This window comes from Pteropus vampyrus, unplaced genomic scaffold (genome assembly GCF_000151845.1).
Source record: "Pteropus vampyrus isolate Shadow unplaced genomic scaffold, Pvam_2.0 Scaffold4, whole genome shotgun sequence".
Lineage (NCBI taxonomy): Eukaryota > Metazoa > Chordata > Mammalia > Chiroptera > Pteropodidae > Pteropus > Pteropus vampyrus.
In genome coordinates, this window is record NW_011888785.1 from 12,444,949 (window position 1) to 12,703,282 (window position 258,334).

At 38.2% G+C, this 258,334-nt stretch overlaps 2 protein-coding genes and 2 pseudogenes across 8 annotated transcripts in view; 2 read left to right on the forward strand and 2 right to left on the reverse strand.

The window, feature by feature from the left end:
- The first annotated feature begins 17,807 nt into the window (after positions 1-17,807).
- Positions 17,808-182,882, forward strand: SLC25A13 (solute carrier family 25 member 13). Of its 4 annotated transcripts, none has more exons than XM_011363329.2 (18): positions 17,808-17,961; positions 37,283-37,336; positions 44,639-44,781; positions 77,359-77,474; positions 96,407-96,546; positions 110,407-110,553; positions 112,356-112,494; positions 113,310-113,403; positions 113,648-113,732; positions 117,979-118,063; positions 118,535-118,693; positions 131,672-131,724; positions 133,113-133,193; positions 155,517-155,657; positions 171,006-171,144; positions 181,094-181,252; positions 181,347-181,437; positions 181,724-182,882. In XM_011363329.2, exons 1-18 carry the CDS (start codon positions 17,947-17,949, stop codon positions 181,908-181,910), a joined length of 2,028 nt encoding a protein of 675 aa, XP_011361631.1. In that variant the 5' UTR covers positions 17,808-17,946; the 3' UTR covers positions 181,911-182,882. The 4 variants fall into 4 exon arrangements, with proteins under 4 accessions (XP_011361631.1, XP_011361623.1, XP_023388865.1 ...); XM_011363321.2 differs by having other exon boundaries at positions 17,811-17,961; positions 117,976-118,063; XM_023533096.1 differs by lacking the exons at positions 17,808-17,961; positions 37,283-37,336; positions 44,639-44,781 and adding an exon at positions 52,386-52,492 and having other exon boundaries at positions 117,976-118,063.
- LOC111743340 lies at positions 46,505-46,623 on the forward strand (annotated as a pseudogene).
- Positions 115,484-117,959, reverse strand: LOC111742513 (annotated as a pseudogene).
- Positions 182,883-199,993: 17,111 nt separating the features above from the next.
- The window catches only part of DYNC1I1 (dynein cytoplasmic 1 intermediate chain 1), a 258,394-nt gene continuing 200,053 nt past the window's right edge, over positions 199,994-258,334 (reverse strand). For all 4 annotated transcript variants that reach the window (XM_011363367.1, XM_011363348.1, XM_011363357.1 and 1 more), the window contains 4 exons: positions 254,901-255,045; positions 221,018-221,158; positions 216,825-216,950; positions 199,994-200,104 (listed from right to left, as the gene is read on the reverse strand). In XM_011363367.1, the coding sequence (XP_011361669.1) occupies positions 199,994-200,104; positions 216,825-216,950; positions 221,018-221,158; positions 254,901-255,045 (523 nt within the window). The remainder of the gene's footprint in view (positions 200,105-216,824; positions 216,951-221,017; positions 221,159-254,900; positions 255,046-258,334) is intronic.

Genomic DNA, 258,334 nt, shown 5'->3' on the forward strand with positions numbered 1-258,334 from the left:
TGAGCGAAGGGTCTTAGTAAATATGGCAGTCCTGCCTTGTTTTTTTACGGTAGCCACCCAGGAATCAATGATAAGGTCGTTTTCCTTTTGGAGAGAGGGGAAATTCAAGGAGAGTGGTCTGTGGAGTCATGCTTGAAAGGCTAGACCCCTGGAAGAGCTCATATGATTTATAATGAGCAGTGGCCGAGCGCTGCTGTTAACCACAGCACAGCCTCCCTGGGAGAACACGGTGACATCGAGGCTGCCTTTCTGGCTTGCCTGCTGAGACCCACGTGGAAGCTCAGTAGGCACAGCAGGCAGTATGTAATTCCTGGGCTCCCAGAGGGTAACAGAAGCCAACTTCAAACCCTTGCAAAAGAATGCAGGCTGTTTAACAGTAGGGATCTTCCCATCGAGGCGTGTGAATGCATGTCAGCTCCCCTCATTTAGAAATATAAACCACGGTATATATCATGCCAAGTGTGTAAGTGTGTGTAAAGGCTGGAAACTGTCCTGATCTCAAGCTACTAAATTCAGTTCAATTCATCATAGCTATTTACTGAATGCCTTCTTTGTGAATAGCTCTGTACATTATTCTTGTAAATGTGGAATTAGTGATGAAGTTAGAAAAAAGGTAAGTCATATTGATAGAGTCCATTCTATATATCTGCTTTAATTATTTCTTAAATGTTTTTCACAACAACCCTGACAGGCTGTGTGGTTTACATTGAAGTTCAGCCTCGTGTAATGGAGAGTCAAAATAGTGGTCCTTAGATAAGACGGAAGTTTCTTTTCTTATGCAAGAGTCCAGAAGTAGGTTCTCTGGGACTAGCTTGATGATTCTTGGATGCAGGCACTTTCTATCTTGTTGCTCAGCCATTCCAGGGTGTTGCTCTCATCTACATGGTCTAAGACAACTGTCTACCCCATCTACATTCTCTCCTTTTACATCACTTCTGCTCACAGCCTGTTCGCCAAAGTTTAGCCTCATGGCCAAATCTACCCAGGAAATACAGGTTTAATTATGGGCCGCCACATGCCAGGTTAAATTTCATTTACATAAGAGAACAGGAAAAACAGATATCGTGGAACATAGGTAGTTATGATGATACCCATTTTACAGTTATGAAGCTGAGATTCATACAGATTAAATAACTTTCCTAAGATCCACAGATTTCACTATACTACATTGCCTCTCTGTAATGCTGTACGATAGTTGCTTTAGGCTTTTGTCTAAGCAATTCCTACCAGAACAGAGCCCTGAAATGCCAGAATTGTCCATTTCCACAATATACATAAGGAGGAAAAAGGCTGTGATGAAAACTATTTAAGGTAGAGAATTTAAGAGGCTCAAGAGCTCTCAGTCAGTAAGGGAAAATAAGGTTCTGAATAAGTGAACCATAGGAGGAAGTCAAACAAACGAAGCAGCTAGAATGGCAAGATGGGTAAGGCTTGTCTGGGAGAAGTCAAGGCAGGGCCCTTCCTCTCTGTGGTTTTATACCCTCATCATGACAGTAGATACTATCACAACTACTCAACTCTGCCGCTGTAACAGGAAAGCATCCATGAATTACTACATAAGCAAATGGATGTGGCTGTGTTCCAATGAAGTTTTATTTATGGACGAAATTTACCTTTCCTATGATTTTCATGTATCACAAAATATTTTTCATCTTTTGATTTTTTAACCATTTAAAAATGTAAAAATCAGGCTGAGCTCATAGGCCGTTTAGAACCAGACGAAAGGTATATCCATACCATGGACTAGTCCTCAGCAAAACAAGGAACAAACTCTTGATACAATATGACGATGTGGATGGATCTTAAGAGTGTTATGCTGAGTAAAAAAAAAGTCAGTCTCAAAGGTCACATAGTATATGATTCCATTTATGTAACATTCTCAAAATTACAAATATGGAGACCAAATTAGTGGTTAGGAGATAGAGACACGGTTGTGACTACAGAGGGGTGGCATGATGGAAACCTTTGTGATAACGGAGTAGTTCTGTCTTGATTTCAGTGTTGAGTTCATGAATCTACACATGTGATGAAAAGGCACACACATACACACATTGTGCCAAATAAGTTTTCTGGCTTTGATATTGTATCGTAATCACGTAAAATGTAACCTTAGGGGGAAACTGGATGAAGGATACATGGCTTCTTTTTGTACTATCTTTGCAATTTTATGCAAATCTATAATTATTTCCAAATAAAAAGTTAAGTAAAAAATGAAAAACAAACAGTGGGTTCAACTTGGCTCGTGGGCTGTAGTTTGTCAACCACTGGACTAGGAAAAAACATTTGCAGTAGCTACAATAGGAAAAAAATAATATGTACAAGTATGTAAGATTATACAAGTCAATAAAAAAATGACAAGCAATCCTTTTTTAAAAAATGGACAAAAGCTATAAGTAATTCACAAAGAAATACAAATGGCCAGTAAGGGTATAAAAAAATGGTTAAAACAGTCTAGATATACAAAAATTAATGACAAAAAGCTTTTTGCCACAGTATCAAAAACATATAAGATTATCAGGTGTTAGCAACCTTGTGGAGAAATGGATAGTGTCATATAGGGTTAGTACACTGGTGAATTAAGTTTAAAAAACAATTTGGTGGTTTCGATCAAAAATTTAAATAGGCATCCCTTTAGTCTACCCATGACATAGCTCTCAATTAGTTTTCTGGATATACTTACATAGGACTACAAAGATACGCGTATAAAGATATTCACTATAGTTGATTTTTTAAAACATAGCTTTATTGAGCTATAATTTATGTACCATAAAAATTGCTCATTTTAAATATACAAATCAATGGTTTTTAGTATATTCACACAATCATACAACTATTACTAAAATTCAGTTTTAGAATATTTCCCTCACCCCTAAAAGATCCCTCATACCAATTTGCAGTAACTCCCTGTTTTCACCCCCAGCCCTAGGCAACCACTAATTTATTTTGCCTCTATAAAGTTCCCTTTCCTGGATATTTCTCATAAGAAATGTATTTTTGTTTTAATTGCTACATGTACAGTACTCAACAACATAAAATTTCTTTCACTAACGCTCTAGTACTAGCTATAGATATGACTTAAAATCATGTTCAAATTTAGCTTAAAGGCATCAAGAACACAGTGCGATTGCAGGATATTAAACAGTGTGTAAGAGAAATTGGTATTAACACATTTGCATGTATACTATCTTTCTTTAGAATTTGATAAGCAAAATCAGTTGAACTTTGTGATGGAATAATGCCAAGCAAGTATTATACTGTTCCCTGTCCATAGGGGTCACAAAATTGATCTGTGTATTTTCAAAGCGGGAGGCATTGGTACTTTGACAGAGTTCTCTTACAGTGACAGTACTCTTATTATGCCAAATGTCTAAAGTACACCTAATGATTGTATTATACACAGAAAGCTGTTATGCACTGATTACCAACTGCTGTTTATAATCTTTTGAATGCATTTTTCTGATGCTGAAAAAATGATGGAAAAAGTCACAAGAGGGAGAAAATGGAAGAGAAAGTGATCCATAAACAATGGGGCTTCATATAGCTCCATGTGGCTACATCAAGCCTCATGATGTCTGAGAGTCTCTGACAAGTTTTAGAGCATGATAAATTTCTAGGCTTAATAGCAATAAAGCTAATAGTAGCCTCTGATTTAATTTGTACATGGGTGTCAGGGTTATGATAACACCTGATATCCTGAGTCCTTTGAGACTTAGGCCTGCTGGCAACTGCTGAGCTTACTACACACCAACCACAAATTATCAATCATCCTAATCAATTAGAAATCAATTTTCCTGTGGGGAAACTGCTTATTTAAATGTTTAGGGCTCTTTTCTGTATTTGTTATGATCCAATCATATTTTCAAATATTTGAGAGATTTGATAGAGAGGGAAAATGAAAGGACTTGGTTCCTTTGAGCAGGGTAGGTATTATAGATACCTGCAAATTGAGCCATCATAATAGGAAGCAGGAAGCATGGGACCAGATCCTGAAACTCTGTTATCTTCTTTCCATGTAGCATTAGAAAATAATCATCTCGGAAGAAAAGCGATAGAGTAGTAAGAATAGAGGAATACCTTCCCTCATGGTGGGACGAATGAATTTGAGAAGAACCAAGGCAAGAGAGTGGGAAAGATTTTAAGACACTGAAATTAGTTCAGCTCGACTAACGCAGAGGTTGCAGGGAGGAAGGTGGTGAACGATGAGGCTAAAGCGGTAGCTCAGAGCCAGTAAGCAATGTTAAAATCTTGGGAATTTGTTTAAGGACAATGAGGAGCTATTAAAAGATTCTGAGTAAAGGAGTGGCCTGATAATGCTTGGATTTTTAAGATTCACTTTTGGCTGCAGGGTGGAGAATGGTGTGGAAGAGAATGAGGCTGGAGGCAGGAAGACCGGTTAAGAGATTCTATCCGAATTCCTTAGGAGAAGTGATCACACTCACACTACCACAGTGGTGGTGGTGGAGAGAAGGGATATTTACATTATGAAATCTACAGCACTTGAATCTACAGGAATCAAATGGTTGTGGAGGGTGAGAGAAAAAGAGGGGTCAAAGATGACCCCCATTTTCTGGTTTGGGCAATAAAGTGACTGATGGTGCCACTCATTGTGACAGAGATCAGTATGGGAGGGGCTGGTTAGGAGGGTGTCCAGTTCAGACATATTAAAGTATTTATGACCAGATAACAAATTTATAAATAATTATTAGGGGCCTGAAGGTCAGGAAGAGAGCTAAAGAAAGATATAAAGATTTGAGAGTCAGACATTGAAGCTATAGAGGTAAATGAGATGAGGTAAAACTTTGGAGAAAGTAGGACGCAAAGAGGGTGAAAATGTCACAAAGACAGTATTATGGGAGCTGGGATCACAACTGAGTCTTCTGACTCCTAATATAGTGGTGTTGCCAAAGTCCAGAAGGGAGAGCAAACCCAGTTTAGTAGTTGAGAGCCCTGACTTAGGAAGCAGAGAGCCATTTGAATCCCCACGTGGCCCCCTGTAAGCCAAGTGATATTGTGTAAGTGACCAAGTCTCTTTATGCCTTACTTTCTTATGCTATAATGTGAGGAGATTATAATAATGTCAGCTTCAAGCTTACTGGAGATTAAGTGAGAAAGCGTATTTAAGCATCTAAATCAGGGTATGATACGTAGTAGGAAATCAATAAATAGTTCTTACTATCATGTTCAATAAATAGAAGGAAAAATTTTCTTTGAAGATCACGATATACAGATTATGTTGGAGAATATCGATTTTAATATTTCGATTTAAATTTAGTCAACTTTCACTTTTAATTTTCATTTAAACTGCTTAATTGTTTAAATGAAAATACAAATTGTCCCTTTTCCTTTAAACAGTAGTGTACTATTGGGAATTGGTTGGCTAAGATTAAACTTGATGTGGCTAGAGATGACAATTTGCATTCTATTTTAGAGTAGCTCTGCCTAAATTGAGAAGAACACAAGAGCCGCTTAACAAAGTCATACTTAATTATGGCAGGGGCTATTGATATTATATATAAAAAGAGCAAATTTCTCTACTAGAGTAAAGGACCATATTGGAGGGGAAAGTGCCTACATGTTTAATATATTTTGGGGAAGAAAGAGCCCATACAGAAAGAACATGATAAATATGCTAAGTTTATACAATATGTGCTCAGTGATAAATATTCTAAGCGTGTACTTCAATAATTCTCTCATCAGAGCAGCCTTGTTACCCCCACCATCAGCAGATACTGATAATTAATCAACTGAAATGAATCTTTACTGAATAAACAAATCTGTTATACATGAATGATGATTATGTCTCTTTCAGTTATGAAGGCTTTTCATAACTTATTCATGTCAACGTTATAAAGACATTTCCCTTAGGGAACAAAATCTTGTTTGGTGAGACCTCTTTTTGAACTGTTTCTGGTGATCAGTGGCATTTCAGCCACATCCAGTGGATGTAGGTTATTGTAGAGAGGATCTGGGGGATCTGGGGTGCTATTCCATTCTAAACCCCAGGAGGGAGAGAGTGAGCCCCTTAGGCTGTTGTGCAAACATTTGCACTCTTGCTGGCAGTGCAGGGATGGTTTGCCTTGACTGCATTCATGAAAGTGGACATGATAGCTATCGGATTCTGATGGGAGCACACAACTCTACCGATAAGTTTCTCTATATAGGATACTTTGCAGCATATGCATGTAGACATTAACCTCTGTGGCTAAGGAATACGGAAAGGAAGTAGATTATGCCAGACAAAGTGAAGCTCAGGTTGGTCCTGAAGAAAATAATGACAACTCGTGAATAAAATATACTATATACTCTAGTTCCTAATACCATATTCATGCTCACGTTAAAGATAATTCTCCATATGTCTGTCACATTTTTGCACATATAATGAACAGAGGCTCTGATGGTCTTTGCTCCAAATTATTTTATCAGGACATTTGTATAACAAACAGCTTTGGACATTCCTAGACATAGAACAGCATGCTTACTGTCTCTTTTAAATGATTTACGCTTCCTAACTCAGGGTTCCTTTTCTGTAATGCAACTCATTGTAATGGTTGCTCAAGTGTCACCTGACCCTCTTTGTGTTGTCCTGTGGGAACAGGGGCTTGGGAAAACCAAGCTGATGTTCTGGCTGTTGCTATTACTGAGTAATAAACTATCCTTTATCTCTGACCAGGGGGGACTCATGTCTTCTGCTAGCATCTGTGAAGCTTGTTAGCTTGTAAATAGACCAAGATCTCAGACCCTTTATAGTGCTTAACACTCGATTTGAGCATGTCTAATATTTAATGTGTTATTTTAGTGTACCTTAAAATTTTGCCTTTGTGGTTCCAGTCCTTCTAAAATGAAATTTAGAATACAGAAAATTGATCTGTAGTCAGTACAAAGAGAAGATTGTTCTGAAATTGATATGGAAAACCAAATAGTCAAAACATGTTCTAAATCATCCACAGTATAGAAAATACTTGTCTATATTTTAATGACCAAAACAAACCTCAAAATGAAAAAAATAGAATGTTTTTCTAAACAGTCAGACATAAAATTTTGGAGTAGTAAGAGAACTTAATAAGTTGATTCAACTGACTTCCTCCATTAAAAAAAAATAAAGATTCTGAGAACCAGCTCTCATTGATTTCCTTTGCATTTTCCATAATGACTTTTATAAACTTCTTCTACATTCCTTAGAAACTTAGAGCAAATTTGGTATGCAAAGGTATTCATCACATTTTACTTATGATAGATAAAAATGATGAATGACTTAAATACCCACCCTTTAGAGAATGTTTGAGGTATTGGTAAATTCTTATGATATACTATTAGGTAATCATTTATAATTGTTTTTTAAGAATATTAATAACATGATAAAGTGCTTACAACATATTGTTAAGTGAGATAATAAGAGGAATGAATTGTATTATCTCAGTACTATAACACATCATTATGGCACACACTCATGCATACAAAGAAAAAAACTGGAAGAAAGGTACTTTAACCCAGTGATAACCTGATAACACATGTTATCACTGAGTTAGGAGAATATGGATGATTTTCGTTTCTCTTCTTTGTTGTCTTCTGCATTGCCAAAACTCATTATAATCTAATCATAATTTAAAAAATTATCTCTTGAGCAAAAAAAATAATCAAAATTCTATTCCTAGATTATTAACAGTAAAGTTCATTCTTTGTTTAATCCACCTTGGGGCACCTTTTGGGGTTTATCCTTTTAATTTATAACTCTTTTCACCAATGGAAAAGTGCACTGTGCAATGTAATTCTGAGAGGTAGAGTGGAATAATATTCTTATTGGATTCCTCAGCCTGCTATACCTTCCTGCCCCTGTTACCCCATTGGTCATACTCTATCCTCATGTGAAGTCACATATCCTGAAAATTCCTGGAATTTTTACCTCTGGGATCTCCAGCCAGTGCCCTGACATCGTGGAACTTTTCTACGCTTGCTGCATAATGGTGTGATTGAGTACAAATTAAAGACTCACAAGGCAGAACGTCTTCTTGACTCATTCCCATCCCCTCCATCACTCTCCTCCTTTTCCACATTGATTCCTCCACCCCTTACACACACGTGTGGACGCACAGGTTACTCTAGCTTTAGATCAGCACTGTAAAATGGCAATGCAATCCGAGTCACTGAGTAATTTAAAATTTTCTGCTAGACACATTAAAAATGTTAAAAGAAACATGTGAAATTAATTTTAGGAACATTTTTTTAACTCAATATGTCTAAAATATTGCTATTTCAATATGTTATAAGTATGAAAAATATTTCATGAGATGTTTTACATCTGCTTTTCATACAAAATCTTTGCAATCCAAAGCATTTTGTATTGTCAGTATATCTTAATTCACATGAGCCACATCATAAGTGCTCAGTAGCCATAGGGGGCTCATGGTTATAGTATTAGAACTTCTGTTCCATTCCCACTAGCCCAGGACTTCCAAAAATGTAAATGCTTTGTGGTAGCTTCTTGAGTTGGCTCTACCAGGACAGCCATCTACATTTAATCAGGAGTTTTAGAGGATATTGCCTGTCACAGATTGTGACACATACATTGAGGTATTTCAAGTACCTTTTGTCTTTTTCTGCCACACAGAATAGGAAGTCACCTATCTGAGCTATGAATCAAGTGGAGGTCAGCTCCCTTATTAAAGGACAGTTTGAAACTTAAGTACAGGGGCCATCACTATCCTACACATACCACCCTCCCCACCCTCACCAAAGTGGATGGTTTCCTATTCCAACTTATATCTGAGGTTAGCTGGCTGACTCTCTAAATGACTCAAGACAAGAAGATAGAATGTTAGTATTTGATTGAGTCTCTTCAAAATTAAGTGTATACATTTCATTGGTGAAGAAACAGTCCTGGAGAGGAGAATTTCATTTTAATTTAAAATTTCGATGTTTAAAGATCTTCTTTGCTGTATTACGAACTAATGTGAATTAGCTCTGCTACTTGCAAGAGTCCTTGGAGGTTCAATGTGCTGACTTCTATTTCTAGCAGTGGAGCCCTAATGGATTCAGTCAGTAGCAGCATGAAGTAAGATAAAGCACTGGAAAGGCTGGTTGGTGGCCCTGAGGCTGAAATTGTGATTGTGTCCAACCGACAAACTAGTTCAGACATGAACAGTCTGATTCAGTATTTTCAAATTGGAAACTTAGAGCCAATACTAAAAGGTTGTTCTTAAATACTCAAGTGCTTTCATACTCTCTGCCTTATTGGAGTTTCAATTTCTAACTTCAAAAATAGATTTCTCAATTCTTATAAACTGACCTGCCTACCTCCCTTCCCTCACCCCCATGTTTCTCTGCCTTTGAAAGATCCTGAGATAATAAGCCTAGCATAAATAGTCTTCATCTGAGTATTAGTATCCTAGGAGGAAAAACACTAGAATAGACTCACTGAATACCAGAGCTGGAAGGACTCTCAGAGGACAGCTTCTCTGACCTTCTCATTCTAGTATTATTATTACTTATTGCATATTCTTATTGCTAAATGATTTATATACATTCAATTCAATCTTGCAAAATGGATATTTTTATTTCTGTTTTAGAGGTCAGGAGACTGAGGCTCAGAGAGGTTAACAACTGACCAAACGTTGCACAGCTGTAAGTGGCAGAGCTGAGACTCAAATAAAGGTCTGTCTGATTTCTAACTCACCATGTTAGCTGAAGCTGGTTAGACAAACACAGAGTGAGACTGATGGGGAAATAATAAGAACCAGTGCTAGAATTTACATAATGTAACTAGTTCTCCTTTTATTTTACATCTTAGGTGCTTTTTTTAAAAAAAAAAAAAGAGTGAAAAAGAGAGAAATAATATATCTACAGAGGTTTTTTGTTGTTGTTGTTGTTGTTTTTTAAACACATAGGTCTCATAATATCTACATAGCGTTTTCAGTTCCATTTTTTTTTTAAATAAACACATAGGGTAGGTCTCATTAAGTCAGTTTTAGTAAAATTTAGTGAAATTGTTTTATAGAGCATCTAATTTCTTTAAAAATTATGGAACTCTTGATTAAGAGTTTTAAGAATTCTTGTAAATGAAACTGCTATGCTAGAAGAAAAACACTCCATGCTTCAGATAGCCAGGGCTAGACAGCTCTTTGTACACATAACTGGCTGCTGCTCCTTCTGACTGGTCAAACACTGGCCTGCTGGAACGCCTGCCTGATCTGATATGTCCCTTCTGAGTGCACTGAAGCAACAGGACAGCCTAAGCTTGATTTGCCACCGCATTGAGTGGTATTGCTGAGCCCAGGGGACCTTATCCAGATTCATAAACACAGATTTGGGCTTGGTACAAGACATTGGGTATTCTAGTTCTGGGCCATAAAAACTGGGTTCAACCTCCTTAAAGACTTTTGATGTAATTCCCCTGAGCAGTCAGTTTTGCTTTACCGGAATCATATGGTATTATGGTTAAAGGTACCAAATATTCTACTCTAAGAACTATTCTTTCTCTAAGACTTGCTACACCAGTGACGACATTTTCAGAACAAGTTGTGGTAGTCAGAGTAATGGTTCCTCAAAGTGGTTTACGTCCTGATCCCCAGAACCTGTGAATATGTTACATTGCATGGAAAAAGATAATTAAGGTAGCACATAGAATTAAAGTTGCTAATTGTTATGGGCTGAATTATGTCCCCCTCAAACTTTATATGTTGGAATACTAACCCCCAGTACCTCAGAATGTGATTGTTTTCGGATACAGGGTCTTTAAAGACATTATTAAGTTAAAATGAGGTCATACATTAATCCAATATGACTGGTGTCTTTATAAGAAGATCAGATTACAACACAAGAAAGACCATGTGAAGACACAGACAGAAGACAGCCATCTACAAACCAAGGAGAGAGGCCTCAGAAGAAACTAATTCTGATGACATCTCGACCTCTAAAATTGTGAGAAAATAAGTTTCCGTTGTTGAGCCAACAAGTCTGTGGTACATTCTTATGGCAGCTCTGGGAAACTAGTATACTAGTTAACTGACCTGATTATTGGAAGGTTATCCTGGATTATCTGGGCCAGCCTGATGTTATCACAAGGTCCTTAAATGTAAAAGATCAGGGCAGAAGATATTGGAGTGATGCGATATAAAAAGAATTGGACTCATGGTTGCTGGCTTTGAAGATGGAGAAAGAGGGCCATGAGACACGGAACGTGATGGCTTCTAGAGCAGAAACAAGCAAGGAAGTGGATGTTCTCCTAGATCATCCAGAAAGCAACACAGCCCTGCCGATACCTTGATTTTACCCATTTTGGACTTCTGAACTATAGAACTATAAAATAATAAATTTATATTGTTTTAAACACTAAGTTTGTGGTAATTTGTTACAGCAGCAATAGGAAGCTGACATAACACTGAGAGACATTTTTCTCATGAACTGGTGGCAGGAATAAGATATTGGAAAAGGAAACTGCTCCGGTCTAATACCTTCACATAGGAAATTCAGAGTGGGCCTTAAAATTGTGGATGAAACCTAGTTATCACAATGGCTTTAATTTAAACATACTCATTGGTCATAACACTGAGAGTTTATCAGCATCTAATTTCTTATTCCAAGACATTGCTTTTTTTTAAAGTAGTGACTAAGTACTTTAATGTCAAACAGTTCCCTTTCCTCCTCCCTTACTACTGATCTTTTTTCCTCAGAGTTCAAAGTTATCTACTCTTGGATATTGCTTTTATACCAAAGGCCTTTCTGTATATGGTGTCTTTAGATAAGATCTCACTTTTGCAGTCAGTCTTGGGGGATGTTTCTGTTGTGGAGTCAGGTGGTGGATTCTAACACTAAGGAAGGAGAGCTGTGACATCAGAGCTATCGATGTCACGACAGCACATAATCAAAGCTTCCTTTGTGTGTATCATGGGAGAACAGGGCAATTAGCTCCCCTACATCTCTGCATTAAGAACTTGAGGTCGAAGATTATTGTTTCATGTAGTTGGTATTGTTTTTCATTTTATTTGTAATAAGAAAAAAATCTCCAGTTTTTTTCTTTTTTTCTCCCTTTTAAAATTAGTAGAGAATGTTTTCAAGAGGGATGAAATGTTTCTGGCTCCCTTGGCACTAGGCAAGGTAGAGGCCTTAAGCAGCCTGTGAATGGGACTCTCCTCAGTTTGTAGCAGGCACTGTTAGATACCTTGGATAGAGATAAGGAGTAAGATTATTCCACCATCTTAAGTCCTTGCCTCAACTTTTCTCATCTGTAAAATGAGTACACATTACTACCCTTTGTACCTCAAAGTTTGTTGTGGGGATTAAGTATGGGGGAGCAACTTAACCAATAATAGCCCTGAATACAATGTTAGAAGTTGTTATACTCTTGGTAGCTCTAGGGTTTTCATAAAGTGGGAAGAAAATGGCAATTTAAAATAACTTTTCAAATAGTGGCCAGTTCACTAAATGAGGGAAGGAGACATTTTCATGTGTTCTTGCCTAGTCTGTATAAGCACCATGGTTAATATCTCTGCCTTTTTAGTCTTGCACTGTATATGCTTTTTATACCTGTTGATTCTGTTGTGCTTTTTTTGTATTAAATATTTTTCCTTTTGCAAAAAAGAAACAAATAAATAAAAAACTTACACTCATTGGCCCCTGTGGGTTAAACTTCCTCAGTTTTTATAGGCGGGCCATGGTGCCTTAGGCATAGAAGTCCATGTTTTTGACGAATACATTAAATAAATATTTATTGAGTGCCTTGTAGTGTTGCAGGCACTGGGATGGGGAAATGAGCCAAGAAAGATGCAATTCCTACTTTCATTCTAATGGGAGAGGCAGATGATAAATAAATAAATGTATGCCAGGTGATGATAAGGGAAGGATAAAATCATGAAGGGATAGGTGAATGGAGTGGGGGCAGAGAATGCTCTGATATGGTGACATTCGATGAAGACCCGAATGACAGATCTGTGAATTCCCTGAGGCCCAAGACTATCTTCTTCACATTTGCTTCTGTGCCAGGGTCTTATAATGTAGGGCGGGAATCGTGTTTAATACTAGAATATGAGACTCAGTTGGCAGAGGCAGCAATAGTCAGATATTGTGGAAGTATAAGTAATGTATATAACCCCATGAATACTGGTCAGCATCAGCTACCTGCCTAATCTTTCTTAAGTGTCCTTTCTGCTCTTAGAGTACATGGAAATCACGTAACTCCTTCTGCTTTGAGCTTTTTGGGGTACTACATGCCATCTGTCACTCCAATAGCAATTTAAGATATTTTTCTTTTGTAGCATGGGGCCTTGAATTGAAATTGAAAATGTATATTTCATATTTGGTGAAACCGAAGGTCAACCTGCATTCTGCCAAGGGTAAGGCAGGTGTTTATGTGCTTGTGTGTACCTGTTCTGCTCTTAGAAACTAGCTGTTCAAGGCCTCGCTCTCAGAGCAAAATACCTCAGAGCTTTGGGGATTTGTTTCCAATTCTACTTCTCAAAGTGTCTTACGTTTCCTTATCCTGACTCACTTTCTCCTTCGCCTTTCTTCCCTTTTAACATTAAAGATGTTGACATAGCTTTCTCCTCTGGATCTACTGAGAAGTAGGATCATTCTCATTTCTGACCTACCTTTAGCCCCCTCTCAGAGAAGGCTTATCACGCTTGATCTGACACTCGGCAAGATTCCAAAAACAAATGACTGCACAGAAGGGCTCTTTGTGTCCTTGAGTTGCTGAGTCTCGGCTGCAAGATCAGAATTTGAGAGCTCTTCATTTACTTATGTTATGGTGCTCCTTTTGCTCTGTCACACATGTCCTTTACCAGCCCTGGCATTACCTTTGCAAAGTGCAATCCACACAAAGGATCACTATTGCAATTTGTAGTTACGTGCCTCGAATTTCCTGTAGATGACATTCTTTGCAAGCATTCTTGCTGGATACTTTTTCCAGCAATCTAATCTGGGGGCATGCTGGTAGTGATAGCGGTGCCTTGTATTTGCTTGTTTGTTTTTCACGGAGCTGAAGAAAATCAGATAGTTTCAAAGCATGACCAAAGTGCATGTACAAGGCACGGCTGCTCTGGGGAAGGTGGAAGCTCGCTCTTCTAAACAGGGCTCATGCTCAGGCTGTGTGCCTGTTCACTTTCCCCATCATAGCTCCTTTCCCAGAAGGCCAGCCTGGCATTTGGTGCTATAAGACACAGGTGGCTTTGGGGCCTAAATTATTTTCCTCGGCCTGCTGTAAGAAAGTACCACAAACCGGGTGGCTTCAAACAACAGAAATTTATTCTCTCACAGTTCTGGAGGCTAGAAGTCCCAAATCAAGGTGTCATCAAGGCCATGCTCCCTCCGAGACTCTGGGTAGAATCCTTCCTTGCCTCTTCTTAGCTTCTGGTGGTGGCCATTGATCCTTGGTGTTCCTTGGCTCATAGCTGCATCACTCTAATTTCTGCCGTTTTAACACATGCTATTCTCTCAGTATGTCCCTGTATCTTCTTATAAGAACACCAGTCATAAGAACCCAACTCCGGTATGACTCATTTTAACTAATTACATCTTCAATTTCCAAATAAGTCACATTCTGAGATAATAGGGATTAGGACTTTTGGGGTACACCACTCAACCCAAATAGACCCTCTTCAGTTGAAATTCAATGCCAGCTACTTCGAAATGATAGAGAAGAGGGTGGTCTGGGGATAGACAGGAGGGACAAGTATGAGATGAGTTACTTATCAGGAGGGCACCTAAACCTGTCAGGACAAGACAAAGTGGCAGGACACAAAGTAGCAGGCTCCCAGCCAGCTTGTACTTTATATTCTTAGGCGGTGTTTCATGTCATGCTATCGATTATAGGTCATGCAGAAGTCAAGGAGCATCTCTCCTGTCTTAGGGCTTGTGGCAGTTTAACTGTTTGAAAATTTCATGTTTCAGGGAATTCTAGAATAAAGGAAGAAACTTAATTAACTGAGTGACCCTAAATGTTAGTTGAAATACACTTTTATCTCTTTGTGGATACACTTGTGTCCATAGTGTGGTAGGTTGGTAGGTGGACTAATGGCCCCCTCAAGAGCTGCCCACATGCTAATCCCTACAGCCTATGAATGCTACCTTATATAACAGAGACTTTGAAGATATGATTAAGGTAAGAATCTGGAGGTGGAGAGAATATCATGGATTTTCCAGGTGGACCTTCAGTGCCATCACAAGTGTCTTTATAGGAGGGAAGCAAAGGGAGATCACAGATGGGAGAGGCCATGTAAGGGAAGCAGAAACAGAGAGAGAAGATGGAGGTAGGGGCCGTGAGCCCCTGGAAAAAGCAAAAAACCAGATTTTTGCCTAGCATTTCTGGAGAGAGCACAGCCCTGATGACCAGTTGATTTTAGCCCCTGAAGGCTCATTTTGAAATTCTGATTTCTAGAATTATAAGAAAATTAATTTCTGTTGTTGTAAGCCACCAAATTTGTGGGGGCTTTGTTAGAGCAATCATAGAAAATGTATACACAGGGTATGAATTTTTGTATTTAAATTTAAAAATATGATTATGTATACACATGAAGACATTAAGACTTGAAGAAAATACAGTCAAATGTTAATAGTGGCTAAATCTGTTGGTAAGATTATGAGTGATTTTTTGGGGGGTCATTACTATAACTTCCTGAATTTTCTAGGGTTTCAAGAAAAAAATCTAACAGTCTCGATTTTTTGTTTCTTTAAAACTTAAAGGAATATTATACAATTTTAAAGAATCTTAAAATCCTGACACATACTACAACATGACTGAAACTTGAGGACATTATGTTAAATAAAATCAGTTACAAAAAAGACAAATACTGTATGATTCCACTTTCAGAGTCGTCAAATTTTCAGAGGCAGAAAGTAGAATGCCATGGGTTGGGGGAAGGAAGGAATGGGTGTCATTGTTTAATAGGCATAGAGTTTCAGTTTGCAAGATGAAAAGGGTTCTGGAGATTGGTTATATGACAATGTGAATGTGCTTAACACTGCTGACCTGTACACTTAAAACTGGTTAGATAACAGATTTTATATTGCGTATATTTTACTACATTTAAAAACTTTTTAAAGCATATATTTTAAAAAGAGAGCTACAGTGATACCCTTAAATACAAATATGCAATATATGATGTGATCTTGGTTACATGAGGTTGTATTTTCTCTGCATCTTTTAAATCTCTTTAGAGTAGCTGGGGCCACCCCTTCACATAAGCTTTAGGCTTGTCCCTTGACATCCTCTTCTCTATCGATTCTCCTGTTTTTGCTTTTGTCTTTATTCTTTCACTCTTTGCTCAGTCATTTTCCTCCGTCTCTGAACGTGTTCACGTCTTTCAGGGTTTTGTTAGACCTCTGCGAGTATGTTAATCAATCACTCTTTTTTGAAATGTTTCTTGTTTGGTTTTTATGACATAATTTATATATTGCACATATACTCTCCTTACAGACAGATATACACAGCTCAAAACACTGATCTCTGTTGTCTTTCCAACATCCACACCAGGGGCCATGTGCAAAGACAGACCGACTCCTTTCTCTCTTCCACTCCTACGTATAATCCTGTCTTGTCTGGGTATTCCAATCGTTCAGTCATGCCTTGTTCTTCCCACTGTGAGCAGAGTGATCCATGTATATGATAAACCTGGCTACACCACTTTGTGCCTTAAAGTCCTTCAGCTAAGGTGCACACCCTTAAGTATGGTATCCAACACCCTCCATGACAAGGTCCCTACCTGCCTGTCCAAACTCTTCTTCTACCAGACTCACAGCTGAAATTACCTTTCATGACCAACCACTTTCATAAGTTGCTGTGGCCAATTTCTGGGCCTCCTGCCACTCCTCATTTCCTCTGGCTGGAAAACTCTTCCCTTCCACCTCACTGGACTAATACAGAGCCATTTTACTGCATTTAGCTTAGGCATCCTCTCCTCTAGTTCTCAATGTTCCCATAGTGCCCTGGGAACAGGTTGTTACCTTAACAGGTTATATCCAAGTTAACTATGTGTCTGCCTTCCCACTAGCTGGTAAGCTCTTTAAGGGCTGGGACCATCTCTCAAGTCATGTTGGTGTTCCCAGCACCTAGCACAGCGCTGGCACATAGTAGTCACTCACTTAGTGTTAATTAAAAATGATTAGTGAAAAACACTTTCGCTGATAAGTTATATCTGTAATCCATCAAACATTTAAAGGCCTTTTCCCTGACCAACTATTGCCTTAATTATAAATTTTGATAGCAGAGACAAAAAAATGAAATTCTGATAAAGAGCAATAAGATCTCTAGAGGTTAGACATTTAATTTTTCCATTAAAATTTGACTTATTTATTTGAGTAAGCCATGCTTTTTGGGGGGCGGTGTGGATCTTTTGATCTCTGCAGTCCTAATATGCAGGACTGAAACGAAACAGCCCCACAAATAGATGTTCTGCAATACACACACCCATAGCTCCATCACTTTGCTATCTTCCCTTCAACTGGTCAATGATTTTGGATCCATTATAAGACAGTGCAGAGTGGAGCCCCTTTGAAACGGAAGCAACAAGGAAAAGCTAGCTAAACATGTGACATAGCGGAGTTGTCAACTTCCCCAGGCTGTGGGTCTCCAAGGCCCTGGAGTAGCCCCCGGTATCAGCTGAAGCCCTCTGAGAGGCCAACTGCCCCCAGGAGACACGATGGCACCCCATATGCCCGCCGGCTCCCGCCGCAGAGGTCGCCGCCGCTGGACAGCTCAGCCACGGTCACGTGCCCGCGTCCAGTCTGCCTGCCGCCCACGGACCCTGGACCGCCCGGGGCGCAGGGCAGAGGCCTGCGGCATCACACGCGCCGCGGCGGCCTGGCCCGGCCCAGCCAATGGGCTGGCGGCGCCCGCATGACCGGCGCGGGCGGGAGGGCGTGGGGAGGCAGGCCGGGCGCGCACGCCGCCGGGACGGGAAGTGAGCCGCCAGGCCGCAGTGAGAGCGGGTCCCGCAGCCGCCTGCACCGGGGTGAAGCATGGCGGCCGCCAAGGTAAGCGTCGGCCCGTTGCCCCGGGGAGCGCGCCGATCGGACCGGGCCTGGGGGCGCGAGAGGCTCGGGCGCTCACGTGCCGGGCCGGTGCAGCGGGAAAAGCACAGAGAAGGGGGAGTGGGGCAGCTGTTCACCTTGCAGCAGCGGGAGGAGGAAGGTGATGGCCACTCCGGGCGGCAGAGGCGACCCGTGCGCACCCCGAGGTCCGACCCTGCCGCAGAAACTTTGCAGTCTGCACCCTCCCACTTGGCCCGGGAGGGGAGCCGGTGCCTGACCGGCGCCCGGCGAGCTGAGCCAAGGCCCGCGAGGAGGACCGGTGCGCCTGGGTGGGGGAGGGACTGGGGTCAGCAGGTCCCCTGGGCCACCCCAGCGCGCTCCTGCCCCTGACCCCGGTTGTAGTTGACCCGGGCTGCTTCCAGAGGCCACAGTCCGGGCTGAAGCCTGATCCTCTTAGGTTTCCAAGGCTCCGCCCTCCCGCGGATGGAGAAGTCACCTTGACTTCCGTTTTCGAGGTGGCTTGAGAGTTGGCCTGCGCGAGTCTGCGGACAAACTCCAGAGGACCCCCACCCCTCAACCCTCACCTTTCCCATCCTTCTCCCCTCTGTCCCCATCTGACAATACTTATAGACCGGCCTCTGAGCGTTTGAGAGACTTCTTTTTAGAAATGACAAAACAGATTGTCCTGGGAGCCTGTAACTCCTGTGAAGTTCTACTTAAAAAGGATTCTGCATAATGTGAATCATTCACTAACCCAGAGGAAAGGTAACTCCTACAACTTGACCTTTCCTCTTTCACCATTTCTTGAAACCTGGACACCATTTCAGTCTATTTGGACTGCATTTCAAAACTTTTCTGGCAGGATACCATATTTAGTCCCAATCACTTGAATCATTGGAATTTATTGCTTTTAATTTTAAGTTCACAAAGGCAGCCCTTTAATCAAGCCTATGCAACTTCTTAGCTCATTTTAAGTGCAGTGAACTTAAATATACCCAACATTTCAAACATTTGTCCTTAATCAAAACTCTGTGATAACCCTCCAGAGGAAAACATGGCCAACACATCATATTCCTATTTATTCAAGCAAACTAATCACATTTGCAATGGAAATTGTAAGCAGACAAATATATTTAAATGCTGTTCTATGACTTAAGTTTCTCCAGGCTCCCCAAATCTGCAGGCTTCTTCATATTCCTAAACTATGTGGCCTAAGTGGCCCTTTTTTTTTTTTTCAGTAATTACTCTGAGTTCCATCCTCAGGAGCATGCTCTGGGTGTGTGTATGTGAGTGTGTTGTGTGTGAACACACAGGTATGTATAACTGTTTTAGGTCGATTCTCTGAGGATCACTGGGATTCATTTTTGGAAGAAGTAATGTTAACCCTTTCAAACCCAGTAGCCTTTGGCCTTTTTTGTTGCATTAAATTTGCATGCAATCAGTGTACAAGGCTTGGTATGAATTAGTTCCCTCCAGCTGACTTCTTCTAGGTAGGAGTAGATACCCATACTTTACAGTCATTTTTATATCTGTAGATGAATTAAATAATTTTACTTAATTTTGGATATAAAATAATTGAGCAACCTAAATTGAGAAATATGCATATAATTGGAGTATAAGATAAGACCGATTAACTAGTATGAAATAAAATAAATGACATTGAAGCAGGCTTAACTTCTTGGTTGTATTTTTATTAAACTGTCATATCAATAGGTACATTTGAATTTTAGCCAAGTGAGAATCAGAGAAGATGAAACATTTCATTTTTACTCTTTGAGAACTTGTTTTTGTTTCTTTATTCATTTAAACTTGCCTTTTATTGGAATGTTTGATGGCTCACGTTAAATATATATGCATATATTTATAATCTGACAAAACATCAAAATCAAGTCAGAGTAGATGAGAAAAACAGGATAAAGTAAGATGAAGCCAGGACTAAGGTTAGTGGAAAATACGGTCCTACTTGCTAGAGGTGACTGAATTTTCTAGCAGCCAAAGCAAGAGGAAACAATCAGTGAGGTCAATTACTTGGGAGAGAAGTTTCCTTGTACTGCTGCTCTCTGAGCTGAGGGCACTCTCTCCCCACGTCCCTTTACATGCTGTGAGCAAACGATTACAAACTCCCTCATGACCACTGGATATATGTCTATGGGTTCCATAAGGCCATTTCTTATGTACATCATTGTAGCTCAAGGGCAGTGCAGTAAATGTACTCTTAAAAGGTCCCAAAATGAGCTGTTCTGGTCTACTTTAGTCCAAGAGTGCCCCTTACTTAGTTGCCTTTGGGTACTATCCTTGTGGGATGATTCTGTCAACTACTACTCAGGGCTGCTCAGCCTGAGTTCATGGCCATGCTCTTTGCTTTTTTTTTCTGGAGTGCAGATATTATTACATGTTGAACACAGAGCCACAGGTGAGAGGAGAATATGTCTCAAAAGCAATAGTACTTCGGAGGGAATGAATGAGGCATGAGGAAGGACCCATTGCAGTGATAGGAGGCAGCAGACGAAAGGCAGAGAGGTGAGAACACGTGTTACATTTAGAGGGGGACTTGGCTTAGGAGGGGAATTTAGGAGCCTCAGTGTAAACCAGACTTTTTTAAGAACCACCTACATAGTGCCTACTTACACTTTCCCAAGTACTTTACATATAATCAATTTTCACAACACCAAGAATTAAGTGTTCTCTATTTTTGTCCTTATATATCACAGGTCCACCTGTGATATAATTCATATACCATACAGTTCACCCATTTAAATTACACAGTTCAGTGGTTTTTCATATATTCACAGAGATGTGCAACTGTTACCACTGTCATATACCTGTGTAAAAAATTTAACCTATTGTTCACTAAGGATTTGGGCTATTCATTTAACCTCCATGTTTTTCATATTTCCTATCTATAATAATATCCTCTAAAGAGGTTTGTTATTGATGATGAAATGTGATCGAGTTTATTAAGGATATTCTTCAGATTGAAGTTTTCCGATCCCTTATGTTTTGTAAAAACTGCTAGGCATTTGGTGATATAATAGAGCAGACCAGTTTTCGTGCTAGGCAGGAAGGAGTCTTTGAGTTGGTTTTATGCTACCATGATGATGGTATGTTTTTGTGGTTTCACTGATGTTTAGATTTAGGGTTTCTTAAATTGATAGAAGTGGCTAAGCTGGCTAAGCCTTGAGGTTTATATGACACAATGATCCTCACTCTTCCGCTCATCAATTCTGTTCACTTTTATCAGGTAGAGAAATGGAGTCCCAGAAAAATTTGAAATTGGTTCAAGTTCCCTTGAAACCTCATTGCTTTTTGCACTGTTGTAGGGGTTCTCTGCATGTCATAGTCATATAAAAATGCCATTGCCTGGGTCTTACCCAGAGGTTCTGATTTAATTGCACTTCGGTGTGTCCTGAGCCTCCAGGCTTTTAAAAGCTTGCCAAGCGAATCTAATGCACTTCAAAGGCCACCCCTCTAGGTTGTTTTCGTGCTCATTGCTTCAGTTCTCTGGTGGCTCCTTTTTGGGATAAGGAAGGAATGCAGTGAGATAAATGGGAATCCTTGGTTATGTCGATGCAAAAGAAGACATGTAGGGGTGCCTACAAGTTCTCTTCTTTCTTGACAGTTTCTTTTCAGTCCTTTTACCCCATATCACCTTGGTGCTTAGGCATCAAGTTTATACAGTTTTGTAATTATCCCAGAATATAGGTTTTATCACCAAGTGATTGGAAACTCCTTTTGCCTCCTGTGAAGTTTCAGTGGTTTTCCAGATCAGAGTAGGTGCTTGAGAAGGGAAACATTGCAAAGAATGACCCTGATCTTGCAGACTGATCCCCTGGGGAACCTAATTTGGTGTGGTCAGTGTTCTCCAGATAGGTCATGTGGCTTTACAACCTTTGGTCAGTAAATACAGAACAGGGAGGTGGGAAGGATTCAAAGTCAGGAGGAGCACTGGCTGCTTCTGCTTCTTTGACCTTTTGCCCTATGAACAGCCTGTTTCTGTTGAGTTCTTAAAGGGAAACATTCCTTCCTGTGTCCTCCATCACCCACAATCATTAGGCCTGCTCAGCACAGTTCCTACCTACTCTCCTGCTTCAGGAGCACCTATCCTTCCCACCCTTTCCTTGGTTGCCTTTGGTGGGGCCTTGGAACAGAGGAATGTGTGAATGTGCAGGTACCTGTTGGTTCTGCTTGAGAGTAAGGAGGATGTGCCATGTCACAGTGATATAATTCCCTTAGCAAAATATTTAACAGCAACTGAGGAAACCTTTTTTTTTTTCCATGGCCTGTTTAACCAGACCTTTTTGGGTCAAACTGACCCAGTTAATGGTGGTTTTGGTCTGTTAGCTCAGAATTATTCCCAATGGCTGACGTGTAGAGTGGTGGTCTGGTTCGTTGATTGGAAATGTTTAAGAGATAGAGTATTCATACTCACTATTTCCTTTCGAAATTTGCTGTGCCATTGCATGAGTGAAAATAGACCCGGATGGTTCCTTTTGACTTTAGGTGCTGACAACATGGCAAAGTAGGCAGTGTTGAAATTCTTAGCAATTCAACTTAAATAAACCACTCTATTTAATGACTGTTATTAGGCTGGTAGCTTTGTCTTGATTTCCACATGTAGTCAGTTTCCACATGTTATCCGTGAAAACTGCTGACTTGATATGAGTCAGATATTTCAAGATACACTTACTGTTTGATGGTAAAATATCTTTCGCCTAACGCTTGTGCAGTACAATTTGTAAGAAAATTGTAAGTGGAAAATATAAGTAAATATAGGGGAGGAAACAATTTTCCGCGACCCTCCTAATGTCCCTGGCTGCCCTTGAAACTTAAACTGACAAAGACAAATTAACAGGAGACAAGGCATACCATGTACACGGGCACCCTCACAAGAGAATGAAGACCACAAAGGTGATCAAATAAACAGTAAATTTGTGGAGAATTGGCAAGACAAAGATAGGTTAGGGGTAGTGAATGGTGAAGAAAGAACTAGGAAGATGAGGGCTAATTCCTCATCTCTGGTGATAAGAATGTCACTCCTCCTCCTGGTACAGGGAGGGGACCTTTCACCTGGGAGTTTTATAACTGTTTCAGGGAAGGAGAGTGTGTCTGGTGGTTGTAGGGAGGGTCAGAGTGACTTTCCTGCCTCTGCCATTTTCTCAGACTCATTCAGCTTAAGATATTCAATATGCCAAGGTGCTCTTTTGGGGTAGTATGTCCTGAACCTCATCATAAGCCTGATTTGAACAGGCTTCTAGCCTCAGGTGCATATTTGGTAGTTTCTCTGAGTTAGACATGCAATTTGCCTGTGTCTGATCCTCCCCATAGTTGTAGGCTGAGCTGCAGAAGACCCCCAACTGCTCAGTCAGCTCAGAATTGCTTTCTTATGTGGAAGAGGCTTTGGGAACTTTTTCCTCCTCCTCCTCCTCCTCCTCCTCCTCCTCCTCCTCCTCCTCCTCCTCTTCTTCTTCCTTCTTCCTCTTTCATCCTTCTTCCTTCTTCCTTCTTCTTCCTTCCTTCTTCCTTCTTTCTTCATTATTTAAATCCATAGCTCTGGTTTAGTGAAAGAGCCCTGGACTAGAAAGGGTCGGAACCTGGGTTACAGGCCCACTGCTTTGACTGGTGGTGAGAACGTGGACAAGTCTCCCTTCTGTGGCTGCTTGGTGTCACCTTTTGGAAAACAGTGGCCATCTGTGACATCTGTGAGGAGCAGATGAAATATAACATGTGGAAACACTTTGGGAATTCCGAAATGCCATAGGAATGTCAAAAGTTGTTTATTGGAGACTGTGGGATATTTCCACCAAACTGAAAACTAGGGGAGACCTATTATTTGACCTACCTGAACAAAATGTGGTGTGCTTTTTTAAAGCTTATGGTCTATTGAATATTCGCCATGATGGCTAGCCAGCGTGGCTGCTTCAAGCGCCAAATTCGCGGAGTGATCTTCCTGGAGCCTTGCTATTGCAAGTTGCTAGTCCCGGGACCAGCAGCACGGATTTTACTTGGGAATTTGTTACAGTTGCAGCATCTTTTGACTCACCTCAGGCCAAAGATTCTGTTGCATCAGAACCTGCATTTTTTAACTAGATCCCTAGGGAATTGTGTGCACATTCAAGTTTGAAGACCATTGGTCTGGAATTCTCATTACCGCATCGTTAAATGTAGCTACCTTTCTAAACTAAGGGTGCAGCACTTTTTGAATTGGTTGTCTATCAGTCTAACTTTTTGCACAATTCAATACATAGTGACAAAATTCAGTATAAATTTTTGGGTTCTTTGGGCTCATTTTGATTCCACACTGGGGCCGGGTATTATTTGGAACACATCTTCTCAGTCGTTCCTCACTTTCAGCCTACAACTTCATTTTCCTAAGTACCTGTTGTGGGCAGCCAGGAGAGACACCATGAACAGGAATTTGGATGTGGGCAAAGAGATGGGCCAGTTAAACCCTCTGCTTCCCTGAACAGGTATGTTCTGTCTCCCCCATTTATGTTCAGGTCTTCATTACTTTTTATCTACAGCTTTGCCATAGCTTCCAAGCTGGTCTCGCCTTTGGTCTCTTCCCTGCACTGCCCTCTCTGTTCTGCCCAGAACTGTCAAAGGAAGCTTCTGAGATTGGCTCTTATTCCCACGTTAATAGTGGTACTGTGATCATGGGTAGAACACTTAACAGTTTAAAAAAATTAAAGTGTGTTATTGATACCAACTATCTGCTAGCTCCTATACTAAGCACTGGGCTTCCCCAAATGGGTAAGTTATTAGACTTGTTTTCAAGAACTCATAGTCTATAGGGATTAAAATAACCAGATAATGTGTAGACCCAAGCTTCATTTTTTGATCTTTATAATCCACCTACAAGGCAGCAGGGAAGGTGTTATAATCTCTTTTGACAAAGAAATTTAAGGCTCAGAGAGGCTACACAAATAGCAATAATAGCAGCAGCTTACATTTATATAATGCTTATAAGAGCCAGACACTGTTTTAGACACCGTATATTAAGTAATTAAATCTTCACGACAATCTTGTGGTATGTAAGTGCCATTATCGTCTTCATTGTTCAGATGGGCAAACTCCTCTGTATAGAGTGATTAAGTCTCTTGAGGCACAGAGAGATTAAATAACTTCTCCAAGGTCACATAGCTTATAAGCGGCAGAGCTGTGATACAGGCAGCCTGGCTCTAGAGTTCATGCACGTAACCACTGTACTACACTGCCCTCTTTAATTAACTTAGCTACACAGTGTGGCTTCATGTTGCCTAGGGAATGGAATTTAATCTCTTTAGCAGGCCAAAGCCTTCTGGCTCTAGCTATTGTGGAGCACATGTCCTTCACATGTCCTTCACAGCAGTTTTCAATAGGAATTACCCAACCCCTGTTTAAATTCCTTGCCATAAAGCTAGGGCAACAGTGTAGCAGAAAAAAGGGAGGCTGTTTGTTTAACTTAGAGCTGTCAGAGATAGGAGTGTTTCTTGACATTTCTCTCTATTGGTGGGCAGATTTTGTTTATTTAGGTCTTCCCTTCAGTTTTAAGAAAAGGGGCTTAGTTTTCTTTTCCCATTCCTAGAAACACCTGTAAGGATGTTCAAACCCATGTCCTAAGTTTATAGCTTTTACAGTTGGTGTGTTCTAATCAAGATTCAGACATAGTCCACACATGGCATGAGGTTGGTATGTCTCTTAAATCTTGCTAACTGGGTCATGCAAGTGGCTTGCAAGGAAAGTTGGTGATGCATCAGGTCTCTTATCTTACTCTGCCAGGCCCACTAGCCAGGGTGTTCATTCTTTGTGAGCATTTTATTGCAGGTTGAAGTTGACTGAATTTGAAGATTCCACTTTCTCTTTGTCTTCCCTCTCAGTTCCAGAAGTAAAATCTCAGCTCCTGGTTCTCTTTCTATAGTGGCTCTTGGAGATTTCTGTTGGTCCGTTTTTAGTGTCCACTAGCAGTTTGAGAAGAGCCTGGTCTTGACCTTTGCCCAATTTTCTATTGGGTTATTTGCTTTTTCACATTGATTGATTCTAAGAGCACTTTAAGAGTAAGAACCTTGGCCCTCTGTCCTATCTGTTACACATTATTTTGTTGCAGTCGTTTGATGTTTAACTGGTTCATAAGCATTTTCTATTAAAAAAAAATTATATTACCTATTTATTAATCCTTTATGGCTTCTGTGTTATATGGATTCTGAGTTGTCTGTCATGTTTAAACACAGCTTCCCCACTTAATATTACATAGGAAATCACTTGTGTTTTTCTAGTACTTTATATACATCTCTCTCTTTTTAAAGATTAAATTTGATTATCTGCAATTGTTTTGATATAAGATGAAAGGTAGAGAACCATTTTAATTTTTGTTATTGTTGTTCAACCCCACGAGGTCATGAGCCTTCACTAGTGCCACATCATCGGCCAGTGTGACCTGCTGCCAGCCCAGCCCAGACCCTCTGCTAGTTCAGACTCTTATGAGATCGGATTAGTTCAGAAAGCCCAGAGAGCCTCTCTTTACGGCTCAGCTGTTAGCTGGGCCACTGTGAATGTGGAAAGATTACAAGTCACTGGGAAGCAAGGTACTCCTAGAGTCTCTCCCAAGTTATGCTGCTTTCATTCAGTCTGCATTCTCACGTTGTCTCTTTCCCTCTCCCTCTCTCCCCCCACGCAAGAAAATAGGAGGTCATGTTAATGGTTAGCATTAAAGTAAGAATTTAAATGTCCAATTGCAAACCCCGTAGAATAGGTACAGATAGCATTCTATGAGGACATCTAGAAAATCTTCCTGGAAAAACTGCCATTTGACTTAGGCCTTGAAAGAATAGCAGCATTTTTGAATCTTCTCATTATGCAAATTTTCCATAATGTGCAAAAATAGAAGAATGTAATGAACTCTCATGTCCCTATGTAGCCAGTTTCAGCAGTTATCAGTTTATGGCCAACATTGTTTCATTTATACCACACCTTATCTCCTCTGTCCATCCCTCAGATATTTTCAAAGCAAATCCCTAACATTGTATCATCATGTGTATAATATTAGTATGTATCTCTAAAACATTTTTAAATGCACAACCAAAATACCATTAACCTAAAAATTTTTCAGTAATTTTTCAGTACGATCAAATATCTATTCTGTACACATTTTACCCATTTCTCCTATTGCCTTATAATTTTTAAAAAAATAGTTATTTGAATTGTCATCTAAATAAGGCCCAAGCATTGCAATTAGTTGATGTGTCTTAACTTTCTTTTAATCTCTAGGCTCCTTTGCTCTCTCAATCTTATGCCCTCTCTCTTTTCCTCTGAAAGCCAGTTTAACATATGGTTGAAATCATAGACTCTGGGTTCAAATTATGGCTCTGGGCAAATTATTCAACCTCTCTGTACCTCAGTTTTCTCATCTATAAACAGGGCATAATTGTGCTTACTCCCTGGGGCTATTGAGATGGTCAGTGTGCTCATGTTTGTAAAACTCAGAGCTGGGACATAGTAAGCTTGTAGAAGTGCGGGCTGTAGGTTTGGAACCAGAGAAGTTGTTCACAGTCATGTCACAAGTCCATAGTCCCATGGGAGAGGCAGAGGAGAGCTCATTCCACTGAAATTGTGCACAGTCTTTGGAATGAGGATCCTGGCTGTGCAGAGGGTACCTGTTCTTTCTCTTTTGACTTCCTCCTGGGTTCTTGTCTATTCGTAGTCATATAATATTGATGCACAGCAAAATTGTGAACTGGTAAGGTATTATTTAGTGGAAGCAACTTTTCTATTGCCTTTGGATTTGCTGCTTTCCTCTGCATTTATTAAGTTAGCTCTTCTCTCTCAGAAGCCATTTTAACTTTCATTGGCATTATCTGGGCTCCAGCAACTTGTGATCTCCTAAGTAGAACCTTTCAGCACTTTATAAATATGTCATATACTTTTTATATTCCTTTGTTCCCCATCAGGAACACACATCCCAATCTTCAGAACTGCACAATCAATTTTTATTCATTTAAGGAGCAGTGGTAATTTGACACTTGCTAATATGTAACAAATTATATTGGGAGCAGTAATTACAATTGCAGCTGGTTCCTAATTATACTGTAACCTTGAAGTTTAAAAAAAAATTGAGACTGAGTTCAGCATATAATACTGGAGAATAATATTCTGCATTAGGCAGATCTGCTTTCTACTGAACCATGAGCATTTATGTATCATAATGCCAAATCAAAAAAAACTTTATTTTAAATTGCTTTCAGCTACAATGTTATCCAGCAGCACCATTCATAAGGATAGTTTAAAGTCTTTGCTTGCTGAATTTTTGGCACATCCTCCAAGTATTATAATTAGCGTCAAAAGGAACTGGGCTCTAGGGTTGTTTTTGGCTTTGTGATTTACTACTACTCATTTAAGACTAGGTGTGTTAAATGCCTCAGCTTCTTCATCTGAAAAATGAGGATATTAATGTCTCTTCACCTTAAACAGTTTTGGTGATGTTTAAATAAGATCAGATGTAAATCTGTTAGCACTCTGCCTAGCGTAGAGTTAAGGGCCCAGTAAAAGTTAGCTGGTCAGTGTTAATTGCTATAATTAATAACAAATGATCCAGTTCCAAAGCCTGCCTCTGCGACTCCCAACTTCAGCAGAATTGTGATCTTAGTTCTGCCACCATTCCAACTTGTGTTGGCACGTATCATCACACATTTTGTACCAACTACTTGTTTATAAGTGTGTCATTCCCACCATGGGGCAGGGTCATTTCCCCCATGGGGTACTGTCTCCTCAGTTCCTGGCACTGGGTAGTGGTTCTCATCTGGAGATGGGGCAGTTTTGTTCCCAGGGGGTATGTGACAATGTCTGGAGACATTTTTGGTTGTCACATCTGGGAGGGGTTTGCTACTGGCATCCAATGAGTGGAGTCTAGATATGTTGCTAAACGGCCTGCAAGGCACCAGATAGCCCCCTGCAACAAAGAAGGATCCGATGCAAAATGTCAGTAGCGCCAAGGTTGAGAAAGCCTGGTCTAAGGCAACCTTACTGCCTAGGTGGTTGCATTGTGGAAAAGGCCATGGGCTTGGGGCAGATCAATCCGTTTGGTCTGCAGTTTTCTCAAATATAAAGGAAGAGAATCCAGCCTGCTTCAAGGATTCTAAAAGAAGGGAGATTTATACAGGTATGTGCCTAGTGACTGCACATAATCAGGTTCATCTTGATAGTCCTGGCTCCCCATGATTTTTTTGTTTTTGTTTTTTTAGTAGACTATTTTTGAGCAGTTTCAGGTTCACAGTGAAATTGAAAGTTCAGAGATTTCCCATATACCACCTGCTCACACACATGGATGGCCTCCCCATAATCATCATCTCCCATCAGAGTGATACGTTCATTATAACTGACGAATCTATATTGACACATCATTATTACCCAAAGCCCAGGGTTTACATTAGAGTTCATTCTTGGCGTTGTACATTCTATGCATTTGGACAAATTTTATAATGATGTGTCCATTATATTATTGTACAGAGTATTTTCACTGCTCTAAAAATCCTCTGTGCTATTCTCCTTCTCTACTCCCTAACCCCTGGCGGTCACTGATTTTTTTTTTTTTTTTTGCCTTTTCCAGAATGTCATGTAGTTGGAATCATACTGCAGGTAGCCCTTTCACAGTGGCTTCTTTCACTTAGTAATATGCATTTAAGTTTTCTTCATGTATTTTTCATGGCTTGATAGTTCATTTCTTTTCAGGGGTCAATAATATTCCAATAAACTGGAGGTACCACAGTTCGTTTATGCATTCACTGACTGAAAGACATCTTGGTTGCTTCCAACTTTTGACAGGAATAAAGCAGCTATAAACAACACCTTTTTGCAGGTTTTTGTATGGACATGAGTTTTCAACTCCTTTGGGTCAATACTAAGAAGCATGGATGCTGGATCGTATGGTAATATTATGTTTAGTTTTGCAAGAAACAGCCAAAACTGTCTTCCAAAGGGGCTGTACCATTCCACATTCCCACCAGCAGTGAACGAGAGTTCCTGTCGCTCTACTTTCTCACCAGCATTTGGTATTGTTAGTGTTCCAGATTTTGGCCATTCTAACAGGCGTGTAGTGATATTTCATTGCAAATTTTATAAATGGCAGAAAATTCCCCGCATTATAATGTGCAGAAAAAATCTCCAATTATAAAGCCTGCCTGTCAGAACATTTGAGTCAGAACCAATTTCCATCTTTCCTTGCAGCCAGGACACAAGCACACAATCTAGCTTTGTCAATTAGATATTCACGTGTGACTTTGATATGGAAGCAGGCAACATGAGGAAGCAGCTTGTGTGTGAAATTTCCATGGAGCTAACCTAACAGGAAGCCTAGGCAACCTGCTTCTGTTATGGGATCTGAAGTAGATTCCTCACCAAGTGATTCTGGGATAGTTTCAGGTATCTTTGACGGAGCCATGCCTCAAGTTGATTCTCCAGCCTTTCTAACAAGACTGTGATCATCCAACAGAATTTTAATAAGCTGTCTTTTTTCTTAGCTTGTCATCTTTTGTTACTTATTTCTAAGTTGAATACATGCTGGACTTCCTCACTCCATTCATATTTGGGATTAGAAATATGTACTTATATGTCATGTACTTCTCAGTTTATATTTTTTAAGAGTAGCTAATTATCACTATTAACATTGTTTATCACTTTAGGATTCATGGGGTACTTTTTCTTCAATCTGATTGGTGCTTAAAATAACTATGAAATAGATAAGTAGATTTTGTCATTTTTCCCACTTTATAGTTGAGGAAAGTAAAACTCAGAGATGTTAACTGACTTGCCCAAGGTGACCAAGTTAGCACAATGAGAACCGAATCTTTAAAGCTGATGATTTCCGCCTATGTCAGGGTGAACAAGCATCTTCTACTATCTTTAAAGAGTTAAAAATATAAACAGAAAAAATGTCTATTTCAGAGAGACTCATACTATCTCTTGTCAAATTATTGCTCTTGGGAGCATTTACCGGCATGTTAGCTTTAGCTTAATAACAATAATAATAAAATCTAAAATTAGCGTGTTTAAAGCTCTTTTGGCATAACAAACTCACAGCTAAAACACCGCCATTTATTTCTTCACCGTCATACTCTCCTTCTTAATATCGGAATTTTAATGATGATGGCTTTATAGTTTAATATTTGTCTACAATGGCTTAGAGTTAAATCCAACACATTTCACAACCTACTGAATCCTTCTGATAAGCATCTTGGCGGCCCTGAAATGACCTGCTTGTGTAATTACCCAGTGGGTTAACATTTATGATGTCTGGTGCTTTATATGTCAACTGTTGAGTGATATGAACTTTTGGGGGTGGATTACACAAAAATGTTGTGGTTCGAAGAGTGCTTAACGTAGCATCTTGTCTGTGTACTAATTTATGTTTCAGTAACTTTTTTCATAATGACTACTCTTCATTTATTAGAACTTAGGGAAAGTGTAGGATGAGGAATGAGTGACCCAGTGAATTCAATAAAATATTTTTCTTAAATTTGATAATACACCTCTTTCTTCTTCTCAAGTTTGTGGTAACTCTGTGGTTTGGGGAATTTCAAACTTTCTTTTGCAATTACTGATTGTATCAGTCAAGGTTCACTTGCAGAGAACAAAATGCATTCTAGCTAGTTTAAGCAGAGGGAGATTTATTACAGGGTATTAAATGGCTTACAGAATTTGTTGGGAAGGTGAAGAAACAGACGTCAGGTTGAGCTCTCAGGAATGACTTCCAGAGCCTCACAGTAGATCAGGCCACCAAGGGAGCAGTTGCCTCTTGTGCAGTCATGAAATCACCTGCCAAATGGGGAGTATTTCAGAACCATGCTGTCATTGACATGGGCAGGAGGTTGCCACTGGAAAATCAGACACTTCCAACGGAGGTGCTTGCTGGCAGAAACAGCAGAAACATGGTTCCTAATTTCCAAATCATTGCCTTCCAAGCCTTTGCCTTCCAGTTCTCACTCATCTTTATCTGATAGCACTCAGACCGCATAGCTGCAAGAGAGTCTGGGAAATGTAGTTTTAATTTTGTAGTTTTTGTAGTACATGGGAAGAAGGGTGGATCCCAGTTTTTAAGTTATTAGGTTACACCCAATAGTACTTTACATTGGGATTCTGGTCCACCTACTACACTTACATCCTCAGGTACAAAAGACCATGTAGGAACATTTCTCCCTCCACATCCTTTTTCTGCTTGTCACTGCATGGCTGCATGTGTGTACATGCACATCTTCCTCTATCCCCTCCCACACACACAGAGGAGTCTACTTTTGATGAGCTGTCTGTTCTTGTTTTTATTTCATATCTGAGGTAAATAATTGCTTCATGACAGTAAAATTTTAAGTATAAGCCTGTGCTTGTCTTGTCTTTCAGACTTTTCACGTTTGGGAGGGTGATAGAGGAAGTATTGCTAAGTGAAGTCTGTTATTATACAGTTGGTAAAGTAGGAAGCTGAGGTTGGGACCTTGGATTCTACTAACCCAGTGGTTCTCAGCCCAGCTAAACATCGTAATCTCACAGGGGAGCTTTAAAGATACCCATTTCAGAAGTTCTAATTCAACTGGCCTTTGGCAGAGCTTGGGCATTGATAAAACTTTTTTATTTTTAATTAATTAATTATATTATGATGACATTGGTTAATGAAATCCAGTACGTTTCAGGTGTACAATTTATCAGTAAGGCAAATATATATTGATAAAACTTAAAAGCTCTTTAGGTGGCCTGAATGTGCAACTGGGGCTAAAATCCTTGGTCCTAATCAGACAGAATTGGACATTAGCTGAAGCTGCAGTTCTTAAGCTTTAAGAGCGCAGGATCATCCGGAAGACTTGTCAAACCGCAGACTGCTGGGCCCACCCCCAGGGTTCTGGATTCAGTAGGTCTGGGGTCTGGTGTGAAATTTTGCATTTCTAAAAGTTCCCAAGTGATGCTGATGGCCCAGTGACCACACTTCGAGAACCACTGGTCTAAAGGGAGCTACCTGTTTTCATTGTAAAGATCTAATTTCTTCCCACCTGGAAGATGTTCTTTAATTAACATTTTGGGGGCCTCTACTTAGTTTCTGGTCTTTGCCAGAGCTGGGGATATGGAAGACTCAGATACCTTTGAGGAGGTCATGGTGTTGTGTCACTGGAGATTACCAGTGTAAAATGATAGCTTTTCTCTTCTTTACCTTTTCTTCTTCAAATTAGTTTCCCATATTTCATGTAGGTTTTCTTAGGTTCTTCCCAACCACTGTTAGACCTAAGCAACATTTTTGAGTCCTCAATGCTATACTGTTGTGATGTGTTAAAGTAATGAGCCGGCAACTGCAGCTCGATATCAGTATAAGAAAGCCAGTCTTAAAAATACTCCAACATGTGGAAGAATCTTTCCTAGTATCTGCTTTCTTTTGGCTTCTGAAACTCATATTAAAATGAGTGAATTTATTTGTCCTGAAGGATATCTTTCTGGTTGTCCATGCCATGCTTCCTACTACCCCCCTTTTAAAACCGGTCATTGAAGTTATGTTATTGTTGGCTGTTTTTATATCTATCGATCGATCGATCGATCGATAGATAGATAGATATATCTGGGATGTACCTAGCTGGTATTTATGTTCTGCAAATGCTATTGATAGATAACCTATTGAAGCTATTGTATCTAATGTTTGTCTTGTCAAAACTTTACGTATTCAGTGATCCTCAAATTTTGCCCTGTGGAATGTAGATTCATGGAATTGACCTGAAATTCCCATACTAAAGTTTAATAAAAATAAACTTCTTTTAATTTATTGAACAAATATATAATGCATAGTTTTTCCTGGTCTAATCCTCCTCTTTCTCCCTTAAGCTTGATATGAACGTTAACCTGCTTGAGTGTAAAATTCTCTGTTAATTTAAGTAGCAAATAGTAGTATTTTATAGTCATCTGCCAAGAACCCTTTTCCTTCTTGGTGATCTGTATGTGAAAACCAGTTACTTTATTCAAAACTCCTGCTATAAACATTTTGTTTTAAGAGTGGAATTTATTCTTATAAATATAAAGAGGAGTAATGATAAAATCAGGCAATTGGATTATAAAAGTGGTAGATGTAAACATTTAAATGCTATTAGTATATGACAGAATCCATTTATACAACAACGAAAATCAGCCTTCTGAAAACAATCTAAAGTTCGATGAATCTTTTAAAGCCCAATGAACTAAGGCTTGTCAGATGATACACAGCGTGCACGCTGAGGAGCTGATCTGATTTCAGAAGGGAGGCTGCATTTCTGTGGCTCCCTTTTTCCAGCTCAGCGAACTTCCTGGGTATTGGTTTTGCCACCAGGTAGACTCCATCTCAGTGCACCTTCAGAACCCTGGCACTTTTAGCTCTAACTTTGTGTTGTCTTCAGTGAAGCTGTGTAAGTGTTCTTCACTGCAGATGACACCCAAATAAGAAGAATGGGAGGTAGAAGAAGAAGTGGAAATTCTGAATAGCCACAGAGCATTGGAAAGTAGATGGAATTAGTGCGGAGGTGAGGCCCCGGAGGCTTGTAGCAGTTTTTCTGGATCTATCCCCTACTGAACCACAGTCACCTGCCTGTTAGTAGAATGTGCCCAGGACCTAATACACATTTCAGTGGACCTCGGGAATTCCATAGTGATCACTGATCTTGTGCTATACCTGGAACTTTGGGTTTGTTTCCAAGAAGTAGCATTGGATGGGGCTGGGTAGCAGAGAGAATGATGAGTTAGGAAGACCTAAGTGTTTGTTTAGGGTTTTGGCAAATGTTTTTGAAGACCCTGATTTCTCCCTTCTCAAGTTATGAGCCACGTTGTTCATCATTTAAAAATTTTTAGGAGTTAGCTTAGTAAACACTTTTGGATAAATAATACAAATAATAGATACCATTTATGGAGTGCTTTAACTGTTGGGGTGTTTTTGGTGCTAAGCACTTTATGTAACTGTCTCCTATCACTCCTCCAACCATCTGGGACTTATGCTTTATAGATTAGCAAAATGAGACCAACAAGTCAGGCAAGTAGCTCAAGGTCACATGGCTAATGAGTTTGGAGGTCAGGCCTGTCCCCCAATCAAGGGTAGTCTGACACTAAAGCCATGTCTTTCAGCACAGCACTGGATGGACACTACAAACTGTTGGCGAGAGGAGAAATTGGGAGATTCTTCATTTCTAGGCATGTATTATATTTTGTCAGTGGTTAACACAAGTTATGGTCGGTTTGAAGCTGCCTATAATGTGGTTCAGTAGAAAGACCTACACAGTAAAAGATGGACGATTTAGGATCTGATCTCAAACACTTAGAAATGTTGGTACAAACTGGCGCTTAATCTGACTTTGGGGGAAATATTGGAACCTTTCAGAGCCTGAGTTTCCCCTTGGTAAAATAGGGACAATAATATGCTCTGTGTCGCAGATTGCTGCAAGGATCCAGTGAGGGGATAGTCATGCTTTAAAAACCATAACGTGTTCTATACACAGTTGGTTGACATGACTTAAGTGTTTGGTCACCGTTCGTATTGTTTTCTCCTCTGCCGGAGACCCTGGGAGAGTTACAAAGTGAAAGCTTTGTTTCTTCTCTCTCACCAAGTTATAGTCCTGATGGTGAGCACTGAATGTGCATTTTGGGATCAATAAGCAGAAGAAAGCTGTGGGAATTTAGGGAAGAAGAAATTCACTGTGAAAGCATGACCCAGGGAAGGCTTTATGAAGTACATGGCATAGTGAACTAATTAGATTTTAAAGGATGTGATATTCAGATGGAGCAAGAATAGTTCACTTTGTGGAAACTTTCCTTTGCTTTTAACAGGAAAACCAACTAAGTACCGAGGGTCACCATATGCCTTTCAAAAAAGGCTACTTACTTATGGACTGTCTTGAGATGTGGAACTCGGAATTTCTCTGCTACTAAAAGAAGAGGGTGGAGGCATTTTTTGCTGTCGCATCTTCTCCAATAATGTCTGTCCTACTCCATCTCTCAGAATATAGATCTGAAAGGAGGGAATCTTCTCCTGCAACCTTCAAGTCAGCACTATCATCAATCTTAAGTTGGTTAACAGTCTATTTTTTTTCCTCCTTAATTGAACAGCAAAGAACACTAACTAATTCAGGATTTTTAAAAGGTCACAGATTCTTATGGATAAATATAGCACTTGTGGTCACAAGTACTCAGCTGAAATTAAAAGAGTTATCAGTCTTGCTTTTGGAAACAAGGTGACCAACCAAGTGATTTCGAAAGAGTACCTCTCCCATTCCAATGATCAGTTAATAAAATTATTCCTGACAGTGGTGGGCAAAGGAGCTCAGGCCGTTACATATTTAGAGACAGAGAACCCATTGTCCAAAGAGCTCAGAAGAGCCTTTGCAAACACACAGAAGGGATTTAGAACAATTTGCATAAATCTCCCCATGGATAGCGACATGGCTCCAGTATTGGGGTATTTCCAGGAACCCCTCCTTGGCTATATCATGGGGTGACACGGTGCTTGGTGAGAATTCAGTCTTATGACGGTTTTGCCAGCAGGACTGGGTGATGGGACACTGAATAAGCCCACTGTTTGGTTCCACATAAGGACTCTTTTGTGTTGGCCTGGGGCAGCCATGCTCAAGTTTGTCTTGCTTTTTCCCCAATGATGTTTTTGGACTTTGTGGGCTGGAGAATTAAGCACAACACCTATTCTGAGCTAATCTGTCAAATTTTGCTCTTGAAAGGTAACCATAGCCCCTTGTATTTCTAGAATATGGAGAATAATAGTCGTACCTTTGGAGACTTCTTATTTCTTAAATTAAAAATTGGGGAGAGGAGGAGACTTTGCTGGACATGCTCAGATAGTGAGGCATTCACGCCTGTTTGTGAATATGGGAACTGTGGGAAGTAATTCCCTTCTGTTTGTTCATATGATTTGCTTTTTTCACTAACTACTTTAAGAACTATGTTCTCTTGCATATTTAAATAAATTGTACTTTAATATTTAATATTCCCCTATGAAAAGGTATGGGTCACTCTGGAGTATGATTTTAAAATACCAGATCATTACAAATTTGTTTTGACACTTTTTTCTCCTTCTTTTTGGAAAAAAAAAAAACAAAAAACAAACAAAAAATATATATACATTAAACACTACACATTAGGAGCTTTACTGGTTGCTTACCCAGAATGTTAGCATTTTAGAAGCCACATAAGGAGGCTAATCAATAATCCAGGGAGTAGTTTATGCACTGGGGAAATTTGGTGCTTTAAGTACAAAAATGAAATCCACTAATTTCTAACCTGGAGTTTATTTTCTTTCAGTCTCTAGCTTGATTTCTCAGCTTTGTTCTAATAATATAAACACTTTTATGTTTATTTATAGGTGGCTTTAACCAAGAGAGCAGATCCAGCTGAGCTTAGAACAATATTTTTGAAGGTCAGTATAAAGGAATCTATTTCGTTTCCTTGTTTGATTTTTGTTCTGTAACTTTTAAAGATTATTTTCAAGCAGCTCTTTTATTGTTATATTTTTTTAAAAATCCTCAAAAGTATCTTTACTTAAGACCTATGATAGAGATCCTTTACAATTATATCTTTTTAAAAAACTGTATCAGAAACTTGTAGGTGATGGCGATGGCAACACAGCTTACATTTTAGTTTCTTTTATCTCATATGATGTCAGGTAATGAAAATGAGTTTCTGAGGGATTTAGTATTCCAGCCCATCTACCTTTCCAGGATTGACTTGTGCAGTTTGATGGCAATGTTTGTTCTCCTAAGAAGTTTAAAGCTATTCATCAATGTTTCAGTAATCCTTCGTTCACCAAGAGGGGGCTGTCTGGCTCTCTCTTTGGGTAGAAGCCCGTCATTATTGTTGCCATCATCCTCACTGTCATCGTCCCATTTTATTACAACTGTGGTGCCTGATGTAGAGACCTCAGGATGAATAATGATAGAGATGGGATCACAACAGACACCATATGGGTTTTTTTTTTCTTAGTTTCTTATACTTTTACCTACTTAGTGATATTGAGCAGAGAATGATTGATACTCTAACAAAAGTCTACCTCAGGTTCCAAACACTGAACCACCTTTAATGTTACTCAAGTGGAATCCAAGTACTCGAAAAAGAAAAGGCCACTTTTATAAAGATAATTTAAAAAGTATATATGTGGGCCTTTTTTAAAAAAAAAATTCAGCATTTTTATTGAAATTATTTTGGTATATTTATACTTTCTAAATTTTTTAACTTAAATTTATCGGGGTGGCATTGGTTAATAAAATTATATAGGTTTCAATTCAATAATACGTCATATGTATATTGCATTGCGTGTTCACCACCCAAAGTTAAATTTCCTTCCGTCACCATATATTTGATTTCCTGATGTGAGCCTTTTCTAAACATGACAAAAAGGCAGCTGTGCTATACATAAAGAAGAACAAGGCTTCAAATGAAGCTTGATGTTCTACTTCTGTATACTGAATATATAACTTAGAAAATTAATAATTCTGTGAGCATCACTTTTCTCATCAAAATGTGTTACTATTTTTTAAAAATGGAAAAATCAGAGAATTTGAACACTGACAGAATTTTTTGATATTAAGTAGTTGTTATTAATTGACTTTTAGGCTAGGTAATAGTATTATGATTATGGGAACTATAAAAGACCTTTTTCTTAGAGATACACACTAAAGTATTTACAAATGAGATTATGATGTCTGGGAGTTGCTTTTAAAAAATCGAGTTTTGGTAGGGTAGGAAAAATGAATGGGCAGTATGATGATAATTTTTGAAATTGGGAAATGGAGTACTGGGTTTATTGTACTATTATTTCTACTTTGTATATTATTGAACATTTTCATAAGTTACAAAAATTGTGAAAATTAAATGATTTGCATTAGCTATTGATTCATATATGCTTAAAAATAATTAATAAAACACAATAGAGACAAAGACTCCAAGAGAAAAATGGTTAAAATTATGAGCAGTTTTACTCATAGGAGTAAAAGATAAATTTAGGGAGGAAAAGATAAATTTGTAAGGAGGTTTGGATTATATATAAGAAAGCAGAATTCTTTTATAAATTTGTATTTGGCCCAGAAATGACAATGCAATATTCTAAGATTCTAAGGTGGAAAAGGATTTTGAATAATGAAGGTCCAGAAAATACAAGTTTTGTTTCTCACCTGGACTGGTGTCTATTGCTGTACATTTTGGGCCCACCATGGCTAGAATGAGGTGTGTATAAGGAAGCAACAGACATTTTTTCTCTGTGTATTTAAGGTCTGTAATGTAGAACTCTAGTGCTGTAATTCTATGAGACCATTTGCAGAAGAGCACATAATACGTGCCAGAGAGCCTAGAGAAATGTATAAAGTTCATTAACTTGAGCTGCCGAAGTCATAATCATTCTTTGAATTCAGGACCTGTCTGTTATATATTTCTGTTTTCTAAACCAGCAGTAGTTGCAGGCATCCTTTTGACGGGAAAGGGGAACAACTTAGAGCGTCTCAATAGGTGGTACTTCCTAGACACTTACTGGTCTTTTGGCATGATCCAGTGGAAAGGCTCCAGGTAAAAGCTGTGTCCACCTTTCGAGGCCATGTGACAGCTGGCAAGGCCAGGTTAAGATCCTATTTTGGAACAACGTGTCTTCTCCATCTGCGGTATCCCAATAGCGGGCATGTCTATACTGGAGACAAATCAGATTGGTCAGGGAGACCCAGGGAGGGTAGGAATTCCTTGCAGAGTTCAGGAGCGCCACCTGTGGGGTTTCTGTGTGAGTAGGCCTGTGAGCTGAGGTGGAATAGGACCAGATAGGGAAGTACTGTCATCCCTTGGGGTGGCTAGGACTGCATGACTACACAAGAGTTCTGTCATTAGGGTCTGAGGGGACGATGTAGGGGGAACTGCCCCTGAAGAAAACGGCGATCAGCAGTTTCTGGGAGGGATTGTGGATCTGGCAAAGATTCGAGTGATCTCATCGGGCCTGGATAGTGCGGTACCAGCAGAAATCCTTGGCTCGGCACGCTGAGGCTCTCTTGTTTACCATCTACCGCAGACAGTGTGTGGCAGAGGAAGAGCAGGAGCGAGGCGCCGTGGGGACCGTGCCAGGTGCGTCTGCGCTGTGGCTGGGCTTTGCAGTGAAGTACGATGAGCCTTAAGCCCTGCGTAAACCTGACTACTTTGCTGATTTTCTATGACTTTTTCCTGACTTTTCTTCCTAATGAATATCCCGGCCTTCTGTCTGCTAAACTAGTTAGAGGATTCCTCTGTAGCTTGGGGGAGGTGGAGAGAAGCTTCATTGTACCCTTTGGACCAGATGTGCTTGTAACAGGGAAGTTGGCAGCTGTGGAGAAGAAAAGAGACAGTGGAGCTGAGACAGATAAAGAAAAAGGGGGTTCTGGAGGACTAAAATGAGCCCAATTCTGGCTTATTTTATGTTTTTGAGTTAACATAAATTCCACTGTTCTTTTTTTTTTTTCTTTTTTCAAGTTATTTCCTATTTTAGTAAGTATAGTGTTTGTTGTTGGGTAGATAAAGATGTATAAATCATGGCTCTTGCCCTTAACTATCTCACTGTGTGTGTTTAAGTGTTAAGCAAGAAAAAGCTATAATAATGGTTGATAAGCAATATATAGCATTGATTAGCAGGAAGATAATGTGAGGCTAATTACATCTTCCTAGAGAAGGTCATTAAGTTACAGAGAAGTGGGGATATTTGAGCTGCGCTTGAAGATGAGTAGGTAGTTATCAAATGGAGAAAGTAGGGAAGGTCGTGGGGCAAAGGAAGACACTCCAGGCAAAGGAACAGCATGTACAAAGCAAAATGCTATAAGCGTGCTGGGCGTGTTGGGTAGCCTGGGGCACCGGGTCTTGGGTTCTGGTGGTGGGGTGGAACTTGGTGTAAGACATTTCTAGCATAAGGTGTTTGAACTTTATTGCTCAAGCTGTTCTTGAGATGAGTGGTGGCTAATGTTTTGTCTGGATGTGGAAGTTGATGTGTTGGTGTGGTCAGTTTTGCTTGACGTGTTTTTTGTCTCCCTAATAACTGCTTCATGATAATTTGGAGACGTACATTGAGTGCTTAAACTGTATAACACCATGAAACTTCGGTGGTGAGTGAGATTTGCAAAATAGATATAAGCAGTTGACTCTGTCTTATAGGAGTTCAGATTTTATAATTTTAAACCAGGAGACCAGGTTTACAGGCAGGCAGCAGGTAAGAAAGAATCTAAATCGGTATACTCAAGGCTCCCATGTATGGTGAAAGCCCATATCATAGGAAATGGAAGGAGGGAGAGGTCTCCATGGTGGTAAGTGGTCAGAGAAGGCTCCTTAGGGAATTAGAGGAGACTTGAGGATGAGTGGGAGCTGTAGAGGCATGAGGGAGGGCAGCTTAGGCCAGCCTAGGCAGTCTGGGGAAGAAGAACACATTTGAGTGAACCTGGACGTGGTTTTTGGGAGCAGACAGCTTCTCCAGGTTGAGAGATTCTTGCTCATTCTTCAAATAATGTTTATTTAAATTCAGTTCTGTGCCAAGGAGTCTGCCAAGTATTACAGGGTGTCAGTGACAAAATTAGATGGATAATTAGGAGTTTGGCATTTCTGCTAAACAGTAGGAAGACACTAAAGATTTTCTGAGTAATCCAGTGACACGTGGAGGATGGGTTTGAGATTTGATTGGTGCAGCAAGGGCATGAGTTAGGCAGCTTTGGGTGTAATCCTGGTGTGGGCCCTAATAACTTGATTAGGGTTGTGACAGCAGGAAGAATGGAGAATGGGCAAGTTAAAAACATTTTGAAGGACTATTAGATGAAAATAACTGATCTTATGTAATGGATGAGAGAGAACAAGAGGTAAACATGACCACTGGATATATATCTTGGGTGGTAATAAGAATGGGGAAATTGAGGAGAAAACAGGTAGCTCAAGGGAGAGTAAAGGAGGTGATATGCACTGCTTAGAAGTCTAAAACCGGAAGGAGCTGAATGCCTATAGACGTTGGAGATAGGAAGACAGGGTAAAGGAACTGGACAAGAGAAATAGTCCATATTACAAATTGTAGTAGTAATATTTGTTACTACTACACTTGGATTTTTATAATTATTGTCAGTAGAAGCATATATGTTCTTAAATTTTTTCGTAGGAAAAATAAATAATTCGTTTTTCGGAAAACGTTGTTCTTATGACAAAACAGTTCATATTGATAAAAATTTTAAAAGCAGATGCATATAAAGAGAAGTAACTTGTGATCCCAGTAGGTGATCTCTCTCTCTCTAGCTATATCCATCCATCTATGCATCCATCTAGATTTATTTTGAAGAATTAGCTCACACCATCCATTACAGAGGCAGAGAAGTCTCCTGATGTCTGCAAGCTGGAGACCCGGGAAAACTTGTGGTGCAATTCAGTTCAAGTCTGAAGGCCTGAGAACCAGGGTAGCTGATGGTGTAAGTCTCAGTCCTGGAGCCAGAGAAGCTATGTCCCAGCTTAAGCAATGGAGCAGGAATAAAGAGGGTGGAGTCTTCTTCCTCTACCTTTTGTTTCATTAGGCCCTCAAGGAATTAGATGATACCATCCAACACTGGGGAAGGCAATCTACTCTACTGAGTCCACAGATTCAAATGCAAATCTCATCAAGAAACAGTTTCACAGGCACACCCAGAAACAATGCTTCATCTGGGCACCTCTTGGCCATTCAGTCAGGTTGACACATAAAATTAAACGTCACAATTAGTATTATACTGGGTTGTTCACGGAATCCTAAAAGCCTTCCCATGTTGTAAGTGTGTGTTTAGTCATATTAAAACTTCTACAAATTGTAAAAGAGAAGGACTTGAGGTCACTTGTAAAATCTATTCCCGAAGAAAGACTAAATAACATTTTAAAGATGTAAGCTGTAAGATGTGGTCCTGGACAACCAAGAGATTAAATGGAAAAAACGAAAGTTGGAGGATCCTTACCTCCAATCACATACAGAAACAAAGTACCAATGTATTGAAACTTAAAGGTAAAAAATAAACCTACTTTAAAAAAGCTAAGAGAATGTACGAGTGAATAATTAGCCTTGAGATGAGGAAGAACTAGTTTCTAAAGTTAGAAGTAATGGAAAAAATTGCAAAGGAGAAAAAAACCTACAGACTCAATTATATAAAAATATCAAACTGGAAAAATATTCGCAACAAATGCGATAGACAAGGTGGGGAAAGGGCGTGTTCGCACACTGTTGGGGGGAGCGTAAATTGGTACAATCTTTTCTGGAGAGCAGTGTGATAATAAGTATCAAGAGCCTTAAAGTTCCTCTCCTTTGACTCAACAATTTCTTTTCCAGGAGTCTAGCCTTCAAAAATTGCCAGGAATTTGCACAAATGTTATATACACGGCTGGTTACCTTAGCTTTATTTAAAAATACTCCAAACTGGAAATAATCCAACTCTACTGGAGAGGAGTTAAATTTTGTTTTTAAGTTAATTCTTTACTACGATAAGCAAACATAGGTGTAATTCAAAATCACAGTGTTGCTGTAATTAGCAGTGTCATTTCCTTTATATTTCAGTCTTGTTTTTGCCTCATTTAGGAAAATCAAAATAGAATTCTTTCACATTTTCTAAAAGCTGAATTCATTGCTAACTGAAGAATGGGATTAGTGGGCCATCTTTGAGCTTTTCTTCTGTATTATGCTAAAAAATGTGAAATAAAACTAGTAATATAGAAATTTGTAAATTGCTTACTGTGTGTAAGATGTTGTGCTAAGATTATTACATGATTATTACTTTATTTCTAGGATCAACAGTATGAAGGAGGTAATGTTGTTATCTCTATTTTATAGGTAAGGAGCCAGAGGCCCAGAAAGCATTAGTTACTTACCTGAGGTCATACAGGTGGTAAGAGGCAGAAGGAGAACTCAGGGCAGCCCGTGCCCGAGGGACTCCAACGCTTGTTACTGAGTATTTAAGCAAGAGCTTATCCTTCATTGGAATTAAAATGTAGAAATAACAAGTGGCTTTTTAAAACAATTTAAATCAGGCTTAACCTTGGGGTTACAGTTGGAGTGGAGACGCTATTATTGTACCTCACTTCATTGTGCTCCCCCGTCACAGTGGCCACCAGTGTGGTTCCTGTCACCCATCTCTTTCTGTTCTTTGTATAGCTCGTTGTCCTCACCTCCCACCTACTACTGTCCACCTAAATCACTGTTCCGTTCCTGGAATCAAGAGACTCTTTCCTGCTCCGTTAGGAAATCATGGGATCCCCAGGTCGTTTCTCAGCATTTCCCACAGTCCCTGGGGCTCCATGGAGCAGGAGTTAGCAAGTTCCCACTTACAGGAGCTGGAATGTACCACACTAAAGGTACGACCTGGGGGAACGCTACGACACAGCATCGCGTGCCACCTAGTTCTTATTGACCATTTCTGCTCTAGAATGAAGAGGACACTAACTAGAGCAGCATTTCATACCCACTTCCATAAAATCCCACAAGAAGCCGTGCAGTTCGTAGTTTATTTTCCAGCTCAGCCTGTCATCCTTTCTTGCATCATTGATGCCCTTGAAGCATGAATGGGCAAAAACTCTGTTTTTGTTTTTCTTTGATGTGATGGGAAGTAACTGTCTTTGTGAAGAGAATATTATCATATCTGATATTTTATCCTTTGAATATTTTCAGCTTTTTAACTTATTAATCTTATGATTGTATACTTTTGAGACTAAAATATCTTTTCTCTCTCTTTTTAAATAGTATGCAAGCATTGAAAAAAATGGTGAATTTTTCATGTCTCCCAGTGACTTCGTCACTCGATATTTGAACATTTTTGGAGAAAGCCAGCCGAATCCAAAGACTGTGGAACTTTTAAGTGGTGTAGTGGACCAGACCAAAGATGGGTATGTTTATTTTTAATGATCTCATTTAACTTTTTGTGTTTGAAACAACTGTCTGTTGCTTTAATGATGAGGATGTCATTGTAAACACACGTCTCATCTCCTAAGCGCATCATTTTTTCTACCTATTGCAATCAATACATTATTTTAGAAATAATACTTTAATATTTTCTTTAGTGTTCTTATCACAGCTGAGGATTCTATGTGTGTATTTTTTTGACATAGTTTAAAGAACTATTTATAGTTTCACAGAGCTATTGTTGATAAGTGGTATGAAGATATACCAGTATGTTTACCATATGTAAGTTGGTATTTTTCAAGGCAACTATAAAAATTGTGAGTAAATGTAAAATATAGCTCTAAGAACATAGCTTTTCTATAATATTTCTCTGCTCAAATAGCTTTTAAATCTAACGCGTGATTAAATACGAATAACAGAAGAATATGATTCCAAATCCCCATGAAAGTTGTTCTGCCAAGCTGGAAGGGAGAGACCGAACCATCTGAGATTAAATAAAACATTTTGCAAAATGCTTTTGGGTTTTTTCCCCCTACCAGTCTTCTCCATTTACATTTTTAAAATGAGTCTTTCCTAAGCCGTATAAAATTGCAGTTGGTTTTCATCATGTAGTGTAGAATTTGGGGCTTTGAATTCTTGTTAATATGAACACTAGTGACTACCCCTAATAGCCAAGTATAATCAGGAATAGGCTTTCTTTATGTGAACTGTAGTAGACCCAGCCATATGCCCACACTGCTTGCCAGCACCCCCTTTGACAGATTGCAGTTATCTGCCATTCTGGGGTGGTGTTCTCTAGCTCAGAGCTCTCTGTCACGTGTCTGATTCTCCCACATGCATCGGTTTGAGATACAACCAAAGTAAACTCTCTTGGTGTACTTCAAATGCTTTCAGTTTTTACCAGCATTTCCCTTTTCTTATATATGAACCTGTTGTCCCATCTTGCATGGAAATAACCTCCTCTAAAGTAAAGATCTTGCAGAGTGGAAAGGAGTGGGAGGAAATTGGCAAGTATACTTTCTGTAATATCCTGGAGGATTGCTGGATCAAGCCTTCTCTCTTTGTTCTAGTAGCAGTTACTTCTGTTTTCCATCTCCACCCCAAGGTAGCAACTTAGCTTGGTAAGGGAACATCGTGTATGAGTAGGCCTTCGCTCGCTCACAGGGCCTCTATAGAGTAGTGCAGGGAGAGGCTGAGGCATATTTCATACCAGTCTATTGAAGCAAAAACTAGATAGGATACAGATTTATTCTAGCAAACATTTTTTTGAGAAAATTTGGTTGCTTCCATACTCTCTGTGCTCAGGATTCAGAGGAAAGGTGATGAACCTCACATGCAACATAAATTATCTAACTCAGTGTTTAAGATCAAATTTTTTTCTTTCTTGATAGTTTAAAATTTCTTTAAACTACAGAAAACTTGAAAGGATACAATGAACACCCAGTACATACCCATCATCTAGATTGACTAATTGTTAACATTTTTTCCACCTTTGTGCTCTTTGTTTTACACCCTTTCTTCTTTACGCAACAGGCACACACATAATTTCCTTTTGTGCCTGGACTATTTAACTATAAATTACAGAGAATTAATAGCCATGTCAAATATTATCTAATATCCGGTCCATATTCAAATATACCTATCTCTCCACCCCTCACCCCCCACTCTCAAATGCCTCCTTGCCTTTTTCTAAAATCCAGGATCCAAGTCTACGGCCATGCCACCCTGAATGTGCCCGATCTCGTCTGATTTTGGAAGCTAAGCAGGCTTGGGCCTGGTTAGTACTTGGATGGAAGACAACCTAGGAATACCAGGTGCTGTAGGCATTAAAAAAAAATCCAGGATCCAGTCTAAGTTTTTCCGTTACATTTAGCTGTTTATATCTTTTAATTTAGAACAGACCCTTGCTTTCTATTATTTTTTTATGACATTGATTTTTAAAATCCAGGCCCATTCATTTTGTTTAGGTCCCATGTTCTGGACTTGTCTGATTGTGTCTTCATGCCTGCCTGGATTCATGTTACATTTTGGGGTTAGGAGAGATTCTGTATACCTGCTCTATCTTCTCAGGAGGCATGCTGTCCCAGCATTGAAGATGCTAAGTTTGGTCACTTAGTTAAGGTGGTATCCACTAGATGTTTCCATTGTATGGGGGACCACTTTTGTTTTATAATTAGTAGATAGAATACTTTAACAATGTGTGGATATCCTGTTTCCCAGCAATATTTCACCCAATAGTTTTAGTATTCACAATAATCCTTTCTTGAATCAGTTATTACAATGGGGTATGAAAACTGGTGATTTTAAAATTCTATCCTATTTACCATTCTTTGGTAAAGAAAAGCTAGCTTACTTCCCTTCTCTTTTCTTTCTCTCTTAACCGTTTACATCAGTATAAATTCATGGACTTATTTATTTTAACTTCAATGTGTTATAATCTGTTACTGTTATTCCCTTAGATGCTAAAATTGTCCTGTCGTGGTCAGTGGGTGTCCCTTCAAGCTGGCTCCTGTACGCTTAGCCTTTGAGTGCTCCTTGCTTTTGGTAAATAGGATGTTCTAGGCTCACTTTGGATTTTTCCTGCCTCTGGAAATCACTCTTTTCTCCAAGAAGCCCTTTTTAGCTGGGATTGGCGTTTGGAAACAAAGATCTGAGCACTGGTTTATTATTACTAGGGTGTTACTGCTTCTCTGACTTTTAGTAGAAAGAGCTGGGAAATATACTTTAAAAAATCAAAAGTTCGTATTGACATTTCCTGTTTAAACTTAACATTACAGGATTTTTTCTTTGTCTTTTATTTTGTATCTCTTCCTCTCTTTCAGTATTTTGGTTCCTAATTACATTAATACATTTAGGGGCATTAATTCGTATAATCATAATACTTTCTAATGTATTTTGCCTTCTTTTCCATCCCCATCTCCAATTCACTAGATGCCTTAAATTCATTAGATGCAACATTGTAACATACATTTTACATGTATAATAAAACATAACATATATATATTTTCAAAAGCTTATAACAAATCTGAAATGTTGGCTTCATTTTCCTGGTTTTACAGAGGAGACTGCTGAGGCTCTCAGTGTTCAAACAATTTGCTGCCAAAAAGGTGCCCAGGCCTGTCAAGACCCTGACATTTGCAGTGTTCGGAACTGCCTCTTCTCTCATAATCTCGCAGTCCTCTTTAACCTGACATTTTCTTTAAGGTGTTGTGTTATCTTAAATCTCTGTGTTTTACTGTGACAGAGAAAATCGTAGAGGGCCTCAATCTGTTACCCTTCGGCTAACTTATTCTTTTCTAGTTGTGAAAAGAGTATTAACAGTGAACAACTCAGTTTTAAAAGGGAAAAGAACCACCCATAATTTCAGCTTGACAGAGATATTTTGAACTTTTTAGTATCTTCCATCATTTCTTAACCTGCATTGATATTTTTTATAATTTGAATTCATTTTTATTATAATTCTCCTTCATAATCTTTTAGACTATATCAGTCAATTTTCATATCTTCATATGCTGTTCACATTAACAGTATTAAATAGCTTCACCATTTTCTATCAAATTAATGTACCATACTTTATGAAATCATGCCCTTATAGAGTAATGTCAGTTTCTAATTTTCTAAAATAAGTAGTATTAGAGTGAATATCTTCATTCATATGATATTTTCCCTTTCCGTTTGATTACTTCCTTAGAAAGAAATTAGAAGACAAAGATTCCTGGGTCTAGGGTAGAACTATTTTATCGCCCACCATGTGTATCGTGGTAATTTTTCCAAAAGGGCTGAGCAAGTCGAAGAATTCTTCCAAGGTGTTTATGCTTACTGAGCTACTAGCAAAGGGCCAGTGTTTGAGCCTGGGCCTGCCCAAGGCCTGTTCAGATGTTGATGTGCCATTTTCCCTAATCCTAACCCAGACACACAGCTCCTCAGTATTTACTTCACAAATAGGTATAACCATACATTCGTTCTTAGTGTAAAACTATGAATTCCTTTAGTTCCCCTTCCTTTCTCTCTCTCTCTCTCTCTCTTTTTTTTTTTTTTGAAGCATGGCATTTGTCAAGTTCATAGTCACAAATTATTATCTAAAATCAACCTTTGTTCCTTGAAAAACTTACATGGCAGAAGCCACGTGTTGGCCCACGGAAGCACAACACACACAGCAAACAATGGCGAAGCACTGGAGTAGGCTTTATGCATTTAGCCAGGCTCTTGGGGCCGTAATCACCTAGCTTGACTGGCCAGAAGAATTTTAGTGCATAACTTTGTTAAAATTTGAAAAGCAATTTATAGACTGACAACCTTAAGATTTAAAAATAGTGACAGCTGTGCTGACCCAGAGGTCATGGTAAATTAAATAACTGATTTTTAGGTAGGTACTACTGTCCATTAGCTGTGGTTTCTTGAGTGTGCAAACCAGGTCCTGCATATTTTGGTATCTACAGTATCTAGTCCAATATCTGGCCTCTGCTTCACATCAATTTGTTGACTAAACTTAGGCAGAGCTACTCAGAAGGGTTTACTCTGTAATGTTATGAAAGCCCAAGACTATTGAGAGAATAGAAGGTCTAGTTCATATTCTAGGTTACTCACTGTAGTAGTCTGAATAACGGCTACCTGAAGATATCAAGTCATAATCTCTGGAATTTGGAAATGGAGCCTTATTTGGAAAAAGTTTCTTTAAGATATGATTAAATTAAGGATTTTTTTTTAATGATGACATTGGTTAACGAAATCCAGTAAGTTTCAGAAATTAAGAATTTTGGAATGATGATATTACCCTGAATTATCAGTGCCTTACTTGCTATCACAGGTGTCCCTATAAGAAGCAGAAGTTTTGACACAGACCCTGGCAGGAGTAACCATAGAGATTGGAGTGATGTGTCCATAAGCAAAGGAACACTTGGGGCCACCAGAAGCTGGGAGAGGCAAAGAATTCTCCCCTAATGAATCTCTCTTTGGAGAGGCTGTGACCCCACTGTCACTCTGATTTCAGACTTCTGGTCCCCATGAACTCCAGGCATGGAAGTTAACCACCTGTGTACCGCGTGAACTTATGGTAAAGGGATCCAGTTTTTCTGGAGCCCTCCTGATTCCAATTTAATGTTTCATGAGATTGCGACTTGGTCAGCCTTCCATGCTGTGAGCTCCTCTCAGAGTGCTGTACAGCTTGTCGTTAACAGCTGTTTGAGAACCCCATCTCTGTGCCTGGCTGTTCTGTATGTTGAGGATAACTGGTGAGTGGAAAAAACATGCTACGTGCCCTCTTGGAGCTTCTAATTTAGTGGAGCAGACAGGTGTTCATCAGAGAACCACAAAAAAATGAACTGATGTGTGATAAATGTGAAAGAGGAGCATGGTGTGAGAGACGGTAAAGGGGGGCTTCTGTGCTGACTGGGAGGTTAGGAAAGACTTCCCGATGAGTGCCATTTGAGCTCTAGGAGTTGAAGAAAGGGTATGGGGGACAAGGGACAGAGCACTGCAGACAGAGGGAACAGTGATTGCCAAGGGTATTCTGAAATGCAGAGGCTGGCATGCTTGGAGCATGGAAGGTACAGGACACAGTGGTAGGGAGGTAGGAGTGGGCAGGCTGCGTAGGAACTTCTAATTCATATTAAGAATTAAGGGTTCTTATCCTAAGAGCAATGGAGCGCTGTCAAAGGGGGATTTGAGTCAGGACTGGCAGAACTTGCCTATGCTGCAGCGTGCTTGCTGTGATTTCACTGGTCCTCTGCTCTTCCCTTCTGATTGTCTGTTATGTTTAGATTTCTCTGAATTCCACTGTTTTAATAGATTTAATCATGGGCATACTCATTTTTTGAGGTACTTTGTGGGAGATAAGAAGAAACTTTGCCCACGCCTGGACACCTTTTGTTTAGTGGGTGTCACAGGCGAGGAAGGCTTGTCCCAGCATCTGGCGGGCGGGAGTGAGGATGAGAAAGCCGGGGAAGAGGAGGGAACAAAGGTCTCTAAAGGCTTCTCAGACCTTCTCACCTTGCTTGCTGTTGGATTGTTTGTACGGTTTTTGATATGTCTTTTAGATTGTGATGTTTTTGTTTAAAATAGGAATGAAGCTTTCTTTGTGTATCATGTAAGTGTGATTTTTATACATTGTTCACATAGCTATCTAGGTAAAAATAAATGTTGTGAGTGTGTCCCTTTGAGCATTGTAAACATGTTTCCATTTGTTATTTGTTTTTGTTATTAACTGTCTTACTGGAGAGGTCTTAAGCTCAAAGTGTGTTTCCACGAGTATCTGATCTCACCTGGAAAGACTAAGTGGTGCCTGTATAAGCTGGAGGTGTTGGGCGCCTGGCCTCTTGGGCTCAGGGTGCTGGCTGCGTGTTACAGCTCTGACCCCTGTCTGTGTGGAGTGGGCACTGGGTGGATCTGCTTTCTAATTGGTTTGCTTGGATTGTGTACAAATTTACCACATACACATTTCCAGTCTTAAGTGTGGTACCTCTTTGCAGCCCAGAATGTCAGAAATTCTGGTTACTTAATGATGAGTTGACATGTCCAACTTACTACATTACCAGCACTCATTTCGTTGAATCAAAATGGTAGCAGTGGAATCAACATCCACAAATCATTTCTTTCTGTTCCGTATGTGGAGGATCAGTTCTGCAACAGTGCCCATTTGAAGTAGGAAGAATAAGGATGTCAAAGAAGAAAAAAAAGAAGTCTAGAGTTTTAAAATGTGTGTCTATATAAATAAAGTGTATTCTCTGCTTTTCCCATGTTTGTTATTTTTCCTTCTGAGAAAAAAAAAAAATAAGGCCTTTTAAATACTTCGCAGGGTGAAGGAGCATATAATGTTGTTGATGACACAATCATTTTTCTATACCTGTTTTCACTTTGTGAAGCTGTCACGATGAAATCCAGGCCTTGGCCACATGCTGGGAGTTAATGAGGTTTACAATTGGCAATGCTTAAAGAGTATTAGGGTAATGTATTTAAACATCAGCAGTTCACAGTCTGCAGTGCTCATCATCTGTCAGATACAATCCGGAATCAATAAGAGGAGGCCTTTCAATTTGCTAATAAGGAAAGTTTTCTACACTGCTAGGGTGGACACAGATCTCAGATAAACACATGAAATTCATAAACTATAGTATTAAGCAAAAGCATCTCTTTATTAAAAAAAAAAAAACGATAATAATCACCATCAGTCACCTGAGAAGCTTAAATTTTCTTCTTAGTCATCAGACTCCCAAATTAATCTACCAAAACAAAAAGCCTCATTAGCAGCTCTCATTGAATCAGTGTTATTTTTTCTTTCTCTCAAGGTGTCTGATTAACCCCCTTTCTTTTTGCATTACTCACTTTGTGTTAATATTTGATGTCTGAAATCATAGGGGGGGTGCGTGCAATGTGGTGGCTAGACACTGTCTGCGAGGGGTGAATTAAAAAGAATTCTTAAAAAGGTTTGTATTATGTTGCTGGTATATTAGAAAACCTTTAGGAATGTCAGGTGCCTGGGATTATTTTCTTTTTAATTCCAGAAAGGGTTGATTAATGACGAGGTGCTGATTTCACTTCTCATTCCTGTGTGCGGATAGCCCTCCCTTTCTTCCCCTTTGTTCTTTTGCATACCAATCGAGACTGTCCTTTGGAGAGTTTTGCTGTCAAGGGAAGGTGAGAGATGGGACCATAGCTGGAGGGGAAAAGAAGGTGAAAAGAAAAGAGGGTCTTTTTAAGGTGAGTAGATTAAGCATCACTTATCCCGATGGGAATGACTCTGCGGACAGTGGAGAATTGACACACTGTAGGAGAAAAGAAAAGTCTGGTGTCTTGTCTGTGTGGGAGGTGGCCTCTTGTGAGTCTGAGACCTTTTCAAGGAGTTGATGAGGTCCAGACTGTTGACATGATAACATTAAAATGGGATCTGCCTTACTCGCTGTGTTGTATTTGAACTGATGGTTCTAAAAGCAACGGTGGGTAAAACGGCTGGTGCCCTATCTCTAATGAAACAGTGCCACTAAGCCACACACTGTGAGCCGTCATGCTCCACATTCTCAGCACCCATTCCCACCACCCATTCTCAGCAGCAGCAGCGGTGATGATGATGCCGCCAGTTCCGCTTCAGGGTGGCCTTGAAGAAGTAGTAAAAAAAATATTGATTTTCTTAAATCTCACCCTTAAGTAGATGTCACTTTAAAATTCTGAGTGACTAAATGGGAAGTGTCCATGAGGACTTGCTCACTGTCGTCTGATGGTTGTCTGGAGAAAAGCGCTTGAGCAGTGTTTTGAGTTGCCAGTTAAGCTAGTTATTTATTTTTTTTCATGGAACACTTTTTTTTTTTTTTAATTTGAAAGAATGACTTATTTGAAAGAATTAAAATTCTCACATGACAGTTTCCCATTACGTAAAGATTTTTCTGATGTAATTAGTGCTGATATTAATTATGTGATTTTTAAATATAGTATAATGAGATGTGCCAACATTCGGAAGATCTGCATAACTTAGGGAAACATGTTTTCCAGATGACCAAGTAAATGTTGTTTCGGAATCATGCATGTGTAAAAGATCTATTCAAGGTACAAGCAGACCCGTGGATTTTAATGTAACAGAATGGAAAGTGTTCATGGATGCAGGTTCAGCTTCCACATTGCAACTGATTTTTAAGAAACTATCACTTGTTGAGATTTGGTGTTGTATCATAGAAGAATATCCACAATTAACTAGACAGACAAGCTATTAAAATACTCCTTCCATTTGTAACTATGAGTTTGTGTAAGACTGAAATCCTTCATATCCTCCAACAAAAACAATATATTACAGCGGACTGAATGCATCCATTAAGTCAGTCGTTTAAGAGATTTGCAGACATAAAACTTTTTTTTCCTCACTATGTGTTTTAGAAACTGTCGTTATTTTTCGTACAAATATGTTATTTACATTGCTGTGTAATAGGTTTATTCACTTTTTAATGTAATAATAAATATTTTTTAAATATTAGTTTTAATTTTCTACATAGTAAATATAATAGCTATAATGCACATAAATAAAAGCTCTTTGAGAACCTCAATAATTCATAAGCATCTAAAGTGTTCCTAAAATCCAAAAGTTTGAGAAATACTGAGCTAGAAAAATAGAAGGGCAAGTGAAATATAGAGTAAAAATGTCATATAAATTTAGTGGTAGAATTTGGGGAACATTTTCTTCTTGGTTTTTCTCTGGGAAATAGATGAGAGAGAGGATGAGGGTTGAAGTATTGGCATTTTGAGAGAGAAGAACTTACTAAACAGTCGTCTGGAAGTGGGAGGGCGAATGGACGAGAGAACATAGCATGGCTGGGCAGGACTCACTGGAGGCCCACCTGAGGATTTGTGCTCACAAAATTCAAAGTGAAACTGCTTAGTGTGGCTGTGTGCTCTCCAGCTGAGTTCAGCTGCTTAGCTCCTGGCATAGAGTAGGAAATGTTGGATACATCCCAGGTTGAGGACATGGCCATTGAATAATCCAGAGCCGGAGAGGTGCCACAGAGGCGAGGGATGTGCAAGGGAGCAATTGTAATGATTGACTATAGATTTACTATGGATAAGAGGTAAGGAGAGGATATTGGAGTAGGAGACAGTGAGAAGGTGGTAGGCTTATTGAACTGCAGGTTTCAGTGTGGTAGAAGATTGTTGAAGTTGAGGTATCAGAAGGCGTGAGCAGGAAGACTAGAAGTTAGTGGCCAAAAAGTGAGATGCATAAAAGTGAGAATAGGGAGGTATTGCAGTTATTGATAGTGGCAAAAGTCTAGAGTCTGACCATGGGAGTGAATGACTAAGGAAAGGTGGAGAAAAGATCATTGGAAGAGAGGAGTTCAAGAAATTGGGAGGCCAATTTCTTGAATCCCTCTGTTTGAGGGATTAGTATATTGAAGGATAAGTATGTTGAAAATACTGAGAATTAAGGTAGCAGTAGGATTGGAGAGTGTGTCAATGAGCCAAAAGCTAAAACATGGTGGGGTGGTGGGGAGGGATACAGATCAGTTGTTCTTAGGTGACAGAAACAAGGAGGGATGGTATAGTCAGATGATGTAAGTATTTGAACTGGGGGTGAGAGCGGGAGTGTTGGGGAATGGTCTAGAAGACACAACGAGAATGAAGGAGTACACCTACCCTGCTCGTAAGCCTGGTGCAACCCAGTACTGCAGAGGAGAGCCCCTCGCTGTTTAAGGAGGGGGCTGCAGAAGAAAGATCATCCTCAAGGGAGAACCATGTATTGGTTGGAGCAAGAATGTGGAGGGGTTCTTAAAGGATTCCTCTGAAAAGGATTTCCTTTAGTAAAGAGATTGAGGATGAGATTTTGCTCATCATGAATTGTGAAATCTTGAAGGCACAACGGAAGGCTTTTTGGGAGATGGCAAAAGAATAAAGAAAATGCAGAGCCCATGGGAATTGGATGTGGGTGATAAAAGGGTGACCAGAGGGTCTTGGGCTGCTGGTGGAGGTCAGCATGCACAGGATAAAGGACCCAATGGAATTAGTTCCAGTGGACTCCACACTGTATGTGCTGGGAGATAGGGGTATTTGCGGAGAGGCTAGGAGGCCTTGGGAGGGGCAATTTTATTCCTTGAAGAACTTCTAAAGTAAAATTATTCTGTGAGATTTGAGCTCTGCTGTGTTTTGTTTTTGTTTGGTTTGGTTTTTTGTTTTTGTGTGTGTGTTTTTTTTTGTTTTTCCCTAGATGGTTAGACTAAAGGACAAGGCAAGCAAATAGTTACTGAGCACACAGAGGAGAGGGTTCCAGACCCAGTGTTAACAGTTTCCACCTGTTTTCTCCTTTAATCTTCATAACAAATCCTTAGACTAGGTACTTTTGCCCCCATTTTTTTTAGAAGGGGGAGCACAATCAGAGAGTTAAAATAATTTGCTCAAAATTACATAGCTAGTGAATTCTGGAACTAGAATTTGTACTTAGTTCTTTTTTATTTGTGCCCTACCTGCTCTACCATGGAACTTTCTAAGTATAGAGAAGAATATTAAAAATAGAGCTTTGCATGAGAACTGAGCATATGTCTTTACTTAAAAGTTATGATGCCCTTTGCAAGATTCTTACCCTTTAAGACTTTTTGGCCAACTATCATCTTTACCACCAGACTTAGGAAAAACTGTCCTCACATTTTTTTTTTTTTTTAACCCAGGAATAGTTTTCAGAACACTTTTTCCCTTTTACTATCCTTAGACTCAACCTTGAGGTACCATGGCATACCATGTTCTCAGAATACTTATCTTTACCGGGCTAGCACCTCTCCCTTCTTCCCAGTATGTGAAGGTGAGAGCGCAAATACTGTTCCCTCCCACTTTCCTCGTTTGGTCTTGCTTTACTGGTACCATAGGTGTTTACAACTTAGATCTAAAACTGTAAAGAAAAGAAATCAAATGTAAGCACTGTTTCCCAGCTACTTGCAAATCTGTTTCCCTACCAATGTCAGTGTTGTAGGCACAGGATATGGCAGTGGCTTAAATTAAGTCTTGCGATAAACTGTGAGGATTGAAGTGTAACCTGAGATTTAGTGCCTATTAACTTTCCCATTGATTGTGACATAATCGTCAATGAGTCACTTCCTATTAAATAGAATGAAGCTCTCAGACTTTAATGAAGGTTTTTGAGGGTAAGGCTTCCATTGCAATTTGCTATAAAGGTTTTGGGATCTTCAACCTCGAAAAGTAAGGAGTGAAAGAAGATAACTGACTCACTTTCATAGAAATTGTAGAATAATTTAGTTTCTGTAATAAAGCATATATAGTAAGATAAAGTGGCCTTGGGTTACAAATTGAGAGAATCTTGATTTTTAAAAAAATCTAGGTTATTTTTAGATTTATTAATTCATTTAACAAATGTTTATTGGCACCAACTATGTGCCAGGCATTGTTCTAAACAAAACAGTAAACATTGTGTTCTTACATAGCAAATAGACAACGTGAACCAATAGATGTTTATGACAGAGGCAGGTAGCTGTATCTACTAAAGCAAGGGGAGAGGATGGTAAGTGACTGTGTGTGGGCTCTGGGGTGCCGTGGTCAACAGGGTTGTCAGGCAAGACCTCTTTGAAATGTGACATTTAGGCAGAGCCCTCAGAGCCATGTGAGAATCTGAGTTGGGCTTTCTAAGTAGAGGGAATGACAGATGCAGAGCCTGAGGTGGGAGGACAGTAAGGAGACCCGTTTGGCTAGAGGTTGATGAGGAGGAGGAAAGTAGAAGAAGCCAAAAAGGTATGCAGGGGCCAGATTATATCCTATTAAAGATCTTACAGAATTTTATTCCAAGTGTAGTAGAAGTCACTGGAGAGTGTCGAGCATGGGACTGACATGATGTGAATTAAATTTTAGAAGGATCTTCCTAACTGATTTGTAAAGGATAGAGTGAAGTGGGCAGGAGTAGAGGAAAGGCCAGACATCTTTGGACTAGAGTAGTAGTTGTAGACCTGGTAAGAAGTGGTCGGATTTGGGATTTTCTTGATAGATTGGATATGAGATATGAGAGAGGGCAATCTGAGCAACATAGGAAATTCTTGGAGAGGAATAGGTTTGGAAGCAAAACTAAGAGTTCTGTAGGACGTGTTAATATTCAGATGCCTATGAATGGATAAAGAAGATGTGATACACACACACACACACACACACACACACACAAATGGAATATTACTCAGCAATAAAGAATGAAATGTTGCCATTTGCAACAACAGGGATGAACCTGGAAGGTATCTATGCTAAATTAAATGAGTTAGACAGAGAAAGACAAATATGGTGTGGTTTCACTTATATGTGGAATCTAAAACAAACAAACAAAACAAAATAAAAACAGACTCATCGAAATAGATAAGATTGATGGTTGCCAGAAGGGAGTGGGGTGGCCGGATGGGCGTAAATCATGAAGGGGAATATACTCAATAATATTGCAATAAGTTTGCCTGGTGACAGATGATTACATTGTAAGGTATAGAAATGTCGAATCACTATATTGTACACCTGAAACTAATACTATATACCAACTATACATAAATTAAAAAAAATATATCGAGGTGCCTGTTAAACATGCAGTTGGAAAGGTAGGCTGTTAGATGTTTAGGTATAGATTTCCAGGGAGAGGTCTGGGTTAGACAGACACAGGAGTCAAACAAATTGCTTGATCAGAGCCAATTTTCAGCATAAGGAATCGGTGCTGTAATTAGTAACTTTAAAGGTTCAGCGATTTGGGGATTGTTTTTTGTGGGAATGGGAGCCTTTTTAATATTGAGTTTTTTGAACTCATACGCTTTTTAAATATATATTTGGCATGTTTTAATCAAATGTGTTTATCACATCTTTGGCCAACGAGAACCCTTTTATTTTTTCATTAGTCTTTTCTGATAGACTCCATTAATATGTCATAGCTTACTTGCTTTCTGGCAAAACAGGATGTTATTTTGTGTATTTCCTGCTCCAGACCTAGAATCATTCACTCCTCCATGGAGCCCTTATTCTTCTTAATGGGCAGTTGTGTTTAGAGACCACAATTTGGGTGGTAAGTGTATTTTTTCTTTTAGGTTGTTACTGCTTTTAGGTCTTTTTAGTAGATAGCACGGGGAAAAAAGTCTTCATTTCATATTGATATTTCTGATTCAAAGTTAAACAGTTGACAAAATTAAAGTATATTTATTTCTTTGATTTTTTTTTTTTTTTTTACTCTTTCATTGAAAGTCTTAGTTACCAGCAACATTCACATAATTACATGTATGCAAGATGTAGACTATACTTAAAATAATAAGACTGGTATTGCTGCTAACAATTAGATAGTGAATGAAGTTTAAGATTTCTTTTCAGCTTTCTTTGTGCTTAGTATGTATCCCAATGAATTTATACAGTGAAAATACTGTGTTCTAAGGTTATTTGAAATAATTCGTTTCTCCGTGTGGTTTTGCCACCAACTTGATATTTGGTTAGGTTCATTCGTTTCAGTTTGTTTTTAATTTTTAGAGATTGCTTTTTTCCTTTTAGACTTAATTTAATTTTTGAATATGTAAAACATATGTTTCCTAAGTCAAAATTGTATAACAGAAGCAAGATATCTTCAGAGAAGTCTGACCTACCATGCCTGTCCCTTCATCCTGTCTTCCTTCTTCCTTAGAGCTCACTTTTATTTCCTTTAGTTTCTTCTTCCACAGGATATTTCTCTCTCAAATATAAGTAAGCTGTATGTATGCATATTCACGTTTGTATTTCTCTCCCCATTCATACCCAAAAGGCAGCTATGCAAACTCTCTATATACTATAGATGTATTCCTATGAAAGAGTGTATGTATGTGTATGTGTGCGTGTGTATTAGGATTCTCAATATAGAGAGGGAGGGAAGGGAGAAATGACAGAGGGGGAGAGATTTATAATAAGGAATTGGCTCATGTAATTGTGGAGGCTGAGAAGTCCAACTATCCGCCATCTGCAGCCTGGAGACCCAGGAAAGTCAGTCATGTAATTTAGTCCGAATCCAAAGGCCTGAGCATCAGGGGAGCCGGTGGTTTAAGTCTCAGTCTGAGGTCAAGAGAAGATGAACGTCCCAGCTCAGTAAGTCAGGAAGAGAGAGCAAGTCCACCTGTCTCCATCTCTATGTTCTACCCAAGCCCTTAACAGATCGGACGATGCCCACCCACATTTGAGAGGGCAATTTGCTTTACTCAGTTCTCTCATTTAAATGCTAATCTCATCCAGAAACACTCCCACAGACAGCCTGAAATAATGTCTAATCTGGGTGTGTGTAATATGTAATAACGTTTAATCCCAGGTCCCAGTCAGTTTGATGTAATATTAGTCCCCATGTGTGTAATATTAGTTCCCAGAACATATTTTCTCTCTCTTTCCTCCCGCACTTTTGTCACTTAACTATATGTCCTGAAGATCACTCTATGTAAGGACATCTTACTTATTTTTTTTATATCTGTGTAACATAAGAATACACATTTTGAATCATTTCCCCAGTTTATTCTAATAGCCATTAAAGTTTACAGACCATTGCTTTTAATACTTACATTATTTGAGTCATAAGGATATTTTTCCAGACCATCTGTTAGGGCTCTTGTCAAAGAGAACCAGACACATTGTGATGAATTAGATGAACTGTAATTACACTCAGGATATTCTTTTACTTCTTTACGTTTTCTCTGCACCAAATGCTTCTGAGGCCGTCTGCCCGCCTTTCCCTTATCCACATGCGCAGGAGAAGGGCTTTTATGTTACATACCTCAATTCTTCTGGGAACCGCTGCCCTCCGACAGAACGGGTTGTTCAAATAGGAACACACAGTGGAAGGAACATGGATAGTGGTGGATAAAACCACATTCACATCTTACTAAGTCTCTTAAAAGTTCTGGGACTGTAGACTTTCTGAGCCTGTTTTCTCATCTGATTAAATGGAGCCGGTACCTGCTCTGTGATCACTTGTGTGTTGTTACTCAGTAAAATAACATCCATGAAAGAGTTCAGTCAGCTTTCCCTTCTCACTTTACTCACAAGTCTCGTTCCAGCGTTTCTTCTCTCTCCCACATCATCACCTCCCCTGCCCTCTCCCATTGCTGGGACCTTTTCCTGACAGCGCATAAACCTTCTGGTATCTCTCTCATATTAAGGAAAACTTCTCATGACTCTGCCTCCTCCTCCATCTCTGCTCCACTTCTGCTCTCTCTGCAGAGCTCATCGAGAGCGTTGCCCCTCTGGCCCTCTGCAGTTTGTCTCCGCCCATTCACGCTCGAGTCCACTCCCCTCAGGTTTCCTCCACGGCTGTCCTGGGTCTGCTCTTGTTCAGATCCTGAGGAGGAAAAACTCACTGCTCCTTCTGTGTGCATCTCCTTTACTACTCACACAGAACACTTCACTTCTGATTCTTCTGGTCATCAGATAAGTGGGGTTTCTTTCCCCGCCATACCAAACAATTCCGTGACATCAGCTGGGTGTCCTACGATTTAACTCAATTCGGAGAAGATCTGTTAGATCCCACAAGACAAGGGCTTAGTGCCACGTGACTGCCCTCCCCACCCCCATCACACGTCCAATGCCAGTCACAAGTCCAGGTTGTTACCTGTGCTTCTGACTCATCAACGATAAATCGGAGGTTTTCGTGGCCCTCTCCTGGAATTCGGTTAATTTATGAAAGCGGCTCACAGAACTCAGGAAAACAGTGTACTTATCCTTTACCAGGTTATTATAAAAGGTTTGCTAAAGGATGCAGGCGAACATCTAGATGGCAGAGAGGCACAGGGCAAGGCATTGTGGAGGGACTCAGAGTTCCTCGGCTCACTGCTTCCCCAGAACCGCGTGCTCACCAGCCTGGGAGCTCTTGAACCCTGTGTTTTGGGAATTTTTATGAAAGCTTCATCATGTAGATATGATCAATTATTAACTTCACTTGTAGCCCTTCTCCCTCTCTAGATAATGGGAGTGGGCTGAAAATGCCAAACTTCTAATCATCTCTGGGTCTTTCTGGTGATGAGCTCCTATCCAGGAGCCCATCAAGAGTCACCTTAAAGACACTGCTTAGAACAGAGACACTGCTATCACCCAGGGAACCAAGGGATTCAGGAGCTCTCTGTCAGAAACCGTGGTCATAGAATAAATAGGACAACAAAAGATGCTCCTAGTGCCCTTGTCATTTAGGAAATTATTAGGGTTTTAGGGAGTGCTGTGCCGGGAACCAGGGGCAGAGACCAGTATATATGTTTTGTGTTATCTGACAGAGCCCCATAGCAAAATCCACTAAAATACTAGTCCTCAGGGTTACGTAGCTGCTGCCTCGCACCTTCCCAAAGTACTCTCTTGACATTCAGTACACCACGGTCTCTGGCTTTTCTCACACCTCCCCGGCTGCTCTTGCTCAGTCCCCTCTTCTTGTTCTTCCTCATCTCCCATTTTTGGGGTTCAGTCCTGGGACTTCCAGTTTTTTCTAACTACTTGAGTGACCTCATTTCACGGTGTCTCTAGCCCTCTCCTCCCTGCTGAGCTCCAGAGTCAGGTCCACGCAGCCACTTCCTCGAGGTCTCCATTTGCTTACCTACTAGGCCTCTCAAACCTCAGGTTTCCTGAACGAGGCTCCTGATCCTTCTCTCCAGTGGCACTCTTCCTTCCTTTCCTGTTCGCTGTCTCAGGACATCGCATCTTGCAGTTGTCCAGACCCAAACTCTAGAGACATCCTTGTTTCCTCCTTTTCTCTCATACCTCACGTTTAATCTTTCATCAGATCTAGTTGTCTTTACCCTCAACATAGAGTAAAACTCCTTCTGTCCTATTTAAGAGGGTGGCAGTAGCAGCAGCGGCTCTGCAGGCTTCATTATACCAACATAGACAATACGAGAAAGGAAGATATGAGAGAGATGACCGACAGGGATAGCCAGGACAGACAAAGACCCACTGCACACGTCTGGGGGCGAGCCCTAGATGAGAATAGGTCCAAAGGCAAGTTCCAAGGCAGGCTCGATTACTTGACTTTGTTTCATAAAGGCACATGGGACAAACTATCAAGAAGTTTCCAACTCTTAAGTTAATAACTGTTGTCATCACTGAAGGACTGACAATTTGAGGCTTCCCAACCAGGGCATCCCTTTAGGAGATACTTAGTAGGAGATGTATCAGCTTGATTTCTAACACAGAATCCTTGTTCAACCTGCACCAGCAAAGATGGCGCTGCACCAGCTGCTGGTGAAGATGCTTCAAACCGGCAGTAGGGCGGCACACTGCCCACCACTCTAGTTGTGCTTCATTTCAATTTTCTCTGCAAGTTCATCTAAGTGTACATTTTCAAAACTAAAACTGTATTACGTGAGCACCAAAAGAACTGAAATTCTAAAACTATTATTAGTTCACTCTTCAGCGATGCAGCGTAACCAGTGATTGACGTGTAGCCCCCAGTTGGCTAGTTCTTTAGATTCACTCCCAGGGATGTGACCTGCATTTTACATGACTTAGCCTTTCTTGATTTCATTCGTAACTAACTGTGGTGGGATGTTGCCCTGCATCCAGTGCGACTGCTTCTTACCTCTTCTGCTGCTACTACCACAGTCCAAAGCATGGCCAGTTCTCACTCCGATGGTTGTAGTAGCCTCTTAACAAGCCTCCCATCATCTAGTCATCCCTTCTGTCTGTTCAGCAAAGCGACCAGAGTGATCTTGTTAAGACCTAAGCTGGATCATTTCACTCTCTGGCTCACAACCTTTATGGTTTTTCATTCCACTCAGAGTAAAAGCCAAAGCCCTTACTGTGGCCACCAAGGCCTTGCAGTGGCCGCTCCTTCCTTCCCCCGCTTTCCTCCTTCACTTTCACCCTGATTACTTTGGTCCAGCCTCACTGGTTTTCTTGCTGCCTCTTGAACACACCATGCTGTGTCACCTCGGGGCCTTTGCACTTCCTTTGCCAAGAAGCTCCTCGCCTCCTTAGGGTCTTTGCTCCTGTGACACCTTCTTAGGGATGCTTTCCCCAAACACACTATTTTAAACTGTACCCCTGACACTCCTTTCCCCGTTTGCTGTAGTGGTTCTCATAGTGGTTCTCATCTTGTAACAAAGACTTCCTTGTTTTGTCCCCCCTCGACTTTTTCACACACATTCGCCTGGAAGCTCCATTAAGGCAGGGATTTTTATCTCTTTTGTTTGCTGCTAAATCTGCAGATCCTAGAACAGTGTGGCTGGCACATAGTAGCACTTCGTTGGTGTTTGTTGAATGAATTTGAATGAACTGAATACATAAAGCGCCGTGAGCATGCGAGATATTGTTATTACGATGATGAGCGGATGAGATTCTCAGGCTGTCTTTCTGGTTCCATATTGAAATTCAACATGTTAAAATCCCTAGTTGTCATTTTCCCCAAGGAACAGTGTACCATTTTATGCAGTCTTGTTCTGTCACAGGTACTGAAACGTTTAGCAAATTTTTTTCTCCTCCGGTCTTTACTTTTATCCTCTCCAAATAGACTGGTACCACAATCGTGTGGGATCGTTCTTGTTTTTTTAACATTAATTTTTTTTGTACCAAGAAAACCACCCATACCATTAGTGTCTTGATCCTTTTTGAGACTCCTGCCCTTCCCCGTCAGTACCCTATGAAGGCTGAAGCGTTTGCTGACTGGGCACCGTTCGGCTCTGCCCTTCTGCCCCTCTCATCTCTGCTTGTGGTCTGGTGAGTTACAGCCTTCCGTGGTTAAATAAACGCAGCCATGTCTCTTTTAATTTTAGTTCACATTATCCTTCCAGTTATTAGTTTAGAATATAATTTTATTTTATTTTATTTTTATTTTTATTTTTGAAATTCACTAAAGGTGTTGCATTTCCATTTGGGGAAAACTCCCCTTGAAAGTACCTATGGCTTGGCTGAGCATGTAGTTCATATTGAAATCCCCTTTCTATCGCTTTATAATTTCCTGATCAGTGCTTTCTTCTGGAGGTGTTATTATTATTTTTTTAAGTCAGGAAGTAAAACAGTCACCAATGTACTGAAGGAAAAAGCATTAGACGCTGATGTTGCTTTTCCACAATTAGCAATAATTGTACCTAGAAAAAGCAAGAGTCTCAAAAGTCTTGTAGCTTAATTTGCTTTTACAAAAACATAAAGTACTCCCAACAGTTTCTAATTTTGATTGTTCTTTACAATTGCTGTTCTGCGTTGTAATTGCCTGCTTTTTAAAAAGCTTGGCATTGTTATAAGACCTTTAGAAACAAGACTTGTTAATAGATGCAGAGACTGTGTGGAATAGGATGGAAACCATGTTGGATCAATTGGGACAGAAAACTTTCTTTCCTTACCTGTTTTTCAGCACTTATATAGGTTCTTCCAGATAGTAAAATAAAATTTACCGAAGTAGACTAGGCTCAGACAGTTATAATAAATGCTTTTGGTTATTTTAATGAGACTCTACATTCATGGGTGGCCTGAATTAACAGGTGAATTCATTGTATTTTGTTTGTGATTATTTGGATGACAAAACATAAACTATAAGAAAAAATTATGTTTTTTCTTTACCAAATCTTGTGCCAGTTCTCAGGCAAGCAAATTATGTTCATATAGTAACATTTTAATTAATCTGTATTGGGACTAGGGATGGAAATAGTGTTCTGTTTATTGAGGATCTTGGGTAAAATCCAGAAACACTACCTAATTAGAATATTATAAACAGAAAATCACTTATTATTTCAGTTCTCATTAACGATGTTTCTTAAGTTACTAGGCTACTTTTCTCAATAATGACAGTTTATACAACATTTTTAATTTTTAAAATTTTATTTGAAATCCTGTAGTGTTGTAAGTAATCATTCAACACACGAATTGTCATGGAGGCATCAGAAATATGACTAAATCTATACTGATCCCAATATATCCTGAAAATATTTTGCCTGAGATTTATCCTTGCTGTCGGTTTATATCCCAAGAGTTACCTCATTTCAAATGAGAATGATGAAACCAAAATGGAATATACATTTAATATCAAATAATTTTTCCTTGCCAACAACATCTCAGCCCCTGGACTGAACACGGTGATTGAAGTTTTATTCACCTTTACGAATAGCTACATGAATGTTTATAGAACAGTGAGAGGTAAGAACAAAGCGCCCAAAGCTAAAATCACTCAGTTTTGTGTGGCCATTTCTTCCTTACTTTGAATTAGGAAACAGATGTTGGAAAAAGAAAAATAAAAAAATCCCAGTTCATCATCGTATTTGTATCTGGGGCCTCAGTCACCATCACTAACAATTCATTTGTTCTGGGCAGAGCTTTCTCTTTTGATACTTTTAGATTGACCGTAGACAGCTTTGGGGCTGCCTCCTGACCCTTTATCAGTTGCCCCAGCCCCACTTCTAGGATTTTGGAGCCTGCTTTTCTTTTGTAATGGGAAGGTGAGAAAGCGTATTAGAGGTAGGGATGCCATTTGATGATTCATTTTCTTTTTATATGTGTCCTTTAATATTGAAAATTTGGAGACCCTTTGTAATGCAGATGATAGAGGGCAAATTGTAATTGTTCACAGGCCAAGAGTTTAGGCTTACATGGAATTATGATGTGTCTCAGAAAAATTATAATTCCATGGTGTAAAAGTGGTAATTTGGTCAGGAAGGCGGGAAGGGAGGGCTCTAAGTGTGGAAACTGTGTTTGTAGAGCAAGTGCATTGTTTTTCGTAGATGTAGATGCTCTTTTGGGGTGGCATGGGATGGGGGGCTGATGGAGATGACTGGGAATTGCCTCTCTTAAAACTGGCATTGCTCTAGAGCAGCCTGTATAAACCGTATATTGCCATAGCTAAACTATAGAAACTTTATTAAATTTTTAGCGTTTAAGATATTTTAAATAATGCAAGGTACATCCCATACTTTCTGTGTATTATGTGTCTTGATTTTTAAACATCTTGTTCATTATATTTATTGTTAATAAACTCTAGCGCCTTCTCTAACCAACCCTCCTGTAACACCGCTTAGAAAAGAGGGTAAAACAGTCTTTGATAGTCTGAGCGGCAAATGATGGAATTATTTTATAATTCTGAGTAAGATTTAAAAACCTAATCTTCCTTTTCTTACAATGACTAATATGACCCTATTAATGAAAAGAGTTTCCTATGAAACTGGGTCTGAGTTCTTTATGTTAACAGAAATTTCTACCAATTCAATTTGGAATCAACACGTGGGCACTTTTTTTTTTCTTTTTCATGTCTTAAATACAGAAAAGCATAATCAATTTTAAGCTTTTTATAAATGATGGAGGACTTGTTTACATGGGTAAAATGACTCCATCTAAGTAGTGTATTGAAGTTCATGTTAATGTTTGCTATTTAATGACACCTAATGATATTCAATGAAGGGTTATGCTAAGCTGGAGAGAAAATGTGTTACCCAGGCAACTGCCTCAGGCAGACTAGAGATTCGGGCATATGGCTCTATAGTACATATTATTTCAGCATCTTTAAGCATGAAGAACCACATATGTAATTGACTGTGAAAAATTACTGCTCAGTTACTGTATTGTATGGTCATAATAGAAGTAAATGAATACGTCATTGTTGTTGGAACAAGTCTATTGGGAATCAGTTGTAGACTCTACTACTTGAGAAGGAAAACTACAATAAGAAGAAAATAGCTGGTTTAATTAACATGTAAAATTGGGTTAATTTGAATTCAGCTGGCACAGCGGATATTAATGTTGGCTGTGTGTGTGCGCGCAGGGGTGTGTGTGTGTGTGTGTGTGTGATAATCTGGCTCAAGCCTGTGCACATCTATTTCTTCTTGCCCTCACCATGAATAATTTTATTTTTAAAATATGGTAAAGGCTGTTTCAGTCACTTAATTTTTGCTTTGCATTGGCATAAATCATTGAGCTTATGTTACAATTGCATCAAAAATGTTTTTGGGTGTATCCAAAACAGAAGGAAATGCTAACATGTTCCTGAGAATTGATAATGTTTCTCAAAGAGGAATCAGTAAAATTTGATTTTATATATATTTTTTAAAAATTGGCTTACTGTTTATTTTTTTACAGTGAGTGGGGAATTGTCATTGGCAGATACAAGAAAGTAGCACTTTTTGTATTTGTGCTCAGGTGCCTTTTATTTGTTTTCAAATATCATTTTAATCGTCATTACTTTGCTTCAGAGATTCAGAAAAACACTTTAAGAAAGACATTGTTCCAATTAAAAAAAAATCATTTAACTCAATCATTTTTTGTTATTTTAAAGTGCTATTTGGGCAAAGAACACCCATAGGTAATATGGGCATCTGCTAAAAGTATGCATGAGAAAATTCTGTTCCTCGGGCTGTCCTGTGCCTTAGGTTCTGACAAGGTCTCTAAGTGGAGGTTACTTTTTGTGCTTTTCAGCTCTAAACCAAGGGAACAATCAAACTGGAGACTGAAGTCAGATAAACAAAGCATTGGCCTATTCTACTGGAAGCATTTGAAGTACCTGATTATCTACTGGCAATCTACTTTATGCAGAGTGATCAGCCAATGTGGTCACTTAAAAAAATAGTAGTTAACAAATTTGTGTGCCTGCTGGTTTTTCAGTTACTGATTTCTTATCTGCAGTGTATCTTTCCATTATCCTTCTACATTTGCCATTTTAATAAAGTTGAAGCTGTGGGGGCTAAAAAAGAAATGATACATTTCCTCCCACCTTCCCAGTTCTTCCAGCTGGCTAATAATTAAATGAACAGACAAATTAACAGGAGAAAATCAAATTTTTAGTACATGCATGTGGGGGATTCACATAAGCATGAATATTCCAAAGACAGTGAGGCAACGTTGGGTGTATAGGACATTTTATGTATTGGGGCGAGGTATTAGAGTTCAGAAGAGAGAATGGGCAATTTACAGGTTGTTGAGGAAGAGTAGAACATACACGGTGGGAAAATTCTTGCTAGGCAGCCCGGAGGCAATGGGACACGGGATGGGAGGGGCGGGGTCTAGCTAACAGGCTTAGAGTCTTCCTGACTGATGCCAGGGTGAAGGTCCTTAGGGTGATCAGGCCCAGGCTCCCTCCCTAAAGCAGGTGTTTCTGTCTGAATCTCTTGGGGAGGAAAGGGGTAGGTCAGAGGTTCTTTCTGAGCCTTCTTTCTTAATAAACAGCTTAAAATCAATTTCCTAAAAGGCAGCCTAAGAGTGGCAAAACTTTGATTCCTTTCAGAGTCTTCTCATCCAGCCTTAATTAAAAGAATAACAGAGGATGTAGGAAACCTGCATTTTTTAAATGTACTTTGCCTACCTCAGTTGATTTTCCAGTATGGTTTACAACTACTTGCCCCCCTTTTTTTGTCAACGTCATTCTATTTCCCTTTCAACTCACCCCTTTAAAGGCAGTCCCCAATTTAAAGTGATTTATGTTTGTTTGTTTGTTTTTAACTTAGCATACTTTTCCTTTAAAAAAAGAACACCAAGTCTTTGGATAGATCTCAAAATGCTGTTTAACCCGTGATGTAACTAAAATACAGAATATTTGTGATGCACATTATAAAATTCTGCTCTCAATATTGGTAATTATACAAAATAGAGATAATGTAATATGAGATAGTTTTTTAGCTTAAAAAATAATATCCATTAGTATTTAAGAAATAATAGGGTATCTAGCTAGAGTCTTATGGAAATAGAGATTTATCTCTCGTTTTAAGAAGCTGTGATGGTTCTGTTCCTTGATGCAGTATCACTCTTGTGGGGGATCGGCCATGGTTAGAGCCTTTTTTATGACTCAAAGGTTAAAAGATGGGTTGGGGGAGCTGGCAGGATAAGGAAACACTTTCTCCTGAAGTCATTGGACAGTGTTATTTAACAGGAAGGAGAAGAAGGAATGGGGAATAGAGGATGTGTAGGTGAAAGGCATTTTCTAGGGTGTAATTTAAGTATTAGCAAAAGAGAAGTAGAAGGGATGAATTACTACTGATAAATACGCTGAATCCCTCTGATAAGGAAGAAAGTGCTAGAGGTATAAGAATGCCTTTCATAAATCCTACTTGTTGGCACAGTCAGCTTTGGGCAACTGATGTCCTGTTTGGAGTGAAGTATAAAGCCACGGACAGACAGATAAATCTGGAAGTATGGTCATAAAACCGAGTTAAGCTCACAGTTGTGAGAGCCTATATATTTATCTTCTTTCCGCAATAGGGAGGCAGTGATATATGCAGAGGTGGTATTTATGGGCTAAATTCATGATAACAATACAGTAAAATTGCTAATAAAATCTTTAATAGGTTTTTAAAGCCAGGCAGTAGCCTGCTTGTTTGAACAATATTCAATCTGCCAGATTTCATTGGAGCCAATGAATTTAAATAGGCCCTTGGCAAACGCTGCAGTGAGATTTGAACCCGAGTGAGTGGTGGAGCTGAGGAGCGCAGCTGGCGTCAGAACAGATGCAGTCCCAGGAGTGCCAAGGCCAGTGCTTGGGTGGGCATGGAAGGCTCCCTGCAACTGAAATGGAAGGAAGTGGGCTTGCGGAGTGGGAGGCGCTGGAGAGAGCACCTTTTATAAGTCGGAAAGGAGGCCTCTCCAACTTGTTCAGCAACATCAGTCAGTCAATTAGGCAAGAGAAAAACTAGAACTCGGGCCTGTTTCTGCCTTATTACTGATGGTTTTTAGAATATAGAATTAGGTAATAATTCATTCTCTTTTTAGATCGTGTTAAGGACAATTTACATAATTGGGGCAGTGAGGCTTAGATTGTTTGCTCACCGACCATCAACTGGCATTTTAAATAAAATCTTTATTTATGAGCTCCTTCATCATCTGCCTAGCTAGCGGTTTTCATTTCTTCAGTAATTTCAGGGCCTCAGAGTCTGTGCTTCTGGCTGCCAGAGCCCCTGCAGCCACAGGCCACCGGTCATCTGCAGCTAGGGCCTGACTTGCCCCTGGTCTTTGAAAGTTGTGTGCTAGGACTTCTAGGACAAGCCCTACCAGCTCTGTCTAGAAAACACATCCTGGATTTGATCACTTCTCATTTATGTCTCTCTGGCTACAACCCCAGACCAGCAGCTGCTTTCCGACTGGACTCAGTGCTTCACCACGCAGTCCAAGCTCCGCAGTGTCCTGAGTGTGTGTTTGGTGGGGTCACGTCACTCCCCTGCATAAAACCCTCTAACAATGGCTGTTCCCCATGTATGCCTGGAATAAACTCTACACGGCCTTGTATGCCTTGCACACACCTTCGTCCCTGTCTCCCTACCCGCTTCCCTCTGCCTTTAGTCTCCAGCCACTCGTGTCTCCCTGCCCCATGGAACCTGCCGAGGTTGGCCTGCCTTACTTAGGGCGGGCTCTTGCACTGAGGTTTCGCTTCCTCCATATCTTCCCAGTGCTTCTTCCTTTTCATCATTCAAATCTTAATGCCACCTCCCAGAGGCCTTTGCTGACCACCTTAGGCAGAGCGGCTCTGTTATGTAGTTAGACATGAGCGAAGGCCCAGCTCTGTAACCATAACTTTCCTTGAAGACCTTCCTTAAGGACCTCCCATAAAAAACATCCCCTTTCGGGTTATAAATTATCCTAAATCCTAGGGCACAAATGCCATAAAAGCTGCTGGCCTAACGAGCCACAAACGCTTGCGCAGAAAGTACTACCCTAACCTGCCCATAACCTCAGCCTCATTATACCATAACTGTAATATCATCCCTATACCCAGAAGTTCATGAATCTAATTATAACAGACTGAATTCTGAGTAACGGCATGCACAGTAGGCAGGGAGTTATAAAACAGCCAGATGTCGATCAAAATGACTTCACAGTGCCAATCCCCTAGGAATGCCCTAAGATAATACAGACCTTCCCACTTCTGCACTGTTAGAGTTCTCTTCTCTGAAAACCTGCTCCTCCCTTGGAGTGTACTCTGTCTTTTATCTCTTCACTTCCCCAGTTCCACAGGGCCGCAACCTTCCTGAGTATCGCCCATCTCCTTCTAAAATGTACTTTCAGTAAATCTTACTTCTAAATCTCTCTGACCTGTAATTCTTTACTGTGTCGGCGAGGAAGAACCGAGCATCCCCGACCACATGCCGCTGGGGTGACGCGAGATTTCACATCACCCCAGCGATAACAGCCCCTTCTCTGCCATCCCCGTCATTCTCAAGCTTGGCTGTATGGTAGAATCACTTCAGAGGTTTAAAAATCCAAACGGCTGCTCAGGTCCTCTTTAGACCAGTTAAATAGACTCTCTGGGGCTGAGGAACACTGGTTTAATGCATTCCTTTATTTTATTTTGTCCTCAGCAATTATCTGGTTGTGGAATCATCTTATTCTCATTGCTTACCTTCTCCATTAGAGTATAATTCCTTGAGAACACAGATTCTGTCATTCTTATTCATTTTCATGGTACCCTTACTATCTAGGGCATTGCCTGGCATATAATAGATACAAGGTACATATGTGCTTGGTGGCCTGAAGAATGTATATCTGCAAGGCCTTTTTGGGAAGGAGATAAAAGAGCTGTATAACTCCAAAAGCTATTAAAGATGTTCAAATAATGGAGGCCAAAGCTCTTTTGGTAAACTGGTGATCATAGGAGACCCCAGTTCTATTTTTTTTTTTTTTCTTTTTTCCCTTCTTGACACTCATGGATACTTGAACCTGGGTGGTCTGGTGGTTAGAGCTCTGTTTTTGGACTTAGATTTTACTTTTATCTCTGCCATTAATCCGGGACAATTGTTTGGCCTCTGTTGTAACACATGAAGAGGATTTTAAGGAGAAGTTATTTTTGCGAAGCACTCTTGTGGTTAGGAACCTTAAGTAAAAGTGGTAATTGGGTTTTGATATGGTGCGTTGTCTACAACCAAACTTCCTGAAATCTGAACAGATCAGATCCTTATGTGCAGTTGCTTAAACTTTCGTAGCCGCAGAGTTGGCCTGGAGATAGAAGCCAGGCGGGAGATGAAAGGGACCACATGGGGTATGAGCCGCTGCTGAGGGAGAATAAACAGCAGGGAGGAAGAGAAGCACTTGAGGTTGGTTATCCACCCGGATAGCCAGAGGTAGTGCGATTGTTTCAATCATTTGTTTCTTTTTTTAAGTCCCCAGCCCCACACCATTTCTTATTTAGTCCTTCTGTCATTACCTAAGTTTAGGTCCTTGTTGTTTTATTTCATATTTTTTTTATTTTGTATTACAAAAATAATACCCTATGCTTATTATTGAAAAGATTAGAAAATATGGGCAAGCAAAAAGGAAAAAAAAAATCTTAAATTTACTTTACCGAGAGAGAATCACCGCTAATACTTTGGTGTACGTCCTTCAGATTGTGTGTGTATAAAATATTAATTTTGTCCATTTTTAACAAAATGGATCACTTTATACAAATATTTATGTAACTGATTTTTTACTTAATAACTTGAATTTGTTTACAACAATTTTTAGTGGTTAGATAGTATTCCTTTATTTAATTACTCACATATTGTTGCAGATCGTGGTTGTTTTCACTTTTCACCGTTATCAACAGTGATGCTAAATGGCTCTGTAGGTAAAAGTTTGCACACATTCATTAATTATTTTTCAGGATAAATTCCTAGAAGTGGGATCATAGTGTCAGAGAGCGTAGGCATTTTTAAGATTTGCCGTGTTGGGACATTGCCCTTGGGAGAGATCACAGTACTATTTACTCTTATCCCTTCGTCACAAGGACACCATCTTTCTCCTTCAGGCCTTCATGGCTCTTCCCTGGATTCAGCCAACACATCCCCCAGCTGTAGGCCCTTCTCCCTCCTAATAATTTTCACTCTTCTGCTGGATTAAACGGTCTGAAGCACAAATTCATCATGTCATTAAAAATTTCAGACCTGTGTCTACAGTCAGGATGTGAGCACCATGCCTTCCGCTGTACTTGCCCTCACTCAAACAAGCCCGCATGTCTTGAGGTTCTTCATCTCCGACCTTCCTTCCTTGGTTCCTGGCTCACCACCTGCCCTCCCCAACCCCCAACCCCCCAACCACCAGTTTTTGGGGAGCAGAGGTTGCACTTTCATTTGTGTAGTCCTAGTATGGCCTGTGCCTAGCATATACAGTAGGCACCAAAGCCCCACTGCAGTTGGTGGCCTCTCTTTCCACCTCCCATCTTGACTTGATCACGTCTTACCTCTCCTGCAGTACTGATATTACCTACTTGGCCACATCTTCCCTCTGACATCGTGTTCCCAATTTCCCCATCTCTCATCCTTCCTCTCAATAGAACAATAATCTTTATCTCTGAATTCATTGAGTAATTTATCTTCAGTTTTCTTATATTAATTACCACTTTTTTATATCATAGTTTTCAGTCTGTATTCTCTACTGTATCTTAAGTATCTCCGGGCTAAGAGCTATCCCTTGCAAAGTTGAGAAAAGGTAGGGGGCAGGAGACCTTAAAGTTATGCTACTATAAAGAAGCACTGTCATCATTGTATGTATCCTTCCAGCATCTTCCTATGTATATGCGAGATATGGAATGTTACATTGTCACGAGTTAAGCACACAGAGGCAGTCCACTTTTAACTCTTTCTCACTTGGCTCGGTATTTGATAGCAGTATGTACTATTTTCACTGCTTACCTGGACTTTAAAGGAGTTGTCAGTTTGCTGCTGTCAATGGCTTTCAGAAGGAGAAAAATTGCTCTAGGGGTTTGGAACACAAACAGTGACTTGCTTAACAAGTCACTGTTTGTGTTCTCTGGTAGCATCAGAACCATAAGAGAGCATAGTTAGATACCTGTTCTCCCCTGACCTCTGGGCAGTGTAGGCCTACGAAAATGTGACTCCTGTGTTTTCTTCCATGTTCACTGACCCCTGTTCCACTGTTAGTTGCTGCAGGTGAGCATTTGTGTCAAGTACTTTTCCTTAGATACCAGACAGAGTTCATCAGAGTTGCGTGATTTATTTTAAAGAGCATCTAACATTGTTAAAGAAGTTCAGGGAGTGGAGGGTGGAAAAAGGAACTTAGTGAGCTCACCAGCCAGGTCTGAACTTGATTAAGCTTGTATTCGTTGTTGTAATTTATGCTAATACCCGTTAAATCTGTAAAGCAAGACTGAAGTACTGTTTATATGAAAAACATATATGAATGTTTTTAGGTATCATGCTGTAAGTGAATGTAGTACTATATAATTATTCTGATAGCCTTCTAGTCAGATTACCTTGAAAATCCAAAATGATCTTGATGAACAGTAAGACATTATGATTTCATGGTTCATCTATATACCTCCTACATAGATGTATAGTACTTGTATCTAACAGGATTACCAAATTACATACCTTTTAGATATCTGTAACATGCCTAAAATACCAGAGTATTCATTGGCTCGTTATGGTTATGAAACCACGTTGACATTGCCAGAGGAGGATTTGTTAACGCGCGTTGATAGTCTTCAGGTTTCTCGTACCATTTTGAGAGAGATGGGATGCTCTTTTTATTGTACTTAAGCCTTTCTTTATTCAGATCATTAAATTTTTGAAAAACGTCACTTTTCTAGATAACACACTATGCAATTCACTTTTAACTAACCTAACGTCTGCGCAGGGATAATTTAGCAAATATGATTGTTTTCTGCGTTGACAGACTGCCATCAAGTTAGACTGACTGTAGGGTTGCTGGTGCCTGCTCAGAGGGCATCGTGGGATGTGAGGAATGGTTCAGAAACACGTTTCTCCTCTGTACTGCCTCAGTAGTCTAGAAAACGTGAACTTGCATCTTTGATTGAAATGCTTCTGGGCAGTTTCATTCACAGCTTTAACTAGCCTTTGTTTAAAAACTCTCAGATCTGTGTTCCCAATCTTGGTCTCTGTATTAGTTTGCTAGAGCTTCTATAACGAACTACTGCAAACTGCATGGCTTAAAAAAAAAATTATTGTCTTAACAGTTCTGGAGGCTAAGATCAAGGTGTCAGTAAGATTGGTTCCTTCTGAGGGCTGCAAAGGAGAATCTGTGCCTTCCCTCTTTTCTAGCTTCTGGTGGTTTGCTGGCAGTCTGCCACTGGTACCTCGGATTTAATCCGGTTGAATTGATCTTGTTCTCTCACAAGTCCCTTCTCTCTAACTTTTTCCTCTTTTTTTTTTTTTCTTCCTTTTTCTTCTTTATTTTTTGGTGCTGGTATCATCATCCCTCTCAGTTACCCAAGTTAGAAGTCATGGGAATAACTTGGCCTGTTTCCTGGTCTTCAGCTTCTGACGTCCATTTGCTTCAAAGTTTTGTCATTCCTGCCTCAACTGTATTTCTCTAGCCTTTGTTCTTCTTTTCAGACCTAGGGCTTTAGCTCTGGTTTAGACTCCTGCTGTCTCTAGCTGCCAGGCTGTCTCCCCACGTCTTGTCTTTCCTCTGTTAAATTATCGTCCGTTTCCTCAAACAGAGATCTGCACCGGATAGTTATCAATCCCAAAACCTTCAGTGACTTCTCGCTGCCTGCAAAAAAAGTCAAGATTCTGTAACTTGGCCTTTCAGATCTCCCATGAGTGGCTGTCGTTAACAGCTCAAGCCACTCTTAATCTTCATGACCTTCGTCCTTCTCTAAGCACGGCACACCCCATTTGTTGTCACTTCTGTACTTTGTTCTTTCCTCTCTGTGGAACATCCTTTCTCTACCCTTCTCTCTTTTCTTCATCTTCTTATGTCAGCTAGAATTCTATCTCAAATGGAAATCAGGACACATGATTTTTAGGTCAAAGTGCCAGAACCCAGTTGTTTCACCTCACGCAAGCCTTTGACTTCTAGTTTTCTCAAAAGTAAAATTTTTTCTTTGCATGCCACACCTCCATGAAACATTCACCAGTTCTTTTAGGCAAAATAAGTCACTCCTTCTTTTGTGCCCCTTAGTGCTTTATTCCTTTTACTTTTGACACTCAACTTTTGCATTCTGGTGGGCATATGTGCACATGACTGCCTTGTCTTCCCCCGACAGGTTGTAAATTCTTTGATGCCAGCCAGGAATGTTTGACTCAAATATGCTTCCTTTCTCATCCCTGCCTACCCTTGGTCTTGCTTGTACATAGATTCTCAGTAAGACAGACTGTATCGTAGAGGATAAAATGTTCCGGGCAAGCATTCATCTGTAACACATGCCGTTCTTGAATGTTCCCATGCATTGGCCAGGATGTATTTTGAGCAGTGAATGACATAGAGATAGTGTATTGAACACACCATGAGTTTTTCTTTTCTTTGTGACATTGTTACAAATATCAGATGATATTCTGAAAACAGCTAAGTTAGCTTTGTACACTCTACATAAAAACGTGTTCTCTCATCAGATGTTTAGAAGTAATTAAGTGTTCTGTGAAACATAGGAAAATTACTCTCGTGTTAGTCCTCCTTCTATATCCTCCAGAGACTTGGACTTTCTCAATGTATCATTGAAATAGTTGGACATTTAAAATACAAAATAGTGGCAAAAGACAGTTCTAGGAAAGCTTTTGTTTACTCCTTGAAAGTCAAAGCATCTGTGGCCTGTCATGCTCTTCCTGTCGGATAGATTCGATCATGTCATGACCTTGCTTAGAAACTTTCAGTCACTCCTTGCTTTCTAGAGAAGAAAGATTAGGCCCTTTTCTTGTCTTCAGGCCCATCTCCGGTCTTGTACTTCTAATCTCATTTCACAGTGTTCTCTTTTATGCACTCTCCTGTCCAGACAAAATCGCTTCCTAGATTTCTTGCCTGTCTGATTTATCTGTATTCCACCCCCACCCCCAGTCCTAGTTTAATCCACACATGGTCAGTAGATAGCAGTAATGAATGAATGAATCTCTCTGAACCATGTTACATAGTGTGTAAAGGTATTAATGCATGACAGAGCAGCTTGATTTTGCTATTATAGCACAATCATATTTTCATCTAAAGTTTCTAAGCTTTAATTCTGGAATCCCACAATATGCCCTAAACAAAAATGATACATGTTGGGTAAAACAGTTACATTTGAAATTATAATGCATCTAATATGTCAAACCACCATTCAAACCTGTCATGTCTTTTAGATTCTGTACATTGTTATTTAGGTCCACTATATATAAAAGGAAATGCTAAGTGTTTATAAATGTTTTTAGGTTTGAATTTTATTTTTCAACAGTGACATTTTTTTCTTCGTGCATATTTGTGTATGCTTTTATTTTCCACAAGATACTGACTTTATGCTTTGTGCTTGCTTTATGTTGCAGATTAATATCCTTTCAAGAATTTGTAGCATTTGAATCTGTCCTGTGTGCCCCAGATGCTTTGTTCATGGTGGCCTTTCAGCTGTTTGACAAAACTGGCAAAGGAGAAGTCACTTTTGGTAAGGGGCGTGAATGTGTGTATACCTAAGTAAATGCAAGATTGTGTGAGCATTTTTTTTTTTTTTTCAAGAATGAAATGCATGGCAATACTTTTAAGAAGTTAGCATATCCCTTTTAACAAAGATATCAGTATTAGGGGGGCTGCAGTTTAACTGTCTCCCTATTTGAAAAAATACTAACCTTTTGACTTAGTATTTGTGATACCTGCTTTAATTTTAAGGTGAGGGAGCATCGATGTGGCACAACTTTTCACAGCCGTAGAATTTGAGAATGAGACAGGACTTCTCTTCATTCCCTTTATGATCAGTAGTGCTTTCCACTGATAGAATGAGAAAGTTAATAAACGGACTGAGACCCGAAGGTGCTTATGTACCCAGTACTTTGTGTCCTGACCTTGTCCTTGTGAAGTAGCTTGAGGCCGGAGGCGCTGCACAAGATGGGAATTCAGCGTGCCACATGAAGAACCTTATTCTTCTCAGCGACACATTCCCCCATAGCTGGTTGGCCGTGCCCGCTATGCTACTGCCATCTTTATTTTGAAAGGCAGAACCGTCTTCACAGAGATTAGCTGCCGAGCTTTAGAAAACACTGAAGTCTTTGAAGTATTAGGAGAAAGGGAAGAGCAGAAAGTGGTGGAGCGGTGGTAAGTTCTGCTTTTTTCTTGGACTATGTAGTGTCCAACATATGTTGTCTGTGCATACGAACCTCCTATAGACAGCAGTGCCCATGAAAAGAATTTTGGAGCCCTTTTGGGCTAACGAATTGTGCGTTCAGTATAAGTGGCTAATATGCCCCTTTCAGATGTACTTATTCATAGTTTCCAATTCATTCAGACCTCTTTGGCCTTTCTTACCTGATGGATTGTAAGAAATGTACAGATAGGGGGAAAATCCAGGCGATGTAATAGAGCAACATCTAATCTAGAATTGTTCTGGGATGGTTGTGGAATTGGAGAGATTTAGCTACTTCTAGTTCTGCTACTTTTGTCTCTGAGCCAAGTTAATTCTCTTCCCTTCATTTTCCTTATCAAAAGTAAACATAATAACTACATAAAGTACAGGTAAGAGAGCACAATAGATTTATTCTAGCAGCCTGCCCCCTCTCCCACCCATTCTTCCATGTTCATTTGACATGACAGTCTTTTAAAGCTCGATCAGCTAGGGCAGAGGGAAAACACATGTATTTGCCTACTTTTGTTTCATATTAGCTCCTTGTAAATTTTAACCCAAGAGCGACCATTTTTGTATTTTAGAAGGTCGTCTACCTGAGCATGCATCTTTGGTACGTGTAAGGATGGGGTGGTGAGAGAGGAAGGGCTCCTTTTTAAACTCTCAAATTAGCTCAGTCATTTGGGGTCATGGGGTGAGCACTATTTTTGCACTGTATGGAGGTTCATCTGGGGTCTTCCCATGGGCCTCAGGGAAAGCTGGCGTGTGGCTGCAGATCCCCCATGTCTCTCAGCCTTGCATTTCGTCCAGAGGAGAGCAGTTACACTCTTCATCTGTTTACATATTGGGTTTCTACATAAGAGCTTGTTTGAAGCAGGGCTTCTCTGACTAAGCTCAGTAAACAGCAGTGTTTGTCAACAAGCAGGCAGCGTTCATGCTCCCACTAACGCTGATCCTGATAACACACCAAACGAAAGTCAGATGGAGTGAGGGGCAGATAAACAAGTGTCACATTTCAGTGAAATTTTGCCCTGTTCTTTCTGAGGCCTTGTTTATGTTTACCATATTTTCATGTCTAGATTACTCACTTGTGTTTGCTACAATGAAAAGATCTTGATTAGGTCAGTTTTGTCCCTTTGATCAGTTCATTATGTTCTCATGTTTCCTCTGAGGCCAAAGATTCCTGTTCTCACCGTGTTTTCTTATTTTGATACCTGATGTTTATAAGTTCATTTTGAGATATCAACAGGTGTATAACAGGATATCAGTATAAGTAGAAAATTCTAGTTAATTATTTACAATTCTGTACGTGTAGAAAAATATATTTTGTTCTAAATGTTTTTACCTGTATTTTCAGCCTGATAGTGATTTTAAACATGATAGTGATTTTTTACTTTTAATTTTAAGCATATTTTATGGAAGTATAGCATAATTGCAGAAGAATGCACAAATTGTAAGTGTACATCTTGATAAATTTTTACACAATGTATATACTTGTTTTATCCCCAACCAGATCAGAACGACAATGGTACCAGCACCTCACTGGTCTCTTCCCAGTTACTGCCCCCCACCCTCAGTCCCAGTGGTAACAACTCATATCTATCACCATCAATTGATTTCGCTTGTTTTAAAACTTAATAACAATGGAACGATACAGAATGTACTCTTTCATTCTGATTTCTTTTGCTCAAATTTTATTCGTGAAATTCATCTAATTTTTGTTGTATTTTTTACTTTGTTCTTTTTCTTTGCTGTATAGTATTCAACTGTGTGACTGACCTTTTTCTTAATTTATTTACTCATTCTAAATGTTGATAGACATTTCTAGTTTTGGCTACTGGAAATAATGTGCTTTTTAATGTATTTTTGGGTTGTATGCGTGTGTAGGTATTTCTAGGAGTAGAATTGCTGGGTCATAGACAATGTAACCGAGTGAGGCAGGGGAGCCTAGTGGGAGAGGAGCTCAGAGAAATAACAGATCTTATTAAGTAGGGCCCTTTAGGTCAAGGTTAGGACTTAGAGTTTGATGGTAAGTGAATTGAGAAACCACTGCAGGATTTTTTTTTAGCAGAGGAGTGACATGATCTGGTTTATATTTTACCAGGATCACTCTGGCTGCTGTGTTGAGAACAGAAAGTAGAAGGGCCAGAGTAGAAAGAGAGATCAGTTAGTTAGGCTATTGCAGTAATCCGGGTGAGGAATTACAGTGGCTTAGACCAGAGTGAGGTAAGGGGTATTTTGAAGAGAGAACCAACAGAACCAGCAGGTTTCTCATGATTTGGCTATGGGCTGTGAAAGGGAGAGAGGAGGGAAGAATGATTCCAAAGTCTTTGAGTAGATCATCTGGAAGGGTGGGGTTATCAACCAGGATGGGGAGGACTGCACGTGTGGCGGGGTGGGGAGGGGGCTGTGTAGAACAGGGTCTCACTTTGGATGTGTTAGTTTGATGCCTCTTGAATAAGTGAGGATGTCAGATAGGCACTTAGATATATCAGTATTGAATCTGGGAGATAGTTATCAGCAAATAGATGATGTTTGAACTAGATGAGATAAAAGAGTAAGTAAAGATAGGGGTATCTTTGAATGCTTACTATGTTGTAAGGCTAAAGGTACAGCAGTGACAAGAGTAAAAAATATTGTGGGTACATATGTTTTAGACAATAAACAAATAAACATTATATAGTTTGATGTCAGCATACCCTGTTTATAAAGTAAAGCAGGCTAAGCGGGTAGGAGAGATGGAGCCTCTCTGAGCTGGAGTCTCAACACCCAGATGAAGTGCTATGGGCTGTGTTTGCAGAAGGAGTTGGAGCTGTGGGAGTCTGGAGGTTATGGTTACTTGGGAGATGCTACAATAGTCTAGGCCAGAGGAAGGGAGGCCTGGACTAGACTCAAATCTCTGGACCCCACCAGAGCCATTCTAAAAATGTATCATGTTTAACTTGGCTCCTGATTGGCTGTGGGATAAAAGGAGGGTCAAAGGAAAGGAAGAAAGACCCAGTAGTAGCTACTGAACTTTTTTTTACACATCTTTTGAAAGAAGGAAAGTAACCCTCATTTTTATCTTTAAGTTTATTGGTCTTTTATTATGTAACTCTCTGCCCCTCCCCCGCCCCGGGATAAGCACTATCTGTAATTTATTATTTCTCACAACCTAAGAGATCTATAATTCTCATTTTTCTGATGAGGAAATGGCCTTGGGGAGCTTAAGTAACTTGCAACTCCACAGTCATGGAGTTGCCTTGGTAGTCATAGTGGAGTCTGGGGAGCAGCCTGATGACGGCCAAGAGCTATTCACTGCCTCCGTCTGGTGGCAGTTATCCTCTGTGAGTTGGGCCCTTCCTTCATAATCCAGATAGGTGCCAAAAATCCACAGTAGTTTCAACCTATATCAGACATTAAGATGATTTCATCATTTTTCATGAAAAAGTAAAGAATAAACAAAATAATTAGTTAAAATTTTGTTTATATGACCATAGTGGAAAGTAATTATAAGGAAGAATGTACCTGGATTAGAGCTCTCAGTATACATAGAAAGTTGCCTTGGTTACACAGACATTCAGGTAATTTGTTGAAATGCACTTGACATGCACATTACCCAGGAAGCTTTATCTTTTCACCGGCGCCAAATCACAGAGTGGCAGGTTGTGGGGGAGGTGGTCTTCTTACAGAATGAGGATAGTAAAGGAGCCCCTTGATTGAAATATGCATCCTAAGAGACATGGGTGCTGGGGAAGTGGGTGATGGAGCACTCACGACAGGTCCTGAGCAGGAGATTTTATTTGGTAGGAGTGGCAGTTGGGTATCATGAAGAGTTCTTTAGAAGTCAGGGACAGGATCCAAGTGATGTTTGGAAAAAATGGTTTTGTTGCGTTAACTGGAGTGGGGCAAAGCCGGAGGCAGAGGCGACTGTGATCATTGCGGAAGCTTCTGAGGACCACTGTGGAGCAGCATGTGATCACTCCCATATCGTGAGTGGAGGAACTGAAAGTAAGGGTTTTAAATCACTGATCTGTCCTCTGAGCAGGTTAGTGCAGACAGGTTGTGAATGGTAGTTTCCCAAATACTTTCATTATTTCATCTTTCTTATTTGATGATGTTAGGAGAGCAAAAGCATTTTCATTATGACCTTAAGAAAGTAAGTGTGTAAGTGTGTGTGCATATGTGTGTTTAATTAAACTATTACTCTGATATGCTTAGTGCACCCACCAGATGGGTTTTTTCATGATGCTAATTTAACATTAACTATTCCTACTTGCCAATATTTCTTCGGTTGTATCTGCAGTGGATGATCGTAATAACCTAGCTCAATAGTAACGGAGGACCTGAATGTTACTTTTGTTCAGTGAAAGTCACAATCAGATCCCCTGAAAATTCACAGTATTCTATATCACAGCACTTCTTTAGGTTGAAATCTAAAATTTTTGTTTACGTAATGCCATTACTCTTCCTTGACTTCTCTTTTTTATTACAGTGAATAAAATTTCATAAAATGTTTTAATGTAATTTTAAAGTTATTCTTAGTATATAAACATAAGCACTTAATTTCATTATCTATGTATGATTGTGGTGGTCTGTATGGGGATGCAGTTTTTATTTCATTTTTATTATTTTTGTGAATAAATATTTTTTATTGAAATGTAATAGGCTTATAGAAAAGTGTACGACTCATAAGCGTATAGTTCAGTTGTCATAAAATGGACACATCCATGTACCCACTGCCTGAGTCAAGAAATAAGACATTTTCAATGTCCCTTAAGTCTCCCCTCCCAGGTACCACCTCCTCTTTCTCCCCAGCGATAGCTGTCTGGACTTATAAGTACAGAACATACATTAACTTCTTCTGTTTGGGGGCTTTATTTAAATAGAACCATACAGTATGTATTCTTTTATATCTGGCTTCTTTCACACATGTTATGTTTGTGAGGATCATCACTGTCATTGTGTAGCAGCAGTTGGTCATTTGATTTCTGTGTGTTATTTGATTGTATGCATGCACCTGGTGATGGGTCTGTGGGTGTTAACTGTTGGGTATGTGCTTAGTGCCTAAAGGTTTTCCAAACTGTGTGTGCCAATTGATGCTTCTACTGGCTCAGATCATAGAATTTGAATAATTATTAGAATGAAATGGTCTCTAATAATGAAGTGTTTGAACACTCCCAGGAGAAAAATTACATACCAATTCTGATTAAGCTTATTAATACTTGTTTTTGAAAATATCACAACACTACTCTTTGGTGATTAGGACTCTGGAATTTTCTCATCTATCATTTGATACAAGGAAGAACAAAGGAATTTTTACTAATTTCTGTTTCTCCAGAGAACTGACAATGGTTGGGAAAAAGTAAAACTTTAAAATTATTGAACTGTTTTCATTTTCTTTTTTACTCCTTTGATTAAGCAATATTCTAATGGTAAACTCCTTTAGCTGTTACAATGTTCTTGAATGTATAGTACTTTCTGCTTTGAGCAGAAAGAAGATAAGTATTTATTATTTATTCTCTAATGTTTCTGTTTCTCCTTTTCTTTTTTTTCTAATTCTCATTTACAGTATACATTTTATTTAAGAACCTTGCTTCTATGGGCTATCCATCACAATACACTAATCAAAAGCTATTTCTTTGGGGGAAAACAAATATCGAACACTAACTTTAGAAATCTGAATGTCTTCGAAGGCTTTATCTACTAGTGTCCTGATATTTTGTTCTGTTTTAATTCAGTTCTGGAAAATACATTTTCCCCAACCAAAATGTTACAAAAATGCAGGGATCCTAGTTGGTGATGATGTGAGTTGATGTGGAGAGAGGTACTAACCAAAGTAGAAGATCAAGAGAATCAAATGAGGTCATATATTTGATAGTACTTGGTAAAACTGAAGGTGTCATCATTGTCCTCATCATCCTTGTCGTCATCATCATCTTCATCGTCATCATCATCATCATCATGAGGAGAGTTTAGTTTTTATAAGAGGAGGAGGAGGAATAAACATTCTAAGTATAGTAGAACTCTTAATCACAGTGGGACCAGTGCTGCCCCGTAGAAATATAATGTGAGTCACAAACGTAAGTCATGTATGTAATTTAAAATTTTCTAGTAATCACACTAAAAAAAAGTAAAATGAAAGATGAAATTAATGTTTTTTATGTGACCCTTTATATTTAAAATAGTATCATTTTAACATGGAACTAATATAAAGATGATTAAGATATTTAACATTAATTATTTATACCAAGTCTTCAAAAATCTACTCTCTATTTTATGCTATAACACATCTCAGTTAAAACTAGTCACATTTCCAGTACCCAGTAAGCCCCACAGGTTGGTGTTGACTAGCACATTGGACGACACACGTTTGGGGCTTTTCATGATAGAATAGGAGAATGTCCCACACTCTACAGAGTGGACATGAGTTATTCATGCTTTTAGGAATATTCCACTGTACCACATACTAATAATGGGTTGTTAGTCTGTTTGAGATATAGGATTTTGAGTTTCTAAAATGAGTGAGAAAGAGCTCTGAACTTTACTACTGAAATTCATTGTTTGAAACTAACAACAAAACTATTTTGCCAGATTATAAATGACAACTTTTAAATCAGAGCCTTGACAGCTATAAGAGTTCGATGTATTCTGGGTAATTTGTGTACTCATGAACAGCAGCAAGGGTCCCATCTGGGAATGCAGTTTTAAATTGAACTTTGAAGATGGGTTCTCAACTCAGGGGTTTGGTTGAGTGTCAGAGAGTCCATGAATGGCCACAGTTGTTAGTAATATTTTGTTTAAATGAGCATTTGCTTTTAGCAAAGCTTGAAAGGGGATCAGTGATTCCTGTTTATGTCAAGCATTGTATGAAAAAGGATTCTCCTATTAGACAATCATAAAGCCTAAAAATTTTAGTTTATTAAGACTCTGAGAAGTCCCACAAAAGAAAAAAAATCTATTTAACTTTGTCCAACTCATTTGATTAGAACCTTTCTTTTGTGTGTGAGACCTAAACGAAATTCACAGAACTAATGAGATGACTTCTAATGTTCTTCTCAAGTTAATTCTATGACATATATATTGGTATTCAGAGGGGCCTTTTCTGGGTTCACAGTTAGATTTTGCCTGGGAACACCCACTATGTTGCAAATGAAGGTGGTATGCTTTGGGAAAATGGACAGGCTAGATGACGTGAGGAAATATGTGGAAACAATCCACTTCAATCATTTTGATTCAAGTGGCAAAAATAATGACAGTTAAAAGTATGGAAATGAGAAGTTTGAAGTACCTAAATTTAATAATAAATAAAATAGCTAGAGGAATGTAAGTATTGGACTAGAAGAGGACAAAGCTTTAGCCATAATTTTTTAAGCTCACTGGAAAGAGTCATTTGTTATCTTTGTAAAGACTCTTGGAAAATGAAATAATTCAAAAAGATAACTGAAGGGGGATATGGTTAAGAGTCAGGAGGAGCATTATTTAGGGAAAGTTTTTTTGTAAAATATGGATTCTGATTTTGGTGTTTGACAAAATAATTTGTTATATTGGTGAAAGAAACTTATCGTAGTATAATAGATTTTAATATTATTTTATATTATTTTATGACCTGAGTATATTTTCTTACACACATTTTAACAGAATAAAAATACTGAATGAGAACAGTGTGAGTTTTGAAAGTGAATAACCTTCACATTGGTAAGAGTGTGGCATGCCTGGGTATTGAGTGTCTTGCCTGAGATCCCAGAGACGGTTTAGAAGCTGTTCGAGTTTGTTGGGTCACAAAGCCACTGTTTACGAAAAGCTAAATACGGATTTGCACGATTGACCATAATGGCTTCAATTTTGAAAGATAGTAGTATCAGAGAGCGCACTTCCAGTTGGTGGTATAATTTGAGAATTGTCCATGCCTCAAATGGCTAAAATATTGTACTTTTTGCTACTTCATCACTCCGTTTTAAAAATGGGGGCGGAAGGAGGGGGCCTGTTGAGAAGGTGGAAGAATGTCACTTGGAGAGTAAATCACAGTGACCATGTGAAGCCACTCCTTAGTTAACTACTGCCTGAAGGTTAACCTTTTCTTAGAAGACCGTCTGTGTGGAGAGGCCAAACTGGGGGCTTCTGCCCTGGTGTGCGTGCGCGTGTGCGTGTGCGTGTGCGCGTGCGTGTGCGTGTGCGTGTGCGTAGGGTGAGGGGAGAAGAGAACCTGTGAATAGGGAAGAAGGCGTGGAGAGCAGAAAGCTAACAGTAACTCCTAAAACTTGGAGCCCTGGGAAAATCTGACTATTTTAAACTGTACTGCTCACTTAAAAATAGTAAAATTATACCATTATTCTTTCAGTGTGAGAGAGATAAAAATACCGTTTTTCTAAATTGGAAAATTTGCTGTAATCTCGCCGCTAATGACTGATTTCTTCCAACAGTTGCAAGGCAGTTTTTGCTCTGATAGGTCGGTAAAGGAAACAAAATCAAGAACATACTGGAAGTTCTCAGAGAAAATTACAGTTTAGGTATATGTTGGGGGTGGATAGTTAGACATTTTAATTGAAATAAAACAGTTTTATACTAATATGGGATCACTGTGGGTGTACATTTGTAGTACATATGCTCTCGAAAGAATTTACGTAGGGTTAAATGTATGTTAATGCTTTTGCAAGAAAATTATTTTTGATAACATCCGTCTAAGGAAACTAGCTTAGGAAATTGGTTTTTAAAACAATATAGATATTATACTTGCATTTAGAGAATGAATTAGGATTCTTTGTAATGCTTTAAAAAATTTCAAAGAGTTGGAATTCTTTTCTTTTTGTTGTGTTCTTCTCTAGTGGTGAGGGAAGTTAACAATAATTAGCACAAAAAATGATTAAAGCAAGCTTACACATCTGTAGTGACCACAGTCTGCTGTATATCTCCGAACATCATTTTAACTGACTGACTTTTGATATTATGAAAGACTGCTAATGATTTATTCTATCCAACTGAAATAACCTTCTAGAAGACAGATGGAAAACTTGTCAGCCTTTCTTGCTGTTGATTTAGATAATACATGAAAATTAATATCAGATGCTAACTATCTGCCAGCCTTTAACTTTTTTGTTGTTGTTGTTAACCAGCATTCACTACAATGACTTAAATTGTGTATTAATCTTGAGGACTTATAGATCAATCAGATTTTAGAATAGAAAGGATTCTTAGCGAGAAGGTGGACCACGGATCCTCGTTGTGGTAGCGTGGGAGTGTTCGTTACGACTGTGGACTCGCTGGCTCCATCCGGAATCTGCTGAATCAAAATCTTTGGTGGGCGTGGGGCTTGGGAATGTGCTTTGAAAAAGGTCTCCAAGGGAACGTGGTTCACACTGCAGTTGAACAATGGCCAGTGTAGTCTGTGGCTTTCTTCCAAAGATGCGGAAATGGGCCCAGAGAGGGGAAGGTGACTGGTTTCGTGGGAACCACAACTTTGTCTTCTGGCTCTATGGGAAGGATGATTTTCTTTTCTAGGGTGCCACATGACCCCATCTCAGGGTAGTGCCATCCCTCGCTAAGTACAGAAATGGAAGAGTTTTACATTAGTCCTAATTTTTTACATGCCATACATGACTTCAGTATAATATTCAGCTCACCTTGTCTCTGTGTGTGTGTGTGGTGTGTCTGTGTGAGCTTATTTTTCAAAAGATACTTATCACCACTGTATCTACATGTTCAGAACAGTAATAATAAAAAGTTTACAGGGGCTTATAGCGAACCCCATTTTATTAAAAGGGCTGCATGTGTGACGCACTTATTCTGTACTTACTCCGTTTTAATGGCACCCATTTTCCCCCTAGAACTTCCTTAAGCAAGTCTGAATTGTAGCCAGAATACTTCTTTCCTCTTCAGACCCTTAGCCGTGATTAATATAAAAAGGCACTTGTCAAAAGGGTCTGAAATGGCAACCTTGATATTGAAGCATGTGGCAGTAGAGATAGGTCTGCATCCACTTACTCCATTATGTTATTTAACTTACGAATTCAACAATTTGTCTTTTGCTCCCTGCTTAAACGACCATGGCCATATAAGCTGTTGTTAACCATATCAGCAGGGTGGAATATTACTGCCCTTAGAGCGAAACCACAACTTTCTGTGAGGATTTAGCACATGTTAGAAAAGCACCCCAGTGAAGCCGTTCACAGATAAAGTGTGGCTGTTTGCCACTCTCCCTTTGCCTCTGAGAAGGGTTGTGTTCAAGTTTAACAGAAACATCCTTTTTGTGTTTATTGTATTAATGAAAGTTTTAGGATCCATGAGAGAGATAGTATTATGGTTCAGGGTTTGAAATAATGTAGCTTGATGAACCTTTTTTTATTTTAACGGGAAACTCGTTTTCCTTGATTTGCAGCTTTAAAAAGTGAATCTTTTGGAAATTAAAGCGCATTAATTTAGTTATTCTGTATGGGAACAAAAACGTGGAAAGTTAAAATTTGCATAAGTGAAGACCTTGATGATTTCAGATTATAGTGTGGTGGAGGTTAAGGAATAAGAGCCCATAGAATTTGTAAAAACAAATTCAGTCTAACCACTTAATGGCATGTGCAAGTAATTTGCCAATTAAATATTTCTAGTTAGCTGAAAGATCTTCAGAGTAAAGAGTGGAGGTTCTTAATCTTTCTTAATTTCATACTTTCAGAAACATAATAGAAAATGCTTAGTTTTTGATCACTTTTCATTCAAAATTTTAATGTATGAGCTAAGAGAAGGATGGATTTTAAATATTTGAGGAAAATTATTGCTTTTTGAGAAATGTATAAACTGCGATATTTTCAAATCACACTGTGCCTGATTTTTCTTTGTATCATTTGTAAATATTTGGTGCCTTGATAACAATTTTCATTATAATTAAGACCAGATTTTGGAGTTTTACCATTTTAATGGTCACCTACTATGTTTAGAACATTGTGCTAGGCATGCTTAGCTCTAGAACAACCCTCTAAGATAGATATATTATTCCCATTTTACAGAAAGAGAGAATTGAGTCAAAGTAATTTGTCTGTCACTCATTAGAGCCAGAGATGACAGTCCCAGGTTTTTTTTTGTTTTTGTTTTTAAATAGCTGTAGCGTATCCATTTATAGTATAATTTAATGGTTTTTAGTATATTCACAGATTTGTGTGACCATCGCCATAGTCAGTTTTAGAACATATTCATCATCCCAGTAAGAAGCTACATACTTTAGCAATTCTCACTCTCCCTTCCCCTTTACCCCCATTAGCTCCAGTCCTAAGCCACCACTAATCTTTCTGACTCTATGACCTTACCAGTTCTGGACATTTCATGTAAGTGGAATCACACAATATGTGGTCTTATGTGACTGGCTTCTTAGTATAATGTTTTCAAGGTTTATTCACATTGTAGCATATACCAATACTATATCTTTATTGATGAATAATATCACATCGTTTTGGATATACCACATTTTGTTTATCCATCTTTTAGTTAATGGACGTTTGGTTTGTTTCTGCTTTTTTGACATTATGATGCTGCATATCATAATGCTGCTATGAACATTTGTGTACAAGCTTTTATGTGGACATATGTTTTCATTTTTCTTAGATATATACCTAGGAGTGGAATCGCTGAGTCATTGGTAACTATGTTTAACTTTTTGAAGAACTGCCAAAAGTAACTGTTCCAAAGCAACCATTTTATATTGTCACCAGTCGTATATGAGGGTTTCAATTTTTGACATCCTCACCAATAAATGTTATTAGTAGGAGTGAAGAGGTACTTCATTGTGGTTTTGATTTACATTTCCTTAATGGCTTTTGATATTGAGCATCTTGTCATGTGTTATTGGCCATTTGTATGTCTTTTGGGAAGAAATGTCAAATACTTTGCCCATTTTTAAAATTGGATGATATGTCTCTCTTTTATTATTATGATTATTATTGAGTTGTGAGACTTCTTTGTATATTCTAAAGTTCTCTGTCAGATAATATGACTTTCATATTTTTTCCCATTCTGTAGTCTGTTTTATTTTTTCATTTTGTTGATGATATCTTTTGGAGTACAAAAGTTTAAAATTTTGATAAAGTCCAGTTTGCCTATTATTTTCTTCTGTTGCTTGTCTTTTTGTTATTATATCTTAAAAAAAAGTTCTAATCAAGAGTCACAAAGACTTTTACTGTTAAGATCATCATAGTTTCAGCTCTTGTATTTAGGTCTTTGCTCCATTTTGAGTTAGTTTTTGATTATGGTGTGAGGTCAGGTTCTGACTTTTTTTTTATATGTGGATATCTGATTGTGCAAGCACCATTTGTTGAAAAAACTAATCTTTCCCTAGTGAATTCTCTTGTCACCCTGTTGAAAAACAATTGACCATAAATGTAAGGGTTTATTTCTTAAGTCTCAGTTCTATTTGTCTATATGTCTGTCTTTATACCAGTACCACACAGTCCTGATTATTGTAACATTGTAGTAAATTTGAAATACAACTTTGTTCTTTTTTAGATTGTTTTGGCTATTCTGGGTCTCTTGAATTTCCATATGAATTTTAGGATCGACTTGTCAGTTTTTGCAAAGAAACCAGCAGGAATTTTGATTAGGGTTACACTGAAATTGTAGATCACTTTGGGGAGTATTGCCATCTTAATGATATTAAGTCTTCCAATCTATGAGCATGCAATGTCTTTCTATTTAGGTCTTTATTAACATCTTTTCAGAGTAAAAGTTTTCAGAGTAAAGGTTTAGCACGTCTTTTGTTAAATTTATCCCTAAGTATTTTATTCTCTGTGAGACTATATAAATGGAATTATTTCTTAATTTCATTGTTTTGGGTTGCTTATTTTCAGTGTATGGAAATGCAGTTGATTTTATATATTGATCTTATATCCTTCAACCTTGCTGGACTTATTAGTTCTAATAGTTTTTTTTTTTTTTTTTTAGCAGATTCCTTAGTACTTTCTATACACAAGATCAGGTCATCTATAGTCCAGCTTTTAAAAATCACAACTCTTTCCACTACAACCATATTCTGTAGCCTGGGGAATTTATTAACTTAGGAGAAATTAGTTGACTTCGAGGTTATATTTAGAAAAGAAACAATTGCCACTTTGTAATGATCTTTTTGTAATCTAAAAAGAAAAATACAGCAGACTTCTAGGCTGGAGATATTTGTGGAGAAAGCAGAGTCGCACGAATAAACTCGAAGGATCCTTGAGCTTATTTGGTGAAGTCTTGCTTTAAATAATATCACCATTATTTGGTGCTATTATGGGAACTATAGGCCTTCCAAACATACTTTATTTGGCACAGACTGAAATAACAGTGATTATACTTTAAGAGATAAGCATTCTAATTTATTTTTACTTTCAGGAAGAGTGGGTAAGCTATGAAAAATATGACTTTAAACATCCAAAATATATATCTAGTGCTTCACTCATATTCCAGTGCTAATTTAGTTTTGTTACTATGTCTATAGGACCTCAACCTGGGGGTAAGATTTTAAGACCTTGTGTTTTAGGCTAGGAGAGACCTTCTTCTAATTATTTTTAGCTAGTGATAGATCTGCCAATCATGCTTATTTGAAAGCTGTCAGCTGTGAGTTATGAGTGGTGTATATATGTATAGTTCACTGAACCAAGTAAGTCACCAAAAATCCCAGAACATTTTGATTTCCTCTTTCCTCTCCAGGACTGTAAGTTTGATTTGGAAAAGTCAGGGAATGGTAAAGGTCTAGTGATAGCGTGGCCCCAAGGTCGATGCTGGAGTCTTTGATGGTAAAGCTCACGGAATTTTGCATGGGAGCCAGAGTACAGAGCAGAATTCGAAAATCACTTTGGTTTTTCGTTTCTGATTTTCATTGCCTCACAAGGCATGGCGAAATTTTAAACAATCAAATGATAAGTGAGAAAGCTATTCATGTCTTTTAAAAGGACAAAAAGAGTATTAACCCGAAGTGATACTGTAGTGTCTTCCATAACAAGGAGTGAAATTCCCAGAACCCATGTGACTCTCGGACTTAAGATGTTGTTTCTACTCGTAAACCTACAGGAAAATGTAGAAACCAAGTATTTCAGATAATGGATGCCCCAGAATGATTTATGAACCTATAAAATATTTCTAGAGAAAATGTGTCTTTTCTAGAGTGACAAAATTTACTATTTTAATGTTTTAAAAGAGATGATTAACCATGAAAATTAGTAGAAATATCGGTAGTCTTCCTCTTTACCAATAATACCCATTTCCTCTTGCTCATATCATTCAGTTTGTCCAATTAGAACAGCTTGACAATCTTAGGATATTGGAGTACATAAACCTCTATTAGGTAAGTTAGAAGAGTGAAAAACACATTTTGTAGATATTGTATCAAGTGTTAAAAACTCCAGGCCTTTTTTTCTAGAGTCCTGTGACTACCTGTTCTTCACATAGTAACATTTTCTTCATCATCAATGTAGGATCGAGTTCTAGGGGTTTAAAAATAATGATATTTGCTGCTGGCAAGTGATTTCAACACATCTCTAACTGCGTGGAGCAGGGTCTGTCATGTCTTAGTGACCCCAGGACCCTCAAATCACTTCAGAAGAAGTGAACTCTTCCTCATGCTGTTGTCCTCCACTGAGCAACTCTCTTACTGATCCATTTGAATGAATCCTCGACAGCCTGCAGGACCCAGGTCAAGTTTTACCTTCCCCAGGAAGCTGTTTTCTCCCACTTCTGCAAGTGCCTTCCTCTTTACACTTCTCTTTCTTTGCCACGAGGAACTCCTGCACTTTAGCTCCTAATACAGTATACTGCTTGGATCTGTTGTTCAGCTCCTTCTTGTGGATTAGACTTGGATACAGCACCATGCCTTCCACCTGGCTTCCACTTCCCACAGGGTACAGTGCTCATAAATTGTGCTACTTAGAATTTGATAGCTAGCTAAGGACTGGCATTCTTACAATTGCCCATGTGTTAGAACAGCTGACAACTGCTAGTGGGCCACATTCTCAGGGTCATGTAGTTTGTAAGCTGTCCAACTCCAGGGAGCGCCAGTCACATAGGCCGTGAAGTGAATGTTATCTACTGGTTTGTACAGCATGGCAGCCCTGCGTGTCCTCTTGCATCTACAGGAGGCCTGTGTTTACACATTACTTCATTGCATCCTACCTCCTTCCTTTAATATTTTTGTCTGTTTCACTGGGAAGTTAAAAATTAGTGAGGAGCGAATCTAACCCTTCCATAACACTTCAGGACAGTGTTGTTCAAAATGAGATCCTGGACCCATGTGTCAGAAAAACCTGGGGCACTGGTTAAAATGCAGATTCTTCAGCCCCCACGGGAGACTGGAATGAGCCTAGGAGTGGGGCTGGAGCCTTTCATTAGCAAGACTGATAATTCTTATGTTCTACACTAAAATCTTAGAAAATGACTGCTGAAATAGCTTCTCAGTAAGGGGGAAACTATAGTACCTCAAAGGGTTAGTACCACCGTCCTTAACCTGTAGCACAACTGTAAACCTTTTCTGACTCATCTAAATTTGACCACTACTTAGTGAGTAGTTGCTCTACACCCTCCACTCTGCAGCCACAGTGGGAGAATCAGATGTGAAAAATAAGGCCTTTGCTCCCAAGGTGCTAATAATCTGTGTGGAAAGAAAAGATGTATAATAAATATGTGTACTCACACACATATCTGCATACATATACATACTATAGAGAGATGTGTTTTTAAAAACTTTATTATAAATAGTACAGGTCTATAAGATTGACAGTTTGTAGAGCTGAGATATGTCTTAGGGATCACATATAGCTTTACTTTAGTATAACTAGATTTCAATATTTCAGGCAGGCAATTGCTTAAGGGAGACAAGCTCAGTAGAATAGTAGAAAAACCTTTAAACTTTTCAAAGTTCACACTGTTGAATTCAAGTCGGATCCCTAGCAAGCAGTCAGTGTTAGTTACATTATAGGAAAAATAAGATTGCTAGTTAGAGTGAGGTGCATTTTTAATTCATTCACTAATTTCTGAGTAACTTAAATTTATGTACATATATTTATAGTATAGACCATATAAATATTCAAATATATAAGTGCCTTGGCTTTATATGCTAATGTTTAGTTAATACCCTCTGTTATTTTCTGTGGGACATTGAAGGAGAGGTCAAGAAAAAGAAGGACTTCATTTTTGACAGCTATCTTATGATTATTACAGTAAAACTTTGTTTCATCAGAATACTTGGCAAAAAGAAATCTTTATTTCACCAGAATGCTTGGCAGAAAAATGGCCAGAAAGCCACCATTTTTGTTTATTTGCCTATTATTTCTCTAAAATTTTATTATAGTGTAAAATTTTATTTATAGTGTAAAAAAATTGTGTTTTTCCTTTTGGTCACATCTTTGTCATTTGAACATTATTTCTCATTAGGTAATTTTTTGGTCTAGATTAGAAGATTGTGGAAAAAGTGGGTGGAAAAAGTGAAAAGATGACTAAGTACAAATTGGTAGTTACAAAATGGTCATGGGAATGTAGAGCACAGATAGGGAATGTTGTCAGTATTATTGCAGGGGCTGTGTGTAGTGCCAAATGGGTGCTGGAGTAATCGAGGGGATCACTTAACTATATAAATGTCTAGCCATTGCACTATATACCTGAAACCAATGCATTAGAAAAAAAGAGATTGGGGGAGCCTTCCTTGAACCTCTGTTGGGCCTGCTTTATAGAGAGCAATAAAAACTGCGAGCTGGAAAAGAGCTACGTATTATCTAGGTTGGTATCTATTTTTACCGCTGAAGACTTACACGTATAGTGGCCCTGAGAACGATACCTGGCTCGTGCTAAGTGCGCTCAGGTGTTTTAGAGCCAAAGGAAACTTGCAGAGTCTCCTACTTAATTCATTTTATTGACCCTCCCTAGATCCTCTGGGAGTCTTGCCCTTTTTTTTCTTTCAATTCTCAATTCTTGATTCACTTCATTTTTTTTTTTTATGTCCCGTCTCTTTTTCCCTAAAAGTAGGGAAGACAGAATGAATTCAAAGAAATCAAGGGTTGTGCTTTAAAATTTTTTATTTTATTGTCCTCATCAGGGCCAGCCTGAGGTTTTCTGCCACCTTTTATAAAATTTATGGCTGGCATAATTCTGATTTTTACTGCCTTCTCTGTACGAATACACACCCAACCTTATGCTGATGGTGGCACTACTGTTTCTTCACGGCAAAACTTTAAAAATGTCTGGAAACTTTAAAAGCATGGAATGAAAACTTGTGGGTGGAATGGGGGTGGAAGTGGGAAATTTGGGGGGAAAAGTAGAAACATGTGCCAAAGTTTTTGGCACCCTTTAGGACTAAGTAACTTTTTTCTTTTTCTTTTTTAAATAGAGGCAAAAGAGGAGGGAAAAAAACAAGGTATCAAGCGCAGTTTGCTCATAAAAATAAGCAGATTTAGTAGCTATATTTAACGATGTGAAGGCTAGGACAAAACTCATTAATATGATAATTATCTGTATTCCCTCTACCTTCCAAGCACACACTTCTCTTGAGCGGAGGAGACCGGTAAATAAAAACATAGAGCTTTAGGAAAGTAAGGTTTTTCATATTGTTTTCTTTTCTCTGTCAGTCCTCTGACAGTTTCGTAGTTAAGGCTAGAAAGAGGTGAAGAATGAGTATTAGCCCATTTGGTAGCCCATCTTAAAATGAGATATTTGGACCATATGAGAACTTCTGTCAAGCTAAAAACGTGCTGTGTGCAGTTAAAGAATCAGGTTCCTGGCTTTACTTCCCATCACCTTTGTCTTCAGGTGTGTGGTTTGATAAATAGTAGAACTTTCCAAAGCTCAAATAGAGTTGTAGTGCCTTTGAATATGTCCATCAAGATTTATCTAACTGATTTCTAAATCTGGAAAAACTTTTCAACAATTTGATAAAGGACTATATTTAAGATTTGTATAGTGTTATATGTGTTTCTGTATTTATATGTGTTTCCTGCCACTAAAGATTGAATTATATCCCTTATGCATAGAAAATAATATTTGTTAAAACAAAGCATATGAGATATAGCTTATTATGTTGGTTTGGTTTTCTACTGCCTTTTAGGGGTGTGTGTGTGTGTGTGTGTATCCCCTTTATTTTATTTGATGGGATTATTAACTTTGATTTCTTGACTGATTCCATGAGAATTCTGATTTTCATTTCTGCCATGGTTTTATAATCTGTATGTATTTTAAAAGTTGAGTTACTATTTATAAGAAGAAAGTAGAGATATCCATTTAATAATATTTTATAAGGAAGAACCTGATTCGCTTTGTTTTAATCAGCTTTTCTTTTCTCTTTTCAGAGGATGTTAAGCAAGTTTTTGAACAGACCACAATTCATCAGCATATTCCATTTAACTGGGATTCAGAATTTGTGCAACTACATTTTGGAAAAGAAAGAAAGAGACACCTGACATATGCAGAATTCACTCAGTTTTTGCTGGTGGGTCTAGCTCTTGAAAACTTAAAAAGAGTAAATAATTGATTTACCTCAGACTTTCTAATCCTGGCCAAATCATCCCATTTGGAAGTATTTCTCTATTAGTGTGTAGAAACCATAAGATTAAGTTGGCTCTTACAGATTGTGTTGAACCCCTTTATGTCCTAGGAAATCAAGTGATTTGCTCAAAAGACATCTAAGTCAAGAGGGACAATACTGAAACTTGAACTCCTGGCTTATGACTGGACCCACTACTATTTACTAATATTTTGTTTTCCTCTGAGAATTGGAGAAATGTCATAATCAGGATCTGACAGTAGAATCATTTCATCTGAGGCCTTTCCTAGACAAGGCACAGAGTCTGGAACTTGGCTGCATATTGGAATTACCTGGTGAGCTTAAAAAACTGTTGTTTAAATCCCACCTCTGGAGATTAGATTTGATTTGATTTGATTTGGGGGAGAGGTGGGGTGGACAGTCTGGACATTGGGATGTGTAAAGCTTCTTAGGCGCTTCTCATGTGCAGCCAAGTTTGAGAGCCACTGTTGAAAGGGCACTTGCTGTCCATGTCCAAGATTAAACTGGGGTTGATGTTTCTGGATGTTCCTAGCCCCAGCCCTCCTGCCTTTCATTTTCCCCTCCCACTCCGGTATGATCATATCACTGGACCACTGGTGATGCCAACAAAAGAGTGATAATAAAATATGATTACAATTTAGTTTTCCCCTTGACGCATGATTTTAAAAATGTTTTACCCATGATATTAACATTTAGCCAAAAGAAATCAATATCTTACATATCTTACATATGTAAGTCCATATGATAAACCATTCTTCTTTTGTTCTTTTATGCATTTGTTTTATTTCTCTAACAAATTCTATATTTTACTAAATATAATATTTTAAAAGTCATTTAAGGGGATTAATTAGCATTCAGAGTCTTGAGGAAAATTTTGTCAGGGAAACTAACTTCTCTGTTCTTTGTCACTAGTAATGTGGTCAGTGGGTGTCTCAGTGCCCCTGCTTCTCTTGTATGCCCGAGACCTTGCCAGCCTTCTGAAGGGTGGTTGGAAACACAGCTGTGAAGTGGAGGTGGCAGGTGCATGGGACACATAACGTCCACCGGCTGTGTGCTTATCCAGCCAGCGTTTTATGGCATTTTTCCTAGGCACAGGCATATGTAATAGGTTGAATAAGTGCTTCTCTTTGACTTATAATGGTATTGTTATGATATATGAAATTCGTCAAGCCATTTAGTTTGCTTTTATTTTCATAACCTTTGGAAACTTAAAATAAGGTATCTTAAACCTGCCGTTGTAGTATTCTTTAAAAACATGTTAATGTCTATGAGACCCTGTTTGCAGTTCTATATCAACATAAACCTACATAAATAACTTAAGTGGGGATTGGAATTCAAGTTGTTGGATTTTTGCCGTTGTTTACACAAGACATTGGCACGCAGTAGGAGGTGATATTCATTTTGATGAGGAATAATTACAATAATGCTATTGAGACAAATGCCTCAAATTAACTTTATGGAACACAGCCTAATTAACTTTTAGTCTTAATGGAATGTTAGCAGTAGTAAGGCTGATGGCGTTTTCCTTTAAGCAAGTATCAATTATGCTGAATTGAGTCAGCTGTAAACCACTCACAGCGACTTCTAGGACTTCCTCAAGATATGGAAAAGCCAGAGTCATAGATGGCTCAGCAATTACTGATTACGTTTCCAGCTTCATCTTAACAGGGCACTCACTTGAATTTGACTCCATTCTATAATGGTAAATGGACTCATCCCACAATGTGCTGCGTAGGATGATTTTGATTTTTGTAGCCAAAATGCAAGTGCTTTTTACTATATTAAAATTATTTTCATGGATAATTACCCCATTTAGGGCCTTGCTTTTGTGTTCCACTCCAGGCTCATATTTAAAGGAATTAATGAATGTATTATGATAGACTTTATATTAAATGCCGGTTTTGATGTCTACCATTAGGTCATTCCCTTCGACCATCCTCATTCAAATTTTTCATTTGCTTCCTTTGAAATCTTTTCTCGATACAGGGAACTTCTTAAAGATACAAGTGAACTTAATCTCCTATGTTTCGGGCTCCTGCTTTGTCAAGCATGCACCCACCTTTCTAGAGCAGGGCTCAGAAACACAAGCACTGGTTTCCTGCCTGGTGCCAAGGTCATGAAAGCAGACACTTGGCTGCTAGAGACATGAGAGAACTGCCACTTTACGTCCTGCTACCTGTTACCTGTTGAGGAAGAGGAGCAGCCAGAGGGTTGGTTGAGAAGTGCTCGTGGTTTCAGCGAGCCTGAGCAGTCTGTAGAGACAACACTGCTCCATCCCACTGATGGTCCTAGAAGGTAGTTCAGCTTGGTTACAGCCAATGGAAAAAGCCTCACACTCGTGTGTGTTACCTGTGCTTATGTATGTACACGTGTTTGTGATTGGTGGACAATGCCATTCTCTGTAAGGTCAGATTTTTTTTTTTTCATTTAACAAATGTTTTATGCTGTCTGAGCAAGCATGAATTTGTTATAAGCCACCATGTGGTTGTGAGGACAGTGCATTCACGTGTTTGTCTGTGTACAGTCTGGACAAGCTGCCCACTTGCTGAGGTGCTGCTGGTCATGGGCTGAGCTAGTATGTTGTTTTCTGTACTTTGGTTATAAAATTCATTAAGTGGTGAATCAATTTAATATTCTTCGAGCCAAGCTTGCCTTTTTATGCTGAATGATGGTGTTAAAGCGAGTAGCAGGGACACAGCTCTTCCTTCCGGAGTCTTGTTCCTGATGGTAGGGAAGGGTCACAGCAGGGAGTGGGGCCACAGTCCTGTTACCCCACCATTCATACTATTGCATTTGTTGCTGCTAATTTTTTTATGCCCAGTTCTATCATCTCCACTTCACTACAAGAATGATGGTATGTGTGTGTGAATGTGAATACAGCTTTATATGTGGGTATGCAAGTGTATTTTAAAATATTCTGTAAACTTTTCCACATACCTCTACTCTCGGTTCCTAGGGCAAAGCTCTAATATTATGGTAGCTAGTTGAATAATGCATTTTAACATGCTGAAAATAGCATATTTAGAAAAGAATTTGGAGAAATTTTCTTATTCGGTACTTTCTGGAACTCCTGTTTATGAATGGTATTAACAGAAAACTCTGCACTGTTTGGAAGTATTTCTTATGTTGTCATTATTACCCCCCAGTTCGGCAAATGTTTGCTAAGGATGCAGGATTTGTCACAAGGCCTGATGCAGAGGGCTGAGAGGTGCAGAGGTAATAACTTTTGAGACACTTTTAATGTACAAATCTAGGGGTTGTTCCTATGTTTACCTGCCTGTGGAGCAACCACCACAGGTATAAAGTGTATACCCTTCGAGGTCGCCCTTTTGTAGCACAAACACTTGTGGCAGATGATATAAACCCCAAACCAACATTCAACGTGTGGTTAGAGCAGCCATCCAAACTCAAAGGGCCAGATACCAGCATGAGGTTGTCTAGTCGACTGCCCCAGTTTACATGCCCCAGTTTACAGATGAGGAGATTGAGGCCTTCACTTTAAAAGCTCGAAGTAGTGTCTCGTTTGTGATTTTGATTTGTATTTCCCTAATGACTAAGGATGTCAGGCATCTTTCATGTGGTTATTGGCCACTCTTGTATCTTCTTTGGAGATATGTCTGTTTGGATCCCCTGACCATTTTTTTTTATTGGGCGGACATAGTAGGCAACTGTGAGCACGGAGTGAAAGGCCTGTTAAACTTTTCTGTCAGTTTATTTTGTAGAGTCAATACTAAGAGTCATTCTCCAAAAAAAAATAAAATAAAATAAAATAAAACAAAAACGTAGTGATAGTAACAATCTTTATAATTTACAAAGTGCTTTTAAATATTTCGTTTCTGATAATAGATGCCCCAATACCCTGAGAGGTAATTATCATTATCCTCTATTATATACAAAAGAACAAACAGACTCTAGGGTAAAATTTTACATTTTCAGGTAATTTTGTGGGGAAAATGCTCATGGCTTTTGTTGGGTTCCCAAAGGAGTACTCCAAAACAGTACAGAGAAACTGTTCTAGAACTTAGCTTCTTCCATAAGATCACAGATGTGTGAAGGATTCAGAAATACAGTGCTCTTGTCACTATGCTCCACCGTTCCAAGGCTGAGAAGGGTTAGTCTCTGTTCTGGAGGGGGCTGTGCTTCTGCATGGGGTGCGCAGGCATGCGCACGGCTGGACGTTCAGCAGTCCTGACCCCGACCTGGGTATTAATTGCCAAATATGATAATAAAAAGCTCTTAGTGGTAGTGTATGTTACTGTCACTTCCATTACTTTTTGATGATGTTTAGAATCATATGTATATATTTCACACATGATTATTACAATTTAAAAATAACTTACACATAGGAATTTCTAGTAGCTTAGGTCTCAGGATAGAAGAGTCTAGGATTGCTACCAGATGCAGTGTACTTGATAATAGAAAACTATTGCTGTTATCTACCTCTCACAGAGCATTTTCTAGCTTGGAAAAGTGCTTTGACTTATAGTTGTTCTTACAGTCACCTCTGGTGTTAAGCAGTTGCTGTTGTTTCTGTATGAAGGATGAGCACACAGAAGCTTGGAAAAGTTTTCTGGATTTGTTCAAGATGAGACAGGTAGAACTGAAGTCGATTTTAATTTTCCTGAATCTTTAGCAGTATTTTTTAGATGTTTTATAACACTTTTCTGAAGTGACTTGGGCATTTCCAAGGAGTTCTGTTTCCCATTTTATGGAGCCAGGACATTTCTTCTGTTTCCAGAGGCCTTCCTCCTCTTGCTCTAGGAAGAGGACTCATCAGTAAATCAACAACTCTTTAAATTGGTGGAGAAGGCAGATTATGAAGCTGGGGTTCTGTTAGCCAAGAAACAAAATAGCTCACTTGAGAAGGAATGGCACTAAAAATTCTCTATAATGTCTTCTCAGCAAATAGCATTTAAGATTAAAGTTACCTGACCCAAAAGAGAACCCTAATCATAGAGGTGTGAATGTTTTACCATAATTTTATTCAGGTCACCCTTTTGTCAGAAGAGGATGATGAAACCCAGAGAGGTGAATCATAGTAGATAGAGCTAGGAATAGAACCTGGGGCTCAGAGCTGTGCCTGGTGTCCCAGATTAGCCATTCACATTGGTGAGGTCTCTTGTCAGATCACCTGGACCCTATGACAGCCCTGTTGGACGCCAAAGCTTATTCATGCTAATGAGGCAACGGAACAATTTTAGTTCTTTTTGTTAAAGCAAACTGACCGTTATTTTGGCTTTGGGTCAGCATGGTGTACAAATCAGCCCAAGTCTTTTCTTTGTAAAATGGACATTTTGGCTCTTCAAGTTTTGAGCCCCAGAGAGCAGAGCTCTTGAGGTCTGTTGCCCCCAGGAGTCACTGCTCCTAGTCACCATCACTTGTGCTTTGCTACTGCATTTCATGGCATCCTGGTGTAAGGCAAAACTTTAAACACAAAAGGCTGTATATAAAAAAGAAATCGTTCCCCACCACCACCAAACAAAAGAAAACGTCACCTTCAACCATGACAACATCAAATTCTGAAGCTTTGGAACTGATAGAACATTTTGGTGTTAATAACAACAGCAAAAAAACTATCACTTATGGTAGAACTTGATGAAGCCACAATTGTTTAAACAGATTAGTGGACAACTAACAAGATCCTTGCTTCAGATTAAGTAATCATTTGTGCCTTCCCATTGTCTCCCAACTTGTCATCTGTATTAATTAAAAAATCTAGACCATGGATCTTTAGTAGCCAGAGACCTTGATCATATCTGCATTTTTAACACGTGAGTGCTTTTTATGTTGGTTTTAAGTCAGACCGGATGAGAGCTGCAGTACAGCTATAGTACTGTTTCATCACCACAGCACCGTTTGACGTCCCAAAATGAAATAATGAATAAAAATAGCTAATGTTGTTTGTCCTCAGCTCTTCCAAGATACTATATTGCGTTTTGTGTCCAAATGAAAGCATTGCTAGTTACCCTCTGGCGAAGGGTAACCAGAGAGATGGTAATATCCTGGTCACTTGGAGAATTAGATGCTGGACGTTTTATTCACACTGCATTTTCTACTCTCTGGGCAAAGGAAATCAGCGTTCATTGTGCTGTTGTGTCCATGATGTTAGTCAGCTTGCTGTTTTGTTGAGCAGCCTGTCGTGCAGGCTTTTATAGTAACATCCTGGTAAAAATGAACAGCTACTTCCCACTGTGAAGTTTAACGTTACATCAGAAGGTGAAGGAAATTGAGATGGAAAAGCTCTGTACTTGCTTTCTGCCGAGGTGTTGCTGTGCCTGGTGCAACACTGCTCCTAAAGACCCTTTTAATTAAAGGGCCCCAGTGAATTGGGGATGAAATTTCACTCTGAACTCTGAAAGTCTGAATGTGGGGAGCAAAGAAAAATATTAAGAATGGGAACTACTTATTTCTCTGCCTATTCTATTTCTAGTTTAGTTTTTACTGTTTAAAAATATGTGGATCTCTATTTTAACTAGAATTTTTTTTCTTCAAATTAGCATAAAATTATGAAAATGAAGTAGATACATATATATTAAATAGTGTGCAAGTTCTGATACTTGATGTAATATAGAATTTATTTGAGATAGGGCTAAATGTGATACCATATTTTTTTAAGCACACCTTTATTCATTTTTGTTCCTTATTTTTATAATTACCTGCATTTTCCCCAGAATTCTTCTACCACCACCCCTAAAAAGAAATTCTTTTGAATCATGTTCTTCTTGATAACTCCCTGCTTTTATCAAAGTTTTAGATTTTCCTTTACATTTCAAAACTATACAAAACACAAAAATGCAAACTAGCCAGGGGTCTTTTTTGGTGTTCTTGGCTTGATAATATAAATCATCTGAATCTGCTGCTTATTTCGAGGGTCCATTTTTATGTTCTTGTTAAATTGTTCTCAGACTGAAACACAACTTGCATGTCTGAATAGAGGTGGAGAGAATTTTTGCATTCAAAATATACCCACTTGAAAATTGGAGATTATTAAGGAAATGACAGGCCCTATTAGAAGCGTAAATGTTAGCCCTAAAGTGGTGTAACCCGTACATATGTTTATTTCTGTACATCTAGCAATTTTGAAGTTCGATTTCTTTTTACCCTGCAGCAATCTGAATGGGTGTGTTGAAGTAGTTGGAAACTGTGGCAATAAAAGCCTGTTCCATTAATCATCATGCAACAGAATAGAGGGAACAGAAATAGTTCACTGGCAAATGTTAAGGAGAAATTGGACCTACTTCCATGTGCTTGAGCAGAACTGCCCAGTTATACTGCTCCTTGCTCAGGGGCTTCTGGCCGCAGGTGAAGGCTAGCCCTTTCTCTTTAGTTCTTACTGACTCCATCAGCAACGTTTAGCAAACATCTCCTGGCCTGGCACTGATCCGGGCTTCCTCTGCAGAGCTGTGCCATCTTCCCTGCTCACTAGGTTTTCCCCAAGATCTCAGGCCCTCGATTTTGTTGTCTGTACTCACTTCTTTAGGGATCAGTTCCATTTTTGTCATCTGCCTGCTCTTTGTATGTACTGTGGGATGATCTCATCTATTTCTATAACTATTACTTTTTTTCTTCCGGTTTTCGGTAGGCCTCCCCTTATAAGGAATAAGCAGTCGTGTAGTTTAGGACTGTGGCTCCGGAGCCAGTCCGCCCAGGTGCGTATCCAATTTCATCCTTAGCATCATGTGACCCTCAGTGACTCTTTACCTCATTTTTCCATGTGCAGAATGGAGGCGATGGTAGGGCCACCTTGTAAGGTTGTCGGGAGGGTTCAAAGAGATGAAGGAAACGCAACAGCTCCTGGAGCATATTTAATAACGCTAAGCGTTAGCCTTCCCCCCGCCCCACCAAAACCCTACTATCTACATCTCCCAGAATTACATTTTACCTGTACCTCTAGCTTTCCTTTGTTTATAACATAACTTTTGTTTGTAACTTAAATTCATCTCACTCCCAAATTTCTCATCATGGTCAACCACCTCATCTCTTTCCTCTCAAGTATTTTCCTTTGTGGTCAGATTCTTCTGTCTCCCCCATCAACCACGGTGAGAATTCTTTGAGATCTATCTTGCTCCATTTTTACATACAAACCATAACCAAAACTTTCCTTAAAATCTCATTTCCAGTTATTGGTCCAAATCTACCTATGATCCTCTTACTACGATTGTACCTAAGACAGCATGAGTTAGTGGTTAAAAAATCTCAGTTTGGGAATCAAGCAGTACCTTGGTGTAGATCTCAGCTCTGCCACTTCCTAGCTCTATGATTTTGGACTACTTACTTAACTTCCCTGAGCTTCAGGTGCCTCTCTATAAGATGAAAACAATATATTACTTCACAGAGTTATTATGAAGCTTAAGTGAAATACCGTCTTTGAAGTTCTTGGCATAGCCGCTGACCTAGAGTAAGTGTTTAAATGTTCAGCTGTTACCTTTATCCCTGTGCTATCAGGTCTTCATCTCCCTATCCCTGTGGCTGGTTCATAATGACTCAGCAGAACCACTGTGGCTTACTAGGTGATTTTTTGAAAGCTTCAAAGAACTTATATTGTAAAGGACTTCAGAGGTTTTTAAACCATTCACCTTGACAAAAATCAAAGCTGCCATTTATCAAGTGCCTGTCAGGCGTGACGTCTGGTTTTTACAACCCTGTGTAGCAGGTGTTGCTGGGGCTCTTAGATGCAAACAAACTGTAAGCTCTCCCAGCTAGGAGAGTCATGACTGATATTTGAACTCTACTCATTCCTCTTCCAAACTTCATATTTTTGGCATTATAACATATTGCTTCCATAACCCCCTCTATTAAAATAAGTCTCTTAACATATGTTCCTTAGCCTGTAGTTGAACAGATACTTCTGGTGACTGCGAACCTGCCGCTTGTCAGGGTAGCCCGTTTCATTGTTGAATAGTTGTACAGGTTAAATACTTCTGTATTTTGTGCTAAAACCTGATCCTTATATTTTTTCTCCTTTGATTTCTTTTTTAAGAAATACAGAGAGCCAGTCTAACTTCTTTTTTTTATACCTAATAGTCCTTTAACCTTTAAATATTTGAATGTAACTATTGCTTCTCCCATTGCTCTCCCTTCCCCTGTACAGATGATGAGTTTATCCATTTTGGTCCCTTTTGTTTTGGACATGAACACTATCTTACATATCCTCTGTTGCATGCATATGTAAGTTCTCTGTCCCAGTTTTATCCCGCTGGGTTCAGATCTAAGAATGATCAGAGTAGTCCTGACTACACGTTAGGTTTTTCTTAAATAGCTTTAGAGGTGCCAACGAAGAGCTTTGGTTTTAAGTTACTCTGCCATGAACTATTTCAAAGGCCATTCATTCTCAAAATAAGTATTGGTAGAGTACCTGTGTGTTGGCTCCCACAGGCCTCCTTACTGTGAGAAAGCGAGCCAACAGCGAGCAAGGCCAGGAGAAGACCTTTTAGTTCAGGTTTCTCTCCTCCATGGTCTCTGCTATTGTTGGAATAATCCTGGCACTCTGAGCACATAGAGGACTTTTGCCTTAATGAAAAGGTGGCATGGAATCGTATTGTTTTCTTATGAAAATAGGCAACAGAAAAATGTAGAGCACTGAGAATAATTTAAAAACGAATTGAATTTTTGTCTTTTCATAGCTATTAAGATTCCTGTGTCAGATATATTTTATAACCAAATTCCTGACAGTAGCATTTTCGAGGCTCCCCGGGAGTATAGCAAAGTATTAGGAGCATTGTCAGAGGGGCGGGTTTGAGTTCCAGCTTTGCTGCTTCCTGTCAGTGAGACCACAGTTTCCTAAACTGCTACAATGAGCTTAATAATAGTACAGTAGTCCCCTTTCATCCGCGGTTTCAATTTCTGTGGTTTCAGTTACCCACGGTCAACCACAGTTTGAAAATATTAAATGGAAAATTCCGGAAATAATTTCTAAGTTTTAAACTGTGCACCATTCTGAGTAGTGTGATGAAATCTTGTGCCATTCCTGTCTGTACCAAGTGGGATGTGAATCATCCCCTCGTCCAGCCCATTTACACTGGATACCTGCCCATTAGTCACTCAGTAGCCTTCTTGGTTATAAGATTGACTGTTGTGGTATCACAGTGGTTGTGTCCAAGTGACCCTTATTTTACCTAGTAATGGCCCCAAAGTACAAGAGTAGAGATGCTGGCAATTGGTGTGCCAAAGAGAAGCCATAAAGTGCTTCCTTAAAATGAAAATGTGAAAGTTCTCTACTTAATAAGGCGTTTTATCATCACACATCATAAGTAGAGTGAGTACAATACAAAAAGATATTTTGAGAGAGAGATACACACATACCACATTCACATAACTTTTATTACAATATATTGTGATAATTGTTCTATTTTATTATTACTCTCTTGCAGTGCCTAATTTATAAATTAAACTATCCTAGGTATGTACAGGAAAAATAGAGAGAGAGAGTTCGGTACTATCCATGGTTTCAGGCATCCACTGGGAGTCTTGGAACATATTCAATGTAGATGAGAGACTTTTGTACTAACTTTGTAGGGTTGCCGTGGGCATTAAATGAGTTGATTACTATAACGTGCTTTAGAACAGAGTGACACATAATATATGCTCACTAAATGCTATTACAATGGTGGTTGTATTAATTGAGGTAATAGTTTCATTTCTTCACCCAGAACAAGAAACAGGCACAACATAAGTGTTCTTCAGAAGGTAGCCCACATCTTTAGTAAGCTACTTTTAAGTTTGGGGAAGCACTTAGTTAAGTATTTTCACTCTATCCTATTATTTAGACAACTACGTAGATCTAGCTCCTTATTTTTCATTTTTATTTATAATGTCCCCGATCTTTAAGAGCTGTTGGAAGTTGTTCATCATTAGGGTTAAAAGCTGTTTAAGTTGTTCATCATTAGAGTCAAAAGTCCTTCTTGTTGCATGATTGAGGGATCACTGCTAATATTTACTCGTGCAAGTGTAGGCACAGAAATGTGTAGTGACCCATCATCATTACAAATGCACCCCTGTCTTGCGGTGTGAGCATCAACCCCCACTCTGGTGTCCGTTTCCCAATTTGACATTCTGGGCAGGTTAGTCTTAGTGTTCTGGCTTCCTGCTTTCTGAGGAGATAGGGTAGATGGGGAAAGCGATGCCATTTTTAGTATAATGGTTTCAGGATCCTTAAGACTCTATCTGAGTTATAAACTAGGGAAAATGGTAAATAACTCAACACACCTTCTACTATTATTGAGAGTGATCTCGGCTTAGCTAGCTTTATTTTAGCAGTAGATCTGGCAATTCAAGGGAGTTCATGTTCATTTACTTTCACCTGAATACATACTATGGTCATTCTTCATTATAGGGTATGGAACAGCTGGTTTCTGCCTTCCTCTTAAAACAGAGGCACTTGTACAGAGAACTAGAATACCTGTCACTGAAGATTATGTCTACGGTTTATTGAGTACCTACTCTATCTAAAGCATTCTGCCTACACCATAACGGATGAACAGGGCATAGTCTTTTTTCCCTGGCAAGGTAGAGAGAAAGAGAGGCATGTAAGATGGAATAAGACAAGTTTTATCATTGAAGTGTAAGCAGGGGACCAAGTGATTATTAATTTTCAGTTAGGGGGCCTAATTATATTTACCTAAGAGGTAGCATTTGAACTCAGCCTGGAGGAAGTGGTAGGATTTCAAGAGCTAGAGAAAAAGGCCATGTATAGTTTTTGCTGGATGGAGGAAAGAATGTAGACAAATGCCAGATGTGTGGAAGGGTTGGCAGGGCTGGCCATGAGGCGCTGGAGGCAAGATGGAGAGCAGCTCCTCGTAGGGTCTCGAGTGCTCTGCTTTGGAGATGGACCTTTATGATGAAAGGCTGTTGAAGGTTTCTGCAGACAGGGATTGAGGTCAGACCTGAGATGCTTAAAGGCAGCTGTTGATGTGTACAAAATGGACTGCAGAGGTGAGAGGGAGGCACCAGACTGACAGCTGGGCCCATGGTGGCCATTCAGGCATGGTCTAAGGAGGGCTGGAAACAGTGGCATCAGGAGTAAAAAGGAGAAGATCCATTTGGGTGAACTTTCAAAAGTTCTGGTTTACTCTGGGGAAAAAGAAGCTTGAAGAATTAAAACAGACAGATGCCTAGGTTGGGTGACCAGAAAAACAACATGCCAATAATGAAGCTTTGAACATAGGAGAGGGGCTAGTTTCGAGGGCTGGGTGGGGTACATATAACAGTAAGTTTAATGATATGTAATATTATGGCTTCTACACGATGCCCACGTGGATATGTTCTCTAAGCAGTTAGAAATTCTGGTCCAGCAAATGGGAGTGAGAGATTTGGATCTGGGAGTCAAGCCTTCTAAGAAGTCTTTGAGGCCCTGGATGGGGAGGTCTTGACCTGAAAGAATAGTCTAAGGACAGAGGGCTGACAGATGCCCCTAATTTAAGGCATGAATGGAAAAGGCACCAGAAGAGAGTTTCAGGAGGGACAAGCTGAATCGAAACTAGAAGAAGCTATAACTGAGAAGCTTTTGAATAGGATAAGAATTCTGATTCTTACCATCGTTTTGTCTTTTCAAATTTTTTTTGTAGACACTTTCAAACTTCACAAAAGTAGAGAGAAAAGTATAATGACCCACCATGTTCTCATTATCCAGTTTCAGTTATTATCAGTATTTTATCAGTATTTTTCACCTCCCCACCTTTCCGGGGAAAGAGAAGGGAGGTAGAATACTTTAAAGCATTACCAGACTCATGTTCATTTCTCCCATACTTCACTTTGCACTAGTTCATAAGGACAATTAGTTTTTATACAACCATAATTCATTATCTCACCAGTTTTAAAAAATTAATTCCTCTATATCATCTAATAAAGCTTCTTTTTCTTTAATTGGAAGTCCTTGAGAGCCATATCAGTGATGTTTTGTAATTCCATAGAGATTAGCTCTCAGTCTAAGGGGTCATTTGGGAAATGAATAGTGTCATGAAGAAGGTAATGAAGCGCTCTCTGCAGAAAGGATGCTTCCACGTGGTACATAATGGCTTTTGATGGGAGGCTATGTTTTATTTTGTGCATACACTTATCCCCTGGGACTAGCAACAAATCTACGATTGGGGTTCCTGTTTTTAGATCATATGGCACTCTACCCCAGTTTTGCCACCTCTGACCCACGTACCATCTAATTCCTAATTCTGGAGCAGTGGTCCTCAATTGGAACACATGGCCCTCTCTGGAGACATTTGGAGTCATGGCCTTGGGGCGAAGGGGATACTGACATCTAATGGGAAGTGAGAGAGTGGGGAATGCATGGAAGAACCCCTATAACAAAGGCTTAACCTGCCTAAAAGACCAATAGTGTCAAGAAGAATAGCGCATTCCAATTTGTGGTTACAGCACACCTTTGTATACCAGGTTGCCATTAAGAATTTTCCTCTCTTCTTTGGAGAGAGATAACATCCTTGAGAGTGTTTCTCCTTTGATCATCTGCATCACTTAAGCTGGGTTTGGCCAGATCTTTGAGCCTAGTAAACTAGGCTCATTCCAGTTTTCATTGGTGTCCTTGGACTCCAGCAGAGCATGGAAGCGATTTGGTTTTCGCAGGAGGAGATTTAAGGAATGCACTTCTTCAAGACCTGTTCACTGGTCCGAGCAAAGCTCTCTCTTTGGAAGGAGAAACTAGCTTGAGGGTTCTTTTTAACAAATAGGTGGAGTTTGTTAAACCAAGATATAATCTACATTTCTTCACCCTAATTGAAAATTGAGCGGTCATTTGTAGTAATTGAGGAACAAATTATTTACCTTCTTTATTTTTAGGAAATACAATTGGAGCATGCAAAGCAAGCCTTTGTGCAAAGGGACAATGCCAGGACTGGAAAAGTCACAGCCATTGATTTCCGAGACATCATGGTCACCATCCGCCCCCATGTCTTGACACCTTTTGTAGAAGAATGTCTAGTAGCTGTAAGTTGTAACTTTCCCTAATGAAGTAGGTTATTGTACCTGGCATGAGCTCAGTTAATAAGGTATTGTAAGAATAATTCTTGCATATTATGTAGAGATTGTTCTGTTTAAAACACTGACATTTTTAATGTGATCACATACATTACCAAACTTACAGACACAGTATATTTTGGCTAGTCTTAGTGGATAGGTTTATTTGCTATCTGGATAATATGGAATATCTTAAAGAAATGTATTAGCTTTTTTTTTTTAAAGGAAAAACAAATTTGTGATCATGTATTAATTTTGCTTTATATTTTGAAGTATGCCAAATGCTAATCTTTGCTTTTATCTGTTTTTCAAGGTGATAAATTTTTTAAAAAATAGTACATACAGATATAGTTGAAAGGTCAACAAAACAGAAATTCTAAACCCTGGATTTACTTGTTGATTCAACATGTGTGCTGAAGTGGCAGTGGTACACGTGATGGGCAGAGTCCTCTGTCCTATGTCATGGAGCTTCCATCCCAGTGGATGTCCAGCCACTCCTTGCCTCCTGAGGGTATCCTAGAACATTCTGTGGTGGTGGTTCCCAAGCTTTGATCATGGAGCTTAAGAATCACTGGGGATAATTATAAAAAACACAGGTTCTAAGGTTCCTTCCAGGCCTACCGATTCACCATCTACAGGTGTTCAGGCCCTAGGATATAATTTCTGAAGCTTCCTAGATAATTCTGATGATCACTCAGATTTGGGAACCATTATGCAGTGGTAACTAGCCTTTTGTCCATCCCAGGGAGAAGATTTTTTGAGTGTTTTCACCATCATCTGGGTTTCTCACTATGCTTACCATAGGCAGGAGCTTAGGCTAGGTTTTCATTTTTTTCCTTTTTTTTTTCCTGGTGCCTCTTTTTGGAAATGTGGCATTCTGACAAGGCCTTTCCATTCTGGCACTGTGTTAATCTAGCTCCTTTCCTTGGCCCCCCCCCCACTCCCCCTTCCCTACTCCATTCTAACCTCTCATGTCAGCTATTCTAAATGATTACTAAGTGAAGATTTATGTGGTTGTTACTTTATAAAGAAGTGCTTTCCTAATAAAAACATTTTGCCTTGTTAGGGAAGGATAGAATTTGAAACCCTAAACTGAAGTTCCATTCATAATGGACATGCTGTCTACTTCCCTTGTCCCCTGTGAAGAAATTACAAATTTCGACTATCAGAATTCTGACCAGTCTTCACCCCCATCAAAGCATATGACATCTCATAATTTTACCATAATATGCTTGTTTGCTAGAAAAATCTCACCAATGTAAAGTCTGTACTTAAATGATTATTTATTGCTAGTTATAAGTAGCATGACAAATCATGACATTAATGCTAGATTGACCGCTTTTTATAGAATGTTTGTGTTTGTATAATATAGTTTTGCATGTATAAGCACACACATGTGTGTAATATAGTTTTGCATGTCTAAGCCTTTAAGAATTGCTCATTAGATGATATAAACAAACTTATAAAACATTTCCAGTGGAAATTTGAACTCTGTAAATTACTACTGGTCCTGTTGTTATAACCCTACACATGCATTTATTTAGTTTTCTAGGGTTCTGTGTGTAGAGTACAAGTTCTGGTCATGATTACTTGCAGTTACTTCCAAAAATCATATATAGCTTTTTTTAATGTGAAAGAAAAACACTTATGGCTATTTCTTCTTATACATGCATTCCTGGTTACTTCCAAAACTAGCATTTAATATATGTACTTCTTCATTCTTTAAATCCTTTGTTTTTATTTTCTCTTCTCTTATTTTCAACTTATTTGAGGCTGCTGGAGGTGCCACATCCCATCAAGTTAGTTTCTCCTATTTTAATGGATTTAATTCACTCCTTAACAACATGGAACTCATTAGAAAGATCTACAGCACTCTGGCAGGCAACAAGAAAGATGTAGAGGTGACTAAAGGTGAGTGGGAATAAATCTGAATTTTTACCTGCAAATATCTTGGTATATTATCATTAGGATGAAGACTAAAACCCAAGAGGTCATAGTGTAGATTTTTCTATTCCATTGACACCTATTAACTCTATGGTATATGTGTGTTCTCCATCGTTTAATCAGACAAAAGCAAACAAAACAAAAACAATCTTCAGCAAGTTTTTTATAAACCAAGTTTTTTATAAACAAAAACAATCTTTAGCAAGTTTTTTATAAACCAAAGATAGTCTTTCGGTGACGGAACCATCTAAAGTTTCTTAAATGTTTTCAAATCTTGCTAGAACCTGAGCAAAATTAGCAGCCTCGTAAGTCACCTTCAGAAGTGCATGAGGAATTCCATAAAGTTATACTGATGACAATGTAGGTTGATCTATAGTCTAGGAACAAGATATTAGCATTTTAATGGGATTTTTTTTAAAAAAAAAACAGAAAATTCCCTTAGGAATTCCACAGCTTCGTTAATGTAACCTCCTGGGACCTGTGCATATTTCATATCTGCTTCCTAGCTTTCCCTGACCTGTAATTTGAATAACATTCCATGTCATTTATCAAAGCCTTCAGATGACACCAAGCTTTTAAAGTCAAATGTTAGAGAGACTCATCTGCACACTCTTTCCAGAAGACGTGCAAAAGCTCTTACTCTATTTGGATTGACTTGAATTCTACGACTGATAATAATTAAATTGTATGATGTTCACTCATTCCAGTGCCTTGAGTTAATGCTGCATTTAGTGACTATTCCCTTTTCGAATCTTTCCCCTTTTAACTCTTTTTCCATACAGAGGAGTTTGTTCTGGCAGCTCAGAAATTTGGTCAGGTTACACCCATGGAAGTTGACATCTTGTTTCAGTTAGCAGATTTATATGAGCCACGGGGGTAAGTTGGCCTTTTTCTTTTTTTTTAATTAGCTTAATAAAAGGAGGTTAGGAGGTGGGGGTAGGAGGAGGGCAGTGAACTGGGAGAAAAAAAAAAGCCAAATGAAAGATGACTCTGAAATATGGGAAATAAGGGATTGTTTTAAAATGCCATAATGTAAATTTTAATAAACTTGTATTTTGTTGTTGCTTATGCTTGTTTGTTTTTGTTGTTGTTGTTGTTGTTTTTCCTTCCTTCCTTCCAGACGTATGACCTTAGCAGACATTGAACGAATTGCTCCTCTGGAAGAGGAAACTCTGCCCTTCAACTTGGCTGAGGCCCAGAGGCAGGTGGGCAGAAAAAGCAAACTTGCTTCCTGCTGTTTCTTTAGTTGGGGAACCCCCAAATCTTTTTCACTTGCAGTTGCCTTTCTGGCACTGGTATCTGACCTACCGTTTTTCCATTTTGCATCAAAAATCTAGACAATTTCAAAAGGCTAAAAAGAAATGGCTTAGAGATGTTCTGATTAACGGATAGCTAACATTTTTGCTTGTTCTGGATGAGGTGACGTCCTAACCTCATTGGAAGCCTAGCCCTCCAAAAATAGGCAAAAGATCCCTTCTTTTTCCCTAAATCTGAGCTGAGAGTTGCAGGGCAGGAGTTCTCTTTCGGTGTCGCTGTCCCAGCAAAGTGGCACATTGCTAAATGAAAGCCGTCTCTTTTCCGCAAGGAGGTACTTTGTCAGCTCCTCGTCTCACTGCCATGCCTTCCGTTTTTCTGAATATCAAAATGAGATAATTTTGTTTAGTCTGGAGTCATAGTTTGAAGGTTTTTAGATCTATTTTCTCTGTGAAAGGATTCATAAGTTATGTGGAAACAATTTGAGGAATGCTAAATTTTATTTTATGGTTAACAGAAGCCAATCTCTCGCAGTTGTGGCAGTCAGAAACTTAAGACATGGGACCTCCTCGTTTTAACTCTCGCTCAACTTTCTATAGATCAGGATGAGAATCAAAGCCTTTGTAGCACAGGCTGTCCTCACGTGATGTTTGTAAAATAAATCCACTCACAGATGAGCGTCGTTTTAGAAAAATACCTCCTTTAAGGCACAGTCATCTCTGAATCCTGTGAGACTTAACAGTTTCTGGCTTGGAGCTCTGGGTCTGAACAGAGACGCCAGTTTGACCACAATGGGTTGATGCGGGCTACATTTTTAGGACTGGCAGGCCTCGAGCCAGGACCCCCTCCTTCCAGCTCCTCCCCACCCAAATGCAGCGGCGAGTTTTGTGTGCAGCGTGTAACTCAAAGTGGTGGGTGTGTGCTCAGTAAATCCTAAACCAGGCACCTCTGGAAGACCAGCTGGCCGTCGTTAAAAGAGGAAGCCGATTTCCGCGAGAGCAGGAGAGAGCTGTATAATCACGTGCAGAGGTGGAAGCAGCGTCGCTCCACCCTCCCTTTGATTTTAAAACACTGCTTACAAGTATCTCTGTGCTACTAGTTGTTATAGAAATTGGGGGGCTAAAAAAAGCAAGGATTTTTTTTTTTTTCCAGATTTCCCCCCCCTCCCCAATTTGATAGTGGTATCCCACGATTTTTCCTTTATGCCCTCTGAAGCTTTTGAAAGTTTGTGATGGGTGCTTGGTGACACTGGCCATGAAAGGGTTAGAGGAGATTGATGAAATTTACAGTGGGAAATGATTGGCTGCCTCTTAAAGCTTTAGAGCAATTCACAGTGCCCTTACCCGGAATATTCTTTACTTTGTGAACCCCAATGGGCCAGACAACATAGAAAGACTCAAGCAATGGAGGTGAATCCACCTGGTAGGCTCAGTGCTGACATTTATCCTCGACAAAATAGTATAGGAGTGGGAATCATTCTTGTCTCTTCGTGAGCATGCTACATTTCTAGCTTCAGAAAAGTTAAATAAAAGTCTGGGGTTTCATTTATTTCGTCTTTTAAATGATGAGTTAGTGATAGTGGTAGCCACCCTCCCCTCATTATTTTCAAAGTATTTTCACTTGTGATTTTATGTCAGAACCTTTCTAAGTATTGCATATTTTTTGTCTTTTTAAAATTATAGGTGACATACAGTATCATATTAGTTTCAGGTGTACAATGTAGCGACTTTGCATTTATGTGTCTTACAGAATGCTCACCACAGGAAGTCTAGAAACCATCCACTGCCCTGTAGTTATTACACTGTTTTGGACCATATTCCCCCTCACCTTTTTCACCCATCTCTCCACCCATCCCAAACTCCCCACCCTTGGCAATCATCATCAGTTTGTTCTTTGTTTCTATGAGACTTTTTGTTTTGTTTGTTCATCTGTGTTGCATATCTATATTCATATAAATAAAACAGTGCCTTTCTCGTGGATATATCTGGCAAAATGAAGTTACTATTGATGTCCATCGATATAGGAATGGAATTGGAAACACCCCATGCAATTTGCAGAAGAAATGTTTTACATTCTTAAAGATGTGTATTTCTGTGTAAAGCTATTTTCAGTGAAATGACTTGAAAGGAGATTCCAAATTATCTCATTGTATTAACAATTGTATTACATTGACAACAGCTAAAATTCAGTGGGTTGTTAGCTGGGGTTGGTAATTATTTTCATTGTTCATTGATTTTAATTATTACAGCTTTTGAAAAAGCAAATTTTGTTGAATGTTTTTATTCATTCAACAGGTATTTATTAAGCTTCATGCCACCCTCATTTGACAACTCTATATAGACATAAAATTACAATTTTATTCATGTAGATAGAGAAATGCAACCAATGACTGGCCCAAAATATGACTTTAGAAAAGATGGACCAAAAAAGAGGAAAAAGTAACAATAATATAACTACCTAGTTGTAGCCACTGTAAACATTTTTAATATCTCTTGATGGTAGGGTAGCCAAATGTTAGTATTATTTTTATATGCATATATATACCCACAAATAGTTTTAATAAAAATAACATTGCACAGTCTTCAACATTGTTTTTTAAAGATTGTGAAAGATTTCAAATATTTTAAAAGGTAAAGAGAATCATATTACAAATACCTATGTACCCACCATATTTTTAACCTGTTTTCACTTATACTATATGAACATTTTTAATAACAAATATTATTTTGCTATATCATTTTTGTGACATACTATTTAGTTTTAAGGCTATAGCATTATGTTTAACCAGTCCTCTATTATTGGACATTTAGGTTACTGTCAGAGTTTTTGCTGTTATAAAATAGTACTCCTTTTCTTGTTTGTTTGTTTAGCATTTATTTCATAATCATAAACTTAACTCTGCAACTCAGCTGGATTTGGAGGGACAAGGAAAACCCGGAACCCAAAGAACCCAGCAAGAGCAGAGATTATAGGGTGTTCGAGCAGCTGGGATGAGGGGTGCTCTCATGAGCTGCAGAAGGAATGGTCTGATGGTTAAAATAAAACAAGTCAAACTTATTAGCGTTGTCCACAGTTAACAATGGTGATCTTCTTGCTGGTCTTCATCATTCCTGGACCCAAAGTGCTCCAGGGCCTCCACAGTATTCATGCCTCTTCGCCTTGCCAAAGACCACATGCTTCCCATCCACCCATTCAGTCTTGGCAGGGCAGATGAAAAACTGGAAACCGTTTGTGTTGGGTCCAGCATTTGCCATGGACAAGATGCCAGGACCTGTATGCTTCAGGATGAAATTCTCATCATCAAATTTTTCCCCATAGATAGACTTGCCACCAGTGCCATTATGCCTTGTGAAGTCACCACCCCGGCATATAAATCCCAAAATAATTCTGTGAAAGCAGGAACCTTTATAACCAAATCCTTTCCCTTCAGTTCTCAGAGCACAAAATTATTCTGCTGTCTTTTGAACTTCGTCTGCAAACAGCCCGAAGGAGACACGTCCCAAGGGTTCACCATCAACCGTGATGTCAAAGAACACGGTTGAGTTGACCATTGCTGGGAGCGAATGGCTCTGGGACAGCAGAGTCTGCAAGGCCAAACAGTACTACTTTTTAACATTCTTGTAGCTTGATCCTTTTTACATACACAATTATTTTTAACCTAACTCTTTATAGGTAAAACTATAAGGTCAGAAGTTACATACATTTTAAGGGTTCAGGTATTTATCACTAAGTTTCCTATTAGTTTATACTTGATTAAACACCTGATTTGAGAAGCCCTGTTTTCATCAACTCTTGCCAGGCTGGATATTGTCATTAAAAAAACAAACACACAAACAAATAAAAACAAGCCCAAAACCTACCAATATTCTTGATGAAGAATGATATCCCATTAATATTTTAAAATCTGTATCTTTTTGATCAGCAATGAGAATTGAACATTTGAAAATAGGTTCATAACAGTTTTTGGTACATAATGGCTTTCATTGTGTTCAAATTTGATTTTAAACATTAATAGCAATAATAACTTTTTATTAATAAAAACTTACTGTCTCTAACGCTATCTTCCCCTTGGACATTTTAGTTGTATCATGAATTTAGAAACCAGCGGATAATTTTTAAAATAATATGTGCTCATTTTTGTTCTGTCTTTTTTATCTCCCATCTTTCTGCTCTCCAAAATATGTGCATACAAAGAAGAAGGCCTCAGTCGATTCATCTCGACCAGTTCTCCTACAGGTTGCAGAGTCAGCCTACAGATTTGGTCTGGGTTCCATTGCTGGAGGTAAGTCATGGATGAGTGCAAAGTTTTCATTTTTCTTATTTTTTTCTCTGATTTTCCATCTTATTGGAAATATTAAAGGACAAAGCCTTCTCTAGTCTCTCCGTAAGCCAGTTATTGTCTGTACCTATGAGATGGAAGAAGAGCAAAGGGGACTTCTTTCCCATACCTGCACAAGATCAGTGTTTTTTAAGTGGCTCTTTTCTCTTATTTATCTGCAAATAGGCTTTCTGAAGACAGGTTAATAATGAGGTTAGGATGTAGTGATGTACTTTTTTTTTTAAGTGTCTAAGGCATCCTTTAACAGGAGACACTTGAATAAAAAGCCACAGTTGTTTATTAAGTTAGTATAGTTTTAAAATCTGTACATTCAAAATTTGTTTTTTCCTTTTACCAGCCTTCTCCTTGACTTTAACTCTCTTTCCTTTGACAGACCTTAATTCTTTCTGAAATGTTGATGTTATTTAATTTTAGCTGTGGGAGCCACTGCTGTGTATCCTATTGATCTTGTAAAAACTCGAATGCAGAACCAACGATCAACTGGCTCTTTTGTGGGAGAACTTATGTATAAAAACAGCTTTGACTGTTTTAAGAAAGTGCTACGCTATGAAGGCTTCTTTGGACTGTACAGAGGTTAGTGCCATGTGCTAAATTCCTGTAAGATGAAATAATAGAGATTTAGTTTTCCATCTAAGTGCCTGAAATGTATTAGAGAGACTGCGTGAAAATGTAAATACAGTGGATTCACAATTATCCATGCTAATGGGAGTAGGCTGCAGGCATCTAGGGTATGGCTAATCAAAACAGCCCATAATCTGAAAGCCATTTATATTGCTGTGAAGCATGTTTTATTTCTTAAAATAATTATGTTTATGAACATCTTCACTGCGTTTTCAAAAGTATCCTATTGTTTGTGTCTTAAAATAACTCCATTCACAAGCTAATAGGGACAGGCGTCCTAGGGACAGGACAGAGCCTACTGGGATTAGTGATTCCTCTTGAATATACCATAAGAAAGTCTATCGAGTGAATAACCAAGGGTTCCGTGGAGCCCTCCTTTACTGCTTCTTTCTGCATTGAAGTTGCTCCTTCTCTGCATTGAAGTTGCTCCTTCTCTGACTCTGCACCCCATGGAGTTGATTCACATATCACTCTAGCCAGGTAGGCCTTCTGGACCAGCTGCTCCTTTAATCATCTCAGGTCCATTCATCAAGCAAGGTCAACAGTAGCAAAGAGTATGTCGTTACTGATAGAAGAACACAGAGGCTCCGACTACTTTCTGTCAGCATTGGCCTAAAGAGACCTGACTTTCCTTCCCAGCCTCTCTCTTTGTGATTGCCTTCTACAAAGAGAAAAGCAAGTGTATTTGCATCACCTAAAATACAGCATTGCAAGGCAGTTCAAGCTGAGCCCTTTGCCAGTTGGCAACTACAAAGCTAGAGGGGTCTTCCCTCCTTTCTCCTACCTGTTCTTGCTCTAGAAGAACAAGAATAGTCTTTAGTCCTCTGCAGAGACAGACTTTAAAGCACACGGCCGGTGAACCTGTGCCTCTAGGCCTCTTCTGCCATCTGGTGATTCCAGTCTTCATCTTAAGCACCGAAGTTAAAGGGGGTGGGGGTGGGGGAACCTTTTGAAACCTCTCACCTTAGAAACTAGGTTTCAAACTCCAGAGAAGTTCCACTTTGCAGGTCCTATTGTGTAATAGATAACCGCCATCAAAGGCCTTTTGATCTTTTCTCTGCCCCCTTTCCCTCACCCCCTGCCTCTTCTGACAATTGGGAAGGTCTTTGACCCCAGGTGATTGATGATGACCCTTACAGGGTCACTGCCTTCCATTTGAAATACTTTTCCCTCCTGGTGACAGTAAACCTGGCAAATGAAATGTCTCCCAAGTAGTACAAGGTTAATGTCACAGTTCCTCCTTCGCAGTGATTCAGATAAAGGCAACCACCTTACCTGTTCACCTGGGTTGTTTACTTCAGGGAGAGCTTGCGCAAGTCAGACAGATGTCTGAGCCTCACTTGGTGTTGCTTCACAAACTGCTTTCTACTTTCATGGGCTTTCCTTGGTCTTGGATTAAATGACAAGGGTGCTTTTAGAATAGTGAGAAATACTTTTTGTCCTGCTAAGTGTCTTTTAATGTGCTGTGTTGATCTGGTTTGCTTTTAAATTTGAATCCTTTCTCTTTCCTCTTTGACCACACCTGTCAGGTCTTGATTTTTGGTTGCATCTGGCTTTCTTTCCTCGACCTGTTTTTTTTTTTGACCCCATGGACAGAGCAGCCTAAAGTGTATCTGAGGTCTGAGTGCTGAGCTAATATGGGCCATCCCACAAACCGCTTGCTGTTGCAGTTATTACGTCTGTGAGCCTGGAGTGACTGGTTTTAACTCCTCAGGGAAGCGGGAGTGAGCAGCCTATTAGACAGAGATGGAGGCTCACTTTAAGCACCAAAGAGGCAGCTCCTCATCCTTTCTCTGGTTTAGAAATAGCCATTTATCTAACCTGTTTTGGTGCCTGAACCCTAAGGGGTTCTCTGTCAGAGGATGATAAGTAGAGTGTGAATAGAAGAAGATTAGTTCTGGGAGTCACCTATGTTCCTTTTGCCCCGATTTCTGAAAAAGTAGACGATTTTAAAACAAATGGTTTACTGTAAAATTTTGTTTAGCTCTGTTCTATAATTTAGATCTTGAGAGAAAAGAGGTGATTGCCAATTTAGTTTTAAAAAGTGATTTACAATCTTGCTTCATAAATGACTTATTCCTAATCTTGATTGGTTGGAGATCAGTTCCCGTTAGCACCCTTACATGTAATCATAAATTTTTAATTGTGTGTAACTACGTATTTGTAAATGCTTATCATTGGGCAAGAGTGAGATCAGATGAAAATGGAAACTGTCATTTCTGGCAAGAAATTACAATGGAAAGAAAAAGACCTGAAGTATTTTTGAGACTCAATATTCTAACCTTTGGGTATAGAGTCAAGATATAAAACACTGGACGCGTGATTCTTTGACTATAAATTTCTCATTAAATATAATTTTATTCTTCAAAAATTTTATTATTTCCAGGGAAAACTGTTAAGTTTAAATTTTGAGAGTTTAGAACTGCTGCTGTTAACGCTTCACCTAGCAATATTTAAGAAGGTGTCAGAGTACATCTCTAATTTATAAACATGTTTTGAAATACCGAGCATATTTTTTCCTATTCTGGAATTTTGCTTAATATGTTTTTTTCTGCATCAAGACTTATATAATTGCTAATAGTTCCTGAATAGTATAATTTGGGAATGTTGCATAAGTAAGATATCTTCCCTATTTTAAAATGATCTTTATATTTTGGGGAAAATAATTTGGAATTGGCCTTGAGTGGTGATTGCACCATGTATCCTTATTATAAGGTTGATAAGCATCCTTCTCCCTTTTTCGTTCTTCTAAAGAGAATACAGATCTCCACAGGGAAATGGTTTTTGTATTTAGAAGCAAGTTCTCATGGAACTATGAGAATGAAGGTTATTTTTAAAGAACTCTTTCAGCACTCCAGCACAAGTTGTTTTTCAGTTTCCTTTCTGTGGCAGTGGCCTGCATCCACACACAGTCTTGGCAGTTATACAGGCGTAATCTGGGAGCACATTCGAATCCTGCCCATAGTCCAGAGGAGATGGATAACCCAGCTGTGGGATTGTTAGCGATGGTCCTTAGTGGACCTCGCATCCTGTGCTGCAGAGTACCACATGTAATTTTAGTAGCGTGGGTTGGTTAGGTCTTATTCTTCCTATCACTGTGTTTCTTGGTCTTTGGGAGTCTCTTATTTGGAAGGGTAAGTTTTGGTTGTTAGAAAAGATCCTTTTAGAAATCCTATGAGACAGATTCTGCAAACCTTCTCTATAGTACAGACTAATTTCTTTACAAGAAAGTGATTGATTTTCCTAGGTTTTTTTATATTTTTGAAAATCAGGCCCCGAGGCTATGTCTATTTGTATTAAGGGAAATAACACCTGAGATAATCCAGACCTCTCTGAAGTCAATTGTAAGTCTTCCTCTGTATCCTCCCCAGTCTTCAGGTTGATTTAATGCATGCAGGTGTCTAAAATCCTTAATGAATTACCTGACAGCTCATTTGGTTTGAATGACCGCATAACCAGATGAGTCAGTCAGTTATTGGTCTGCTCTAGACTTGGCATATTAAAGAAAAACAATCGGGTAATCATCCATAATTAATGTTTTTAATGTTTCAGAATAACTAATTTCTGCCTCTAAGCTTTGCTACGCTCTCCTCCCTTACATGCTTCAAGTAATGAGATGAGTAGCTTTAGAATTTGGAAAATGTTTTGGGGAGAACCTTGGTGAGAAAGATGGATTCAAGAGAAATCAGGATCTATGAAAAATACTTCTTAAAGGAAGATTTTGGTTTTTGTTTCTGTTGGAGGGAAAAGCCATAAAGAAAATCTGCCAGAAAAGAAATTAGATCATTTTCTGAGTTAAACTTAAGGTAGAGCACTTTTTCTTTAAGGTAGTCAGCAAAAAAAAAAAAAAAAGTTTTATTAATAAGCCCATTGATCCAGGCTTGCAAAGTTTTAAATATGTCTATTTCACGATGTCTGTGTGGTGTAAAAGCAATCATCTCCCATCCTGGAATGTTCTCAAGGTGACATCTAGAGGATATTGTGATATCTCAGGATAGGTTATTGATACGTTTGCATTTTAGAAGAAAGTTTTCTCAGACAGCTAGTTTAAGCTAGGTCTTTTCTTGTGGTTAATGGTTCTATAGATTAGAGTATTCAAATTTTATGATCCACAGGGCAGATCCTCCTTGCATAATTCTTGTGGCTAAAAAGAAATTTTAAAATTCTAGCACCAAAATAAAATGGTTGGAGTTTCTACAACGCTGATTTGTATAATGTTAAGAACTCATGCATCTTGGAACAAACCACAGTGAATCCATGAACTTTACAGAGTCATGGGTGTCCATCTATGTCCACCAAAGCTTCTAATGAGTACAAAATGGATTGGTTTGAGTTTTATATTCTTGGCTAATTTCTGCACATTTTCTTTGAGGGTATTAAGCTGTGAAAAGATCAAAAGACAGATATTTGGTTATCAAAAACCAAACAGAAATGAGCAGAAGACTTGGGCAGTCCATGAGCTGGGTAATCAGATCACCAGAGATTTCCAGTGAGCCAACTATACTGAAAACAGGGCATTAAAATAGGACACTAAGGTGACACTATCTTGAGATAAGGTGGTGGGAGTGTTGTCAGTGGCCTGAGAGGTGAGAACAGCAGTGACCCTAGGAAGGCAGGAAAGAGGACAAAAAGATGGAACTAGACATAGCCTGAAGAAGAGAAGATTAGGGAATGAATTGTTCCAGGCCTCAAGAATGGTCATTTATAACTGGCTACTGCCTGTTCCTGACACTGAAACGAGGGAAGTAGATTTTCATCTACTTCCTCAGCACCAAGGACATAGTTTAGACAGAAGAGGCAATAACCAGGACTCTGAAAGCTGCCATGTACCAGAGTGAAAACTGGAGGAGACAGTATGTATGATCTTTCGTCCCAATGATTGTCACTTCTAGAAAGCCCCCAAATAGAGGAGGGGCCAAAGGAACTAAATTTTTTCTAGACCATAATTAGTATCAGTGATTTACTAACACTTAGTTTCCCAAAGGCATCCTGCAGCATAGCTAAGATAATAGATGGTTCTTGACATTTTGAGTAAAACGTTTAACCCAGATAAACAAGCATTTAAATCTTAATGTCTGCCATTGCAAGCCCCCACCCCCATTCATTCCCCAGCTCCACTGTACAGTCACCTTGGGGTGAAGAACTGGGTTGCATTGAGGGCCCTGAAAGGAGATAGCGTGGTTGGGAGGGTGGAAGTGCCTCATGCCTAAGGGCAATATGAGTGGAGCGGACAGACAAATGGGAAGAGAAGGAGGGCGAAAAGAGTACTTAAACAAGTGAGGAGAGAAGGCCATGGAAACAGGAGCAGGAATAAAAGCTGTGAGGCAGGGCGCACAGAGTGCTGATAGCTCCAGAATGAAGGTTAATCTGATGCTGAAAGCAAGGAGGGCCCTCTGGGAAGATGGGGGCAAGTGTAGTGGCCTCAACAGTGAGGTCAAGGGGGTAAGAATTTAACATTGGAGGGGTTGCCTCTGGCTTGAAACCAGATAACCCAAAAAGTGTTGGATGCGGCTTTAGCTACAGAAATAAGGTATCTTATGCATTAATTTCCCCTAGTAAACTCTACTGCTTATCTCTGCTCTGAATACTGCCCCCATCCCTCCCTCCCATGCTAGGTACTCTAAGCTACCTTTCTCAGGGCTGGGCTGGCCACTCCTGAACTTGTTTTTGGTCAGACGTGAGACAGAAATGCTGTGCCTTCTAATGCTCAGCTTTTCCCTGTTCACTCTAGCGAACTTACTATTCCAACTTCCTTCTCTACTCTTCCTTCTTCCCACCCAGACTCTTCCAAAACTTCTCTCTGGGTCTGGCTGGCACTGAGCGAGCACCATGCACCGATTGGCCCTTTCACACAACAAAAAGAGGGGGGCTATGTGTGGCATCCACATCAAGCCTCCACTTCTCTCTCTCTGGGTCCTGAGTATTAGGCTCCTTAAAATACAGAAGATACCGTGTGGCAGAGCCAAGGTGCAGATTACAACCTGGTGAACAAGGAGTCAGGAAACCCACTGAGCACGAGGCTCAGGGAAAATAGCGGGTCAGAAGATAGGTTGCTGCCCCACGGACCACTTTAAACACAGTGTAGCAGGTGTCCCAAAAGACCATGTACACAATGCAAGCAGAAGCAGAGATGGCGAGGGGCCACAACAGGAAAGAAACTCCATAACTTAGGCAGCATTTCTGTCTCAGGTCTGACAAAAACAAGTTCAGGAGTGGCCAGCCCAGCCCTGAGAAAGGTAGCTTAGAGTACCCAGCATGGGATGCAGGGATGGGGTGAGTATTCAGAGCAGAGATAAGCAGTAGAGTTTAGTAGAGAAAAGTAATGCATAAGATACCTTATTTCTGTAGCTAAAGCCGCATCCAACACTTTTTGGGTTAGAGTAGAGAAGGAAGTTGGAACAGTAAGTCCACTAGAGTAAACAGGGAAAAGCTGAGCATTAGGGGTCACAGGGCCCTGGTTAGTGATGGATCTGAGTTCAACTGTGGGTGCCACTGCATAGTCAGTCACCAGATAGTCACTTAGGAAAAGCTGTAGATTGATTCCATTTTCGATGAAGGAAGAGGAGGATAGTAATGATGGTGATAACGTGGATGAAGATAAAAATCAACAACAATAACAACAACAACAACAAAACACTCTGGTACTTCCTATGTGCTTGGCACTGTTCTGAGGGCTTTTCATGTATGTTAATTCCTTTCATAATAAAAACTACCCTGTGAAGATGGTTCTGTGTTTATCCCCATTTTCCAGATGTGGAATCTAAGGTACAAAGAGATTGGGTAACTTGCCCACAGTGACACAGCGAATACATACCAGGGTAAGAATTCAAGCCCAGCCGCCTGGCTCCAGACTCCATGCTCTTAATCACCGGGCTCTTCTGCCACTAAGTAGAAATTACATTGTAAAAAGTTGCTTAGCATCAGAGACTGAGAAACGTTTAGTTTCTTAACTAAAACATTTTTTTTTAGCTGAAAAATGTAGTTGAAGGTGTGTCGTTACGTCTGTGATACTTCCTTATCTTTGCCTAAAGTAAATGGGACCACTAGACACTATCAGACCAGATGTGGCCTTACTGCTTGGGGGTAGCTCTTCTAAGGATGGATATAATGCCATGAGAACAGCATTATACAGATGCCCCCTCGACTTATGATGGGGTTGCATCCTAATAAACCCATCATAAATTGAAAATATACTGATAAATCGAAAATACATTTAATACACCTAACAGAACATCATAGCTTAGCCTTGCCATTTTCTACTGAATGCCTGTTGCTTTCACACCATAGTAATGTGAAATCATCACACGTTGGGGGCCGTCTGTACTCCTTACCTAATTTTGGAACGTGAACATTATTCAGGATTCATTGCCTCTTGTAACCAAGAAGAGAATCAAGTGTATACCTTGATTAGGTAGAAACAGATAGGAAGAAACATCACATTTTTTGGATACATAACATAGGTTGTAAATAGTGCTTGGCTCTGTGTATACATTTACTCATATAATTATCATAATAAACCAATGAGTCATAATTAGCATCCTTGGTTTACCCGTGAAGAACCTAGAGTTCAAAGACTAACATCACCAAGATCACTCAGCATGAAAGGGGTGCCGACCTCAGATTCCAGCCCAGGCCCGGCTACCTCCGGATCCCCTGCTCCAAACCATTCATTTTGCTGCCAAGCCATTGAAAATAAATAGTTTTAATTAGGCCAGCTTTGTTAATGAGTTTCTTTCATAGTATGTTCCTACTCTGAGATGTTAGAATCTATTTCTAAACAGTATTAAAGTAAATAGCATAGTAGCCCTCTGATCCAGCACACAGCTCTTTTCGGGGTACTTTATGAAGCTTTGTTGGAGGTTCCTGATGTGGGCTTAGCGTCTACACCTCTGGCTCCGTTCTCACTGGGTTGCACAAGGGACTAGAATCATAGGGGGCAGTGTGATTTATATCTCAACTCCATGAAATTTGAAGACAAAATACTATATTAATATTGTACCCTGTAAATCTTTTCTCGCATTAGCAGCCTCTGGTGCAGTTTGCCAAGGAAGCATTGCCATATGTGCTGATGGAGCTGAACTAAAATGAGAAGATTAGAAAACTAACCACACTAATAAATTTCATTTGAGGCAGTTGGAAAATAGGCTAATGTTTTGATAAGTTAAAAACAACACACACATCCATCCTCTGTTTCTAATGGTTAAAATGAATTCCCAGAATCCTACAGAAGCATCTTACATTAGAAGCCTAATTTTTCTGCCGAGTTACCCAGATGTCAAACATATATGTGCTTTAGACTTCAATGTAATCACGTTGAGTGCCTTAAGAAGACTGGCTGTTTTAGGCATTACTGAGCCACGTTAACCTGCCTCCCTCCGAGGTCAAGGAACCACGAGGATTATTGAAATTCCCACCTCTGTGACTTCATTGTCCCACAGATCATGACCCCTCTCAAAGGCCATTTACTCAGGATGAATGATGACAAGGCCCACTTCTATAATGGCACTCGGATTGTCACCCAGAGCTATCTTTATTTCCTTACTTTAGCCAGGGTAGTCACCACAAGAATGGTCTTTCTCCAGTAGCTCCCTGAGTGCCACGTCTGGCCTGGGTCTTAGGAATGGATTTATACTTTGGTTTTATTCCTAGTGAGTTGAAGTTATTCAGTTAAAATGGTGAAACTTGGGGCCTCTGATTATTTTACTTTAACCTCCTAATTACTCTCCCAGCTGTGGGTCTCCGCCTTTATTATCTGTCCTTCACCTGCCTCTAGAACTTTTTACTTTTAAACTCACTCTTTACTTTAAAAGCCACCCCATGCATCTACAAAATTTGGTCCAAGTTCTTTAGTGTGGCCTGGGAGGGAAGCAGTGCAGTGTCCCAGATGGGAGCACCTCTACAGCCAGACTACCTGGGTTGAACCCCATCCACCATCCCTCAGCCGAATGACCTTGGGCAGGCTCCTCGAGGTCTGCCTCAGTTTCTTCATCTCTTGATGGCAACAAAAATAACATGCACTGATTTATTGGTATTGACCTGTCGTTGTGTGGATTAAAGGTGTTAGTTCACATAAAGCGCAGAGATAGTGCCCGGCATGCAGTAAGTGCCCCCAAATACGGATGTCGTTATTATAACTGCTACTGTTATTTATTACAAGGCCTGCGATCTAACCACAGCCTACAGTGATATGGCCTAAACGTGCCATCGGCTTGAGACGTTTGTGCCTTTGCAGACACTGTTCCCTCTACCTGAACTACCTTGCCTTCCGTTCTAGTCGTGTCTCTTTTCCCCAGTGAATCTCTGCTTATCCTTAAAGATCCAGGTCAAGTATCTCCTCTTCTTTGATGCTTTTCTCCCTCCTGCAGGCAGAACGAGTGCTTCTCTCCACTGTGTTCCCATAGTACTCCTGGGCTATGGTATTCACCACGATGTTTTTAGGTAGTTTGTCCCCTTTCTGGCACACAGAGACACCTAGGGTTCCCTTTTCTTCTAAACTGAGAATTTCTCCAAGGGACGGCACAGATCTGACTGTGTTCATTCCAATTTCTTCCACTACCAGGCACATACGTCATTTGGTAAATGTTTGCTGAACAAATAAATATTTGCTGCCCTATATTTAGTCTTAAATATGTGGTTTTTCCTTTTGTTTTGTTTTTCTGCTGTTCACAGTGCATTACTAAATTTATAGCGAGAAAGAAATCCCAATAGCTTAAAAAGCTGGCTGAAGTGATTGTATCTAACACTGTCGTTGTTTGGCTCTGTGGGCTGTTTTTTTATTAGTCATTTAAAAAGACTGTCACAGGGTAGTTACAGAGACAAGAGATCATCATTTAAATCACAGTGCTTTCAACCCATCCATGGTTTCGGTCTACAATTTAATGATGAGAAAAATACATCTAGCAAGTAAATATTTAACTAAACATTTTGGCACTTGACCTGAATGCTGAGAGTACAATGGAAATTGTAAACGTTAAGATGTCATTTAAACAGCTTATCCCCTCATTTTATTAGTAGAAATTAATGTACTTTCATACGATAATAATAAAGCCTTTCTTGTAATATTATAGATATGACATTGTCTCATTATATGGTATAAGTAAAAGATTAATAAGCGAGTGTAGTTAAGGAGGAGAGAATGCTTGCTTTGCATAAGGACGCTTACTTTGCCCAGACAGTTTCAGAGTCACATTCTCTGCGCTGCTTTGGTTCATTTAGATTATAAAGAGCATAGCTCTACTCACAGTAGCAAGACCGTAAGAGAACTTTTGGTAAGAATGCACATGCGAGAGAAAGAGAAGGCAGAGATCTCATAGGGATCCCAGGGCAAGAGGGTCATTAGAACCTGGCCTCAGTGGGACCTCAGGGTGATTAAGGCCAGGTCTCCCATCTGGGCACCTTTCGTGGGCTGTGCATTCTCGCTCTTCGGTGTCTCCATTTCATTTGCTCCACGTTCTCCTTTCTCCGCCGACTCACTTCCTTTTCCTATTTGTGGTTTCTCCTTCCTCATGGCATTAGCACACACAGGGCTTCCACTGACTGCTTTCCCCGCTCCACACAGCATCTTCTCAGCGGGTGCCTCTGTGCTAACTGGCTTATCACCTCTAAGGACTCCGTCATGCTAGTGGGAGAAGGGTCCTGACTGGCTAGCTCCACTTTTGGTACCAGGTCATAGGGCCCAGGTTGCCGAACTCATTGGCTGCGCGTCTTTTAAGTGTATTCCCCTTGTCCAGTCAGACGTGGCCCTGGGAATGAAGCAGGCTCAAAATATGGCTGCCTAGAGAGGATGTTGCAAACTCAAAGACAAAGGCAGGTTATGTAAGTGAGCAAATAAGTCTGGGTGAGAGAGGCAGATACACTTTCACGTGTTCGGCACAGGGCAGAGGTGAGTGTTTTCTAAAAACATAAATTCTTGAGTATGAGGGCCTAGGTTTGAATCTCAGTCTCACCATTTATTAACTGGATAATTTAGTCCAAATTGTTTAATCTCTGTATACCTCAGTTTCCTCTCTGTAGGGTGGTTATAAGGATTAAGTGAGTTAGTAAAATGCTTAAAATTGTGCTTGACACATAATAAATAATGTTAGCTGTTTTTTAAGAAGATTTTTATTAGTATTAGCATGTTCATCATCATTTGGTTCCACAATGAAATGAGCTTTCTCTCATTTTTCTTAAAACATGAAGCTACTTTCCTAGTTTTCTCCTTTTTATAAAGTCACAAGCACAAAGAAACATTCCTCTACTATGAGGACATCAACAGAGCAAGAAAAATGATGAATGACAACTGGCACTTTCTTCATTGTTTGGTCTGCATTAGAGCATGGCAGAGACCTTAGCGAATAGATGCTTGGGTCCTGTCTAAAGGACAGAGCCTCACCCAAGTGGAGCAGATTGCTGTGATGTGAGAAAGAGGCCCAGAGCTGTCAGATGGCCTGATATATCTGTCTGTCTGTCTGCATATGTCTTTACAATAAGCTCAAATTATGTTTGAAATCTTATGCTACTCAATAACACACATCTTCAGGTTGATACATACAGCCCTGGGGCCAGTGACGTTTGTCCGCAGGCTGCTGCTTCAGGAAGACAATGTGTGTAGGGCTGGTCTCTCAGAAGAGGCTGCAAGTGGACCTTCTTGTATAGATGAATTAGAAAATTGTACTTAATGAAAGATAACACCGTGAAGCCCCTCTCAATGACAGCAGTATGACACAAGGAAAAATAAATCCTGATCCTTGGAGTTAGCTTACCGTGTCTTTCCAAGTAAAAGCATCTGTCTTTGAATTTATTTTCTTAGAACAAATGAAAATGGTAACTTTTTTTTTTTAGTTTAGATATGTAGGTCCACTAATGTTGCAACTGCCTTTTCTAGAAGCGCCCCTTCCTGTCAAAGGTCACACCTGCCCCCTGCTCTGAGTCTTATTTAATTCCCACTCACCTCTACATGTCCAAAACTGGGCTCTGTACTTTCTACCCCCAACCTGTTACTCTCCACAGGCTTCCTCATCTCCACCCAGGAGTTCGTACTAGAAACTGAGCAATAGCAGTCAAACCCAGTTTTGCTTTCTGTCACAGTCTCCCCCGATCTGTCTCCACCCCCCGCCCCCCCCATACACACACACACACAACATCAGTGTGTCCTGTTTATTTTCTACACAGCAGCTGGGGTGGTCTTTTAGAAATATGACTTAGCACAGCACGCTCATCCTGTTCGAAATCCTCCAATTATTTCTCATTTAACTTACAATGCATCAAGCTCAGGATCCTGGCCTACGATGTGGCTACAGCACCTGACCCCAACCATGCCTCTCCCTGAGCCTGCTTCCTGCGATGTGGCACACTGATGACTCCCTCAGTTTTGAGTGCACCAGGCTTATTCCTGCTCTGCTTTCTCTGCCCTGTTTGTTCTCCTTCCTGGAACACAGTTTTCTCCAAAAGTTTCTTCTTCAGAAAGACCTCTCCCTTCCTTCTGTCTGAGACTGGTCAGAGCAAGAACCTCATTTGTCTTGTGCTTGTCACAGAGTCATAGTTGCTAAGTGGATGAATGGCTGAACTGTGGTCATTAGGAGCGGGGAGGGAGGATGAGAAAAGTGTTTGGAAAAAAATAATATATTCACTAAAGTTCTTATTTAAGAAGGCAGGAAGGATAAAAGCAAACTTGCTGTGGAATAATGAGATTTTCTATATCACTAATACTGTTGATTTGCCCAATATGCAAATGATCCAGTATGTGAGAGGGAATTTACTTGGGCCCGATGTGGCTGTAGACGTTGGTACTTAAACATTCCATCTTGAGTATTCTCATTAAAGGTAATAGCAGAAAATTGCAGCAAAGATTGCCCCAGTTTTTAGATGGTGATCCCCCCTTTAGAGCCGTTAATTTGTTTAGTTAATGCTCGTTTACTTAATACACTTCTACTTTTTGTTGTTTTTTAGGTCTGTTGCCACAGTTATTGGGAGTTGCCCCAGAGAAGGCCATAAAACTTACAGTAAGTCTTTTGAGTTGTTGCTTTTTATTACAGGAGTTTGCACATACTCAAGAATCCAGAAGATATTCTTATGTGAAATAGCAGGTCTGTGCTCCTCAGAGGTGCTAACTGATTTGAACATAGGGCACTCACCACACAAAGCTTTCATTTTCTCTCATTTAACACTGAGCATCCAAAAATGTGATAATGTATTCGAAAAAGACTTCTAATGGTTGCCAACACCACTATCATCATCGTTGTTGTAATAGAGACAGCAGCAGCAGCTAAATTTCCTTCAGTACCTACCATGTTGGGTACTTTACATATATTATTTATTATTGTTTTAATCTCAAGTAAAATATGACCCACAATTTATAGATGAAGAAAGCAAGACCCACAGAGTTTAAGTATTAACCTGTGTCCACATCATTTATGAGTAGGAAAACTAGATTTCAAAATCAGGTTTTGCTGACTCCAAAGCATGCCCTCATTCAATTACACATGCTGTTTACAGAATTCATGCTTAGGGCATATTCTTATGAGCATTTGCCAAAGCCACACGTTGAGGGATCGGAGCTCTAGCTGAAGCTGATCCTTCATCAGGTTGTTTCTCCAGTGCCTGGCTCCCATCTGGCAGATGGTGGGTACTCAGTAAGTGTTAATGAAACGGCTAGATAGTGCATTTCCATCACCAAGGACATAAAGCCCAGAAGGTTAAATTCTACTTTTAGATTGGGCTATATAGCCTTGCTACCTGGAATTCTTCCCTTACCATCTTATTATATTACCTTGGCACAACTAATATTTTCTGGCTTATATCTTCCAAAAACATATGATTGATCCTCAAAATTGCTTGCAGTACATACCATTTTGAGAATATTATACTTAATTAATTAATGTTATTGATGTTCTTTGAGAATCCTTGAGAAAATTTTTAGATACTGAATTTCAACTAAGTTGAAAAATATGCTTAGCCAAATTTGTCTCAATGATGAGTGTTATTTTAGATTACATCTTGTTAGAAAACTTGAAAGTGATTTTTAATCAAAACCTATGAGACAGTTTCTAAGTTATAAAATATATGTTTTCATTTTGTCTCTATTGTTAATATGTCTCTCTTTTTATGCTATTGTCATTGCAGGACATATTGAATTTTAGGCTTGTAAACTATCTTTTAATTTTTTCCCTCTGAAATATCAGGAATATAAATGTATAAATATATATATTTTTGTAAACTTTTAAAAACCATGCCCACTATTAAGAGCACTTCTCAAACTCTTTTAAGAGCCTTTATTTAGTTTATGATTATTAAACTGACAGAAAAAATAACATATTTATAGATGCGTATTTATATGCATTTAACGACTTTCTTTATATTTTTCATCAGCTTCTAAATATTTTTCTTCAAGGTGAATGATTTTGTGAGGGATAAATTTATGCACAAAGATGGTTCGGTTCCACTTGCAGCAGAAATTCTTGCTGGAGGCTGTGTAAGTACGTTTTTCAGATCTCTGCATTGAAAAGACTAGTTTCACATACTTATCACCACCGTGGTAAACAAGTGTGAACTAAGGCTTCTGTTCAACCACAGATCCTGTACAAGGGGAGAGTCTACTAGGGCACCTCAGCTTTTCCTAGACAGGCGAACCATCCCTGAGGTGGAAGGGTAATGTTTCCAATCTTATTGCCTGTTAAGCCATGCCTGTTAAATTTGTCATTGCTTGCTATTGGTTCTGCAGTAGAATGTCATTTGTGGCAGAAGTGTTTGGCCTTTGAAAAATCTTTGCTAACCTTTTCTAGAGTTAATTTTTAGTACATTCTTTTTTCATGGCACTCTCTGCTGGGTCAGGCACTAAAATCTATAGTTTGAAGTCAGCAGCCATAGCTCTCTGCTTTGCTTTACTTCGCAAACGCCAGCAGCTCTTCAAGCTTCCCAGTGCTTCTGGGAAAAGGATTCTGGGAAATAACTGGCTGAGTGCACTCTGCATTGTCAAAAACGCTTGGAATGAGTATTTCTTTATATGAATGAACAACCTGCATCTTGTTCTTAAGCTCAGCAAAACATGTCTTGTTTTACCTCATGTACAGGTTTATTCATGTGAATGTAAATACTTTAAACTTTTATACAAAGAGTGGTGCTATTTCAAGATAAGTTTGGTTCAATAAATGGGCTTTGGTCACTAGGGCAATACAATATTGGTATATTTTCCATACAAACCTGTGTTTCTTATAAGAAAGATGAAGTCACTTTTTTTTTAAAATTAGTTTGTTTTATTCAGGCAGTGGTATTCATAAAATAATCTTTTCTTGAAAACCATTGCATTTAGAAGCTGAGAATATTAAACTTTTGTTTGGAAAGGGCTTATTGTCCTAACACTAAATAAGGGTTCCTTGAATGTAGCAGGAGCTAAGAAGTCCTAGCTCCTAGTAATTCTTAAAGATGGGTGGAATTGGGCTACTGCCTGCCTCTCTTTCTGTTTGATCACTGACCTGTCATAGACAGCCAAGTAGAATCCCTTTGTCCTGTAACTTTAGGAGCATTCAAGACAAAAAAGAGAGGCTTTAATGTCCTAAATAAAAAGGACACACAATAATAATCAAGAAGAACAGTATGAGTTGCAGAAACTGCTCTTCATGTAAAACAACTACAGTTTTCGTTTGAGAAACCAGATTTCTGATTTTAAACAGGCACATCCATAGGGTGTATCTAACCTGTCCTGCAGGCTCCTCTAGGAGCTGGAGATAGCAGGGCATTTTAGCAGGTCAGGTGGGTTTTTTTTTTTAAAATCAGGTTTTAAACGTGCTAAAAAACATGATTATATATCTCTGTAAGAATTTAAAATGTGAAATTAATTATCTGATACTGTTCAAGATTTTGGCAATAAACTTGAGGTTTATTTTCTTCTTAATGAAAGCATTTTGCCTGCATATGGGTCTGAGTGCCAAGGAGATCCGTTGTGGCACGTATTGTCTACCGTAGGTGGTCCTGTTTCCTCATATGTGGTTGCCCATTTCAAACACAAAGCCCACATTGGCATCAGAAGTGGTGCCTGGTTATTGTAAAGAGGTGCAGCCCTTTTTCAAACCTGATCTAAACACAGGCTTAAAACTGGAGCCACTTGGGCTTTACAGCTACTTAAAATATCTATGAAATGAGGTTTGCCATCCTTCATCTCAAAGGCTGGTAGACAGTGGTCCTCAGTGTTTCTAGTCTCCTGTTTTGCCTTTTTTTTTTTTTTTCCTCTTTTTCAGTCGTGACTTTAAGAAGTAAGAGTTTATTTTTCAGGTAAGCAATCCTGTAGGTGGCAAACAATCCAGGCCCCTTTAGATCTCTTGAGTGGTGCAATGGACGAGTCCATTTTCATTGTGTGTTTTTTAATAGTAGCAGCATCTCTCCTTGTAGGCCTTGGCAGAGTTTTCCCCATCATCTGAGCCAGTTCCACACCTCACAAAGTCCTCGTGAGTTCCACAGCCTTGTTTGTTCAATTGGGAATAAAAAGGGTTTTGAAAAGTTGTGTCACATGAGCAGTTCTCCTCCTTAGTTCACTCAAGCATTTCCAGGCGTTGACTTTTAAGTCCCTGGGGAGCTCACCTTACTTCATTATTATTGAGAATTAGTACATATAGCTGACTTTCGCACTTGTAATCAAAGCTGCTCATTTCTTCGAAGAAGGCTTTTTCTGTTTTATAATCTGTTTTCTACAAAAATAGAAAATATTCAGGACGGTCTTTGTTTCATAATCTTCGCAGTGCTTAAGCTAAACTAATAGTCTCTTTTATCTTATAATTTTTTTAGAAAAACAACAAATATGACAGTAAATTTGGAGGAAGGTTTTGGAAAACAGGAAATAAATTAATCCCATTTATTACTTTATTTTTTATGCAAGAAACTCTAACTGAAGAGATTAAAAATACTCTTATTTCATTAACATCTGTAAAAGGGTATATCTAACTATTTTTGAACTCATTTTTTACACATTTTGTTTTAAATTAGAGTACTGTGAAAAATTCAACTTGTTTTCTGAACATTTTTATAGATTCATACCTAACAGTAGTGATATATTCAGCACAGTTCAAGACTAAACTAGGTACTGAGACTGGGGTTTACAAATTCTAAGTCTGAAAGGTTCTTGTGGAGTGTGTTTTTTTCTGTAAGATGGTTTTCTACTTTCTAAATTAGGCTGGAAGTTGTAAGAGTGTTGACAGAGACCTGGACCCTCAGGTATCTCTGCACAAAATATACATACCTTCTGTTCCTTTCCATCCTTCCCCTTTGGTCAGGAGCTCAGCCACTGCAGGGAGACGTGATGGGCAATCACTGTCAGTGACAGCACAGGCTCTTGGCAATGAGGCAGAGGAGAGAGGGCCTGTCACCATTACTCACTTCCAATTAGGTTCCCAGTGACTTTAAAAACTGACACATTGTCTCTGAATATATTGCTGTTATTGCTGTTATTATTGTATTGCTGTTACTTTAAGAAAAAATAGCATGTAATGCCAACTGGTCTGTGAGTCACAGTCCCCTAATTCAACAAAATAAGTATGTGTTGACTGTCTTCCATGGATGTAGTGGAATAGTTTGAGCTGGGATCTTTAGTTTGTGATCCTTTGATCTTAAGATCATCAGATAAGGAAGTAAAACTGGTGCCATGACAGGATTCAAGGAAGATATAAATATGATAATTTATGTGGCGTGAAAATCTACATTGAAATGAAAAGAAATGAAATAATCCTCACCAGAAAAAAAGATGAACCTCTGTCTTTTAAAGCCCATATTATTAAAAAATACTTTCATACTGATAAAATATAATAGTATTCTATAGTAATTTGGAAAGATAAGTGAACATGCTTTTTTACAGTAGTCCTTTGATAATAGGCCCACTATATGTTTTCTTTGAGATATATATGCACATTTATGTGTATGTAAATATATCTGATGTTTATTCGAGTTTATATCCATTTTAAGTGGGGAAAATAATTGATATCCTCACGTCCCTGGTGCTGAAAGGGATTGGTGAGAATATCACCATTGGGAAAAGCATGGCTTGAAGAGCAATCGTAATTGCCCTCCTCTGCAGATAAGTTTGACCCTGATATTGTTCTGTATATTTCTATTATTATGGTAATTCCCACATGCATGATATCTTTATACCTGTTTGTACAGCCGTGTATCAGATACCATTTTTAAGGCAAAATTTTATTACCCCTTTTTTGCATCATTTTCAGCTGCAGTTAATTTTTATGATTTTGAAAAACAAAAAGATACAACTACCCATGTTCCCACTTAGCTTATAATATCAAATGACAAATGCAAGTGGAGGCCCTCACATAACTGTCCCAATACTTTTCTCTCCCTCATCTCCCAAGAGATAACCCTATCCTGAAATTGTTGTTTTTCATTTCCGTGCATATCTTTATACTTTTTATTACATCCGAGTATGTCCCTAAGCAGTATAAATGTTTGCTGGCAAGTGAGCCAGTGCTATAGAAACAACTCAGAGGATTCTCACATTGATAACTTTGCATTTTTTCGCATTAGTGCAACTCATATGCTTTACCTGTTAGAATAGTAAATGGGAATATTATGTTCAAATGTTGTAATGTGGCATACAGTGAGTATGTCTGTTATAGATGTGTGGATTTATAAAATTTTATATAAATACAGTTAGAACTGTGTATTTATTTAACTAAGTTTTTTGTAACTTTGAAATTTCTTCCCTAGACTAAAGTTATTTCTTCAGCCTTACCAGTTAAACTTGTGCCCAGTACTGAATAGATTTAAAATTGTAACCCTCCCTACTGCCAGCACACATGCTTCCCATCTGCCTTACTGTCCCCCCTTCTCTCTTTCTTCCTAATGGAAGTGATTTCAGTGTTTCTCCATCACTGAGGAGGAGAGCTGTTCTGATTATGTATTGGTGTATAACAAGTCTTCTTAAAACTTACTGGCTTCAAACAGCAATTTATTATCTCTCACGGTTCTGCGAGTTGACTGGTTCAGCTGGACACTTTTTACTTGTGATCTCCCTGTGGTTATTAGCAGATCGGAGCTGGGGCTCGAGTCATGTGAAGGCTCCACTGAGGTGGATATCTGAGATAGCTCGCAATTGTGGCTGGCAGTGATGCTCACCCTTGGCTTGGAGCAGCTGGGACTGATGTCCACAGCACCTCCTGTGACTTCTCTGTGTACCTTGGGCTTTTCAAACCTTGGCAGCTTAATTCTAAGTGAGAGCTTCTCAAAAGCAGATATTCTAAGACTCCTGGGAATAAGCTGCAAGATTTCTTGTGATCTAACTTTGACTATCACTTCTGCTGGATTCTATTAGTCAAATAAGCCACTTACACCATTCCAGATTCAAGAGGAGAGAAGTTGTACTCTGCCTCTCAATAAGAATATTGTCAAGGAACCTACCTCTGGGAGGTTCAGTAAGCTGGGTTGCAGGATAGGCACATTCTTGCTGCCCTCAACTTTGAAGATTTCATAGTTAATCCCATGTCTTCTTTGAGAATCTGTTGTTGATTCTAGAACTCATTCCTGCTCCAAGTTGCTCTTGGTTGCAGGAGGTGGGATCTCACTAAAGTAGCAATAACTAAATGAAGGTTTACACTAAGGGCATGCATGAAATGAAATCGAGGGGTCTTGAAATTGAGGCACCTCTGGGAACTGGCTACTTTCTCTGTTTTCTCCTCCTTGCCCTTTTTGGTCTCTCTCACAGCGACTTTGCATCTCTCTGCACCTTTTTTTTTTTTTTTTTTCCTTTTCTTTTTTTTTTAATACTATTTTTTTTACTGCAGTTTTGGGTTCAAAAAATTGAGAGAAAGATATTTTCCACATACCTCCTGCCCCTACACATGCATAAACTCTTCCATTGTCAACATTCCTCCTCCAGAGTGGTACAATTGATGAATCTACATTGATACATCACAGTCACTCAAAGTCCCAGTTTACCTTAGGGTCCATTCACGGTGTTATACATTTATGGATTTGGACAAATGAGTAATGATATATATCTATTATGATAATATTTTAGAGAGTATTTTCACTGCCCTATAAATCTTCTTTGCTCTGCCTGTTCATCTCTCCCTCCCTCCCCTACCTTTGGCAAACATTAATCTTTTTACTGTCTCCATAATTTTACCTTTTCTGGAATGTCCTGTAGTTGGAATCATGTGATATGTAGCCTTTCCAGACTGACTTCTTTCATTTAGTAATATTCATTTACGATTCTTCTATGTTTTTTCAAAACTTGATAGTTCATTTTATATTAGCATTCAATAATCCTTTGTCTGGAGGGACCAGTTTATTCACTTACCTACTGAAGGACATCTTGGTTTCTTCCAAGTTTTGATTATAAATAAAGCTGCTATAAACATCCTTATGCAAGTTTTTGCTGAAAACATAAGTTTTCGGCTCCCTTGGTTAAATACCAAGGAGTGCAATTGCTGGTTCTTATGGTAAAAATATGTTTTGTTTTGTAAGAAACCTAAATATTGTCTTCCAGAAGTGGTTGTACCATGTCGATTCCCACCAACAATGAATGAGAGTTCCTGTTGCTCCTTATTGTCACCAACATTTGATGTTGTCAGTGTTCTGTGCATCTTTTTATTTGCTGACCCATTTTTTTCTTTTCCTCATGGTATTTACTTCCTCACAAATTCCCTTTATGTTGTTGCTGGTCATCTGACCTCTCTCCATACAGTATGATCTTCAGCCTTTTTTCATTCTCAGCCCCAGCTAATTAGTTCAAGTTGCACAGTTTTGTTTTGTTTTTCACTTAATTGTTGAGAGGGTACATTTGGCAAGTCTCGTCTTTGTGTACCAGGCCATAGAGCAGCCTTGAGTCATGTCCCCACCTAGATATTAATAACTTTGCTTAACAAATCTATTTGTTTCAACTGTCTATAAATGTGTTAAAACACTTCTAGTACTATTTTGGTTTTAGCTTGAATTCGGTAACTATCCCCTGAATAGTAGTGTATATATTTTTGTCATAAAATATACACCAAGTTATATTCCTTATGATTGAGCTTGAAATCCATTGAGATTTCAGGCCCATTCATATCAAACCAGGGAGAAAATTTCCTCATATAATGAACGCATGGACTCTGGCAATCTGGTGAGTCAGACTGCCCAAAACGGATTTAATTGCTACTTTTGTGATCTTTCTCTTCTCAGGGTTTTCTGTGGCTGTGGCCTCACAGTGCATTTTCTTAAGGGAGAGTTTTTATTTCTCTGTGCAAATCTCTGTGCACATATCCTAGTTATAAATATAGAATGACACGAGACTCAGTCATTAAGTTGAACTTCTGTGGGATTGCTGCTATGTAGCATGTCAAATAGCCAAGATTTATTATGTATTAAATTGATGCTATGGAAATAAGTTTATTTTTTTAATGCTACATCTTTAAATTTATTCGTAGTTGAATGAAAATCTAATGATTAGTTATAGTGTACCAAATTGTATTGCTATTTGGAATATTCTCTGGGAGATTTTTTTTGCATACCCCTAACAATGTAAGACCATATTGTAAGTTTTGGGGTTTTTTTTGATTCATCAATGCTAATTTCTAGTTTAATAGATGGCTTCCAACAAGATTAAAGTGAATTAAATTATCCTTGTTTTCATAAGCTTTGCATTGTTTACAATATTTTTCATTCATTTCCATTTTTTTACAAACTTAAGATTGTACCAAACACATGTTTTAGTCAAGATAATATCACAAATTTTTTTATATTTTAACATATAATTGTAATTTTTAATTATGAAAAATAACCATATTAAAGCTAAGGTAGAAAACAAAGCAAAATAACCTATTCATAATTGTTTAATTCTCATATTGTATGTTTTCTTAATTTGTACTTATGACATTTTCCTGTCTTCCAACTCCAGGGCTTAGAGACTGTTTCAGGTATTATATATTACCTATTGTCTGGTTAACTATGGTCTTGTTTTGCAACTTGAGGAGATCTTCGTGTATGTAAAACAGTGCTGACAACTGATTGCATCCTGGGAACTTTGGGTAAAGGTTGACTAAAGTTAGACATCTAAAAATGCCGAGGACAGGATCCATGTGTCACTATTATGCATCTGTGCCTACTATTGTGTCTGACATATGGGAGAGACTTAAAAATATTTACTGAATGGATAAATGCTTGACCAGAAGGTGTTGGTGATGAGGGCAGTTAAGGTAGTATAGTCATTTGATATACCATGTTGCTGTTAACTTAGATACAAATGGTCAGTGTCAAGGCATTATCTCCATGGACTGGAGCAGGGTGAAGGAATTGATGGACTTTAGGGAATAGCTGCAACATGCCTGCGTATGTACATATCCAGGATGTTTCACAAGAAAGATTTTCCATGATCACTCAGTAAAGGAACTAACCTTTAAAAAGCTCCTATTTATTTTATTGGGCTTCATTTCGAAGAATGGCAAATGAACTAACACTCAAGTATATATAGAACTTTAAGAATGGGATAAAGATAACTTGGGGCATTTGTTATAGCTTATTCATTATCACTTATGTTTTTAGTAGAAAAGACTTTATTGAATGGGTAACATGTGAAATTATCATGTCAGAATCATGAAAGAATTGTAGAAAAGAGTAGCTTTAAAACAAAAAGAGACTGACAACAGTGAAATACCAGTACACTCCTATGAGAATGGCTAAGGTCTGGAACACTAACACCAAATGCTGATGAAGATGTGGAAGAATAGACACTCTCATGCATTGCTGGTAGGAATGCAAAACGATACAGCCATTTTGGAAGATAAAGTTTGGAGGTTTCTTAAAAACTAAACATACTCTTACAGTAAGATCCCACAATTGTACTTCATGATATTTACCCAGAGGAGTTAAAAAGTTATGCTTTCAAAAACAAAACAAAAAACAAAAACAAAACAACCTGCACAAGGATATTCATAGCAGCTTTATGTATAACTGCCAAAACTTGGAAGAAATAAAGATGTCCTTTAGTAGGTGAATGGATAAATAAACTTTGATGTATCCAATGAAGTATTATTGTGCACTAAAAAGAAATGAGCTATCAAGCCATGAAAAGACATGGAGGAACCTTACACGTATATCACTAAGTAAAAGAAGCTAATCTGAAAAAGCTGCATACTCTATATTTCCAACTATAGGACATTCTGGAAAAGACAAAACTCTGGACACAGTAAAAAGATCAGTGGTTGCCAGGCGTTGCGGGGAAAGATAAATAAGCAGAGCATAGAGGATTTATAGGGCAGTGAAAATACTCTATATGATATATCATCATGATAGATGTATGTCATTCCACATTTATCCCAACCCATAGAACGTAACAAGAGTAAATGGTAAAGTAACAAGAGTAAATGGTAAAAACTGCGGACCTTGGGTGATTGTGATGTGTCATTGTAGTTTCGTCAGTGTAATAAATGTACCACTCTGGTGTGCGATGTTGATAATGGGGAGTCTATGCATGTGTGGGGACAGGGGGATGTGGGAAACCTCTGCACCTGAAACTGCTGTAAAAAAGAAAGTCTTAAATAAAGAGGGAGAGAGCCAATGAATATCAAAAAACCTTAACCATGGCAATATATAAATTTGGAAGTTTCTGAGAAGCCAATGAGGCACTTCCATCATGGTTTGCCCAGTAAGTCTCCTGCGAGTAGTAGTAAGGCACCAGGCTAGAATACGAATTCTGCTGCCTGCATGCTTCTGTGAAAAGCTCTTTCTCTAGACTTGGATACTGGGCAAAAATAAAAGAGACATTTGATAACACGAAGGGTTCAAGGGGTGGCCTAAGGGCTGCCTTCGGTGGCTCAGACATGTCATCTAATTAGGGGAAAGTCCAACTTGTTATGGTCACTGAGCCAGCCAGATTTCTCTTCTCTTTTCCTCCCTTTCCATTTTTGGAGAAAGTCCTAGAGTTGTTTGACTCAATACAATTCAGATGTCTAGCCATCCTGGTTTTCTAATAAATAAGGGAAGGGTTTGTTATGATATGAAAATATGAAGAAAGATGGGGTCACAGCTTTCATACAGTTAAGGTGCTTTAGACATTGAAGGTCTGTAAATCATTAAATAATTCTGGGAGTAGTAGTCAAAATAGACATGTATAATAAGCAGAGCCCAAATGTGAACATATTTCACAGGTTTGTAACTTAATTGCTTTTTAATGTCAGTCAAACAGATTCTACTTTGGTTTCTTGGCCAGGCTTCTATAGGCCTATTAAAACCCTATGAAGTTGAAAATGTGAAACTTAATATTTATAAAACGTGTAAACAGTATAGCCTTTTTCTGCCTTACCATGTAGCTCAGAAATTAAGAATAGTAAATTTCAATATGGTCTCTGTCTCAAAAATTTATTAAGTGGTGAGAATCTATTATTTTTCAAAGTTTTTAAAAATCTAGTTACAGATTTTTTTTTTTTTTTTTTACCTAAGAGCTTAATTTACATACTAAATCAAAGGAGAAAATCCCGTGTTGCCTTATGCTGAGAGATGTGCATTTAGTCACAGCCTGACGAAGTGTGTTAGTTTGCTAGGGCTGTCATAACAAAACACCACAGACCTCATGCCTTAAACAACAGCAGTTTATTTTCTCACACTTGTGAAAGCTAGAAGCCCAAGATCAAGGTGTCTGCAGATTTGGTTTTCTTCTGAAGCCTCTCTGCTGTGCTTGCAGATGGCCATCTTCTCCCTATGTCCTCACATGGTCACCCCCTCAGTCTGTGTGTTGTCTGTATCCTAATCTCCTTTTATAAGGATTCCAGCCAGATTAGAATAGGGTCCACCCACATGAGCTCATTTTACCTTAAATTACCTCTTTAAAGGTCCTACCTCCAAATATACTCAGATTCTGAGATATAAGGTTAGGACTTCAACACATGAATTTGAGAGGGACACAATTCAGCCCATAACACAAGGCGTCAAGATAAAGGCTCTTTTCTCAGCTTCCAGTGGGGACGCTGCAGAGCGATGGCCTCTCTTGGGTGGGCCCTGGGTTCAACACTTTCCATTTGGGGCTGGATGGAATGAGTGGCCTCTGGGTCTCATACGAGTGAGTGGCCTCTGGGCCTCATAAGCCCTCAAGTTTGCCAGCTTCTCTGTGAGATTATTTAATGCCTATCGTTAGTACTTGTGAACAGCAGATAACTGCTGTTGGGCACTGTGTTTCATTTTAATTCATCCACTGCTATTCGCTGAATATCAGTTTTGTACCTATGATCTTTATATACGATGATAATACCCGTACTACATACAAATTATTTTCATGTCTCCGTTTAACAGAGTTAATAAGAGAGTAAATGGAAAATGTGTTGAAGCTTAGATTTCTTAAGAAATCTTCATTTTCCAATTTATTTAAAAATCAAGTACTGTCATCACTTGAGTATTCATTTTATATGTAGTGTAAATCATGAGATATTGACTAGTGTAGACCTTTTTTGTAGTTACAATCATATTTGTACCCAAATAATCAAAATAACGTATTTGGGTTTTAGTTTTTAAAAAAGTCATATTCCATAACTTCATATTAATCTATTTTTGACACATGTAAGCACACATTTTAGAATGTCAGTGTGCAATTAGATATTCTTAGCACATGTCATTTGTGAAAAGCACTTTAAATCTAAGTACATTGAATTGAGCATAATTAAAATATCAAGATACATATTCTTCATATACATTTTGCCACTTAATTTTTTAAGTAGCTATAAGTATCTACCATGTGAATTCAAATTAAAGGGAGGTGATTAAATTACAGTTATGGTTAATGCTTTTAGTTTAGAATATAGCAGGAATCGCACTATGTTAAAAAAAATACACTTCAACATTTTCTGTGGACTGCGGATTGATGACAGAATTGATTTTTTTAAATGCAAGACTGTTAATATTCTCTGCATATTAAGACTGTTGCCTAGAATGGTTTCGGGGTGGGAAATCATAAGAAGGCCTGCTTTTTCACCTTTTGGGTTCTTTGGGCTCATCTCCCCAGGCCCCAAGGGATACTGTCTCAGTAAAGAAGCATTGGAGTAAGGCTTGTTTAGTTCATAACAAGTGAAAAGAATGGATCATGGGGAAACATGAACTGGGGCTCCTGAACTGATCCTTTTGATTATGTATTTAGATAATATTTTATGCTGATATTTCCTGTGGTTATAATAATGAGCAGACAGCCTTGACAAGTCATTTTTAAGGCACATAGGATTTTAAAACCTACTTGTTCACAATTATTGGACCGAAAGCATGTTAAGATCATTTTAGTGAAGGTCACTATTCTTTGAGTACTTAGAGAAATTGGGCAGCTCATTAGGATTATGTTGCCTTTCTAAATATTTGACCTCTTGAAATTCTTGTTTTTAAAAAGAAATAGATAAATCACTTCCCACAGTAAAGTTACCTGTGTGCAATCAAAAGTGTTAACAAGGAAGTAAATCATTAGATGACAGGGCAAGAGGAATTGGAGTGGCAAAATTGTGAGAAAGAAGGAAGAAAGCTTACAGAAGCATCTGGGCACTGAGCAAAAGCTGTGATAGCCGCAGCTCAGGTTCTTTGCAGACTATCTATCTAGCCCATTTCAGAGAGGGGATATTAGAAGGAAAAAAACCTATATTTTACTTTAGGCCATGAGGACTGTATCATGTGAAAGATTAGAGCATTTGGAAAGAATGATGTTTTATGTCGAAAGAGCCCTATTTATTGAGAAGCCCAGTGCTTGGACTTCCTGCTGATATAGTTGTAGCTTCCACAGTCCCATTTTCCTTTCTGGTTGCTCTCAGCCCTCCAGGATGCTCAGGTGAATTTATGAAGATCATGGACTTTAGACAGTAATCACAACAGCTGAAACTGTCCTATGGATATGGGAACTTTCATTTGTATTTGTAGTGAGTGAGGCATTCAGCATCCACTTGAGATAGCTTTTAAAAGCCCCCCAAATTAGAAGTTGATCTTGAGCATTAAGGGTGATTGCGTTGCCTTTCACTTCTGGCAGTCACATTACCTGGTCAGAAGAATGTGCACTATGTGTCATTTTCAGCAGTGGGGAACCTTTTGTGCTATACCCAATTTAGTCTCTGTCGCAGCCCCTTTTGTGACAATGGTTCACATTTCCAAAGTGATTTGCCAGTGTTGGGGGCCGTCCACACCTGAATTAAACAGCATAGGCCAGTCCCACAAACATCGTGTGGTGAACTAAGCTAGTTGCCTATCTGGCCATTGTCATTTTTACCAGCTTCTGCAGAAGGACATGATTAACCATTTCTCAATAACGAAAGTATTTCAGAATTAAAAATACCCATGACTTATTGAATGTCAGCTTAAATTTAATTAAATAAAATTAAATGAATTTAAATAAAAACCATCTGCCTATATTGAGCTTTACTACATCACCATTACCCACTTAGGTGAGTTCTTTCCTTTCTTTTTTTTTTTTTTTAACTGATATAGCTACTTCCTCCCAATCTTCAGGATAGCTGTGCTTTCCTCAGAAAGAAAGTATAATTTACAGCTTTCTAGGGAAAGAAAAATTTGAGACTGATTTGTGCTGGCTTTAAAGGAGTTTGGTAAGCTAATGTCACCTAAACAGAGTTCTGTAATATATTTATTAATGGTAATCAGTACCGTTGATTGAGCACTATAGTATGCTAGGCAATGGAATAAGTGCTTTGCGTGCATGTTTTCATGTAATCCTCCCAGGATCCTATAAGTAACAGCTGGAACATATGCTCCATGAGGGTGGGGACCTTTGTCAGTCTTGTTCATCCTGATACACCTGCTAGAGAGTTGGCACCCAGTCATTATTCATTGGAAGCACGAAGAGTGTTAATGTCGATGTGCCCATTTCGCAGATGAAGTAAGTTGAGAGTGAGTAAGTTAAGAAGTTTGCCAGAGCCTAGGCTGTCAACCATGGTGCCATACTGACACCCAGCAGCGTCCCCCATTTCTTGGCCCGTTGCTCTGTGTCAAGCACCATGCTAGGCAGTTGGTACGCCCTGCTTTTACACAGTCCTCACAGCCTGAATCGGTGTCATCTCTGTGGTCCAAATGAGAAATCTAAGAGTTAGTAAGTTTGAGAAATTGCCTGAGGCCCCATTCAAGGAAATGATAAAGCCCGAATTAAAATCCTGGTCTATGTGACTCAGTTGCTCCCATCCTGAACCACTGAGCTATATTTAGGTAAAACCCGCACCAGTGTAATTATTTTATAAGCTCATTTGAGTGAAATTGAAAATATGTCAGTAGTTATACATGTCTGAGTCTGAACTGCTCCTCAAGGATTCAGATTTGGCATGAATTAGGGATTCTACTGCCTCAGGGCCTAGGGTTGCCTTATGATTTATTGCCTAAACTGCAAAGAACAATCTGATGCATCTGATGAAAGTCGACTATATTGTACCTGGAAAAAACTCTCATATTTCTTGACATACTTTAGTATCTCTGAATCATTTACTTATCTCTTCTAGACAGAGGCTCGCCAAGTCATGGGAATTCTACTCCCTGTGAACAGATTGACCAAAGATTCCTGCAGATACTCTGTTTAAACAAAAAAGAAAAAACTGAAAATGAATTTTGTTCTAAAGCATAGGCTTTTTGACACTCAGCAAATCAGCATAATGGTTCTGCGCCTGGCTTGGGAATCAGGCCAGCCTGGGTTCAATTTCTGTCTCCGCTTTGGACAGAATCTCTGCTTTCGTTCCCTCCTTTCCAGAACTGTAGAAATATAACCTGTGTCAGCATCACTGGAGGAATGGAGATAATGTCTAGAGAGTTTAGCACAGTGCCTGCTATATCACAGTGCTCAACAAATGTCTGTCTCTAACTTCACCAGGAGAAGAGGAGTAAGGGTTTGCAGGGCTATAGTCATTCAGAGAACTATATCTTTCTGATCACTCTGGTGGATAGCTTATTCCTGAGAAGTGAATCTCAAAGACGACTACCCCCACCGGGTTACTGGGAAACCACGTCCTTCCAGAAAGAGACCTGCAGGACAGACGTAAGAATAGAATATGCTGTTGGAGGGCTGACTGGAAGTAACCAGTGCAGAGATCACTGCGAGGGGAGCCACATGCTAGAGGAAAGGCTGCAGCCTCCAGAACCCATAAAGGTCAGGAGGATGGGAGTAGCTAACCCACGCACAAACAAAAGAAAGGAAGGAGAACAATCACCCAGGTAGGAAGGACAGTGGAGTCCACTACTGGGCTGGTTCCCTCTGCGGGGAGAGACCTCATTGATTAGGAGACATGGTTTGAAAAATAGAGACATTGCAAAAAAATCTTTATAAAAGTGGTCAGAATTCCCTTACCAGCCACTGCTAAATTTTATGACACAGATTCTTGGCCTCCCTATACCAGTGTGCTTTCAAACTATTGAATTCCTCCCGCATACTGGACCTGTTGGTTAACTACATGCTCTCTGAATAAAGAGTGAAAAGACAACTCTGGGAAACAAGAGTTGGTAGAAGCTGGAGACTCTCCCAGAAAGATTGATGAATTGTATTCCTCTTTGTAGTCCACGGGATTGAGGCAGAAGTGGATCAAAACCAGCCCCCTGGTCAGGATTACGAAACCGTAGCGACTCATTAGGGTGCCCCCATGTGAGTGAGCTGGGCAAAGAGGGACCTTAGCTACAGATAGAAGGGGGTCTGCTCTACCATTCCCCGTGCCACTAAATAGCACTTCCTATATTCCTTTTCAAGGTACCCAGTGACCCTCTATATCTTGATTTTTTTTTTTTTCCCGTTTATCTAGTTTTGGACTAAAGTTTCAAAAATCACTGACACTGTAAATGTGCATTAATGGGTACTAACACAAGATTCTCCATGTGACCTTTTATTCAGAATATTCCTGTCTGCAAACATCTTCAGGAAACCTTACTAAGATTTTATTTAAGAAGATTGCTTTGGATTTTAAATGAATTTATGGAAAAATTGAAATCTTTACAACAGTTGACTGTTATATTCATTTATAGAAAAATTGACTTTTTTTATATTTTAAATTAATTTACAGGCAAATTGACATCTTAACAATGTTGAATCTCCCAGTTGAAGAACAATACTTGTTTCTTTCGTATTCAAATATTTTATGTCCCTTTGAAAAAAATCTATAGTTTTCTTCATTTTAATTCTATATATTTCATGTTAGGTTATCCCTTGTTCATGTCACTTATAAAAAATGTTAACGTGTAAGATATTTTATTATAGCAATTACATATTCTCTAAAGATAAATAATGCTTTTGAATGTGAGGTTCCTTTTTTAAAAATATGCTACAGGATATTTTGTCACACCAATGCTAGTATTCAATACTAATACAGTAAGCCATAAAATGTTCTTGTTCAGTACCTGGGAATAGCCTGGGTACAAACCCAATTATTCCACATCTACAGTTTTGTGCACACAGTAGGCTCTTAATAAAGAACCTGCTGTGGAACTGTCTGTGGCTCTGGGTTCCCTGGGACAGGTGTAGATAAGCAACCCTAAGCAGTGTTTACATACACCCTGCGTCTTCCCATCTGTTTGTTTTGAGTTAAGGGATAGAATGTCTGAGCAAATGCACTGGACTCACCTTTAGACATCATTAGCTACTTCTTCTTCTTGTCTATGTTGCAAATCTGACTGACTTCACTGTGAGGCTGGGAGAGCCAGAATAAAATTTTATTATTGATTCAGAGGGGTCTTTTATTGTCACTGACTGGTTTGTGCTTCAGAACTTTAGTCATGTCTCCTTGTGCCAAATCCTGATCCATTTGATTTTAATATTTTTTAATCTTTGAAGTACAAATACTAAGAACAACTGCCAATTGTCACTTTCTTCTCTGAAACAAAATTATCCCACAACTCTGTGTCGTTAAAGGAAATCTGCAGGCTTCATGAAACTCTACCTTTCACTCCTCCTCTACTTTAGAACTTGCACTGTTTTACATAGGTATAATTATCCCCAGTTCTCTTTCATTTTTTCACTCTCTCCCAGATCTTTTCTTCTTAATTATCCTAAATAAATTTTCATTCTACTTTGCTTGCTTCTATTAATGACATTCATTCTATTTCCCTTCCCTTGGAAATATAGATTACATAAACTGTCTCTAATTGCTCTACATCCAGCTTCCATCTTTCCACTCACAGATCCCTCCATGTCCTCCCTGTGTCAGCGGACACTGTCGGCCATTTGGTCGTTGGTCTTCTCCCTTCTGGAAGCCCCTTTCTGTGCCTGGACGACTGAATACTGGCATGTAGCAGAGGTTTCTGATCACTTCTTAGGTCTCCACTACTGTTTCATCTTCCTCCCATCCCATATAAACTCCTACTCCAGTTAGCACATATGTGGGATCATGCCCATCTCTCTGTTTCAGACCTTAACTCCTAACTTAAAGCCCTTCCATTACCTTCTCTATGTTTCATATGTCTCTTTAGGTCCCTTTGTTCCTATTAACACAGATGCAAAAACTTGGGTCCTTTCTTTGGCCTTACCTGCTCCTTTTGTCCCATATTCAGCAGCCAAGCCCTGTTGATCTCCATTGCATCCATCCCACCCCCTACCTTATTACAGTGTAATTGTTCTAATTCTGTTTTTTTGTTTTTGTTTTTGTTTTTGTTTAATCTCTCACCTAGTCTGCTAAAATCCTAATTGTTATTTCTGCCTCAGGGCCCTTCCCCCCTAATAAATGCCCTCTTCTGCTGGCCTGTCTTCTCTCTGAGACATAGATAAGAATTACTACAGTCTTCAGCTCCTAAACTTTATTTTCCAGCTCTGCTCCTACCACAGGCGTGCATGAATGCACCATGTCTAGAATGCAGCCCCGTTCTTCAGGGTCGCTACTAGGCCTTCCATGATCTGGCCCCACTAGTCTTATTTGCAGACATCCTCTTTCATACCCTTTCCATTCCATAAAGGAATAGTCCTGTTAATTCCTCTATCCTGCTATGATAAGTAGTGTAAAGTGATCAGGCTCCGGCACCCAGCAGGTCTAGCTTTGAATCCAGACTCTATCTTTCTAGCTGTGTGACCTCAGGCAAGTTGTCTCCTTCACCCCTTTCAGCCTTGGTTTGCTCGCTTATAAAACCAAAATAATATGACTGCCTACCTTATGATATCATGAGGACCCAAAGAGAAAATTCTTACAAAGCTCTTAGCACAATAACTGATGAACATAGTAAGTACTCAATAAATGTTAGTGGACGATAATGTTAATCTCATCATAATTATCACACTTATTAAAATTTCACTGGATGGATGTTATGCTGGGTCTGTTCACCCCTTAGTATGGAAAGCCTTTGTCACTGTGCCTTTGTGCCATTCTCTGCCTGGATTACGGAAATCCTAATTTCACCCCAGTCACCAGCTGATGTGTTATGTTCTTTCCAGCCTTACTACCTCCCGACATTATCCTAGCCAGCAGAGATCTCGGCCCTCCTTTGAATTGCCCTTGCAATTTGTCTGGACCTTAGCTCTTGTCATATATTTTAATTATCTTTTCTCATGTGTCACTTTCTCTATTCATAAGGTAGATATTTATTGGACTCAGTAGAAAATCCTCTGCTTGTCGGGTGTGTGTAGCCCTGGATAAATTGCTATATTAGTTCTAGAACTGCCATAAAAGATTACCAAAAACTGGGTGACTTAAACCACATAAATTTATTTTCTCACGTCTCCGGAGGCTGGAAGTCTGAGATGAAGGTGTCATGAGGGTTGGTTTCTTCTGAGGCCCCTTTCCTTGGCTTGAAGATTGCCATCTTCCCTCCTTGTCCCCATGAGACCACGGGGAGGACATATGTGAATGTATCTCAGTTTCCTCTTTTTATAAGGACACTAGTCACATTGTATTAGGGCCCACCCATATGACCTTATTTTACCTTAATTACTTCTTAAAAGGCCCTACCTCCAAATATAGTCACATTATGAAGTCCTGAGGGTTAGTATTTCAATACGTGAATTGTGGAGCACAGTTCAGCTTGTAACAGTTGCTTTACTCTTTCTATGCCTCAGTTTCCTCTCCTATAAAATCCGGAAAAAGATCTCTTGAGTGGATCAAAGGTGTGTGATACACACACACACACACACACACACACACACACACACACACACACACACACACACACACAGAGCAATATCTTTATAGGCCATAATGGATGCTTAACGAACATTTATTACCTCTACTCCTATTTCAAGTTCCTTGAAAACAAGAAGACTTTCTCACTCGTCTGTGTTCTTGCAGTTCCTAGGATAAACTTTAAACACTATTGCTTATAAACATTTGATGAATAAACATGAATGAATGAATGAATGATCAAGTAGCAGAAGTAAGTCTGTAGTAGGTATACGCATTTCTCTTTAGGTATCCAGTTGCTGGGTAGTGACTAAGAGTTCAGTAACAAAGGATATTCCAAGAGACCTGTAGAGAAGGCAGTGTTACCATTGTAAGTGTAACATGCCACACAGAGCAAGTTTTGGTGTGGAAAATCTTCCCCTGTCCTACTTGCCTCAGACTCCAGAAAGTCATAGGGAAATGATTTGTGACAAAACTGCACACACACAAAAAAACAGTATCTTCACACAGCTAGAACTCTCGAGTGATGAAGGACACAAAGACATCGAGCACAATAGGTGTCCCTGTCCGCAGATTTGGCTGTCTTTGATCTCTCTGCAAAGAAGGGACCTGGGCAAGGTACTATGAATGGATAATAGACCAGGAGCCAGAGGAGCAGCAGGCAGTGTGCTGCTCAGTGATCAGGTCATGGCGATGCCCAGATACCGTGCAGCTGATGATAAGCATCTTCTCTTGGTGCCTTGGAGTCTCATTTCCTTCCAGCTTGACTCCAAAGGACCCATTCATTTTCGGCACCTCTACAATGTGCCACTTTTAGTCTGTAGGTTCTTTCTTTCTGAGCCCACTAAAGGTAACGAGCACATCATTATTTTTTCCTAGAATCACTATGCTCTTTCTTCCCACTGCTTCTGTTCCCTGCAGCTCTCCGGAGTGGATTCGACTTTTGCATCATCTTTAGTGACTAGAATTCACTTTTCTGTGCTAAAAGAATTGGTAACTATCAATCGACTTGGAGTTAGAAAGTCGAGTGTAAGTTCTTATTGTATATAATGTTAACTTTTACAGGTATTGGTAAAGATATGAGGTAATGAATAAGACAACAATTCTATACCTAAGAATTATACCCTTTAAAAGTGGTAACTTGGATGTATATAAAAAGTTTCTTATGAGATCACATGTAAAACATATGGAAGTTATTCTCTGAAAGAATGCAGAAGACTAGAATTAGAACTCACAGCTTTAAATAAGCCTATTAAGCAGCTTCTTGGACTTGAAAGGGATCCTAGAGAAGATATGGAGAGATAAAATGATTCTCAACTCTCACTGCAAATTTTAATCACATGAGAAAACTTTTCAAAAAGCAGATGCAGAAATTCTCATTTAATTTGTCTGGAGTAGGATCCAGACGTCACTACTTTTTAAAAGCTCTCAGGTGATTGTAACATGCAGCCAGGGAGGAGAACCATTGATTTAGGGGCTTGAGGAAACAAAACCAGCATGTTTGGAGTCACTGCTGTATCTTGCGCATGGTGCTGGCTGCAGTACATTCACTTATGTCTTTGATCCTCCTAATGAGTGAGATGGTTTGACAAATAGGGGCTGAGGGTTGGTCTTCATGTGTGCTGCCCCCTTACCCGCTGTTAGCATCATATTCTTGTTCTGTTCTGCAAGAAGATGGATGTACGCTGAATGCTTTCCATTCTGCCCTTGGTAGACATAGTCTTACCACTTGCGAGCTTTCAAAAATCAGCCTCAGGCTAATTCCAACTCAGTGAATCTGAGCAATTCTGTCTCCACAAAAGAATTTTTTAATTTTTTATTCATTTTTGCAACTCGAGAGTTTAGGTCCAGATGCATGAACATAATCCTTACTGTGCCTTAGCACCTTCACGACATCAGGCTCGTTTCCCCTCTTTACGCTGCCACCCTTAAACAACTCGCTCCACGCCATGTGGAAAGGCTCCAGTGCAAACCCACAAATTACTTCAGAGGACCTCTCTTAGGCCTTTTGACATATCCAACTCAGGTTTTCTCTACCAAGATTATTTGGCCCACCTCCTAAGAGTCACCTAGGAGAGATAAAGGTGATGGGTGAAACAGGGTAAAAGCAAGTAAGGAGAGGAAGTCTATGTTGCCTCTAGCCATGGGAAAATTGTGCCTTCCAAATAGTTTTAATGAGTGAAGCGAGGGCAAATCTCAGTCTGTTTTTAAGAACCAGTGTGTCTTGACTGAAGTGTCAAGTTAATACAAACGGAAAAAATTAGTTTTAAAGAGTGGGCGAACATTTTTCTTTAGTTTTTGTTGTTGTTGTTTTTGGTTAACATTGCTATATATGTTAGATAAATTATGCAGAAGTATTTATTTTTCCTTATAGAAGTAACACATGATCTATCGAGAAGAAATTTTTAAAAAAACAACAGAAGAGAAAATAAACTATTTGTAATTCTACCACCTCAGAAGCACTACACTGTTGTATCTCTTCCACACTGTGTTGAGAGACAGCCGAGGGAAGGATGTACGTGCATTTAATCATATGAGAGTTTTTACTTCACAGTATCTATTGAACATTTTCCACAGTATTTCTATTGTAGGCACAGAACCCATTGTACAAACATACTCAGATTCATTTAATCTATTCCTTACCATTGGACGTTTATGTATTTCTAATTGTTATTTCCAGATATTATAAACAGTACATAAAAGACCATCCTTATGAGGATGCATACATTAGTTAATAAGATCAAAGGACCTAACAAGAAGTAGTTTTGTATAATATTGACCCAAATTGTGCCTTTTACCTTGATAGCATCTACTAAGCTGTAAAATGTCATTAGTATGTCTGTGGTCCAGTTTGGTGCAGTCGCTACATGATAAAGATTCTGTGTGTCAACCTTAGTTTGAATGATACAAAAATTTTAATATATTTGTGACAAAGAATAACAAGTTGAAGTACAGTAAGAAAAAATGTAATTGCTTATGATAAATATAGGCTTAGCTTCAAAATACGTAGCTTAAAATTTCCCTTATAGTGCACTTTAAAGATTTCCACTGATGATCTCGGAGGTATGGCACCCAGCCATTGCTGGAATGAAATAACACACGTTGTTCAAAGTTTGGGCCATAATTGATTTAATGCATATTTTTACTACTTTGACATTTATCTTATATGAAAAGAGCAATTCTATACACAGGTAATACATAAATAAAATTATAATAATATGTAACTTCAGAAAATGGTGTTTGATGATCAGCCTGATTTTTTTTAAGAGAAAAATAGCTTTCATCTTAGTTTCTGTGTTTTCTGGCAGTTTTTGAATCATTGACAGAATCACGAAGTTCATGGTGGGAGAACCTGTGTCTTCCTGTTCTCTCCTATTCTGACAGGCAGATCTGTATCTCTTTATTTGGATACTGTTTGATTTTCATTTTATTGTTGCCTCTGTGTTCTTGGCTTTGAGCCTTGTGGTGGCAGTTGATTTTGCTTCAAAGAATCGTCATTTTAGTGCGAGGACTTTGGTGAGGCCAACAGAAGTCTCTGTTTTTGGCAAAGAAGTCTCTGTTTCTGGTCTTTCTCTTCTTTCAATCTCTGCATGAAAGAGATTGGGCCCCTTTACCAAAAGTCTCCTAGGCAGTAACTGTATTTTGATTGAAACTCCTAATCCCTCACTTTTAATTGATGGGACAAGGATTGAAATTACAGTCTCTTGAGGATAGAATAGTCTAAGCTCCATTGAGAATAATGACTGTTACCCTGCTTTAATACTGAATCTTTTTCTCCTTTTTAGGCAGGAGGCTCCCAGGTGATTTTCACAAATCCTTTGGAAATTGTCAAGATCCGTCTGCAGGTAGCTGGGGAAATCACCACTGGTCCCCGAGTCAGTGCTCTGTCTGTCCTGAGGGACCTGGGGTTCTTCGGAATCTACAAGGTAACTTTCCTTTTGGCCATTTATTTGTGTATATGCTCATCTCCTAAATTAGTAACTGTTCATCAACATGAAATCAGTTCCTCACTTTTTTATACCTGGAGTGGACGTTCTGCAGGCGCCCATAGGGTACCTTCATGCCATTTAGAAGGAGGTGCCCCTTCCTGCCATCTGCCAAAAAAACTTGTCTCTAGAAATACACAAATCAAGGATGACTATGACGTGAGTTACGCCCACTAGCCTTGTTCTGTGCACAGTTCTTTGCAGCAACACTGGCTGGAGCTTTCTTTGAGTTTGTTATTGATATAAAAATCTAATTCTCAGTGTCATCCTCTAGGAATGATAGATGTGAAGATCACAGGGCACTGTTTTTTGGAAAATATGCTGAGCTCAGTTTAAGGAGAAGCCCACACCAGATGTGGAATTTATTTTCTGATCCTGTACATTCTGGCCCTGTCCATATGTATGCCTTGTCATAACTATTTGGAATCTTAACCATTTTTCATTTAGAAAATAGTTTTTCAGACTGATTACAAAACCAAAGTTTTAAGAAATACTTAAAACTTTTTATTCACACTTTTCTACTAAAGAAGTGGTAATAGAATATACGAGAATTAGCTTCATAAAGGCCCAGCTATAAGGCTGTATCAAACATAATGTGTTCACTATTTTTCAATGGAAAATTTTAAAAAATATATTTTATGACCAACTTGAATAAGTAAACCTTAAAGATATAGTATGACTAGTCAAATGTCTACTTATGATAGTTTTCATTTATTCTGCACATAATGGTGTAAAATCATACTATATAAAATTTATTTTGCGTTTTCCTATACACACATATCAATATTTGATTCAGATTCTTCATATGAATTTTGAATCCTTGTCTTGATCGACACGTAATCTACTTTTTGAATCAGCTGTTCGCATAGTTTTACAAGAGTACATCATCTCGTTTTCATCCCAACCTGGCAAAATGAAGCACTTTTAGACTGCACGTGCAGTATTGCCCTGGCATTTTATCCCACAGAAACATAATGTTAGGAAAGTCGTTTTCCTTTTTCTTATGCCCAATTCATCCTAAATGGATATAATGAGTCTCATAGTGTAACAACTTATCATATTGCTTTTTAGAGTGAACTTTAAATGCCTTGTTTTGACACAGCATTTGTGAGATCCTACCCCCAGGATCTCCTACGTTTTTTTACCCTTTTCTTTTTAACTCAACTTTTGTAGGTGACCTTGCTAAACATCTGGTGTTAGAAGTAACTAAGGTTGTTTCAGGCAGATCTGCCTTTCCCAAATGGTACTCTGTACTTCTCAAGGTCAAGTCATTAGAAGAGTACCCCATGATCTGACTTCGTAAAGATCAAATATAATGTGACACCCTCTTTTCTGGGATTATTTTTAAGAAAGGCAGAAGCTTGCCTTATATGTAGCTATCTGTAATGTTTTGGAATAAACATGCTCATTTTTAAAAGCAGCACTTAAAATACTCAGTCTGTGAGTATGCGGTAGAACGCAATGTTCTAGCTGTTTCATTTACCAAATTATTATCCAGCTGTAAGAAATAAACAGTGTTGTCATAGCATTGATCAATTTGAAGAAAAATCATCTCCTTTTCTAAATTTTTAGGCTTTTGCAGACTCTAACATGATGTAGCAGCATGTCATTTTGACAAGATGCCAAGCAGTCTTTCAACAGGTTGTCTGGTAAAAACACTTCAGGTACATATGGCAGTGACTGCTATCGAAATGTCTAGATGGATAAAATGGTAAAAACTTGTTTGCCGACACAGAAACAGAGACTGTTAAAATACTTGCAAATGATACAAGACTGAGACTTAGTCCTTTTCATCTTCACAGTATTTCATAATCTTAATCCCCTTTAACACCCCCTGGAAGTAGTTGGTCTCCTGATTTTTGTAGTTAAGAGAATAGAGGCTGCCAGCGATGGTATCTGAGCTGAAACTGAGGCTCAGAAGTTTCTTGTTTCCACTTTTGTGCTACAATTGCTTTCCTGAAGTGAGCAGGATTGCTCAAGTTTGAGCACGAGATCTCTCCCATATAAAGTTAGTTTAATTACTAGCCTGGTGGTTTAATCTAGTTCAGAGGCATTCCATGGGGCTTGGTGCAGCATTTGGTGCATTGGTAATTACCCGTTGAAGTCGCTAACACTTTGAGCTTCTGGAAATTTGGTTTCATTGCAAGAGACTGACCTGGCAGTTCCCTCCTTTCTGCTGGCCATTGGTGTCATCGCTAAGTCCGCTGAGATCCATGAGCCTGGAAGAATTCGTTCTGTAGAGTTCACTTCTCCGTTCAGTCTGATTCATCTTTATTGCCTCCCTAGGTTATCCTCACTGATATCCTCACTGATAACCTAGGGAGGCAATAAAGATGAATCAGCTTCCAGCCTCGGGTTTGAGTTCCCGTGAGCCCTTCTCCCTGCTCACCCACCTTAACCCACCCCTCCGAGGTCAGAGGTCACTTTAGCAATTCAAGATCCATCCTTTTAGGGGCATCACAGCTTTCGTATTGCTGTGTAGTTTACTATGTTTTTGTTTCAGAATCACACTTTTTAGTAATAAAACTTTTCACTGTTTCCTGTCTTGGTTAGGTAGAAAAAAATGCATGTGACATGAAGAGACCTAATACTTTTAAACCTGGCATGTGTCCCTCCACCTGGGTCTTTGAGGACTCTGTCCTAGTTTTAGTTGGGACGGGCAATCTTCATTCCCCTTCCCTTGGTCCTTTTGTTTGCTGTCATTAACATGACAATGCGGGACCCTGGTGAGGGGAGCGGTGGGCTGTGTCTTGTGTGTATAGGCTGCAGTGCTTAACCTCACTTAAATTGGACTTAACCTGGCTTTCTATTTTTCTCCTGAATTGACTTGCAAAATACCCAACTATTCTCTGACTTCCCAGTAAATGGTAATTAGAACTCTAGCTTTAGAAATACATTTACAACTGAAAAAAAAAAATTGAATGTGGTAAACATTTCACATTCCTGAGGTTAGAAATAGTTTAGAGCAGATACAGTGAACCCTGTAAACAGAGCCCCCTCCCTCTTTTGGTAACATTTAAAATTTCTGAAAGAAAGTAAAATTCTCTCTCTACCCATTATCCCTCTTCAAAGGATAAAGGATAACCACCTCTTATGTTTTTTTTTTATACATCTTTAAGAAAAGAAAACTTTTTTACTTAGATCAATATTTACCTCTCCTTCCCCTTCTCTCTGTATATGTCATATTGTACCCATATCAATAACAGTCTTGTTTATGTGTATTTTAACAAAAATAGAATCTTTCTAAACATACATCTTAAAGCTCTTTTCTCATTTTATTAAATAACTGTATAAAATTTTTTAAAGTATTTTTTAAACAGTTTCCTACTGATGGGTACTTATGTTATTTCTAGTTTGGGGATATTACAAGCAATGACAGGGCGAACATCCGTGCATATATTTTGACATACTTTTGTGACTTATACCCATGATAAATTCCTAGTAATGAAATTGGTAAGATAAGGGGCATGTGCATTTTTTAGTATTAATAGGTTTTTGTCAAGCTGTATATCAGTTTATCAGTTTTATCTTGGTAACATAAGTACCTAAGACTAATTTCTCGACTGAACGGCTTTAAAAGATATCTGTTTTTATGAGCTCATAGCCCTACATGAAGAAAGCAACTCCTGAGTTATTACTTTGAAGACATGGTATCACGCTAATTTTCTAAGACCAAGGGACATTGTATGGTTTTTAAAACCACCACAGTGGTAGTTCTCACCGTTCTTCTTCCACATTTGACTTCCATCTGGACCTCTAGGAAAGCCTCCTCATGGGGTTTCTTTATTTTGACTCTCGACTCCCTCAAATCCATTGTCCCCACAGCAGCCAGAGTGATCTATTTAAAATGTAAATCAGATTAATTCATTCACTCAACACATTTCAATTGAAAGCTGACTGTGTGCCCTGTTCTAGCCATTTAGAGTCTGGCTGTGAAATCTAAAGCCCTTGCTCACAGTTTGGTGGGTAGAAAGTCATCCATCGTATGACATCAGATCATACTAAAAACCTTGAAAAATAAGAAAGGCTTGGTAGGGTAAGGATATGGAGAAGGGCCAAAGCAGGACCAAATTGGAGGGAGGTTGTATTTTAATAGGGTGGTCAGTGAGGGCCTTTTGGGTGAGATGACATTTGAACAGAAACCAGAGGAAATGAGAAATTAATGTGCCCTACAGCTTCCTTCTGCACTTCGAATAGAACCCCAACTCTTTCACTCCTGGCCCCATCCTCTCCACCCTCCAGTTTGTACCACCCCTTTTTTTTCCTCGTCAGCCCACCTAAAGGCTCTTCCCCTCATGTCTTAGCTCAACAGATGCCTGCTTAGAAGGGTGACCAGATCATTTGCTGTCACATCCCCCCTTTCCGTTCTTTACATAACACCCGTCACCATCTGATAATTTTCTCTGCGCATGTCTCCCTTATCTAGAGTGTACTTTGATATCAGAGACCTGTCTTGTTCACACCGCTTATAACAGTTTCTGGCACATAAGTAGACATTTGATAAGTTTTTGTTGAGCCAATGAATGGCGAGCAAAAGCCATGTGTTTCCAAGTTATAACAAGGATATTAGAGCACAGAAAGTGAGTAAATTGGCAAATAATGACCAAAGAAGACCATGATATTGGAGAAGTCAACTGTAAAGGAAGACACTAATTATATGAGAGCTTGCTTTCCCACTTTCAGAGGCAGCCAGCTCTTCCCTGGGCTCTGGGGATATGAAAATAAATCGATAACGCATGATTTCATAAGGAGTTTACCATCTCATGGGGGCAGTCAGAGAAGTAAACAAGTCTTTGGAATACAACACAGGTACAGCTGAGAAGGGCTGTCAGAAAGATGTGCTTGGGTTCTCGGAGAGGTGGAGCTGACTTGTAACAAGAAGGCCAGGAAGGCCGTATAAGATGTCACAGTTAACCAGGTGAAAAGCAAAGACAAATGGTATGATCAACTTTGTGTTTGAGGAAGGATAATTCAGCTTCAGTATGGAGAATGCCGTGTGAGAGCAAGACTGAAGGCTGAGAGGCCAGTTAGGAGGATATTGGCCAGGGGGATGGATGGGGAGAAAGGACAGCATTGACCTAAGCTTAGGGTTATGGGTATGAGGGGTATGCATTAGAAGGATGTTTGAGAGTCTCACAAAGTCTTGAAAAGTAATTAAAGGTGAAAAGTAAAGGAAGATAAAAGATGACTCTCATATTTCTAGCTTGAGCACCCAGATGGATGGTACTACTTTAAATTTTAGAATTTCATTTTATTCAAGAAGCTCCAAGAAACCTGAAAAGACCTTCTATTTGGTATTACCTTTATAACTGAGGAGTAGAGGCCCAGAAATCTTAGTGTTTTTTTCTTGCTCTGCCATACTGAATGTAGGCCTTGGGCCTTGTCAGAGGGATGGTCTTTTAACGGTTGTCTGCATGAAGCTACGAGAGTAAGCTTCTGGGACACCAATGATGGAACTCAGAGGTCACCCACATTTAGGTGGCAAAAGTAGTATGGGTGGAGAAAAAGCAGAAGTAGCTGTCAGGTAGGGAACTGAGGTCAGCCGTGTGGGGGAGTTAGCTGGCAGAGGGGTGAGATGTAAGGTCGAGGAGGGAGAGGTGAGTGGCATCAAGTGCCACAGAGACCAAGGGGGATGCAGACCAAGAACAGGTCTTTGAACTTAAAGATAGAGGTCAACGGTTATTTTTAAAACATCAATTTAAGTAGAATGGTGCAAGTAGAAAAACCTTATGAGAAAATATGAGTAGATACAAACCGCTGTGGAAGAAAGAAAGGGGTGTAGCAATGATGGTAGAGGGGAGAAGAAGCTGAGAGATTTAGCGTTTCTTTTCATTTTGTTGAGAGGACCATGCCTTTTGTAGGCAGAGAGGAAAAAGAGTCACTGAAGATGGAAGAATTTGAAGACCTGAAGATAGCAAGATCGAATATGGTGCTAGGACTTTCAGGAGGGTCAAAGAGACAGAGTCCAGGCTTATTATTTAATCCTACTACAACCTATGAAGCAGATAGGTTTTTGGGGGGGGGGGGTTGTTTTTTGGTTTTTTTTTTTTTGCGGGGGTGTGGAGGATGTTGTTGTTGTTGTTATTTTCTAGCTCTAAGTCACAGCTGTGGAAAGGAAGGCCTGATGGGTTTAGGTAATTTGTCTAAGGTCACATACCTTCTAAGAGAGTGCGAGGCTAGATTTCAAACTCAGTTCCATCTCTTTGAAACCTGAGCTATCACATAAAGATATGTTGAGCCAGATAGGAGAGAGCACAAGCCTAATAATTCAGGGAAGTTTTAAAACAAGGTCGTATGCTAATCATTGATATTGAGCAGTTGGCAGGTTTGGTGTCATTGTTGACAATGAACATGCTAGGGAAATGGAAATGAAAAGAATCGAGATGACACTAAACATGAGTGTGAGATAGTGTAGGCCAAGGTAGTTATATGATTGTTTTTCCTAATTGCTCTTAGTACCCAATGCTATTTTAAAATGTTAGATGTTATAGAAAAATGATTCCATTTTACTTTATCTCGTTTTGTTTTCCAGAAAAGGGCTCTTAACCTTAGATCTTATATCAGTTCTTGAAATTACAGAAATTAAAATTATTTTGTCCATCGCAAGGGAAGAGGGCCCTTCTATTTTCCTCTTATATTAACCAGAGTAGCAGTACAAACCACATATGCTCTACAGAGAGCCACAAAACCAGACAGTGGGGCCCTGTTGCTATTCCAAATGATATTTATTTATGTGCATTGAAAATAACTTTGTGCCCTCATGATAGCTTTGTCAAAAATATCTGCCATAAAACAAACATTTTGGACATTTTGTTTTATTAAAACGCAGAATTTTAGAAATTCAGGAGAGGATATCAAGTACCTCAGGAGGCCAGATTTTGTATCCAAAATGTTGTAAACTTGTGATTAATACTGGAAGTCATGTGATATTCTGCTTAAAGGTTGTTTTAAAAGAAAAACTGGGAAAAAAATGTGGTTTTTTATTATCATTCTGTTCTTGAGTTTCAGATGCATCATCTGTAAAAAGAATAATAATAGTACTGACATATTCATAGTACTGTGTGGAGATTTACTAAACTAATACATGTAAAGGACATAGGCTAGAATAGCACATAATATGCATGATGTGTCAGTTATTGTTAATTTTAAGTTATAGGATGTCAACTAATGGGTTCTTGCAGACATACCCAACTCCTTCCACTCTGCCCATTCCTGGGTAATTTCTGATCATACTCCTGTGTGGTCAGCAGTCTCCTCTAGGTCAGACATTCTGCTTTGGACTTTGGGAAGGAGACATCTTGAAAAATATTAGGTTTATAAAGCAGTACCCAAAGGAGTCGAGTATACAGAAGGGGCTAGAAAAGACCCTTATTAGAAATATTAGAAAATATTAGAAATAGTATATTATTAGAACTATTAGAAAATGATTTAAATTTTTTTGGTCATCCTACCATCCATTCACCAAATATTTGTTGAGGGCTAACTCTAACAGGTACCAGAGTTACAAACGTGAATACAGTACCATTGCCTTCAAAGTGATCTATATTAAGGATGGTGAGAGAATATAATGACATGTTCTAGAGCCATAAAGTTCTTTTTAAAATTAATTTTAATAGGCAGTAGAATTTTGAAAAGAAGAAAATTTAGATATAAAAGAGTATGTAGCAATAAAATATTAATCTCCTTGCCCCATGTCGCAGATAACCTACCTTTCCAGAAGCAGACACTTTTATCAAGTTAGTGTTTTGTTCTGATGTTTCTTCCTTTGTTTTTGTCTGCAGGATTAGTTTTAACACAGCACTTATTTTAACCAAACTTTTGTAATAGAGTATGCTACTACTAATCTACTGTTCATAGTGCTCTGAATATATTTTCCAGAAGCGACAGATGTATTTCTGTTAATCTATCTTTACATTTCTCTGGTTTTTAATTGTGACCAAGGTACACATTTAAAACATGTCCAGTCTAATAAATGTTTATTGACTGTAAAATTAATGATATAAGGCTTGTGACAACCAAAGAGTCCCATATGGGGTATGATCAATTTAGCCAACTAGTATAAACTTATTTGGTAGGTTTAGGCCTTTCACCAGAGAAAAGATTGGCCCTTAGCCTGATACATGTAGAACTCTACTGTGATTCAGGTATGAAACCACATAGGAGTCATACCCCAGCTTCTAGTTGTTTAAAGAATATATTAGTTGTTTCTATTTACTGCTCCAATGGGACAGTGTACTTTTCCTTGATAACAGCAATCATCTTTATATCATCACCCTTTATTGAAGATCCTCATGCTAGGTATTGTATTAGGTACTTTATATTTAGTTCTTATCTCAATATAAATGTTACCCACATCTTATAAATTAGGAATTGTAGGTTCAGTGATTTTAAGATAGCTAAGTGGCAGAGCAATAATCTGAGCCTAGGTCTCTCACTCCGAAGCCTATATTCTTGTTCCTAGAGTGTCCTGTTGGTGTAAAATGGCAGAATTTAGATATAGATCCATATTTAAGGTAATACATTTTGACTGCTTCTTTGCAAGCAGTCTGCTTCTCCTCTAAAAAGTCATCCTCTTCAAGAATTGCACACAGAAAGGTGAAACACGAAGACAGTACTCAGTTCAGCTATAATGATTAATGTTGCAGAGAAAAGCCCTTCATTGAGTATGTTGAAGGGGATTGGAATAAAAAGCTTTTTTCTTTCTCCCTGGACTTTGAAATCTACATCAAGGAGGAAAAGAAAAAAGGAATTATCAGGGGCATTGTCCGCATAATACTGCACCTTTTGAAAGAAACTTGTCAAGAGAATGAGTCAAGAGCAAACCAGCCTGAGCATCTCCTAAGCAAGGCATTAAGTTCTCTCTGTAGGGTTTCTGGCCGTTAGCAGATGAGCACCGTTCATAGCAAAGGGAGGCACAATAGTAGAACAGAGAACTGGCATTGACACAGGCTTGGCATTTCCTACCAAAAACCTTGAGTCACCAACATGCTTTTGTTAGAACTACAATGAAATTAAGGAGCAACCAATACCCTAAAAGTCCCTGGACTAAAGAAACCAAATAGTAGGCACTGGTATTTCGTATTCAAATTGAAGTAATTTCAATGTCACTGATATTGAGTCTCCAGTTGCTGGCTGGTTTATTTGGTTTTAACACTAAAGACACAGCCATGTGACAGGTCTTGGCACTGGTGATATTTGTCAGCAAGATACTGAAACTCACCCTGTTCAGTTTCCAGCCACATGGCCCAACTGTCCCTTGACTGGGCAGAGGAGGTACTGCCAGGCTGTGTATCCAAGGGTTAACTCGCTTGGGAGAAACCAAGAGGAATGCTAAGGGATCAAGACATGACATGCTGCCCATTGTTTGTAGCTCTAGGATCAAAATATACAATTATACATGCCAAATAAATTCTAAACCTGTAAGTTAGGAAAGGAGGGGTGGCTCTGACTACAGGTGCCAGAAGCATTAAATAACATTCTCAGACAAGGTGCACCACTGTTGTCTTGAATGCTGCAGGGTCCCCCAGTCTGGCATTTTCCCCCATGCTAGACAATGTGCATTCACTGCAGGAGTCTCTGTTAAGCCTCCGTCTCCCAGACCTGCTGGCTCCTGGTGCCCGGCCCTGACACAGAGGTGCCTTTGTGAGTGTAATTACCTTCCCCTGTATTAGAAATAGTCTGTTTAGAGCTGTATTTGCAGGTACTGCTAGAATAAGCAGGAATCAGCATGCGAAAGCCCTGCCCTGGCCCTGGCTTCTTTATCGGCAAGTATCCTTCAGGACTGTTTTGTTTTGTTTTGTTTTCTTAACTCAAATTGATTGGGCAAGTGTGATACCAACTGAGAAAAGCTTTAAAAGAAGGGAAAAAAAAGATTTTGGAGATAGCTCTGTGTGTGTGTGTGTGTGTGTGTGTGTGTGTGTGTGCGCGCGTGCGCACGTGTGTGCGCAAGCACGTGTGAGATACAAATCCTGTTGTATTATATCTTTTGACAATTCATGCCAAACGGAGCTGCCAAAGTAAACTTAAGCGGATGATTCCAGCAACTTAAGAACTGATCAACTCTCAACAGTGTCTACATCCAAAGAAGCATGAGAAGCAAAACAAAAAATTTCTCTGCCATGATGAACCTGCGGCCAGTATCTCTAAGCCTGTGAAATTGGCAAGTGTCAATCGTGGAGTAGTAACTTGAAGTTAAATGAGGTCTACCCTTAAAGAAGCTTTTCTAGACCTTAAATGGAATGATGACGGAGAGACTTCAGAATGATACAGGATTGGAACAGAGCCAGAGTCGATAATTAAACTAGATCTGAGTTTTGATTCTAGTTTATTTATATATAGGTCTCCCCTGAGATGCCTTTTATTGTTCCTGTCTGTTATTAGGCCTTTTATTAAAAAGAAAAAAGAAAGAAAAAAAAAAAACAGCAATTTCCCCTCTTTGGAGAAAGAGTGCTTTAATGAATTGTAAGAGATTAGATGATTGCACTTTGCATTTATTAATTTCCCCCAAGTGATTTTACTGTGTACCAATGAAATTCAGGGCTAGCCAGAGAACATCTGAGACAAGGCTGCCTAGAGAACCAGTGAGAAAGACTTAAAAGCAGGACAAGAACATTTAAAGATTTATTTAGGTGGCACGCACTTTGTAATTTATTAATATTTTAATGGCCAAAGTAATTATTTTTGTGTTGCTGACACAGGCTCCTGGGCAGCACAGAATGTTTCCCTTTATTATGAAATTGCCTATTCAGAATGGCTGATCACCTAGGAAAAATTGTATGTGGGCAAGTAGAATTCAAGTTAAACAGGTTTATGTTTTGATGTAGGACTGGAGAATGGGTGTTCACCACAAAGTGAAGGATTTATCAAGGAATCTGGGAGAGAAACATTCTCACTGTTGGAACTTTAAAAGCCTGTTTCACATCCTGCTCCCCTTTTCATCGTGTGAGCAGCAGGTCAGGTACTGCCTGGGGCAGCCTTACAAATTGGCACCTGCCTTTGTGCCTTAGACCTGAAGGAAGCAGTGAGGAAGGAGTCCAGGGAAATTTAATAAGTCTATGCCTTTCTGTCCAATCCTCTGCAAAGTTAGCTTTCTTTGGAAATTGGGCTTTGATGCCTGGGGTGTGAGAGAGGCTTGAGGCACCTCGTGAGTCAGAAGAGTGATTTGCGGCCAGGAGATGGCTGAGCAGTCGCTGGCCCCTGAAGAGGCAGGGAACTTGGACCTCCTCATCCCCACCGTCCCTTGCATGTATGCTGCAGTGGACACCTCACACAGGACATTCACAGTTATTACCTCATTTATTCCTAACCTCCCGTCCCCCGTCAGTGGAAGAAGGCAGCTTGGTATTTTTGACAGGTGAGGGAGGTTCAGAGCTTGATTACTCAGGGCGCTCATCAAGTAGCAGAACGGAGATGGAGGGGAAGGTTTTATCAGGGATTCTTCATTCCTGGATCAGTGGAAATTGGAGTTTTTAAATGTTTTAACTTGCTGGCAAGGCCGTCCTGCCTCTGTGAAACAGAGACTGTAGCTGCTCCACGTGCCATCTTTCTGCCTTGACTTTTCCTTTTCTTCCTTTTTGTCAGATAATCAGAAACCTAAGACATCTTACATAATCTCACATTTGCTCTGGTACACATAAATTATTTGATTTTTATTGTGCATTGTCTAATCCCTAGTAGGGAAAATTTACAACATATCCTGTCCATTTTTCCTTTAGTGTTTCACAAAGCCGCTCCACCTTTTCCTTGGATTTGTTTGTTTGTTTGTTTGTTCGTTGGTATGTGTTTTGATCAAGCCATTTTTCTTCTCAGTCGTCTTGGGCTGTTTTCAAGCACATCACACCCCTTACTAGGCACTTGTTCTCCCTGATACATGAATGATTATCATGATTTCAGGAAAGAACATCCCTTCTTGAGAAAACCTAACTGCTTCTTCATGTGGTCATACCCTTCTCGTGTCACAAGGATGTTTCTCATTTCAGATCACATCTTCCCATAGCCTTCTGATCGAATTGAAGCCACACAGCGTATGAGGAGCTAATTGCTGTTTTTCTCTCTCTTTTTTTTTAATTTTAACATTCCAGTACAAAATTATCCACTGCTTCCTCCTAAATTCTGTTGTATCCCCAGCAAATTATATATCTTTGTTTGAAAAACAAAAAGCTTGGTTTTGGTGTCTAGTGTAGTTTTCCAAGAAATGAGTTAGTTTTCCTTGCAGAAACCTGACAACATATCCCAGGGCCTCTCATTTCTCTTTTTAGTTGTGGTTTTTTTCTGTATGAATTGGCAAAGCCAAGCCATTGTCACCAGAAACATGTCTTAGGCCCCAAATGACAGCCCGAGATTTTGCTAAGTGTTTTCTAAATTAAATCAGACAATAATTCCTGGCCCCTGGTTGCTTATACTATGAAATAGGCAATACGAACATAGGCAGATGTAAGAACATGAAGAAAACTCAGAACAGTAATGAGAAAGTGTAGACAATGTGGAGCCATATGGAATCCATGCCCTGTCTATTTTCTAGTTAAAGGATCCTCAGTGGAAAGGGTGGTATTTGGGTTTAAATGAATGAAGAGATAGTGTTTAAGAAGTCGATGTTCCCAGCTTAGCAATTATCAAAGAAGATGCAGAGTGATAGGTGTGCCTTGATGGATCAGATGAATGGGGGCATTGAGTAGCTTTACCTGAGAGGAATCAAGCTGACCAAGTAGAGGAAAATGGAAAAGTGAAGTCATTACAAAGCTTTGAGAAGAGTGAGAATACCAGGCCTAATCTACAAGACTTCCAAGACCAAAGATGGTGGAAGAGTTTTTTAAATAACAAATGGCAAGGAAATTTAGGCAATGTGGCTGAGGAATGAAGGAGATGTTAGACCATAATGCCCTTCTCTTCCCACAAAGCAATCACACGTCATGAATTTTAGGAGAAGAAAAGGCACAACTCAGAACCACAGAAGCATATGGTTGTTAAGATTGCCGTTGAAGGAAACGTTCCGAAACACATACAGCAGTTGTGGTGGTTGCCTCTGACTGATGAAAAATCAAGAGCAGTTTAAATTTTCAATATTCATCTGTGTTGTCTATGATAAGCACTTAATATTTTATAATCAGGTGGAAAGAAACTTTTTAAAGGGGAAAGTATTACTAACAACAACAACAACAACAACAAAAACAGAACATAGAGGCTGAAGTTCAGCTCTAAAATGCAAAGATTTGAGAGGTGATGTTCAAAGTAAAAACTAATAGATTTACTAAAAAAGATTTCTGAGAGGAGGAATTACATCAGCTTAAAAAATTACTCCAAAGTGATTTACTTAAAAAGTAACATGGCGGTGGTTTTGCTCTACTGAGAGAGCCAGACATGAAGAAGATTTAACTGATCTTAATTTGAGTTGGTTACTTGGTATCTAATTTGGATACTGCTTTCCCACACAGTAGGCAAATGGCTGGCAGAACTTACAGGAAGGTTTGGATGCAAAATAAGGAAAAGGAAGTAAAAATAGAGTAACAAATGGTAATAGTGTCACTATCACAGTAACTACCTGCATTATAACTTTTTAAGAAACTAATCGTAAGGAAAAGATTGGATGCCACACATGGATATTGGTGTTACACTGTATTTTGTCCTCTTGGGAAACTGGGAGAGGGGCAAAGAACTTGAGAGTCCTGAGTTTTGGCCTTGTCTCTGGTACTGCCTCCAAGGATGTCCCCTGAGCAAGTCAACAGCGTGGCCCTTAATAAACATGCAATCAATAGACTAACTGTCCTGGCCATCAGTTTGCTCATTTATAAAATGAGGAATTTGGGTGTGGTGGATTTGTGGTTTCTTTTCTCAGTTAGGCATTTCACAGTTTGGGGGGAGACAAGACACAAAAGTGTGAGTTGATTGGCAGTACATGATGTGAATCTCTCCTTTTCTTGAAATATCTGTACTCAAAGTGGACAGAAACTTCTGAACACATTCATGGGTGAATTGACTGGGGAATAGGCAGCATGACAGGATCCAGATTCCAAGCATTCGTTCTGGTTGGAAGGATGGGCCAAGCTAGGATGAAGTTTAATAGGATTAAACATAAAATCCTACTTATGTTACTTGTTTAAGGCAACTAATTAAGTTACAGAAGACTAGGTTAATAGCCGTTCCAATGAAAAAGACTAAGGGTTTTGTTACCCACAGCTTAGTTTGAGTCAGGAGTATAATGTGGGTGTCAGAAAAGCAAAGGCTACAGTAACAGATGTGTAGTGTTAAGAAAGTTTGACAGATTGGAGCCGAGCATCAGTCAGAAATAGCCAAGATCCAACACCACTGGGCCTCAGTAAATGTGACTGGGCCTCGTTCCATCTGTTGAATCTGGATGGATTCATTGTTTTCTTTGAAGATTCTCTAAATTTGGTGGAAATTTTTAGGTATTAGAAATCTGTAAAAGAAATGGTATTAAATCATTAAGTGTTGAAAAAGAGTGACTTCCTTCCCACTTAGCCTTCCTAAAGTACAGTATGTGTCTGTAATTTTCATTAGATGCTTAACCGTTCCGTCATATTCCGGGGCTCACATCGGTTCCCAAGGCCTCTCCATGGCATCATTTTGGCACCAAAAATTATTTGGTGAAGACTTTGCTCTAGTTGTTAATTGTTCTACATACAGCTTTTAAATGTGTAGGAATTATTGTAAATATTTTAAGGGTTTAGAACAGGCATTTATTAATGTTTCATAAATCCTGGGAGGTAGGGGTAAGTATGTGAATAAATTAGGGGATCCATGAACCCCTTGAAAAGGTATATAATTTTTTATATGTGTAATTTTTTTCTGGGAAAGAGTCCAACACTTTCATCAGAATCTCAAACAGTATGAAAAACAAATCCCTTCCCCCGCCACCTATATAATTTGTCTACTTCCTAGCATGTAAACAGAGAGGCCTCTTGGTTGTTGCTGCCCATCTTTTGAGAACAGATCCTCCTTGAAATGCCAGTGACATGCCATCCATAGGGATTTCAAAGGATATCACAAGCAGAGTTCCAAAAATGTTTTAATTGAAATCTTACCATTAGAATAAAAGAACGACCCCCTCTTCCTCATGCTACACAGTAAAATTCGTTTTATTTTTTAAAAGAAACTTTAGATTTATTACTTGCAGAATTTCAGTGATTTTTTTTTTCCTGTTTCCCTTTTAACTTGTGAGTACAATTCTGTCTTCTCCAGGAATATTTTGTTCTGAGGTAAGTTCCAAAGAAGCTTGATCTTCTCAATGGGATATGTGTTTCATGTGGTTTTTCTTCCTTTTCAAACGGACAGGGTGCCAAAGCATGCTTTCTGCGGGACATTCCTTTCTCGGCCATCTACTTCCCGTGCTATGCTCATGTGAAGGCTTCCCTTGCAAATGAAGATGGGCAGGGTAGCCCCGGAAGCCTGCTCTTAGCTGGCGCCATAGCTGGTGAGTGTCCCTCACAGGGCTGTTGGCACCCCCACCTCCACGCCACTGCACTGGGATTTTTACTTATAGTTCCTGACAGGGCACATATGAGATGGCTATAGATTGCTTTGAAGAGCTACTGAATAGAAAGGGAAAGAAATTAATCTTACTTCTGGCAGATTAGACTATTAGCTTAATTTCTTAACTCCAGAAAAGGCTCATTAAAAATTGGTTCATTTTGTGGTATCGTTGGATTCCAGTTCAAGTTCCGTATCAATTTATAGTTTCGCTTCATAGAATAGGAATGAGAACTGTTCAGTTGGAAGTTTTAAAAAGTTTTAATACTTGTGCATTTGTGGTATGTAAGCAAAAGAGTATAAAAAAGCTTGTCCAGAACTGAAGTGATAATTATCATCATTTAGAGAAAAGAAATGTAGAACAACCAGAAACAACTTGGTCCTATTAGACACCTGATTCCTCCTCGCTGTGTAAGGTTATAGGAACTGGGTGTGTGTGTTAATTGAATTGCAGAGAGAAATGACTGCCATCTTTTTTTCAGTGCTACAGTGGAAATATCAATAGAAAAAAATGGATTCGGAGGTTGGCTTCTACATCCCAGTGTAAATCCCTAGAGGAAATTTGATTATAGCCACAGCAGGAATCAGGTTGTTCTTTGATGCTCCTTGTCCAGAGACCCCAAAGGCCGGAACAATCTGGATTAGCTCTCCAGGTGGTGACAAACATTTAATGAGTTAACCAACCCTAAGGCAGTCATGGGATGCCTGGGCCCAGACAGTTTTGATACAGGTGTTCTCAACAGATATGTGGCTTAAGTCTCCTGAGGACAAACCCCCCCTGCTTTGAGAAGCTGCTTGCTGTTTTGTGGGCCCTGTGTCCTGCCTGTAGCCTGGGGAGCCCCTGGAGGAAGGAACCCAAGTAGCTCCTCTTTATTTCTTAATTCATTTTCTTTAAAGGCAGCGATGTTGCTGTATGAGGCAGGATTGTCCCTAGTTGTATGAGTAGAAATGAGACTACTCTATATCAGGAAATCATGATTTCAAACCTAGAATATAAAATTCCCAGTTTTAATCCCAACTTAGCCATTGACTCAGTATATCCTTTATATGTCATTTATATGTGTATAAATGATAATATTTTTTAACCAAAAGGTTACAATACAGTTCGTTTCAAATTACTTGGTTAAAAGAAAGTGGGACCTAATGGGGAGAACTAACATACCACTTAGTAGCGTGTGACCTTGGCCAAGTCACTCAACCTCCCCTAAGCCTTGATTTTCTCAGCTATAAATGGAACTAGACTAGAGAGAGTGGTTGGGAGGCTTAGGTGAGAGTTTCCATGTGAAGGATTTTGTGCATAGCGTGTACTAAATACTAGATAAATGTTAGCCAATAGTTTATTGAATCCAAAAGAATCTGTCTGTAAATCCCTCCAAAAATCAATTATGAAATCGGAAGATAAGTATTAGAGCTCAGCTTGAAGTCTAGGACTCTCTCCAAGCTTTGTGTTCTTCATACCACAAACATACTACCTTTGACTTCTTCCTTGGAGAAGACAGTTAGCAGACGTGATTTCATTTCTGGGTGGGGGCTTCCTAGGTAGTCCATACTACCAGAGCTATAGAAATTGCTAGTAGATTTTTTTGTCTTAAAAAATTTATTTTCTCCTTTCTGTTTTTTATGATTATGAAAACAATAATTCTCATCGTAAAATATTTGGAAAGTACCAGAAAGGATAAATAAGAAAATATTACTCATTTTTTCATGACTCTAAGGTAATCCCTGTTTAACATTTTTGCTAATTTTTTCTTCCTCAAATGGTTTTTAACAGAGTGTAATCATACTGTGCATACATATGTGGTTTTCACTTAATACCGTATCTGAAGCCATCACAACAAAGTGGTTCATGGCATGGACTGTGGGGTCAGGCTACCCATGTTCAAATTCCAGTTTGTTCACTTAAACTATGTGCCCTGTGCGAGTTATTCAATCTCTTTCTTTTTGTTTCTCCACCTAAATATGGGGATAAAAGTAGTCTTAGTCTCACAAGGCTAATATGGAGATTAAGTCAGTTCATAGATATAGAGGTCCAAGAAAGTGCTTGGCACATAATAAATATTTTTAAATGTTCAATGAGAACATTAATTTTATTATGTCATTTAAAACTTAGCAAACATAGTTTTTAATTGCTACATACTTATCTAATTCTCGGTATTAAATTACCCAAAAAAAATTTTTTAATTTAAATATTTGATGTAAAAAATGTGCTTAAAGGCTTTTCCCTTGTTTTGAGTCATTTTCTTTGGAGAGATTCTGTAAAGTGATTTTGCTGGTAAAATATATATGTGTGTGTGTATATATATATATATATATATATATATATATATACACACACACACACATATATATATATATATATATATATGATTGTTTTTAAGGTATCGCCACGTTATTCTTGAAAGTTTAAACTAGTATATATCTCTATGCTGCTATTTTAGCCATATGGCTGTCCTATTGTCTTTAGAACTGGTTATTTATAAATGCATAACAAATTACCCCAACACTTACCAACGCAACACAGCAAACATTTATTATCTCACAGTTTCTGTGGACCAGAGCAACTTATCTGAGTGCCTCTGGCTCTAAGTGTGTCCTGAGGTTGCAGTCAAGGTGTCAGCCAGGGCTGTCTCTGGAGGGCTCAACTAGAGTTGGAGGACTCACTTGCAGGGTGGTTCAGCACCTGGCCATTGACAGGAGACCTCAGTTCCATGCCATATGACTTTACCTTAGGTCACCTCGATGTCCTCATGACAGGGCATCTAGCTTCTCCCAGAGCAAGATCCAGGAGAAAGAGGAAGAGAAGGGAGGTGAGGAGGGAGGGGGAGTGTGAGGTAGAAGGGAAGGGAAAAGGGGGAGGGAGAGAAAGAAAGCAAAGTAGAAGCCGAGATGTCTTTTATGGCCTAGCTTTGGAAGTCACACTCCTACATTTTCACACTTTCTTATTGGCTACAAGATCCCCCCTGTGTAATAGGCGAGGAGATGATACAGATGCAGAAGTGTGAATACCGGAAGGTAAAGGTCATCGAGGGCCATTTGGGGAGCTAGCTGTCATACTTACTATAGAACATTTACTTTCATTTATTGTCCATCTTCCCCCTAATCTGCCACTTCCCTGTAGGTTACGAAAATGTAACTTAATGACACGATTTGTCATATGGGTTTTTTATTCAAAGATAGATCAGCTATAAAATTTGACTGTCTTATAAATTCCACAAATCTGTATAAACTATGTAATGAGAACTAAGCTAATAACAGATATTGGAAGCCAATGGTAAATATCATAACTACCATTCTCATTAGAGTTAGGGATAAAACAAGGATGTCTTGATCATCCTTGTTTTTCAGCCCTATTTTGGAGGTTCCTTTCAGGATGGTAAAATAAGAAAAAAAGTAAGAGGCAAAAAAATATTATAAAAGAAGAAATAAAACTATCATTCTTTGCAAATAATTGTTTACCTGAAAATCCAAATTAAAATGCCTAAAAAAGTATCTGAATTAATAAGAAAGATTAGTAATATATTTTGTTATGTGATGAACATAAAAATATCCAGTGATAAGTAGTCAACTGATGTCAAGGCAGGAAGTGGGGCAACTAGCTGCTAGGCCTGCTGGGCCAGATTTCCAAATTCAGTGTGGAGAAGAGCAAGAAGACTTTTGGCCGGAAGTGTGCTAAGTGCTACACCATCAAGAAGGGCAGCGAGCACAAAAATGCACACCTGTATGGGCTGCTGGGTGGAAGACAAATAAGGGTCCCACATTTTTCTTGTGGAGACCACTGAGAGCAGAAGCACTTCCTAGGGAGAAGACACACTGTTGGAGCATGTGCAGGATCTAAGGAAGCATATCCCGTGGCCAAAGTGATCTTTTCTGTCTTTAAGAGAAAGGAGAAAAGCTGATCTCAAAATAAGCTATGATGAATAGTATAGTTAACCATGAACTTATTTATTATAAGACAAATTGTCTCATAACTATTTAAATTGATCTCTTACACAGAATACACATGTTTTGTTGAAAAATCCTATTATAAATAAGATGGGTCTGGGATTAGAAGAATATGATTATGCTCTCTATGTTTCGATAGTAATTTCAGTTACTCAATAAGAACTATCTAATTTTTCCAAAAGTTTGATTTGATTTGAAGTTAGATTGCTTTAATAATATGCAGCTTTTTAACAGGTGGTTGTTGCTATCTAAAAACCTAGAAAATAACTGGTTTTTTAAAAACTTAGAAATTGGGAATATCTTTAAATCCTGGAGATATCTACTTTATTAATTCACAGAGTAGAGTAAGACTAACTGATATTTGAATTTATGTTTAATAGCCAAAGTACCTCAGTATGTCAGAAGGTAAGAGTTGAAGGAAGGAGCCCAAAATTAAGAAACCAAATTCTAATTCCCTCTGATTAGCATGTTGCCTTTTGATTAATGTAGGACATTTCAGTATGGTTTATGGATATCTAATATGCCTCAAATTTTCTAGTGTTTTCTCATACCAGATGATCTTAATTGTCAGAATGATGAGATATAGGAACAAGTCAAGTTGTAGTGACAGTCTTATCTTCGAACTGAGTGGCTTAGACTAAGTTATGATTCAGCAATATCTTTAAAAGCTGTTCAAAACACAGATATGAAAGTGTTATGTGCATGTAACTGATTATGAGGCTTTCAAAGTATTAGAATTCATTTAGGGGAAAAGTACTTGTCATGAGCAAGGAAGGTGGCTGCTAAAGTAACACCTTGGACGTGTTTGTGTCCTTCCACAATGCCAGGTTTATTGAGTAGAACCTTCTCAGATAAACCAATCAGGTATCCACACAGGGTAACACACAACACACAGAAAGGGGAGGGTACAGAGGCTTATGCAACAGAGAGAAAGAGTACAAATCCTCTGGATTCCTGAAGCGAGCTCTGGAACTGGCGGAACAGATGGTCTCATGTCACTCCCAAGCCAGCGGCTACGATGGACAGCAGGTCAGAGTGCTCGACCCTCAGCGTACACATTCACGATGCTCTGGGGTCGGGCTTGAGCATCCCCTGTCTGAGGCGTTCAGCTTATCAGGTCCTTGCAGGGTGGAATCCTTTTGCTTTTCGGCTCCTGCAGTCCCAGCTTCTGGACTGCAGTCTGGCTGATACTTTTGTGGTTGTGGGTGGTCCGGTCACACCCTAAGGGTGTTTCCATTATGTGACTTAGTTGTTTGCCAGTTGACATTACTGTCATGGCTTACAGTGGAGTCCATTTTGTAAAGTCCAAAAAGTTGCCCATTCTTTATGCTCTATACAGTACCATTGGCACAAATCTGTTAATTATGTAGACATAAAGCTTAAGATAATTTAAAAGCAGATCCTTAAAAAAAATAATGTAATGGAGAGTCCGAATCAAGGTAATGGACTAAGTAAGTGTTCATCCATCTCTCCTCTCCTCCCAAATACCTTAAAATGTCAGAAAATACATTTTTTTTAAAACTCCTTATTGACACTAGGAAATGTTAGCACCAGCCCTCAGAAGGCAGGAAACGGAGCTGCATTTGAATTAATTAGGCTCTGGACTGAAAGATAGGTGCCACAGCCCTGACCACTGGAAGGAAAAACGACTGTCATTAATGTAAGAGCAGAAGCAGAGAATTTTAACCTCTGAGTGAACAGTAGAGTGCCTGGAGGTGGAGGTGGAGGTTTTAGGTAAATCATTTACAGGACTTAAGGAATTGCATTTACTAAAGGGAAGTTCAGGCTTAGTCCTCTCTCTTCTTTTTATATGGAGTTCAGGCAACATTTGAATCCAAGCTAAAAGCTCAGAGTTCTATTCTAAAAAAAAGGGACCACTTGCCAGGAGAAGGCAATTGTAAGGGACTGAAAGAACATAGGGCAAAGCTTAAGATAATTCCAGACCTTTACCACAGATTCGGAAGAAATAATAAACTAATGGCCGCTCTACCCAAGAGGAGTATAAAATAATCCCTTCTGCTTCCAGGATGAAGCACTCCACATTTCAGCTGATCTGGAAGTTCCCCACCCCGCCAGCTAACTTGCACCTGACATACAGTTAACAGGCCTCACCCATGTCACAGGCCCTCCCATTCAGGAAGAGGCCTGTGGATGACACTGGCCTAGTGTATGGTAGAAGCCATCCACAGCACTAATCAGCCTATCCTTTGAACTTGAATCATCAATAGACAACCAGAGGTCCTCAGACAAGACTAGAGGGAGCAATAGAGTAAGTAAACAGAAAATAGGCAATTCAGGGAACAGAGAACTTTTAAGAACTATAATTAGAGTCCTCAGAGAGATTTAAAAGGAACCATTAGTAAAGAAGCTTTCTTGAAAACTGATCATAGGATTGCCAAAATTAAAAATCCATAGATGGTCTGAATGGTAGAGTGGATATGATCAAAGACCAAATTATGGCATCTGGAAAATAAAGTCATGGTAGAAAGAATAACACTCTAGAATATGGAGCAAAAATACAGAAATGAAAAATAAGAGGAAGTTTCAGACATGTAGAATTAATCCAGGTCTAACACTGGAGAGGGGTTTCCTCAGGAGAAGTAATGAGGCAAAGAGGACAGCACATAGTCAGTAACAGAAGGTCGACTTCTCATCTGCGTTACTGGATACCTTCAAAATGCCGAGGGGAGGATGTCCTGAACCCGGATAACCTTCCCAGGCACACTACCATTCAGGAGGGGGACCAAGCTCAGGTCACCTTCTCCCTTACCAGGACTCGAAGGTTACCACTCATAGTCCTTTCCGAGGCAAAATGAAAAGTGAATTTAAGAAAGAGGAAAATATGGAAGGTATAAAACAGAGCAAATCAAGCCACACTTGTGAGTAGGTCTAGATAACTACGAACTTTGGCTTAAAGTTTTTTATACCAGCAGGGTCGTTAGGAGGCAGATAAAGGAAAGGAAGGACAAAAGTGGAAGAAGTGTGCTGAAGTCCTCACCTTTCTGGTGAAGGATGTAAATGTTAATCAATGCTGCACATTGTAAATATTATGCCTATGTAATAAATGCACAAAACATTTTAATTAGTCAGGAAAGGGTGGAGAACAAAAGGGAAACAGCCAGAAGCAGAGAAAATACAAACTGTAATATAGGACACAGAAATAAGTCTGTTAACAATAATAGCTACAATTGAATGGATTCAGTGCAGTTAACAGATACTTTTAGACGAAGTTTTAGAAAACAGTGACAGAAAAATTGAATGAGAATGGAGTGAAAAATACGTACCAGGCAAATACCAACAGTAAGCAAGTTTAGCAATATTAATGTCAGACCGAATGGAATTCTGGGTTTAAAAAGAGCATTCAGAAGCACGGAGGCATAGTTTACACTTATAAGGCATAAAATTCACTCAGAAGGTACATTGTCATTAACCTCTATATACTGTCAACATAATACTGTCTTATAAAACCTCAACTTAGAAGTATGACAATGGATATTTTCCATTCTAAATGAGAATCTTGACACTTCTCTTAGAAGCTGATACATCAAGTAGATAATGTAGATAAAGATGGAAAGAGAATTTTTTAAACTCTTAAACTTGATCCAAAATAAATCGATATTAACTTTGCAACCCATAAACAGAGCAGCACAGTCCTTACAAATACTAATGGGATATTTATGAAAATCAAAGATGACTCACCCCAAACTTATATTTTGCTGGTTGTGCATTTTCGTTGTTGTTGTAAATGATCTTCTACTCTCTAGTTGCTGGGCCCACTTAAAATGTTAAATTTTTTGTATTGGCTGGCGAGCACCCCAAATTGTTCTTGTTGCTCAGGTAGTAGGTGGTCCCAAGGTCTCAACGTTTGTCTATCACTGCAGCATCAGATAGGCTGCCCGCTTCCTGTTGAGAAACCTAGAAGAAGCCTCTATTTCCTAGCCTTCTCCATCCCCCATCTTTGAGAATAGAGAAAACGACCTCTTTGTCAGTGTTGTCTTAGCTTTTTGGAATCCTGGTGAGTCCAGACAAATTGCCAACTGTGGCCCCCAAAATCAGCAGCTCTCTGGTGGCCCAGCTCTTTCCCGTTGATGTTGCTTCCCCAGCCTGCTTTGGAGCAGCCCATTGCTGTCCTCCGGGTTCACCAGAAATCCCCTGTCTACAGAGATACCTACCGTTTCTCCGAAGCCCTCGTAGCTGTCTACCCAGAAGAGATGGGAGCTGGGGGTGGAGAGGATGAGAGTCATGTGCAGGCTACCATATTTTCCTACTACCACCATAAACACAGACACACAGACACACACACACACACCAGTTTTGCCAGGCAGTTTACTAAACACCTTATACATTCCTTCTGGCATTTTTATTCCTCTAATCAGTATCTTTTCTCCCTCCTCCCCCCATACTTCTCTTTTTATAACAAGGAACTATTTATGAAAACTACCCCAACTGAAGGAAGCTTTACCCATGTCATTGCATGAGTCTTTCACAGTCACACTGACAGGCCTGCCCACTGTTGTGAGGAAGACTTTATTGCAGGTCTAAAGCAGACAACCTTGCTCAGTTCTTTCTAAACCAGAAAGTATAACAGAATCGGTGGTGTGAACACAGTGGGTTTCTAAGCATTTTTCATGTTTCCTTCTATTATGTTGGAGAATAAATTTCTTGCTCAAAGTTTTAAAATTAATTTTCCAAGCTAATAGGAAATTCAGTACGACTTATCCAGTGAAGCAAGGGATATAAAGTAAGCTTTTTCACATGCAAAACTGTGATGCATTTTATGAAAATGGTTACTTAAGATGAATGTTTGAGGAGCTCAGTCAAGATGGAAGTGGAAGAGATTCAGCTTAGTAATAAAAATGCAAACGTGTACTATGTACTTCCCCAGATACCCATGCACACACTGTAACTTTAAAGCTGTCTGTTAGAAGGATGAGATGCAGTTGTGAGCCAGACCACGTTGGTTTGGACAGAAATTCTTACAGAATTATTAAGCCTTAAAAAAAGCAAAGGAGATTTATGCATCTGCATTTGACCAATTTGGTTTGGAATAGGTTCATAATGGAAAAGTAATAAAACCATAAGAGACAGTGTCTTCTGAGTACAGTCTCGCTTTTAAAAAATCTAAACATGGGCTGCCCCATTTTGAATAAAATGACTGTAGAAAACCGTCCCATTGGTAATTTTGGGAGGGTTTGTCGTTGTTGTTGTTGTTGTTGTTGTTGTTATTGTTGTTGTTGTTGTTCCCTTTTCATTGATTATCAGCCAGTAAAATTTTAAGCATTCTGTCAAATATTTTTTCTGGAGGTGTCAGTCTTATTAAAAAGGTGTTGTCTGTGAGAGTCTCTCCACCGTCCGCTCATCCATCCATCCATCCATCCCCCCACCCACCCACCCCCCCTCCCCCACACACACACGTGTTTATTTAGCTATCAGTAAAGTCTTCTGGTGTAACTGGAGAGGTTAGGGTTTGGAGGGGTCGGGGGCGGTTGAATGTGTGTGAGAAGGTACCTCCTGTAACTGCCAGCAGCCACAGAAAAGCATGAAGAGGAAACACATAACGAGCTTCACCTCTGAAAAATCGGACCTAATAACTTTGCGAGTTTCTGATTTCAAAAAAAAAGCCAAAAAAAACCCTTTCCCCATTTGTTTTCAACCACGTGAAATAGTGTGATTGATAAGTAATTCCTTAAAACCATTTAAGAATAGGAGCATAACAATGGATGGAGGTTAGGTGATTTAGGAGAAGCAGAGGTGAGGAGTGTCTGTAGGTGTGTCATCCTCCATCACTACAGACAACATAGTCACAGCTGTGCTTCTCAGAGGGGACAGTGAAATAGGCATTTGAATTCATCGAATGCTCAGCTTTCTTTCCACAGCCAGCAGTTCAAAGCACGGTTATTTTTATACAGTGAGAATGTGACCGGGCTGCGAATGTGTTATCCTTTCTGCAGGTATGCCCGCGGCCTCTTTAGTGACTCCTGCTGATGTTATCAAGACTCGATTACAGGTGGCTGCCAGGGCTGGCCAGACCACTTACAGCGGCGTGATAGACTGCTTTAGGAAGATACTGCGGGAAGAAGGCCCCAAAGCCTTGTGGAAAGGAGCTGGAGGTATGGAAATAACTTGTCCTTAACTAAATCTTTGGTATTAAGTAAAGTTTTTAAAATCTAATTACATCTGTTACTTCCCCCAATTTTTTTAAAGCTCGTGTGTTTCGATCCTCACCCCAGTTTGGTGTCACATTGCTGACATATGAATTGCTGCAGCGATGGTTCTACATCGATTTTGGAGGAGTGTAAGTATCGTTGTTAAATCTGCAGCTAAATTTGAGCTGCTTCTAATACTCAGTCATCATGGAAAAAAGTCCATTAACGTACACCCTATGGTGAAATAGAGAAGATGTAGGAAAATAGTGAAATCGTGTTATCAAACCCATTTCCAAGGGGAACGCATAACTGACTAGAATTCTACAACTCCTGTATGATGCAGATTTTCAGTATTTAAATGTCATTTTTTTACCAAATTTAAAAAAAAAAAATAAAACAAAACTCAGATTCTTACTCTGTTTTCTCTTCTTTTAGGAAACCCATGGGGTCAGAACCAGTTCCTAAATCCCGGATCACACTGCCTGCTCCCAATCCTGATCACGTTGGGGGCTACAAAGTGGCAGTTGCAACATTTGCAGGGATTGAAAACAAATTTGGACTTTACTTACCTCTCTTTAAGACATCAGCATCTACCTCAAAAGTTATCAGCGGAGGGCCCTAGGAGACTGACCCTGGGGTGTTGCTATAGCTTTGTTACATGGGGAAAGAGCGCCCATCTTGGGTTGAAGCAATATTTCATTCCTTTCACATCCATCTCTTGTTTAAATTCAAGTCCAGGCTTTTTATAAGGTGAAATCATTCATTTTCCTTGTGTTTTTTTTTTAACCAGGTCATTATAAAATTATTCATAATTACTCTTTGGGCCTCTGCTCACAAACTTGTTTGCATCTGACGTTGGCTGGGATTTGATCAACACTCACATGATTTGGGAGAAAGAGCAAGTCTGAATAGAAATTAGAGGTCTTCTCCTTAGATAAGGATTATAATCCCAAAGAGGCTACAGAAAGGCAATCATGGTGCTCAAAGTGTTCTGTGCATGTTTAACTGGTAGGAACATGGGTGCTAATTAGTAAAAGTGAAAAGCACTGGAAGCAATGAAAACATGATCAGAAATAGCCAGTCTGGCTTCAGGTTTTAAACATGCACTAATTCTGCCTCTGGATTATATTATGAAGCTTTTATGTGAAACATATTTTTTTGTAATGAAAACCACATTGAAGATGTTTAATAATAATCATATTCTATTACTGGTACCGAGACTACTAGTGAGAAGTCTGTGCTTTAGAGGAGTACTCTTGGCATTTTATTATATGGACAGAGAAACCATGAGATGCAGCACCTCTTCTAGATGTGCTAACTTTGGATAACTGCTCGTATGATACACCTGTGCTGATTACTGCCTATTTCAATAAACTCTGTAGGAAAATGCATGCCCCCTGTTCCTGGCACCTGCCCTAATTCCCTCCTGATCCCCCTGCAGTCGGCACCCATTTGCCCTCAAAATCCACTTTATCTTGAATCATGTAAGACAAATGTATTCTAATGTAAGTTTTTATTTAATTTGTGGTGCCTTGCATAATGGTCAGAGGGCTTGCGTGTTCATAAAGGAGGAAATAAACTATTTTTAAAGCTACTGAATTCTTTTTTCTTTGTATGTCACATGGTGAATAATTGTCATTATCGGACTCTATATCTTTTGTTTTGAGGATTTTATTCATATTTGCATGGGTATATTCTGTTCTTTCAAGGCAATATGTACCCTCATTTTCAGTATGCCAGTATGCCATTTTCACAGTAAGAGATACTACATTTAACCATCAATAAATAAGGAACCTAGCAAACTGACACTTTTATTCTAGTCATCCCCAGTACTTTCTGTAGTTTCTTATCATGAGAATTAAAGTAATATAAAGTTTCACTGGAAATTGGACATGAAACCTGGTATGAAATGATGGCAATTGTATTTTGTCCAACTCTTCCTCATACCAGAACTATATACCACTGTTTATCTGACATTTGGTAATTTTTGGCCAACACTATAACGATTTGGGGAAAGAAGCTTGTCTTGAACAGAATTTAGGGCTCTTCTTATACTACAGTCATATTTCTGAAGAGGCTACTGATTAATCTATTGGTAATCAATTAGAACATTTTCCTCCATAAGAGACAGCCATTTTTCAGTCTGTCTTGCTGTAGGTCAATAGGTTGACATTCAAATGCTGTTGAAAACTGAAAAGATCCAATGCTATCCATGAGTCTGATTTGATTTTTTTTTTTAAGTGAACAAAAGCTTGTTATACTTCCCAGAAATAGCACACCTACATACGTGGCTCCCTCCATGGTTTTAGTTTGGCAAAACCAAAGAGAAAACCCCTCCCTCTACCTATTCAATCCCCATCCCTATTCAATGTGATGTGATAAATGTTTACATTTTAACCTCGAAGACCAGTCACCAAACTCCAGATAGGTCTTAGAAATGTGGGTGGTGTTATAATAACAAAGCACTCAAGCTTCGGGCCTTTGAATGCGGAGAAAAGTCCCTGAGTGTAAATCTCTGCATTATTTTCCTTCACTTGCATGAAATTCATAGAAGATTGAATTTTCATGGTATAAACACCGACCTAGGTATGGTGCATTGCTCTCCCTTCTTTGAGAGCTGTTGCATTTGTTGGGAGAGCATCTTGGCTTCACTTAGACTTACCTGTAGCTGAGAGCAAATCTCTTTAGTAAATGAGAAACCAGAGGTACCAGGAAGCCAAAGGAGACAGGCCCACAGGGCTGCGATTCTTTAAAATACTTGGCTTGTTCTGTTTGGAGGATAGGCACTGACTTGAGACACTTCGAAGGAGGCCTCATTTCCATCTGAGTTCTCAGTGGGTGGTGTGACTGTGACATCCTTGAATAGGACTGCAATCACCCTGTGGTGAAAACCACGTCAAATTTGTTCTGGGTTTTCCTTCTTCCTGAAGTGACAGCACAATACGTCGCCAGTGTTGTGGCCACTGTTTGTGCAGCCTGCCGTTTCCCTCCTTTACACCGAGTAACTGAAAGATGTGCAACCCACACACTTGCCTACCCACCCAGCCTCCCCCTGCTCTGCCAGCCCCAGAGTCTCAGCTCTGCCCTTGGTCCACATCGTGATTGCTTTGGGGGTGGAAGAGAGGCCTGACTTTTGTAGCAGCTTTTTTTTTTTTTTTTTTTTTTTCTGGAAGGAGGGGAAAAAATGTGAAGCTGACCACAAAGTGAACACACTGATTCTTGGGTTCCAGTCGTGGCTGGGTTTCTTGAGGCTGGGTGGCACGCTGTCGCCAAGCTCATGCTACACCTCATAACCCACAATCATTTGCTGAGCTCCCTGGGGTCGCCTTAATCCCAGCAGCCAGGGTTGCACAGGGGAAAATAAGAATTCTGGCACAGAAAGGAGTCATTTAAATGCTTATTGCATTTCAAGCTTCAGTTTTTACTTAGCTAAAATATTTACCATTTCTAGAAAACAATGTTAAAATTTTGTGCTTATATGTTATTTAATGGTGGGGGCTATGTAAACCTCAGGATGCTTACGTTTTGACAGTCTTCTGGAAACGTTTAACAGCACATAACTCAGCAAGCAGGGAATAAAAACGGGAACAAATTGTGCTTGAAACTGTAACCTCCTTCAGCTAGGTATTCAACGAGGCACATTAGAATTCCTCAGGTAGAGGGAGGGAAATCTCCAATAATGCAATTTGACGAATCCTGTCTCATGGCCCCATTTATCAACCTTCTAGATAAACCCTCTCTAAAAGTCATGTGACTTTTACCGCAGAAGCCATACTTGTGGGGATGAATTTGTATCTTTGCCACTGAGCAAAATCTCATTTTAAATTCAGGGTAATCAAATGCTTTCAGGATGTGGATTTTTCCAAAGATCTTTAAACGACATGTTCCCTGGTAAGAGCAGTGAAATGTTCTTTCCACAAATGGTACTGCCCACAGAGACGTGTGCCTTTTGTTTTACCTTTGGGAGTAACCCAGCCCTCACCAAAGAGTTCTGCTTTCTACAGACCGCAGGGGTCACTGCTTCATTTGAAAGTCTGAAGCAGCTAAAAGCATTGCCACCTCTGTCTTTTAAAACAGTGGCAACCTTCCAATTGAAAGCCCAGACCGGGCCCCATGAGGGTAAGGAACGGTGTCTTTGATTCTAGTTCCATAATGCCTGGAACTTAGTGGGCTCTTGATTATTATTTTGAAGGATGGATGGATGGATGAATGGATGGATGGATGGATGGATGGATGGATGGATATTTTGAGAACTTTTTTTTTCAATGAGCAATCCATTATTTTCCTACTTTACAGGCCTTTTCTGCTGCTGAGTTCAAACCATAACTGAAAACAATCAGTCTTACACATTGTTCAGTTACTTTAAAAGTCATAAATATATCTTTCATCAAAGCAACTACAGCTATTTAAAATTGGTTTTTTAATTAGTTACTTTGAGTCAGGAACTATCATAAACTATAGGGTATCTAAATTAAAGTTTTAAAAAATCATTTCCTTTGAGATCAATATTACAGTAAGGTTAAGATATGTCATTAAAATAGCTTATCTGATCAATGACTATTAATTGTTTACGACTCATTCCCTCTCACTGCCTGACGTGTATGTGCCTTCTGAGGATGGTGGCAAGTTTTCCTTTAGAAGCTGCTGAGGACAACGGGAACTCTTTCAGCAGGGTTTGTTTTTAGCTAATGCATTAATTGACTCCAAAAGAGTCCAAATGGAACACTCTGCTTTCATCTGCTGGGGTAACCTAATAAAATAATGTTGTTTGTTTTTAGATTCCTGGCTGTTAAGGGGGTTTTGCTCAAGGCAAAACCACAGTCCCCTCAAATAACTTTAGAAGGAAAATTAAGAAGACACACTAATTGTGCCTGTCTCAGGCTGCTTCTCCCAGGTCACAGACACACCCCCGCACACTGGTCTGGCCGCCGGAGCTGTACTGCCCACCCTGCTTTGATTCCTGCCACTTTGGAGGATGCTTGATTTTGCAGTAGAGCGGTTCATATGGTGATCCTAAAACAGACTCAAGCTCTCAGAACAGTCTTGTGCACGCTATAGTCCGTCCTATATGCTGGGGAAAGGAGAGTACAGGTTAATGAAAAAAGACTGATTAAAATAGTCTTATCTCTCATCACCCTGCTACCACCACCACCACCATCCTTTGCCCCTTATCCCAGTTCTTGCTCTAGTCTCTCATTGGCTGCTTTCAAATGAGAAAGGGGCAAATAATTCTACCCCTCCCCTGGAGTTCTGTGGCCAGTCAGAACCTGTTAAATATGATATTACATGCCAGGCATGATCTCATTAAATATTCCCCACAACCCTTAATATAGGTACAGTAAGTCCTCACTTAACATTGTCAATAGGTTCTGCGGCTTTAAGCGAGACGATATATAATGAAACCAATTTTATCCTCGGCTAATTGATAAAAAACAAGTGTTAGGTTTCTACAGCACCTTATCAATGTTAAAAAGAAATGACGTTGAATGAAACAATGCTATTCGAGGACCCAGTATACTATTCTTCTGCCTGTGCTACAAATGAGGAAACCAATCAGAGAGGTTCAGTATCTTGCTCGTGGTCTCTCAGCTAGCAAATGAGGGTGCTAAGATTTGAATCCAAGTCCGATGGCCACCCAAGTCTTGTACTTTCCCTATGAGGGTTTCTCAACAAAACTTAGTACAGAAAGTTCTTATGATAGTCTACGCCCAGAATTTCTTAATGCCCCCAGTTCTCAGTATCAGATGTATTATTCCTAGCTTAGAGTAGAAGGGAAGAGTGATCTCTGGTTATTTGCATTTGTTATCTCAGAGAATTCCAGAGCCTGAGGACCAGGTGAATCCTGACAAACCTTTTGAGGTTCATCTTAAAACTATTTTATAGCCTATTAAAGTCAGTAAAGAGAGTATTAAGGTAAATTTGAAGCATTTGCCCCACGGGCTTAAAATTGGAAGGTAATGTGGAAAAAGCAGAGGTAAATTTACAAACTGTTACAGTGCAACGTGATATGATGTGAACTGAACTGGACCATCTTAAATCTCTACTATAATTAGAAAATGCCATTCTTCAACAAAAATTGGAAATAATGGAAAACCGAGTTAAAAGTAAATATCTATGGGTACTTGGCCTCAAAGTGTGTCTGGAGGGAATGGAGACAGTTTACAGAATGTGGGATTTGCTGGAATTACTTTTAGACATAAAATCTCTGTCACCACTAATGGTGGAAAAGTCTTACTCTAGTCCCAACAAGTTTCTTGCTATCCCTAAAGTTAAAAGAGAGGGTATCTGTCACTGCATTTTGCTGCCCTCTCCCCCATTCTAATACAAATAAAAGCAGATTACTGACTCACACCAAAAATTTATAGCATTTTCTTTAAATACATGTATATGTATGTATTAAAATGTTATATTCTACTCCGTTTTCAAGAATGATATTTCAAAGTGTGAATTTCTGTTTTGAAGCAGAATTTTCCTATATAAGCTTTAAGTAGAGAGAGATGCTTAATCAATTTGAGAATTTACGTCTCCTGACAATTAGCCACTCCGTGTAAGAGACTGCTTTTTATGATAACTTCTTAATTTGGGCTAGGTCCAGTGTTATCAAAGGCTTACACTGAGAGTAAAATTATAAAAATGAAAAATTGGGGATGGGGAAAACGGAAACAGGCATTCTTTTATTTCTTCCGAAGACAGAAGTGAAGTGAATGCCAATGTTTGTTGAATTTCATTACTGTGGAAAGTAGAAATTTCTCTACACTTTCAGTCTCAGGTTTTGTCCTGCTTCACTATGTAGTATATGCATCTCGTTCTTCCTAACTGAAGAAGCAGTTCACACTTGACTTGGAACTTCAAGTTCTCTGGGACCCCTACTTATAAAGTAAGTGACAGTTTGCCTCTGTGAGAGTGTATGTAAAGAAACCAGAAATCCTGTCTCTTTTTGGTACTTGAAATTAAGCATGGTATTTTTTCCTTTTATTAGATTTAGATGTCTTGATTTGGTTTAATAACTAAGCCTTCTAACACTACACATATCAAGCTAAGTTACTAGAAATTATAATGGCATTTGACATTAGTTGGATGTAAGGGATAACTGCTATCTTTTATTAAAGCTGTTTAAAAGTAAGTTTCAAAGTAACCACAGTACTGTATCATCAAAACCCTGAAGTAAATAAATAAATGTTTTGGCCTTTACATATACTGAACTCTAGTTTACTCCTTTCTGCCTTAAAAAGTATACCTTTCAGAGATTTCTACTTCTGGCCTTGATATAATAGTAGGGAAAACTAGAAAACGGGGGAAAATATATGATACAATAGTTTTAAAACTTTACGTATGAGGCAAAATAGGACTGTGAACTCTGAAAAAAAAAAAAAAAAAAACCAAGGTGAGACCTACTATTGTATCAGCTTACTGCGTGGAGAAAGTTTCCAGTCACTGTATAAGGAAGGGGTACCCAGACAGGGCCCAGCAGAATCCCCAAATTGAAGAGATGCAGATCAGAAACCAGGGAGGCGAAGAGAGCTAGAATTTGTAAGACAAAGTAAGACAGCTCTGCAGTTTTGCAGAGAGTTTCCAAATCTTTGAGCACTGATGGATGCATTTGTGAGAGAAAACTATATAACATTTCAGAAAGAACTATTGTAAAGAAGGAAGCAGAAAAATTCTGGAGCTCACAGAGGGGAAATGGTTTGTGTTCTCACCAGCAAGTGTAGAACATCTTTCATAATACATAAAACAACAGATAGAATCCTCAGAAGAAGGCTGTATTACAGATAGAGCTAAATTAGTCCTATGATAAAAGCTTCTCCGCCCTTAACAAAATGTAAAAGCCGACCTCAGAAAGACCCAACTGATTTCAAGTAATTAAATTGCTTGTCAGCACACAATTTAATACTAAAATCAATATAACAAAATATCGCAACTCACAATGTCAAATTCCCAATGAAAAATATAATTAAAAACCACTAATCATAAAAAAGAAATATAACCATAACAAAATGAAAAAAATCAACCAAAAAAATAGACCCAGAAATAACAAATGATGGAACCAGCAGCAAGGCCATTAAGACAGCTGTTATAAATAATTCATAAAGTCAAGAAGGTAGGGAAAACGAGTACACAATGTAGAGAGAAATGGGAGATATAAAAGACCAATGAAAACTACAAATCTGAATGAAAAATCAACTTCATCGAAATACATTAGACACCACAAAAGTGAAGATCAGTTAAAACAAAGGCACAGCAAAGGAAATTCTCTAAAATGAGTCAGAAAGAGAAAAACAAATTCTTAAAATAATTTTTAGACAATACCTAGCAGGGTTACATATATGTATCTGGGGTCCCAGAAAAAGGGAAAACAGAAAAAATTTTTAAAGAAATAATAACTGAAATATCTCCAAACTTAAGAAAATTTATTTACTCACAAATCCATGAAGCTCATTGTACACCAAGCAAAGCAAACCTAAAGAAAACCACAAGAACATATATCATAATGAAAATGATGAAAGGCAGTGATAAACAAAAAGTCTTAAAAGCAGCTGGAGGAAAAGGTCCCATAACCTACAGAGAAAGATGATAAGAGAAGATTTCTGGTTGGAAACTACTTAAGGCAGAAAACAGAGTGACATCTTTAAGATATTGGAAAAACAGTGCCAACAAAGAAATCTATATCCAATGAAAATATCTTTTAAAAGCAAAGGCAAAATAAGACAGACAAAAGCTGAGAAGTCACATGCTGCTAGAATTGCACTAAAAGAAATGTTAAAGATAGGTCATTAGGTAGAAGGAAAATGATACCAGATGAAAATTTAGATCTACACAAAGAAATTAGAAGGGTTCTAATGAAAAATATAATTAAAAATCACTAATCAATAAGTAAATAATTTTTTTTAAAAACTTTTTATTTTTAAAATTGAAAATAAGTAAATAATTTTTTTAAAAAACTTTTTATTTTTAAAATTTCCTTAAAAGATAATTGACTCTTTAAAGCAAAATCAATAACGATGTATTATGAGGTTTATAGCACATACAACAGTAAAATGTATAATACTAATAGCATAAAGAGAAGAGAGGGAAATGGAAATATACTGTCAAAAGGTTCTTATGCTATACGTGAAGTGATATACTATTATTTGTAGATTAAGCATAATAAGTAAATGATGGATGTTATAAACTCCTAGAGCAAACACTAAAAAAATGAAAAACAGATTTAGCTAATAAGATATTGGAAGAAACTTTTTTAAAAAATCAAAAGAAGACACAGAAATAGTAAAAACAAATAAACAAAAACAGATGGAGCAAAAAAAAAAAGAGAGCAAGATGGTAGGTTTGAACCTAACCATATTGATAAGTACATTAAATGCAAATGACCTGAACATCCCAATTAAAAGGCAGAGATTGTCAGATTTCATTTTAAGAAGGGCAAGGGCCAACTATATGATATCTAATAAAACCCATTTAAAATATAAAAACACAATTAGATGGAAAGTAAATTGATGGAAAAAGATATACCATGTAATCACAATTTTTAAAAAGCTGGAGTTGGCTATGTTATTAGCCAAAGTAGATTTTAGAAAGAAAACTATTAGTAGAGATAAAGAGGAACATTTTCTACTGGCAATGAGGTCAATTTATCACAAAGACATAAAATCCTAAATGTGTATGCACCTAATAACAGAGCTTCAGATACATAAACCAAAAACTAACAGAGCTAAAGAAGAAATAGAAGATACATGTGAAACATGTAAAATAATATTGAATGTCAACTGTAATTTAAAAAAAAAAGAAATAGAAGAAATCCACAATTATACTTCCGATTTAAACACACTGCTCTTGATATAACAAGAAGAAAAACATATATAGGCATATAGAAGACTTGCACAAATTTATCAAATAATTAACCTAATTTATATTCATAGAATACTCTACCCTCCTTTCTTAAGCACAAAATAAATTTTACCAAGGTTAACTATAATCTGGGCCATGAAACAAGTCTCAGTAAACTTAGAATTGAAATCAAGCACATTGTGTTCTCTGGCCACAACAGAATGAAACTGAAATCAGTAACTGAAAGATATTTGGAAATTTCCCATATATCTGAAAAATAAACAATATACTTCCAAACAAGCCATGGGTCAAAGAAGAAATCACAAGGATATTTAGGAAATATTTTGAACTGAATGAAAACATAAACACGACATATTAAAATTTTTCTGATACATTTAAAGCTGTGTTTAGAGAGAGAGACATACTATTAAATAGTTACATTAGAAAAAATGGAAGATCTCAAATCAATTACCTAATCTTCTATCTTAAAAAACTAGGAGGAAAAAAGAGCAAATTAAACTCCAAAGATACAGAACAAAAAAATAATTTAAAAAGCAGAAATCAATGAAACAGAAGACAGAAAAACAATATAGGAAAACAATGAAATCAAAATTTGGATCCTTAAAGAGATTAATACAATTGAAAACCATTAATCATATTGATCAGAAAAAAAAGAGAAAACAACAGATCGCCAATATCAGAAATTAAAGCAGGGCTATTACCACAGATTCTACAGAACAATAATAAAGTGGTAACAAATGCTATGAACAAACTTATGCCAATAAATTAAGCTACATAGATGAAATGGATTCCTTGAAAGATATAGCTTAGCAAAGTTACTGAAGAAGAAAGATATAATATGAATACCCCTATTTAAATAATCAAATTCTTAAGTTTAAATATCTTTTACCAAAGAAAAATCTAAGCCTAGATGCATTCATTCATTGTCAATTTCTACCAAATATCAAAGGAAGAAATAATGAAAATTCTAGAAAATCTTAGCAAAAATAGAAGGTGAGGGACCACTTCCCAAACCATTTTATAAGAACAGCATTGCCACACTATCAAAATCAAAGACATTATAAGACAAAACACCACAGACCAATATTTTTTTGTAAACAGAGACACAAACATACTTTTAAAAACTGAACAATTAGACTCTAACAATATATAAAAGGGATAATCCATTACGGACAAATGGGGTTCATCTCAGAAATGTAAGTTAAGTATAACACTCAAAAATAATGTAGCATACTGATTAAAAAGAAAAATTATGATTATTCAAATTAGATTTGGAAAAAGCACTTGTCAAAATTCAACACTCATTTAAAAAAATTCTCACAAACCAGGAATAAAAAGAAACTTAATCTGATAAAAGATGTCTATAAAAAAACCTATAGCTAATACATACTTTATGTGAAAGACTCGATGTCCTAGTTAATGTAATAAGATTAAAAAAAAGATTGGAGAAAAAGAAGTAAAACAGTCAATATATAAAAATCTGCTATATTTCTACATACAATTAACAATATCTGAAATAAAAAATTTTAAATGTTCTAATAATAACATTAAAAAGTAATATTGTTCAAGACAAAATGGAGCAAAATAGATATTAGAAAACATACCTAAAGAACAAAAAACTGTCAAGCTAGAATTCTATATAGAAAAAAAGTACGCTTCATAAACGAAAGCAAAATAAAGACATATTTAGACATACAAAAACTGAGGAATTCATTCTCTTGCAGAATCTCACTACAGGATATGCCAAAAGAATTTCATTGATTGAATAAAGATGACATTAAGTGGAAAGATCAGAGTTCCAAAAAGAAATGAAGAGAACCAGAAAAAAATATATATTTTTTAAAACCTTTAAAACTTATCTTTATTTTATAAATACTTTTAATCCTCAAAACACTATTCACTGAAGCAAAAATAATACAGTGTGTTGTGGGATTTAGAGCAATATAGATGTAAAATACATGACACTAGGGGAACAAAGGACAAACAAAGAAGTAGTATAACATCATTTGAAGATAGTCTGTAATTAATTAAATATGCTTATTATATTTCTGTGAAACCACTAAAAATAATAGAGGTCAACAGATGAAATCTAATACAATACTAAAAATCACCTGAGCCATCAAAAAGAACAGGAGAGGATGAACAGAAGAACAAAGGATGAATGAGATCACTAAAAACCAAATACCAATGCAAAAAAAAAAAATTCAACCATGCGAAAAATTACATTAACTGTATGTGAACTAAACCCTCTAATTAAAAGGCAGAGACTATTAGGTTGGATTTTACAAAGAAAAAAAAAAAACACTTTAAGCTGTTTAAGGGAAACAAATTTCAAATATAAATACACAGATGGATTAAAAGCAAAATGGTGGAAATGACCTCAGTCAAAGTGGTAAGGTCAGGAACTCCAAATTCTGTCTCTCCATAAAAGCAATAAAAAGCAGGCCAAAACTCTCAAAATCCAGTTTTTCTTGAACTCAGAATTAATCAAAGACTTGTAACAACAAATCTTGGGGAACACTGAAAAAAACTGCTGATTCTCAGAAAAAATAGTAAACGTTGTAGTATTTTAATTTACACAGTCTTATCCCCTCACCCTAGTCCAGCAGTCGCTCTGAAAATAACAGCTCACTTTCCTGGTACTGCAGGGACCGTAAAGTACCTCATTCACAAATAATTCTAATTATTTGTTCTGATCTGTCCAGTCCTTCCCTGGTAGTCTATCACAAAATGCTTGTCTTTATTTTACCTAACTCCTAGAATAGGCTCAGTGCTAACTGCTTCCGGACAGGCATTTGTCAAAAACATTCACAGGCTAATATCTTAGTTACAGCCGTCTGAGGTAATGAATAATAGTTAGGGCAAACAATAGATTAACCTAACACTTGAGAGGACAAGCTAGGAAATAAGATGTCTGTAAGGGCTTTGAATAACTCTTGACATATTCCTGGGAATCTGAAGAACATACACACTTACTCAGTACTGGGCATATACTCAGAAAAGACGCGAGGAGACCTTAAGGTCTCGCCTCCTGATGATCTTGAGACTTCGATTACTGCAAAAACAGGAAGTAAAGGCTAATGCAGAGTTGCAAACTGCCTGGCTAAATGGTAAGAGTACACCTCAACACATACATGAGCTCTTTGGCAAAGACTGGAAGTTTTTGTTTGTTTGTTTTGTTTTGTTTTGTTCCAGGCATGTAAGGAAATCTCTGTCTGATCATTAGCTAAATATCAAATTAACAGAGACTTCAGGGGCCATCCACGACACAGAAAACAGACTGTGCAGAATTAGTCCAGAAAATTCACTAAATAAACAACAGTTAATGCAGAAACAGCAATAAAGCTTGAGGAGGAGAGAGTTGCACATTACAATATTATGAATACTGGGTGTCAATTAATATTACAATCACTGAGTATATTACAATACCCAGTTTCAATGACAAAAATAAGTACATATGCAAAGAAGCAACAAAGTATGGCATATACACAAGGAAAAACATCAATAGAAACTGTCTGAAAAAACTCAGATATTGTGTTTTCCAGGCAAAAACTTTAAATCAGTTATTATAAATATAGTTAAAGAATTAAAAGAAACCATTTCTAAAGAACTAAAGGGAAGTATGAGAATGCTGTCTCAACAAAGAGAATATCAATAGTCAGAAATTATTTTTTTAAGCCAAATAGAAATTTTGGAGTTGAAAAGCACAATAACTGAAATAAAAATTTCACTAGAGGAACTCAACTTTACACTTGAATAGTGTAAAGAAAAAATAAACAAACATAGAGAAGGGTCAATTGAAATTATACAGTCTGAAGAACAAAAAGGAAACAAAAGGGAGAAAATTGAACAGAGACCTGAGGAATAGCATCATGTGCATCAACATACACATGATGGGAGTTCCAGAAGGAGGGGAGACAGAGAAAGAATACTTGAAGAAGTAATGGCTGAAAAGTCCCCAAATTTGATGAAAATCATTAATCTACACATTCAAGAAGCTCCATGAAATCCAAGTAGGACAAAATCTAACAGAATAAGTATATTTACCAAGGATACAAAATATTAGGTCAATATTTAAAAATAAATTTTATTTCTGAAAACCAGGAAAAACATTTGGAAAATAAAATTTTAAAATAATGTGTATAATAGAATAAAAAATGAAATAAAAAATAAAAAAATCCAGAAAAGATGTGTATAACCTATACACTAAAAATATTAGTGAGATAAATTAAAGAAGTCTTCATAATTGAAAAGATAAACCCTGTTCATATACTGGAAGAATCAAAATTGTTAAGATGTCCATTTTCCCAAATTGGTGTATAGTTTAAATGAAATCCCAGTTAAATCAAAGAGGTACGTTTAAAAAAAAAAAAATGCATAATGATTCTAAAATTCATGTGGAAACACAAAAGACCTAGAATAACTAAAACAATCTTTCAAAATGAATAACTAAGTTGGAAAACTTATACTACATTTCAAGATTTAGTAAAAGCTATAACAATCAAGACAATGTAGTAGTGTATAAAATAGTGTATAAAGGACAAACAAATTGCTCAATGAAATAGAATAGTGTTCTATATATACACCTATATATGTATATTGGCAATTGGCTTTTTACTAAGAACGCTAATTCAATTTAATGGTCAAAAAGAAAATGATCTTTTCAGCAAATATTACCAAAAACAGTTAAATATCTGTAGGTTAAAAAAAAAAAAAAAGTTTTGACCACAACCTTACTCCATACACAAAAATTAATTTAAGACCCATCATAGACCTAAATGTAAAATTTAAAACAATAAAATGTCCAGAAGAAAACAAATGGTAGTATCTTAGTGATCCGTGGCAGGCAAAGATTTCCTAGAAAGAACCATAAAATACCAAGCATAAAAGATAAATATGGGTAAACTGGACTTCAACAAAATTAAAAATTCTTTGTACCGAAATATTTTATTAAGAAAATGAAGTTCCAAACCACAGACTGGAAAAAATATTTACAATTATTAAGATAAATAAGAGGTATAAGAATGGCCAAGAAACACTTGAAAAGGTGCTTAAAATTACTAGACATCAAATATCTACAAACTAAAATCAACTAGATATTATTTCATATTCACCAAAATGGCTAAAATAGAAAGGACTAATAATATTAGCCATTGAAGAACCTGTGGAACAATCAGTACTCCGATGTTTTATTGGTCGAAATGTAAAATGGTATCACCAGTCTGCAGAACTCTTTGAAGGTTCTGATAAAGTTAAACATCGAATTACCATATGACCCAGAAATCCCAGTCAGTATTTATCTAAGAAAATAAATGCCTACAAATAGAACTGTCCAAGAATATTCACAGCAACATTATACAAAAAGGCTTAAAATTGGAAATAACACTAGTGTTCATCAACTGGTGAATGAATAAACAAATTGCAGTATAATCCTAAAATGAGATACTAGTCAGCACTAAGAAGTAACATATTACTGAAATATTTAGCACATGAACAAATGTCAAAAAAATTATACTGCATAGAATAATCCAGGCATAAAATAAGACATCCTGTATGATTTCACTTATATAAAGTTTAAGAACAGCACAGGCAAAACTAATCTATGTTGACAAAAATCAAAACAACGATTGCTAGAAACGGCATGAAAGAATTTTCTGTGCTTATTAAAATGTTCTGTATCTTCTGTATCTATGTTGACAAAAATCAAAACAATGATTGCTAGAAAGGGCATGAAAGAATTTTCTGTGCTTATTAAAATGTTCTGTATCTTGTTTTGTCTGGTAGTTAGCTGAGTGTACATAATTATTAAAACTTGTTGAATCAAACACAATATACATGCATTTTATTTACATAATTATACCTCAATAAGAATACAAAATATACTTTTCTTCATTTTAATTCGACTGATAATTTTTAATCCTCTTTCTTTCTCAGTGCTCTCTCGGAGATAGGAAACATCAGATGCTTTTAAGCTCATCTCCAGTTGTTGTTGCTGTTTTAAACTATGGCTTCTTCAATATTGACATTGACATTAGGCCTTTAGGGAAGCTGTTACTTTCAAAGATAAAAAGTTAGTTGAAAAATTAGTCAGTCAGAGGAATGACCTTAATTAAAGGGTGGAATTTTGAAATATATGTGCATGAAGGTCTATAGACTCAATGCTTTCAGCATTCTGGACAGAAGAAACAATTAGTACAAAGGGCCTACGATTAGATGTGCTTGGTGTGTCAAAAGCAGAGTGAGATTGGAGTACTTGAAGTGGATTAGAAGAGATTAGAGTAATTGGATATAAGATCAGAGAGAAAGTTAGAGTCAGATCATATAGGGCCCATGGGTCACTTTAAGGATTTTGACTTTTACTCAAAGTGATGTGAAAGCCATTGGTGTGTTTTGAGCTGAGTTCAGTGTTGTAATAGCATCACTCAAATGGCTATACTGAGGAGATAATGAAGAGGTCAAAGGTGGAAGCAGGGAGATAAGTTAGGAGATTATTCCAAGAATTCATGAGAGAGATGATGATGGCTTGGGGTAGGATGATAAAATCTATATTGACTTGTGGCCACTTCTTCCACACAAAATAGATGATTAGGTGTGCACTTCACAGCTCTGTCTATTGGAAAGTTTCTTCCTCTTTACTATCTTTCAAGATCACCCTTGATAATGCAATTGTCAGCCACTTTCAGTTTTCACCCACAAACTGAGCCAACCCATATGTAGACCAACTCTGAATTTTTCCTTTATTCAGCTGATCATAGAGAACCCACCCTACATGTGACCATGTAGGCAAGCATGGAAAAATGGGTGCTGGTAAAATCTTATTGGGTAACAGTGGGCTTCTGAGCTGCTGGTTTATGCAACTTACTCATGCCCTCTGGTCCTGCTCAGATGTACATCCATCTTGCAAGGGGTTTCTGCTGGATCTGACCAACGTTATGACTTGGTGAGGCTGACAAAACTCAAATTATAATGGACTTTTTCAATGTCTAGTATCGTCATATCTCATAGTGAAGAGCTCTATTTCTATTAGGACTCAGTAACATGCCAGGAGCTGTTTCTCAAAAGTCACGTAATTCTTTGCTTCAGATGGCATGGCCTTCCTTCGGAACCCCACAGGCCACTGTTGTGATTTCCCGACTGGGATTTGTCATGAGTTCCATACCACGTGCTTTCCCACTATCGACACTTCTAATACCATGGAACTCTTGTAATCCTTTATGTGCTTCATACAAGTGACTCTGGCCTTTGTACTTTTCACTCATTGAATTATTCAGAGTTTGGTCTATAATAGCAACTCATAGATTATTGATTATTCTTGGTCCTTTGGTCTATGCTTGAGAAATTCTTTTCACCCTAGTACTTTTTATCAAATTGTTTTAAAACCTATTTAAGACACTCACATTTTATCTTTAAATTTTTAATTTCCATTTACAAAGAATTTCAATATATATGTACCATAGAGCACCTGGAGAAAAGCATATCGTTATTTTAAAAATAAAAGAAATCCCACAGTTCAAAGAATCCCTATTGACAAAGCACCATGGAAATTCTCTTCCTAAAGAGCTGAACGTCTGTCTTCAAATGTGTTTCATAACTCAACCACTATTTATTTTCATTCTCTCTAGGCATGAAATGACTTTTTGAAAAAAAAATATTCATTAGGGTTGTTTATAGACATATTTCTTAGTCCAATAGTAATAAACATAATTTTTCTGGTGTAAATAAATTTTTTAAAAAGTGAAATGTGTAGTATTTTTGGTATTTGTGCATCTTCACCTATTTTTCTTACTCCAACATTTGAGAGTTTTTGGCCAAGAGTGGCTCTGGTGAAGGAGATAAGGGAGAGCTTTCCAAAAAACCACACACATTCCCTCATAAAAATAAAGCAAGAGTCGTGGTTTGAGTCCAGCCAGGTGGCTGCCTATAAATTCATGATCAATCTTTCACATGACCCAAATGGATCTCCCCCACTCCCTTGTCACAACAGAATTCTAATCAGGCTTCCGCCGAGTAAAGGATTTATCCACACTGGTGCAGATCTGGTTTGAAACATTTTATTGGCAATACTGCTGTCATATTTAGGAACTCTAAACTTTTGTCAGACTGCATTAGCTTGAATGACAAGTATCAATGGTCAACTATATTTGAAATATTGTAAAAGTACCTAAAAATATAGGCATTAAAATTCATTCTGTTCACTGCAACAAATCCCTAAAGATTTCTTGTCCTCAATGGAACTGGCATACTGTAATTGTTATTTGGAACTTAATGTAACCTCAACAGCAGCAGAGACAATACAGTCCTCTCATTATGCACATGCTCTAGGATCGTTTATTTTAATGCTTTCAAATAAATATGTTCCATGCAGCATACCACAATAAATAAGGAGCAGCAATGTTCTTCTAGTAAATCCATTCATAATGTGAGTCACCATGTAAAACACCACATCTCAAGTCTTTGGCCCTGTACCATATCATGAAGCACACCACATCTGCACCTAATCATATCTGGCTTCATATGGATTTAATAGGACTATGCCAGAAGTGCATGTAAGCACAAATTTAACCAGAGGTTTTCAGCTATTAAATACAGCTACTAAGTAGTTAAAAGGCAACAACTAAACCCCTTAAAGGTCCCCCCCTCCTTATTTTTGAGACAGAAATATAAAGATAGAAATGCTCTGATGAATTTCAGGTTAGTGGAAAGCAGGGTAGGACACCTTTGGAATACTTGGAGCAAAGCTGGCAAAATATGGGACCCAAATTGTCACAGCAATACTAATACTGAATGGACACTGAATGTGAGTGGCACTGAGCTCTAGAAGGTGAAAGTGGGGGCTGGAGTGGGGGCGGCTCACTTCCTCTAGGCAGATAACTCCACGGTGCCTTCCTCCTCGCTATCAGCTCTATTAGCACGAATCTCCACGAGGGTCCTGGCAAATCGGGTCCATTCATCATTGTGGGGTACTGCAAGCTGCAAAGCAAATCAATGGAAAATGGTGAACAAGATATCTCTCATGTCCAAAAGCCTTGAAGCCCGCGTGACTGTTTCTCCTGAAGCTGACGGTTCCCTCGGAATGTAAAGGAAACCAGACAGTCTTCTTCCTTGAATCGTGTAGGTCCCTGAAGTGCTGCTCTGAAACTGACAACTCAAAGAAATACTATTGCTCTCGAAAGAGAAATCACACAGGGAATTAAAAAAAAAAAGTGAAAACTTATGTAAACTATACAATTACGTATAGCAGCCACATTCAAGCACTTTTAGTAACGAAAATTCATCATAAGCAAACCAGACTTACAGAGAACACAGCAACGAAAACTGTATTATTGACTAGGATTTTGAAATAACTGTGGCATTGTCTAAGTCAACGCTATTGATCCTTTTTTAAACATGTTGTTAATATGCTAATATACATGACAAAAGTCTAGCTTACATATACAAAGAAATCTTACAACTATGAAATAATGCCTTGGCTTTTCCAGCAAGATCTTACATGACGATACCTATGAATAATAATAATAGTAGCTAAAATTTACCAAGAGTTCTGTTCTACGTACTTTACATGTCTTAACTCATTTCTCACAACACTCCAATGTAGGGTAATGTTTAATTCTACAAGGTAGTGTTTAATTCTACAGAAGAAATCAAGAAACACAAAGATTAAATCATCTTATCAAGGTTGCATAGCTAGCAATATCAGTGCCAATGTCATCTGGTTCCAGTATTTACATCCTTAGCCACCACAACATAGTGATTTGCTGGAAAAAAAAAAAAAAGGCGGGAGGAGGGTGGCATTACTTGTAAAGTTTCCCAAATAATATCTTCTTCTGTGCAAAATTCAGTGAGGAGAATATTAACTGTACCCAGTACAAATTGCACGTATGAATTTTTGCTGGCTGATTTAAAGGATAATGATTTCTCTGCATAGCATCCAAAATGAATTGCTTAAAGATATCATGCAAGTGTTTGAAATAGAAAAGAGAATTATTTGAAGATGAGATGCAGGATCAAGTAGAATTCTGAATGGTTTTCATTTTTATGTATAATAAAACTGATTTAGACTGTAGAGACATTTTCTTGGAGGAGTCTATAAAATGGCATAATCCATCTATATAGGTGTTAGTGCTAGATATACTATCCACATTTTCTAGAAACATTAAACATTACATTTTTAAAAATAAAAAAAGAGGAAGCAATTCAATCTAAGCTTTGAAATCATTTCCAAAGCTGAAAAACTCACCTCCATGTAGACCAAATGATTAGAACTTTAAAATGTATATTACAGGGAATGATATTTTCAGATATCATCTGTCCAAGACAACTTATTGGAGAGTGGCATCATCATTCTACAAAGTATGTCCTTCAATTAGTGTTCTAGTATTAAGGTTAAATGTTTCAAAAATATAATTTTGGAAATGATATACAAGTGAGGGAAATAAGTTCTGCTTCTTACTTTGAGGAATGTAATACCACTAAGAATTCTCATTTAGTCGTATGAATGAGTTTTTAAATGGTTACTTCCCTAGTTATTAAAATGAATCCAAATTTATTTTTAGGCAATGACATAAGTTCACAATAGTATTGAATAACTCTGTTATTCCTTTGCTCAGTCCATTTTCCCTTCTTTCAGCTCTTTTCCTAGGTTCCACTATTCTTCAATTTTCTCTTCAATTTTAGAAAATACTGCATTAGGGAAAATGAAGCCCTCAAAATAAATGATACATAAAACCTAACAAAAGCATAAGCAGTAAAGGGTTGATATCGTACTTATATGAAAGAAGAGGTCCACTATTTCTTTTCTCTCCTCCAACTCCTGACCAAGTCCTTCCGAAAAGAACCACAAAAGCCCAAGAAAAGACAAAAGCTAATCATGATAACATATTTATAACTTTTTCTCATATGAGGTGAGAAGCAAGCTAAAGCTAAAGCACCTCATAACTTCACATAACTTTAAATACTGGAAAAAGGCAGGCCTCACTGATAATACATAGTATATCGTTCATAAAGATCAATATACTCTGAGAACTTGGCTCCTAAACATAACACTACATCATTGGTTATAATGGTGCAAATTTAAGTTAATATATGATGCCATATGCAACATTTCATTGACAGTAATATCTAGAAACTATCTACTAAAACAAGAAAATAGGTAAATATGTTTACATAGTTTCATGTAGTAGTAATGACAAGACTATTAAGAAACAACATCAATAAAAGATTATGAAACATTAAGGTTTGAATACGTGCCCAGATACAGTTTGCGACAGAATTTGGTATCATTTACAATAGATAGTTACACATCTAACTTTTCAAAATTTAATTTTATTAAATTTAAATGTTTCTGATAAACAAACAAAAATACCCTACAATGGAACTACATTTGACCTTTTCCACCCCCATGCTTCTAGAAACTTAAATTGATCTACCTCATCCTATTACACGTTTTCATCTAGTTGACTATAAAAATAACCCAAGATGATTGTAATGTTAGATTTAGAAAGTGAACTGCAGACTGCCCCATTTTTAGCATTAAATATCACCGTCAGGAAGCACTTTAAGTATAATCTTAGCATGAATGTGTGACTGCGTGTTCACAGGCTGTTTCCACACCTAAAGAAATAATTTTTGGCATTTGAATTACTTGTAGGTAAGACTAAACAGGTATACTAACAAACAAGAAGACCACTCTTTTCATTTGACATCTTCGGCTGTAAATAGCACCTGTTTGGACAACACTGTCCTTCTTACCTTTGGCACTTCCCGACTCTTCTCACCTGGTTCTGTCTGTTTAGAACTCACTAGTAAGGGGCTCATGAGCACGAAAGCAACTGAGACTTTCTCTAGGAGACTTGTAATCCAATAATGCCTCAATCTTTAAGTAGGGAAAATCTTTGCTCAAGTTTCTAAACCCAGTTAACCCATTTCCCATTTAAAAAAAAAGTGCAGCTCGCTACCAGCGTTAATTTTACATAAACACGCTCTTAGAGGCTGAAGCAAATCTGACTGGTTTTCAATGTGAAAATAAAATATAAAAACTGTTCTTGGAGTTATTTCTAAGCAGAACTTGTCTCTAATCCTAATGTAGCAGAAATGTATACATAAATCATATTCATCAGATGAATCTTTGGCTAACAACTGTTCAAGAATGATGTTAACATCACGTGTAGGAATGCTACGTTTTCTAGGATTTGATATTTTCAGCAGTCAAGGATTACTATATTTTGTAAATATACTAAAAACAGAATGCTATAGATAGAACGATGTCATTTGTTTCCAAACACTAATGACAGAAGTGAAAATAATAATAAAAGCGAGATATTTTGTGGCAAACTTTGGGGGTAAGGTTAGGATTGTAACCCACGAGTTATCTCGGGGTAAATGCCGCAGCCATAAGCACTGCCGGCAAATATTCTTGGAGCATATGGGAAATGGGTTAAAGAAAACCATTGCTCTCATGTCCTTTGAACTAGCGTACAAATTTATTCCACCAGCATGGACTGAGTACCAACTCTATGCCACTCACTATGCCAGGGATTAAAGATACAGCAGTGAATCATTTTGGCATATGATGACTATGAAATACAGATGAAAATTAATTATAATGTGTTCTTAGGTCAACATGTGTAAATACTGACATGGTTTTTCTTTTTTAACTTTACTGACATTCAAAATATAAATAGCCTAAAATTTACGTTCTTACAGTGACAACTGTAGCATTTCTCGGTGTATGTTGTGTGTCAGGCCAAGTATTGGGAAGCAAATGGCATATGAATGACTTGGCTTCAGCATCTCTTCAAGTTTCTGTCAAGGCATTAAAGGCTAAATCTAGACTATCACTATAAAATTTTTCCCTTAAAAACAATAGTTTAAAATAATTTTCAAACAATTTACGTCTGTGCTAGGAAAAATATTCACAACTTTCTAATGGTGATAATTAATTTCAATTAATTAAAAAATCTATTAGAAGCAATGTGAAGAAAATAGCTCATAGTTACATCAAAAGAATACTATAAGGAAGGACTCGCAAAAACTGTCCAGTATTGTACTGAACTAAAGTGGATCTGGAAACATTTTCTGCCTTCAGATTCATCCGCCAAAGTCCACATCCTAGGTCAGGGATGACTCAGATTTTCCCACCACTTCATATACAGGGTTCACCAACAGCTAGTTCACCCCCGATGAGATGACTGTTTTCTAATTTTTTGCTAAATGTGTAAAGCATTTTTATGCCAAAAAGACTCAGGGTGCTGATTCCTGAAATAACAAAATCTTAGCTCTAAGAGTGACCGCCTTTTAAAGCTTCGATATGACCCTCTTTTTACAGCCAATGCCAAAGGTAGTTACTGAAGTAGCAATTTGGCCATATGAAGGAGGTGAAATGAACCTCAGATTTGGACAAGAGAACTACATCCTGCTCTCATCTTGGTTACTGGCAATGGTCAGGCACTTAACCTCTCATTGCCTCAATTGTAAAATAGGGATGATGGTGTCTGACCCATTTATCAACAGAGATGTGGAGAGGAAAAGAACAGTAATCTGAGTGAAGAAAATACTATTAGTTTATCACAGAATAGTCACATGTTCTTTTTCTTTAAACTACCACTCAGATTGAACACGTTCTTAAAACTGATATGTAAATGGCATACATATTAATTCTATAACATTTGCGTGGTTTGGTTTTTGTTTGCTTTAAGAACTAATTCTGAAGTTTGCTATGTGAAGACATTAGGACCAGCGTGCAAACCTCTCTTTAACAAGCAGGAGACAGAAAGTACAGGGAGCTGAATGATTTGCTAAAGACCACATGACTTTCATGCGTTGTTGTTAATGTGAGGCAATCAGGAGCCTCACCCCTTTAAGAAATGCCAGCGTACCAGGGCAGAACGGCAGGTAATGTGTTTTCAATCACCTGCTAAGCGTCTAAAGATTGTTTTTAATGTTCTTAAGATCCTTAGGAGATGAAAGGTTATCTTAATAAGAGCAAAGTACAGAACTTGTGGAAAAATTCATGAAAACTGATCATTTTAGTCCCCCCTCTTCACTACTTCTGAGGCTGTGTCATGGGTCTGTCCCTCCCCTCTGCTGGAGTGGACTGGAGGGGGCCTCTGGACCCTACCCATGCCATTCCCACATGGCTCATCAGCCTAACCACTGGCTGTCTAGCAAGGGCTTCTTGTCACTTACAGGGAGGCACAGATTGTATTAAACTAGATTTTGAGAATGGAGCCAGGGTTGACTTTTTCCGTCTCAGATACCAGCCAGAGCATGCCTTCTTTCCCAGCTCTGCCACTTATGTGCTGTGTGTCCTTTATATTTTAACATCTCTGATCTTCACTTCCTCATTTGTGAGAAAGGAATTTTGAGACCCATCTCCTAGGACTGTTGTGAATATTAACTATGACCACAACAAAAAGAGGTTAGCACAATGCTTGCTCTTTAAAATAAAGGATGTTGTTTTTCCTGTTTTTCCTTCATGTTTATCCCTCTCTCCAATATATTTTTTTTTTGCTTCCTTCCCTCTTGTCTTTCTTCTATTTTCTTTTCATCTACATAGAGCCTTATATTTTATCACATTTGATATCTTAAAAACCAACACAAATAATTTCCTAAATAGTCACACTTTTAATAATAACTAAGTTTCATGAGCTGGGTGTGGGGAAAGGGTTCTTTCAGATCACAAGAAAAATTCTGTCAGAGTACTTTTCATTGCTCATTTGAAAAAAATCAAATTTGAAGTATCATTATTCTTTGTAAATATGTACATATACATATGTACACATATACATACATATTTTTTATTTTTCAAATATGGCTAATGCAGCTTTATCTAGCTATTTCCTTTCTACAGTAGGATTCTACATTTTTAGCTCAAGTCGTAAGGTTTTGTAACCGCTGAACATGCTGTTATAAAAATCGAATGACTTTTTATAACCAGGGTTAAACACACAAATATCATTCATGTGTCCTTTTTTATAAGCACATGGCTAACCATTTTGAACAGTCCTCAGTCAAGCCTACCTCATTTGTTAGTAATTTTAAAGGGTTTATAGTACCTAGCAGCTGATTTTAAATAGCTCCCTTATCTGCAGTAACTCCTACCAGCCCGATGCTGTATATTTTATGGTAAAAATATCTGTCTCAAGCCTTGCTTAACATAAAAGTAGGTTAATAAATTTTTTTAAATAATTAAGACAGAAAAGTATTCTGTAATTTCAGTTTGGTTTCTCAGATACATTAAGCATGGCAAACAAATTAAAATGAGTAGGACTTTGGGCTTCAGGATAAGTATTCCATGGATGTGTGGCTCATCAGCGTGTTTGTAATCTTTCAATTAAATGAAGTCATTTAAAAAAAGTCTGAGATGATTATGTTAACCATTGATTCTGAACAGATACACCATTCCTCTCCTGTAGCAATCTAAAAATTAAAGTTTTCTGTTAAAAAAATATCTTACCAATTACCTTTTCAATTTAATATGCATTGATTTTTCTGTTGTTAGTGCATTTACAGAAACTGTGGAAGTAAACGTGAGTTTCCACAGAAGAACTGCTAAACCCTTTTAAGCTCTTAAAGCTTTTTAAAAAGTACAATTATTAATGGCACCCCAGTTCAGGAGATTGTGGAGTTACTGGTATACAAACACACATTTGTGTTCAGAGGAAGCCTATATTTTTTAGGGCAATTCCCTTTGCCACACACACAGATGGAAGCAAAGTGGGAGGTAATAAGCAATGAAACAGCCGCTGGAACTCGCTTCATATAAATACAGCTCCACTGTATTTAACTCTTGGGAGCGTCTAGCATCACTGGTAACAATGGATGAAACCACGGACCAAAATTCCAAGCCAGAATGCAGCATACAAGCTTAAGTACACTACAGTTCTCTACCACAAAAAGACATACTGTGTGGCAACTTAGTATTTACAGCAGATTTAGAGAAGTCGGGAAAGCAGAAGTTACATTAGTCCCCATTCTGTAGCATCTGCTATTACCAGTTGGTGAGTTAAAATTTCTGTAAAATTTAACAGCATGCTAACCTACAGTAGTCTGATGATATCTGACTATTTTTGGTTAAGAATTTCTTTTATCTGAAAATTCCATCTGAGAGAACCCTCATGAAGCTGGAGATCTCTCTGCCGAAGATCTCGTCCTTGAATCTTTAAAGGAGTGGTTGACTTTTATAGCATGTTTGTTAGAACAACACTTTTAAAAAAGCCATTACCACCCAATTAAGGAAAGAAATAAAGGTAGGACATAAAAGTCAAAAGTAAATAGTAACAAATATGGGTCTATATCAATTTCAATAAGCCAGCAAACATTAAAGGAAATAATGTTAAATAATATTCTTTAAAAAATGAACATTTAAAAATATTTTTTATGTTAAAATTTAGCATTACAGAAAGCATGACAAAATTCTGAAGTTTTTACCTGTGGAAGAAAAAAGAAAACTACATGGCTAAAGAAGAGTTAATTCATTAAGGTTTTAAAGATGACCTTGCTCACATTTGTATTAAAATCTTATCAGCCCCTTTTTTTCAGAAATCTCTTAAGCATTATCTTTTTCAATTATTTGGAACAATCTATTTCTCTATCCAAAAGATGGAAAAAATGCTAAAACCATTGGCTGATGGGCAATAATGGAAAATAAACCTTTAAAACTTCAATTACCACTCTTTTTCCATAACACCAAAGATCAAGCAAATGACAGGGAAATGAAAAAGCATATGCTACTCAAGCTGATCTGTCCTATTAGCTGACTAAACATTTATCCCTTATCTTCCTGATATTATTAACTATAAGTTTTCTAGTAAATTCCTAGCAACCACTGAATTTAAGCAGTTTTGACAAAGAGAAGGCTTATTCCTAAACACCTTAAAAACATTTACCAAGGTAAAAAAGAAATGTCGTTCTCTCCTATTGAATGTTTGGGCATAAAAGAGGTATTTTTATAATGTAGTTCACGATTTACTGTATCTATAGTGTCCAAAAAAAGTACAATGAAAAGGAAGCATTTTTCCAGTGGTTTGATAACTATTTGAATCAACTGTTAGGATTTCATTGCACTAGTGGCCAATTGCTCGCTTTAAAATGCAGGAGGGGAGAAGGACTGGGATGAAGACTGGAAGAAAGGACAAGTACTCTTTTCTAAATTTATTTTCTATATATCGCTTTCCCTGCAAATATAGTTAAATAGATTGGTTTTTTTTTTCCTGACCATTAATCTATAGCCAACTTGGAAATTGCCGTCTGAATGCTTCACACATTTAAGTTTTCCTTTAACCGTCAACTTTCACATATGAAACATTTATTCACCCAAATATTTATTGAATGTCTGTTATGTGCCAGGCACCGTGCTAGACCAGGTTGTCCTGTTCAGAGAGACAATTCTACGTATCTACTTTGTGTATATTTCTGTGTACGTTTCTAATCTCTAATGATTAGAAACTCTGCTGAGGAATATGATTAACCAAAGGAGGACTGCCCGACTAGTCTTTTTCCCCCCTAAGTCAAAAGAGTAACTAGTTTTTAGGATACTAACAGATGTTCACTTTTTACCTAACAGTCGTTATACTAGGACAAGTAAACATAACAGATTTCATCTAAATGTTGAGAAACTATTGGCTTGTCAGGAGGAGAAAGATCTTAGGGAATGAGCCATGGATCAGTTTTACCTGCCAGCCAAAAAAGTAAGAGTGCAACATTTCTTCCACAATGTTATGCTTTGATATTCCCTAAACGATAAATAATTCATGTTTTTAAAATGTAAAAAAATGTCCTGATCGTTGACATTCTCAAAAATTCATGCAAACCTTCCTTGAAATAGAATATAATGATTCATTCACTTCCTCACTTTGCAAGTCCAACTTATATGGCATATAAATATTTACATATAAACATGAATGAGCAGATATTTGATTTCCTATTAGATTTTAGAAATACCAAGAGTAGTACACATACTCATAGAAGAAACAAATAGCTTTCCATTTCTATACAGGCCAGTGTTAATCTAGATTCATATGAATGAAGCAGCTTCATGCTCGGCTGGTCTAAGCTGTGATTTGAGGCTACTGTTCTAAGCAGTAATTTTTCAAGATAAAATTTAGCAGTTTTGAAATTCTAAAACTAAACACAATTTTGTCAGCCATAAAAAAAAAAATTAACACTATAATTAGCGACTGCTTCAAAATCCAAACTGCTATTGAAGATGACAGTTTGAAACCACAGAAGAATCATAAAGATGATTAATTATACAAACTAGCACTTGTTTCAGAAGGTTTATATTCATAGGCCATTTATCACCAAAATGGGAATATATGAATTTCATTGAATATTGCAAATTACTACACACACACACATTAATTAGGTTTCCATAAAATTAGATATTAGGGTTTTCTTTTCATTGAATCAACTACTCCATAATACATAAAAGTCATAAGTATTTTCTTATCAATTCAGAAAAAAATGGCTTGAAAAGATATTAATCCTATAAATCTATTTTTATAAACTAATGCTACCTGAATAAGAACACTATTTATATAATAATTAGTTTAATCATGGTTTTTTACATATATAATTATTAAAACAAAAGCCACTGTACTACATTCACTATAACATGAATAATTATAACATTAATTGGAATTAATAACACTTTTTTTCTTTTTTAAATTAAGTGCTTTTCCTAGAAGAAATCAAGTTAATACTAAAGTTGCAATCAGACATTTTAACCAACTTTTTAAATTTCAAATACATATACTTTATTATAACAAGGAAATGAATTAATATATTATTGTAAAGTAACTTATTTTATATAATTATTTTCATTGGTACCCCATACAAACATGCCTTGTGCCTTTTGACTTAACCGAACAGTGTTGTGGCTACGATAATAAAAATCCAGGTAAAAATTGCAAAGTCCAGTGGAGAATTCTGATGATTTTGTTTCTAGGTCATCCAATATCTAGATATTATCAGCAGAACTAAGTATTTGCAATTTCAGTTTTTCTCTGAATATTTGGCATCACAGAATAGTTTATGCCAAAGGCTTTTCTTTTCCATGAAGGGAAAACCAAAAGAAGTGTTTCTCATCAGCTAAAGGAAAAATTTTGTTCCTCCAATGAAGAATAAGCCAGTACTGGCAAAAACCTCCAAGCATCTAGCAGCTAATGACCACACTTACTTAAAGAGAAACACTAGTGTTTGGGGAGACGCTAACTGGACTTAGGTCAGCTGAGCCCAGCTTTGCTTTCTTTATGTGGAGGCTGCCAGAGCTTAGCCATGCTCTCAGGTTCGTCAGCAGCAGGGGATAAAGCATAATAATTAAACTGACTGATTTCTAATGCAGCTCTTTTTCATTAAAGAACTCTTATTTGAGTAAAACACAAAATCTCAGTTTAACTTCATATTTTGTGTTCTGTACACCTTCTTCCCCACAGAAGGGGGTTATTTATATTCAGGGCACAAAATTCTTGTGGAAAATTGATGAAGGCCCTGTCCTACCTGAAAACATGAAGTAGTTCCATAAAGCAAACAATTATTGCTTAAGTGTAATCCACTTAAAAACCATAAATGCATTGTATTTATTTTGTGTCACTCAAATCCTTGATAACTCCCAGCACTTCCGGTTTCTCAGATGCTACTATATCAATCTGCTCTTTAAAGTGCAAGAGAAATGGCTCATCGAATCTCGTTTATTCTTATTTTAGCTGGCTATGAAAACTGTGCGAGGCATTTTTTAATAGTCATTGTATATTACACCTTGACTGTCATTCTAAACCACATTACGTAGATCATTTTTTTGTGGGGATTCCATATAAACTTTTCATTCTAATTTTTCACTTCAGTTGTAAAATATCTTCAAATAAACACTTAAACCTTGCTTTACATTTTGAGCAGTTACATTGGATCTCTCTTATTCGCCTGCATTTTTCCTGTTCTAGACTTTTTCAAGGCCCTTTTAATATACCAGCAAATGTCAAATTTATTGTATTTACTAAAATTTATAGTAAAATGACCACTATTCCTTTGGCCCCCAAATAGTCATATCAATCAAGGCACCTGAAACGTTGCCAAAGTTCAGGGTTAAATTGTAAAGATGAATATTTTCTTAGGTAATTAGTGAATGGGATAGGGGACAAATAAAGCTAGGACGATAAGATTGAGTCATCTCCCAAATTACAGTTTTTAAGTTGCCATTTTATTTTTCAAATTCTTCTTTAAGCTGAGAATGATTTTGGAATTTTAACATTTGACTACTGCAGAAATATAATCGGGGATTGAAACTTCTGCGTATTTTTCACAACTGAAAACAAAATCTTCCTTGGAAGAGGTTAATGGGAAACAAAATAATAGGAGGTGGAAGATAAACTGCTTCTTTCAAAACTGGAGCTGCAAACAGCATTCTAACTAATTCAGATAAGCAGCAAACATAGTGGTTAGGGGATATTTATGACAGCTGTGTCTGTGTGACAGCACTGAAGCATTAACAATGGCAATGGCTTTCTATAAAACACATCTGCAAGGAAGACAGGTAGATAGGCTGACTATCAATCATCAGGACACGTGAATAATTCTATACTCACTGGCCCATGTGTTATTAAAATCGGCTCCACATATATAGGAAAGCTTGCTATTCAGTAAAGGAGCCGCGGCAGTGAGTAATTTTTATTTTTAATTCTTTAGAATATGTGTGTTCACATATCATTTTAAAAAAATCCAACAATGATTAATAGTTCTGTACAAGTGTATTCTGAAGCAAAATATGCTCGGCGTTTTCAGGTTATATTTGTAGTTAATTTATGACTTGTTATCTTACCTGTATTTCAATTAGTTGAATGGGGACATACAGCTCCAAAACAAACAGACTGCAATTCTATAGTTTGGAGAGAAAAATCCTCAAAACTTTTTTAAGAGCTAGGCTCATTTTTTATTTTAGATCGTAGAAAATTTCAATGGTGCATGCAACCACTGTCTATTTAAGTAACTTTTAAGATGTACAAATAGAATAAAAACTATAGCCAAATAATAAAAGGGGTCCTCTCTGTATTTCACTGAATTCACATAACTTCCATTTATGCTAATGGGAGTTAAGCACCTGCTCTGCAAAGAAAATAGACCCCTATCTGTGAAAATAAATGTGTACAGTGTTATTTCCAGATACAATGCTGAAATCAAACAACTCAAAATGTGTGCTATATAAACAAAGCATCATGTAGCCTACCTGAAAACATTGCTGTTTTCTGTTTTACTTCCTTAGTCATAGGCCCGAAGATACTACTCACACCTTTGTCATTTAAATATAACAAAAAGAAAAAAAGGGCGGGGGGATGGACAAACTCAATCCAGTGATTTCAGTGAGCTCATACACAATCCTCTGTTTACTCCTTCAGAAGTTCATAATAAATCGTATCAGTAAATCTGGAATCAAGCCACTGCTCTCTGCCATCATCTTAAAAATCACGGAGGATAATTGTACATAATAGAGGAAGGCATGATCATGGGGACACTGTGCTGGGACTCCCTGCAGCAGCTGCAGCCTCAGCTGGGACAGGAGATGAGGCAGATTGTTAATGACTGGTGACACCAGAGTCCCTTTCGGCAGCGCCCTTCTGGTTGAATGTCGGTCTCACCAGAAGGCACATCTACCCGGACTTGATGAGGATGCCTCCACTGGTAGTCACAGAAGTCTCCTTCTAGGGAGTTCTTGACAATGCGCTGGATAGGAAAAGGCTGTTCCTCTCCACTCCCAACTGCGGTAGGCATCTCAGAGATCTTTCCCAAAACGTTATTATACTTTCAGTTAAAATTATGATGTGATCAAAACAGGGTTGTGGGAAGGAGAATTAGAATATCCAGTATGGTTTCAGCTCTATTTTTATGGGCCTCGTGATGTTAATAATGTAAAGTCTTTGCTATTTCGTTCAACATTTTTAAAGTAGTCTTAAGAAACAGGTAATAAGAAGAACATATGGCATGTGCTACATTTAACCACATTTCTAAAAATTTCTCCTTCTTCCTAATGGTCTAGATAAAGGTCCAAACTTTTCATTTCTGATTTGCATTGTGAGTAGTATTAAAAGCAATACTCTCATGGGCAAGATTGGCTACATAATTTGCAGGACCCAGTGCAAAATTAAAATGGGGGGGAGGTGCTTTGTTGAAAATTTCCTTAACAATTGCAAGACAATGATAGGAGAGCATTAAAACCAAGCTTGGGACCCTTCTAAACATAGGGCTGTATGAGACTGTACAGGATGCACAAACATGAAACCGACCTCATTCCTGAAACAGGATCTTGGCAAAAGGTAGCCTGCTGCCCACTCCTTTCTTCTCAGCCTAATAGATATCCAGTTAAATCAACCATGGGAGAATAAATGTGAGGTGTCTTCCTGCAGACACCCACTCAATGTATTCAGGTCCCGAGGAAAATGGATCAACAAAGTGTACTCCAGAAACTACCATTTACTTTCTTATACAGATTGTATTATAAGGCTTATTGAAAAGTATTTTGTCTTCTTTCCTAGAAGGTTCCGCAAAGCAAGGTTTTCCATCCAAAGGCCAGCATGACCCTAGTGAGGTGCTCGGCTTCAATGAGGACCAGAGGACCAGTTTCGAATGCAGATAATGGTAGCACAGTCTACTGGCACTTTGATCCTCAGTGCCATATATTTTCTTTTCCTCTACATTTTTTCCCTTTTCCAATCACTTCCTGCTCAAAACCCTTCCCTCTCATCAGCCGTGCACCAGCCTTAGAATTTGACTTCAAATTCTAAAGGGGTCAGCTTGCCGTGAAGGCACTTTGTCTGGCTTTCTGCAGTTTAGGGAATTTGGAAGGCTGGGGAGGCACTATTGAAGAGTGCCCTTCGCTCTGAAGTACAGTTATGCTCTGTCGGTTCTAGGCTGATGCAGGAGACAGTGGTAATGACAATGGTGGCATCTGCCCATGAAGTAATGTACCATCTCTAAGAAGCAGGCTTCAGCTGAGCTCAGCTGTAGACAAGCCATCTTTCCTATTAGTGAGTATCTGGAGCCTCTCCAGTGTTAGTCCTCAGGCATTTAGAATAGGGTACAGAGACAAGCAAAGAGAAAAAGGAACCCTACCAACCTTTATTTTTCCTCAGAAATAAATATGAGGCAAATTTGTAAATACCTTACAAAAATACTTAGGAAAAAAGAAAACTATAGTTAAGACAAATTTATCTTGTTAAATCTGAGTTTTTCTGAGCTTTAGATTGCTTTGTATATGATCAGACAATACAGAAAGAAAGAGCTGTTCAAATGTATAAACCTATCCTGATTTTTGGTCATTCAGAAAAGGGCTGGAAGATTTTAAAATTACCTAACTCTCGATAAAATCGTATATCCTTTTTTTTTTTCTCCTGGTAGTAAATTTGTAGGGATAAACAACCCTACAAATTGTTTGGCCTATTATATGTCACAGAGATTTTTCTATAGCCTGTCTAGACTCCAGACAATAGGCGAGACTGGCCAATAGTTGCAGACATTTCTATAGTCTGTAATATCACTTAGAAAAGTAAGGGCAATAATACAAAAATGAAAACCAGCCTGACCTGCCAGTACGATAGTAGAAATACGAGTATAACAAGACTTTACAATTTAGAAATGATGATAGCGACCTAGCAAGAAGTTTTAGCAGCCACACATCAACCAAAGCAACTTTTACAAAATCATTTATACTCCCAAAATATGAGTTATATTCAAGTAATCCTGCCCACAGACGATAAAATCACTTTATCGCAGAAAATTCTGTATGTGTTATATTGTGCTTTCTTATTGCACAGAGATAGTGTGGGTATGTATATGTGTGTATATATATTACATAAAATGTATACAAAACCACAAGTATATGCATATTTATTAAGTATATACTTATATATAATATTTGTGGTCAATAAGTAGACTTTTCAAAAGGGCTTTCTTTAAATAAACTAGGTTGATAAACTATTCTGCTTTTCAGCCCTCTTAGATAAAATAATTAATGTTGCATATAATCTTAGAGAATTAAGGAACATTATGTATAAGCAAGGGTGAAGGAGAAAAAAAATTTAAAATTTCATCTATTCTTTCCACCATTTCATCTCTGAGCGTCTCCACATTTATTTCTCTCCCACAATTACACTTGTTATAAACAAAGAAAGAGAGAAAGAAACCTTGTTTGTTTCTTTATATTCTCCTTATTTGCCAGATTTTTTACTTTTTAGTAAGTGAACCAATGAAGAGTACTTATTTTTGTTGTTTAGTTTTATTTTGATGAAGACCATGAAAAAGATGCACTGAATATAAAAATACTCCTTGAAAATATTGCTGTAAAACTACCAGCAATATTTTTTGATTCAGAGTGTATTCTCTCTCCTACAGATTCCAAATTGCCTCAATAATCACCAGACCATTTGCATCTTCAACATTGGGGATAAATATTAACAGAGGCTCTGTTGCCATTTACTCAGCTTATGGCATCAGGAGTAATTAAAGAAGTGTCTAATGAAACAGATAACGTGCAGTAAGACTGAGAGATTCTTCTAGCTGTTTTTACTTAGAGTTGTACATCCCCAAATAGAAAATTACTATCTCTAAAATAATTTTGTTTTTGTCTCTGTTTGAATTAAAAACAAACAAAGTCATCCATTTGTTTCAACACGATCAGTTCTACCATACAGCAGTATATATCATAAAAAGTTCCTTTGTAGAACAAACCATCTAGGATTGCCAAATTTATAGAATGTTGATTGATGAAACCATAAAGAACCATTCTCATATGATCAGCTAAGCCAATCAACCAGGCACTCAAGGAGTACTTCCTAGGTCTAGGGCATTATGCACACAAATGTGGTATATTTTCTCCCTGAAATGCAAAATGTTCATTCATATTATGCCAAAATAGCATTACACAAAACTTTTGTTTTGTTTTGCTTGCAGTTTAACATTTTCTGTCTTTAAGGAAAAAATTCTTTAACCTCATCAGAAATAAAGGTATTGTCAACACTTTCTCATATAGTAAAAATAAACAAATATGCTTCAGTACAATCGATAATGTAATATTAAAGGCAGTATAACAAGGAGATTTTACTGAAATAAAAGATGGAGTTTTTTTCCTTTGATATGTGCCACGATATTCAGTAATACTTTACACATAATGTAACAAGATATACCAGAGAGGTATATAGTTCATATAACTTTGAATATCATAAAAATGGTACAAAACTCTGACTCATCCCAGCCTTTTTAATTGGCTACATTTTAAAGAGTAATAGTATATATTTTAATTGAACATATCAATTAAAACTTGACTTTTCAAAGTAAACAACAAATTCTAAATTCAAAGTCAGCATGACGAATTTCGCAAACTTGTCATTCTCATGAAATTGGTGGGAAGTGCCATGCTTCGCCACAGGATACCTGGGAATTAATCCTGCAGCACTCCGAAGAGAGCCTGGATCATGAACTACAGCGTCCTGTGCGTGGAGAGAGAAGACCAAATGAGGCCCCAAGGAGGTCTCATCGACTCCCACTGAAGTCAATAGAAATTTGCAAACGCCCTCAAGAAGGTTGTTGTCCTACAAGGTCTTATCAATAATTTCACCAGGTCTTTAAACTAGGTGTACAAAAAACGAAAACAAACAAACAGACAAAAACCAAAACAAAACCTAAAACCCCTGAACCCAAAAACATGTACCTCTCCAACGTCGTAGACCCAAATACGGCCTTCTGAGTCTCCAACAGCAACTTCTTTGCCAGCTTGAGCCCAACGCACACGGTTGAGGGCAGACGCCCCCTCGATGGCCACACTTGCTGTTGGAACCTGCCGAAGAGGTTACGAAAGAATCTCTGAATAAAAATTTAAATATATGTTTCACTGGCTGAGTCACCACTGTCTTCATGTGCATGAAGTAATATGCATGCCTCGTGCAGAAGTAAAAGGATTCGTTGTGCTTAAACCATATGCTCCACTGTATTAAGGAGTAGAGAGGAGACACTTTAATGAAAACAGAAAAGAGGCAGAGTCTTTTTCCACGATCAATGGGCACTGGGGGACATAAATGTTTCTGTGGATAATGCCGGGGTTACATCCAACATACAAACAAGCACAGCAGCTAAATGTGATACTTCAGGATCAAGTCATGATTTATGGATCGATGGAGAGATTTCAGGATTTACCCAGATTAAGGATACTATAAAATGCAGGAAGGGGGAGTGTATGGTGGAATAAAATCATGTTAATATGGGTTTTCAGGGAAAAATAGGTATTGATCCCTCAAAACCTCACCGGGGAGGGGATGATCAGAAGAAGAAAAAGTATGCAGGTGAAAAACTTCAAAAACTCAAATTCTCCTCTTTTTTTTTTTCTTTCTGTTTTTCCTCCTCCTGGCAGTACTGGGGTGCAGGCAGTGCCCCTGAGTTATATCCCGGTAGAACGGAGCACCTACTTGTAGAAAAGGTCTTATTCCTCCTTTAATAAATACCCGAAATCCAACAACTTTGATAGTTACAATAATCATTATTAAAGTGAACTGGAGTTGCCGAAATGAAACCTGCAGTATTTGGTACAAGAACCTCAGTATTTGAAAAAGAGAATTTTAGTAGGTCTGCTGCTCTCCCACCATCAGTGGAGTGTGTGAACTCTCGTCTTCAAGATTGGAAGTTTGTAACTCATATAAAGATAAGATTTCTGAGTCTTCTACAAAAATGCTAAATAAGAAATGACAATGGGCTATTAAAAACGAAAACGGTAAATGTTAAAACAAAAAGAAAAAAATGTAAAGAGGGCCACTGAGAACATCTCACAGCACTGCTTGAGACCTGTGTCTAAGGGACATGTCAGGTCAGGACAGAAGCACGACATGGACTGCGCCTCAGACTCCAGCCATCTGTTATTCAGGGAATCGAAACCGTCTGTTTATATGAGATTATTGACCCAATATCTGTCTTTAAAATAGCAACAAAAACTCCATCATATGTAAGAATCTGTGTTTACACTTAATGTTGAAATCAATAAAAATTCTTTTACCTGCTTAAATCAAGGTATGCCACTTGTGAGCAAAAATGTAAAACGAAAGTCCTCCAGCTCATTTATTTATTTATTTTTAAATACACAATTTATACAATATAAGGTACTTGCTGTGCAGGCTGGAGCCTGCATTTTTAATCAACCTTTCAAAGGCCAAAACAATGTGAATTTAGATGGACCATAATTCTGTCAATATACTTTAATATTAGTGTGCTGCTCAGAAAACAAATCTGAGATTCAGCTATAGAATCTCAGAGTTAATTTTTAACTCCATAATTTAGAGAAATCATACAGGATTATACTTTACCTAACTTCAGTATCAGATTTTATCTATGAACAATTTCAAAAATTGAATAAAAATGTTTAATCTTAATATAAATATGATAAAAATTAGTCACTCTGAAGAAACTGATTTTTTGAGACATTTTAAATTATGCCTAATAAATTTTAAAGAATTTTATTTATTTGGAATTAAGTAATGTAGTAAAGTGAAATAATTAATATTCTAATCATTTTAAAATACCTTTTTTTCATAGATAATCTAAGTGATAAAAAATGACTATCACAGCCTATAATATGTGCTAATAAATTATCAAATATATGAGGAAATGACAAAATATATTTTATTAATTTGACCAGTAATGACCTTACAAAAGTTGATGAATCTTTATTGAAAATAATTCATATATCGTCTCTGCCTCTCTCATTCTTTTACTTTGGTTTCACAAATATTTTCACATTTTTTTAAAGGCTCAATCATTTTAATTGCAAAGACAGGTTCTGTACAGCACAAATTACTCCGTTGAGCATGATACCAAGGTAGGTGAATATGAACTACCTTTGCGTAGGAGCAGTTGGGTAACTTGGTCTAAAAGTACAGTAATTTGAACAACAGCAAAACACTGGGATTTCAGGTTCTTTCTTTCTCTTTTTCTTTCTTTTTTTAAACAAATCCAGTTCCTAATCTGACAAATATCTGAAACTTGTTCAACTTGAAAGAAGGCAAAAATGATTTCAGGATTTTCAAAAATGTTCAGCTCACTACTGGATTTGAACCAGCCTGAATATATATAGACTATTATTGTGAAAGCAGAATTACGTTTACCATGAAACTAAATGGTTCGCATGCCCAGTAATGATTTTTTGAAATGTTTAGCTATAAAACTTTTATGTGGTTGTCTCTTGATACCTAGAGAAAGAGAAGGGGGAAATAATTATGTTTGGCAATGTTGAGACATTAATTTCATTTTACCTAAAAAGCAGATTTAAAAAAAAAATAGTTACGTAGGAATTATTATGGAGTTTGGAGAACGTTCACTGCATTGCATTATAGTTCTGTATTACCTAAATGTCACTTCTACTAAATCTGATTTCTGATATGGGGCCTCTCCTGAGTCAATCTGGAAAATGTGTTTTTTGGTTGCTCTAAGTGAATGAGTTTATTCTAGCAGATAGAGACAATATGATTTTAATCAACAGTGATGAAAGGCTTTGGGAAACCATTACAATGTGGAGTTAATAACATCTTTCTATTAAAAGCAATAATGTTGTAAACATTTCAACATCCAAAAAGATGGTCACTGAACATATTCATGCTTTTTGATTGTTTTCAAAGATGCTTTATTACGTAACTCTTATCCTTGTCACATAGTTCTTGAGTTTGGTTCCCTTCATAGCCAAAAGGAAAAATAGACTTAAATTGAAATATTTTAAAAAGATAACTATTTGGCATTGGTTATAGGTATTTATAATCTTGCAAGATACAATGACTCAATAATAACACCTGAAGGATATTTGCCAGCCCCCCTCCCCCCAAAAATACTGGGGGGCGGGGGGGGGTGCTGCTACTCTTCATATCCTCCAGCTGTAGGTTTTCTAATTAAAAAGGCTGAACTGTTTCCTGCTCAAAACACTTCAAAAGAGCTTTCTCTTTTTCTCCACTTGACATGTAGTTTGCAGCATTTCTTCTCTTACCTGTCCATTCTTATTTATGGAGGGCTGCCCCGAAGGAAATGAAGAGATCATTTTATTTTATTAAATTGAAGGATATTTAATATTCATATTTTTAAAAAACCAACAAAATCCCCCAGTAGCTGAATTAGCACTTCAATAATTTTGAGTGGAATAATGCACATGGCATAATTTTTAAAACATAAATATATATAATCTAACTTTTAAAAAGAATATTTCTTTATTGTCATTTTTTAAAATGGCTATTTTTCACTTGTGAAGCACTCTAAATGTGATGTGTTAAAATCCCAATTTTTTTAAAAAATGCCGAGTTTAACATACGTGTTCTGAGTTAAAAACTATTGCAAAAGTCTGCCTGTGAGTTCAATGTCTTAGACAAGGATTATTCACCTTGTAAAAATCTAATGGATCTTAGTTCTAAACATAAACAGTCAACAGAATCTTTTATGGGTTTAAAATAGGAATTCAACAAATAGCAAACACTGACAAATCGCTCTTTCTAAAAGCCCAATCTAAAGTCAGTGTCCACAAAGCTTACTTTTCCAAATGTTTGCCAATAGAGTTATTTCAACACCACTCTGAAATATGCCTGTGTGTTCTTTCCCTTGGGGAAAAGTATGAACACATATCGTTTTGCTCTTTGCAAAGAAGGGTCCTCAATTGTCCAGGATCTGCCACGGGTTAGGAACGAAGTGAGATTAGATGATTTGGGGGCCAATGCATCCATCGGTTTCCTTCAGAGCAGTCAAGAATTGGGAGGGTCGGCAGCCCTGCTGCAACTGGAGGGTCTGTCCAAAAAACGGCCGTTTTGGAGACAGGGGGAGACCGAGAGAGGCCGACTGCGCCCCACTCCCAGCCCGCCCGGCCCCGGCGCCTGCGCCGCCGCTCACCTCGGTGTCATTGTTGAGGTTCCAGAGGTCCAAGCGCCCCATCCCGTCCACGCAGGCAAAGAGCGCGGGATGCACGGGGGACCACATGACATCGTACACATAGTCTGCATTGTCTTCAAAGGAGTAGAGCGGCTTGTTGTGCTGTAAAGCAGAGAGACCGTGAAGACTTTGTGGCGCTGCCGCTGCCTCGGGCTGTCTAGCGAGCCTAATTAAAAACTTTGCACATTCACCAAGTGTCATAAAACTTCCCGAGATGAAAGTCCTCGAGAAGGTGAGCCGCAGCTTTAATGTGAATACAACTGTCCAGTAGCATAAATAAATACCGGGATGGGGGTGGGGGAGGGGTGCTCTTAAGGGGCTGGGGGCTGAGACGGACTAGGGGAGGCGGTTTCAAACACAGTCGTCCGAGACATTCCAGACAGGTGGACAGGACTGCCCATTAACTCGGCATCTTCGATGGGCTACGCTCCACGAGTCGCTGGGAGCCGGAACCCAATCGTGGCCCTTCTGCCGGCATCAGACCCGCGGGGATGCTCTACAAACCCTAGCGGCCCCGGCGGCCCCGGCGGGCCCCGAACCCTTTGCATGGAAGGCAACTCCTGCCACCTCGTGGTCATTGTCTGTAGCTGCAACTCTGCTTCTAGTCCAACTCTAGACCAAATTTACACTTTAATGGCTCCTTTGTGGTGGGGAATGGGAACACAAATTTTAAAGGGATTTGTAGCTCTTCTGGGAGGTGAAAAATCTCACGGTTCTAAGACCCTACCTAGTGCCAGTTCATCCAACTCAGGTGGGCTAGCGTGGCTTAATGTACCATCCCTGAACCTTCGTACAAGACGAACCATATTTTCTAGATCACCGGTATTTCCAAGAGCCCAGAAATTGTTTTTTGGGGGAAATGCATTAGTACATCCCCATTGCATACAAATGCTTCCACTCCAGAGGGATACAATAAATTAAAATGGCACTCTTAGTTTCCAATGAATATTGTCACATCAAAATAGCACAGAAGTCAGAGGCAAGTTTTAAAGTACACCAGAAATAAAACGTAATTGGACTTCATGAATTATTCATTCCATCTGGCTTGTCTTATTCTAATTTCTGCATAATGGCTTTACTAATCCCCGATCAATTAATGTAAAATGAAATTTAAATGATAATGAAAGCCCTAGAGATAAAAGAAATTAAGTATTCTTATACCCTCTGACAGAAATCTAAACAATGGGAGTTTTTTTTTTTTTTTTTCCCAGTGTCTTCTTCATCCAGTCAGCTGTCTATACTCTCTTCATGGGTTTGACTGAATGGCTATACAGGCCAGAGTAATAAGACTAAAATAAAATAACATACAATATGAACAATCTTCATGGAATGTTTGAAGAATGTATCTGTAGGGAATCAGCTCCAAATATTATACTCAACTCCCAAAGTGTACTGTTAGTGAATGTAAAACACACAAAATAAAGGTGCTAAAATCAAAGTGAGAAAGATCAGAGAGAAGACAATAAAACTTCCATAACCTAAACCTAATGCAAAAACCTGTTAAGGTACTAACTATAAGTGATTTCTCTTTCTATGAATTATATTACTTTGGCATTGCTTAGATATGAACACAATTGTAGTACTATTAAAGCAATACAGGATATTTTAGACAGTCCACTGTGTGTGTGTGTCCATGTGTTGTAGTGTGTGCCTACAATTATTTTTATTTCAAAAAGTATAAAGTGGAGTAATTTCTTTTTTAAATATATGACAATGAGATCGCAAAAAGAGTGACAAGGACATCAGCCTTATAGTTTGTATTTTAATATTCTATAACTGTTTTATGCCAAAATATTTGTTACATACTATGTTTGTACTGTGATTTGGAACTAAAATTATTTGCCTATTTGTTAGTTATGTAGCTTCTTTCTTCCTTTCATTGTTTGGACTAGGTGGTTCAAATTACTTTCTCCAGAAAATCTGAATATCCGATGATACCTTAATGTAGCATGATTGTATCATTTTTTTTTAATAAAAAAAGAAAAAAATGCAGTGTGGTGTAACTGGTGCTTCACTGACCACCTGTGGTATTAAATTCTAACTCTTAGTAGATTATTCTTGCCCTCAATTCTTGATTTTATAGCAAGCCAATCACTATTTGTTTAAGAACATGAGTAGCACGTTTTTCTTAAAGTCAAAGAATGGAAAAGACTTAAACATGCTTTCAAAAGTTGATTCTAGGTATCCTGTCTCAATAAGCCAGCTAGTAGTATAATTGATTATGTAGCGATCTAGTCATAGGTAACACACATACAGACATACAATAAACACATCACACATCTACAGTCCTTGTTTTGATCAATTAGAAGACCATTCAGCTTTAGTCATTTTCTAAGGAGCTGATATTATTTGATATGTTCATTTTCTTAATAAATTATCCTGTTAATATCTAGTGCTGTTTCTTCTTTCTTGCTTTTCTTCTTTCTTTTTCTTTTTTTCCTTTTACTAGCTGCTTCTCTGAGAAACTTAGTTGAAATGGTAGTAGATCCTGGGGACCTCACTTTTTAAACATCTGGAAATAACTGCTATTGTTCATGTTACCAAAACCAATTTCCTCACGTTTAATAGTATTATATTGAAATGCTATTATTATTCTCTAGGTTTTCTTCAACTTCCTTATCACTTCTCACCCCAAAGATTGAATCTTCTGTTATAAAAGTCACTGTGCAAGTAATTCTAGGCTATAGTATGTGCATGTCTATGGGAAGGGAGAAGGGCTTATATTTTCAGAGACATTGTTTTAACCTTTATAAATTCATAGGTTGATACAGTCTTGGTCTAGACTGAATCCATTATCAAGATTCCAAGTGGACTGACATCTACGAACCACTGCTTTCCAAACAGAGTATGGCAAATGCTATAGGCATAGGCTAATGCCACTCTTACCATAGTAAGTAGTGATATTTTGAATATTAATTGTACTTCTTTCAATAAAGGAATTTTTTATTCTATTTTATTTGGAGCACAAAGGGTAATCTGAAAACCCAATTAAAATTTTGTCTCAAAGCTGTAACTTGCTTTTGCATTATCACAGATTTTAGAATATTACAAGTTTTGAAAAGGTGAAGAATGTGGGCATAAATTTAACCAATGATTTTGAGAAAGATCCTGTAATATCATTTGTATATATTAAAGCTACAGAAGCTTGGTGATTTTAAATATTTACTCTGCAAAATACTCAAGGCCATTTAGTAAACTAAATATTGTTCCACAGCATGTTACTGTAGAAAGTGTTTTCAAAACAATCAAATTTCATTAGAGAAAAACCCCTTCACCTGTGTGTTTCCTAAGGCTATGTTTAGTATCAATTAACTGTTAAAAAAAAAAAAGAAAAACTGCACTGTTATGCAACCTACTGCACGTGTGACACATGCCAATGAAATAAAGCCACAACACCCTGTGTTTTAGACAAGTTTCCAGGTCTGTGCCAAAAATGCTAAAATATCCAGACACAGATCAGCTTGATTGTAGTGCCCTGACTCTCAAACAGAACAGAGAATCAGGCTACCATTCACTTCCCAGACAGACGCAAAGGGCAGGGAAGGGTAAATTGTTGGGTGTTTGCTGAGTGCCTGACTCTGTACACACATTGTCTAATTTAATCTGCATAAAATCTCTCTAAGGTAGCTGGTGTTTACAGAAGAGAAAATTATAGTTCAAGAAAGTTAGTAACTTTCCCAAGGCCATGAAGGTTGTAAGTGGTGGAATTGGATTTGGCTCTCAGGTTTTTCTAGCTGTTAAGCACATCCTCTATTTGCTGTGATCCTCTATAAAACATAGCAATGGCCTTCAGACTTCATAAAAAGAAACAAACAAACAAACAAACTAGATCTTGCCTCTTTGCTGTCCCATTCAATACAATCAATATTTACTAAACACACACTGTGTAACTTATAGAAAGAGTTAAAAGATCACAATCAGAATGTTTATTTCATTTCCTGAATCAGTTATTAATAATCCTGAAGATGTCACCCATGTAAGTCCATGCATCTTTAGTGTCTTCTGACAGTAATAGATAAATTTTCTCCCCAAAACTAGGAAATAAGATGGGAATGGCCCTTTAACCAGCAGAGATTAACAGCAGGCCATGCATTACACAGTAGAATAAAATGATGCTAGAAGGCAAAGATGGTCAAGTTCACTAAATGTCTCTACAGTTTGGGGGACAAAAATGAAATTATCTGAAAGATGGGGGTAACGCAGGGAGCATGGAGCAGCGAGGCAATAGGAGGAAGTGGGAAAACTACAGACCTTTGGAAGCTTAACTCACCATCCCTGAGTCTTAGCTTTTCATCTGTAAGACGGAAGGCTGCAGCAACTGATCACGAAGGTTCCTATTGGCTTTGTGATTCTATGACCCTGTTCTGTGGTGAGAACTGAATAGAATCAAGTGTGTAAAGGTTTTTTTGTTTTACATAGAGTTACTCAAAGCTAAGTATTATAATTAAGTCCATCATCCTTGATGTTCTGTGGAATTATTATCACAGTGATTTTTTTTTTTTTACTTTGTATTTCATCAAACTATACATATAAAAATGTACCAAGGTGGTTTTTATTTTATTTTATTATTTATTTTCACCAGGGTGCTTTTTTAGTAAAATTTTTAAAATCATGAAAGTAATAGACCTCTTATTTGACCAAGTGGAGAAGGAATAAAGAACATTAAATTTACATAAGAGAGACTTGTAGTGAACTCTGTTCAAAAATGAAAGTTTATAACATCCATCAACATTTTATAATAAAGACTGTATCTCTAGTTTTGAGCTTTGATTTTATAAGTATACTTCTGACAATGAGTAGAGCTGCATATTTTTCCAATCAGTTAAGTATAAAATGATTTCATGAGAGATAAGTTTCTATTTCTGATGTCAGAAATGGACTAAAGTCACATCTAGAGAATATAATATTTGTTTTATTTTCCTCTATATTATTTGTCTTGCTCTCATCAGGCACCTCTCAGTATGCCAATAGGCTTCAGTATTTTGAAGGCTGGTGAATAGGAAGATTTGTGTGAGAATATCCCCTAACACCTCCAAACACTGTGGTTCTTTAGGCTGCATTTGCCTCTAAATGATTAGCTTACAAAGCAGCCTTAGTAGAAATGTTTACCCAAACTTCAGAAATTTCTTTTGGAGTGGAAGGGAAGTTGTAAAGGGGGTAATACATGGGTAGGTGGGGTGGGGGCAGCCAACTAATAGTAGAATTTCTGTAATTTTACTCCAAAATAAAAGGAAAACAAGTGGAATCTTACCTTGAAGACTATATCCTGTAGAGGAAAAAAACAATAACCAAAATACAAAACAATGAGTAATAAGAAAATATCCTTCAAAAACTGTATGTGGGTTCCTGTGAAGTAATTAGAATAAATAGCCAGCCAGTTCTTCCAGGAAACATTAAAATGTGAGACCACACTATCACTTTTAAAAAACCACCAAAGTACCCCAAAACTTCAGGCTCACACAAAAATGGATGTCTCTACTATTAAAAAAAAAAAAAAGTGCTTAAACAAACAAACAACCCAAGACTCACCAACTAAACCAAACCAAACCAAAAAAACCAACCCTCTTGACCCAAAAGAGTTGTGAATTTGGTACTATCATTGGAAAACATTATTTGCAACTTAATTGGGGATCTTCTAATGCACAAAGTATCCTGTATTTATCTTCATTTCTGTGGCTAATAGTAAAACAGTATCTATGATACCTAAATGATGATATCTTTACCTGTTTCTACCATAGTCAGAAATTCAAAATTAGACATAAATTCTTTGAGTAAGCTATCCTGTATAGAATATGTGTAGTGAGTCTGTTTGTTGTTTGCGTGCATTAGTGCAAAATATATCAAGACATTAATTTGAATTAATTAATTTAAAATAATTAGAAAGATATTTGTAGAAGTGCAGGAATTTAGCATTTGCCTCTCTAGAAACGTAGAAGTTTTGTTAAATAAGTACTCAAGCCACATGAAAGGTGTTCTTTGTTGCACGACCTTCCTCTACTGCTGATTTGCATAGAAGAATCCTCCTAATCCACGAGGCGCCACCAATAAAGAAGATAATTATCCATGTAAAAGAATGTATACATATTCACAGGTTTTGACTAGTATTTGAGTGTTTAAAGCCATGGGGGAAAAGAAACTACAAGCTTTGCCTAATTCATGAAAGGAGTATTTCCCGGCATTGGCATGATTTTTATGAATATCAGCTCCACCTAAAGGTTCTTCTTTAAAACGGGCATTTTAGTAGCACAACTCTATACTGAGTCATTGTGAAAATGCTCAGCAAGCAGGGGTATGCTCCTGAATTGCCACTTGCATTCATCTCAGCTGCTGGGGCTCCTTTGGTATATTCTGCTTTGTGACTTATTTGAATTGAGGCGGGGCAGAGAGGGTCACTGTAAAGTCAGTTGTTTGCTAGATTGACTCTCTGAAAGACCACATGGCTGTAGAAGGCAGCTAGCAAGTCCAAAAGAGCCCCTTTGGTGGCCACTCCCCAGTTCTATTTCTACTATGGCTGAATGGTTTCATGTCTAACATGGTATTAGTCAGAGAAAGAAGCATTCAATATCTAGGTAATGGTCAGGTTGATTAGAGACTAGACATTAAGTAAGTATTAAGGACCAGGAGGTGTCGAGGGGTGACAATGGGCTGGACGTAGAAGCAGTAGGAAGTATGGTTGTATTCATGCCTTGAAGACTTGAAAAGTTAGAAAGATGAGCAAGTCAAGTGATATTTGCAGGCTCAAACAGTTTTGTTTATTTGTTATTTATTTAATGTTAAATTGCACAACTGCATTTTATTAATGGGTAGGTTAAGTGGCAGAACATGTCCATGCTGGTCCTTCAACTGTCAACTTCCACTCTAGCATCTGGCACACCAAATAAATTTATAAACACATACATACACATATATATAATTCTTAAAAAAGATTTTAAAAATATCAAATTATAAGCCTAGATCCATGGATTACTCCTTGATTCGTTCTTATTTTTAAATCACCAGGTTAACACGGGCCAGTTCCCAGAGCTAATCTGACACCAGGGTCTCTCTACTTTTAGTAAATGCAACATTTAGACAAATTTCATTTCTTTTCAAAGAGTCATACATCCAAATACCCAGGTTTGTCCCATCAAATGGGTTTAAGATCTGGTAGTATAATTATTAAAGTAATGAAATTTGCACTTTTACTTCTTGTATCCACAACTGATGATATGTATGAAGGGCACATTTTCAAAGGGTCAAGGCAAGTTTTTTGTAGGTCTGCACTCCTGTGTCTCCTGGTATTAAATGTAATGTATCTTTTATATTATATCTAAAATTAGTATAGTTGATAACTTGTATTTATTTTAATGGTGGAGAGAACAGGCATGGAGAATCCCACATAGCAGCAGGTCAAACTATTCTCTTCAGAATTAGAGTATATTTGCTATGCTTTCTGCTTTAAAACATATTCGTTTACCTTATTTTGTTTAGCCTAAGCCAAATTGAAATTAATTTCTATTCAAAAAGCAAACACAAGTTCAATGTGAGGCACGGTGAATCAGGACATTGCAAATGACCATAGGAAAATAATCAAGATTAAATTACGAGTTTTCAGACAATTAACAAGGTTAGAAATTTGCACGAGGCTGGCCAAAATGTACTCACACTTGTTTGGTCCAAAAACAGCTACTTTGGGGGAGAGAGATGAGTTTTACTTCATCTTCCAACATCAGACAGAAAATGCAGGTTAGGCCAGGAGGTGGGAGTGGACATATTTTTGAATCTCATAATTATGTAGATAATTGTGTCTGTTATTTTTTAGTCTCGTTCTCTCTTCAAACATGATTGCTTAAAAGGAGAAAGTTGGGGAAGGGAAGCCATATAGCGTATCATTGAAATGAAAAGGCAAATGTTTCCGCTCTTTTTAAAAGAGCAAAAGAAAAGATTCACTGAGCCCTCATTTCTTGCACAACGGTAAAGCCCAGTCAGCTGGGTGAATTTTACGTCTCAAAGCTGTTTGTACTTATGTGGATTATTCAGACATGCCTGTATAAATATTTTACAGCTATAGGTATGTGTCAGTGGGCGAACGTTTGGTGGGGTTTGGGGTTGGGGAGGGGGTAAAAGGACAGGAAGTAGGAACACAGGCTAAGTCTGGCTGTGACTTGACGATTACATTCTTGTGGTTTCTTTCAAAGTTATTCTCCCTGGGTGAGCTTAATAAAGGAACCCCTTCCCCCTTCTTCCCTACTCACCTCTCCCCCTCCAAAAAAAAAAAAAAAGGAAGAAAGAAAAGAATTTCATGACTGGCACAGGTAGTTTTATTGAAAGTCAATTTTAATATTTGCTACCTTATGTTAGGAAGAGCCGGAAAGGGTGAGTGAAAATGAGGATAAGGGAATTAAAAAAAAAAAGTCAGACACCACTTGAATGTTGTGTTTATCAGAAAAGCAGCCAGCAGGGTTTGGGTCGGGGGGGGGCGAAAAATGCACTCTGTCATCCAGTAAGTGTTACTAGCAGTAAACTACTGATTTTGTTAATCTTCTCGCCTGTTTTAAACACTATGTTTAGATACTGTAATAGCTAAAACTTCAGCTTTTGTTTTTCTTCTTCTGATATTTTAAACATTTAACAAAATGTAGCAGAAATAGGTATGCTCTGGGCTCTTTTCTAGAATTATTTCCCCATCTCAGTTTAAAAGAGTTATGTTTCATCTCAGTTTAAAATAACCTAACCTAGTTTAACAAAGTAGGTTATTTCACTTAGGGTATCCAAAAGTATTAATCTATCAACAGTGAGTTATTAAGGACCTACCATATGCTTTCTACTTCGGGCAATCAATAGAAATGCAAGTTCTGACTCTGTTCTCAAAACTCACAATCCAGGTAGAAAATACAAATTATGAAATAATAAGAGAAGAATATTGTTTACCTGGGGGTCTATTTTCTCACTTTGTTCCAAAAGGATTTGTGATGTCTTACAAGTTAAATATACTGCAAAATGAATAAACACACAACAGAGGCAGGTAGAAAAGACAGCTATTACCAGGATCTTGAGATAAGCTGATTATTACAATCTGGTACTGAAAAAGCTCTAAATTTCCCGATAACTAAGACAAAAGAGAAAACACACCATATCACAAGGAGGTAAGTAGGTTTCACCATCTGAAGAAAAAAAGAATATAAGTTCCTCCTCAAAGACACATTCTTGGGAAAAATTCAAGGAGGAATTTACCATGTCTGTGGATCCCTGGGAATGAGATTGGTTTTCTGTCTTGTTTATACCAAAGAAAAAGAACAAGTATGTAGCCAGGTGCTAAATTCTGTGGTACAGATGTTAGGTGCCAGAGGAATTTGGAGATTTGGGGGGTGGCATGTTGGTGGTTACCATGGTCTGATGTGGTCAAGGAAGGTATTATCTAGAACAGGTGATGGGACTCGCCTTGAAAGACGCATAGACTTTGATAGATGGTAAGGAAGCCAGTCAAAGAGAGGAAAGGAAAACAGGCAAGGACTTGGCTGTGTCAAACAGCATGGAATTCCCAGAGCGATGTAAAGGTAAGAAGTGGGGCAGCCCGGCTGACTCTGAAGATTTGTCTTCTGGAAGGAAATAATTTTGGTTTGGGGTAAGGTGGAGGACTGAGGACATGTTATGAATGGTCTTAAGCATAGAGTTAAGACTTTTTCATGCAATAAATAAGCTACTAATTTATTAAACAAGTATTGACAGATATGCTGAACGTTGTGCTGTGCACTAAATGGATTCAGAGACGTCTCCATTCCTGTGAACATTTCCAGCTTTTGTAGTGCAGATGACTGAATGATGAATACCATGAATTTAATAGAAAATAGAAAAAGGAGCAGAGCAGGAGAGGAAGATCTGGTACCTGTGAGTCTCTGGAGACTACACCCCGGTTAAGCTGGCAGTGAAAATGGAGGTCTGGAATTGAAAGAGAGGGCAGGTGTGAAGTCCACGCCAAGGAATCTTCCACAAGAGGTGCTGAGGGAGAGGAGAGAGTAGGGAGGAAGGAGGCCTGTATTAGAAAATTTGAAAGACTGGACCAAGAGAGTGAAGGAGAAAGAACCAGTGGAGAGGTCAAAGGTAAACCAAGAGAACGACCCAGCTGGAGAGAGCTGCAAGAATGCGTGGTAGACAGTATAAGATGAGTACTGAAAGAAGCCACTGCATTTGGTGATCAGGGACTCACAGATGGCCTTGGAGAAAGAAGTGTCAAAAAACTATTAGGGTTGGTTGAGGAGTGGTTGGGAAATGTGGCTGTGGTCAGTGTGAATACACGCCGGCTCTTTAAGTGGTTTGGCAAGCTCATCTAAATTTTAGGACATGTCCATGACACTTAAAGCCGTCCCATCCAATCGTCAACCAGCAATCTCTAAGAGGATCCTAATATCACTAATGTCCAGGGCCACTTTCTTTTTTTTCTCAAGACCATCTACTTGCTATTCAGATGTAACATCCTTGACATTTCGGACCATTTTTATGTGAATTTATATCTCAAACACTTGGCATTAAGCTCGGCCAGTAGGAAGCAGACAAGACACAGTGAAAATGGGGGATGAAGCAGGTAGCATATGGGTCCAGTCCCATTTTTTCTTGACACTGGTGAACAGAGCCTTTGATTCTCTGGACTTGTAATTCTTTCTTAGTCTCCCCAGGGCTAAACTTCTGTTTCCCTGAAGGATTTTTGATTTGGCATCTTCCTTGGGCTATCTCTTGTTCGTCTAGCATGCTACTTTGGTTCAGAATGTTTCCCCTCACTCTGCTACCTTAAATCTAATCTAATGAAAGTCACAGTGTTACCCAGGCATGGCAAAAATTTCAGCAGGCTTGTAGACCATGGGCAAGGAACCAGGAGTAGGGGAGTGTTCTTGAGGAGAAAAGTGATATTAAAAAAAAAAAAAAACAGTAATAAAAAATACGTTACCAGTGACTTGGATGGTAGGAAATCTATTCAGGAATTTCCTGTGTACAATAGGAACAAGGTATTGGGAATTAAACGTCTGATGAATTTTATCTATCTCATTAAGAACAAATAAAACTTATCCTTGGATTTAAAGCATCAGTACGTACCTGAGATACTTTATAACACATAAGATGCAATTGTCTGTTTGTGTGTGTGTGTGCGACAGACACACACACAGACACACACACACAGATTAATATACCACACAGCAACTAAATGTCCTGCACCAATGAGTAAGTGTATTCTGAACATACTAATAATGAAGAAATGGGTCTTTAGATTCAGCATCAATAAAGTCACTTCTCACATCAACCACATTGCATCAACAGTTCCTTCTACTTTCCCTCAACATCCATGGGTCCCTTCAGGTTCCACTGCCCATGGAGTCAGCCTTGAGTGGATGGGAGCCCTTGAGGCACTAGGAGTGGGGTGTGTATGTGAAAGAACCTCACGGGGAAACTTGCTATTGTTAACTTTTTTTGTCCATAACCGAGGGTCAACTGTGATCAGGAAATATCCTTAGCCATTGTTATGAGCTGAATCATGTTGACAATTACAATTCATATGTTGAAGTTCTAACCACCAGGACCTCACGATGTAACTGTATTTAAATATAGGGTCTTTATAGAGGTATTTAAGGTTAAAATGAGGTCATATGAGTAGGCCCTAATCCAATATGTCTAGTATCCTTACAAGAAGTGAAAATTAGGACATAGACATAGAGTGAAGATTATGTGAAGACACAAGATGACCATCTGCAAGCCAAAGAGAGGCCTCAGAAGAAATTATCCTTGCCAACACCTTGACTTTGTACTATTAGCCTCCAGAACTGTAAGAAAATAAATTTCTGTTACTTAAAAAACCACCCAGTCTGTGGTCCTTTGTTATGGCAGCCCTAGCAAACTAATACAGCTCTCAAATGAAAAGAAAAGGAGGGCTCTTTTCTTCTTGGCCTCTAATACACAGCCGCATGGGCACAATTACTCTACAATTCTGCATTTATGAAATTGCCTTCAAGAGTGCAAGGCAGAATGCTATTTCTGAGCAGCTACTTCTCTCCCTCTGAACATGTCTCTTTGCAGTCAATGATGGCAGCTCTACCTTGTGCTTTACTGTGCCTTCCATTAAAAGGGGACTGCAGTGAATATAAAAGTTTGCCCCTCTCTGGAGCCAGAAGAGCCTCTTTAATTTTCAACGCAGCTTTAAATCATACCTATAGTTCTGTAACGTTGTCGAGACAACTGGGACAGTGAGGATGGAGAGCGGAATCTACGTGGACTTCAAAGCCATCTTGGTACCAATGGGTCGAACCATTCTGGAGACCCAACTAAAATTGAACCAGAAATTACAAATGTGTTCAATTCAGTCACTTTTGCCTGAAAACAGAGCTATTTTTCCCTGAAACAGAGGTCTTTTGCACTTGAGATTAGAGTTTATTTTGGTTTAATTTTGTCACCTTCCACATGCTCAGTCTTGACTTCTCTTTTTTTTTTAGAAAAGGTAGAAGAGGGTGCCATGGGGGCTGGATGAGAGGGCAGGAAAAGGCAAGGCAAGCAGGCAGGGTAGATGGAGCATGACATGGGTCCTAAAGCTGAACTCTCTCATTAGAGGCTACGGTTGACCTTTCAACTCACCAGGAAGGCCCCTGCCAAGCTCTCCTTATCAGCCTTAAAGGCTAATTACTGCTGAATGGGCTCCCAAGGTTGGAAAAATTTCAAAGAATTTTTGAATACATCTCTATAGTTCTTTTCTCTTAACAATAGAATCTATCAAACAGCCAGGGGAAGGCTCTGTTTAAAAGCGCCGACAGGAGATCAGAAGAATGTCTGATTGCCAAAGTGACTAATTTATTTTTACACAGTATTAATGATGCTAAAATAACCAATATCTATAGCCTGGTTTTGACAGTTTATTACAAGGGTTCCCATTGTTTAAAAAAGAAGAAAAAGGGGGGAGAAAAAGGAAGTATGAAAGAAATAGAGTGTTTTATTTTGCTACATTTCCATTTGTTAACAAAACTCCCCTTAAGCAAAACCAGAGGTCATTAGCAAACAAGCAAAACATGCCTGTCTCCAGAAGAATACAATTCTCTTCATCATTTAAAATACAGCTCTGCTGAAAACCCAAATCATGACAAATCCTTAACATGAAAAATTCAGTGCAGACTTGAAACCACCTGACTTTACTTTGGGTTTGTGCTCCTTAAAATTACCTAGAAAATACCATAATCTTCTCTTCGCGAGGCTGGATGTGGGCCAGGGCCTCGGCTCCAGAGGCAAAGGGCAAACTAAAAATCATGTCTGAACAGACAGCTCCACCCTCTCTCCCAAGTCCACTTGGCCCTGTGACAAAAAGTGAGGTCTAAAGCACATTCATCCAGGGCCTGGGTTTTTGGCCAAAACTCAAGACTCTTATAGGACAAACAAAATGAAATCCAAAATGTTATCGCCCTCACTTTAAGAAGCCAAGCGGGCTTAAATGATTGCCCTTTACATGGTGAGTGGTTCACATCTGCAATATAATAAGGAATCAATAGAACTGGATTAAAACGTAGCTTTTTGTTTAAGAGAAAGATCCTTAGCTGAGAGTTTAAATTTCAAAGTGATTTTTGATAACAACTTAATGTGTGTGCATGTGAGAGAGAGAGAGAGAGAGAGAATTTCTATACTGAATCGAAGACTTCAAGAGTGAAAAGCGAACCCTAGAGAGGATGGAAGGGTACAGGGAGCCCACTGTGGGGGGCCTGCCTGCCTGGCATAGGTGCCCCCAAACTGTGGGTAAGTCTCTCAATGACCTTCACTCTCCTTCATTAAAAGCTTCAGTTCTTAGGGACTCACTCTCCCCAATGCCCACCCACTCTGACACCCCCACTCTCTCTCACGCTTTAAATGGGTGAGAGCCAGGAGAGACTGTCAAATAATTTTTACCTCCTGCCGAGCTAGTGACAGGCTCAGTACAAATAGCTACATTGAGAAAGTACCTCCATGCCACAGCTCCCACGGCCAGCACTCTAACAAGACAGTCCGGGGGTGTGAACACCGACATCTGATCCCACTGGGACAGATCAGTACTGAAACGCAGGGCCGGGCATTCCAAAAGTGGTTTCCCCATCGTCTCCTAATCAAAACCTCCTGCTCCAGCCACCGGGCTGCATTCACAGTCCCCTCTGCACACTGAATCCCTTCTGGCCTTCCAGCCTTTGTTCACGCTGCCTTCCACCCTTAGAGGATGATGCACTGCTCTCTCTCCCCGCAAACTCTCCAATCCTGCCATCCCGATCCAGTCCTGACTAATCTCTCAGTCCCCCTGGAACATCTACCCACACAAGGGCATCTACTTCCTCCGGGCCACAGCTATTGTTTTCTGACTTCTTTCTAGGTGCTTTGGGGCTGCCTTGTTGTAAATGTAGTTTTTTAGAATAATTTTATGTTCACAGCAAAACTGAGAGGAAGGTACCGAGTTTTCCCATCTACTTCCTGCCCGCCCTGCACCCCCCCTTCCCCCACCCACAGCCTCCTTGTTATCAACACTTCTCACAGAGGGATACATTTGTTACAACCATGAACCTACATCAACACATCCTCAGTATCACTTAAAGTTCAGAGTTCACCTAAGGGTTCCCTCTCGGTGTTGTATATTCTATAGACTGGGGCAAATGTACAATGACAGCTATCCACCAATGCGGCAGGTACAGTGTAGTTCTGCTGTCTCAAAAATCCTGTCTGAACATCTGAACAAGGTTTTACAAACAATCGTGGAGGGCTGTGGTTTTAATTCTTGAAGGGAGGGGAGACTTTAGGAGCTCTGTAGGAGAAGTATTATTTTATATTTTCCTTTAGGTAAGAGTCAAAAAAATTATGTATACATGGCTCTGGATCATTTTGATGCTGCCACCTATAACTGTATGTTGGAGTCTGGGCCTGGATGAATGTTCTCACTACAGTGATGGCAGACTGGGGAGCGGCGGGGCGGTGGGGGCGGGGGACCCACCAAGAAATCGTGAATAGGAAATGATCCATTTGTGCCAGGTGATGATCATTCCTGCAGTCATCACACAGCACAGAGTTGCCACTGAAGTCAGCCCGATAGTCACACTATGAACACTTTAATTTCAGTGAAAGATTACTTGTCACGTTAAGCTAATGTGGTTCATTGAAATGGTATATCGGGGGTGGGTGGGAGGGGAGTAAATTTAATTTGGAATTTTTGGAGAGCTATAAAATTATTTAAACTTTAGCTCATTTATATTTAAAACCCTCAGTGGCTTCCCATTACCCTGTAGGATAGAATCCAAGCTTCTTCTTAGGCCAACAAGGCCGTGCATTACTTAACCTCTGATTACCTTTCAACTTCATCTGCTATTCTAATTTTGCAGCAAAATGGAGACCTTTGTCCTGTTCCTCACACAAGCCAAGCTAAGCTCCTATCTGTTTCACAAACTTAACTTGTTCCCTTCACCTATAATACCTCTGTTCCCTTCCCCTTCACAGAGAAAACTTCTTTTCATTATCCATGTCTACCGAGCTGTCACCTCCTCAGAGAGGACAGCGAGTCACCTACCTAAAATACTCTCCCCAACGTCCTCTCACCCTCTACCCTTAACCCTGCTTCATTTGCTTTTTAACACCTACCGCTATCTGAAACTCTTTATGTGCAATTGGTCCTTGTTATTTGTGGATTCCATGTTTTCGCATTTGCCTACTCTCTCAAATTTCCTTATAACCCCAAAAGCAGTATTTCAAAGTCATTCACATACAAGTGCAAAGTGGGGAAAAATTTGAGTCACGTGACATGTACATTCCCAGCTGAGGATGAACAAGAAGACGCTCTGGCTCCTAGTTTCGGTTCTCGTACTGTAAACAAACGTCCTTTTTGTGGTTTACTGGGTGCCATGTTTTTTTCATTTTTGTGGTTTTCTTGTCACTGTTAAAGTGACCCCACGCAGAGTGTTAAAGTGCCGTCTATAGTTCCTTAAGAGTAGAAGGCTGTGATGTGCCTTATGAGAAAATATATGTTAGATAAGCTACCTTCAGGCATGAGCAACTGGCTGCCATTCAATGTTAATGAAGTAACCATAGATATTAAATAAAGTGTCTTAAACAGAAGCACACACTAAACAAGATCATGTACTGATTGGTTGATGAAAAATGTGGTGACCAGAGGCTCTCAGGAAATGAATCCTGTATTTTTCCTAGAGGCAATGGTACGGTATTTGCCAGTTCACCGTGGCAACTTTATAGAACACAACAGCCATGAATAATGAGAACCAATTACATTTTTTTTTTCTCATTTTTTCCTTCCCAACCAAAATGGGTGTGCCTATGGAGTCAGGCACTTCGTCTACTTTTGTTACTATTATATTCCCAGTGCTAGGACTACAGCAATGTATTAAATGAATAAGTACAGTGAGTATGTACCTTGCTCTCTGTCTATATGTATTTAAATTATATTATAACAAAATCATTTAATGTTGGAGGTTGATTGGAATTTGTTTCCTTTAAAGAAGTTCCACTCTTTACTCAAGTTTGAGTAAAGAGACGTATACTATGCATCCCATTCGTAGCAAGGACCATGTCTCATTTCTATTCTTGTCAAAGACTTTGACGTGAGGTTAAAAACACATTAAATTCTTAAATGTGTGCTTAATGGATGAAAAATTGATCAAATGTATTCTTTTGATTACAAGGATGGTGAAGGCAATATTTGCCTTTAAATGTGAGCAGATCTTAATTAAATTTGCACTGTTATCAAGAGAATAAGAAGAAAAGCCACAAACTGTGGGAAAATATTTGCAAAAGACACATTTGATAAAGGTCTGTTATCCAAAATATACAAAGAACTCTTAAAGCTGAACAATAAAAAAGACAACTTGATTAAAAACTGGGTCAAAGACTTTAACTTATCTAAGAAGATACTCACCAAAGAAGATACGCAGATAGAAAATAAGCATATAAAGAGTCGTTCCACATCATGTTATCAAGGAGATACAAATTAAAACAACAATGAGATACCACTATACACCTATTAGAATGGCCAAAAATCCAGACCACTGACAACACCAAATGCTGGCCAGGATGTGGAGCAACAGGAACTCTCATTCATTGCTGGTGGGAATGCTAAATGATTTTGGAAGACAGTCTGGTGGGTTCTTACAAAACTAAGCATACTCTTACCATGCGATTCAGCAATCATATTCATTAGTATTTACCCACAGGAACTGAAAACTTATGCCCACACAAAACCTGCATACAGACATGTATAGCAGCTTTATTAATAATTGCCAAAACTTGAAAGCAACCAAGATGTCCTTCAGTAGGTGAATGAATAAATAAACCGTAACACATCCAGACAATGGGATATTATTCAGTGGTAAGAAACGAGCTATCAAGCCATGAAAAAAAAAAAATGAAGGAATCTAAAATGCATATCACTAAAGTACTTATTCATTACTAAAGTGAAAGAAACCTATATGAAAAGGCTACATGCTGTAGGATTCCAACTATATGACATTCTGGAAAAGGCAAAACCATAGAGACAATAAAAAGATCAGTGGTTGCCAAAATTTTGGAGGGTAGGGGTGAATAAACAGAGCACAGAAGATTTTTTGGGCAGACAAAATATTTTGTGTGGTACTATAAGAATAGATATATGTCATTATACATTTGTCTAAGCCTATAGAATGTCAACACTATTGGTAAACCTTAATGTAAACTGTGGACTTGAGCGATCGTGAAAAACAATTGCTCTGTTATTATATTATTTCATGTTTTGCAGTGATAATATGTAGGTCAATATGTAAACATTCATGTGTTCATATGTGTATACAATTGATTGAACGGAAGGGGAAAAGATCAATGGAGTAGAGAAAAGGTGATAAATGGAGAATGCAGTTGTCAGAAATATCAATAAAAAAAATGAACAGAGGTGTCTTTGTAGATCCATGGGTATTTCAGTCACTGGGTACCTGAATGAGCATTGAAATAAATTGACAATAAATATAAAACTGCTGAGTTTACCCTATCGTTAATCATTGACTGCTAGTGGCTTAATTTAATTTATGTATAATTGGTCAATACATTGACCATTAATTACTCTGACTGAAAGCTGTGGGGAACATAGAATAGATGTGAAACATGGCCACTGACCTGAAGAAGCTCATGGCTCAGTAGAAAGAGGGAAACAGTGAACAAATAAATACAATAAAAGACATTTACATTATATTCAACTGCTGGGTATTTTGGTGTTGAATAAAATTATTATAAAAATAATTTATGACTATAGTGATGTGGTATAAAAACCATCTAAAACGGTAAGTTATTCCGTCATCTGAGTCCATTACTAAATCGCCAATAAAAATAGGCAGACAGTTCAAAATATTAAAACCATTGTTTTTTAGCCTAATGATTTCTGACTCAATTACAATCAATGTGAGATAGAAAAAATATAGGACACTGTGTTTTCTTTTCTGTAAAATTAGGGAATTGAATGGGGGCTCTATCTGCAAAATACTCCTCAGCTATGATTTCTATGACTTAAACCAGATTTTCTCGTTGCCTTTCTTTCTTGTTTCCCACATATGGACTTTGATTTTTTAAAGGACCTAAAGACTTTATAAAAAAAATTAAGTTGGTATATTTATTTAATCACACTTTCTTGTGGTGCTGGCATCATACCTGTCTTCACGGAAAGCTCCTTCCTGGGCTTTCAGGGTCCTGTCATGCGTCCATCTTCAAATACTGCTTCTGGACACTTAATTCCTCCTGTCAGTCTTTCTCTCTCTTCTTTCTCTCTACCTATATTCAAGTTCTTTAATTATTCCTATCCTTACTGATATTGTTGTTTATTTCTTTGTCATTATTACTAGAAGTGCAAATTAGAAAGACATTATTTAGAACTTGCGGGACTAATGGTTAGACGAGTGTCCAAAAGGGTGGAAAACCATGAAATGTAGGTCGAGGTGTTTGAAATGATTAGGAAAGCAACCAGAGCCGTGTCAGTCAGAGTTTCCAGAGGTATGTTCCAAGGAACACTGTTCTCTCAGTATGCTTGGGTCAAAATGAGCTCCATATCCACAGAAGTTTGGGGATCTCTGCATGCCATATATCCAGCCCATTTCTGAGGAAAAATTTAAAGGGCCTCTCTGCTAAAGATACTTACTCACTTTATTTAACTTTCTGTATTGTTTTTAAATCATAGAACTCCTTCTCTACCTTAAAAAAAAAAAAAAAAGGCTTGTTAAGATTCCACAGACTGTAAACACTGTTATATGTTGTAGCATAAGGAGATGACATGATAAAAGATGTATTTTAGGAAGATTATCTAAGAGAATTATGTAGGAAAAATGAGCATGGGGAGACACCAACCTCACAGAAACTGGTAATGATTTTATCACAAACTTGATAGCCAATACATGGTCATTCTCTGCTCTTAAGGAACTATTTTTTCCAAACAGACTTTTTTAGGAGAGGGCATTCTTAGACCACAGTATGACTGTTGTAATTTATTTCAGATCTAGATTAACACAAAATACTGTAAGAAGAAACAAAATAACACGCATGCACACACTTATGGACATAAAGACACACACACTTCATTTTGATGATCTGGTTCATGGATTGCTACTTTAAAGAAGCAGTCTTTAAAAAGATTAGCAAAACTCAATTCGTTTACTGAACTTTCTTAAAGGAAGGTGAATGAGGGGGAAAAAACATCAAACCAATCAGGCTTAAGTTAAGTTCCATAGATGGGTGGGAGCCAAGAGTCTCAAGCAAAACCCTCTGGATTGGTCACTCATTATACCTCTTAATGTAGCTGGATCTGGCAGTGTGGTAAAGGGGAAATCTGGTTTAAAAATGAACTTTTTAATCATTAAGGGAGGTCCTAAGTGAGAAGGAAACTGACAACTTATAAGAGACTTCTTCTTACTTTTGACTTGGGCTTAGTTCAAGCCAATGAACCAGGGGACAGGAGAGAAAACTATTTCACTCTACCGCCAATTCCACAACATTCCTCTCCGGAACCTTCCACAGAACTGGTGAACGTCCAGTAGTAAACACTGAGGTCTGTTTCCCCAGAATTTATGGGAGGCCTGTTACTCTACTTTGGAAGGAAAAATGAGAGTTTTCAAAGATTAATTATATTTATTTTTCCTCTATAAAAACTCTTATTTATTCTTTACAAAGTACTAGAAGAATGAGAACAATCTCCCAATTTTTATCGTCCCAAGTTGATAAAACAGTAATTTGTCTTGATGGTCAAATTCTAATCATTCTATATTGTGTGTAATACTGGAAAACTAACATATATTAGACGCAGGATAAAGATGAACAAAGAAATATCCTACTCTGAAAAAAAGGGTGTATAAATGTACACCAAATTGTTAAACAAGAAATTGTGAAAGTAACTGATATAAGAATATACTAAGAAAAAATCTTTACATGTGTTTTCTTAAAAGTTAAGACAAATGAGAGTATCTCCATCTTCTTGCCATATTTAAATCCCCTTTGTGAAGTCAGGACTTGGGTGGGAGCAGGGCAGATGTGAAAAGACTAATGGGGTTTTGGGTAAGGATTAGAAGTACTAGTGACAATTTTGCGGGAACAAATAAGGATGAAGAAGGGAATATATATCTGGCTCAAAAATTTAAAGGCAAGTTGATAAAAAGAGAAGTCCTATGAAAAATACAATGGAGAAACAAGTAAACATAAAGCTAACAGAAAGGTCAGATAAGACAGTTCTGCAACAATCCATTCAAGATGGGGTCACATGACAGTATATTTACAAAAATATACTTAGAATTATGTGACCTCACTGGTACAATGCCAGTCACATGGAAGTATTCAGTTGAATGCAGCTTCTATTATTATTATGATTATTATGATTATAGTCTTTATCGCCATGATTGGGCTTCATCTGAAAATTTAAGTGGAGAGTGAATTAAGAGAAAAGTCTCATAAAGGGTTGCAAAAGTAAACATTCTGGTCAATCAAGATGCGACCATTGAATTTGTTAGAATGTGCGAGTATTCATTAATAATCCAACCAACTATCGTTGAGATAGGCGAGATCTATGGGTTGTATCCAGGGGTTAATGTGGAACGTGAGTATTGCTAGGAATCTGATGAAGCAGTGATCAGACGCAGAACATTATGCTAACACTGTGGTTCACAGTCCTGAAGGGAAGGTGACATGTCTTTAGTGCCCAGTCTCACTCTATATGACATTAAGCAAGAGGTGATGAGGGGCCACTTTATCATATATTAGAGACCTTGTTATTTTCAGAAGAAAGTCCACACTCCATCACATAGCATCACAGATTGCCTTTTACCATCTGGTCCCTTTTTGACTCCAAACCATCCTTTCATTATTCCCGTCCAGTCACTTTGCACCTACTGTTCCAACTCAGTTAAACTACTTAAAATTCAAATAATAATAGCAACAATAAATATATTTAAGAATAATAATAATAATAAGTATTGCCAATTAATTCATAGTACTTACTCTGCTTGACACTGTTCTAAGAGTTTACATAAACTCATGTACCCTATGAAATAGGCAGTGTTTTAATCCCCATTGTAGAGATGACTAAACGGCAATACAGAGAGGTTAAGTAACTTTCCTAAAGTCACACAGCCAGAGTATCAACTATCTCATGCTTCTGTTTTTTAATATTCTGTTCCTTTTGCTTAAATGCCGTTCCCTTTCTCTCTTTACCTAACTCACTCTTTCATATCTCAGCTTGGATGTCACCTATTTTGAGATTCTTTAGAACATTTCCCTTTCCATATCCACTCTACTGCTTTAGTTCACGCTAGGAATTCCTCTTATAAACTATGATTTAGAGAAGAGACAAGCCCTCTTCTCTAAAGGGAACCACATCCCACAGGAGACAGTTTCCCAGGGATATTTTTAGAAAGAGCATTCCTGCATTTAACTGGGCTACAGTGTACCAAGAGGTGATTGTCAGGCCTGTTGGGGAACCTCTTTCCTTACTCACTTAGATAAGTACTCACCCTTTTGAGTGGAAGGGGTGGCTAAGGACACACATTCATGTTGCCCAGCTCTTTAGATATTCTCACTAATTAATAGGAATTCTACTCAACTACTTTGTAAGAAAAATATTTTGGAGGCTACTCTATTCCTAGATGGTTGCCTTGGGTATTTTTTTCTGAAATTATAGTTTCTTAAATATATCCTAATAGAATTTTAAAAGCTTAACCTCAGTTTTCTAATCATTATATTTCTAAATTATGGCTATGAATTTTACTGCTCAAAACCACTGCTAACTAAATATTTGCTTCAGTATTTCTTTAATGCACATCTTTTAAAAGCCCAGGGATTATTCATTCATGTATTAATTGAATGATTTATGCAGTGCCTACCATATGCCAAGACTATGCCAGGTACTGGGGAGGCAGACAAAATGATTTGGGCCTGCTGTCAAGGAGTGCACGTTCTTATGCTGAAAGAGTGGAATTTCTACACATACTAAATATGATTCAGTGGGCAAGACAAAAGTATTTTTATTATTACATTATCTATACTATAAACATATTTAACATTTATTTCAGTACATGATCATTTTTAATGAATACATTTTAAACACAATAAATAATGTTTTTCCTTAGAAACAAAATTTTCTCGTTTCTTTTATTTATAAAAAACTCAAATTATATTCCTTTCTAGTAGCTAAGAGGGAAAAAAATCAGCGAAGATAGCCATTTTATATTTTAAACTTGGCAGAGGATAGAAAACTGAAATGATAATAATTATTTATTGATTTCACAGTAGTTGCTTGAAAATTGAAGATTATCTTTCTAATTTGTGCCAAGTCACCACCCTCGATCACTTAGAAAATTTTATCAGATTCACTGTTTTGTTAAAAGATTAGAGGACTGAGATGTATGTTGACTGCTAAGACAGATTATACAATGTCAAGATACATTTAGAGGAAGTCAGTGATTTCCATCAATCAAATGTGTGTCCTGAAAGGTTCTTGGATGATAGCACCCTAGGGTGCTGTCCAGGATCCACATCAAATACTGACCGATGGGTTAAATCAGGCCATATACCTGACCAGTCAACATAAAGGAATGGAATTATAGGACCCCAAAGGTCTAGTACAGAAAGGATTTGCAGAATATTATCAATATGAGCAGAAGAAACACAAGTCCTTTGAAGTCTAAAGGAAGGGACTGAGTTGGCAAATACATAAACAGTATCAAGAACGTTGATGCTTGTGAAGCTGTATCAGGACCAAAATAAATATTAACCCAATGTTTAACTGGAATCCACTGAAACTTTCCAAACTGGATGCAACGATAAAAAGCCCAAAGACTCATAACTTGTCTAGCCACTAAGCTAAGCTACAGTAGAGGAAAAAAAAAATTATCCAAAACCTCAGCAAACAGAAAAGCTGAGTGGAATAATGAATGTTTTCATCCAGCCAAGAGTTCATACTTTATTTCTAAGCATCAACTCCAGCATTTCTTGATGGATGGGAAATTTAATGTGCTAAGATATATAGTAAAGGTAAGAACTGGTACTCAATAGAATTTATTCAGGCAGTGCATTTTAAAATATTTTTTAAAAGAGCATCAAGGATAAACTTTTAAGCATGCAGCTTTTTACTGTTCTCTTAAAATTAGAGCTTCATTGATATATTGAAAGAAGAATGTGCTCAGATGCTAATCAATATTATTGAAACAGCAAAGTCGTGAAATGAAAATGGCAAAATGACCTTGGAAGTAGGAGATCAGGGCAACTTTTGAGAAAGCAGGTTTAGTGGTGATCACTGGGATAAAGACAGGTTGGAGGAAGTAAAACTGCTGTTTGGTGGGAAAAGGCAGAAGATGAAACAGGATGGAAAAGAGGTGACAAGGTGCTGTGTTTTGTCTTCAATATGTTGGAGGGAAGGGGAAGCTGGGCATACAGAGAAAAGAGAGAGATGATGCTTAATGTGGGAATTCACATGGGAAGATCTCCCATGGGAGGCCATCATGTGGATAGGCAGAGGACCTACAAATATCTTCCATGCCCATCCCTTCCCTACACCCTAATCAGCACACAACTGATTGTTTTGCTATTCATTTGGACCCTCCTGTTATATTGCCTATAAGCTAACCAACTATAGCAATACTAATTTCTATACATGATCATATTTTCACTCTATCCACTGTGGCAAGGGTCATATAGTTTAAAAAGTTAAATATGTTGATAATTAAGGTGATTAAAAAAAGTTAAAATATGTTGATAATTAAGGTGATAAACAAAGTTTCTCTCACTATCAAAAATGGTTGCATTGCTATTCTTAAAAAAAAGTATGCCTTTAATAATATTGCGTTAAATTTCTGACAAAATAAAAATAAAAACAATCTGCCTCTGTCACTAATATGCAACTACTTATTTTCTCTTATTAAGTCAACTAATGAAACTAATGAAACCAGAAAGAATCATTTTAAAATTCTATTTTAAGATTCTATAATATTATTATAGAATATTATTAGGTAGGTTAATTTTTCACCTGTAATCAGTGTGACTATTTGCTATTCAAGAACTAAACCACTCTTTGGGGACTATTTAGAAACCCAAACCTCCAAAAATATGCAGTATTATGTTCTTCCTTTAGCCTTTCCCAATTCAACCTACCCAGTCTTCATGAAAATTTAAATAAAACCATATATAAATTTAATGGCAATATTAAGTTTTCAAGTCACAAAGAGAATTGACAATGATTGTATTTTTTCCAAATATACTTTTTCTATTTTACAGCAATATTTCTAAAATCCTGTGTAGAGAAATTTCATTTTTTAGCTATCTTTAAAATCATAGCTTTTCTCTTCCTAAAAGTGTGTGAAGCTATTGTCTCTTTGCAATCACATTACTTATGCAAAGTGAATGGATATGGACTTGGCTACAGGCTTTTAGATTTGATTCATTTCACTCCGTGTGCTAATTCCAGCATAACGTTCTCTCCGAGAATACAGATTTTCTTTCCTAATATTTTAGCTTTATTTTAGAAATACAAATTCTTGGTCAGGAGAATGCACAAAATGCATGTCTGTATTGCTAAATTTTCCTGTTGGTTTGCCTTTCAACTTTTTTGGTTATCTTTTTAAGCTATACTTATTTTTATGCACAAAGTATCATATCGAAGTCATTTTTAAAATTTGACTTCTCACTCGTTTAAAGTCTTATTTCGTAGCATCAACTATCCACAATTCGAAGGACTCTTCCTTACATTATTTAATTTGCAATCTGCTATGGTTTGAATATTTATGTCCTCCCAAAATTCTTATGTTGAAATCCTAATCCCAATGTGATAGTTTCAGGAGGTGGGGGCCTTTGGAATGTGATTAAGTCATGAGGGAGGAGCCTTCATGAATGGAATTAATGTCTTATAGACGAGACCCCACGGGGATCCCTAGCACCTTGCACAGCGTGAGGACACAGCAAGAAGGTATCTGCTATGAACCAGGAAGAGGGCTCTCACCAGAACGTGACCATGCTGGCATTTTGATATTGGGCTTCCCAGCCTCCGGAATTTCAAGAAATAAATTTATGTTGTTTATAAGCCACCCAGTGTGGGATTTTGTTACAGAAGCCCACACTGACTAAAACATATTCTTCTTAAGTGTGAAGATATCACTAACTCAATTGTCTAGTATGGCTCCACCATAAACTTCACCTTTGCTTAAATGATCAAATGACTCCAAGTTACCCAATGAGTTTAAAATGAAGATAACTAAGGTAATTATTATTGTCAGGAGGGACTGAAAAATAATTACTTATCTTATTATTCCCTCTGCTCTATACCTATCTAAAAATCCTCATTGTCAACAAGACTAGAAAAAAATCTAAAGCCTTGATTTCCACTATATCCAAAATAATATTTGTATTTTCACTTTGCCCTTTTGTTAACATAAAGAAGGTTATTTTCAGTCATAGTCTTACAAAAGTGATTAGAAATTTTAAGAAATGTTGATACCGTTTCCTTTAAATTTAATGCATGTTCAGATTAAGAAGAGGAGAAAGACTCTGGGCAATGGTGTCAGGAGTATCAAGTGTAACTGTTGCTCCCAGCACATCACCACGAAAGGTCATGATAAATTTGGGGTTTCAGATGTATTCACAGTACAAGCCCCTGGCCAGAACAAGTAGGGTATTAATTATATCAGGAAACCTGGTTGGGGGGTGAGACATTGGTTTTTATTCTCCTGCCTGAACCCTGAAATAGCTTCCTGGTTTCCAAACACAACCCTGAAGAGAAAGGAGTGACCCCCTCAAACTCACCTATCTGTCCCAGTAGCTCTATAGGATGAGGAATTTGAAATAAAACTTCACGCTGGTTTGCAGCACAGCTGTTCAAACTTTAGCAGCATCAGAATACTTGGACTACTTGTCAAAACACAGATTGCCAGGCCTCATCCCCAGAGTTTTTGATGCAGAAGATCTGGAATGGGGCCCCGATCATTTGCATTTCTAATTAGTCCTGGGTAATGCTGCCCATGACAATCAAAGGGCACACTTTGAGAATTCTTTATTTTAGAATTGTAGAGAAATGATATATCTCCTACATCTGGATTTATAGGCCTGCTATAGTCAGTTGGGGACAGGTTGTGGACAACTTTGAATGTCAGATTCAGGTGGTTTCTGAAGACCTAAGAGATTCAACAATGGTAATTTTATGCAATTCCTAGTGCTCTTACAAAACTTAAATTAGCACTCATGAAATGCATCTTTGATATTAAGCCCCAGGTGGTCCTCAAGTTTGTGATGTTCAGACATCCTATGGAGTCAGGGCCCTGTCACATCTTACAGGACCTGGTCTAAACCTTTCTCTTCTCCCTACCACATCTCAGTTCTCCTCATTGCGGGCAGATAAGCATGCCTCTGACTTCACCAAGAAAATAGAAACCTTCTCTCATTCTCTGCTTCCCCTTCCACTTCCATATAGCTAAACCTATCCATAAGCATTTTTTTCCAGTCTAATTGGTGTCCTGCCCCTACTTCTCACCCCATCCTTACATAGGCATCTGACATCACCTTTCTCAATTTTTCAAACCACTTACTATCATCTACACTTTTCATTGGCTGCTTCTCTTCAGGCCACCAACATGCTCAAGTCTCTCAAAAAGTATAATAACCAAATCCGTCCTTGGCCCAGCTTAACTGGCCAGCCACCGCTCTATCTCCTTTAGTTCATAGCTGAATGTCTAAGAGAGTAGTCTATATTTCCTATGTGCACTGTCTTCCCTCCTCACCCTGCAATGACCACAATCTGTCTCCATTGCTCCACTGAAATTGCTCTCACCGTGGTGAGTGCCACCCTCTTCTTGCCTTTTCCATCTGTGGATTCTGTCTCATCTTGCAGCATCGACAGCTTCAAGGCTGCACCCTTGTCCTCTTCATTTCACATTCTACTCATAATTTTCTCTCTTGGATACATGACTAACTATATATGCTGATCACTTTCATAACTATCTTTTTAATTCCACTCTTGTTCCTGATCTCCAATTTTTTCAATTATCTTTTAGATTTTCCAGACATCTCAGTTGGACTATGCCCAACCGACTGCTTGTTTTCTAGTGGCAACCCTAGTCTATTCCTCCTCCTCCCTTATTTCCTGTTTCAGTCATTGGTACCTCCAGCCTTTCACTCACATGCCTAAGGCAGAAATATCAGAATTGTCATTGAATCTCCTCCCAAATCGAGTCAGTAGATCACTGCTTGACTTTCTCTCTCGGACCTGTTTTCTCCTGCATAAACTCACTGTACCTTGCCATTGCCAAAACTCTGGCTCTCACCTGGATGATTGAACTAGCCTTATAACTGGATTTCCTGTGTCGAGGCTTAGTGTGCCGGGGTGGAATACGGGCTTTGGGCTCACAGAAATCTGTGTTCCCAATCCCGGTTTCCCACTTTTTCACTGAGCATATCAGATACAGACATGACCACATCCTCAACTTTTCTTTTATAAATCACTGGAAATTATTTCAGTTGTGAAACGCTAAGTCCAAACATCCATTTTTAAATAACTATCTCATTTTACCAATTCTCATACTCAATTATTTCCTTCATACCTGTTCTCTGATAGGGGGTTCCAATCCCTTGCTCCCTTACTTTCTCCCATTTTCTTTTCCTTTCTGTTCCAGCTTAGAATCCCTAGTCTCTAACACCAAACGCTCTCGTCTATATCTCCAAATCCCACATCCTGTTGTCCTTCCATGGTATTCTCATAAAGCTCCGGCCCCAGATCCATCTAACTGTCTCCCTCATCCATGTCCATTTCAGTGCTGCTCAGCTGTCTTGGAGGAAGTCAGCCCTGAAGACTGATGCCACTAAAACATCTTGGTCTTCAACTCAGCTGGGTCCTCCACACGGCCCAGAGTCTTTGTCTCCATAACCAGTCTTTCCTCTTCTCTTCTGTGACCAGCTGAAACTTGCTCCCTTCGTACCTCTACTTCCCACTCACCTGAATATTTCAGCTCCCACTTCATTGAGAAAACAGAATCATATGAGAGTCCTCTCTGCTTCCATTCACCAAACCTACACACTTACATATATTTGCCCTCATTCTCCCTTTCATGACAACACAAGAGACATCACTGTCCAAATCTAAAATTCACCTCCCTGCCCACGCTATGCATCCTATTCACTCCAGCATTTTAGGGCCCTTTCTCAGCCTTACACTTTTAGATTTTCTCCTCTTTTCTTTTAATGGCTCTTCCACCACAACAACATCTTTGACAGTCTCTATCACCTTAAAATAAAAAAAGAAAGAATAAAAAAAAGGAAAAAATCCTCTCTTTACCTCCCATTTTCCTCTCCTCATAGCCAAACTTCTCCATTTGTCTTCAGTGCTTCCTTGTCTTCCACTCAGCCCTTAACCCATTGTTATTTGTGTCCCACCCTCGATACACTTTTATGAGACAGTACTTGCCATGGGTACAAGTGGCTTTGAGTTGCTAAATACCATAGACATACAGTAAGTCCTCACTTAATGTTGTTCATAGGTTCTGTGACTTTAAGTGAAATGACATAGAATGAAACCAATTTTACCATAGGCTAATTGATATAAACAAGAGTTAAGTTTCTGCTTTAAAAAAATGACGTTATTGGAGGATCTGCTGTATTTTCGTCTTGATGTTATTTTCCTGAAGTATTTGTTACTATTGATCATTCCTTCCTCTTTTGTTTTTCATTACAGAAAATTTCCAAAAATATTCAGAAATAGAATAATACCAATATCTGGCTTTGATATTTATCACTATATGTCCAATCTTATTCATCTGTATTCACAGGCTCACCCCTTCCCAATTTATTGTTTTGAATCAAATCCCTGACAGCATATAAGTTCTTCTGTAAATATTTCAGTGTGCATCCATCAAAAGTAAATGCACTTAAAATAATCACATCATCATTGCACCAAAAAATAATAATTCATAAACATCCAGTCAATATTCACATTTCCCTAATAGGTTTCTGATATTTTTAATTGGTCGTTTGTTTGAATCCAGAGCTATATAGGATCCATATTTTAAGATTGGTTGAAACGTCTTAAGTTTTGTTACAATTAATTTTGTTTTTATATATACTTTCCACCTCCATTTCTTTTTTCCCTTGAAAAACATTTTTTTTTTGTTTGCAGAAATATGATCAACTGTCCTATAAATATCCCCTGCAGTCCAGATGTGGTTGATTCCATCCCTATGATATTATTTAACATTTTGCATCTGTATCTTTTATTGCCTCTAAATTCAGGGATCTGGTGGATTGATAAGATTCAGTTTCAATTTGGGTGGCAAATCAAAAGTGGTATTATGTACTTCCATAGTCATGAAGGTTGTTTCTGATTTTATGTTATCAGCAACAATCATGGCCGAGATCATTAGGGGATGCAAAATGATGATGTTCAAACCCCATCATTTCTTCTTCTTATATTAACTGGAATATTTGTGTGAAAGAAAACTCCCCCTGGTCACCTATTTAGTATCCATGAAGTTCAAATCATACAGAAAAGGCAGAATAAATGTTTGATTCTTCTAGCATAAATGATCAATTGATCCTTTCTATTACTTAATGATTTTCCAAATGAGTTGATTTCCCCAGTGTTTTTATACACGACCAATGAATTAGTTTTTATTTTTTCAGCATCACTATGAACTCATGAATCTATTGTCCTTACTGATATTCTTTGGCCAGCAGGAGCTCATTCAACTTGGCTACCATGTCCCTGGACAAGAAACCTGGGTCTTTTCCTGATGATTTCCTTTCTCACCTTACTTGTACCAAATCGATCAGTAATGTGTCTCTTAAGCGGTTCACAAATCCGTCTACTTCTCTCTATCCCACTCTACTGGTCTAGGCTATTGTCATTCTTCCCCTGCACGGGCACTGCACCTGTCTTCTAAGTGCTCTGTCCTTTTCCTGCTCTCAAACATAGTCAGAATTACCTTTGAAAACACAAATAATATAGTGCCTTTTACTAGCTTAATCCTTCCACCACCACCCCCCCAAAAAAAAACTGCTAAACCAAAAACCCCAAGTCCCAAGTCATATATTTCCACAGGTACATATGTATGTAAGTGCATGTCACAAAGCTCTAGACTATCGACACTAAACTGATAACAGAGGTTACCTCTGGGTTGAAGACTGGGATGCTAGGCAATGAAGGGATGTCCTAGGTGGGGTTAGTGTTGGTTAAGGAAGACATCAGTTTTATCACTATTAGAAGTGTTCAAATTTTTCAAGTATTACTTATATATTTAAAAATAAACAAAATCGACCAAGAAAGGGAACTTTAACTAGCTCTGAGGCAGATGGGGCTCACCAGCAGGTGATATAAATTCCAGTGCCAGGTCATCTGGAAGAGACTTGAGATTCCCTATGACCTCCTCCAAGGGACAAAAATTGTCCTCTTTGCCTATGTATTACCTGCAAATTTCAATCAAGGTATTCTTACCTTTGTAGTCCACAGTTTGACGGTCCAGTCAAACGACGATGTGACAAACAGGTGTGAAAAGTCGATTGGGCCCACTGCCATGTGGCAGTTAATTCCTGTCACTGGCCCTTGGTGACCTTCGAAGACCTCACCAATACCTGCTTTGCTGCATGAAGACCAACATGAGCAGAATTTAAGTGAACTTTGCAAAGTCATGATGGCTTTAAAATAACAATTTCATCTCTGTGTAATTACTTCTCCAAATTTAGAACAACCACCATACACCACCAAAAATGAGACCACTTTCACAGTTATCTAGAGAAAAACAAAATGCTAGACTATTTTTGATAATTAAAAAACAACCAATGTATCTTTTGATAGATGATTGGGTAAAGAAGATGTGGTACATATACACAATGGAATATTACCCAGCCATAAGAAAAGATGAACTACTGCCATTTGTGACAACATGGATGGAGCTTGAGATTATCATACTAAGTGAACTAAGTGAGACAGAAGAAGTTGAGACCTCATGATTTCACTCACATGTGGGATATAAAACTGAAAGCAACAAAGGAACAAGACAAATAGACAAAAAACTCAGACGCATGGACGATAGTTTAGTGGTTACCAGAAGGAAGCGAGGGCAAGAGGGAGGTAGATAAGGGCAAAGAGGGTCAAATAGATGGTGACAGAAGGAGATCTGACCTTGAATGGTGAACACACAAAGGAATATACACTTAAAATAAAAAAAGAAAGAATAAAAAAAGGAAAAAATCCTCTCTTTACCTCTCATTTTCCTCTCCTCATAGCCAAACTTCTCCATTTGTCTTCAGTGCTTCCTTGTCTTCCACTCAGCCCTTAACCCATTGTTATTTGTGTCCCACCCTCGATACACTTTTATGAGACAGTACTTGCCATGGGTACAAGTGGCTTCGAGTTGCTAAATACCATAGACATACAGTAAGTCCTCACTTAATGTTGTTCATAGGTTCTGTGACTTTAAGTGAAATGACATAGAATGAAACCAATTTTACCATAGGCTAATTGATATAAACAAGAGTTAAGTTTCTGCTTTAAAAAAATGACGTTATTGGAGGATCTGCTGTATTTTCGTCTTGATGTTATTTTCCTGAAGTATTTGTTACTATTGATCATTCCTTCCTCTTTTGTTTTTCATTACAGAAAATTTCCAAAAATATTCAGAAATAGAATAATACCAATATCTGGCTTTGATATTTATCAGTATATGTCCAATCTTATTCATCTGTATTCACAGGCTCACCCCTTCCCAATTTATTGTTTTGAATCAAATCCCTGACAGCATATAAGTTCTTCTGTAAATATTTCAGTGTGCATCCATCAAAAGTAAATGCACTTAAAATAATCACATCATCATTGCACCAAAAAATAATAATTCATAAACATCCAGTCAATATTCACATTTCCCTAATAGGTTTCTGATATTTTTAATTGGTCGTTTGTTTGAATCCAGAGCTATATAGGATCCATATTTTAAGATTGGTTGAAACGTCTTAAGTTTTGTTACAATTAATTTTGTTTTTATATATACTTTCCACCTCCATTTCTTTTTTCCCTTGAAAAACATTTTTTTTTGTTTGTAGAAATATGATCAACTGTCCTATAAATATCCCCTGCAGTCCAGATGTGGTTGATTCCATCCCTATGATATTATTTAACATTTTGCATCTGTATCTTTTATTGCCTCTAAATTCAGGGATCTGGTGGATTGATAAGATTCAGTTTCAATTTGGGTGGCAAATCAAAAGTGGTATTATGTACTTCCATAGTCATGAAGGTTGTTTCTGATTTTATGTTATCAGCAACAATCATGGCCGAGATCATTAGGGGATGCAAAATGATGATGTTCAAACCCCATCATTTCTTCTTCTTATATTAACTGGAATATTTGTGTGAAAGAAAACTCCCCCTGGTCACCTATTTAGTATCCATGAAGTTCAAATCATACAGAAAAGGCAGAATAAATGTTTGATTCTTCTAGCATAAATGATCAATTGATCCTTTCTATTACTTAATGATTTTCCAAATGAGTTGATTTCCCCAGTGTTTTTATACACGACCAATGAATTAGTTTTTATTTTTTCAGCATCACTATGAACTCATGAATCTATTGTCCTTACTGATATTCTTTGGCCAGCAGGAGCTCATTCAACTTGGCTACCATGTCCCTGGACAAGAAACCTGGGTCTTTTCCTGATGATTTCCTTTCTCACCTTACTTGTACCAAATCGATCAGTAATGTGTCTCTTAAGCGGTTCACAAATCCGTCTACTTCTCTCTATCCCACTCTACTGGTCTAGGCTATTGTCATTCTTCCCCTGCACGGGCACTGCACCTGTCTTCTAAGTGCTCTGTCCTTTTCCTGCTCTCAAACATAGTCAGAATTACCTTTGAAAACACAAATAATATAGTGCCTTTTACTAGCTTAATCCTTCCACCACCATCACCCCCCCCAAAAAAAAACTGCTAAACCAAAAACCCCAAGTCCCAAGTCATATATTTCCACAGGTACATATGTATGTAAGTGCATGCCACAAAGCTCTAGACTATCGACACTAAACTGATAACAGAGGTTACCTCTGGGTTGAAGACTGGGATGCTAGGCAATGAAGGGATGTCCTAGGTGGGGTTAGTGTTGGTTAAGGAAGACATCAGTTTTATCACTATTAGAAGTGTTCAAATTTTTCAAGTATTACTTATATATTTAAAAATAAACAAAATCGACCAAGAAAGGGAACTTTAACTAGCTCTGAGGCAGATGGGGCTCACCAGCAGGTGATATAAATTCCAGTGCCAGGTCATCTGGAAGAGACTTGAGATTCCCTATGACCTCCTCCAAGGGACAAAAATTGTCCTCTTTGCCTATGTATTACCTGCAAATTTCAATCAAGGTATTCTTACCTTTGTAGTCCACAGTTTGACGGTCCAGTCAAACGACGATGTGACAAACAGGTGTGAAAAGTCGATTGGGCCCACTGCCATGTGGCAGTTAATTCCTGTCACTGGCCCTTGGTGACCTTCGAAGACCTCACCAATACCTGCTTTGCTGCATGAAGACCAACATGAGCAGAATTTAAGTGAACTTTGCAAAGTCATGATGGCTTTAAAATAACAATTTCATCTCTGTGTAATTACTTCTCCAAATTTAGAACAACCACCATACACCACCAAAAATGAGACCACTTTCACAGTTATCTAGAGAAAAACAAAATGCTAGACTATTTTTGATAATTAAAAAACAACCAATGTATCTTTTGATAGATGATTGGGTAAAGAAGATGTGGTACATATACACAATGGAATATTACCCAGCCATAAGAAAAGATGAACTACTGCCATTTGTGACAACATGGATGGAGCTTGAGATTATCATACTAAGTGAACTAAGTGAGACAGAAGAAGTTGAGACCTCATGATTTCACTCACATGTGGGATATAAAACTGAAAGCAACAAAGGAACAAGACAAATAGACAAAAAACTCAGATACATGGACGATAGTTTAGTGGTTACCAGAAGGAAGCGGGGGCAAGAGGGAGGTAGATAAGGGCAAAGAGGGTCAAATAGATGGTGACAGAAGGAGATCTGACCTTGAATGGTGAACACACAAAGGAATATACAGATGATGTATTATATAATTTGAAACTTACAAAATTTTATTAATCAATGTCACCCTAATAAATCTAATAAAATATAATAAGGGGTAATATAATCTTTTTAAGCTTCAGAATTTAATATCAGATTTTATCATTTAATTGTTTTTAAGGGGTTCCTCAAATTCTATCATCATTGATGCAGCTATTTTGATACAAAATGTATATTCTTAGATCTCAGAAGGTTTCATACTTATAATAAGACTATTCTATTATTGTGATGACATTTTTGTACATGTTCCATTTTAACTTCTTTTGCAGAGCCTATTGACTATAAAACCCAGACACTCTTGTACACATACCTTTATTCTTTCAAGGCAATTTCTTTAATTAGGTTGACATACCTGAAAATGTAATACTTTGTAGAAACTCTTGTCACCACAAAATACTATGCCTAACTAAAAAAGTAACATGGAGAAAATGAAAGCAGAAGAAAAATTTACTAATCTACTAACTTTAAACTTTATGAGGGTTCATGTCTTGTTTTCTTGTCGCCAAGCGTGTAGCAGGTAGTAAGTGCTCAATACATATTTGTTTAAAGAAACAACAAAGGAGAAGAGACAAACATGCTTTTTTTTCTAGCAGAAGCACAGTTGAGAAAGTGACATATATTTTGAAAGTTATCCACAGACATGTCACTTATTTAATTAAGCTGGGATTATTTCTAGCCCTCAATTATCACACAATAGTTTGCACACAGTCATACCCAATCAGAAAATATACCAAAATGCTATAATTAAAAAATCCATTTGTGTGAGGTGATAAATATGACAAGTACATAGGGACTGTAGAATCTAAATATTATGTCACTAAGAGTAAAAATGAACTAAGTTATTGAAACATTTGGGCTTCCAGAGCACCAAAAAATGTCAATGTGTTGAGCAAAATTTGAAAACATGAGCAAAGTACTGTAATGTGTGTTCTGTGTAACAGGCACTCAGAAATTATGCCCAGTAAAAGTGCGAACAGCAGTTCTACATATAATCCTTTAAATTTGTTCTAATGAACATGAGGAACTGATCTTTGAAGTGGCCCCTGGTGAGACTTCACTTGCTCTTAACAGCATCCTGAAAGGGTTTATAGGGTGCAAAATGAGGACTTCGTTTAATTTATGGAAGTAGATTTGCACCTTCTCTACGTTAGGTGAAAAATAGAAATCCCCCCCACCACCCCCTGTTGCCATATATGACCCATAAAAAATTACTACAAAGCCAAATGCTTGCTACTTTACGACTTTACTAAGATCTGCATTTCATATTTCAGATGAATGAACCAATGTAAAAGCATAATCAAGCATGCTGTATAAAGATTTGTGGCATGTACCATAGATATCTTTCTTTCGAACCACAGTGCATATTCTGATTATGTCTGAAAAGGACAATAGCCAAAATAATTTTACAAAATATTCATTATGTAAAAGTTATTTGCTACACAGAAACTAACAAATAAACCTGAAAGTTATCAGTGAACATGTTCTGTAGCCTTCATAGATCATTAAGGTCCTGGATTAAGTCAATTGAACCTATGCCCCATTGCTTGTAATAAATGTTTCCATAAAGCTGTGTGACTCCATGTTTGCAGCACTGCACTCTGTGTTCTCACGCCACTTATGACATTCTACTTGTATTAAAGATATTTGAGTGTTTACTTTTCCCACCATCAGTAGCTTTTTGAAGCTAGAAGCCGAGTTTAAATGATGTTTGGTGGGGTAAAGGGGATCAAATATAGGGGGATAGGGGTAGGGTGAAGTGGGTAAAGAGGATCAAATATATGGTAGTTTAAGGAAACTGGACTTTGGGTGGTAATCACACAATAGGATATATAGATGTCAAGTTATAATGTACACCTGAAAATCATATAATTGTATTAACCAATGTTACCCCAATAAACTTAAAAAACAATCAAACAAACAAACAAATAAAACCAAAAAATAAAAATAAAAATAAAAATAAATGATGTTTGCATGCCTGGCAGCATCTAGCAATGCACTTTGCTCAAAGTAGGTGGGCAATGAATATTTGCATAAATGAACAACTTTATCAGACCTTTTTATGCTTTGATAGGACTTTAATGCATGGTTTTAGCCAGTTTTATGAAGTAGGACCATGGGCCTGGAACTATGAGGCATAACTTCCTGGTCACCTTTAAATCATGTGATCAGGGAAAATACTGCTTGTTATTATTTGCAGAACAGTAGGAATATCACAGCTCACATTGCGTGAATGGAAAAATCACAGAGTTGGGCCATGGATGCTTTTTACTTCTACAAATCACAAAAACACTGGAGTACGAACTTGGAACAATTTGTGGTTCCTCATTACATCTAAATGGCCTAGGATGAGTACAAGAGATGAAAAATCAATTTAATTAGACCTACTAAAGTGAAAGAGAAATTAAGCACCTAGGTGAACACAGTGAAGCTTTCAAATGATGCAAGGCCGCTTGTTAAGTCTTACATGCAATTTTACAATCCAGCCTAAATTATTGGATTCCACTTTATCCTGATGGTTTTCCACAGGGCATTTGCCAATCTCTCAATCAAGGCAGAGTTCTTATCACCTGGAAACTGCAGAGTGGCTTGTGTATCTCATAATATTCCAGCCTCTCTGACTGGGAGGAAGGGCCCTAGGCATTTCTCTATATTATTTGGATATTGTCATTTCTTTATTCCTCATATAGATTTT

What these genes read in the sequence shown, in the direction of transcription:
- SLC25A13 (XM_011363321.2), top strand. An exon ending in CAAAGGAGAAGTCACTTTTG is followed by an intron (nt 77,475 to 96,406) that starts GTAAGGGGCGTG and finishes TTCTCTTTTCAG; the next exon opens with AGGATGTTAAGCAAGTTTTT. An exon ending in TCTGGGTTCCATTGCTGGAG is followed by an intron (nt 118,064 to 118,534) that starts GTAAGTCATGGA and finishes ATTTAATTTTAG; the next exon opens with CTGTGGGAGCCACTGCTGTG.